This window comes from Gorilla gorilla, chromosome 13 (assembly GCF_029281585.2).
Source record: "Gorilla gorilla gorilla isolate KB3781 chromosome 13, NHGRI_mGorGor1-v2.1_pri, whole genome shotgun sequence".
In the NCBI taxonomy this organism is placed as follows: domain Eukaryota; kingdom Metazoa; phylum Chordata; class Mammalia; order Primates; family Hominidae; genus Gorilla; species Gorilla gorilla.
The window spans coordinates 132,726,277-132,998,747 of NC_073237.2; the positions used below are offsets into that span (position 1 = coordinate 132,726,277).

Below are 272,471 nucleotides of genomic sequence, written 5' to 3' on the forward strand. Positions count from 1 at the left end.
GGCCTTTCCACACTGTCTTCTAGCTCCTGGAGTTGCTCTTGAAAAGTCCAAAGCATGCCAGCGTGGAAATACCATGAACTGTGTGTCCGGAAAGACCCACCAAAGACTTGTGCTCCAGGATAGACCACTTACAACTGATCAAGGCCGCATGGCTGGCGCTGGTCAGAAGGACACCAGCACCTCCAACAAGGTCAATGGGGACTCCCCTGAAGGCCAGGGGCTGTTACAGACAGCAATAGAGATGAGAAGATCCTAAAATAACAGAGGCTGGAGGGTGATGCTTAACTGCTAGGAGATTGCGAATATCCTAATTAACGGCAGGGTCAGAGGGGCATCACCCTGGAGAGTTATGGAGATGATAAACATGGTGTCCCTGGGGCAGGATAGATGGGCAGTTGTCAACTTGTACTAGCAGAGTAAATTAAGGATGAGTGACTGATGGCAGTAGCCCCAATAAAAAGTCACAGTCTTTGCTGGGGTTTGGACCTGAGCCAGTCTTTAGACCTGGAAATGTTGACTGAAGAGGTTGCCAGGAGGGACATGTAATATTCTGGCCAGCCCTTCTCCACAGGGACCTATAGGACCTGCACTGGGATAGGGGACTGCTGGACATTTGAGGACAGTGGGGTCAGGGTGACACAGATACCCAGAGACCCAGAATGTCATCATGCCCCCACATTGGAGCAGTCATTGGCGGAGCTCTGCCCAAGCTGCAGTTCGCAGTGGTCCTTACCCCAGGCTCTAAATGAGGGCTGGGATTGACATGTGGGGAGGGGGCCACTGGGGCCCCCACATTGGACCCTTGGTCTGCAGGATAAGAGCTCTAATTATGATTCCATGGGGAAAGGCTGGGTGAGAAAAGGCCTCTGGGATACACATGCATCCAACAGGACAGTGGTCTCGGGCGGCAGCGGTGTGCCCAGCACTCATCCACAGTGCCGTGATGGTTGAAAACTTGGAAAGACTCCAAGGCCTACCTCATCCATAAAGTATTTAGAGGGGTGGTGATTGGGGTGTTGCTCGGAGGTTGGGGTGTTGCTCAGAGGTCGGGGAGTTGCTCAGTGGTCAGGGTGTTACGCAGTGGCTGGGGTGTTGCTCAGAGGTTGAGGAGTTGCTCAGTGGTCAGGGTGTTGTTTGGTGGTCAGGGTGTTGTGCGGTGGCTGGGGTGTTGCTCGGTGGTCGGGGTGTTGCTCAGTGGCCGGGGTGTTCCTCGGAGGTCAGGGTGTTGCTCAGCAGTCGAGGTGTCACTCGGCAGTCAGGGCATCGCTCGGTGGTTGGGGTGTCACTCCATGGTCGGGGTGTTGGTTGGGGTGTTGTTTGGTGGTTAGGGTGTTGCGTGGTGGCTGGGGTGTTGCATGGTGGTTGGAGTGTTGTTTGGTGGTTGGGGTGTTGCTTGGTGGTCAGGGTGTTTCTTGGTGGTCGGGGTGTTGCTCTGTGGTCAGGTTGTTGCTCAGAGGTCGGAGTGCTGCTCAGTGGCCAGGGTGTTCCTAGGAGGTCGGGGTGTTTCTCGGCAGTTGGGGCATCACCCGGTGGTTGGGGCGTCGCTTGGTGGCTGGGGTGTCGCTCCATGGTCAGGGTGTTGCTTGGTGGTCATAGTGTTGCTTGGTGGTTGGAGTGTTGCTCGGAGGTTGTGGTATTGCGTGGTGGCCAGGGTGTTGTTCAGTTGCTGGAATGTTCCTGGGCCTCTGCTCCAAAGTGAAAGCCAGATGGTTGTCTCTGCACCACCTGCTGCAAGGAAAGAAGCACAGACCCTGGAGGCCTGTTGGGTGCTGGGAGGCAGCACAGCCACACTGAGGAATATGCTCTGACCCTGTCCCAGGTGGCAGGAGGAGGACACACAGCAGGGAAGGACTCGGCGGCAGGCCCAGGCTGAGGAGCAGAGAGCCCTCCCGGGGCCATCGTGGCTGGCAGACCTGCTGGTGTTGCCCACAGCAGGGATGGGAAATGGGGCCAGGGGCTCATGGCAGGCCCAGCATGAGAATCTCAGCCCAGGCCCCAGGGTTCTGAGAGAGGCTTTCATCTACAGCAGGGCAGGGAGCCACGCACTGCTATGGAGTGAATGTGTGTCCCACAGTTCATAGGTTGGAGCCTTCACCCCCTGCGTGGGCAGTCGGAGTAAGGAAGTGACAAAGGTGACAGGAGGTCCCAAGGCCAGACTCTGATCAGATGGGGCTGGTGTCCTAAGAAGGACACACACTAGAGAGCTCACTCTCACCACCCCAGGAGAGGCCGCATGAGGACACAGCACGGGGATGGCTCTCTCTCTGTCAGGACCCAGCCCTCGCCAGAAACCGAATCAGAGAACCTTGACCTCACCCTGGCAGCCCCAGGGCTGTGAGGAATGAGCACTGTCATTTAAGCCACCTTCCTATGGTGACTTGCCACACCAGCCCACGCAGACCAAGACACATAGCTTTTGAAAACCAAGTCCTGCTGGGCTACTGGACCCCAGTGGAGACAGACACCTGGCCAGGCATGTCAGGGAATGAGGTGTCAAGAGCTGCCCACCGTGAGCTGACACAGCCAGGCCCACCCAACCCTAAGGTGGCATGCCCAGCAGAGTTTGCTGTGCAATGGACGTGGACACGTGAGGACAGACGTGGGGAAGGCAGAAGGCACCACAGTGTGGGCAGGTGCCCAGACCCAGTCCCGCAGGGCCCACCCACCCTCGGGGGCTCTCCCAGGACCGCTGGAGGAGGGGTAGCTGGCCAGGCTTGGGTTACGGATGGATGGGCTCAGGGAGCACCGAAATGGGCGCAGCTGCATGCCAGTGCCTCTGGGGAGGCTCTGGAAGGCTGTGGTGCAGTCACCCTCAGGGGGACTCTGACACTGCCCCGGTCACCCTCGCGTGGGGGAAGGGACGCAGCCTGAGGGGAGAATAAAAATGGAGTCATGGGCCGCGGCAAATGGCCTCTCTGGCTGGTTAGGAATCTACAAGAAAAAGATGGAGCCGTCAGGGAAAGGAGGCCTGGGCAGAGGCTTGTGGGGTGCGAGTGGGCTCCTGGGAGGCCTGGGCAGAGGTGTGCGGGGTGTGGGGGACTCCTGGGAGCAGAACAGTGCACAGTCTTTGTATCACAGTCTGTACCCTCCAGAGAGCATCTGCCGAGACACTGAGAAGCCATGCACACGGCACCGTCTGGCCCGCCAGGCATCAGCCACCCCTGCTGGCCAGTAGTTCACCCACAAAGTGGCCATGATGGCAGATAGGCAAACTCTCAGGGACCCAGCAAGCGGTCCAGCTCTGTTCCCTGTCTCTCTCCATGCTGCACTCCTCCCCAGCCGTGCAGTTCCACAGCAGGGTCTCCTCCCTGGCCCCTGACCTCTGTGATGCACAGTTTGAGATGCAATGGGGTGTGTGAGGGGCTCACAGCTGACGCACCTGCACAGGAAACTCAGTCTGCCCTCCCCAGACGCCTGTTAGGCTGACCCTGGAGGCCCTGGGCCCAGGGGAGAGGAGCCCCCGCAGCCTGCAGAAGTAGGGAGGGGCTGCTGCAGAGGTTGCAGGTTTTCATGGCAACCAGTAGCGGGTCATGGGGCCCAGGGTGGAAACCGCTCAGCAGAGGCTCAGGGGAGAGACTCTGCGAGGGTGGGTGGGGCCAGGCGGGGGTGCGCTCCTTCAGTGTCATCACGGTCAGACAGTCCATCAGACAGACGCAGGGTGGGTGCAGGGTGGGGCCCAACTGAGGCTGGCACTGTGGCCTGGGAGGAGCCCTGCCTTGCACCACATGGCCATCTGGCAGGACGTGTCCACTGCCAACAGTGAGCCCAGCATGGGCCTCGGAGGCCCAGCAAGGCAGACTCCGGGCTTCCTGAGAACACCTGGAGTAGCACCCACTCAGCTCCCAGGGTGCCTGGTCGCCTCCACCCCATGCTCCCCATAAGGCCCAGGCCAACCTGAGCACAGCCCCCGCTCTGCCCTTCCCTGGCCCTGTCCTCATGGTGAAGTGGTCCCAACACCTGGCATTGTCCTCCCTGCACCGCTGTGCCCGCTGCGGGACTGGCATGTGCCCCTCTGGCCCACCTGGCTGCCCAGTGAGTGGCTCAGGGTTGCAGGGTCTGAAGCCACACATGAAGTGGGGGAAGGCTGGGGGCTGGGAACGGGGCCTTCCTCCTGTCTTGGGACCAAGGCCTCCACTTGTGAGCCACTGAACTGGGCCTGAGCCGACACCCTGGCTGGACCCTTTCTTTCTTTTTTTTTTTTGAGACAGAGTCGTGCTCTGTCACTCAGGCTGGAGTGCAATGGCGCAATCTCGGCTCATTGCAACCTCCGCCTCCTTGGTTCAAGCCATTCTCCTGCCTCAGCCTCCCGAATAGTTGGGATTACAGGCGCATACCACCACACCCGGCTTATTTTGTATTTTCAGTAGAGACGGGGTTTTACCATGTTAGCCAGGGTAGTCTCGGACTCCTGACCTCTGGTGATCCACCCGCCTCAGCCTTCCAAAGTGCTGGGATTACAGGCACCCGGCCCCCTTTCTTTTTTTAATTTAATTTAATTTTAAGCTCCAGGATACACACGCAGGATGACGGGTTTGTTACACAGGTAAATGTGTGCCATGGATACACGTTTGTGTCCCACAATTCATAAGCTGGAGCCCTCACCCACCGTGTGGGCAAACTTGGAGTAAGGAAGTGATGAAGGTTACATGAGGTCATGAGGCCGGGCCCTGATAGGTTTGCTGTACCTATCAACCCATCACCTAGGTATTAAGCCCTGCATGCATTAGCTATTTTTCCTAATGCTCTCCCCCACCGCCCTCACCTGACTGGCCCCAGTGTGTGTTGTTTCCCTCCCTGTATCCATGTGTTCTCATTGTTCAGCTCCCATATAAGTGAGAACATGCAGTATTTGGTTCTCTCTTCCTGCATTAGTTTGCTGAGGATAATGGCTTCCAGCTCCCTCACATCCCTGCAAAGGACATGATCTCGTTCCTTTTTATGGCTGCATAGTATTCCATGGTGTATACATACCACATTTTCTTTATCCAGTCTGTCACTGATGGACATTTGGGTTGATTTCATGTCCTTGCTATTGTGAACAGTGCTGCAGTGAACATATGCATGCATGTGTCTTTATAATAGAATGATTTCTATTCCTTTGGGTATATACCCAGTAATGGGACTGATGGGTCAGATGGTATTGCTGGTTCTAAATCTTCGAGGAATCGCCACACTGTCTTCCACAATGGTTGAACTAATTTACATTCCCACCAACAGTGTAAAAGTGCTCCTATTTCTCCACAACCTTGCCAGCATCTGTTGTCTCTTGACTTTTTAATAATCACGCTTCTGACTGGCATGAGATGGCATCTCGTTGCGGTTTTGATTTGCATTTCTCTAATGATCAGTGATGTTGAGCTTTTTTTCATGTGTTTGTTGGCCGCACATGTCTTCTTTTGAGAAATGTCTATTCATATCCTTTGCCTACTTTTTAATGAGGTTTTTTTTTCTTATAAATTTGGTTAAGTTCCTTGTAGATTGTGGATATTAGGCCTTGTCAGATGGACAGATTGCAAAAATTTTCTCCCATTCTGTAGGTTATCTGTTCACTCTGATGCTAGTTTCTTTGGCTGTGCAGAAGCTCTTTAATTAGATCACATTTGTCAATTTTTGCTTTTGTTGCAATTGCTTTTGGTGATTTCATCATAAAATCTTTGCCCATGCCTATGTCTTGAATGGTGTTACCTAGATTCTTCTAGGGTTTGTATAGCTTTGAGTTTTACATTTTATTATTTAACCCATCTTGAGTTACTTTTTGTATAAGGTGTAAGGAAAGGATCCAGTTTCAGTTTTCTGCATATGACTAGTCAGTTCTCTCAGCACCATTTATTAAATAGGGAATAATTTCCCCATTGCTTGTTTTTGTCAGGTTTGTTGAAGATCAGATGTTGTAGATGTGTGGTTTTATTTCTGAGTTCTCTATTCTGTTCCATTTGTCAATGTGTCTGTTTTTGTGCCAGTACCATGCTGTTTTGGTTACTGTAGCCTTGTAGTATAGTTTGAAGTCAGGTAGTGTGGTACTTCCAGCTTTGTTCTTTTTGCTTAGGATTGTCTTGGCTATACAAGCTCTTTTTTGGTTCCATATGAATTTTAAAATAGTTTTTTTTTCTGATCTGTGAAGAATGCCAATGGTAGTTTAATGAGAATAGTATTGAACCTATACATTGCTTTGGGCAGTATGGCCATTTTCATGGTGTTGATTCTTCCTATCCATGAGCATGGAATGTCTTTCTGTCTGTTTGTGCTGGCTGGATGCTTTCTCTGGTGGTCAGGCCAGGACCTCCCTGCCGTGTCTGCGTGTCCCTGCATGCCCCAAGCCCCGCCATTCCTCAGGATTGCTAGGCTGTCCTCTCGGTGACATTGCCCAGAGTCTCCACTGGAGGAAAGTCCCAAGGCTGTCTGCAGGCCATGACTGAAACGTGCTGTCCCCTCAAAGGCACGGTGGCTGAGCCCAGGAGCTGGGTCCCTCATGGCCAGAGAGACGCACTTCCCCGACATTCTAGATGGACAGGGCCCTCCCGGAAAAAAGGTCTCTCAGTGTTCAACGGTGTTTGTGTGTCAGCCCCGGGCCAGGAGCTGTGGTTCTGCTGGCCCCTGCGCGCCTAGAGACACAGGTGTTCTCCCCGACAAGGGGACAGGAGAAAGGGGACAGCCTGGTGTCCACCTGCCAGGACCTGGCTAAATGACAGTGGTACATCCACAGCGTGAATTGGATACGGCCCCTGTTATGCTTGAGGAGAGTTTTTAATTTGTTTTTTGAGACAAGATCTGACTCTGCAGGATCACAGCTTACTGCAGCCTCAAACTCCTGGGCTCAAGTGATCCTTCTGCCTCAGCCTCTCCAGTAGCTGGGATCACGGGCATGTGCCATCATGCCTGGCTAAATTTTTTAAGTTTTTTTTTTGTAGAGACAAGATCTCCTTGTGTTGCTCACGCTGGTCTCAAACTACTGGCCTCAAACGCTGAGTGCTTCCCAAAGTGCTGGGATTACAGGCGTGAGCCTCTGTGCCCGGCCGTGAGGACCTTTCAGTGATGCATTTCAGTCCATTCCTGCTGCCATAACAAAACACCTGAGCCTGGGTCATTGACACACAATAGACATTTATTTCTCACGCTTCTGGAGGTTGGAAGTCCAGGGTCTCAGTGCCAGCAGCCTCGGTGGGAGTGGGGGCTGCTCTCTGCCTCCCAGTGGGTGCCTCTTGCTGTGTCCTCTCCTGGCGGAAGGTGAGAGGACAAAGGGGAGGGGCCTCGATGGTTTCCCAAGCGCTTCAATGGGGACCCTGGTGACTTAATCACCTTCCAAAGGCCCCACGTCTTATAACGATCTTCTTGGGTCTCAGGTTCCAACATATGAAGGCTGGGGACACACAAATTCAAACCACAGCAGTGACACCCAGGAAAACAGTTGTGACATGCTGTGACAAAGGAAAGCCGCAAAGCCACATGCGTGGACCTGATCCAAGTTACGTGATAGTCAGCGCAAGGGGGTGCATGGAGGACTGAGTGGGTGGCGATGCTGCCCCAGAGGCTGTCCCTGGGAACTGTGCGTGGGGACTTATCTGGGGAAAGGGTCTTTGTGGATGTAATTAAGGACCTCAACATAAGACCATCCTAGATTAGGGGTGGCCTGCAGCCCCTAGAGCTGACCTGGATGAGCATGGACCCTCCTCTGTGACCCCCAGATTCTGAGCTCTGGTCCCCCGAGCTGTGAGGGACATGTTGTCCCTAAAACATGTTGTTTTAGGCCAGCCAGTGCAAGGTCATTGGTACAGCAGCCCCGCGAGACTCCTTCGAGGCCCACAGCTCAGCACAGCCACGTTTACCGAGTGCCCTCCGTATGCCAGCCACGGTTCTAACTGCTCAGCCTCCCTCAACCCTCGGAGGTGGAGATGCGCGGGGAACGCGGAATGCGCCTGGGCCTCACAGCTGGGGAGTGGAGCTGGGATGTGTACCCCTGCACTGTGCGGCTTCTCTCTCCCAGAGGGTTTCAGACTTACACCCAGCCATCGCACTCTACAGACTGGAAACTCGCAACTCAAACCCCTAAAAGCGAAAGCTGGGGTGCATTTTCTGTTTGCCTTGGAGGGACTCCCTAGGACTTATTAGGGACGGCCGATTCGCCCTCCTCCTCCTGTTTGGTTTGGGCTGATGTTAAAAGACTCGCCTCCTACCGCAGACCCTGGGGGGACCTGGGGAGCTGCCCTCGGAAGCTGAGCAGCACAGACTCTCCCAGGCATGTGTGCACCTGTCTGTACATGTGTGCATGTGTGTGTGTGTGCGTGTGTGTGTTTCCCTGGCACTCACAGCATCACCGTCTGCCAGGCTGGGTGGGGCGCAGATGAGGAAGACCAAGGAAGTTCCACACGACCTGCCTCACCATGATGAGTGAGCGTGAGCTGCCTCCTGTGTGCCCTGCCTGCCCAGAGACCCCGGGGACATCACCTGGCTGACAAAGCCTGCAGCTGCCAGCAATCGGCCAGGAATGCCGCATGGCCAGGTGTCTCATACTGGCGTGGGTGTCGTGCGGCCTCACGCGGCCCTTGAGCTATTTCCAGGTGTGGGTATCATCTCCCAGCGAGGTGCTCAGCCCTGGGGTGGGACAGACCGTTTCCTTCTGGCTCCCTGCAGAGCTTGTGGGCCCCTCCACCCACCCTGCAGTCCCCAAACTCCAGGGACTTGGAGGTCCCCAAGGAAAGGACATGGCAGTGGGAGATGGTGTCATGAGGGGACTTGGGCAATGGGGAGGGACACATGGCCAAGCTGGGAGGAAGAATAAGTTCATTCTCAGAGCAACGAGATTACGTGAACATGGTAAACCCAAGTGTTCTTTTTAAGTGAGATTACTGGGAAACAAAGCTGAAGCTGAGTGTTCTTTCTATGTGTGTGTGTGTGTGTGTGTGTGTGTGTGTGTGTTTGGGTGTCCTTCACTGTCTCCCTCCCCACTCCCGGCCTGCTTCTTCCTTCCCCAGCTTGGAATCCACGGTTGAGGCTGGTCAGGAACCATCAGGCCCCAGCATGGGTAATGGCAGCTGCTGGTGCCCTAGCCCCCACTGGGTCCTACAGTAGCTGCTTGTTGGGGAAAGGGCCTGAAAAGGTGGGAGCAGAAGGAAGCCAGGGTCTTGGGGCCATGGGCTGCCACAGCCACCACAGAAACACTCCAACTTCTCCTAGCCCTAGCAAACCAGTGGAGGTGTGTGCTGGTGCTTTGTTCCTGGGGTGGCTTGGGGCCGCCTGGCTGCCTCTCCCGAGCCTGGCCCTCACCCAGGAGGCCACACCAGCCTCGAGTACCCGCCTCCGTCCAGAGCCCCAGCTCCCCACTCCTGGGGGCTGAGCCAAGAACCCTGTGGCTGTCCTACCGTCGCCTCCCAGAGGCTTGTCCAGCGCAACAGGTCAAGGACGGACTAAGGTTTAGAGTCGGCCCGATCAGGTGACGCCTGAGCTGTCACCGCTGTCACCACTTACACACAGGGTGTGTGGACAAAGTGGTGCGTGCCAGGGAGGGCTAAGTGACCGAGGGCAGGCACATGGCAGGCTCCTGAAGGTGGAGGTGGCGCTGACAATGGCCACCAGTGAGCAGGGCCCTGTGTGTGCTGGGGCTGACTCCAACCCCTTGGCGCTGCCATGCAGGGGCTTGGGAGGGCCCCTCCCCAGGCACATGGGAGGTGGCCCCTCCCTGACCACGGAGCCATCGTGTCTGCAGAGGCCCACCCTGCGCCCTGTGCTGCTGCCTGGGGCCAGAAGAACAAGTCGATGTGAAATGGCTTTTTCTTTCCTCACCCCCCTTTGGGAGTCAGGCCCGTTAGGGATGGAAGGGGCTGTGCTCCTGGTCCCCCGGGGGAGTGAGCTTCCCAGGCTCTTGGGGGGATCAGGTAAGGTGGATGGTGGGAGGCTCGAGGGTGTCCAGAGCCTGATGGGAGGGGGTGGCAGTAGAGGGTCATCCCCCCAGGGTCTCCCTTCTGGATGTGGACACCGCATGTCAGGCCTGTCACCTGGCCTTGTCACACTCCATCTCTGGGTCCCCTTCATAGGTTTTCTCGACAGGAGAATCAGGTCCCTGGATAGGAGGAGACGCCCCTCTGTGCAGTGTGGTGGGAATGTACCCCCAATCCAGCCAGGACCCACTGCAGGGGCCCAGCAGGGGCAGGCACGAGTGTGAGAGCAACACGACCCTAGCAGCTCTCGCTGCGTGCCAGGCACATGGACACGCACCACACAAACCTCACCGTGTGCCAGGCACACAGACAAGCACCGCACAAACCCCACTGTGAGCCACTAGGCACATGGACAAGCACTGCACAAACCCCACTGTGTGCCAGGCACATGGACAAGCACCGCAGAAACCCCACGCCTCAGTGACCCTCCACACCTTGTGGGACGGGCAGCCCTCAGGTGACAGAACCGAGGCTCAGAGAGGGAAAGCAACTTGTGCCAGGTCACACAGCCTCGTAGCCCAGCTCGGCCTAACAAAGCCAGAGCCCTCGGGGGTGCAGGTTTCCCCACAAGTTCTGATATAATGTTGGGGCTCTCCCGGCCCAGGGACACAAGCTCCCAGCTCTCTGCATCAAGGAAGGAGACCAGGAGAAGCTCCCCGAGCAATGACAGCTACGAGGCCGCAAATCTCTCCCTCCCTCCACCATTTGTGCAATGTCATTTGTCCCCACTTCTCTTCACCAGCCTCCCACCACTAACCCAGGGGACCCACAAGGGGCTCACAGTGTTGGTGTGGACCCTCTGTGGGCCTCCTGATGGCAGCAGCGCCTGGGGAAAGAGGGCTGAGCTGAGGCCTGGCACAGGCAGGGCCCGCAGCAGCCCCTGCCCTTACAATGATGCTGGCTCAGGTGCCCGAAGCCCAAAGGAGGTCGCCCGGAAGGTTGGAGCTTCAATCGAAGGCCTGTTCTCTGCCCGCAGCCAGGCCTAGGGCTGAGGCAAAGGAGGGTGGTGCCCCAGCCAACACCACTGCCCCTGCCGGCCAGCAGCCATGGCCCCAGCTGGAAGGGAGCAAGGCTCTGCCTGGCTTCTGTGGTCTTTGGGGGAGGGCACGTGGGCCCAGCAGGCAGCTTGCGCTGCGCTCAGGGCACAGATGGTTCTCATTCCCGTTGCCTCCCTTACACAGGAAAAACAAACCAGCCCAGGGCCAACAGACCCCTTTTTAACCTCGTGTTTATTTTCCTTCCCATGCTTGAAAACGCTGACTGTCCTGTGGGCGGCATCTGCTGAGGGTCTGGCCAGGGCGGCACTTTCCTGACCTCAGGGCAGCTCTCCCAGGGAGGGGCTGGGGTGCAAGGAGGGGCCCCGAAGGAATGCAGCCCATTTCCTGCTCCTGGACTTGTCCGAGTCATACCCGGGGTCGCAGCTGCCTTTCAAGGGCCTGGAGTCTCCTGACACCACCGGAAGGCCCAGGATGCTGTCAGGGGCAGGACAGAACCCGGGGAGGCCGGCTGTGGGCCTCACTGGCTGCGGAGGACCCCCCAAGCCATCGGGAGCTGAGGGTGGGTGGAGGGGAAGCCACGTCACACCACATAGGCCCACAGGGCTCCAAGAATTCAGAGGAGGAGGAGGAGGCGGTAGGGGCTGGGGTCCCGGGACCCCGGGTGGGCACAGCCTACTGTACCACCTGCATCCTCCCTAAGCCTGCACAGTGCCCGGGAGGAAGGAAGGGGCAGGCTGCATCCCCATTCCGGGGGCGCTTGGGAGCGGAATGTGGCCACCCAGGGTCTCAGAGGTGGGGGGCTTACCAACCGTCCCTCAGGCCAAGCAGAGCCTGTATTTGTCATCGGTGCCCAGGTTTCTCTAAAGCAGGCAGACAGCATCCCCACGGCCTGCGCCCCATGGCCCAAGGCAGAAGTTTGGAGAAGGGGGCAAAGCCATGTTGGGGCTGCACAGAAGAGGAGGGTAGGACCCCCGAGGCGTAGGGCGCCCACCAAGAAAGGCAAGGAGGCCTCAGCAGCCCCTCCCCACGTGGGTGAGGCTGCGGGGCTCACCAGGCGGCCTGTGGATGAAAGGAGCCCAGAGGCCAGTGTGGCTGCACTGTGACCCAGGGACCCCCGCGGGCCCTCAGAAGTCCCCAGGGGACCAGCAGCAAGGCCAGGCCCAGGCCCTCTCCCCTGCATTCCCTGGGGTGGGGTGGGCGGGGGCCCACACCCCCTCCCCCCTCCCCCCTCCCCCCTCCCAGGGGACTGCCGGCCTCACGGCGCCCCTCCCCCCGCGTCCGCCCCGCCCCCCGCAGAGGGAGGCACGCGGCGGTGGCCGCCCGGTCCGCGCCCCCTCCCCGCGCGGGCGGCGGTGACATCACGGCCACGGCGGCGGGAGGGGCGGCGGCGCCCCGCGCACATCACTTCCTCGGCGCCTCCCCGGGGGAGGACGGGCGAACGAGGCGCGGACGGACAGGCGGACAGCAGGGCAGACAGCAGGGCGGACAGCAGGGAGGACAGCAGGGCGGGCAGGGGGCGGACGGCCACGGCGCGGGGGGCGCTCCCGGCTCCCGCTCCCGCGTCCCCGACCCATGGCGGGCCCGGCCCCGTCCGCGGCCGACGAGCTCCCGGGCCCGGCCGCCAGGCGCCTCTACTCCAGGTAGGACGGGCCGGGGCCGGGGCTGGGGCTGGGGCTGGGACCGGACCGGGCCGGGTCGGGACGCGGGGGAGGCTGCAGTTGGGAACAAAGGCAGCTCTGGCAGGCGCGCAGCGTGGCTGAGGACGCGCCCCTCCCTCCAGGCCGAGCCCAGCCCGGCGTGTGCCCGCGTGGGCGTCCCCTGAAGCCCTCTTTCCCCCAAGCCAAGGGGAAGGGGGTGGGGGGCTGGGGGGCTGGAGGCGGGGTGGGCAGCTTCTCCAGCCTCACTCCCCTGGCACCTGGCAGGGGCACCGTGGGGTGCTTCCCTCCCAAGCCTGGCCCTGCCATGCCCGGGGCACTCAGGGGCATCATGGCCAAAGAGACCTGGCTGCTATGGATGGGGCTCTGCCCCTCACCAGCCCTCCACGAGCCCAGTGGGATCCGGCTGGGTTGGAAGGGAGCCAGCCAGGTGGGTGTGTACCTGCCTGAAAAGGCATCTACTCTCCGGGCACATTCCTGGGTGATCCCAGTGACTGGGCTCTGTGCCCCACGCCTTTGGGGATGACAGGGTGGCCCTGCCCCAGGTGGCATGCCTGCCTGGTGACTCCCAATGTCCCCCCAGGGGGTGCCCTGGGCCCAGCCGGGCAGGTGCCTGGAGCCCCAAGCAAGGCTGGGTGGTGCCAGGCCTTAGGCAGAGCCACACGAGCGTGAGGTCCAGGCAGGGGCTTGCGAATGGGTGGCAGCCGTCAGAGGCAGGCCTGGCTCCCCAGAGTGAGGGACACTATTGTCCTCTGGACATCCCTAAAACCTGGTGACCTCCCTGATAGGGGTCACAGCAGCTGATCCCGGCGGGCGCCTAGCCTGGCCCCCAAGGATTCTCTGGCCCCAGCCAAGCAGCAAGCCTCTGCCTGGGGCACCCGAAATGAGGTACTGGTGGTGGCACGGCGGACAGAGGGCTTGCTGCCTCCGGTCTGCTCTCTGCTTTGGTCCCAGACACAGCCCCATTGTGCCGTCCTGGATGGAGCACTGAGCCCCTAGCCTGGCTCCTGGGCCCCACGCAGGGGAGGGGCGTGAGGGTGGTTTTGCTGGCAGCTGCTGCCAGGGGCCTGCCCTAAAGGATTTTCAAGGGTTTCCTCTGCTGATCTGATCGGCTGTGCAGGGCCGCATGTGCTCCAGGGCGGCTGTGCTGTGAGGGGGATGGATAGCAGCCCTGGCTGGAGTGAGTTTGAGTGTGAGTGTGTGGAGCTGTGAGAGAGCGTGTGTGTGGAGCTGTGAGAGACTGGTGTCCAAGACCTTAGCCTTGGATGAGCCCTGCATAGCTGACCACAGAGTTGGGCATTCTCCATGCTACAGCTAGAAGCCTGGGGTCCCCTGGGGACACGCCAGACAGGAGCCAGCCCCGGGCAGGGGCAGTGCTCAGAGGGACCACTCAGAGAGACCCCAGACCCAGCCTTGCATCCCCCTAAGCAGGGAGTCCAGTTGAGCTCCAGGGTTGAGTCAGGCCCAGACTTGGGGGAAGCGCGCCAAGCCCTCCAGCAGGGCCTGTGATGAGGCTCCCCGGGAGTCTGCACCCCACCGTGTAGCCACAGCCCGGTTTGGGCAGGCGGTTCCTGGTCGGAGCTGGCTTCAGAGCATGGATGCCTAGAGGTGTTCTGGGCCAGTGGAAGCTGCGGGCCGGACAGGAGGGCCCTTTGCTGTCATGCTGGGGCTGGAGAGCAAGACACGGAAAAGTCTCCTGTCTCCTGAAACCCGCGTGCTCGGGGCGGCCCACCTCCTGGCGTGGGCGGTGGGCATGTGGATGCCCTGGAGGTGGGCGGAATCCGTGTGGGCACTCCTCGCGTGGCTCTACTGGGGTCCCTCAATGTGGATGGGGCTCCAGGTTGGCCCAAGGTCTCCTCTGCCCCGTCTACTGCTTTCCCACACTGACATTCCTTCCTGGAGAGAGGAGTTTCAGCTTTTAAAATGGGGAACTGTGCCTGGAAAACACACTGACAGCGAGGCCCATGAATGTGCCCATGAGCCCACTGGGTACCCTGAGGGGCCCTGGGTGCTGGGTCGGTGGGGACGGGCCCCTGGGTGCTGGGTCGGTGGGGACGGGGCCCTGGGTGCTGGGTCGGTGGGGACGGGGCCCCGGGTGCTGGGTCGGTGGGGACGGGCCCCTGGGTTCTGGGTCGGTGGGGACGGGGCCCCGGGTGCTGGGTCGGTGGGGACGGGCCCCTGGGTTCTGGGTCGGTGGGGACGGGCACCTGGGTTCTGGGTCGGTGGGGACGGGGCCCCGGGTGCTGGGTCGGTGGGGACGGGGCCCCGGGTGCTGGGTCGGTGGGGACGGGGCCCCGGGTGCTGGGTCGGTGGGGACGGGGCCCCGGGTGCTGGGTCGGTGGGGACGGGGCCCCGGGTGCTGGGTCGGTGGGGACGGGCCCCCGGGTGCTGGGTCGGTGGGGACGGGCCCCTGGGTGCTGGGTCGGTGGGGACAGGGCCCTGGGTGCTACAGTTAATGCTCAGAATTCTGGCCCACTTGCCAGGGGCTCCCTGGCCCAGAGCAGGGCTTTGGGGTGAAGAGGCCTGGCGGGGACAGGCCAGTGGCTGAGAAGGCCCTGGAAAGTGGGGAAACCCTGGGTGGTCGTCTCCTGGTCTCCCAGCTGCTTTAAGGCCAGCTGAGTGCTCCCCGGGGCTGGGGCCGGGAAGGGGCAGCAGAGCCACCCACCTTGGGGTGACCCTGTTAGGGGTGCCCTCCAAGCAGCAGCCACCAGCTCCCAGACAGGACGTCCTCAGGTGTGGACTGGGCCCCCCGCAACCTCTCTGGCCACATGGCCGTGCTACCCCCGACCCTCACTCCATCCTTCCTCCCTCCCCTGTCCCCGTCCTGGGCACCATCCCTGGTGGGTCGCTGGGCAGCGACGGGCCCTAGGAATTCCTGGCAAGCCTGACCCCAGGTGCTTCCTACAGCTGGGTGACCTTCAGTCCCCTCTCCGGTGATTCCAGCTCCCGCTGTGCTCCCAGCCCGGTCCTGCCCCTCACTCTCTCCCCTCCCCTGGCCACTGAAGGGGAGTCGGTGTGGTTTTCCCTGGGGGTGTCTGGCTGGGGGATGGGGCAGATAGAGCCAGCTGTGAGCAGGGTCTCTTCAGCATCTGCTCAGGAGCCAGCATGTAGGTGACGGCCTTGGGGAGGGGCAGGTGCCAATTCTGTTAGCAGGGCTGGGACTGAGGGACACGGCTTTCGGGTGGCCGGAGGTAGTAGGAGTTGCAGTGCTGCCTTGGGAGCTGGCCTTGGTGGTGGCACCCCAGCCACCACGGAGGGTTTGAGGGTTCAGTCTGTTGACGAGGACTGGGCAAGGGAGAGGCATTCTAGGTCCTGCCCCCCCCTTTGGCCAAGCTGTCCTGAAGGCGGACAAATGGTCCGGCCTGAGTAGGACCCCTGAGCCCACAAGGCCTCAAGGTAAGGAGGAGAGAGCCCAGGGCCTGAAGACCCCCACCTGTCCTTGGATTCCTGCCTCTGCTCAGACCCCGTGGCCGTCTCAGGGATAAGACCCGCCCCCCCAATCCCCCGCCTCTGTCAGGTTCCAGCCTCCTCATGGGCCACAGGTGGCTGGAGAAGCTGGGAGCCCAGCTGAGAAGGACGCTGGGGGCTTGGGAAGTTTGAGGAAAGGAGCCAGGCTAGGGGAACGTGGTCCATGCCTCCCAAGCCCCACGACCTGGGGAGCAGCATCCCCCAGGCCCCACGTGGCCCTGACCCCGTTAGACCTGGGGCCCTGTTCGCACCTTGGCCAGTCAGGTGAGGGAGAGCACAGAGGGCCCGGCAGACGTGGGGCTGGCATGGTGAGGACTCTGAGCCCACCCCCGCTGCCCCATGCTGGCACCGTGGGCTGGTGCCAGGGAGGCTGGGGAGGGGGCCGGGTGGGGTCAGGGGTGGAGCAGAGGAGGCACAGGGGCCTGGAGAACCGGGAGGTGGCCAGGGACCACCGCTGCGCAGAATTCCAGCTTTGCCCAGCCCTGGGCCAGGCCTGGGGGAAGAGGTGCTGGGCTGGGGGTACTCACACACTCTGGACGCCATTCCTCTTTCCATTCACAAACGTGCCTGGCGCTCCCGAGTGAGCCCGGTCCTGAGGCAGAGCAGCCTCCGCTGGGAACTGGATAAGCGTTTGCAGAGGAGTTGGCGGGTGACTGACGGGAGGGCAATGCCGCTGGTCCCAGTCCCTGGAGGAGCACGTTGGACGGGATTACCCCCGGGCTCCCCGCCCCGCTGCTGACGAGGCTGACCCAGCCTCTGAGCTGTCCTTGATCCCTTGATCCACGTCAGGGCTTGGGGAGGCCCCCGAGCACCTGCTGGAGGACTGGCGGTCCCCCGCCGAGCTTTAAACCCACCATCCTGGAGGTCAGAGAGCAGGGAAGCCTAAGGCCAGCTCACCCCCCAGGACCCGTGGCCATGGTGGGGCGAGGGCTGGCTTGGGGGAGGAGGGCCTGGGGCCTGGCGATGCCATCTCCTGCTGTGGAGGGCCCGCCTCTGGCCCTGAGCTTGGCGGAGAAGGCCGTGTGCAAGGTGGTGTATGGCGCCCCCCGCCCCCGCCCGCTGCTGCTGCCCGTGGGCCTGGAGCTGTGGCTCTACGTGCAGAAGATGCGAAACCTGCAGAGGAAGAGGTGCGGCGGGCAGCGGGTGGGGTGGTCACGTGGGTGCCAGGGCGTGGTTGGAGGCTGTCTTGGGATGAGTGGAGGGGACACCCCACCTGGTGCAGCTGCAGGTGGCTGGCTGCATTGCCTGGATCCCAGATTGGAGGTGCAGAATGACAGAGGCCAATCCATGCATCCATCCCAGACTTTTAGGCCCAGGCCCTTCCCAGGCCAGAAGCCTCCTTCGCCTTGAGCCTTGGATGCCACGTCTCCGGCCGGAAGGGAGGCGGGAGGTGGCTCCCATAATCAGATCTGCGGAGCAGCAGCGTCTGGGCTCCGCAGACACCCAGGCCTCAGGCCTGAAGCCCCTCTCCTCCGACGTTGCCTGGAAGGAGGGGGCAGTAAACTTGACAAGTGGCTGGGTGGGGCAAGTGGGCCTTAATCAGGAAGCCCCGTGTGTGGCGCTGGCTGCAGGATGGGGCTTGGCTGGTTGTCATGGCCACGGTGGGCTCCTGTGACCCACGTGGCATCTGGATGGCCATTCCCAGAGGGATGGGTGAGGTGGCTGTGAGGTGCCTGGCAGGTAGTGGGTGGGAGGTCCTGGCCCTGAGGTGAGAGGATCACTTGAGCTCAGGAGTTTGAGACCAGCCTGGGCAACATAGTGAGACCCCCATCTCTACCAAAAAAAAAAAAAAAAAAAAGAAAAAAAGAGCTGGGCATGATGGTGCAAACCTGAAGTCCCAGATACTTGGGAGGCTGAGGTAGGAGGATGGCTTGATCCTGGGAGATGGAGGCTGTAGTGAGCCGAGATTGCACCACTGCACTCCAGCCTGGGCAACAGAGCAAGACCGTGTCTCTATAAAAATAATAACGGTAACATAAGTTTTAAAAATGAAAAATGAAAGCAACAGAAAGCAAACAGGAATGATGGGGCCGGCCTGCGAGCAGCCGAGGCTGAACCCTTCCCCCACTTCTCTGAAATCAGGTCCCTCCTGGGCTCCAGCTGTGCCTGCCACCTCCTGGGGCCCCCCAAGCTGCTCCCTTGCTGAGTCTTCTGTGGCTCTCTGGGGGTACCCTGCAGATGGGGGCCCGCCTGCTCTCACTGGGCACCCCATGGCATCTGCTGGGTGTGTCCTCCCCCCCACAACCCTCCACCCGGGGCAGCGCAGCAGCCTGAGGCCCATGTGACCTGTAAGAGTAGGATGGAGGAGGACACCAGGCCCCAGAGCAGGCAGCAGGGAGGTGCGGAGCCGGGCAGCCACGGAGTGACCCCACACTCCTCCCCGGCAGCTGAGTGCCGAGGGCAGCTCCCCAAGGCCCAGGGTGGGGGTCCCTCGGTGAGCAGGGCTAGGGTGGCAGCTGACACACAGGGTGCTTGGGGGTTGTGCAGGGCCCAGGGTGAGGGGTTTCTTCTCTAAAGTCCCTGCTCGAAGGTGGGGGACCACGGCCAAGCAGGGCGTTGGTGTTCAGAAGAGGGCCTGGCCCTTGGGGTTAGGTGGCGCTCACAGGGCGGAGTTCATCTTGGGATGGGGCGCCATCTGCATCTTCCCACAGCAGCGCTGGGGGTGGCGGGCAGCACGTGGGAACAGCGGGTTCTCAGGCCTGTCCTGGCTGGCAGCGGCAAGCGCTTAGCTCTGTGGGTGGAGGACCAGGAGGAGAGGGGCTGGGACTGGCTAACCCGCAGCCACACCTCCGCAGCACTGGTCTCCCCTGGAGACTTGGAGGCTGACTGAATCCCCAGGCCCCGGCTGGGAGAGCTTGGGGGTGGGGGAGGAGCCGAGATCAGATCCCCACCCCACCCGACCCCCATGTGGCCTTCACAAGCCCCCACTACCGTCTGGGAGCCTCAGTTGTTCTTGGTGGGAATTAGGGGGGCCTCTCCCAGCAGCTGTGGTCGCTCAGGAGGATGGCTAGGGTGCCTGGCCCCTGCAGCCCGTACCTCTGGGATTTGGGTGAAGGCAGGGTATGGGGGCCACACCCCCTGCAGCACCGGCCCCTGGGCCTGAGGGTCTTGCCGGGGTCACAAACTCACACCTTTGCCCCAGTGGCGTTCCTGACCTTGGCCGCACAAGGGGTGGACAGGAGGTGCTGGCAGAGGTGTGCTGGCTGGGGTGCCCTTGGACCGCACACGTGCTTCCAGGCCTGTATCCCAAAGAGACACTTAGGTCTGTGAGCACAGATGTGGTGTGGGCCCTAGCCCACCCAGGGGCGTCATCTGTAGTGAAGCCACGGAGGTGCTCCGGCCCCGGGGCGACTTTGCCAGGGCTGGGCCATGACGCCAAGTTCCTCTGCACAGGATGGAGGCGTCCTGCCTGGAGCTGGCGCTGGAGGGCGAGCGTCTGTGCAAGGCGGGCGACTTCAAGGCAGGCGTGGCCTTCTTTGAGGCCGCTGTGCAGGTGGGCACCGAGGACCTGAAGACACTGAGTGCCATCTACAGCCAGCTGGGCAATGCCTACTTCTACCTGAAGGAGCACGGCCGGGCACTGGAGTACCACAAGCATGACCTCCTGCTGGCGCGGTGAGTGGGGACGGCCCTGCTGGCGGGTGAGTGGGGACGGCCCTGCTGGAGCGGTGAGTGGGGCGGCCCTGCTGGCGGGTGAGTGGGGGTGGCCCTGCTGGCAGGTGGACGCTTCCTGTCCTCAGCAGTTACAGTTTGAGGAGGGGGACAGGGCAAGCAGGGTCTAAGGGAACGCAGTGGGGAAGCCCTCACCTGGAGGGCAGCCAGGGCTCTGGGACCCCGGCAGGGAGCTGGGTTTCAGCTGACAGGCGTGAGTGGGTCTGTGTGTCTGCGTGTGAGAGCCTGGGCTGTGACCCGCGTGCTGTGCGTGAGCACTCGTGACTGTGTGTGGCCTGTCTGTGATCCTGTGTGGCTCAGAGCCCCACCCTTTCCCTGGCCCCGGGCCCACTCCCGGCCACTGCTCAGTGAGGTGTGGTCCTGCCCTGGGGGCTGTCCCTGCTTTCCCATGGACCCCAAGCTCCCACTCACAGCCTCCTTCCTGCCTGGTGTCATCCACTCCCCAGTCTCCCCAACCCACTCCCCGCCGCCCCTTGGGGTCTTGGGGTCTCCAGTCGGGTCCAGCCCCCAGGCCGTGCCTCACGGGAGCACGCTTCCCTTGCCTCAGCCCTGCCCAGCGCCCTCCTCCTCAGCCCTGCAGCTGCCCTGACCTCTCAGCAGGGCAGAGCTTCTTGGAGCAACCCTCCCACACTGGCCAGTGAGCTCACACCTGCTCCTCGGCACCCAGCTCAGTGTCTGGTGGGCATGCCCCAAACGTCCTCTGAATGAGTTAGCAGGAAGTTAGTTCTCCACCATCAGGCCCCCCAAGTCCTCCCCGGATCCTAACAGCTGCAGACCCCAGCCCCCTGCCCCAGGCCCAGGCGTGAGGTCCTGTGTGTAGCTCCTGGCACCTGTGTGCAGCCTGTGTGGTGATGGGCAGGAGCCTGTGCCCCAGACACAGCCCAGCAGAGCCCATACCCATGGCTGCCCTCGGGCCTCACTTGCCCGGCCTGTGGGCCCCTGCCCAGTATCACCTCAGGGGTTGCAGGCTCCTGTCCACTCCATGCTGGTCCCTGAGGCCCAGCTACCCCACCCCATGCTCAGCCTCCCCCCGGGCCCAGAGGCCTGACCAGTCCTCAGCCTGACCCCTCACTCCTCCCTGCCATCCAGGACCATCGGTGACCGCATGGGGGAGGCCAAGGCCAGTGGAAACCTGGGAAACACACTCAAGGTCCTGGGGCGCTTCGACGAGGCTGCCGTCTGCTGCCAGCGGCATCTGAGCATCGCCCAAGAGCAGGGAGACAAGGTGGGGGCTTGATCCGGGGCTGGGTGCCTCCCATCCCTGCTCCGACCTGCGTCCAGATCCGGGATAGGGGCGGGCCGGTGACTCACCACTCATCCAGCTCCTCATGGGAGGGATGATAGGGAGGTCGGTCCCCTAGATCCCGAGTGACTCAGGAGAGTGTGGGCCCCCAAAACAGGCCCCCCCAGCCCATGCTGACACTGCAGCCCAGGCCCCCACCTTCCACCCTCAGTTCTGCCGCCCCTCTCGGTGACCTCCCCCCGAATCCGTCCACACCCCCAGTCACTCACTCCCTGGGGGGCCCAGCGGGAGGCAGGGGGTGGCTCTGGGCTGCGGCAGTGGGAGGCCGATTTCAATGGCGGTGGTGACAGCAGGAAGAGTGGCTCCGTCTCCGCTTGTGCTGGACCCGAGACAGGCTTTGCTGACCTCCCTCCATGGCCCTGTGAGGCGAGAAAACCAAGGCTGGGGGGACGTGACTTACCCCCCGTCACACAGCTGGAGGTGGCCAAGGGGGCTTGAGGCCGCAGCATCTGGTCCCAGCTGGAGCTTTCAGCCTCGGTCATCAGAGGACAGAGCTGAGGACCTGGCACCCTGGCCACGCCAATCCGCAGAGGAGGGAGGGACGGTGAGGGAGGGCAGAGGCTGGCTTCCCGGGTGTGCCGTCGTCCTCAGGCCTCCGCTCCTGCCTTAGTGTCTGTGACTCAGTGGGAGCCCCCAAGGCCCTCGCTGTCAAGGGCTGGGACAGCGAGGACACCGGTGCGCCGGCTCTGCACATCCTGTGGGGGGCCGTGGAGGCACGCCCCCAACCCTCCGTACTGCCCGCAGGTTGGGGAGGCGAGGGCCCTCTACAACATCGGGAACGTGTACCACGCCAAAGGCAAGCAACTGTCCTGGAACGCCGCGAACGCCACGCAGGACCCCGGGCACCTGCCGCCCGATGTCCGAGAGACCCTGTGCAAGGCCTCCGAGTTCTACGAGTGAGTGGGGCAGGGCCAGCCCAGGGACCGGGGCTGGTCTGTGCGTTTCTGAGCTCCACAGACACTTCCAGACCCCCGACCCCAGCCCCAAACCTCCCGATAGCTCCCAGGGCAGTGACGGCCAGGTCCGCCCACCCCCGCTTTCTCAGCTGCTGGCTCCCTCCCCTGAGCTTGCCCCTGTCAGGGACTTGGGGGACATGACCAAGCCCCAGGTCTCAGAGCTCGAGGACCCTGGAGCCTACCCTAGCCACCCTCTTTCCTGGGCATGGCCCTGAGGGCCGCATGGAGGCCGCTACTCAGCTCTTCTAGCCTGGGGTGGGTGAGGACATGGGCTGGGAGGGACACGGCTCAGAGGCACTCGGCCCCCCAGGAGGAACCTGTCCCTGGTGAAGGAGCTGGGCGACCGTGCGGCGCAGGGCAGGGCCTACGGCAACCTGGGCAACACCCACTATTTGTTGGGGAACTTCACAGAGGCCACGACCTTCCACAAGGAGGTGAGCCGGGCAGGGTGACAGGGTGGAGGGGCCGGGCTGCTGCAGGGGCAGGGCTGAGCCACCCTCTTGGCGGTCCCTGAAAGGGCAGGGTGGTATGGCCGGGCAGCAGGCGCGCCCCACCGAGTCCTGGCCTCATCTGCACTTGGTCCTGCAGCTGCTAGCTGCTCACCCGGACACACAGATCTCTGGCCGGCCACCTGGGCAGGGAGGCAGCCCCTGTCCACCCACGTCAGGCCCCGGGGCTGCGCCATGACCACCTGGCCTCCGGTTTGTCTCCGCAGCGCCTGGCCATTGCTAAGGAGTTTGGAGACAAGGCAGCCGAGAGGAGGGCCTACAGCAACCTGGGGAACGCCCACGTCTTCCTGGGGCGCTTCGACGTGGCCGCCGAGTACTACAAGTAGGTGGTCCCCACAATCTCCCAGGGAGACAGCAGGCCAGGGGGAGCTGGATGCCAGGCCAAGGAAGTGCCCGCCCCAAGTTGGGAATCTGACTGCCTCCCCTCCCCTCCCCAGAAGCCAAGGTGGGGTTCTAGGCTTCCCCGGGAAGGGCAGACGGACAAAGCTCATGGGGAGGTAGGCGGTCGGGGAGCCGGCCTATGGGAGGTCTGGGCCATCTGCCTCCTGGCCTGAGCCACAGAGCAGCGCCTGCCGGGTGGAGCCCGGCTGTCAGCACAGGGTCCTGTGCCCAGCCCTAAACTTAACCCCATCTCAGCCTGAGCAGTGGGCACAGCAGTCTCAGGTCCTCCGGGGAGGAGTGGTGGCGGCTCAGGGTGGTCAGGCAACTTGCCAGAGCCTGGCAGGACCCCCCTTCCCCCTGGGGCCAACAGTCCCGCTCTATGGCCATGTGAGGGTGGTGATGAAGCTGGACCCCAGAGAGGCCCCAGTGGGATTCCGGGGCAGGGGACCATCGGGCAGACTGTGTCCCCATTCTTACCTTCCACCCCTCACCCTGGAACCCTCCTCCTGGGGGCTGACCCTGCCACTCTGCACAGGAAGACGCTGCAACTGTCTCGGCAGCTCAGGGACCAGGCAGTGGAGGCGCAGGCCTGCTACAGTCTGGGCAACACCTACACACTGCTGCAGGACTACGAGCGCGCGGCCGAGTACCACCTGCGGCACCTGCTCATTGCCCAGGAGCTGGCCGACAGGTGCGTGGGCGCAGACGCGGCGGGCAGACCCGGCCCGGCCCACAGGCTGAATTACCGCGGCCCTGGCGAGGTGGCCTGGGTCCCATCCCCTGCTCTGCCACTGACCATGCTGTGACCCAGGAGTGGCAACGCCACTGTGGGGACTGAGCCAGACAGTGCGGACATTGGGCCGGCCACTGACCCCTGGCACAAGCGGGTGGGGTCCCCCTCCCATCCCTCAATTCGCCACCCTGTTGCCCCCGCCACCCATGTATGTATGTAAATATCACTCTCTGGAGAGAGACAGGCTGGCAAACCACAGGCCCCTAAGTACTGTCTTGTGTGCAGGTCTGGGGTGGGTGGTGGCCGGAACAAGGGGCTCAGAGCCACAGGCCTGTGGCCTTTCACAGGCAGCGGAGAGGAGGGGTCTTTTGAAAGGCTGCCCTGCCTGGAGGCTTAAAAGTGGCCCAAGGTTTTCCTTTGTGGCTTGGTGATGAGAATGTTCTGGAATAGACAGAGGTGCCGGTTCCACAGCATGAATGTACAAAATGCCAGTGGATCGTCCACGTGAAAATGACCAAATTCCTGTCAGATGCATTTCCCTCCAATATAAAAACAACCCCCTCACCCAGTGACTTGGGGGGTGCCTCTAAGGGTGGAGGGAGTGCAAGGGAGGAGGCTTGCCGGCCGCCAGGGGGCGAGCGAGGCCAAGGGCCCAGAAACTGCCCGCAAAGGCAGAGCCGGCCACAGGCCAGGTTGCTTGGACTCTGCGCTAATCCTTTTAATGGGAGGGAAAAAGGCAGAGCTGATTGGGGCTTATGCTTGAAGGTGGCAGAATTTGTGGGAGGTCCAGCTGGGGGCATTATCCTGTCGTCCGGTCGATGCCCCTTGGGCCTGGGGGCCCCTGATGACCTTCGAAGCCAGGGTCATGCTGGGGCCGTGACCACCAGGGGAGGGGCTGGGGCTGGCGGCTGGCCTGGAGAGGGCGGGTATGAATCTGGTCTCCCTCTCTGGCAGAGTGGGCGAGGGCCGGGCGTGCTGGAGCCTGGGAAATGCCTACGTGTCCATGGGGCGCCCAGCGCAGGCCCTGACCTTCGCCAAGAAGCACCTGCAGATCTCCCAGGAGGTGAGCCAGGCCTGCCCCCAGAAGTCCCGGGCACTGCCCAGCCCACTCCAGACGGGCCGGGTCCACTCTGCCCCGAGCGAGCGTGTGCGTGCCTGGGCCCCCCTCATCCTTTCAGGGCCATTGCAGCTGCCTGGTCCTTCCGAGGCCTGGTGATGACATGTCTACCGTGCCCGGGGGTTTTTCCTGCAGCCCCCAGCTGGTGCCTTCCTGGGCAGCTGCGTCTCCTCCTCCTTGGAGAGGTTGCACAGGGTCTCTGTGGGCTCCGCCCATCAGCGCCCTCCTACTGTGGTCAGGGCGGAACATCACAGATGAACTGTGGGCCTCCCGGCTCCCGGCCTGTCCTTACATCACCCACTCCCACGCCACCTCCCTCTGCACGCCCCGAGCCTGTTCATGCTAAAGACGGTGCCAGCCTCTACTGACCACCATAGACCCATATAGGAGGTGGCCGGGTGGGGAGGCCTGCAGGTGCCCAGGTGAGGGTGGAGAGGGGCGAGCATGGGAAGGTCAGCAGAGCCCCCGTCTGAAGAGCTTCTCCACTGGCAGCCAGCAGGCAGCCCCCGTGTCCCTCTGAGTGCAGGCTACAGCCTCCAGGGCCTTCCAGGGCTCCATGTGGCCCTCCCTCCAACCCCATGCCACGTCTCTTCTGCTTGATTTAAGCAAACAGTTAGTTCCTGAGTGATGTGGATGTTCCCGGGAGGGTCCCCCACAGAGCCTCGGCGCACAAGGCAGGGGCTGAGAGAGGTGCAGCCGGGCGGGGCCGGGCCCCTCGCGCACCGGAGGGCACAGGCCCAACCGCCTGGGACCCCGAGCATCTCTGGGGTGGACTAGGGGCTGTTGAGGACCTGTGGGACCACCTCACCCAGGGACAGACCCCCAGACTCCACCTCCGGGTCCACAGTGAGTCCTGGTTCCCTCAGAGGCCCAGGGGTCAGTGACCAGTTCAGGTCACTCAGAAGGTCAGGGACGGGTGTACTGGGGGCCATTAAGGTCCCCGTGGAGCCCACAGCAGGGCCCCCAGCCACACCTGCCCGCTCTGCCACCCCACTCGCCACAGATCGGGGACCGCCATGGGGAGCTCACGGCCCGCATGAACGTGGCACAGCTGCAGCTGGTGCTCGGCCGCCTGACCAGCCCGGCAGCCTCAGAGAAGCCTGACCTGGCCGGCTATGAGGCCCAGGGTGAGTTCCAGGGTTGTGGGGGGGTCTTGTTCCCCACAGGCACGGACCGCATCAGGAGCTGCGGAGGGGTGGGGTAGAGGCCAGGCCAGCATGGCTGAGGTGGCAGCCGCCAGAAAATGGCGCCTACAAGCCAGTTCTTCTTGGCCTCAGGGACAGCACAGGCCTGAGGTTCACCCTGAGCCCCTCCCACCCGCATCCTGAGTGGCCCCGCAGGGCTGCTGGATGAAGGACAGGAGGTGGTCGCCTGTTGCCCCACTGGCTGCTCCAGGGCCTCCACCCCCACCTGCCCCTGGAGCACTCGGTGCAGGGAGGGCTTCTGTCCTCAGACCCAAGTAGGAGAGGGCTGCTGGGAGGCGAGAGGGCATCAGCCAGAGGGCTGGGCTGGGCTGGGCTGGGCTGGGCTGTGGGAGCCCTATGTGCCCGGGGCAGTAATCAGGCAAGGCCCAAGGCCATGCGAGGCCACCGTGGTGACCTCATTCATGGACCGCTGGTCGTCCCATGCCAGTCAGCAGTGCTGCAGACAGAGGACAGAACATCCCCTGCAAAGCGAAAAGACTAATAGGTGCCAGGGGGGTGGTGCCAGGTTGGGCCGACTTCCTGAGGTGGCTGGCAGGTGGGTGAGGGGCAGGCTTGGGGGGAGCAGCTGTGTCCCCCACCCATGTGTCCCCCACTCCCAAAGGTCTTGAGTTTGCCAGCCCCCGAGAACGGATGCCTGCCTCCCAGAACGTACCTGGTGCCCCCCAGGCCTGCTAAGGACCAGGCTGGGAACACCAGGCTTGGATGTGGTGCTGGGCTGCTGGAGTTTCTTTTTCTTATTTTATTTTTAATAATTAAATGTTTTTATAGAGATAGGGCCTCACTATGTTGCCCAGGCCAGTGTCAAACTCCCAGCCTCAAGCAATCCTCCCATCTCGGCTTCCAGAAGTGCTGGGATTATAGGCGTGAGCCACCGTGCCCAGCCATCCCCTGGGTTTTTGTGCCACGGTGCTCATGGGTTTCTGACGATGACCTCTCCTGGGAAATTGGGGGTGCATGTCAGCCACCGCAGAGGCTGAAGACAGAGGAAGGAGCAGAGGCTCTGGGGCCCTCAGCGAGTCCGTGGGACAAGGTGCTGTGACTGATGGCAGTGGGTGGGTAGGGGTTGGGCTGGAATGTGCCCCCCAGGATGTCCAGGCCTATTTCTACCCATGGCCGGGGTTTCCTAAGGGTGGGGAGCTCTGCCGAGAGCTCCTGCGGCACCCCTAGTACCCCTCCTGTGTCCCTGGCTCGGCACTGCCACCATCTGGGACCCCAGCAGCAACTGGCAGCAGGGCTGGGAGCAGCTCTGGAAAGGCTCCGCGGAGGCTGCGGCTCTGGGTCCTCCCGACGTTTTCTTTCTTGGAGCCAAGGAAGAGGGGGGCCGGAGTGGGAGGACGCTGGAACAATGCAGCTTCTGTCCCTCTCTGGCTCCTCTGTGCCGCCCGGAGTGCGGGACCCCTTCCAGCCGGCCGGATGCCTCCTCCCCCAGGGCTGGGGAAGGGTCCTCCTCCCCGCCCAGGGCAGCCCGGCAGCCTGGCTGGGGCCGCCGCCCGGCTGCCGCTATGGGAGGCAGGCTGCACACCTAGAGCCTGGGCGGCCCTGGGTGAGACCCCGGCTCAGCTGAGCCTGGCAGGGACAGGGCCTTGAGGCCGGGAGTCTGGACCCGGCGTTGCGGGTTGGGGGCGCCACGGAAGGACCCACGCAGCCTCCCCATTCGGCAGGTGCGGAGAGCGGGGTGGATCTGCGAGCTGCGGGAGGGGAGGGGGGTGCAGAGCCGCGCTAGAGCCTGGCCGTGCGGAGGGGGCGCCAGGGCTGGGGGCACAGGAGGGCGCTGCCCAGCGGGGTGTGGGCAGGGATGAGGAAGTCGTCTGGAGGTGGGGCTTCAGCCCGGCGGGGACGTGGCCTTGCTGTTGTGGGCGTGGTCCATGGGGGCGGTGGGCGTGGCAGAGGCTGGTGGGTTTGGTGTCCGGTTGATAAACACAAGGAGACTTACGTGCGGCTGGAGGACAAGGAGCCTTGGCGCGGCTCAGTCAGCGTCTTAATCTCACTGCCCTCTGCCGGCCCCTCCCCAGCCAGCAGAGAAGCCCCAGAAGTGTGTCTGGGGGTCACCACCCTGCCAGCCACTGCCCTTGTCCAGCTCCTCTGGGTGAGTGGCCTCTATGAGACCCTAACAGCAACCAGCCCCCGCCTCCCTGGCCAGAGGGCACAGGCCCAGGCCTCCCACACTTGCTCCTGGGCTGCCCACCCCCCACCCCAGCAAGGGTGCCAGGCAGGACGGAGGCTCTGCTGCCACTCTTGGTGCGGGCAGCATGATTGGCATGTTGGGAGGAGGGAGCCGGCCCTGAGCCCTGCAGGACCGCCCCCTGCCCTTGGCCTGTCCCCGATGGCCCTGCCTGTCCCACAGGATGTGCGACTGCCCTCGGCCCTGCTGACCGTGCTCCTCAGCCCTCCACCGTCTGGGCCCTGCTCAGGGCGTTGTGAGCACGGTACACAAGAGTTACTGGGGGAGCATGCCACCAGCCTTCCTGGGAGAAGTCCCCTGAATGTCCCAACGAGTGGCCTTGGGGTCAGGGATGTGCATGGCATAACATCCCCTACAGTTTAGGCTGTGGGCTCCAGCCCTGACCAGCTGATCAAGTGACTTGACCCACTTGTGCCTCAGTGTCCCCATCTGGGGAACGGGCCCATCAGTAGTGCTGGGAACAGAGCTTGGCAGGGGTGAGAGGCCAGCGAGCCTGAGGGCCCATAAGCCTGTTACGTTCAGGCCCTGGGTGGACGAGGCAGGTGTGGCTGCAGCACCATCCGCCTGTTCCAGCAGCCCAGTGGCCCTTGGGCAGCCGCCGGGATGGAGGATGCACCCTCCGTCCGTGCGCCTAAGAGGGCCCAGAGGGGACAGTGTGTGGGAAATGGCACACAGGGTCCCGCACGCAGCAGATAGACAGTAAATGCCCGCTGCTCGGTCACCAGGCTCCTGCCGTGTACCAGGCACTGCTGGGGCCCTCACTGGCACCAAGACTGCTGAGCCGCGTCCAGCAGCTGATAGGTGAGGAACGGGGAGCCCAGGAGCGAGCCACATGGGATGAGCTTTGGGAGAAAGAAAAGCCCAACAGGGAGGTGCGGACAGGAACGGGGGAGGCGCAGACAGGAGCGGGGGAGGCGCGGACAGGAGCGGGGGAGGCGCGGACAGGAGCTGGGGGAGAAGCGGACAGGAGCGGGGTGGGGCACAGACAGGAGCGGGGGAGGCGCGGACAGGAACAGGGGAAGCAGGCTGCAGCAGCTTCAGGAGGTGACCATCATCGTCCCTTCCGACTGCCCTCACAAAGCACTGCAGGCCGGGGCAGCAACAGCAGACATTTCCTCCTCATGGCTCTGGAGGCCAGAAGGCCAGGGTTTGGGTGCCGTGTGCTCGGGCGCTGGTGAGAGCCTCTTCCGGGCTGGCAGACGGCGCTTTCTTGTTGTGTCCTCACATAGCAGAGACAGCGAGGAAGAAGGGGGAGCTTGAGAACACTGGTGGCTTCTCTTAAGGCCACTTGTCATTATGGGGCTCCATTGTCATGACCTCATGTAAACCTCAGGACCTCCTAACACCATCCCATGGGGAGTTAGGGCTTTGATCATGATGCTCCAGCGAAGACTGGAAGTCAGAGAGAAGTGAGCCGCCAGCTTAGACGGAGGAACAGCAGTCTGGGCAGAGATAACAGCCTGTGCAAAGGGCCTGAGGCAGGGGCCAGCCTGGTAGGTGAAGGGACAGGGAGACTGTCTGGAGCTGATGGAGCAAGGAGAGGGCCTTGGCCGAAGAAGGGAGGGCCTCGTGGGCCCTTGTGCGAGACCCCCTCCCCGATGGGGCGGGGCCCTCAGAACCCAGCAGAGAAGGGGCAAGGCCTAGGCCAGCCCTTACCACCCCCATGGTCCTTGCATGGAGAGGGGACTTAGGGGCAAGTCTGGGGCAGCAGGCAGGTGAGGGGCAGGTGATCCGGCTCCTGGGAGGTGAGGAGGGGTGGGACTCTGGATCTGCAGTGAGGCGGGGACAGACTGGATTTCAGACCAGAGGTGGGCATGAAGGAACCGTGGGCAGCTGAAAATCGGGGTTGCTGAGCTCTGAGCCAAGCTGGCGGGGCGGGTGCTGCCCTGAGGGGTCCGGCAGGCACAGGGGGCACCAAGATGCTCGATGGGCTTGAGTTGGCCATTGCACATTAACGTCTGGAGCTGGGTGAGGACAGAAATGATGATGACAGTGTGACGGTCAGCATCGGGTGGCCATGGAGCGGTGCTGGGAGAAGTTTCCAAACGTTGCCCTCGCAGGCGGGAGAGACAGGAAGCCAAGCCAGTGGGCCGGGCCTGTCTGGGCAGCTCAGCCAAGGGCATTGGACTCACACTCAACGCCTCAGCCGACTCTGCAGACAGAGGGTGCGTTGAGCCGGGTGCAGCAGGCCTTCCGCCCACCGTCCGTGCCTGGCCATGAGGGCGCCCGCCCTGGGGCCAGACGCAGGCTGTGTCTCAGAAGGGCATTTCAGCCGCTGCTGCAGCCAGGGCCCATCCATGCGGCGTCCTGGTGGAGGGCCAGGCCTGGCAGAAGCAGCTGTGCCGGGCCCAGGACCCGGAGGATGCGGTGGGGAAACCAACTTAGCCCCCACGGCACTGGGGGGCGGCAGAGGGAGAGCCAGGCCCTCAGGCAGTGCACACCGGGAGACGGAGCGGGGCTCTCGCTGGGTGTGGTAAGTGAAGAGCCCGCCCCAGCACAGACGTGCTCCTCTGTCATTTCCATGGTGTGGGGAGCAGGCCCCGAACTGTGTGGGGTCAGCAGCTGTTCTCAGAGCTACCTTGCTCATCTGGGTGGGGGTGGGCAGCTGGTAGCCCTTCAGAAAACAGGCCGTCGTCCCCAGCCCCATTCTGTCCCTTCAGGCTGCACCACCCAAGGCTGGGGCGGCTCCACCTCAGTGCCTGGCCGGATCCTGAACGTGCCGGAGCTAACCCTGATCCCCCTGACCACTGTGGCCACAGGGTGGCGATGGGAGCCCCGCCCGGGGCGTTTGTGTTGGGAGTGGGAGGAGCAGTGGACGGCCCCAGGTCCCGGTGTCCTGCTCAGGCCCCTGATGGGCCCCACGTGTGCCTCTGGCCGCACAGGTTTCCATCCCAGGCCCCTGGAGAGCAGGAGCTCAGGGTGTGTCCTCGGAGCCCAGAGGCCAGGCCAGGGAAGCGCACAGCCCACACTCAGCCAGTTCCCAATCCCTGCCCAGCTCTCATGAAGCTGTAGGCATTCGCCGTGGGCTGGTCTGGGGCCAGCGGGCTGGAGGCGGAAGACCAGCCTGGGCCCCCAAGTCCTCGGCTCCCTCTGCTCCTGTCCCCTTCCCCCCAGCTGCGTTTAGGATGCTCACCATTTAAACGGGTCACATGGACAGACTCAGGAAGGGGCTGCTAGCAGCCAGGCCGGGCCAGGGGCTCCCCTCTGCCCCATAGGTAGCACCTTGCTGTCCATCAGGTGCCTTCTTAGCCGTCTGAATCCCCCAGTGCATCCTCATCACCGCCATTCACTAGGTGGCAGCAGGACCCCCTTCCCAGTTGGGGGTGGAGGCTTGGACTCCATTTGGTGGCACAATGCTCAGACAGCAGCCCCCCAGCAAGACCCAGGCCTGTTCTCATCCGCAGCGTGGGCCTGTAAGGGAGACCCTGAGAGACCCTGACACTTGGGCCCATTTCCTCCCTCCCTCATGGTCTGGGCCAGGCTCATATTTAAATCAGGGCCCTGCTGAGGCTGGGGTCAGGGGGATGTTGGCTGAGTGACTCAGCTGTGCAGGTGAGGCTGGGAGGGGCTGTGTGTGGGGCCCAGTGCCTGAAATGACTGAGTGACTGCCCGCCTGAGCCGGCTCTCTCCCTCTGTGGATGTTGTGTTCCCCGGCAGGGCCCAGAACCCAGGGCTAACGGTGGGGTCCGGGTGCACCTGAGGCCCCGGCACCCTGCTTGGCCATTCATGCTGCTAACTTTGACGAGTGCCCCAGCCCTGGTGGCTGTGCCCCCTGATGCAGTGGGGCCTGGACAGGGTAAGGGGGTGTCTGGGCCTGCCCCCCCACATCTGCCTGACGCAGGCAGCCACCAAGCAGCTTCACTTTAGGAGCTGAGCCTCTCGGGGGGATGAGTGCGGAGGGGAACTGCCCGGCCTGGCCCATCCATGCCGGCGCAGTCTGATGAGGAGGGCGCTGAGCTCTGAGGCGTAGTAATGGGGCCAAGTCTGATGGTCTGGAGGTGCCAGGACTGGATTCTCAGAGTGCCCACTGATGCCAGGGCTGGTTCTGGCCCCACCCTCGGACTCACACTGGGTGTGCGCAGGGCTCCTGGGCACAGCCCGTGTCCAGTGTGTCCACGGGTGGAGGAACACTTGGTTCCCAGGAAGACTGGGTAAGGGTGGGCATAGGGGGCTGGGAGCTGTGGGTGAGCAGGGAGGAGGACGAGGGTCCTCCCGGCTGCGAGAGTCTCCCTGGAGATGTGCCAGGCGTAGGGACAGCAGAGACACGGTCCTCAGTGTCAGCCTCGTTCCGCCGTTGTCCCCTCTGCCTAGAACGTTCTGCTGCCCTTTCCACAGTGGCTGTGCCCCTGTCCGTCCCGCCGCCTCCTCAGGGAAGCGCCCGCAGACCCTGGCTCTCAGCCACAGCATCAGGCCCTTCCCACAGGGCTTCTTGCCTGGTTGAGGACGTTCCCCACTTTCCGGATTCCATCCCATTTTTCCGTTCGCCACCTCATTTCTGATCTGCCAGGTCTGTTGTGCCCTGGATACAGGCTCCTGAGAGTGCTCAGGGAGCGGCTGGGCTGAGGTAGGGCCCACTCTCCCAAACTCCGAAATCCTTTCGGGCCCCGCAGGGCTGAGCGACACCCGTCTCTGCCAGGGCCGTGTTGGGACTGAGGCTTGAAGGTGGGCCTGGCTGTGGGGCTTCCTGGGGGCCCGGGACAGGCACTGGTGGCTCCGCTGAGTCTGCAGCTGGCCAGTGTTGGGTCAGGCAGCTGTGCCGCACCACCCCACTGCGGCTAGAGGGGATGGGGGTCCCTTGGGTGGAGACACGGCCAGTAGGGTGAGCCCCGGGCCAGGAGGGATGGACAGGAGCCCGGGGAAGGTCCCACGGCAGAGCTGGTCTGGGGGATTCATCTGAGGCCTTTGCGTCCCCGACCCTGGCCTGGGCTGCCCGCAGTGAGCTGGGAGTGGACCCACAGGCCCGCCCCACCTGCCTCCGGGGCACAGCATGATGCACCCTCAGGAGGGGGGATTGGGTGGCCTCACAGAGGTGGCCAGGGGCCACAGGAAGGGTGTCCAGGCAGAGGGAACAGTAGGACTGATGGGGGAGGCCCTGTGTGTGGTGGGGGAGAGGCCTGTCCAGAGCCAGGCCCTTCCAGCACAGGGAGCCAAAGCCAGACCCCACCTGGCCCCAGCCAGGATGCGCCCCCTCTCGACACCTGTCCCCTTTGACTCTGACAGTACAGTCGGGGAGATGCAGAGGACACTCAGACATGGCACTCGCCTCCACAAGGGGCGCTGGCTGTCAGAAAGCCATGGCCGGGCTGGTCCTTGGCCCCTCAGAGACTCTGGCCTGGCCCACCCAATGCGAGGTGCCAGGGTGGTGCTGGGCTGACCGGGTCCCTCTGTCTTCAGGGGCCAGACCCAAGAGGACGCAGAGGCTGAGCGCGGAGACCTGGGACCTGCTGAGACTCCCCCTGGAGCGGGTGAGCCAGGGACATGGGACCGATGTCAGCACAGCCGCTGCCAGAGCATGGGCAGCGGGGTTAATGAGGCAGAGCCACCGCCACCCACCTCAGCCCCTGTCTGCTGGGAGATAAATGTGCCCTCCTCGGCCTGATGCCCTGCATGGCCCATCTGCCACCTGCTCACCCATGTCCCTCAGCGTCTGGCCAGCTGTGCCCCAGGCGAGGCGTGGTCTGCACACATTTCAGGCCCCCATACTCCACCCAGCTGCTATGCCACCACACCCTCGGGAGCCCACAGACGGGCACCCACTCCTGCCTGCTCCCTGCTCTCTCAGACTCTGACCCAAAGCGGGGACAGCTGCTGCAGGTGCAGACACTGGCTGGGGTTCAGCAAACCCACACAGACAGATTCGGGGGCTGCCTGGCATAGGGCCCTGGGCTGGCCCTGTGCCTGCCGGCAATGGGTGCTGTGTGGCCTGGGCCAGCAGCCTGACCTCTCTGAGCCTCTGGTTCCTCTGGTGTGGCCTGTGTTCAGTTGTGGATGGCCGTCAGGGTTCTGCTGTGGGGACGAGACCCAAAGACGCCCACAGTCACTGTCATTGCTGGTATAAGCCGGCTGACATTTGGGGGGGCCACTGGCCCTCAAACACCCCACCCTGCCTCTCCCGGCCCCAGCCAAGGGCCCACAGCCCCAGTCCTCTCCTCCTCTCTGGGTACTGGGCACCTACGGTGTGCATCCATGAAATGGAGGCGGCCTGGCCTTCCCTTCAGGGTCCTGGGATGGGGACATTGGTTCACAATTGCCCAGGCCATGCACAGCCAGCCTTACCCCTCCCCAGGAGCAGAATGGAGACAGCCACCATTCAGGGGACTGGCGGGGGCCCAGCAGGGACTCGCTACCCCTCCCCGTGAGGAGCAGGAAGTACCAGGAAGGCCCGGACGCTGAGAGGAGGCCCCGGGAGGGCAGCCACTCCCCGCTGGACAGCGCCGACGTCCGGGTGCACGTGCCACGCACGGTAGGCGTCTTTGACGGCAGATCCAGGCCGAGAGGGAGGAGAGCTTGGCAACTGCGCCCCAACTCCACTGCCAGCCAACGGGGCCAGGTCAGGCCCGGGCACTCCAGGGAGGCAGGGGTCCCTCCCCGGTGCACCTGGTGCAGTGCTGTCCTGGGACCCCGGTGGGGGCTCTGGGCAGGGCTGAGTGTTTAGCATTGTGGTCGCACCTGGCCTCAGAGGCCCTGGCCACCGAGGAGCCTCCTGGGGACTCTAGGCTGGGCTTTTCTGCATGGAAGGCCCCGCCTCTCTTTGGGCCTCAGTTTCCATCTTGTTCACCAGTTGGGGGCTGGCTCTTCCCAGCCTTCAGGTGGCCTCTCTCTCTGACTCCAGCCCCCACCCTCCTTTGTTGGGACCCTCCAGACCCATCCGCTAGTCACAGGAGCGTGTCCCTGAAAGGGACTGGCTGCCTTCACTGTGAGAGCCGGGCTGCACAGATTCCCCGATGGGGTGCCCCTTCCTGAGGCGGCTCTTGGAGGCTCTGGCCAGTGAGGTCAAGCCTGTGATTCCTACCAGGGCCCTGGAGGGGTGGACGAGGCCAACACAGTCCCTGGGGGAATCCTGGGATCTCTGACACCTGGCGGGGGTCCCTGAGCAGAGGGGCCTGAGGGGCACCCAAGGGGTGGGTGGGAAGCCCCTAAGCCACACCCATGGTCAGGCCCTCGTGTGGAAGCACCTGCAGCTCCAGCTGGGCCAAGGTGCTGGGGCCTCTCCTTGTCGGTGCAGGGGCCGGGGCAGGACCGATGGTGAGTGGGATCATGGAGGGGATGCAGCTGGGTGGCCTGTGCATGGCTGCAGTGCCCCTGGTGAGGGGACAGCAAGGGGCTAGGTCCACTCAGGGTTCCTCCTGGTCAGGGACTGGGAGGCCCCACCCTGCCCTACCCCACCTGGGCTCAAGGTCACAAGTGGAGCAGAGGGTCACAGCCCAGCAAGCAGCAGCAGCGCAGCCTGGGGGCCACCCAGGTCCTCAGGGCTAGCCAGGAGCCCCCTGCATTGCTATGGCACACAGAGGTGGCGGGAGGGGTGGGGCAGTTGCAATGACTGCCAAGTGTATGGGTGGACGGACGGGGGACAGACAGACCGGTGGTCAGACTCGGGATTGGTGGGGGGACGGGTGACAGGCCGGGCCTGTGCCTGGCAGGTGTCAGCTGTGCCAGGGCCACCCCAGCCACGGGGGAGCCGGTTGGTGTTCAAGGGCACAGATGGGCCGAGTCCGGGTTCGGAGGTCAGCCTGGAGCTCCCCCGAGCACTAGAAATAGTCTGAAATTGTTCTTCCGTGGGCACCAACCTGCAGAGGGGTGTGGGTGCTGGGCTGGGATTCGAAGCCCCCGGAGGCTGCCCAAGCCCATCCTTCCTACCAGCAGGGCACAGCCTACCCTCCCCTCATTCAGCCCCAGCACTGCCCAACCCTCTGGGCTAGGTCCATCCGTCCACTGATGGGAGAGGTGTGGAGGGAAGGGCACCCAGGGAGCACCTGGTCAGGCCTTCCCGGGGGTCCCGGTGATCCCCCAGCCTCCCTGGGCCTGGAGGGAGGGGCAGGACTGGGACCCAGACACCTGCCCTGTCCACAGCTGGCCCTGCCCTGTCCACAGCTGGGTCTGCCCTGTCCACAGCTGGGTCTGCCCTGTCCACAGCTGGGTCTGCCCTGTCCACAGCTGGCTCTGCCCATCACATCTGGGCCACCAAGGAAGGAGTGGGAGGCTGGCAGCATGTGTGGGACAGACCAGTCAGCCGGCCTCAGGGTCAGATGGCTTTCTAGAAAGCACAGCCTCTGAGGGCTTCCAGGCTTCACGTCACCCCAACAAACTGCCCTGGGTCTGGGCCAGCAGGGCAAGGGGACACAGTTCCAAGTGTCCAGCTGCCTGGCCCAGCACTCTGGAGGCCTTAGCCAGGGCCCCAGGGAGCCCCCACCTGCTGCGGGCCCTGCTCCCCTGGCCCCTGCAGCCACCGCAGGGCAGGACGCCCGGGACAGCCAAGATCCTGGCCCCAGACAAACAAGAGTTCCCAGGGTCTGTGAGGACGTGGCAGGGCCTCTTGGCTTTCTGTTGACCTGAACCCCACTGGCCTTACCGAGGTCAGAACCTTGGGTACCTCCGAGTAAGGACCATCTGCACCCTGGTGGCAGCCTGTATGGGGACTGCAGCGAGGGTGGGTGGGGAACACATCCCTGGGGGGTCAGTGGCCGGGTGGGCCCCCTTCCCCCTCTGCTGGGGTCCTCAGGGGAGGGCTTTCAGCTCTGAGTTGAGGTCCTCATCGGCAAAGTGCAGCTGACACCAATACTGCGCCGTTGCCGTTGGCGACGCCAATACTGCGCCGTTGCCGTTGGTGACGCCAATACTGCGCCGTTGCCGTTGGTGACGCCAATACTGCGCCGTTGCCGTTGGTGACGCCAATACTGCGCCGTTGCTGTTGTTGACCAACCAGCCCCTGTCCCTCCCCACCCTGTGCCCAGACAGTGCAGGGGCCTTGCAGCCAGCACATTCGGGGCTTTGGGATCTGAGGCGGTGTGGCTGGGTGTGGTCTGGGGGTCCAGAGAACTCATTCTGGGGTGGAGGGTAGGGGGCAGGGCAGGGTTGGCCTCAGAGGCTGGAGACAGTGTAGGTCCAACCAGGAATGAGACAGAGGGACAGCAACCAGAGGCTTGAGTTGAGCTGGCCGGGAGGCCCTTGAGCCAGGGCACTGGGGAGCCACCGAGGGCTGTGGGGCAGGAAGGGCCGTCCGGGACAGAGGAGTCCAGATGAGGACAGCAACCCGCCCAGGTCCTCTGCGCCTGCCTCTGTAGTCAGGCTGAATAAAGAAGTGGCTTTCCCCACCCGGCCCAGCTCTGGAGGGAGGCCCAGGGGCCCAGGTGTCAGCGGGAAAAGGGCTCTTCAGCAGGCTGTCCGCCCACAGGCACGGGGAGGGGGAAGTTCACTGCTGCGCTTGCCAGGGGAGTGTTTACGGAGTGCGCCTGTGTGTGAGTGCGAGCCCGCGTGCGTGTGTGTGAGCCTGTGTGTGTGCACGCACTCAAGTGAGCAGGGGCGGGTGCTAGGAGGGCTGAGCCCTTGCCCAGGGTCCTATTTAAGCCTCAGGCATCCCAGCATTGAGGCAGCACTTGGCACTTTGGGCAGGGCGGTGGTGGCCCTGGGCACCTTGTGTCCTGCCTGCGCTCTGTGTGGCCAAGCACCCAGCGTGGCTCCCTGCTGCTGTGGAGACAGCCTGTGATCCGCGTGAGTCTGGGGTCCCTGGGGTCCCAACAGGTGGGGGCTGAGGGAGCACACGGGCCTCTGTGAAGCCGGGTGGGGTGGTCTTGGTCCGGGTGCGTTCCCCTCCTCTGCAGGAGAAATTGAGCTTGTGCTAAAGCAAGAGACTAGAGTCAGACTGCAGGAGGGACTCTGAAGCCTCCGGGAAGGAGGGAGCCAGGGCTTGGGGCAAGGGAGAGGTTAGAGCAGGGAGGCGGAACCCCAAGTCCCACTGGATATGTTCTACTGGGACATAAATGCAGGGGCAGGTGGCCTTGGGGCCCAGGGTCCTGCTTCTGAGGGGCTCCAGGGGCCCCAAACTATCCAGAGCCTCTCCCCGTACCAGGCACTGAGCCACGGTTTTGCACCTGCGGTCGTGGCCCCTGTCCCCGTGTCAGGGAGGCATCAGCCCCTCAACAGCTGGCCCCAGCCTCAGGGAAGGGGAGGGCTGCCCGACATGGGACCCTGAGAGGGGCTCTGCCATGGGGCCTGGGACATGGCCCCTGACGGGTCCTGCCTTTCCCAGGAGGGGCCTTGCTCAGTCCACCTGGGCCCCGGGTCACCCGGGGGAGTCCAGATTGGGCCAGACGCAGAGGCCCCCCGCAGCTGTGCCCCAGGTCATCATAGCCCAGGAGCCAGTCCCTTTTAGACCAGAAGGCCACCAGAAGGCCACATCCTCCCGGGGAGGCACCTGTGTGGCCCCCCCAACTGGCACTCAGGCTGGCAACCCCAGTGCCACCCTCTGCCTGGACCTGCAGCTCCCAGAGCCCTGGCCCAAGTGGATGTGGCCCTCCCCACAGCCTGGGCCAATTCTCCCCTCCCTCCTGGCTGGGGAATCCGGGGGAGTGGGGGTGTTGCCTTAGGCCTGAGCCAGGCTGCAGGAGGAGAGCCCTGCGGGGAGAAGGGGGTGCTAGAACTCTCCCTCCCCAGGTCTGCCTCAGGGACAGGAGGTACCTCAGGCTTCCGTGACAGCTGGGGACTGACTCCAGGGGCCAGAGCCAGGTGGGGTCTCTCCTAAAACAGGGCTGTCCACAGGGCCCTCGGCTCAGCTCAAGGGTCTGAATCCCAGCTCTTTTTTGCTCCAGCGTGACCTTGGGTAGGTCACACATGTCTCTGGGCCTCACTCTCCTGTGCCCTGGGCCGAGTCCAGCAGAAAACTGGAAGCAGGACGGGAGCCCTGGTCCTGGGCTGTGGGGGTCAGGTGTCGGGAATTCCAGTTGTCTGTCAGACAGCTGTCCGTCTCCTGGGCCGTGGGGGTCAGGTATTGGGAATTCCAGGCAGCATCGGGCACCCAGGAGGTGCCATCTCCACCAACATTGCATCTCTTGTTAACTCGTTCAGCTGTGAGCCCAGCATTTGCAGACCTGGAAGAGGCCACCAGCCGTGAGATGGACAGGCTGGGGCCGGGCAGGGGGTGCCAGCGCCAGTCGGGAGGTGGACGGGGCTTGGAACCATCACAGCCACCCTTCAGCCCTGGGGCCCGGACCAGGCCCCGTGAGGCTGGGTCACGGGGTGGACCTGCTTCAGCTGGGCCCCTCGGGGGGCCACAGGAGACCACGCCCTCCAGCCTCCCTTGTTTGAGTGTGTGGACTGAGGCCCAGGGCGGGGTTCATTCCTTCAAGTTCATTCACACAGCAGACACCGGTGAGGGCTGTGTGGGGCACGGACGCAGGGAGCTCATGGCAGGGCTGACACAGGGTGTGGTGGGCACAGGGACAGGAGGCACGGGAGGCTTCCCGGGATATCTGGGAAGTGTTCCAGGCCAAGGCTGGGGAGGCTGGCCCAGGGCAGGTGACGGACAGAGGCCTGGACTGGGGTGGCACCCATGAGAGGGGAGAAGTCCGGGGCAGTCGGCGGGTGCTGAGGGTGAGTGACACGTCCTGGGGGAGGGGTAGCCGGGTGCCGAGGGTGGGTGACACGTCCTGGGGGAAGGGTAGCCGGGTGCCAAGGGTGAGTGACACATCCTGGGGAAGGGTAGCCGGGTGCCGAGGGTGGGTGACACGTCCTGGGGGAGGGGTAGCCGACAGGGGGCAGGTGAGAGTCCCGATGTTGGCCAGGGTCTCAGAAGTGTGTGTGGCCTGGGCAAGCAGCCCCCGGTCTCGTCTGGGGGTCTGCGGGGCTAGCTTTGGCTGCGGTGACCCCACTCCCTCCCCAGAGCATCCCGAGGGCCCCGTCTTCGGATGAGGAGTGCTTCTTTGACCTGCTGACCAAGTTCCAGAGCAGCCGCATGGACGACCAGCGTTGTCCCCTGGACGATGGCCAGGCCGGGGCTGCCGAGGCCACGGCCGCCCCCACCCTGGAGGACAGGATCGGTGAGTGCCCCCCTCAGCCAGGCCCTCCCTTGGGCTTGTCTGCAGGGGCCAGGACCAGGGCTCCCGTCCTGCTTCCAGTGAGGAGCTTTTGGGGGCAGACCAGCAGGCCAGCTGCAGAGCACCCTGTCACTGAGGGCGCCCTCCGCAGCCCCCGCAGAGCAGCATCCCGGGAAGCGTGTCATCAGCCCGCCCTCCGGGACACACTCGGGCTGCAGAGGCAGTCTCGGGGAGGGGGGTGGGCAGGGCGTGGGAGACTGGCGTTCTCCTCCTGTCACCCCCTGGAAGCCCCTGAGGTGGGCGTGGGAGCCACAGCAGGGGGAGCAGCTGAGAGCTGCCTAGGCCGGTCAGCGGAGACTCCCCCAGGAGCCATGGCCCCAGCAGCACAGTGGGCTGGGCTGGGCTCAGAGGTCAGAGCTCACTGTGGCCACAGCCCAAGCCTCGGGCTTGACCCCACACTGGGTCCCAGGCCTCACCCTCTGGCCCCCCGCAGCCCAGCCCTCGATGACGGCCTCGCCCCAGACCGAGGAATTCTTCGACCTCATCGCCAGCTCCCAGAGCCGCCGGCTGGACGACCAGCGGGCCAGCGTGGGCAGCCTGCCGGGGCTGCGAATCACCCACAGCAACGCAGGGCACCTCCGAGGCCATGGCGAGCCCCAGGAGCCGGGGGACGACTTCTTCAACATGCTCATCAAGTACCAGGTGGGCTGCGGCCCTGGGCGGGCGTGGCTCGCGGCCCCTTTGCCATCCACATGTGTGGAGGCAACTTGTGTCCTGAAGGGTGAGGTGGGCGCTGGTTCCGCCATCTCCGGTCATGTTTGAGGGACTCCTCGGGGACTCAGCCAGTGTCACCGCATGACCAGGGGTGTCTGAGCCTGAAGCCCTACTCCTGGGAACCCCGGGCTGCTGGAGACACCAGAGACCCCCCTGGCAACCCCAGGACACTCCCAGGCTGTGCCACCCCCCTGCCATGCAGGAACTCGGGGTGGGGGCTGGGGGGTCACAGGTCCTGGAGCTCATGGCCTCAGGGATTCCCCACCAGCCCTCCACACCCGGCAGGGAAAACACGGGCCAGATAGCACCCCCAGAGTGGGGAGGGCAGGGGGATACAGGGCTGCCAGCCGGCTGGCGGGACAAAAACAGGGACCATCCAGGGACCACACAGTGGACGGCATGGGCGGAGGGTCCAGCCTCAGGGGGCAGAGCCAGGGCCGGGGCTCCAGCCTGGCAGCCACGCCAGGAATGACCTCCTCACCTGTGTGGGGGTGAGCCAGGTAGGGTGGCTGGAGTGGAGACTGCTGAGCCAACTGCTGTCCCAACTAGGACCTCAAACTCTGGGGGTCTCGCCATCCCTGGGGGGTGCAGCCACTGCTGGGAAGGGGTTCAGGGTCCGTAGACTTGGGAACAGGCTGGGGGTGGAGGCCGCTTGGCCCACCACGAACCAAGCCAGCACGTTTCCAGGTCTGCCGTCCTCCCCACAGCGGAGAGGAAACCTCGGCCCGGGGCCAGGCGTCCGACCAGCCACCTCCAAACCAGCCCCACCCAAGAGGCCCAGAGTCCCCCATCCACACGCATGCCTGCGCCAGCTCCCGTCCCTCCTGCTCCAGGCCCTTCAGAGAAGCCCAGACAACCCCTTGGCCCCCTGGCCTGCACGCTGGAGCAGGCGAGGCCCACGGGGTCGGCCACCTGACCCAAGGGGAAGCCCTGGGGGGCGCCACACTTCGGGCTCTGGAAGCTGAGACCTCAGGCCTGCCAGGGTCAGTCCCAGGCTGTGCCGGTTTCCAGGGCTGGGCAGAGGGATGGCCACGCATGCCCGTCCCTGGGGATCAGCAGATGTGGGGAGCAGGCATCCAACGCCGCCCTAGCCACTGTCTCCTGGGCCTGGCACACCCATGCCCAGTGGGAATCGCTGGACCTGCTTTTCCTGGGCGGGCCTGCCTTGGGCTCCTGCGGGTTGGTGGCAGGGCCACCAGAAGACTGCGCTCAGGGCCCGGGCTCCCAGCACAAGACCCCAGAGCGAGGCAGGCCCCAGAACCAATTTCCTGGGTGGACAGGGGGAAGCCCGTGAACAGTGCACGCTGGCCTCTGGAACCACCGCTGCTGACCAGCCCCGGACCACTGGGGCTGGGGGGGTGAGGCCACCAACTGCACTGTGTCCACGCAGTCCTCCAGGATCGATGACCAGCGCTGCCCGCCGCCTGACGTACTGCCCCGGGGCCCTACCATGCCGGACGAGGACTTCTTCAGCCTCATTCAGAGGGTGCAGGCCAAGCGCATGGACGAGCAGCGGGTGGACCTCGCCGGGGGCCCGGAGCAGGGGGCAGGCAACCTGCCTGAGCCCCAGCAGCAGTGCCAGCCTGGTGCAAGCTAAGGCCCTGTGCCCACTGCCAGGCCCACCCTGCCCCCACTCCTGGACGCTGGGCTCACAGTCACAGCCATGTCCTCCCGAGGCCATTGCCGAGGACAGGCATTGGGCATGCAGCCCCACGGCCTCCCCGACCCAGGGCGACAGGCTCAGGCCAAGCTGCCCGTGGTGGGAGGGCGTGCTTCCATCCCGGGCTGGCCCCCATGGCCCTCAGCTTCCTCCCTTCTGCCCCTGCCGCAGGCCGGACGGGGCCTTCGACATGTCGGCCCCAACCTGGTGCTGTCAGACTCCCGCATCCTCTCCCCCAAGCCCTTCCCGTTCTGCCCTGCCCTGCCAAATGTGAAACCCTGCTGTCTCCCCCACCCTCCCCAAAGGTGTCTCTGAGCCGCCTCTTGGGGCCACCAAGGACAGGGCCATGTTCTGTCCCCCCAGAGCTGGTCTTGCGACGGCCGTGTGACAGGCATGCTCCACCCCTCCGGCTTCGTCCTGGGGCAGGGCTCCCTCCAAGCCTGTCTCCCCACTCCCCGGCCAGAGGTCAGCAACCACAGAAAGCCCCCCAGGCCACGCATGGCAGACCAGGCTGCAGTGGCAGCCCTGAGGTGCCCCCCGCCGAGTCCCAGGGCCCTGCAGGGGCCTCGACGGGAGCTGGGCCTGTCTCTAAAGCAGAGGGAATGGCTGGGCATGAACTTCGACATTCCAAAACCCCAAGCCAGGAAAAAGGGCAGGGCCTGGTCCTAGGGATGCTTGCTGGCAGCAAGAGCAGTGCCCAGTCAGGGTGGGAGGTAGCACCAGGCTCTGTGACCCTCACCTAAGCTGGGGGGGTGGTCAGTGGAAGCTGGGGAGGCTTCACTCAGCTCAACCCTGCAGACCCCCCATATGAGAACCCCCTCCTCCCACCAGCTGGGGGAGATGACATCACTGCTCTCTCCATGGGGAGGGGGCTCACAGGGCACCAAGTTCGGGATCCTGAGACTGGCAGGACCTGCTGGAGCCTGAGATGGGCCCCAGGGGCCTGAGGTTGCCTCCTCCTGTCCAGACCCAGCCTTGGCACCTCCCAAGACCGCCAAGGGCCCTACCATGGCCCCACAGCCCCCAGGACTGGCAGTTCCATCTAGGAGGGTGCCTCTAGGCCCCACTCTCAGGCTAGGATGGAGAGGCAGATCTGGGCCTGGCGAGGTGACCTGCTTCTGGAGGGGCAGGGCCCCACCCGAGAGCAGGGACAGGTGCCCAAACACAGGGTCTCCAGGACGTAGCGCCCCCCACCCCGCATACTTGAATGTATGTGCGTATTTATTGCTCACATGTCTGTGCCATGTTGTCAATGGGTCCTTTCCAACCCAAGAGGTACATTTGTTTTTCTGTTTTTCCTGAAAAATAAAGTCGGCCAAGTGAGTGTGGTCTGTATGGGCTTAGTCCCGGGGGTGGCCTGACCCGGGTAAGAGGCTGCACTGTGCAAAGTGTCCACAGATACCCACTGTCTGGGCCCTCTGAGACCTCAGAAAGATGGAGTTCCCACTGGATTTAACCACGGGGGAGCTGGGGCGCAGAGGGGTGAAGTGGCTGCCTACTGTCACCACTGATTCCTGCACCCCTACCTCCTCACGCTCGCAGCCCCTAGGGAAACAGAGCATGCTCTGAGCTGACACTCGCGTGGCCGGGACCAGCCCCCGAAGCAGCAGCCCCCAGGTCAGCCCCATGACCCCCTGAGGACCCAGCCTGCTGCTGCCCACCCAGCACCCGGGGGAGGGAGGTCCTTTCCTGGAGTCTGATCCGGCTGGGCTCAGGGTCTGGACACTGAGCCACAGTGGAGGAGCTGGCTTGGGGCTTGTCTGGCGCGGCTTGTGGTGGGTGGCACCCCCACGGGGCCCCCGTCAGGGGACACACAGGTGCGCCGGGCAGTCCTGCTGCCCCTCGCCACAGCCCACCTGGCCATGTTGGCAGCCACAGCCTCTGTGCTGGTTGACTCCATTGCCTCCTCCACCCCAGAAGGGGCCTTGGGAACCAGAATCAACGTGTACTCCAGGTCCAGGGTCCCAGCCAGCTTGCGTGTGGTGGTACATGCACACAGGGTCCAAGTAACCGTGCAGGGCCCAGGACCGCGCAGAGCCAGGGAAGCACAGCAGTACCGCCCACGCTACTGGCTGGAACAGCCTCTGAAGGTGCGGCCGAGGAACCTTCTTGGAAAGGCACGCTGTGGCGAGGGATGCCCAGGCCAGCAACCATCCCCGGGAGGCAGGGATGTCCTGGGGGGCGGGGGTGCAGAGTGGCAGGAGATTAGGATGGCAAAGCCCCTTGCAGAAACCTGGCTGTGGGATTGGGGCTGTGGGGAGGGAAGGGCGGAGGGAGACAGGGTCCAGGGGGCCTCAGGCAGGAGCTGGTGGGATGCTTCTGGCACGTGGGGGGTAGCCATAGGTCTTCTCTAGGAACATGCCAGCCTTGGGAAGGATTTCCCTCCAGGGCCAGCCTGGGCCCAGAGGTGCTGGCATCAGACAGAAAAGACATGGTAACGTCCACATCCCAACTACCAGCCACCATCTCCCCATCCGTAAGAGGAGGGGTTGGCCCGAGCGGCTCTCCTTGCTCTAATTCTGCACTTCCAGGTCCGGACGGCTCCCTGGACCTCCCCACATGCTGGTCCAGGCCCTCTGGAGGCAGTGAGGCAGCCAAGCCAAGCCCAGCCCCACTGCACTTCCAAGCCCCCAAGAGACCCCCAGCCAGTGCCTCCATGGAGGAGCAGGCCTGGGTGCCGGTGGCTCAGCCGAGAAGAGGACAGTTTCCACAAATGGCACAGAAGGCTCCGGGTGGGAATAATAGAGGGTTGTTGGCTGAAAGAAGGACAGGGGGTAATCGAGGCAAAGCCCACGCCACAAGCACATTGGGAACAATGCCACCGCGCCCCGGCCTCCCACGGGCCGGATGTGAGCTGGCAGTCCCGGCTGTGTCCCACCGGGAGGGGCCGCACTGGGTCCCTGTCGTGCTCAGTCCTGCTTCCAACTCCCACCTCGCCCCATTCTCTTCCCTGCCGGAGTGTGGCGGGTGATGAATGCTGAAGGTCACGCTGCCCAGAACGCTTCTGCAAATAAACAGGCTGCTGTGTTTGCTCGCTTTCATCATCACGGGAACGTCCTGCGCACAAACAAGGCTGCGAGACAAACCCCACACACCTCGGAGGGCCCTGGGGGCGTCCAGAGTGCTGTCCACCGAGGGAAGGAGGCCCAGGTGGCTCCCCCGGGAGGGGCCTGGAACTCCTAACACACGGCCACGCCATAGCTACTCGTCCTGCCTGGGCCAGCAAGCAGCCTGGTTTGCTCACTGTTTTGCTGGTGGCTGGCGGCTGAGGGCCAGGGCTCAGGTCTGCACTGGCTCACGGAAGGGAGGCCGCCAGAGTTGGCCAGGGGGCGGCAAGGGGCTTGCAGAGGAAGGCTGAGGCTCACGGGGGTGGTGACCTGCTCAAAGTCACGCAGCGACAGCCAGGAAGGGTTCTGACTCCACATCCAGCCCCCTTTCCACACGACTGTGGCCTCTGTGGGCAAGTGCTGGGTGACTCCGTGTAGAAGGAACTGTGGTGAGGCGAGAGGTCCCGCGGCTCCGATGTCCCACCCAGCAGCACCAGGGATTCAGAGCAGTCGTTCTAACTCCAGAAAAAGAAAGGCCACGAGGGCCACAGGCCCCAGCATCTGGAAGTAATGTCTGTTTATTGATAGAAAACAGGCCACGTCCAGAGAGGCCCAGGGCCAAAACCTCCTTCTGGAAGGCCGAAGTCCCACAGTGCCAGGGAGCGCAGGAGTCAGCTCAGCTCCGTCTTGCCAGGGCTGGGGGGACCCTCATCCTCACCCGCTTCCGGAGCTGCAGTGGATGTGGGGGCCCCTGCAGCCTCCAGAACCAGTTCCAGGGCCCCCTCGCCCGCCACACGGTGCACCTGCTCGCCTCTGGCCGCCAGGATCTCTTCGATATTTCTGGAAGGCAGGGAGGCAACATGGCTCTTCAGGGCCCCCCAGCCGCCCTGCACTTCAGTCCCCTCAGGGCGCCCCATGGCCAGGCCAGAGCTGCAAGCACCAGGCCCAGCACTCCTGTGGCATCAGGCCACACGGGCACTTCAGACGCTGGCCTGTGTGCCCTCACCAGCCCTGTGTCTCTGCCGGTATGCGCCGCCTCAGGAACCCAGTCTCCTGCTCCTGCCCCCTATGCGCCAGAGGGAAGAATCTGCAGCCCCGGGTCTGATGGGAGGACAGTCCCAGCTCCAAGGGCCAGGTACCACCAAGCACCTGGCATGCTGGTCTCAGACCTGCTGTCGCTGTTACTGTCCTGCCCAGGACCTCCCGGCCAGGCAAGGCCCGGACCAGGCTCCCGGCACCACCTCCACTGCTCTCCCAGCAGCCAGGGCCCAGGCCACACCTCCTGGTCCACACCCCAAGCCTTGCTGTGGGCCAGCCACCCCAAGATGGCAGAGGGCAAAAAAGTTCCACGCTAGAGAGGGACAGGGCTGCCAGTGATGGCAGAGGGCAGGCAGAGGCAGGGAGGCAGGGCCACAGGGCTGGCAAGATTTAACAAATAAAAACGCACCCCCTACTTGGGGCATACTTAAACTCAAAAGCTATCTGGGCTTTATAGGAAATTCTCGTTTAACTGTGTGTCTCGTATTGATAAGGTGGCTGGATTTCCCAGGTGAGATCTATAAACCTCAACACTAGGGCAAGGTTCCCCCAGGGAGGCCAGGGTACTTCTGGGTGGACTCCTGGCCCAGCCCTGGGGTACGGGCCTCACCTCTTCCCATTCAGGTCCGAGAACCAGCCCAGATTGTCCGCGATGATATGGTGGTTCTGGCAGCCGGGGCAGGTCACAATGACCACGCCTTGGTGATAGGCCAGCTTGGAGATGCGCTTGGAGGACCTAGTCCCGCAGACCTGGCTGGGACAGGGTAGCTGGTGAGGCTGAGGGCCGCCACGCCCCTCCCGGGAAGACCCGCCCCTCTAGGGGTAGCTCCAGCCACCTCACCCTCTCCAGAGAAGGCCCCGCCCCCGAGGGATAGCTCCACCCACCCCCAACCTCGCCCTCTCCCGGGAAGGCCCCGCCCCAGGGACGGCTCCACCCCTCCTCATGGTCCGCCTCCGCTCCCTCCCAGAAGCCCCAAGGGGTGGCTCCACTCCTTCCTGCGACTTGGCCACGCCCCCTCCCGGATCCCCGGCGGGCCGCTTCTCCCCGCAGGCCGTGCAGCGTCAGATGCGGGTCTGTCCCCGGTTCCGTCCCGCCGCGCGCCTACCTTGCAGGTGTAGACGAGCTGGTAGTGCGCCGCCTCCACGCGCCGCAGAGCCGCCGCGGGCCCCGGCCCCTGCTCGGAGCTTGAGCGCCGCCAGCCCCAGGCCCAGGCCCGCCGCCTCCCCGCGACCTCCGGACGGGCCCCGCGGCCCCACAGCCGCCTCAGGCAGGGCGCCCGGGGCTGCACGCGACTCAGCAACCTCGGCGCGCCGCGCAGCGCAGCCCGCAGCATCCCGCTCGCCGGCTCCGTCCGCCCTGCCCTGGCCCCGCCCCGCCGCCATCTTGGAAGTGGGCACCGGGCGGAAGCGGCGTTCTTGGGCTTCCGTCCTCCGGGTCGGGGGCGCGCTGCGCTCTGCCGCACCCTGGCGGCCTGATGGGGCCCTGCGTCCACGTGCAGCTCGCACCCCGAGGACACCGCGGGCCGCAGCGAGGAGGGACGGCCGCGGGGCTGCGCGCGCGTCCGAGCGGGAATGCGGGTCACCCGTGCTGTTTATTTACGCAGCTGTGTTTTCTAACACTAATACAATGCATGCATGTATTGTGTGTTACATGGTGAAACAGAACAGACCCTGAAGTTACACAGATGGCGTGTGCATGGGGGTGGCGAGCACCCGCATGGCCTCCGCAAGCTGAGTGCCGCTTAACAAACAGCCCCAATGCCCGGCAGTCCGGCTGGGCCTTTCAGGGCACCAGACTCCTCGTTCCAGGCTAAGTCAGCGACGGCTCGGGGAAGTCTGCGCCCCAGGGCGTCGGCACCCCCGGGTGGCAGGAGGCCGGGCCGGTGGGTGTGCCCTGGTCGGGGCCTGCGCTGCTGCGGCTAGGAGCCCTCAGTGTCGGTGTTGTCGCTGCCCGTGGTGTTCTCCCGGTCCTCCTCCCCCTGCCGCCATCCTTTCTGCATCTTCCTGAGGGCGCGCTTCCTGCGAAGACACAGGTGTCTCAGGCGCAGACCGGGCTGCCGCTCCCCAGCCCGTTTTGGAGAAGCCTGGGGGCCGCCCGCCTACCTGCGGTAGTTCTCAAAACTCTCTTTGAGGCGCCGCCGCTCCTTCTCGGGCGGCTCCCCGCTGCTCAGGCCTGCGTCCTGGAGAAAGGGGAAGGCTCGGGCTCCGGCCGGCTCCCCTGAGGGAACCCGCCCTTCTCACGCGCCCCCCACTGGCCCCTGTAACTGCAGAGTGGTTGGGAGGCGAGGAGCCCAGACAGCCTCAGCTCAGCGCCAAGCTCTCCCTGTGGGACCTGCCTGTACCCCTGGAGGGGAGCCGGTGTGGGTAGCCTGCATTTCAGATGCCAAGACACACCCAGGAGGCCAAGCCACGTCTCCGGCCTGGGCTCCAGGCCATTGTTTCTACAACAAAGCCCGAGGTGGTGCTTGCTCTCAGGACTCCTGTGTTCACCTCCTCATCCACTGTAAAGGCCCTCAGGAAACCAGGACCAGGCACATCCACTTCCAAAAAGCCCCCCAAGCTGCTGCAGTGCCCAAGAAAGGAGGAGGATCCACTTCGCAGCCCAGACACCGCACCCCGAGCACTGTGGGCAGAGACCTTGCGGTCACTCCTCAGCTGTCGTCGGGGCCACCGCAGGGGGTGCCCAGGGCAGGGAGCCACTCTCCCTGTGATCGGTCACCCTGAGGCCCACGGCTGGGAGGACCCCACCCCGGGGAAGCCTTACATGGGGGATCCGCAAAACCTGCTCCTGGTGCAGAGCTGCAAAGGGCTGTTTCGGGCTCCCCCCGCCGGCAAGGCAGCCTGGAAAGGAAAGTCGTGCCTGTGGGACCTGCCCATCTGCTGGGCCACGTATAGCACGGCTGCCCCACCCCTCCCCGGCATTGCGGACACTGTGTGGGGCTGTCTTCCAAGGCCTGGTGGGATCCCCACATGGGTCCAGTGTAGACTCTGCTTTCTGTAGATGAGACTGAGGCCTTATGGCCTCGCTTGCCTGTTCATTGCTCCAGGAGGCCGCCAGATGCCAGCCCAGGCCCAACGCTCCTGCCAGTGACCATCCCTCCCCTGAGCTGGCTGCCCGCCAGGGAGGAAGGCCTCCCAGACCTCGGGGGAGCTTAAACCCTGGGCCTGAGCAGCACCGTCCCGCATCACTCCAAAGCATCTGTGGGCATGGCGGCCCTGGGGAGAGAGTTGGGGACAGCTACAGTGGCTGTCTGGGTCCTCCTGAGGTGGGGGCAGGGGTACTGCAGCAATTGGGAGAGAACCTTCAGGCGGCTGGACCCCCTCAGAAACTGCCAGGACCTCGGCAGACCAGGGATCAGGACCCTTGGGCAGAAACCACGCACGTCCAGTCTCAGCCCCACTGCGGTGAGGGCCAGGCCAGGGCTGTCCTGGCCATTGGCAGCCCCTTCTTAAAGCCAGCCCCTCCCCTGCTCACCCTCCAACCTTCACACCTGCCCCTGCTCCTGCCACAGCCACCCAGGGGGATGGGGGCAGTGCCTGAGCCGGACTCCTGGGTCCTGCTCGCCTCCGTGCCTACATGGGGGCTTGGCGTCCCCATGTTCAAGTGTTCTGAGCTGCAGCCAAAGGCGCTGGTCTTCACTTCCCCATCTGCGGCTCCTCCTTCCCCTTCCGCCTCTGCTTGGAGGCCACGGCCTGGTACTCAGGAAGCTTGTCCAACTCTGGTGCAGCCTCCCAGGACCCCTCTGCTGGGCCCTCCCCAACCCCTACCTGACAGCACCTTCAGCGCAAACACCTACTCCATCACCACTGCCCACTCCTGGACACTCGGGAGCTGCTCCCAGCTAGCCACCCAGTCCTTCCCCCAGACAGGCAGAGGGGGCCTGCCCTGCCCGCTAGAAGCCCCTGCCACTGCCTTACCCCCACTGCACCGGGACACAGCAGGCCCTTGGCCACCCCTGCATTCAGCCCTTTCCCTCAAGCCACGTGGGGCCCCATCTCATCCCACTTTCTAGCTTCATGCACCTGGTCGTTCGCTCGTTACCACCTCCCTCTGTCCAGGAGGAAGCTTGGAGCAGCCGGGACTGGGCCTGCTCACCTCTGCACCCCGTGGGGGCTGCCCAGAGGGGCCCCACACTCTCAGGACGGTGGGCCTGCCCAGACCCCCACACTCTCCACCCCAGGGGACACTTGTCCCACTAGCTAGGGCCCTGGGTTCCAGCTGGGCTCTGTAGTTTGTTCTCTGGGTGACCCTGACCATTTTACTTATCCCCAGCGCCAGTTTCCCTGTCTGTGGAGTGGGGGTTGTGGGGGTTGACACAGGCATTGCGGCACGGGCTGCCTGTGCTGAAGATGGGCCTCACTTGGGGAAGCCGGAAGGCCTCTGGGTGCACTGCCGTCCCCACCTCACCTTTGTCTGAGAGCTGGGTGTCTTCCAGGTCCTGGGGGAGTGAGAGCTTCCAAAGAGAGTGAAGATGTCCCGTTAGGCCACTTCGCCAAGGACTGGGCCCGGCCACACTGCCCACCCCAGCCCTTGGCCCTCAGCTGGGTGCAGCCATTGCCGTCACCCCCTGCACAGAGCTTCTCAGAGACTCAGGTGCCCAGCAGACGGACATTGGGCGGCCAGGAGGTGGGCACTGTCTGTGCCTTACCTTACCCCTTGAGCCATCAGAGGCCTTAGCATTTGGCCACCTGCTCTTCCTCCACCCAGCCCAGCCCACCGAGCAGGGCCATGTGACGGGCAGTGTGGGGCTATGCCTCGTGGCAGCTCAGCCAGGACCCCAGGTGACGGAAGGCCAGCCTCGTGCTGGCTGGGGTCTCACTCACCTCCTGGGAGCTCCTGGGTGAGCCATCTTCCAGGTCGGAGCTCTGTGGTCATAGAAAAAGGGGTGGGTGGGCTGTGGGGGCAGAGGGTGGGCAGGGCACAGAGCAGGATCCTCCAGGGAGCCCTGGGCATGCCCTCAGCCACGCCAGGCCCCCTCCATGCCCAGAACAACCTGCTAGGCTGCCTGATGGCCAGGCCCAGGACCCACCCCGGCCCTGCAGCCCCACTTCCTGCTGGGACCCTGAGCTGCTCGTGTGCCCTCACCCCACTGCCAGGAGGGGTTTGGTTAGGTTGGGGCCCGTCACAGAGGAGGGTTGGGTCAGGAAGGCCGGGGCGGAGGCTCCGTGCTCCCCTGGCCCTGCATCCCACGCGCCGGCTCCCCTCCCTGCCCCAGGCCCCAGGCCCACCAGGACGAGCGTCTCCAGCTGCTGCCGCCTGAGCCTTCCCTCCACGGCCAGTAGCTGCGCCTCACACTGGAACACGTGCAGCTGCAGCTCATCCGCCTTCTCGCCCAGCTCCCGCACCTGCTTGCGCAGCGCGTCCTTCTCCTGCAGGCCCCGGGCGTGCTGCGCGTGCAGCTCCTCCCGCGTGGCTATGGCCTGACGGGACAGCACAAGGCTGACCCTCAGTGAGGGCCCCAAGCTCGCCCTGGGCCCTCGGCCCGGCCGCCCAACTCCGAGCAGAGGCTCCGGAGGACGTCAAGCCGCTGGGCGTGGAGGCTGGTCACAGCCCCTCCGTTTGTGTGCTCTGCGGACATGAAGTCAGCATTTGGGGGATAGTAAATGTGACAGTTGTCCCTGCTGCCCTTCTGTCTCCTCCCAAGCCTGCACCCCCGGTGGACACAGCGTGTGCTATGTACCCCCACACGTGCACATTTGATAAATTTTGGACGCGGCTTGATATGGAGACCCTGACTGTCCATAGCTAAGCGTCCTTCATGACCACAGCACTCTTTACCACCCCTGTCCTCACTGCGGACACTGAGACGCAGGAGCGAATGTGCAAACACGACGGCTTGACCACCCCTGCAGCCGAGGCAGGGAGGCCCTCACCTAACCCCTTCTGCCCGGACTGGAGCAACGGCTGGCGACTTCCCTAATCCCTGGCCAACGCGCTCCCGCGAAGTCCCGTGGGAGCCCCCACCCTGGGAGCCACACCAACCCCCATGGGGGCACAGCTGGATCTGCCCTTTTTCCCCTGCCTTGGCGTGGGCCAGGCACGAGTGAGGCTGAGGTGGGGCTGAGACAGGAGCTCTGAGCCTGGGCTGCTCTCATGGGGGCCGGGGCTTCCTTTGTAGCCCCAGGGGTCTCGTTTTAAGGCTCCTGATGTGGACAAAGTGCCATCCAGCATTTCGCCGAGCAGCAATGGTGTCCATTGGAAACAACCTCCAGGATGGGACTTGGGACGGGGCATGGGAAGCAGACACAGCCCTGCCCCGCGACGCTCCATCCGGCTCACAGCATGCAGCGCTGGAGGCCTTGCAGGCCTCACTCCCGTGGCCCAGGCTGGAGTGCAATGGCACAATGGTGACTTGCTGCAACCTCAGCCTCCTAAATAGCTGGGACCACAGGCGTGCGCCACCACGACCAGTTAATTTTTATTTTTTTTTGAGACAGAGTCTCGCTCTGTCACCCAGGCTGGAGTACTGTAGCGTGATCTCAGCTCACTGCAACCTCTGCCTCCCAGGTTCAAGCGATTCTCCTGCCTCAGCCTCCTGAGTAGCTGGGATAACAGGCGCCCACCACCACGCCCGGCTAATTTTTGTATTTTTAGTAGAAATGGGGTTTCCCCATACTGGCCAGGCTGGTCTCGAACTCCTGACCTCAAGTGATCCGCCTGCCTCGCCCTCCTAGAGTGCTGGGATTATAGGCGTGAGCCACCACGCCAGGCCACTTTTTGTATTTTTTTGTAGAGCCGGGATCTCACCGTGTTGCCCAGCTGCTCTGGAACTCCTGGGCTCAAGTGATCCGCCCGCCTCAGCCTCCCAAAGTGCTGGGATGACAGGCGAGAGACACCACGTCCAGCCAAGCTTTTTTTAAGATTAAAAAAAGCTACTGGTAAAACAAGACAGAATGTTTCCATTTTTGTAAAACAAAACAAAATATATATATAGATAGATAGGTGATAGCTGATAGATGGATACATGGATAGATGACAGATAAGTCTGTAAGGTAGAGCGGGAAGGTTGAACACGGTATTCCCTGAGAGTAGGCTGGGGTGGGGAAGTATTGACTTCATCATCGTTTACTTTTTTTTAGTGTTAAGTATTACTTCTGTTATTTAAAAAACAGACCAGGTGTGGCAGCTCAGCTTGCCATCCCAGCACTTTGGGAGGCTGAGGCCGGAGGACTGCTTGAGGCCAGTAGTTTGAGGCCACCCTGGGTAACATAGCAAGACCCCATCTCAAAAACAAACAACAAAGATTAAAAACCCTCTGACCACTGCCCTCAAGGGCTGTGGCCCTGGTGCACCCACCCGCGAGTGGGGCGCTTTGTCCTGCCCCTGTGAGTGCCCACCTGGTCCCGCTCAATGGCGACCTCCTCCATCTGCAGCAGGATGGCCTCGATGCGGTCCTTGTACATCTTGGAGTCCTTACGCAGTGCCAGGCACTGCAGCTCGAACATCTCCTTCTCCTCCATGCACTGCGGGGGGCGGCAGCTCAGCCCCCACAGGCCTGAGGTCCCCCATTCTGGCCCTTGGGGTGTACTCCGGGCAGGGGCTCAGAAGCATGTGGTCAGGCCAGTTGGGATGTCTGGGGAGGCCATAGGAGTCCCCAGGCCCCTACCAGCCCTGCACTTCCAGACCGCGGCAGGACAGGGCCCTCCCGCAGGCCTCAGACACTGCTGTGCCTCAGGCACCATGAGCCCAGAGGTTGGCCTTTGCCATGGGGGGCAGGCGGGCAAGGAGAGGGCGCCGTCCACTGTGCCTCCAGGAGTGGGTGAGTGGAGGTGCTGCACTGGGGTCTCCACACCCTACCTTCCAGGCATGGAGTGGGCGGAGCTCAGCCCGCCCAGCCTGGCTTGGACCCCAGGGGCCGTGTCTCCCCGCCTGCCCTCCTACCCGGAGGCGTCGGGCCTCGCCCTGGCGGAGGTCTTTGCGCAGGGAGAAGATGGTGTTGGCCTGCTCCTGGTGGTCCCGCAGCGTCTGCCGCCAGTCCTCCTCCAGTACCTGGATGTAGGGGCTGCTCCTGTCCAGCTTCCCCTCCTGAAGGGGGCAAAAGGCAATGGCCTGGCTGGGAAGGCCCCCACTGCCCTGCCTGGGCTGCACCTGCCCTGCCTGCGGCCCCACCTGGACAGAGGCCTCCAGCTCCTGCACCCGGGCCTGGAGCAGGGCCTTCTCCTGCTGCAGCTCCCACAGCAGCTCCTGGCTGGGCCGCTGCTCCATGGCGTGCCTGAGCTTCAGCGTGTGCTTGCGCTCCACCTTGCAGTCGTCCTCAGCCTTCATGAGGCTGTGCTTGAGCCGGTCAATCTGCAGAAGGTCCAGTGAGCCCGGCTGTCCCCTCCAGGCGGTGACCGCAGACCCGTGGGGCCACCCCCGACTGCCCCGGCCTACAGACCCCGCCAGGCCAGGCGAGGGGGGCCTGGTTCCCCCGGGGCAGCGGGCACACCTCCAGCTGCAGGTCACGGTTCCGCATGAGCGCGGCGCCCTTCTCCTCACTCTGGCACGCCAGGCGCATGGCCAGGTCGTAGTTCTCCTCCTTGCAGCGCTTGAGCTCGCGGCTGCCGGCCTCGCACTCCTCCTTGAGCCTCTGCACGCGCTCCTGGTGCTTGCGCAGCAGGCTGTCCTTCACCCGCAGCTCCTTGATGAAGTCATCCTTGGAGCTCAGCAGCGCGGTCAGGTCCTGCACCTTCTTCTGCAGCTTCATGACCTCAGTCATCAGCAGCTGAGTCAGGCCTGACTCCCCGGACGCGTCTGTGGGCCAAGCCAGTGTCAGACGGTGCCGTGTTCCCTGGTGGCCCAGCTCCATCACGCCCTGCGCTGTGGCAGGAGCTCAGGGCTCCTAGGGATGGGGGCCAGGCAGAGGACCCAACACCACTGCCTGCTCCCCGCCACCGCCTCCCCTGTCGGCCCCGCCTCACCCGTCACTCACCGATGATCATGGAGAAGACGCGGGCCGGCTCCTTGCCCGTGACCTTCTTGTACAGCTGTGGGTAGTAGAGCTCCAGGCTCTCGAGGAAGGCCACGTAGCCCTTGTGGCCGGTCCGCTGCAGGATGTCCAGGAGCACACCTGCGGGCCAGAGAGGCCTAACTGGGGGCGGGGCGCAGGCGAGGCAGAGGGCTGGGGTGGGTGGGCCTGGGCGCAGGGACAGGTGGAGGCTGGATGCAGATGAGGTGTGCCGTGGTCTGGGTCTTGGATGAGGTACCCTGCGGTGAGGTACCCTTGGATGAGGTACTAGGCTGGGTACCAAGTGCTGCCCACCCGCCCCTTGGCTGTCTCAGGAGCCCCCGCTGCGGTGGGAGCCCCGCTGCCCCTCTTGGCAGCACCAAGCCAGCAGGAGAGGCTGGGGGATGGGCCACATGCCAGGGTTGAGGTTGGGCCTCAGTCAGAGGCCAGGGGCAAAGCCAGGCGGGGCTCTCCCGGGGTTGAGGGTCAGGGTGGCAGAGCGTGCAGCCACCTCCGAGCTGACTCCGTGGTTGGGTTTGGGGCCTGGGGCCCACGGGGCAACACTGACCCACTTTCCGTTTGCGGATGACCAGGTTGGGGTCGCTGAGCACCTGCTCCTCATCATCGGGGTTCAGGACCTTGCACTGCCGCAGGTAGGGTGTGATGCGCGAAGGGTCGATGACCGAGGTAAGCGTCACCCGGAAGCCCTCCAGGACGCTCCAGCACTCGTCATCGTTCTCGTAGTCCGACATGGCCTCAGCAGGCAGGCTGGGGAGTGTGGGGCAGTGCTGAGAGCGATGCCGGCTCCTGCCCCAACCCGGGCCCGGCTCCCGCTCCTTCTCAGACGCTGGGCCAGGGCTCTCGTCAGGGCGTCGAGGGGGATCAGCCCAGGGGCATCCAGGAGAGGTGCCCAGCTCCATGTCCCATCCCCACGCTGGATCCCCCAGGGAGGCAGCAGAGACACAGTGACCCCGCTCCCCACCAGACCAGCCGAGGGCCCCTCCGCAGCCTTTCCCAGCCCTTGCTCCTGCCCGTTGGCATCTGTGTCACCCAGATATGCAGCAGGGGAGGCACAGATGGGGTCTGAGAGAGGAACTCCCCCTACAGCATGACCCCCTCTGGCCTCTGCCTCCTGGACACTCCCACCACGCCCTGGAGCCTGCAAGGTTAGCCACCTCCATGGCTGGAATGGGCGGAGGAGCTGAGAGCAACTGCCTGGCACTATGGCCAGCCCAAGCTGGGTGAGAGCAGGTTGGCCAGTGGCCCTCCCACCAGCACAGCAGCTGGGGGAGCTGGTTCTTGCGGGACTTCCTCATTCCCCTGACCGACGCCTGCTAACATTGCTGGCTGTGCCCTCCCTCCTCCACGGCCGGCTGCTGATGATGCAAGAGTGGCCACCCAGCCCTGCCGCAGCTGCGAGGTCGCTGCACTGGCTGGGAAGAGCTGCCCACAGGAGTGTGTCTCTGTCACCCCCTGCCGGCCCCGCAACCCTGGGAGGGGCTGTCAGTGTTGCCCTTGGCTGGCCAGGAGTGCTGCTACGGTGTTTTCTCCAGGTTCTTAGGTGCTGGGCACCAGTGAATCCCTGGACTCTTCTCCTGCCCCAGATGAGGCCCGGCCCCCATCCCAGTGGCTGCAACAGGAGAACTACCCATGTTGGGACCAGCCACTGCTGTCCCTTTCTGCCAGCGTGGTGGAGGCCTCAGCCGCTGCAAGCCACTCCCTCTGGGACTGGGACTGCGGCAAGGCTGGGAGCAGCCACGCTGGTCCCCAGACAGCCTCCAGCCCCGCTGGGAAACGCTGGTTTCCAGCCCAGAGGAGCTGGGTCACTGCTCCTGGAGACATAGTTGCCCCAGGCTTGGTCTTCTGAGGCATTTCTCAACTTCCCGCTGCACTTTGTCACCCCATTCAGGACAGTTTTGACAGACAAGGGGCTGAATAAAAACACTGGCCTCACGGTAGACAGTCCTGGGAACACTGGGCCCCTTTCCTGCTTCCCCAGCTTGAAATCCAGGGTCCCATCTGCCACCATAATTCCACTGAAATGAACACATCTCCACCCAGGGGCCGTGAAAGGGATGGGGCTGCACGGCGGAGGCTGCCTGGCTGCCTGTGGGAAGCCTCAGGCTGCTCTGGGGGATCAGTGCCAGGATCCTGAACTAGGCCAACGCCGACCTTCCTGGCCACCTTTCAGAAAGCACCAGACCCACCCACCTGAGGGTCTTCCAGGAGCCACCTGCACTGCAGACGCACCAGGAGCCTGGGCCGCGGAGCCTCTGGGAAATGCTGCCCGGGGCTGCAGGGAGGGAGGAGCACGCCGGACGCCTGTGCACTTCCTGATGGGTTCTGCTTAACTCCACAGTCCCGCCAGTCCTCCCACAGGGGGACAGTCCCTGGTGACCTGCTTTCTGATTCGCCCAGCCCAGGAGGCCCCAAGAGGCAGACGGAAGTGGAAGTCCTCTGCCCTCCAGAGGAAAGCTGCTCCCAGCCCTCCCAGCCTGGCCGGGGGCTGGGGGTCCTGGGGATGCCCCAGAGGCCCAGCCCTGGCACCTGGCAAGTAGAAGAGACAGCAGAGACCTCCAGGGGGCTGGACAAGGCCAGCCCACACCCAGCCACTTTGACCTGGTCACAGACTTCTGGAGGCTTCTTCAGTAAGGCATGCTTTGCTCTGTGCGAACACCCTCGCCCTCGCCAGCATCTCGGGACAGCGGGGCAGGGCATGTGCAGGGGGGCACACAGCCACACAGCATGGCCAGCACACGCCTTGGTCACAGAAGGGCTGCAGCCCACCTTATGGAGCCCAGGAGGCCACAGCAGCCTGCCAGGGGCCATGGCATCGGCCACCACCCAGCTGCACACAGGGGAGAAACGTCCCTTCCAGAAGTGTCGTTATCCTCGTTATCCCCATCATGAGGCATCCCTGCTCTCCACCAGGATGCATGTGAGGACTGAGGCCACTCTCGGGGTCCCCCAAACCAGCTTCAGAAGAGCCGGTGACAGCAGGGCACAGCTCGGCCCCCATCCAGGGACAACGGACAGCAGAGTCTGCCCTGAACTGTGCACTTCAGCGTGTGGGCTGCCGGAGCCTCGTCCCTGCAGGCTTGGGAACCCCCAGGCCCCGCCTCACCCGGTAAAGCTGGTTGAACCGAGTTGCCACCCAACAGGTTCGAGAAGGGGCCGCCAGGCTGGAAGGCCAGGAAGCTGGTGTGGAGCTTGCCTAACCGTTCTCAGCCTCCAGCCCTCAGGCCTCTGCGCAGACAACGTCTGACATCACACATTAAGGAGCGGACAGTTAGGGGTCCTCCTGGGCTCTCGGGAATGCCACATTCCAGGGGGCCGTGCCCCTACTGGGCCCCTCACCATCAGCATGAGCGAGTGTGCAGGCAGGGGCCATCCTGGACCCTGCCAGGGAGCGGACCGGAGCTGGCGCCAGGCCCTCATGACCCAGTGTTTCCCCAGCGTGTAAAACAAGGACCCCAGTGACTTCCCTGTGGTGTGTGTCCTTACGAGTGAACACACATACCATGTTCTCTAACCATATCGGAAGCTAAAAATCGGTAACAGGTATCGGCAAAATCCCTACATATTTGGAAATTAAATAATATACCGCTAAATAACCCACAGGTCAGAGTGGCCCCCAGACTAGGCACCAGACTAGAGAACCAGGCACAGCAACACATACTCAGGAGTGAGGTCGGCCATGGGACCGTCCCGTCTGCCAGGTGCCCAGGGCTGAGGCCCCACAGTGGCTCCAGTGAAGGATCGAAGCCCAGATAGCCAAGGGCCTGGGAGCGCTGCTGCCACAGAGACAAAAGAAAGGGAGTGAGGGGACAGACGGAGAAGATGGGGGCTAGTCTTATGCCAATCAAGGCCCATGCAAAAGGAACAGTGGAAGTGGGGGGGGGGGGGCTGCCGCCGTGTCGGGGTAGCCAGGTCATCTGTTCCAGGGAACCCCCTGGGTCAGCCAGGGCAGCGCGAGGGCTGGCAGCCATCTGGGGAGGGTGCCGGCTAGCCTGAAAGACAAAGCCACAGATGCTTTCCAGGAAATGGGCAAAAGAAAGCCTGCTTCTCTGACAGGAGGGCAGCCGGGGTGCAGGAGGCCTCCAGGACCCCAGCTCTGGGCCTCCAGCACCCTGCTTGTCCCCGAACTGCCTGCACTAGGGTGGCTCAGCCACCAGGCAGCAGCCTGACCCCAGCCAGGTGGGGGGGTCCCTGTACACTGCCCGGTACCTCAGGACAACAAAACCACAACAGCCTGTGTCCCGCTCCACAATTAAAAACAGAACTTTATTCCTCCAAGTGTTCAGGTGTGCACTTGGGGAACAGCCATGCTCCATGCCACACAGTCAGTCGGCAGGCCCGCCTCTGTTCACTGCGGACCTGGTCGGTCAGCGGCCAGCAGATACCTGGCCTCTAGCTGCCTCTCTTGCGGGCTGGGGGTGGGCTGTCTCTTATCAGCAGGGCCACAGGCTTCTGAGAAAGTGCTTGTCCTGGAACACAGGAACACCAGGTTGGGGGTGCCCTTGACCCCAGCCAGACCCCAAGCAGGGCTGGGACAGACAAACAGGAACCAAGACCACCCCAGCACCGGCTGCGCCCAGTCTGCTTGGTAAACCTGACCCACATGCGCCAAGGGCCAGGCCAGGGCACCAGGGCTCCAGCAGTGAAGAGCCAGCCTGGTGGCTGCGGTTGGGGATGGTGATCATTTTACAAGCTGGGAGACGACGCAGCAATGCACGGGAACAGGGCACCACCACAGCACAGCGGCCAGGGAGGAGCCCAGACCCCAACAAAGGCAGGGAATGAGCCTATGGTCAGGGGCGCAGTGGTGCCAAGGCCCGAGGCACGGGTGGCCAGCAGGAAGGATGTGGGTTAAATGCTTCTCCCCCTGGAGGGCCTCCATGACCCTGGACCTGCCCACCTAACCCAGCACACCTGCTGTGAGCGCCAAAGAGCCGAGCAGAGGCAAGGCCCCCTGCCATCTAGACACCACTCTGTCCCCTGGGTTGTAGGGCAGTGGCCTCCCCACTCAGGACTCACCTGCTGCTCACACCAGCCGCCTCCGCTTCCGGGTGTGCCTGGCATGCCGGGTTCTGAGCACGTCCAGGTCGTCAGGGTCACTAGAAGCATCCAGGCAGGAGGAGGCAGAGCATTTACCAGAGTCTGGGGCTCCCTGAAAGAAAATCCAGGCAGTGGGGACAAGAGTGACACCCCCAAGCCATGATGGACGGGGAAGGGACAGGGAGTGAGGAGGGGCCCTGTGGGTTAGTGTCCCACTTGGGACAGGGCACCCTCAGCTCGGGCGGGAGCTGCTCCAGGCACTCCTGGGGCCACACGTGACTGTGCTCTCCCTCCCTCGGGGGCTCTGACCCTGTCTAAGCCATCCCTGTGGTCGGCCTCCCACTCCCCCATGGGACAGCCATCACACCCGGGCAGGGCAGGAGGCTGTACACGGATGTGGCACAGAGGGCCTCTTCCCCTGGCTGGCCGGGGTCCTCCCCCACTCTTGGACATTGCTTCCTCCCACACTTCAGCCCAGGGACTTGTGAGACACAACCCTGCGGAGAGATGGAAGGCCCTCTGCCACACTCCCTACGACAGGCCCACAGGTCCAGCTGAGGCTGCCTGCTTCTGGTGGTTTCTCAGGGACGCCAGCCTCCCGGCTGCTGCAAGTGGGCACCCTGGCACCAGGGAAGGCCTGTCTGGGGGCCCCAGCTCCACATGCTTTCCAGGGTTCCAAACAAGGTTTCACCTACAGAGCTTGGAAAACTCTTCCCAAGGATACTCAGAGAGGTGACAGCAGAGAGGGACCTTTGGGACCCCAGAAATCCAAACACAGCCACCACCCTCCACTGTGCCCATGGCCCACCCTGGGAGCACACGTGTGTGGGACGTGTGCGGCTCAGAGCCGGGTCAGCGTCCGTCCCAGAGCTTCTCGCTCAGACAAGGCCACCTGGCTGGGCAGCATCAGGAAGGCCGGAGGCTCCTGCACGAGAATGAGGCCTCTCTTCTCCCCTTTTCCACACTGCCCCAAAGGGAGGCCACTTCTGCAGAATCTACACGCAACTGGGCAGGCCAGGAGCCAGCTTCCTCCTCCTAAGACACCCAGCAGCCAGCCTTCCTGCCCGCAACTTCCACCAGCCCCCACCCCACTGCTCCAGGCAGGCGAGGGCACCCCAGGGACCGCCGCCTGCCATGGGGAAGTGGGGCTGGGCGCCCACCCTACCTGAATGGGACATGTGGCTGTCGTGCAGCCCGGCTGCCCGTCCCTGTCTGCGAGTTCCAGCTCGCTCAGGAGGTCTTCATCCTCACTCTCAGAGCCCACCCTCGAAGGTACGGAGAGGGTGGTGCGGACACCGTGGGGGGCCAGGGTGGCCAGGAGCGCAGGGAGGGTGAAGGCTGCCAGGAACCGTGCCCGCAACAGGAGGTAGGCCGGGTTGTCCTGGAGCTGCCCCCGCACCAGCCCCAGTGAGGCTTGCAGTGCTCCGGCCGGCCGCTCAGCCTCGCCCCCCACCACCAGGGAGGTGGCCTTGTGCTCCAGGGCCTTCTTGTGGAGCAGGAGACCGGACAGAGCTCGCAGGCTGCACAGGGCCGGGGGCTGGTAGGGCAGTCTGCTTCCCAGAAGAGGCACACGCACCCCCCGCTGGCCTCCCAGCCACTGCTGTGTGGCCGCCTCGCCCTCCTGGGACAGCAGGCCCAGGTCCAGGGCCCCCTTCTCAGGCCCAGGCTGGGTCAGGGGCGGCTTCTGCAGGCCCAGAGGCCCCCTGGGCTCCTGTGTCCCTGAGGGGGACCCCGGCGTCCCCCCTGGCTCACTTGCTGGGATGACACCACCAAAGGCTGGCAGCCTCCCAGACCAAGGGGGTTCTGCTTCAGGAGGGTCAGCGTGGGAGGACGTCCTGGGCTCAGGTATCTCCCTGGCCACCTGGGCCTCTCGAGGGACAAAGGCCACACTGCCATCCACTTCTGCAGGACTTTGGGAGAGGGCGTGTGTGGGAGGGGCTGGGGTGTCTGTCCTGCAGGAAGGCTCCGGTTCCCTGTTCATATTGGCTGGGGGCTGCCAAGAGCTGCTCAACGCTGGGGCCCTGGGGCCCTGGGCTGCCTGAGCTTCAGTCAGGGGAGGCAGCAGAGTGGCCAGCAGCCCTGCGGGGCCAGGGGTCCCTGCTGGCCTGGGAAGGCTCACCACAGCTGGCACAGGAACAGGGAGAAGCCCCTGGGCTGTGAGCACCCAGGTGACAGGCAGGGGGACACTGGTCGCCACATGTGGCCCTCCTATGTGCGTCAGGCTGAGGGGCTGGACGGGCAGTGGGGTGGGGCTGGGGGCTGTGGGGAGAAAGGGTGGCGCCTCAGGCAGGCCCTGCTTCCGGGATGCAGCGGGGGCCTGAGACTGTCCGAGACCACTCTCAGGGCAGCTCAGAGAGATCTGGCCGGGGCCCAGGGCAGGGGCTTGGGAAGCAGCAGGGGCTGTGCCCTTGGCCTCTGTGAAGGCAGGAGCGAGGGGCAGGGCTTGCATGGTGGAGAGTCTCTTGTCCTTGGCTGAAGTCCCAGCCTCCTGCCAGGAGCCAGAAGTGCCAGGTTTGGCTGCTGCGGGGGCCCCAGGCCCAGAAAGTGGTATATTTAAGACGGTGGGACCCGGGGCTGGGCGGCCGTGTGGGGTGTGTGGTAGAGGGGGCTGGAGGATCACAGGTGAGGAGACCAGCAGCTGGGACGGGAGCAGCTGGGACGGGAGCACCACCGGGCCCCGGGTGGCCTCCCTGGCACGGGCCTCCTGAAGCCGCTTCTCCTGAAGCAGCTCTGACACAGTCTTGGGCTTGGGCCGGGGGCCGGCTGGAGCCAGCGGGGACGCCTGGGGTAGGGTGCGCTCCACCCGGCTGGACGCCAGTCTTCGGCTCCCTTTGTGGCTGGCACTCTTTGAGGCTTCTTGAGCCAGCACGTTTGGGAAGAGGTGGCCTGTGGGGAGGAAAGACCCACACTTGATAAGCCCCAGGCATCTGGCCCAGGGACAGCCCCTCGCTGCCATCCCCTCATCAGGAGGGACCATGTGGGGAGCCTGGGGTCTTGAGCCAAGAGAGGGTCAAGCGGCACATCCTGGGTCTCCCAAGTCACAGTGGCTACCTCAGACGGCAATGCTCCGGCCAAAGCCAGGGCACTGGGCACTCTGGGAAACCCAGCCCATTTAATGCTGGCTGAGATCAGCCGGCAGCCCAGCTTGCCGGCGTTGGGCATGGGCGGACGCTCGCTCCAGACGACCCCTGCCTCTTGGCCCCATGCTGGGGAAGCCTCAGGGCTGCAAGGGGAGCCCAGAGAGCTCCAAGCTAGCCCAGCCGGACTCTCATCCCTGTGATGGGACTCGAGGGAGCTCTGTCACCAGGGGCCACAGGCTGTGCTGCTTGGGGGCTGCGGGTGAAAGCCAGGGCCAGGTTAGGCCTCTTCCCCGCCACGGCCAGGTTAGGTCTCTTCCCCACCAGGGCAGAGAAGCAGAGTTACCTGGAGTGCTCTGGGCACTTGAGGATGCCTGGAAATGAAGGAGAGGAGAGTCAGCAGCTCAGGTGTCCTCTGCTGGCTTGGACCACCTCTCCTAGCATCTGGACTATCCCCTGCCACTCCCTGAAATGGGACGAGGCCCCAAGGGCTGGTGCTGGCCTCCCACACGCCTCTGTAGGAACTCCGGGGCCACAGAAGGAGCCAAGCGTGTGGCGCAGCAGGCAAAGGCCTGGCCTTGTGCCCCCTGCCAGTGCAGCTCCTCCTAAGGGTGCCCTCAAAAGCTCTTCTGGGGGGTTGGGGGCAGGGTGGGGTCTGCAGGGAGGCGGGGGGGCTGGAAGCACAGAGGCCTAGGGGTACCCCACTGCTGTTCCTGCTCCTCCAATGAGTGACACTGCCTTGTCACCCCACCCCCAGGTGACGGGGCTCAGGGGTGAGGAGGCCTCGCTGAACTTCTGTGAGTTTGGTTTCTGGAGCAGAAAGGCAAGAACCAGGCATCCCTGGCAGACAGTGCCCATGTCCATGACTGCCCAGCGGGGCTATGGGGGGAAAACAGGCACATGGGCCCCAGTGTCAGCCCCGACCTGCACCTGCCTGACTTCCCCAGGGCCTCTCAAGGCTGCGTCCCCTCAGGTGGGAAGTGCAGATGCCTCCCTGAGGGGCTGCGGTGGAGCGGGTGGGGCGGGCAGCAAGCCTCCGTGGAAACCCACTCCAACGCCGGGGCGGGCAGTGGCCATCCTCACTTCTCACCCCAAGTGCCTGCTACCTGCAGAAGATGCACTGGTGGGTCCCGAGCACCAGCCTGGGGCAGCCTGGGTGGCAGGGCCTTCCTCTCTCGGACGACCTCCAAGCAGCCGGCAGTATCGATCTGGAACAGCTGCGGGACACGGGAGGTGACCTAACCATAGCTGCTTTCGGGAGCAGCTCCGAAGCTCCAGAGGCCTAGGCAGAACCTGGGGCAGCCCTGAGGCTGGGGCAGCTACCCTGAGACCTCAGCCTTCCTGCCCTTCTGATGCAGATGCAGGGGAGGCCATGAGGCTGTGGACACCCAGGATGGCCTCCCATGAGACCCAGGCCTGCTCTCCTCCCCCGGCATCTTCCACTCATACTGGGGCCCCGGGGACCCCCTTCCCCGGACACTGTTTAGCCCTATGTGGGCAGTGTGCGCTGTAGCCGGCACCCCTTCCACATTCACTTGCTAACAATGTAAGGCATGAAAAGTGCATTTTCAAGGCTAGAAAACTTTAGATAGCTAGACTTTAAGGAATGAATCTACTGCAGATTTCAAAACTTCACCAAAAACTTTTTACAAGGCAAAGGAAAACGAAGCTCTGCCCAAGGAGCTTACCTGGGTAAACAGGGTAAACACAGGGGTGCTGGCCAGGCGGGCCTGCTGCAGCTGCTCCCTGAGGCCATCCGCTGTGGGCACAGGGGGACAAGTGGAAAGCAGCCCCAGCTCCCACGGGCACAGGGGGATGGGTGGAAAGCAGCCCCAGCTCCCATGTGCCTTTCGAGGCGGCTCTGGGAGCCAGGCCAGGGTGGGAGGGGAGGCCTTGGAACCAGCACCCCACAGCCACGGCTGGACAAGGGTGGGCCCTGTGAGCCCTGTCACCATCCACAGCCACGGCTGGACAAGGGTGGGCCCTGTGAGCCCTGTCACCATCCAAAGCCACGGCTGGACAAGGGTGGGCCCTGTGAGCCCTGTCACCATCCACAGCCACGGCTGGACAAGGGTGGGCCCTGTGAGCCCTGTCACCATCCAAAGCCACGGCTGGACAAGGGTGGGCCCTGTGAGCCCTGTCACCATCCACAGCCACGGCTGGACAAGGGTGGGCCCTCTGAGGCCTGTCACCACCAAGCTGCCACATGCTTGGCCCAGGAAGAGTGGTGGGGTAGGGAGGGAGGGCTGGCTCTGACTGGGTGTCCTGGAAACCTTCAGGGATGGGAAGCTGACCAGAGGTGGCGCCCACCCCAAAAAGACTCCCCTACTGAGGCCACTTCCCCAAGTAACCACCGTCTGCTAGGCTGGATGTACTCTTCATCCTCACCCCTTGCCCCCAGGATGCTCCCAGAGGAGCCCCAGGCCATACCTTGAGTCTGCACTACGGCGGGTCTCTGGGAAGCCTGTGTGCAGGGCACGACAACGTCCCCTACCCAAGGGGTCACAGCCAGCAGCAGCCTGCGGTTCAGGAGCCTCCGGTGCAGAGCGTGTCTCCAGCGCCGCTGCCCACTCTGGGTGGCTCTGTGCCGTAGCCACTGCACATGGGATCGGGCCACGCTGTCACCAGAGCTGACCCCTGGGGATGAGGTGGGCAGGGGTGGCTGTCTCAGCTGCTCTTTCTGTAAGGAGAAGGCAGCACCTGGGGCCCATGGCCAGGCTCGGCCCCCGGAGTGGACCCTGCCCAGTGGCCAGTGCTGCCCTCCACCCCGATCAGGGCGTGATCGGCGGGGAGAGGAATCACTCAGACCAGGGCGGGGCGCGTGGTGGCGTGCGTGTGGGTGTTTGCAGCAGGCCTCACCTGTGTGCAGCTCCGAGCAGCCGTGTTGGCCCTGAGCACCCTCAGCACGGTCTCCACAGGCACTGTCAGCAGATGCCTCCCACCCTGATGAGAAAGCTGCCTGAGGCGAGGCACGCGGGGTGTACAGGACACATGGGGGCCCTCCCCTCGCTGCCCACACGCGACTGCCTCTTCACCCAGGCTCCAAAGGGTGGCTGTGTACAGCTCTGCTCTGCCTCATGGGAACGTCCACCATGGGAAGTGTGGGTTCCCCAGGCAGGGCCTCCCAGCTAGGCCTGGCTCCTGGGACATTAACAGGGTCCCATGCCCCCCAGCCAATTCCTCAGGCTGACAGCAGCAGCCCTTCCAGGTGACGCCCCGGCCTAGGGAGATGCTGGCTGTGCAGCAGCGAGCCCCATGCACCTGGCTCTGCCAGTAGCTTCAGTGTCCACTGTCCCTGCCAATGACTCCCAGGACAGACCAGCCTGTTCAACTCTGACTGCTCCCACAGACACGGCCAGAGATGGGCCTGACACGGTGAAGACCAGCCAAGACGAGCAGACACACCACAAGCTAGGCTGGTCCCAAGCGGGTGGACAGGCCCTTCCCAGGGAGGGCCTCCAGGTGCACAGGCTCACGAGGAGGGAGGAGGGGCTCCTCCCACTGCTGCCTCTGCCCTCCCCAACCCTGGCTTGGGGGTGAAATGTTTCAGAAATGCCTCCAGGTCCAAGTGCCCATTCAGCCATACCCCTGAAACAGTCAACAAGCCAGGAAAAATGGAGGCTTCCCCAACAGTCCCCCCCACGCACAGCTGTCCAGAGCTCAGCCAGAAGTAGCACGTTCTGATGCGCACAAACCCTGGGGCCCCTGCTGCTGCACTATCCCCAAGTGTCAGCCCTGGTGAGCGAGTGCCGAAAGTGCACTTCCCGTGGCACACCCGGGGCCGGGGCCTACCTCCAGGGCCTGCTTCTCTGCGCCCGCCAGGCGAGTGTCTGCTGAGTGGGAGGCCTGCGCAGCCCTCGGGACAGGGCCGTGGGCCCTGGCAGGGACCTGCGCCGGACACGTCTCCTCTCCAGGAGCCGCGGCTGTGGTGGAAGCTTCCTTGCTGCCGCCCTGGCTGGCACTGGACCCCTTGGGAGGGCTGAGGGAGGCAGCGGGGCCTCCCAGCCAGGCCCCTGCCCCTCCTCTCCATGGCTGGCTGGTGCTCTGCCTGGCAGGAACCCACAGATCCATGTCCGGGACCATGTACTGTGGGGACAGCAGCGCTCTGTCACCCTCCCCGGCCTGTGCCTGCTCTGGCTCTGGCTCTGGCTCGTCCTCCTCGCTGCTGCTGCTGCTGCTGCTGCTGCTGCTGCCCCCCCCACTGCTGCCACTGCCGCTGCCACTGCTGCTGCTAGAGCTCCACCGGACGCTGTGACGGGCCCTCCGCCGCCGCCTCCGGAGACCCTGCTTCTTCTGAGGGGAGGAAAGAGCTACTTAGAGGCCTTGGCAAGCCCGGTTCACCCATGATGGCAGCAAACAGGCCAGCCCTTTGGGGAGAGGCCCAAGCGGGGGCGCCTCCGGGGTCAAGGGCAGCCGCTGCCGAGGCAGGGTCTCCCTCTGCCCTTGGCCACCCAGAAGAAGAAATGCCAAGACCAGAAACCGAACGCCCCCCTCCCCTCCCCTCCTCCTGCCCCCCTCCCCTCCCCTCCTCCTGCCCCCCTCCCCTCCTCCTGCCTGCTGGACCCCCGCAGCTGACCAGGCCGTTGTCTGCTTTCAGATAAAGAAGGAGCGAGTGGCTCACCCCCATCATGATCTTCCACTTGCTCAGACACTGGGAGCCAGACCGATGGGGCAGCTCAGAAGCTATTTTTGCCCAGTGACCTGCAAAAGCCAAGCCCCATGGAAATGCCTTCATCCAAAGATTCTTTCCCAAGACAGGCTTGCTGTTCCCCAGGAGACTCGCCGTGGCCCCAGCAGAGTGGAGCCTCCTGTGCACTCTCACGCTGGGCAAGAACCAGGGGTCAAGCATGTTGGGCGCCTACAATTTGGCAGCATCTGATTCTCACTGGATGCTCAGCCCCTTAGGAAAGTTCTGCCAAACACGTAACTGAGAAGGAAAAATCATCCTAAGTGCACACCACGGCCCTCACATATCTGCTCCCCCCAGGCTTCCGCACCAGCCATCTCCCACGATTCCTGCTCTTCACACAGTGTGGGGCAGCGGGAGGAGCACGGGTGCTGCTCTCACAGGGCAGAGCCATAGTATCTGGTGTGTCCTTGAATGTGGCAATACCACAGCTAGGATTTACTCTAAGGGGACATTGCAAATATAAGCGAAGACTTCGCTACAGAACACTCAGCTCATCAGGTGTGGTGGCACACACCTGCAGTCCCAGCTACTTGGGAGGCTGGGGCGGGAGGATGGCTTGAGCCCAAAAGTTTGAGGCTGCAGTGGGCTATGGTCGCACCACCGCACCCCAGCCTGGACGACAGAGCTTGCTCTGTCTTTATCTTGATCTCTTTTCTAAGAAACAAAAAACAAAAAAAAGAAACTAGAAGAACAAACTGTCAGCAACTTACCAACACCATATTTTTCTATTAATTCAATTAACTGTTCCTCTTCTTTTAAATTCCACCGACCCTTTTTCAAGCTGAAATGTAATCTCCTGAGATACCTGAGCGTGACATGAAAAGCAAAGAATGTTTTAGATGCCGAGATGCCGCCCGCTGCTGCCCCAAGCTTCTTTAATGGTTTCTTGGATATGACACTAAAGGCGCAAGCAACAAAAGAAAACTACAGATAAAGTAGACTTCATCAAAAGCTAAAGCTTTTGTGTCCCAAAGGACACCATCAAAAAAGTAGAAAGTGTACAGGCTGGGAGAGAACGTCTGCAAGTCACATGTCCGATAAAGGACTTATAGCTGAAACATACGAAGAACTCTTACAAGTCAGTCTTAACTAGACAAGTAATGTCAAAAATGGGCAAAGGACTTCAACAGACACTTCTCTAAAAATCTATTTCTATGAACAGTTACCAACCACATGAAAAGAGGCTCCACATCAGCCACAGGGAAGCGCATGTCAAAACCACAACAAGACGCCACTTCACACCCGCTAGGACGGCTAGAATCACAGACAGATCACAAGTGCTGGTGAGAGTGTGGAAAACCGGAGCCCTCATACATTGCTAGTGGGAATACGAAATGGTTCAACCTCTTTGGGAAACAGTCTGGCCATTCCTCAAAAGGTTAAACACAGCGTTACCCTGCCCCAGCAATTTCACTTGCAGGATATAGCTGAGAGAAATAAACAGATATCTATGTAAAAAAGTGCAAGCAAATGTTCAGAATGTTTTCAGGGTTCATCCATGTTGTATCAGAATTTACAGAAATGCAGTATTTATATGAGAATCCCACTCCCCCCCCCCGCCCTTTTTTTTGAGACGGAGGCTCACTGTTGCCCAGGCTGGAGTGCAGTGGCGCAATCTCAGCTCGCTGCAACCACCAACTCCCAGGTTCAAGTGATTCTCCTGCCTCAGCCTCCCGAGTAGCTGGGATTACAGGTGCCCACCACCACGCGTGGCTAGTTTTTGTATTTTTAGTAGAGACAGGGTTTTACCATATTGGCCAGGCTGGTCTTGAACTCCTGACCTCATGATCTGTCCGCCTTGGCCTCCCAAAGTGCTAGGATTACAGGTGTGAGCCACCGAGCCCTGCCAACCCCTTTTTAAGGCCGAATAATATTCCCTTGTATGAAAATTTTATTTTCCACTCATCTGCTGATGAATGCTTGGGCTGCTTCCGGCCTTTCACTCTTGTGAATGATGCTGCCGTGGACATTGTTGTATCTGAGCTCCTACTTTCGATTCTTTTGGGTTTTATGCTTATCAATCTTGGGGGTATAATTCTATGTTTAACTCGCTGAGGAACTGCCATGCTTTCCAAAGAGGCTGGACCATTTTACAATGCGCAAAGGTTTCAATTTCTTGACATCCTTGCCAACACGGTGACTTTTTTTTTTTTTTAATTAACAGCCATCCCAACGCATGTGTGGTTTTGACTTGCACTTCCCTAATGACTCACGGCGCCGGGCATCTCTTCATGTGCTCACTGGCCATCTGTGCATCTTATTTGGAGAGACGGCCACTCAAGTTCTTTGCCCGCGATGAGATTGGGTTGTTTTTGTCGTTGAATGGCTTTTTGGGGTGATGAAATGTTTTACAATTGATTGTGGTGATGGCTGCACAGCTCAATGAATACTAAATACTAAAAACCACTGACCTCTACACTGCATTTTTTTTTTTTTTTTTTTGAGACGGAGTTTCACTCATCGCCCAGGCTAGAGTGCAATGGCGTGACCTCGGCTCACTGCAACCTCCGCCTCCCAGTTTCAAGAGATTCTCCTGCCTCAGCCTCCCGAGTAGCTGGGACTACACGCATGCGCCACCACGCCCGGCTAATTTTGTATTTTTAGTAGAGACGGGGTTTCTCCATGTTGGTCAGGCTGGTCTCAAACTCCCAACCTCAGGTGATCTGCCTGCCTCAGCCTCCCAAAGTGCTGGGATTACAGGCGTGAGCCACTGAAGCCGGCCTTCTACACTTCATTTTAATTAATTAATTAATATTTTTTTGAGACAGTCTTGCTCTGTCACCCAGGCTGGAGTGCTGTGGCGTGATCTCAGCTTACTGCAACATCCACCTCCCAGGCTCAAGCAATTCTCCTGCCTCAGCCTCCCAAGTAGCTGGGATTACAGGCGCAACCCCCACCATGCCCGGGTAATTTTTGTGTTTTTAGTAGAGACGGGGTTTTGCCATGTTGACCTGGCTTCAAGTGATCTGCCTGCCTTGACCTCCCAAAGTACTGGGATTACAGGCGTGAGCCACTGCGCCCAGCTTCGGAACTATACACTTTAAATGAACGCATCGCATGGTGTGTGAATTATCTCAACGAAGCTGTTTTTGAAAGGACAATAAGCAGGAAAAGGAGGGAGCTGCAGCTATCTGCCCAGAGGTCCTGCCTATCAGCAGTCTGAGAGAACTGAGACAACTAGGGCCAGGAAAAGCCGCCCAGGGAGCTGTCTCAAGTGGAGCCCGTGCGTTGCTCCGGCAAACAGCAATACAGAAGTCAGGCTTGGAAAACACAGCTCAGCCGGGCCAACCCTGGCAAGCAAGCGCCCACAGCCCACACCAGAGTGCACCTGGTCAGCGACCCACACGGGCCCCTCCCTCGCCCAGCGCTGTGCGACTCACCGATCTCGGCACTGGGCATCGCTCCTACCTGGCACCTCTTCCCGGATTTTAAACCAATCCTGCTCCCCGTATTTGGCAACAGCTTGAAGCAACTTCTGCAGGAAGGGACAGGCAGACAAGTGAAGCCTCTGCAGGCACGGCTGCAGCCTCCCCACCCTGAACCCAGTCAGAGAAGGGACCACTGGGGCACAGCAGCCGCTGAACACAGCCGCGTTACCTTCCCAGAGCCCAGTTCTCCTAGGGTCCCGCACACTTACAGCATCCTCCTCTGGGGCCCAGTACCCCTTCTTCAGACCAGGATCCAAGCTCTTGGTCCATCGGTAGATCAGCTGCATGGAGTCTCTCCCTTCCATATAGTAGACAACTAGGGACAGAGGAACAGGGAGGTCCTGTGGGGCCGAGACACACACCCTCCATACAGTAGACAGCTAGGGACAACAGGGTCCCGTGGGGCCGAGACACCCACCCTCCAGATGGGTCACATAGAAAAGAGTCACTTTGGCCAGGTGCAGTGGCATCATGCCTGTCATCCCAGCACTTTGGGAAGCAGAGGCTGGCGGATCACCTAAGGTCAGGAGTTCGAGACCAGCCTGACCAACATGGTGAAACCCCGTCTCTACTAAAAATACAGAATTAGCTGGGCGTGGTGGCACATGCCTGTAATCCCAGCTACTTGGGAGGCTGAGGCACGAGAATTGCTTGAACCCGGGAGGCAGAGGTTGCCGTGAGCCAAGATCATGGCATTGCACTCCATCCTGGGCAACAAGAGTGAAACTCCATCACAAAAAAAAAAAAAAAAAAAAAGTCACTTGAGTCACCAAGAAGCGAACTGTGGAATAGCCAGGACTGTCTAAGCCCTCGCCTGTCTTGTTGCTTCTCTGTGAATTTTCCCTGCAAGTCTCCAGTGTCCTGATATGGGACCCTGTGACAGCCTGAGAGCCGTTGGGGTGGAGGGGCCTCACTTCTGCGGTAGGGGATGTGGCTGCCGACGCGCATCTCCTGCACCAGCTGCGTGAGCATGCGGTCCTCCTCCTCTGTCCACTCCTTGCGTTTCAGAGCTTTGTTGTGCTGCTGGAATTTCTGCAGGCACTGGAAGGCGCTGCGGCTGGTCTTCCCAGGCCCAAACAAAAGCAAATGAGTGTTACTGCGCGGCAGGATGTCCAGATCTGGCTCTGAGTGCCCCAGGGCACAGGTGGGCCCGTGAGCCACTGGGGTGACCCTTCTGCAGACCCCAGCTCTCCTCCTCCCAGACTCCTGTGGGTTGATGGAGAGCACCCCACGGTAGGAAGACACTACACTCACTAAATAGGACCAGGAAGGACCAGGTGAGAGAGGAATCAAACCTTCACTTAAGAAAATATTAAGAAAAATTCACAATAGGTACACTGATATGACTCCAAAACCACATTGCAACTCACTCAACAGAAACTCCCAGCTTGGCAAGGGCTGGGAGACGCACTGCTCTGCATGTGGCATGCTCTCTAAATGCAGCTGCTAGCACCTTCTCTCCCTTCTCGAGCTCTAGAGTATCTCTCAGCTAAGGGGTATGGGGTGGAGGAGGTATGGGACAGCCCTTGGTTTGGTGTCCATGTCTCAGGAGACACCCTCAGAAGAGAGTGCCCCAAAATGACTCTCCCAGCTTCCCTGTGTGGCTCGGCTCAGCAAACCCACCCTCAGTCCACACAGTGGACCATCTGCCCAAATCTTTTCCTCACTCATCTTCTCAAGGGGTTTTCCAAGAGCTGATGAGTGCCACCTGAACCCTGTTCTCTGAAAGTGAGCTGCTGGGTGGCAGAGGGCACACGGGGCTGGACATGCTCTGAGGTTTGCTTTTTCTGAAAGTGAGCTGCTGGGTGGCAGAGGGCGCGCGGGGCTGGACGTGCTGTGAGGTTTGCTTTTCCTGAAAGTGAGCTGCTGGGTGGCAGAGGGCACGCAGGGCTGGATGTGGTGCCGCTGAGTTTTGCTTCCAAGGCTTTCTTCCCCACCAACTCCTTCCCAGCTCGCTACAGCACAGGTCAATCTGAGACTCGTTCACCACAAACAAAACCACCACCCCGGGGTGTGCAAGCTGCAGGGCAATCCTAGTCAACGTGTGTGAGCCTCGCCCGCACGCCCCCAAGAGAGTGCTTCTGGGAACATAACACACTCGAGGCCTCACCCGTCCTCCTACACTCAAGCTGGCGCTTCCCAACCAGTGGAAAGAGAGACCCTTCTCACACCTATCCCAAGCCTGCCGAAGGAGTTGGGGAGGCAAAGGACTGGGCGGTGGGGCGGGATTCAGAGCTGGGCCCTGCTCGGGTAGCTGAGAGCAGCAGCTCTCAAAGGGGGCTGGAGGGTGGCTGGAGTGAAGCTGGAGGGAGGCTGCTGAGGCCTTAGTCTGGCTTTTCTTGACAGTGACGAAAAACACTTCCCTGGAAGGAGAAAGAATCTGGCGGGGGAAAGTGCTGGCGTCACGATTTCTGATATTAACAGAGAAGCATGTCTGACTATGTGTTCCAAGGAGAAAAAGCCATTAATGGATGGAAGACAGTTGAATTCCCAAAAATCACAAGGAGAAAAACCGGACTTACAGTTTCATCAAACCAGCAAGACAGAGTGGAAGGAAAAGAGGCCACAAAGTAAAACGGACTCGACACACCAGACCCAGGAGGACACCAGGAACACCCACCCTCCCACAAAGCCAGAGGCTGGTCAGGCAGGTGGGAAAGCAAAACCCAGCTGCATGTTGCTTTCATGAAAACACTTCGAAATGACGATTTGTTAAAAGGCTGAAAATACAGGGATGGGCTGGGCGCGGTGGCTCACGTCTATAATCCCAGCACTTTGGGAGGCTGAGGCCGGCGGATCACGACGTCAGGAGATTGAGACCATCCTGGCTAACACAGTGAAACCCCGTCTCTACTAAAAATACAAAAAATTAGCCGGGCGTGGTGGTGGGCGCCTGTAGTCCCAGCTATTCGGGAGGCTGAGGCAGGAGAATGGCGTGAACCCAGGAGGCGGAGCTTGCAGTGAGCTGAGATCGCGCCACTGCACTCCAGCCTGGGCGACAGAGGGAGACTCTGTCTCAAAAAAAAAAAAAAAGAAAAAGAGCTAATGAGCTAACGCATGCTGGGCTGAATCCCTGGGTGAGGGGCTGATCTATGCAACAAAGCACCATGGCACACGTTCACCTACGGAACCAACCTGCACATCCTGCACACACAGCCCTGAACTTAAAAAATATGAAAAACAAAAAAGAAAAAAAGCAGACCCCGATTAAAAAAAGTTACGTGTACCAAACTATGTAGCAGTAAAATATACATAGAAGAAAAACTGATTTGCATTTATTTATTTATTTATTTTTTGAGACGGAGTCTTGCTCTGTCGCCCAGGCTGGAGTACAGTGGCGCGATCTCCGCTCACCGCAAGCTCCGCCTCCCGGGTTCACGCCATTCTCCTGCCTCAGCCTCCCGAGTAGCTGGGACTACAGATGCCCGCCACCACGCCCGGCTAATTTTGTATTTTTAGTAGAGACGGGGTTTCTCCATGTTGGCCAGGCTGGTCTTGAACTCCCGACCTCAGGTGATCCGCCGGCCTCGGCCTCCCAAAGTGCTGGGATTACAGGGGTGAGCCACCGTGCCCGGCAGAATTAAGCATCTTTAAAGGCAAACTCAGTTTAATAGCTGATATAGACTAGGCCCTACTTACAGAGAACATACCTTTTTCTTAAAAACAGTTTTGGCAAGTTTAGCTTGGTCTGCTATAATCAGGTGCTCTGCCATAAAAAAGTAAAATATATTTGAAAAATGGAGATTTTATACATCACGCCCCTAGTTCATGTTCCAATCAAATTCAGATAAAGAACCACCACAAGAACTCCCACAAATCCAGCTATTTAAAAATGGAAACATACACTCCTAGATACACCTAGGTCCAAAGAGGCAATAAAAATGGAAACTAGAGCTACTTTGGAAATCTATGAGAACAGTTCACGCCAAGCTACTCTCAGGGTGGCCTAACAAGCCTCGTTATCAAGACAAGAGACCCAAGTCAGTAAAGAACTGAGTCCTCACTCAGGAAACCAGAAAAGCGGCAAGAACTCACACGAGGAAAAAGCGCTTTAGAAACATCAACAGAATAAACTCCCGAGGCTGATGGAGACAGAAGAAGACTAGAAATAAGAAAGGAGACAAACTCCGGTAAACTGGGCACGCACCGCTGCATGGGGAGCCCTGGAGGACTGGGAAGGCCCAGAGGAGCTGTGGCAATGGCCTAGTGGCAGAGAGGGCTGGGCAGGCTCCTTCCCCAGGGCCACAGCCTGGAGGTGGCAACACATAGAAACCTGGCGGTGAGTGAGCACTGGGGACCCCGCACCCGTCCAGCAGCCTCCCGCTATAGGGCCCACACGCCCTCAGGTCTCCTGGCCCCCGGGGTCCAGGCCAGGCCCTTACCCCCAGCTCCTCTGCAATCTTCTGCCACTCCAGGTGGCCGTGTGCAGCCGCGATCGCCTGCAGCCGCTCCTCCTCCTCCCTGCTCCACTCCTGCTTGTTGATGCTGGGGTGCTCCGAGTTCTGCCAGAACTTCCGGATCTCCTCTGCACTGCGGCTGCCTTCAAACTGCACCGACAGAGACACTCAGCCTTGCAGGCCACTGACCCCAGGGGCACCCTAGACGCAGCTCCAGGCTGAGCTGTTGCTCTCCGCCAGCTGGAGGCTTCCACGGCTGCAAGTAAGTGCAATCTTCATCCAGCTCACTAGGCCTTGCATAGCCAAACATGTAGACTTGGCTCCAGATGCAAGGCCGGGAGCCCTCCAGACCATCTCAGAAAGGGCCGTGCACCAGCGTGAAGGCCCTCGTGAGGCCACTCGCCATTCCCGACTGTGGGACATGCGCTTGACCCGGGTGGGTGGGGGGTCACAGCAGAACCTGTTGCCAGGGAGGGTGTGGCCTTACCACCCAATTCCAACTGCACCCGGGCTACAGGGAGCTGCGCTCCAAGCTGCTTGGGGCTCAGACCTGCCCCTGACTTACGTTAATATTGGAAATCTTCTCCCAGTCGTGGCTGTCCAGCCTGTTTCCCAGCAAGGCCTCTTCTGGAAGCTGGCTGGTGGAAGGGATGAGGGTATTGGCGCCACGCCTGGCTTGTGGGCTCCCCTGGGCCCTCCCGGGAGGCCCCCCTCACTTAATGTCCTGGATCTCCTTCTCGGCTTCCCTGCCCTGCTTCTCCAGGGCCTGCCTCTCCAGCTCACTGGAGACTTTGCTCTGCTTCTGGTGCAAGTACTCGAGCCTGCAAAGCAGAGCGGAGGCAGAAAGGCTGGGGCACGAGGGCTGCGGGGCGGGACAGGTTCTCTGCACATTACAGGGTGAGCAGTGTGAGCTCAGCAGAGATTCCGAGCCTCCCTCACCCTCCCTGCCTCGGCCTCCTCACCCATGAGGGAAGCTGTAGCACCCACCTCCAAGCTGCCACCGGGGTGGGAAGGGCTGCAGTGTCTGCTGACACAGAGGCTACCGCCTGCTGGCCCCCGTGTCTCAGAGCCTCGCCACAGCCCTCCGGAGCCTCAGTGCCCCAGCTCCCAGCCTGTGCCTGGCACAGAGACACAGCCGTAGGCAGATGTCCTGACTGGTGCCCAGTGAGGAGGCCAGAGGCTGTGAGGCCACAGTAAAGAACCACTCCCCAGAGCAGGCCAGGGAGGAAAACCCAGCTCTCCCCGAGCCTGAGGAGAGACCCACCGTCATCACTGCAAACCCTGACCATGCACATCAGGCCACGGGGGGCAGGTGGGACCCGGGACCCCTGGCATGGCCAAAGCCTTCTCAGTGCCCAGAGATGCCCTGGCAGCTTGTATTCTAAAGGCACCCCCTCTGCCTTGAGAGCTCATGGTGGCCCCACAGAAGACAGGTGGGGACCTGCTATGCTATTGAGTGGCCAACCAGGTGCTGCTGGGTCTCTGGGTTCTGGGAGCAACTCTGTCTTTGACCAAAGTCATCAGGACAGCAGTGCCTTCTATCAAGTGCGGACAGTAAGGCCGTGCTGTGCCTTGCTTTGGTCACGTGATATCACCCCATCAGCAAACAGCAGGTTTCAGGAATGGGGAAAGTGAAGCCCAGAGAAGCTGCCTGAACCACACCCCTCATCATGGCTGTGTGGACCGACCCCGTGCCCCAAGCCACACCCCTCATCGTGGCTGTGTGGACTGATCCTGCGCTTAGCCGCCCGCCCGGCCATGGGGAAGCCCCCTTCATGGGGAAGGGGCATAAAGTCCAGGCATGAGCATCTCTCCATGGCCTGGCAGGACCCGCTGCAGAGAACGGGTATACAGCTAACCTGAACCTCTGCCAAGCCCAAACCAACCAGCCTTGGCTTTTCCTGTTGGCCAGGAAAGGCTATTGTGTTTGTTTTTGAGACAGGGTCTCGCTCTGTCACCCAGGCTGGAACGCAGTGGTACAATCATGGCTCGCTGCAGCTTTGACCTCCTGGGATCAATCGATCCTCCCACCTCAGCCTTCCGAGTAGCTGGGACCACAGGTGTGCACCACCACACGCAGCTAATTTTTTTACTTTTTGAAGAGATGGGGTCTCATCATGTTGCCCAGGCTGGGCTTTAACTGGGTTCAAGAGATCCTCCTGCCTTGGCCTCCCAAAGTACTGGGATTCCAGGCATGAGCCCTATGCCCAGCCTGAAGGCCGTTTTTGACTTTTGTTTTTAGACTTACTTCAGTAACTTGGGCTGAAGCAATCGCTGCAGGCGGTCACTCACCACTGACTTTCGGAGCAAGGCCTTTTCCCAGTTTTTCCCTGAGGAGAAGCCACAGCATCATCACTGGGGGTATGGATCCTCTCCACGGCCCAGCCCCCACGGTCGGTGTGCACTTCCCGAGGCAGTGGTGGGGGGCCCCACAGCAAGTAAGCAGCACGCCAGGCCCAGAGACGCGGCCCCTCCACCCAGCCGACCGAGCTCCACCCGAGGCCTGGCGCCAGCTCACACGTAAGGCCACAGGGCTTTGCGGCCCAAGACAAGGGCGGGGAGACTGAGCGAGAGGATGGGGTGCGGCCTGGCCAGCCCCTCGTGACTGGTGTTCTGGAAAGGATCTGCTCAGTGTGGAAAAGCAGGAGTCAAGGGGCCAGTCCCAGTGGTCAAGGCCTGAAGGAGCCATGAGGTCACAACAGAGAGAGGTCTGAGAACTTGGGGAGAAACTGGGGAAAGGAGGGCCATGGGGAGGTGTCCCAAGCTCAGGGGTGCCACAGGGCCGGCCAGGGCTCTTACATTTGGTCACAAGGAGCTCCTCGAAAGCCTTGATCCCCTGGGCAGCCTTCTCTCGTGTGTCCTCGTTGGCAGGTGGCCCCTGTCAGGGTGCAGGGCATCACCACAAGCACAGGCCACATGTGCTCCCTGCAGGCCCAGCACATCCCTCCAGAGCCCATAAAAGGACTCGGGCTCCCCCTGCCTCCTGTTCTCCCGTATTGTGAGGCTGTGGGGGTGCAACCCTGCCGGCCACTCCATGAGGCCTGATGAGGTCAGGCCTCGCACAGGCAACACTGGCACCTCCACGAGGGCTTGCTCATCGCTTCACAGGGCAGTCCTGGCAGCCCAGCGCAGAGCAGAGGGCAGCTAGCCCACCACGGAAGAGGCAGTTTGAAGGAGGTTGGCCAATGTTATCTTGAACTCACAGGAATTCACGACTCCCTGCAGCAGGACTTGGGGACGAGAACCCTTCCCATGGTGCAGAGCCTTGCCGACAAGAGCAGGGCCTCGGCCACTCACCACGCCCGTGACCTTGTCCTTGAAATACGGCTTCATGAAGTGCCCCATGTATGTGCTTGGGGGCAGGCTTTTGCTGTCTTTCACCTTGGTGCCTTTGGACCCAGCCAGATCCCTCATGAGTTCCTCCTGTGACAGACACAAGGCAGGGACCCCTCTGTGGACCAGCAGCAACGACTCTCCCTGCGGAGGAGACCCGGGGCAGAGGACAGGCAGGGAGCTGGGGAGCCCTGGACCTGGGAGGCCCAGCTGTGGGGGGCTCTGGGGGTGGGGAGGTGTGGGCACCGGGGGGCCGAGGCCCATCCCACCTGCTGCTCCCGGTTCTGGGCCAGCAGCAGGTTGGCCTCGGCCAGCTTCTCCTGGATGACCTCCTGGTAGACCATGTTCAGCTGTAGGCAGGTTTCTGGGTCTTCAGGGAGGGTTTTATCCTTGGGATCATCCTCGTCATTGCTGGCTTCGCCCCACCTTTCTTCTTCCTGGTTACCAGCCAGAAATGGCATGTGAGGAGATGAGACATGGATGCTCCCCTGTCCTCGGCAGCCAGTCGCCCATCGCTGGGCCTCTGGGACACCGAGGCAGCTCTGGCATAGCAACACCCAATGTGGAAGCAGGAAGTGACCCTGGTGGGCTGCGGGAGGGCGTCTGAGTTTGGGAGTGGAGCCTGTCACTCTCAAGGCGGCCTGTGTGCGCCTTTCCTAATCCACGGCAGGCAGAGCCTCCAACCTGGAACACACCAGGGCTGGGGCTGCTGCAAGGCAGCAGGCAGCTTTCCAGGACCACAGGCGTCCTGTGAACCCTGAACTCTGTCCTGAGCCCCTGTCGTGTGCATCACCAGCAAAGCACAGGGAGCAAGCCTGTGTGGGAGGAAAGTCTCTGCAGAGCCAGGAAGTGGACACGGTAAAAATGCCCACTGGGAGGTGAGGTGCCCACAGGCTACGGCAGGGTGCTCACTCACAGAAGGTGAACCACACAGCCACGCAAACATGAGGCAACTCAGTACCCACTGACTTCGCAGAAAAAGGAAGCAGCAAATCGCCAACGTTTTCCAAAGTAAACAAAAGGCAGCTAATAAAATAATCACTGGCCTCACAGAGCAGTTGCCATGTGCTGTTTGGGTGCTCGTGTATTTTTCTTTTTTTTGAGACAGGGTCTCACTCCATCACCCAGGTTGGAGTGCAGTGGTGCAATCACAGCTCACTGGAGCCTCAGCCTCCTGGGCTCAAGTGATCCTCCTGCCTCAGCCACCCAAGTAGCTGCGTCCACAGCCACGTGCCACTGCACCAGCTAATTTCTGTATAGCTGCTCGTGTTAACTGACTTGTGCTGTAAACGTCCCCGCTGCCCCACAGGAATCTGAGGCACAGAGAGGCGAGCTGTGAGGGGCAGGACCCAGGTGCACAACTCACAGCTTTCTGCAAGTGACAGATGCCACACAGGAGACAGAGGCATACAGCAATGAGCTCAGAAAAAACCCAAGGGGTGTGATCACCAAACTGTTAACAGTGGTTATTTCTGGGGACAATTTCAATGACAAATGCTTTTTAATCTTTTTATAACAAACGTGCATCATTTTTATAACGCAGAAAAACCAATATGGGTTCAAACCACGCCCCCTCCCAGGCTACTTTGGAAGGTGGTGGCAGGCCTGACCCAGTGGCACAGCCAGATCAGGCCAACAGTTACCGAGATCGGGGGATCAGCAGGATCCAAGTCCTCAGAAGGCGGCGAATCTGTCAGAAACACAAGCAACACAGTGCTGGTGACCAGCGTCTTGGTCAGGGTGGGGGCGCAGCTCACCACTGCTTCTTGGGCAGAGGGGAGAGGGCCTGGGGCTGTGAGGTAGTGACAGCGCCTCAGGCTGAGGCTGGCAGTGAGCAGACCTTCCCTCCCTGACAGCGGGGTGGGCACTGGACCAAGGCCGGGTTAGCCAGATAGAGAAGACTCTGACCACACACTGGGGACCTCCAGGCACACAGGACAAAGCTACACAGGGTTCACTGGATGGCACAAGCTATCTTTACTGGAGAGACAGGGAAAGTTTAGCAGAAAATGGACCTCTCCTTCAGGAGCTCAGCCGGTCAGATGGGAGGCACGGACGTAGAGGCCCTGACCACAGGAGAAAGATAGCAGGTTGCCTCAGAGGCAGGCCCTGGGGTCTGGGAGAGGTGGGAAGCAAGGCTGGGGGGGTCTCCTGTCAGGGCAGCAGCTGGTGGGGTTGGGGTAGGCTCAGAAGCCAAAGGGAGCATGGAGGAGAGCACGTGGGGAGGGGAGCATGTTGGGAGGAGAGGCTGTGGGGTGGGGAGCCTATGGAGTGGGGAGCCTATGGGGTGGGGAGCACATGGGGAGGGGAGCACGTGGGGTGGGGAGGGAACACGTGGGGAGGGGAGCACGTGGAGAGGGGAGCACTTGCGGTGGGGAGTACGTGGGGAGGGGCACATGTGAGAAGAAGAGATCCTAGGGGTGTGAGCTGTGTTGACCATCCAGGCATGGACTGTCCAGACTGCCATCTGGTGAGGTCCAGGCCTGCCCCCTCCTCCCAGGATGGTCCACTCCAGAAGCCCTGCACAGGCCCAAGGAGGCCAGGGCCAGACCCTGGGATGCCTAGAGCCCAGGGTACACACACAGCCAGCTGGTTCAGGGGCTAGCAAAGGAGGAATTGTCAGAAGCTCTCTGGCTGGAGTACAGACAGACACCAGTGTTGGCAAAAAATTGGGTCTGGTCCAAGCAGCACCAGCCATCGTTTATTATTATTATTATTATTTTTAGAGACAGGGTCTTGCTGCGTTGCCCAGGCTGGACATGAACTCCTGGGATCGAACAATGCTCTCACCTCAGCCTCCGGAGTCCCTGGGGTTACGGGCCCGAGAAACCACACCCGGCTACCATCACACCCTAATGTGCCTGAGAGGAACCCAGGAGGCAGACCAGCTGTTCTTACCAGGACCCCAGGAGGCTAGGTACAAGGGGCTTACCTGCTTCAGAATCTGACTCGAGACTTGATTCTGAGATCTCCACGTGGGAGCCCGAGGAGCTGGGATCCAAAATCCTTTCCAGCTCCTTGATCTCCTGTGTTATCTTCTCTCTTTCAGCATCTACATCCATGACTCCCGCCTGCCTCCAAAACACACCCCAAGATGTTAGAAACCAAGACTGTGCCGGGATCCCATTCTCCTTCAGACACACCCGCCCATGGGGGATGGCAGGAGCCTGCTCGGCAGTGGGCACTGGGCTCCCCAGAGAAAGATTAAGAGGCCAGGCACAGAATCGGGGAACCTTGAGACAGGAACCTCAGACCCCACGAACTCCTGCTATGTGCTCTGCCAGGAGCCTAAGCCCCAAGAACATCTCCCGCCTGCTCTGAGGCTGCAACCAGCACAGGCAGGGAGTGGATGAACAAGGACAGGCCCCACTGTCCCGTCTCTGCTCCCACACCAAGCCACATGGAAACTGGCCACCCAGTGTAGAAGGTGTGGGGTGCAGTGGCAAAGTCACTACAGGGCAAGGACACAGCCCGTGACCACTTTGGCCATCCTGCTCTCGCATGACATAGAGCCGGACCACAGAGGGCATTTGAGAAACGTTCACAGAGACACACACTGAGACTGCCCAGGTGGCAGGCACTAACAGCATGGTTGGGAAGGAAACTCCCAAAGGGAAGGCTGGCTGTTCTCTGTACATCCAGAACAACGCCTGGAACGTGGCAGTGCCTGACACTAACAAATGTTTGTCAAGCTTTTTTCTTAGGAACTGTGGTCCAGGAAGTCTGAAGGGAGAAGGACGCTAGAGAGAGAGTGGGAGAATGAAACATTAGCAGAGAAAATCTAAAGGAATCACTAGCACAGACCCGGGAGCCCAAAACACCCAACAACAAAGAGAAACGCCCTCCCCCGTTCTTGGCGTGGCTCTCCCTGCTGGAGGCTGACTGGGGCCCTGCCCAACTGCAACAAAACCAAAGCATCCACCCGCGAGCACCGTTAGCCGCATCAGCAGCCCAGGTCCCCTCACTCCTTCACAAAGCCCCTTGTTTATGCCCGAAATGCTTGTGAACCTGTAAACTCAGTTAACAGCCGGCCAGAGGCAGAGCTGGCAGCGACCGCAGGCTGGTTCAGCGCCTCCGGGCCGGCGGAGACGCTTTCCTCTGGAAGCCTCACGCAAGAGGCTGCTGCCTCCCCCTCCCCGTGTCGCTCAGGTGAGCAATGATCAGCAGGAAGGAGGTCAAAGTCACACGTGCTGAGCCACTGACATCAGGGGCTGTCCCTCTCCCCGTACCCCTCTCCCAAGGGCTGGTCATGAGGGCTGCCCACCAAGACGGAGCGCAGCAGGCGGTCCCTCCAGCCCCAGCTGCGGGGACGCCACCCAGACTCGGCTGGGCCCAGGGAACCCCAGGATGCGCCAGGACGATGGGCGTTTAGGCACTGGCTTGGGAGACAGACCCGGCCCAGGCCCAGTTCCGCCTCCTGCTCGCTGCAGGAACTGGGGAAACCCCCTCCGAGGCTCGGCCACCGCGGAATCGCCGGCGCAGTCCCCGAGACGCACGCGGGCGCCCTGCAGCCGTGGCCGCCCCGCCGGAGCCTCCTCGGAGCCCGCAGCCCGCTCCCAGCCGAGGGGCTCCCAGGGCCAGAATCCCCGCGCGCCCAGGCTCAGCCGGACGGGGCCACGCCGGGCCTCAGTTTCCCCGACTTTGGGCGCTGCCCCGCCCCCGTCCCCGGCCTCGGCTATCCGCTCCTCGGGACAGAGCCCCCTCCACGGGGAGAGCCCGGGAGCTGCCGGCGCCACCCGCGCCTCACCTGCTAGGCGCAGACCTTACCTGACCGCGCGGACCCCGCCGTCGCCCGGGCGACTGCAGACTCGACGCTTCCGGCGGCTGCAGAACAAGAGTGCCGCGCGCCGGAAGTCCCGCCTCCTGAGGCGCGGGGCACGCCGGGACGGCCGCCGCGGCCTGCCGGGACTAGAGAGGCGAACGGCTCGATGCTGCCCTCGCGCGGCCGCCCTGGGGGTCGCCTCCACGCGCTCTGGAGGGGCGCGGGTGGACGCGGGACTTCAAGGCAGGGGACACACAGGGACAGGCACCCGGCCACCTGGTCACGATCCGGAAGACCGGCCCTTACTGGCTGTGACCTTCGGCCATCGCTGGACCTCTCTGTGCTTGTTTCATCCTCTGTTAACAGACATGTTGGGGTAAGCAACGGATGAGAAAGTCTACGTGAAAGGCTTTTTCCCCAGCCTGCCCTGCATGCTCAGGACCGCCGAGGCCAGGCCGATCTCCAGGCACGTGCAGGAGACTGAGGCCAGAGGGTGGGGGCCCGCACCACGCAAAACTCGCTTCCCTGGTCACCTGTGCACACCCTCTGGGCCCTCTGGGGTCTCCTGGCCTGGAGAGCTGCCCCGGGGCCCTCCCCTAAGTGGGCATTCATTCCTTCAGCAACGTGCCAGGGCTAACTCGGCTGGGAGCTGGGCAGGGGCCTACAGTTCCTGGCTCCTGAGAGCTTCTAAGTATCGGTGCTGCAGAGACATCCTGGGCCCAGCCGGTTGAGGGGGCCTCCACTCCAGCCTGGGGTGAGCTAGGGGCATCAGCTGGAGAACTATAAAGGGGGTTTGCCCTGCCTACCCAGGAGGTGGGCTTTTGGTGGCAAAGGGCTAGACCCAGGTGAGGCCAAACTGGGAGCTAGGGATTGGCAAGAAACAGATGGAAGGGATGGAACCAGGCGGCTGGGGGCTCCTCGAGCGCGTTTCAGTCCCTGCATCGGGCTTGAAATCCGGAGGCAGAAGGCAGGCACTAAATACCGTGCCACAAATTGTATTTTTAAACTTCTTACTATCAAACGCTTCAAACACAGACATCAAGAGAGAGAGGTGCGCAAAACCCACATGCCCATCCCCACCACGCTTCCCTGGGCCCCACCTGCTCCATGAGCTGCTGGCATGAGGGCCAGGGGACCACCCCGCTTCACACGCATCTGGTGGATGGGACCCGCCTGGCGATCTGGCCTTTGTGACCCCCCACCCCATCAAATGCCGTCTCCCCCAAAGGGCCTCAGGGAAGGCCTGTGGCCTGAGGCATCCTCGCCAGATGCCCCCATCCCACTGCTACAGGGCTCCCAGAGCTGCCCACACACTCAGAACCCCATTCCGGCACTTTCCAACCACAGCACCCTGTCTCAAGTCAGCTCTGCCAACAGAATCCAGAGCCTGCTTTCACCAACCAGCAGGAGCAGGAGGCGCATAGGGCTAGGCAGCAGGACCGCTCCACAGTGACTGCTGGAAAGCTCTGGCCTTCACCTGCAGCTAAGGCTAGGGGTCTAGCAATTCAGATGCCTTGTTTGAAAAATTCAACCACATGATCTGAAAAGATGATCCAATGCTAGAATCCAGTCTGTCCAGCTCTGAAACGTGCAGCTGCATGACTCACACGTCCATCACATGTGGGTCCCTGTGGTCAGGCCCAGGCAGCAGTGGTCTGAGTCTGCCCCTAACGCCGAGGGCTGAGGACCTGAAGAGAATCTGCCAGCACAAGGCACCAGTGAGGGCAAGAGCAAGTGAGGTGTGGAAGCCCATGGCATTCTCCAAGGACTGGCTAAGTCGGCAGAGAAGAGACAGAGCGGTGAACTACAGAATTTATTAAATAAGAAAGCTATCAATTGGAACAGGAGGAAAAAAAAGTTTAAAAAAAAATCTATAGGAAAATAGTCAAAAAAGCATTTAGTGCTGGTCGCCGTCCCTCTGAGGGGGGCCGTCAGAAAGGCAGCTGGGACCTGACAGACCCGGGCACATACTTGAAATTCCTGAATTCTAACCTGCATTGTACAAAATGCCACTTGAAACGTCCACCAGAACCCCCAGCCAAAGAGGCACATCTGGACAGCTTCACAGCACAGAATGTGTGACCTTGGTCCCCGTGGGTCCCGGAGGAGGACAGCAGCAGCCACGCGGTGGCCCCTGCGCACTCAGGCCATGACTGCAGGGACCACCCACTGGGGCCACAAGAGTGACCTGGGAGCCAGAGGGAGCCCTGAGCGTCGGCGGAAGGCACAGGTCCCTTGCCCAGGGTGGCCATCTCAGAGGCACATTTAGTGTTTGTTCTACTTATGAAATCAAGGACAACCAATTGTACTTATCTTACAACTGATGTTCTGGGATGCGACTGGAAAACACTGATTCCAGAACCGCTCTTTTTCTTAAAATCACTGGCTTTTATGACAATGTCTTCCAAGAGCTCATTAGAATCTATAAGATCGCAGGAATTTCGCCAAGAAGGGCTGCATAGAAACCACAGAGACAACTCGGCCAGGGCTGCTCCCATTGCGGTGGCCAAGAACTGGCTGAGGGCACGACACTGGACTCTTGCGATCAACACTTTACTCTGGGTGAAGACTGCATATTTAAGGACACAACTGCACATTCAGATCGAGCGGTGGTGACCTCAGGGTATACACGGAGCTTCATGCTGAGAACACCCAGGGGTCCTCAAGAGTCTTCCTCCTCGTCTTTAATTTCAGAAATTCTGTCTATAGATTTAAGGATTTCGGCAACAAGATTCAGTGTCTCAGCTCCGGAAACCAGTTGCCTGAAAACAAGCACGGATATCAGGATGGGTGGCAGCAGCTACTCAGCAGCAACGGGGTTCTGGGGGGAGAAAGGGGAGGGGTTGGTAGGGGGAAAAAGGGAGGGGTTCCAAGGGGTAGGGAAAGGGGAGAGGTTCTGAGTGGGAGGAAGGCGAGGGTTTCCAGGGGGAAGAATGGGGAGGGTTTCCACGGGGGGTGGGGGGGAGAAAGGGGAGGGGTTGGTAGGCGGAAAAAGGGGAGAGGTTCTGAGGGGGAGAAAGGGGAGGAATTCCGGGGGGGTGGGGAAGGAAGGGGAGGGTTTCCACAGGGGGGAGGGATTCCACAGGGGAGGGGTTCTGGCGGGGAGAAAGGTGAGGGGTTCCAGGGAGAAATGGACAGAATTCTGGGGGGGAGAAACAGAAGGGGTTCCAGGGAGAAAGGGGTGGGGTTTGCTGGGGGAGAAAGGGACAGGGTTCCTGGGAGAAAGGGAGGGGCTGGGGGAGAACCACAGGTTTTCCACTCCTAGCTCCTCTTGGAGGAGACCCACACCTGACTTCACAGGAGACGGCTCCCTTGTTCACAGGGAGTGCTCTGGGGGCCAACACCGCCCTGCAGAGCTCAGCCCAATGGGTGGCAGACACTCACCACTGTCACAGTCATGGTGGCTGGCGTGTCCCCAGCCAGGCACAGCAGTAAGGGCCTTCTGGGAATTTGCTTTTTCACCAGGAGGGAAACTACCACTATTTCCTTTATTTAGAGCTTTAGCGTCCACAGGTGGTGGGGCTCAGATTCAATTCGGGGTGGTGTGGCTGTCTGCACCTCCCAGGTGGGATCAGACACTGCGAGGCAGGTTAGAAAGTCTGTGGTCTGTCCACACAGTGACCCAGAGAGCTAACAGGACCACTGAGCACGCGTCCCTCCCTGCAGCTCCCTGGTCCTCCAGCCACGGTGCCATCAGCCTGGGCCCCCACCCAGGATCACTGACGACCACTCCAATCTCACCCCTTTCCCTGCCAGGCTTCCCGGTGCCTCCCAGGCACTCACTTGATGGAAGCCTGTGCACTGTTCATGACCACCCGGAGGTTCTGCAGGGCCACGTCGGCATTCTGCTTCGCCACGGTCAGGCTGGCGCCCTGGCCACACCGCAGGGCTTCATTCTCTCGCTGGAAGTTGGAGACCTGCGCCTGGGGGGACGGTTACGGCTAAGGAGAGAGCAGCTCCGAGGCAACCCGGCTGAAAGTCGCCACCTGGCGAGGCGAGGGCTTACCCGTGGGGGCCTGGCACTCAGGATGGGTGCTCTGGCCTAACTGGGGGCTCGCCTCTGGGACTGGGGGCCTAATGGCTTCCCCTTCACTCCAGTATATGCCCAGCACCTAGCCCTATGGCAACAGGGACTCCTACAAGTGGATGCCCCGTGCCAGACCCCAAACTCCCAACAGAGCTCCAGGGCCTCCCTCTGCTTCAGGCCCTGACAGGAAGCGGCTGCTGTCCTCATCTGAAGTCCTTTCTCTGCTTGGGCTCAGGGGAAACCCCAGCAGAGTCTTTCGCCTCTTTCTTACTGAATTCATTATGTGACTCCATAAATCAAAGAAAAACACTGAAGTCCTTTCCTTTAATTACCTGGAGCAAACTGATTTCCTGTTTCAGTTTCACGATGTGGTTTTCTGCCTTTACAGCCCGTTTCTGTTACCCAAAAAAGAAAAACCACAAAAAGCATCACTGATGTCCTCATATTCATACCGGACACGGGCCCCAACCCAGGGAGCAGGAGGGCACCCAACCTGGCTGTGGCCCTTCACAGCCCCTGTGCCCCACCCAGTCCCGCCTCCACTCTCAGACCACCCCTGGGAAGGGCTCATCGTGCAGTGTCTGTGCTCTGGCCCCCCACTCCCCACGGATGCCCTCGTGGGCCAGCTATCCCCAGGCACAGCGAGACAGCGATGTCAAAGAACACCAGTCCCAGAGAGCCACATGGCCCCGCTCCCAAGGGCAGACTGCACCCGCTGCTGAAGACAACAGCACTTTCTCAGGAGCGCTCCTGCCCCACCCAGCTCGTCCGATTCAGAGAAGAAACCCATACGGTCATCAGCTCCAGGTTCTGCTCCACCTGCTGAACCACCGACTCCAGGTCGTGGTAGTCGCTTTCCTCCTTGATCATTTTTGCTTCTAATTTCCGCTCAAGTGTCCTCACCCTTGTTAAAGAAAAACCCGAGTTGTTAATTTCTGTGGCTACTTTTAAGAGGACTACAAAAAGATACCTCATTAGCCAGATAAAACCCGCTAAGAGCCTGTGATGGAATGGGTCTCAGGCACAGAGGGGAGGCAGCGGCAGCCTCAGGCCTGGACCTGTAGCCACCAGGCAGGCGTGCAGGGAGCGGCTCTCACAGCACTGCTGCTCCAACAAGGTGTTTGGTGGCTTTTTGTCTAAAGTTTAAAATAAACCTTGGCCAGGCGCCGTGGCTCACGCCTATAATCCCAACACTTTAGGAGCCTGAGGCAGGAGGATTCCTTGAGCCGAGGAGTTTGAGACAAGCCTGGGCAACATAGTGAGACCCTGTCTCTACGAAAATAAGATTTAAAAATTAGCCAGGTGCAGTGGCGAATGCCTGTGGTCCCAGCTACTCAGGAGGCTGAGATGGGAGGATTGCTGGAGCCAAGGAGGTCAAGGCTGCAGTGAGCCGTGATTGCGCCACTGCACCCGAGCCTGGGTGACACGGCAAGACTGTCTCAAAATAAACTTTTAGGCAGAACACAGAAATGTGTTTGATGCTGAACATTTATATACAATAAAACCCAGATCTGGTTTGACTCTGATTACTTCATTATCATTTAAAAACGGATTTCCCTGTGTATTAGATGTTGTGGATTGCATTCCTCACTAAAAGCTTACATACATTTCTGTTTGAGCTTCAGAGAAGCTCTGAACCTCATTCAGCTTTCTTCTCAGCTTAGAATTTTCATCTTTCAGCTGTGGAGAGAGAACATCCTTATTAGAAAGTCAGCGTGTCTGGCTCAAAAGGGCGTGTGCTTCTGCGGTGTGGCTCCACAGCCTCCTGATAAGCAGAGATGCTGGGTCAGTGCAGCGTCCACCTGCAGCCACTACAGAGGGAGACCACAGACGGAGGCAGGCACTTTTCAACGACCTGTGGTCACAGATGCCAGTTAATTTTACTCAGAGGCCGGGGGCAGTGGCTCGCGCCTGTAATCCCAGCACTTTGGGAGGCCGAGGTGGGCGGATCACAAGGTCAGGAGTTTGAGACCAGCCTGGCCAACATGATGAAACCCCCGTCTCTACTAAAAATACAAAAATTAGCCAGCAGTGGTGGCGGGCACCTGTAGTCCTAACTACTCGGGTGGCTGAGGCAGGAGAATGACTTGAACCCGGGAGGCAGAGGTTGCAGTGAGCCGAGATCGTGCCACTCCACTCCAGCATGAGCAAGAGAGTGAGACACTGTCTCAGGAAAAAAAAAAAATTTTCTTTTTTTTGAAACAGAGTTTCGCTCGTCGCCTAGGCTGGAGTACAATGGCGTGACCTCGGCTCACCGCAACCTCTGGCCTCCCGGGTTTAAGCGATTCTCCTGCCTCAGCCTCCCAAGTAGCTGGGACTACAGGCGCCTGCCACCACGCCCGGCTAATTTTTGTATTTTCAGTAGAGACAGGGTTTCACCATGTTGGCCAGGCTGGTCTCAAACTGCTGACCTCATGTGATCCACCCACCTCGGCCTCCCAAAGTGCTGAGATTACAGGAGTGAGCCACCGCGCCTGACTAAAAAAATTTTTTTTTTTACTCAGAGCTTATAACCTTTTAGGTGATTATAATTTTTTAAAAATTTTCCTCCTCTTGGAATACTTAGCAAGCTGGCAACTGCAGCCCGCCTTTACTGAGGGTACAGCCCTGTAAGTGCCCAACTGCATCCAATTCACAGCTTCTAGCTCACCAGTCCTCTTTAGCTGGTTCTATTCCCACATGTAACCAGAAGCAAAGTCAAAGGGAAAGTGGATAGCAGGCTGTCACGCAAGTCGCCTTGTCCTGGAAATCAAACCAGGCCACCCAGGAGGTAGGATGGCTCCAGGTTCTCCCCGGGAGAAGCCGCTCGGACAGGCGCTGTGCCAGAGGGCGCCGCGAGGCTCACTTACTGCGTCGTAACTTATCTGCAGCGTCCGCAGGTGCCTGTCTCCCAGAGACTCTCCATGAGCCGCAAAGTCTGCGCTAGGACTCCCTGCCGGAGAGGCCGGAGACACGCGAGAATCAGTGTCACTCAACGCCCATGAGGGCAGAGACTCAGGCCCTGCCAGCTCCGACGGGGTGGAGAAAAAGGAAAGGTATGTGCTGCAGGGCGACGTGCCGGCAGGGACCCTCTCGGGGTGAGTCTGCTCGATGGCGGACGGCAGGTAGGCCCCACTCCATCTGATGTCCTCATCCTCCTCCTCATCCAGGAGGTCACTGGCCCCTGTCGGGTCCTCGAAAAATGGCTGCTGATACTCCAGGCCATACCCCCCGGTTTGGGAGGGTGGGGAGTTGTGGTCAAGTCCCAGGGAATGCCTCGAGGCTTCCTAAAAAAAAAACAAAAAAAAATGGAGGTCATGCCTCTGACTCGGAGTGCATCTTCCTTTCTGTGTTCTGCCTCGGAACAAGAAGAAAGGCCCGATCTCTCTACCGGAAGGAGCCCAGCAGCTTCTGAGCCCAGAGCTGCTCCCCAGCACTGACGCCTGCCCTGCTCTGCCACACTCACGCACAATTCCTCCAAAGGAGGCTGCAGAGACTGCAACAGAAACGTCCCACAGAGCCATCGCCCACGATGCCGTGATTTACCTTTGCATAAATTTTGCTGGCCGGATCGTCTTTCGACAGGCCGAGGTTCTTGGTCTTCAGAAACTCTTTAAAGGAGAATGGATTTGCCTCTTCAAGATCTTCAAATCTGTCATCTGAAATAACAGACATCACAAATGCATAAAGTCTACTGAAGAGCATTGAAAGGGAACCTTCCTGTTCACCTGTCTTTCCAGAGCATGGCCACATGTGAGATCGGGCAGCCACGCTCGTCATTCTACCATGACTCAGGCGGCACTAGGAAGTGTGAAGGTGGCTGAAGGTGGGCAGTGACACAGACGTGCGTCTGCGTTTGCAATCTTCTTCCACCCCTCGGCCCCTGCTCCCACACTGTGCTGCTCACTAAAGCTCCCCTGGGGAGCTTTAAAACGACCCAAGCCACTCCACCGCACACACCCAGCTCCCTGGTGTGAGGTCAACCCGTGCTAGGAGCTCTCAAAGCTCCTCAGGTGGCCAGGTGCAGTGGCTCACGCCTGTAATCCCAGCACTGTGGGAGGTCCAGGCGGGCGGACCACGAGGTCAGGAGATGGAGACCATCCTGGCTAACACGGTGAAACCCCGTCTCTACTAAAAATACAAAAAATTAGCCAGGCGTGGTGGCGGGCGCCTGTAGTCCCAGCTACTTGGGAGGCTGAGGCAGGAGAATGGCGTGAACCTGGGAGGCGGAGCTTGCAGTGAGCCGAGATCGCGCCACTGCACTCCAGCCTGGGCGACAGAGCGAGACTCCGTCTCAAAAAACAACAACGACAAGCTCCTCAGGTGCTGCAACGCTGGGGACCCAGTGCCCCTTGACCCTCTTCCCGACTTTCCTACCTAGGTAGCCTAAATAACGCCCACTTTTCCCTTCTCCCTCTTGCCACCGCCTTCCCACCCTCCGGGGACTTAAGCAGCCACACTTGACCCTCCCAGCTGCGGGCCCCATGTAAAGCTGGCTCCTGTGGCCCCAGCCCCCCAGGTGGGGCTTCCCCGCTCCCTGATGTCCCCTCGCTCAGGTTCTTCTGCCCTTGCACCTCGCTCCTACTCTAGGGTCAAGACTGAACCCTTGAAATCCCACCCCCACCTGCTCTTTTGGGCTCCAGCTACACCACATAGCCAGTCACATTGACAGTCCCACCAGACACGTGCCTGGCACTGTGTTGGAGGGAGACAAGAAGCAAAGGTTGCTGAACTACTCTACCTCCAAAATGTGTCCCGTGGGCTCCTGACGGGCTCTGCTTAGAACATTTCCCCTTTCCATAGCCAAAATCTGCAAAGAAACAATGTCACCCACCATGCTGGCAGGAAGTCTTTATGACCTCACATTTGGTTTTTTTCTTTTGCACATGGAGTCTCCACTGCAGTGGTTCTCACAGTCTAGAGAACTTTCTTTTTTCTTTTTTTTTTGAGACGGAGTCTTGCTGTCGCCCAGGCTGAAGTGCAGTGGTGCGATCTCGGCTCCCTGCAAGCTCCGCCTCCTGGGTTCACGCCATTCTCCCGCCTCATCCTCCCGAGTAGCTGGGACTACAGGCGCCTGCCACCACGCCCAGCTAATTTTTTTGTATTTTTTGTAGAGACGGGTTTTCACCCTGTTAGCCAGGATGGTCTCAATCTCCTGACCTCATGATCCGCCTGCCTCGGCCTCCCAAAGTGCTGGGATTACAGGCGTAAGCCACTGCGCCCGGTCAGCCGAGAGAACTTTAAAAAAAACACAAGCTCCCAGACTTGTGACCCTGAAGATGGCCTGACTTGCAGACTGGCCCTGGTGTCTGTGGTCTGAAAGAGGCTCCTCAGCAGGTTTTGAAGCCCAGCCGAGGCAAGCGCGTCCTCTTGTCTTGTGACAACCCCCGAATGTCCTCAGATCCTGGCATAACCACACAAACACTCCTGCACACCCCGGGCACACAGCGGCATTTCTGCTTGGGTAGAACCAGCACGAACCAGATCTGGCCACTGCCCGGCTGTGGAGGCAGATGGAATGCTCCAGCTCGGTTTCCAATCACTGCCCACTAGGTGAAGGCACCCCGACTCCAGCCCCACGAGGAAAGCGGGCGGGCTCCTGTGCTCCCCGGGCACTAACCATCCTGTACTGGAACTGTCTTGGGGGAGGTCTCCCCGCAACCAGACTGTGAGCTCCTAGCAGGGGACTCCGCCTTTGAATTCCGAGTGCCTGGCACGCAGTGGGCGCTCTGCTCATTGATGGGTCAATGGACGAGCTCGTGCTGCAGCGGAGGTGCCACAGGTGGCGCGGGAACTGGAGGCGTTCCCGGGGCCGGCGCCCTCGTCTCTCACCTGTGTCTCCCACGGAAGCCAGCACCGGGCTGGGCACATAGCACATAAAGGCCGGCCGAATGCCGAAGAAGGGGGAGTCCAGGTCCCTGCCATGGGGGCGCTCACAATTTAGCTGGGGGAGACAAGACCGGCGCTCATAGAACGCTGGAGCTGGAAGCAACGACAACAGCGACTTTACTGCGTGCCGGGGCGGCCGCCGCCCACCTGGACCGCTGGACTCGGCCCCTGCCCCGCTCACCGTCGGGAATGGCGAGGCTCCGGGCTCGGGACAGCGGGGTGGCGCCCAGGCGGCGCGGGTAGCCCGACATCGCCGCCGGCCCGGCGGGGCAGGACCTGCCTAGCCCGGCAGCTGCGGCTCCATGGCCCCGGCTCCGCCCGTGCCGCGGCCCGCGTCGCCCGCCCCCGTCGCCCGCCCCCGTCGCCCGCCCCCGTCGCCCGCCGCTCGGCCGCCCCCGCTACTCCGAGCCTCTCGCCGCTGCTTCCGCTCCGAGCACCGGAAGCGCGCGCCTGAACGCCTTGGGCCGTCGGCGAGGGGGAGGGGAAGCCGTGGGCGGAAGCGGAAGTGACGACTGAAGCGGGGCGGAGACGCAAGATGGCGGCTGTGGTGCTGGCGGCGACGCGGTTGCTGCGGGGCTCGGGTTCTTGGGGCTGTTCGCGGCTGAGGTGAGCCAAAGGCGAACCAGGCTTCGGCCTGGGGCGGGGGCGGCTCGAGTCTTTCTGGACGCTCCGTCTTTGGTTTCTACAGGTGACATGGCGCCCGTGGGACGGGCTCGCACTTCGGGACACTGGTGTCCCCGAGGCGACGGGGGCCCTGCCTTGCCTTGCGCCTCGAGCCCGGGAACGCAGTCCCATCTGTCTCTCCTCTCCCCGGCTGCTGGGTCCTCTCCCCCCCTCACCTCTCGGGTCGACGGGCCTTCTTCGAGGCCATGCCTCATCTTTGCCCCCGCGCTTCACCTACCGCGTACTCCTTCAGGAGGCTGAGCCGGTGGGGGCCCAGCTCTGTTACACCCGCAGGGTTCTGACACCAGGGTCCAGGCTCTCGGTTGCTGCGCTCTGTCCGTTGATCTCTGACGTTTAAGAACCCTTTCCGTCCCCACCGCTCCTCCCACCCAAGTGACCGGGCCTGCCTTTCCCCACGCCGGAACTTTGTTCCGACAGCACAGGCGTCGCCCCTCCCCACACAACGAGCGCTGTTTCAGGGGTGCGGAGGTGCTGCCTCCAGGAGATGGATACAGGCTGGAGCGTAAACAAAATATCGGCAGTCGCGTAAATGCTTTGGAGTAAACAAGCAGCCTTTCGTGATAGAAAATAACAGGAAAGACTAGACTGATGAGGGATAGTCCTCCATCAGGGTGACATTTAAGGGAAGAGCTGAAGAATGAAAGAAGGGGTAGGCATGGGCAAAGGGCAAGCCCTGGAACAGTGAAGAAGCTTTGGGGTTGATGAGTCAAATGTGTTCCAGGAATTGACAAGAATCAGTGTGACCAGGACCTATGGGGGTGTGGGGGTTCAAGAGATGAGTTTGGAGAGGGAGACAGAGGCCAAGTCACACCCCGCCTTCGGACCAGGTTAATAAGGGATATGGCTTTTATCCAAGACTTCGGTGGTGCTGTTGGAGGGCAGAGCTGTTAAGTGCTTTATGTGTACAAACTGCGCTTAGAGTGAGTTACTGTTAATAAGCCCCGTTTTTACAGAGATAGCAACTAAGACCCAAAGGACGGAACCAGCTTGCTCCAGGTCCCGTGGCTGAGCCTTTGTTGTCAGCCTCTGCTTTGTCTTCCAAAGTCTGTAGAAATAAGTCCTGTAGAAAGGCAGATGCTCACTTTTAACCCAGACAAAACATAACTAACCGCACCTAACAGGTCATCACAGGTTCGTTGTCTCAAGCCTGTTGTAACTGGGCCGCTTTCTCTGTTTTAGGTTTGGACCTCCTGCGTACAGACGGTTTAGTAGTGGTGGTGCCTATCCCAACATCCCCCTCTCTTCTCCCTTACCTGGAGTACCCAAGCCTGTTTTTGCTACAGTTGATGGACAGGAAAAGTTTGAAACCAAAGTAACCACATTGGATAATGGGCTTCGCGTGGCATCTCAGAATAAGTTTGGACAGTTTTGTACAGTAGGAAGTAAGTACTGTTGTGGTGTCGTGGGTGGTCCCGCAGTTTTAACACGCACATGCTTTAGTTGACTGTTAGTTGTAATTAGCATGCCAATTATGAATTGTACCCTGAGTGGAAACAAACTGTACGATTTCATAAATGTTGACCTACACATATATCTGTGAAACCATCAGCACAATCACCCTCATGTAATTAAATCTGATTATCATGTCATATTGACATTTTAAAATGTTTCTCTTGATTAAATCTTATTTTGAATATCTGATGTAACCTGTCAATTTTCTTTTTACTACTAGTTCTTATCAATTCAGGATCGAGATATGAAGCGAAATACCTTAGTGGAATTGCTCACTTTTTGGAAAAATTGGCATTTTCGGTCAGTGCCCAGTTTTGTAATTTTTTAGACTATACTTTTGAAGGATGTTTGAGATTTTTCTTGTCTATAATGGTTATTTTAATAAATTATTAAGTTGCTAAGTTAATGCTAATGAAATACTTTTAAGTTAAAAGATAATTTTTGTACGTGTGTTAAAAGCAAAAGTAAATTTTTTAAAAAAATTGTGTTTCAGGGATAGCCTGGATTGCTTATTTAGGTTTCGTTATTTATTTTTACTAGTCTACTGCTCGATTTGACAGCAAAGATGAAATTCTGCTTACGTTGGAAAAGCATGGGGGTATCTGTGACTGCCAGACATCAAGGTACACCAGCTTTTACGTACAAACTGACTTTGGGTCCTTGGGAACTGACGTTCTTGTCGTTGCTCAGATTCACTCTGAGCCCCTCCCATCGGGAGGTGTGGAGATTCACGGGGAGAAGGAGCCCTGTCCTGGATGGAGACTTGGGTGGGCGGCGCTTACACAGAGAAGCACAGCCCCCAGGAGCTCAGTTGACCCCCGTCAGTTCCTCCAGGCTGTTGGCTGCATGCCAGGGACGTAGAGCAGGCCCTGTTCCCAGATAGAGCAGAGGGCCTTGCATACGTACTGGACCCCGTAGCCAAAGGCGGTAGGAGCCAGGAGGATGAGTGGCTGACTTGGTCTGGAGTTGGGAAAGGAATCATAGGAAATGCAGGGTTGGGCTGGTTCCAGAAGGAGTTTGCTAGACGCACGGGGCGCAAGGCATTCCAGGCCAGGAGACAGCAGGGGCAAAAGGCACCAAGCCAGGGAGGTGCCGGCTGCTTGGTGGAGGGAGGGGCAGTGTTGCCTGGAGCACAGTGCAGTGGTCTTTGCATGCCAGGTGTGGAGCTTGTTCAGAAAGCACTGGGCAATGTGAGATGGGTGAATATAGATCACAGATTTTTAAAATTGTTGATTTAAGTTTGAATGCTAAAAAAATTACACATAAAAGACACATTAAATGCTAAGAATTAAAGTTAGCTTGGAGGTAACATATTCACGGTTCTAAAACAAGGCCTCTTAATACCCCCTGACTCCCAGCTGCCCCTGCCAGGTTTCTGCCTGGTGTGTTTGATTCTTCGACTCTTACCTCGAATCTCACTCATCCCAGATGAACTCCTTTCTCTGGCCAGGTGGCTGGTGTCCTGACTCAGACCCAGCCCGCCTTGCCCTCAGCTCAGGCTTTTGTTCTTGCCATTCTCCCCATGTGGAGAGCCAAAATCACTGAGAATGGCTCCTCTTCAGAGTGAAGGTCCAGCCAAGTCCCCTCTTCAGAGGCACTGGTGACTGCGTCCTGCCTCCCAAGCTCCCTCTTCTTCATGGCTGTTGCGTCTGCTCTGTATGGTCTCCCTTGATCACACTTGCTCTCAGATCACCCCATGATTTCGTGCCTGTCCCATGGGCCAGCTCTGTGTGCTTCTGACTGTGCAGTGCGTCATGCCGGGAACAGATGTTACAGTGAGACAAGCTCCATATGAGCCAGCCATTGCTGTCCCCCAAGCCAGCCAAGGCCGGGCATGTTTCCACACTCACCAGTGGGTTCATTCAGTCAACAGGAGGCTGGGATGAAACACTTCACCTTTTGAGAGAGACTATAGTTACAAAAATCCCTATCAGAAGTGGCTCCATTTTGACTCAAGCTGTGTGTAGCTGTGAATGCTGCCTACCAAGCATTCACACTGTAAGACAGGAAAAGAGAAAGGGGAAAAGTGTCTGCTGTTCCCCGATGAAGGGTAGGAGGTGCCCCCTGGCATGCAAAACCCAAGTGTCTCCTGGCTGTTGAGCAGAGTGTGCGCTCAGGGCCTGGCATTGTCCACCTGGCACGCAAAGCCAGAGCGTCCCCTGGCTGTTAAGCAGAGTGTGAGTTCAGGGCCTGGCATTATGGGCTTGTGTTTTCTTCCAGAGACACCACCATGTATGCTGTGTCTGCTGATAGCAAAGGCTTGGACACGGTGGTTGGCTTACTGGCTGATGTGGTTCTGCAGCCCCGGCTAACAGGTGTGGATCCCAGCCGCTGGCGTTTGAGGTGGGCTTGGACATAGGGAAGACGGGAAAGCTTTGCAGAAGCCCTGTAGCCACGAGGAAGAGCACCATGTAATTGGAGCTTTAGGCCAACACAAAGTGACAGCAAGATCTCATAAGAAATAGCACTGGGGCTGGGCATGGTGGCTCACACCTGGAATCCCAGGACTTTGGGAGGCTCAGGCAGGCAAATTGCTTGAGCCCAGGAGTTTGAGACCAGCCTGGGCAACATGGTGAAACCCTGTCTCTACAAAAAAGATATAAGAATTAGCTGGGTGTGGTTGCTTACACCTACTACTCGGGAGGCTACTCGGGAGGCTGAGGTAGGAAGATCGTTTGAGCCTGGGAGGTTGAGGCTGCAGTGAGCCATGATTGTGCCACTGCCCTCCAGCCTGGGCAACAGAGTGAGGCTTTGTCTCAAAAAAAGAAAGAAAGGAAAAAGAAATAGTCCTAGTAGCCAGGCGTGCTGGCTCACGCCTGTAATCCCAGCATTTAGGGATGTAGAGATGGGAGGATCACTTCAGCCCAGGAGTTCGAGACCAGTCTGAGCAACATAGCAAGACTCTGTTCTCCACAAAGAGGAAAAAAACTCACTGGTGATTGTAAAAGTCCTTAGTGTGTGAGAGAGTGTGTATTTGAGACATCTGTGCCCTGGATGTTTTTAGCGAAATTGGTTCTTTGATTTCGGAAGGGCACCTTGGACCGTCTTTAAACAAGTGGAATGGTGTGTGCCAGAAATTTCCATTTCACTGTTTCCATTACCCTCCTCAGCCTTGCAGATGGCAGGACTTTGAGTCCCTGTCAGGGGTGGACCAGGAGAGGGGAATGTTGGCTTTTCCAGATACCCTAAGGGTGCAGTTTCACAGCAGCTTGGGCTTGGTGTTCAAAGGCTACAGTCCCACGTTAAGATCTTGTGGTCACAACTGATGAAAGGCGCACTTGACATCTGTCTGTGCCTCTGTTTCTTTTTGGAGATAGAGTCTGTCTCTGTCACCCAGGCTGGAATGCAGTGGCGCGATCTCGGCTCACTGCAACCTCCACCTCCCAGGTTCAAGCGATTCTCCTGCCTCAGCCTCCTGAGTAGCTGGGATTACAGGCGCCCGCCACCGCGCCCAGTTAATTTTTGTATTTTTGGTAGAGATGGGGTTTCACAGTGCTGGCCAGGCTGGTCTTGAACTCCTGACCTCAGGTAATCCACCCACCTCGGCCTCCCAAAGTGCTGGGATTACAGGCGTGAGCCACCGCACCCAGCGTGTGCCTCTGTTTCTAAGCACCTTCGTGTCTGGTCTTGTGTCCTCACAGCAGCACTTGGGACAGACAGGTCCAGTGTCTTCGGTGCCTTTCACCAGCAAGGAAGCCAGGGCTTAGCAGGCTCACGTGGCTGCTTCATGGCTGAGACGGGATGAGAGGCCCAGGCCCCCTAGCTCCTGCTCCCTGTAGCAGTCCCCCTCACTCACACAAGCACCCAGTCTGCCCCTAGATGAAGGCAGAGGTGACTGCCAACAGCCACCAACAGGCGACACTCAGGCCAGCACACAAGCTGTGGGTCACTGCTGTGTTCCTCATCTCTGCCTGTGCAGACTCAGCCCTGGCCTTTGGCTTCTCTTGCAGATGAAGAAGTCGAGATGACACGGATGGCGGTCCAGTTTGAGCTGGAGGACCTGAGCCTGCGGCCTGACCCAGAGCCACTTCTCACCGAGATGATTCATGAAGTAAAATGTCAAACTCGAGAATGCCCCCGCATCTCGAACAGTGGTCCTCGGGACACCAGGGGTGGTGGGGAGGGTGCCTCCGTGATGTTGTCCTTGCAGGTTATGGATATATACAGAACATTTTTTTGTTTTTTGAGATGAGGTTTCTCCACATTGCCTACGCTGGTCTTGCACTCCTGGGCTCAGCTCAGGTGATCCTCTTGCCTCTGCCTCCCAAGTAGCTGGGATTACAGGCGTGAGTCACCGCACTCAGCTTAGAACATTCTTGATTTCTGAGTCTGCTGTTTATACAATGTTCGTATTTTCCAGTTTTTATAGTAACTAGGTCTTTACTACTAAACACAATTAATCTTAGGCTTTTTGTGAATTTGTATTCTGGAGAGGCAGATTTTACTCTTTTTATAAATACGCACGCAGCTGCTATTGCCAGACTGCAAGTAAAATATCAGCTTGCGTCGGATTTTCCCAGGGCTGGCTGCAGATGGGCGCTGGTGCTGCTTGTTGGAGGAAGCCTGGTCATGCTGTCTTCAGTTACCTGTGTCTGTGGCTCTTCCCCATTAGGCGGCTTACAGGGAGAACACAGTTGGCCTCCACCGTTTCTGCCCCACAGAAAACATAGCAAAGATCAACCGAGAGGTGCTGCATTCCTACCTGAGGAACTACTACACTCCCGACCGCATGGTGCTGGCCGGTGTGGGCGTGGAGCACGAGCATCTGGTGGACTGTGCCCGGAAGTACCTTCTGGGGGTCCAGCCGGCCTGGGGGAGCGCAGAGGCCGTGGATATTGACAGATCTGTGGCCCAGTACACTGGGGGGATTGCCAAGGTGAAGTAGCGGGAACGTCTCATGGCCTCAGGTGGGGAACACGTCCCCTGGCCCGTGGTGTGGCCTGTTTTTGTATTGATTCTGAGGGTGATAGGTGTTGACTGCATGTGTAGCTTTGCCTTAACACATGCTGTAGTCCCACAGCAGGGCATGGACTATGTCCCCTGCTGAGGGTGAGTGCTGCTAGGCCTGAGTGCAACGCAGAAGGTGGACGCGGTTCTTTCCTCTAGGGGAGTGGGTCTGCCACTGCGCATTGCTTTTTTTTTTTTTTTGAGATGGAGCCTCGCTCTGTCACCCAGGCTGGAGTGCAGTGGTGCAATCTCGGCTCACTGAAAGCTCCACCTCCCAGGTTCAAGTGATTCTTCTGCCTCAACTTCCCGAGTAGCTGGGATTACCACCACGCCCGGCTAAATTTTGTATAGAGATGGGGTTTCACTATGTTGACCAGGCTGGTCTCGAACTCCTGACCTCATGATCTACCTGCCTCAGCCTCCCAAAATGCTGGGATTACAGGCGTAAGCCACCACGCCCAGCTTATATGTATATATATATGTATTTTTTTTTTGTCTTTTTGGTAGAGGTGGAGTTTTGCCACGTTGCCTAGGCTGGTCTTGAACTCCTGGACTCAAGTGATCTGCCCACCTTGGCCTCCCAAAGTGCTGGGATTTTAGGCAGGAGCCACTGTGGCTGGCTGGCGCTGGATTTCTGTGTAACCACTCTGAAGATGATCTCATCTGGGGTTTGCGAGCCCTCATTGTTTTTCACATGGCGACGCTTGCTTGTTTTCTTGGTTACAGCTAGAAAGAGACATGTCCAATGTCAGCCTGGGCCCGACCCCCATCCCCGAGCTCACGCACATCATGGTTGGACTGGAGAGCTGCTCCTTCCTGGTGAGTCCTGGTGCTGGGTCTGATGGCGTTCCTGATGCAGTGTGGCTGGCTCAGCCAGCCCTGCCCTCTGTCCCTGGCATCCGACAGCGCTCCTGATGTGGCGTGGGCGGCACAGCCAGCTCTGCCCTCTGTCCCTGGCATCCAGCAATGCTCCTGATGCAGTGTGGGCGACTCAGCCAGCTCTGCCCTCTGTCCCTGGCGTCTGACGGCGCTCGTGACACAGCGTGGGTGGCTCAGCTAGCTCTGCCCTTTGTCCCTGGCATCCGATGGCACTCCTGACGCGGCATGGGCGGCTCAGCCAGCTCTGCCCTCCGTCCCTGGCGTCCAGCGGCGCTCCTGACGTGGCTTGGGCGACTCAGCCAGCTCTGCCCTCCGTCCCTGGCGTCTGACGGTGCTCCTGACGTGGCGTGGGCGGTTCAGCCAGCTCTGCCCTCCGTCCCTGCAGGAGGAGGACTTCATCCCCTTTGCAGTGTTGAACATGATGATGGGCGGAGGTGGCTCCTTCTCGGCTGGTGGGCCCGGCAAGGGCATGTTCTCCAGGCTCTACCTCAACGTGCTCAACAGGTGGGTTGCACTCTTTTCTGTATCCTCAGGCCACCAGGCCAGGCCAGGTGTGTTTTTCGACCATGAGGCCACCTTCCAGGTGACTTTTCTCCAGTTTCCCATGGCCTGATCCTGGCGAGTCCCCTTCACTCCCGTGACTCTCGCTTCCTCCCAGGCACCACTGGATGTATAACGCGACTTCCTACCACCACAGCTACGAGGACACTGGCCTCCTTTGCATCCATGCCAGCGCCGACCCAAGACAGGTGAGGGCCCCGCCTGCCACCGTCCTCAGCGCGGTTGCCTGTCCAGACCTGGGCGTCCCTGCCTAGACGGGTCAGTAGGCCGGCGGGCGCAGGCCACACTGTTATCACCTTGCCCTTCTTCACAGGTTCGAGAAATGGTAGAAATCATCACAAGGGAGTTTATTTTAATGGGCGGAACCGTGGACGCGGTAAGTGCAGTGTGGCGCCATTTCCAGGCGTACCTGTGGTGTCTGACAGGAGACAGCCACGTTGTAGGAGTGGCCACCTGTGGGCCTGGTCCCCGAGCCTCAGGGCCAAGGTCCCGGCAGGGCAGGGCAGGGCGGCCAAGGAGGCACAGCCTGGGGCTGAGCTGCTCCACCTGGGAGCCCGCTGAGGCTGTTCTTCCCTGGTCCAAAGCCCGAAAACAGAAAAACAGACCACCGCCCTCCCCCAGTGCTCGGTCCACTACTTCTTTCTCTGAGCCACTGGGTGAGTCGGACTGACCACGTGACTCTCTCAGCTTTGCTGGCGAAACGCTGTAGGAGTTTTTGTGTCCTTCTCAGCCGCCTCTGTGAGGTGACTGGGGTGAAGCAGCTCGCACAGGTGGGCTGCAGCATGGGGTGTCTCGAGCCTTTCCCTGGCTCCATTCTATGTTTGAAACTGTGTTTGTTTACCAATTTTTTTTCGTCTTTTTAAGATGGAGTCTCACTGTCTCACCCAGGCTGGAGTGCAGTAGCTCAAATTCGGCTCACTGCAACCTCCACCTCCCGGGTTCAAGCGATTCTCCTGCTTCAGCCTCCCAAGTAGCTGGGATTACAGGCATGCGCCACCATGCCTGGCTAATTTTTGTATTTTTAGTAGAGACAGGGTTTCGCCATGTTGGCCAGGGTGGTCTCAAACTCCTGACCTCAAGTGATCCGTTGCCTTGGCCTCCCAAGGTGCTGGGATTACAATTACAGGTGTGAGCCACCATGCGTCCCTGCTTACTAATTTTTTAAGCTTAGTTTTTGATGCTTTACACATTTGGGAACCTCGTTACTTCCTGGACCAGAAGTGGTACAAATAAGCAAGTTTTATACACACACTCTTTTTTTTTTTTTTTTAGACAGAGTCTTGCTCAGGCTGGAGTGCAGTGGCATGATCTCAGCTCACTGCATCCTTCCACCTCCCGGGTTCAGGTGATTCTCCTACCTTAGCCTCCTGAGTAGCTGGGATTACAGGCATGTGTCACCACCCTAGCTAATTTTTTTGTTTTTTGTTTTCTGTTTTTTTTTTTTTGTTTTTTTGTTTTTTTTTTTTGAGACGGAGTCCTGCTCTTGTTGCCCAGGGTGGAGTGCGGTGGCATGATCTCAACTCATTGCAACGTCTGCCTCCCGGGTTCAGGTGATTCTCCTACCTCAGCCTCCTGAGTAGCTGGGATTACAGGCACCCACCACCACACCTGGCTAATTTTTTGTATTTTTAGTAGAGATGGGGTTTCACCATGTTGGCCAGGCTGGTCTTGAACTCCTGACCTCAAGTCATCTGCCCATCTCGGCCTCCCAAAGTGCTGGGATTACAGGTGTGAGCCATTGCACGCAGCCCCATGGCTAATTTTTGTATTTTTAGTAGAGACAGGGTTTCATCATGTTGGCTAGACCGGTCTTGAACTGCTGACCTCAGGTGATCCACCTGCCTTGGCCTCCCAAAGTGCTGGGATTACTTTGGGATCCCGGTGTGAGCCACCGTGCCCGGCCAGGAAAAAAAGCATTCAAGAAATAAAGTTGTGGTTAAATTAATACGCTTCAGTTCCACTAGTGCCCTGCTAGAAAAACAGTCCTCCACTAACGTGAAGTCAACTTGAAATAAATATGAAGTATTTAGGTATTTGCCTAAAGTCGCAAAAAGACCTAAGAATTGTTTTACTTAAAAGAAATGGTATAGAGGCCAGGTCCGGTGGCTTATGCCTGTTTTCCCAGCACTTTGGGAGACCAAGGTGGGAGGATCACTTGAGCCCAGGAGTTCAAGACTGACCTGGGCAACATAGCAAGACCCTGTGTCTATTTAAGAAAAAAAAAAAAAGTGTAGAATCTCTGCGGCCCATCAGTTTTTGGTGTTTGTTTTTCAGTATGCTGGCTCCTAGATCTGCTGGCATGTCTTTCTCACAGCACCCCTGCCTGTGCCCTGAGACAGTCTGAAGGCAGCCTAGGACCCGCACTGCCTCCCTCAGAACCTCCCAGGGACTTTGCTAAAACCAGCTGCCTGGGCCCTGCACCAGAGGCGTCTGGGGAAGCCCCAGAACCTGTGTTTCATTTGTTTTCCCCGATTTTGCCGTGTGGCCACTTTGGGGCCCTGGCATTTGGGAGTTGACTATTTTACCTTCTCCCGCTGCATGTCACACAGACAGTGAAGAAGAACTCAAGGGAGGCACATTGCTCCTGTATTTCAAGTGTGGTAGAAGCCGGGTAACACGTAGCACAGCCCTTCCCTAGAAAACCTGAAGGGGAGACCAGCAGGGTTGCCTGTGACTTGGGCCTGGGTTCCCGTTTTTTTTTTTTTTTTTGGAGACAGAGTCTTGCTCTGTCGCCCAGGCTGGAGTGCAGTGGTGCGATCTGGGCTCACTGCAAGCTCCGCCTCCCGGGTTCATGCCATTCTCACGCCTCAGCTTCCTGAGCAGCTGGAACTACAGGCGCCCGCCACCACACCCGGCTAATTTCTTTTTGTATCTTTAGTAGAGAAGGGGTTTCACCGTGTTAGCCAGGATGGTCTCAATCTCCTGACCTCGTGATCCGCCTGCCTCAGCCTCCCAAAGAGCTGGGATTACAGGCGTGAGCCACCGCGCCCGGCTTCCCTTCCCTTTCTTATGTTCAGCTTTGGGCACAGAGATGGCGTTTTGCCATTGCTCCAGTGGGGGGTGGAAGGTGGCACGGGGCGGGTGTGTGCTTACCTGACTGGACCCTGGCCCCAGGTGGAGCTGGAACGAGCCAAGACGCAGCTGACGTCAATGCTCATGATGAACCTGGAATCCAGGCCTGTGATCTTCGAGGATGTGGGGAGGCAGGTGCTGGCCACTCGCTCCAGAAAGCTGCCGCACGAGCTGTGCACGCTAATCCGTGAGTACCGCAGGGGTAGTGAGGGGTTGCCGCAGGCCTCAGCCAGGCTCAGAGGAGGCCGTCTCGCCCTCCCGCAGGCCGTGGTGGGCCTGTGGTATGTCCATCACACCCAGAATCCGGGGCCTTCACCAGTTGTCCTCAGCAGGGGCGGCCAAGGGCAGGGTCGTGGGGTCGCAGACCTGGTCTCACTTCCCGGCCCCACTGTGTACCTGCTGCCTCCTTGGTAGGTGACCCCACCCTCTGCACCCCTGAGAGGGGCTGTCACTACTGCCCAGAGTTGTTAAAGAGCACTCAAGTTAGTAGGCGAGAAGGGCTCAGTAGAGGACTGCTACATTGTACGTGGAGTAGCAGTGGCTTGGAATGCCGCTATACCGTTGCTGGCTCTCGGGCAGGAGTCTCAGCCCCAGGTTTCCGGGGCCCCCATGAGTGACCTTAGGAGGTCTGAATTTCCTGAAACTGTGCCAAGTTGTATGTGCATCGGACTCTTCTGGGGGACAGGCTTAAAACCTGGCACAGGCTGCCTATTACGTTGGGGTGGCTCGGGCTTATGGTGTCACCTGTGGGCATCTCCTTTCCAGGCCTGGAGTCCCGGGCACTTGCCCTGTCCCGTGTGGGCCCTCGTCCTTCCCTCAGGAGCCCCCACTTAAATCCTCAAGCGAGCGTCCAGCCTCTCTCGGGCCTCGTTTTCTGTAGAAAACAGACCCACCTGGACCCTATCACTCCCGTCCTGGGGTTCCTGGGTGCAGCCCTTCGGCCTTCTCTCACCCCACCCTTCTGTCCGTGCAGCCCTCGGGGGCTGGGGGTGTTTCCTGCAGACCCGTCCTAAAGTGAGTTCATCAGACACGGAGCTCGCTCTTCTGTAAGTGTAACTCTTCTTGGGTGGCTTTGTCCTACATTTTTAAGTCATTGCCATGTCCCCATTTACTGAGAACTCACGTCTGTCACTTGTGGACTCACCCTTGGCTACACCCAGTGGCTGCCTTTGGGCCCAGGTGCCCCCATCAGCAGCACAGCGTGAGTGAGTGGTACAGACCAGCCGCCCCCTCCATGTGTTTACCGATGCAGCCTCAGCGTGGGGGCCGTGGCGCGCTTGTGTGACGCACGTTTGCCCTCTGCACTAGGCAACGTGAAGCCGGAAGATGTGAAGAGAGTCGCTTCTAAGATGCTCCGAGGGAAGCCGGCAGTGGCCGCCCTGGGTGACCTGACTGACCTGCCCACGTATGAGCACATCCAGACCGCCCTGTCGAGTAAGGACGGGCGCCTGCCCAGGACGTACCGGCTCTTCCGGTAGAACCGCTCCCCGGCCTGACAGACCCAGGAGCTGCAGCTGGAGCCCGTTCCCGTGCGTGTTAGTTTGGACACGAATTTAGTCTGAAAAGCTGTCTGGTTGTATAAACGGTGCAAACAATGTCGCCACAGCACCCACGCGGTTTGCATTCTTTCGGAACTCAATGTGCCGATCAGTGGAGTCAGTATTGAGCCTGACCACCGCAAGCCAGGAAGCAAGTGAAGTGCCCAGCGCTGGAGTGCAGCGTGCCACGAGGAGGGCGGTCAGTGCTTCCCTCCTCGGGCTGTGGGCACATGGGGCCCCGCAGGTTCCTTGGAGGAGCCCTGAGCTGGGAGGCAGCAAAGACCGACCTATCAGAGCCTCCCAGAGGCCACCGTGCTGGGTACCAGGACTCACCTCTGACAAACAGGACAAGGCAAGGGCCCAGTCAGCTCCGAGGAGCGCGGTCCACGCGTGTGCACACAGCTCCCCTGGTAATAAAGAGCTGGCATGTTTCTTAGCACGTGTTTTCCTTCTCGCCTGGGGAGGGGCGGTTTTTAAGGGCTGTCTGAATTGGCAGCTTTTCTAACATGGAGGCCTTCCTCCCTGTCAATCATCCGGTTTGACCCCGTGTCTTGAAGCCTGTTCTCGTGCGACATGCTGATGTCAGGGGTGTCGCAGCATGCATGGGGTGGGGTGACGGGGGGTAATGGTGACCGGCAGCGAAGCCTGCAGGTGCCTTAGAGGTGGGGAGCACCGCCAAGCCGAGGAACGGCCGCAGATGTGGGTGTTTCCAGAGATCCGAAAGGCCGCGTGGCTTAGGGAGTAGCGGCTACAGGGTAACCTCTCGTGGTGTAAAAACTTGTACAAGTGGCCGGGCGCGGCGGCTCACGAGGCGGGCGGATCACCTGAGGTTAAGAGTTCAAGGGCCGGGCGCGGCGGCTCACGAGGCGGGCGGATCACCTGAGGTCGGGAGTTCAAGGGCCGGGCGCGGCGGCTCACGAGGCGGGCGGATCACCTGAGGTCGGGAGTTTGAGACCAGCCGGACCAACATGGAGAAACCCCATCTCTATCGAAAATACAAAATGAGCTGAGCGTTGTGGCGCATGCCTGTAATCCCAGCTACTCGGGAGGCTGAGGCAGGAGAATCGCTTGAACCCGGGAGGCGGAGGTTGCCGTGAGCCGAGATCGCGCCACTGCACTCCAGCCTGGGCGACAACAGTGAAACTCCATCTCAAAAAAAGAAACAAAAGCAAAAAACGTGTACAAGTTAAAACTTGCAACGTGGTTCTCAAACACCCATAGAAACCTCGGGAGCTCCAAGGGGTGTGGGGAGGTCGGGCCTGGGAACCCGCATGGGCCACCTCTGGTGCTGCCTGTAGTCCAAGGGTAGCTTCCTACATGTGTGACTCCGTCGGCTGCACAGAGCTGTGTGGCACAGTTTTGTCAGGAGGAGAGAACGGTCTCTGTTCCTGTCTTTTGAGTAGCTGAGAGGCGCGGCCTCTTTGCAGTACCGATGGGAGAGGGAGTGGATATTTTCAGGAAATTACACTTGTAAGCTTTACTCCTCTTAGCCTCTTACTGTCCTCTGGCTGTTGTCGTTTCTGTAAGACCTGGTGCCTTTACAACACACACACTCCAGCGACGGTGACTGCTTGAATTTGCCCATGTGGGAAGTGTCAGCTTGCTGCCCACCTGGTGGGATCGGAGGGCTGGAGCCGGAGAACGATGGTGTCTGTTCTAACAGTGGACTTCCTGTTAGAAACACCCTATTGTTACCACACCTGGGACAGAAGCTCCCGGCAGCACGCAGCCCCTGATGTTCAGCTGCACAGTGAACGCAGAGCTCCGGTGTCACACGCGTCAGGCCTGGGGTTGAGCTTCTGAAGATTCCAGTGAAGCACAGTCCTGCTCCAACTACCGAGTAGCCCGAGGACATTCTAGAAACTGCTACCAATTAGCCCTCAGTGTCTGTGGTTTGGAAGCCGAGGCCAACACAGGTTCTCTCCATTCCCTGCCACACAGCTGGCTCTCCCTCGCCGCCTCCTCTCTAACCGAAGGTCGCACACCCGCCCTCCCTGCCACACTCCTCCCCACTTCGCTTTTTTTTTTTTTTTCCCCATTCTTTTTTTGAGATGGAGTTTCGCTCTTGTTGCCCAGGCTGGAGTGCAATGGCGTGATCTGGGCTCACCGCAACCTCTGCCTCCTGGGTTCAAGCGATTCTCCTGCCTCAGCCTCCTGAGTAGCTGGGATTACAGGCATGGGCCACCACGCCAGCTCATTTTGTATTCTTAGTAAAGACGGGGTTTCACCATGTTGGTCAGGCTGGTCTCAAACTCCTGACCTCAGGTGATCCACCTGCCTTGGCCTCCCAAAGTGCTGGGATTACAGGCATCAGCCACTGCGCCCAGCCCCACTTCCCTTCTTTGGAACTAAGGTGCACTTGAATTTGTTTATAGTTGGCTGCCTTTTTAAGATGGTCACCTCCCCCAAGCAGGCTATTTGGCTCATTCCAGTGTCCCTGCTGGTGGCTAGACCGTCTGGCCTGGAGCAGAGCTAGGAAAGCACTTGCTGAACAAAAGCAAAGCATGCTTGAGAGAATGAGAGCTGAATTTTTTTTTTTTTTTTTTTTTTTTTTTTGAGATGGGGTCTTGCTCTGTCGTGCAGGCTGGAGTGCAGTGGTGCAGTCTCGGCTCACTGCAAGCTCCACCTCCGGGGTTCACACCATTCTCCTGCCTCAGCCTCCCAAATAGCTGGGATTCTAGGCAACCGCCACCACACCTGGCTAATTTTTTGTATTGTTAGTAGAGACGGGGTTTCACCATTTTGATCAGGCTGGTGGTGAACTCCTGACCAGCCGCCTAGGCCTCAGGTGATCCACCCACCTGGGCCTCCCAAAGTGCTGGGATTACAGGCGTGAGCCACCGCACCTGGCCGGATTTTTTTTTTCTTTTGCCAAATTTAGCAGTGGAGGATAGGATACCAAAGTTGACGCTAATACTAAGTTCTAAGAACCCACTACTATCGAGCCAGCTTTTTTTTTTTTTGAGATGAGGTCTGGCTCTGTTGCCCAGGCTAGCCCCGGAGTACAGTGATGCAAGCACAGCTCACGGTAGCCTTGACCACTGGGGCTCAGCGGATCCTCCCACCTCAGCCTCCTGAATAGCTGGGACTATAGGCATGCTAATTGCTATTTTAGAGATGTGGTCTCACTAGGTTGCCCAGGCTGGTCTCTAACTCCTGGCTTCAAGCAATCCTCCTGCCTCAGCTTCCCAAAGTGCTGGGATGATAGATGTGAGCCACTGTGCCTGGCCGTATTTAACAATTCTTTTATTTTCCAGAGATTGGCTGACATCATTTGCATTCATTTAAACTCCTTTCTGAGTGAAATTCCATTAATCTAAGATCTAGCGGTGAGCGCCAAGGGAATCACCTGACTTTCGATCCATGACCTTACTAGACATGTCATATCCCGCCCTCCCCACCACCGCCGCCAGAAGACTTGGAGCCTCTTACTGTCAAGCCATGTGAACACACTCCAGGGTCGGACCAGAATCTCTTTAACAATTGTTTGGGTCGGAGAAGAGGCCTAGGAAGAAGCCATAAAAGCGCACTCATTTAAGCCCCATTACCGTAAAAATATTGGTGCAGATTTCCAATGAATTAATTTGAAACTTAAGGCACATTTGTTGAGGCAAAGCCTTTTTTTTTTTTTTTTTTTTGGAGACGAGTCTCACTCTGTTGCCCAGGCTGGAGTGCAATTGTGCAATCTTGGCTCTCTACAACCTCCACCTCCCGGGTTCAAGCAATTCTCCTACCTCAGCCTCCCGAGTGGCTGGGACTACAGGCGCACACCACCACACCCGGCTAATTTTTTGTATTTTAGTACAAACAGGGTTTCACTGTGTTACCCAGGCTGGTCTCGAACTCCTGAGCTCAGGCAATCTGCCCTCCTCAGCCTCTCCAAGTGCTAGAATTACAGGTGTGAGGCACCACACCCAGCCCAAAATGTTACACACGCCACACCCAGCCCAAAATGTTATACATACAGGACATCAGACTAGTTGACTGAAATTAGATGAGATTGGCTGTGCCCTCTCATTAATGGGATTTCTATCGACTTCTTTTTTTTTTTTTTTTTTTAAGGAGTCTCGCTCTGTCGCCCAGGCTGGGATGCAGTGGCACAATCTTGGATCTTGGCTCACTACAACCTCCGCCTCCCAGGTTCAAGCAATTCTCCTGCCTCAGCCTCCCCAGTAGCTGGGATTACAGGCGCCCGCCACCACACCCGGCTAATTTTTGTAATTTTAGTAGAGATGCAGGGGTGGTCACACCATGTTGGCCAGGCTGGTCTCGAACTCCTGACCTTGTGATTTGCCCACCACTCAGGTGATCCACCTGCCTCAGCCTCCCAAAGTGCTGGGATTATAGGAGTGAGCCTCCACACCCAGCCCAATGTAGGATTTTAAAGATAGCAGAGATGAACCGGACAAGATCATAGTCAGCTGTTGAGGGTTGAGACCAAACTTTTTGCCTGTGGATTTTACAGCCTTTCAAACAAGGACATTGTGAGAACGGGATATGCATGTATATTGTTGCTTCCAGGTTTTAGTCTTTGGCCAGAAAGAGACTTTAAGACTCAATATATGCATTTATTTAAAAATATAAATATGGAAAAATAAATAATTTAAAAGACTAGATTGAATGTCCCTAGATTTTCACACATTCAAAGACTACATTTTTTCAAGAGATGGAATGGGACACAAAGCAAGAATGAACGGTTCTATACTCTCAAAGAAAGAAACCCGGGACATGGTGGGGATCCCTGGCCTAGGTGTTCAAGGTGGTGGCATCCTGAACTTCCAGCAGTTCCCCAGCCCGGTTCCACTAATGTCATTCCGCGGCTGGAGTTAAAGAAGCAAACGGTCTGCGTCACCAAGACCATGAGACGGTCTCACACAACAGGCTTGGCCTATGAGAGGAGGGGAGGCGGCTTCTTACTCAGCTGGGGAGGCCCTTATACTGGGGTGCAGGCCTCCTCACCCCATGGCAGGCGACCTGCAGCCGAGTGGAGGGGAACCGTGCCACGTCCTGGAGGCTGTGTGGCTTCCTCAGCTGGGCTCTGGGGCCCACTCAGAGGTCTGAGGCCCCAGGGGTCACCTAGCCCAGATCCAGCCTTGCTCTGGATACCCGTGTGACATGGGGTGGTGTGTGTTTGAGGGGCTGCCAGGAGGACACAGATGGACGCCTGCTTCGGGTGTGGAGGGAGAGGCTGGCGCAGAGCACGGGGGTGTTGGGGGGGCTCTGTGACTGCCCCCAGGGCACGGGAGCTGCTCAGGAACGGATTCTGACGTCTGCCCCCGAGAGTGGCTGGGGTCCGTGGTGCTGCCGGGCGGGTCCAAACCCTGCCCACCCATGCTGTATGGACCTGCCACGGAGACGGGCGGGTCCAAGCCCTGCCCACCCACACCGTGTGGACCTGCCACAGAGAAGGACAGGCTCGCTCAGGGTTGGCTTCCTTCCTGGGACGCTGGCACAGAGGCACAGTCGCCACAGTCCCTCGGATCCCCGAAAGGCGGCAAACTCTTTGTCCTTCCCAGTGGGTTTTGATCAATACAATTACCCCACGTTGCAGCTGTGAGTCCTCGTTCAGCAAACTTCAAGAAACGGAGCAGATGGTGCTGGAGTTCTGACTCTGTAGTGCTTGCTGCCTCTGAATCTCCTTCGAAATCCGTCTTTTAATTCCTAGTAAGTACAGTTCTCTATCAAATTTGCCAGCTGCCAACGGAATGCTGTGGAGGAGGAGGGGGCGTTAGGAGGGGGCCCAGGGCCAGGAGGAGGGGGCATTTAAGAGGACACCCAGGGCCAGGATGAGGGGCTGTTAGGTGGGCACTGGCCCAGGTTGGCACTGCCTCTAAGCACACGGAGGCCTGTTCCTGGGACAGAGCCGCAGGAAGGACAGGGCGGATGCCTGAGTGCTTAAGGCCTTCGTCCCTCCCGCTGGCCACACCCAGCCCCCCAGCTGGGCCTCTCTCCACTTTCCAGAGCCTCTCCCCTTCCTGCCTTCTCCTGCTCCAGGATGAGTCCAACCGATCCCGGGGAGCACAGCCCTGAAGGTCCCAGAACAAAGCCCCAAGTGGAACCCCACGATGACAGGGACCCTCTTAGCTCATGGGACGACGGCACGACCCCCAGGCCCAAGGGGGAAGGTGAGCGGGAGAACACTGACTTGTCTCGCCCCGGCCTCACTTTCACCCGGAAGAGGCCATACACAGGGCGGTGGTCGGACGTCTTGATCCCGGGGCAGGAAGAGTAGCTCACAGGACAGATGTCACCCTTGTGGCGGCTTCTGTACAAGACGCGGTCCTTCGGGAAGAGGCAGGAGGTCCAGTTACTTGTGAGGAGCTGTGGGGCGTGGCCCGCTCGCCTCCCTTCTGTTCTCAAGCGCCCCCCACAAGGAAGCCTTCTGGGACCCCCGACACTCATGCCCATTTTGTTGCCTAGCGTCTGTGGCCAGCTGGGCCAGGACCTGTCCCTCGCCGCTGGAGAGACCCTGTGGACAGCGGCTGCTCCTACCCTGCCCTGCCTCAGTGGCTTCTTGAGGCTTCCAGCAGACATCGGGACATGCCCAGAGATGCAGCCATGGGCCTGGCGGGAGGGTGAGCGAGGGTGCAACGGGCAGAGGGCAGAGGCTCTGTAGGCCGGAGGCAAGGGCATGGCTGGTGCCCTGTGTGCCAGCCGGCTCACCCAGCCTTGGAAACACCCATGGAGAGGGCGCCATTCTCCACCAAAGGGGACTCGCCACAAGGCCAAGGTGCAGAGCTGAGTTTCAAGTCCAGGCCGTCCAGGCTTGGACCCCTGATGCCAGGCATCGGTTCCCGGCTGTGGGAGGTGCCTGCCCTGGAAGCACTCTGCACCGCAGCGGCGGGCAGGCCTCACCGTGTATGAGGGCGTCCTCTGCTTGGAGGTGCTGTCGTACGTGTCCTTCCCGATGTCAAACTTGTATGATGGGAGGAAGTGGATGTCCGGCTCCTGGAAGCCCTTGAAGATGGACCCTGCCACGGGATGGGCACTCGGACTGGCTCAGACCAGCTTGTGCCAGCCGCTGCACCCCAGGCCCTCACCTCTCCTCATCTCCCGCCACGCCCGCCCCCCCAGGCCCTCACCTCTCCTCGTCTCCCACCACGCCCGCCCCCCCAGGCCCTCACCTCTCCTCGTCTCCCGCCACATCCGCCCCCCCCAGGCCCTCACCTCTCCTCGTCTCCCACCACATCCGCCCCCCCAGGCCCTCACCTTTCCTCATCTCCCACCACATCCGCCCCCCCCAGGCCCTCACCTCTCCTCGTCTCCCACCACGCCCGCCCCCCCAGGCCCTCACCTCTCCTCACCTCCCGCCACGCCCGCCCCCCCCCAGGCCCTCACCTCTCCTCGTCTCCCACCACATCCGCCCCCCCAGGCCCTCACCTTTCCTCATCTCCCACCACATCCGCCCCCCCAGGCCCTCACCTTTCCTCATCTCCCACCACATCCGCCCCCCCCAGGCCCTCACCTCTCCTCATCTCCCACCACATCCGCCTCCCCAAGGCCCTCACCTCTCCTCGTCTCCCGCCACATCCACCCCCCCCAGGCCCTCACCTTTCCGCATCTCCCGGATGAGCTGGTCGTGCTGCAGCAGCGCCGGCACGTCCACCACCAGGCCCTGGCACAGGAGGGCGTCCACGACTGTGCGCCCGCCACTCAGGCGGAAGTTGAAGTCTCCAAACCAGAACACCTCATCGAAGCGGGTGGTGACGTCCGCTGCGGCACAGTGGGCCATGTGTGGGCACAGGCAGAGGGACGGCAGGTCCTTCCCCTTCCCCAGAATGTGGCCTGGCAGTGGCTCTCAGGGGAAGTGGGTCTTGGGCGCCAGCCGGTGGGGCCGGGCCCTCTGGGGTGGGATTCTCACTGGGACAGTTCCAGAAGGCACCTGGAGCAGCCTCAGGAGCAGACGATGCCCATGGCAGGTGATGGCCACGTCTCTGCTCCTCTCCACACAGCCAGGGGAGGCGGTGGGGCGGGCAGTGGTGAGGACCAGGACCCAGGCTAGTGGGCCATGCTGAGTGGACAGGATCCGCCCACCCCACTAACCGCGCTAAAGAACCACGAGGGGCCATGCGCTGGGGGCACTGGACTTTTCGGCCCTCGCTTCCCAAAGCTCAGGACGCTGCCTCTTCAGAACTGCCCTAAAAACGACGGGCGCCCGTGTGCAAACCATGGCGGCACCACCCGCACGCAGCGTGGGCGCCCTCACCCGCGAACCACAGCGGCACCACCCGCACGCAGCGTGGGCGCCCTCACCCGCGAACTACAGCGGCACCACCCGCACGCAGCGTGGACGCCCTCACCCGCGAACCACAGCGGCACCACCCGCACGCAGCGTGGGCGCCCTCACCCGCGAACCACAGCGGCACCACCCGCGAACCACGGCGGCACCACCCGCACGCAGCGTGGACGCCCTCACCCGCGAACCACGGCGGCACCACCCGCACGCAGCGTGGGCGCCCTCACCCGCGAACCACGGCGGCACCACCCGCACGCAGCGTGGGCGCCCTCACCCGCGAACCACGGCGGCACCACCCGCACGCAGCGTGGACGCCCTCACCTGCGCTGGAGCGATAGGGGTTGGTGTCAGGCACATTTCTGGGCAGGGCCAGGGCTTGCACGGTCCTGGTGTAGTCCAGCAGCCGCTCCGCCACCTTCCCGTCGCCTGCTGTGGGAACAGAAATGGGGTAGGGGCCACAGGGTTCCGGATGCTCGAGTCTCCCTAAAGCGCCGCACCTCTGGACTGTGACCTGACTGCGCGCCCCCGGCAGATGCAACCCCACTGGGCATCCGCTGCCAGGCCCAGCCAGTGACATTTCTGCCTCGGAGGACAGAGCACGGGCCCAGCACGGCACGCCCTCAGTGCCGGGGTCTGCTGGGGGTCCTTGGCGTGCATCTTAGCAAGCATGGTGCCCGCCCCCGGCCCGGGGTGGAAGATGAAGCCAGTGGCCAGGACCGCTGCCTTGGACAGGGTCCCGGTCAGGAGAGGAAGGCTGTTCTCACACAGCACCTGCGGTGCGGGCACCAAGCAACTTACAGGTGAAGTGGGACGTGATGAAGAGGAAGGAGGTGCCAAAAAAGGTGAAGCTGATGCCCAAGGCCCCCTTGGTCTTGATCTGAGACACGATGCGTGTGGTCACCGTGGAGCACTCCACCTCTGTGGGAGGGGCAGCCCTCAGCTCACCTGTGGGACGCTGCCAGGCCGGGGGTCGTGGCCAGACCCGCGTGCCAGTGGGGGCTCGCTGTGGAGCCCGGGTATGACATAGCAACCCCCAGATCCCAGACGCAAAGCGTGACTGTCCTGCCAAGACCCTGGGTCAGCCGTGGAAAGGGGGGCTGCCACCTTCCAGCCGCGCCCACCCCTCCAGCCTCGCCCGCCCCTCCAGCCACGCCCGCCCCTCCAGCCACGCCCACCTCCAGCCACGCCCACCTGAGCAGAACCAGATGAGGTCCCTGCGGATGAAGAGCGACATGTAGAGCACGCCGTGGGCCGCCGAGGACAGCAGCACATAGTGCGGGCCCAGCGTCTCCTGCAGACGAGTCTCCCACTCCCGCCTGCAGAGGAGGAAGCACGGCCGGCTGGGGGACATGGCCTCCCAGCTCCGCCACCCCCAGACCTGCTGCCCAGAGCCCCTCGAGGAGCTACCAGGGAAACCCCACGACCTGGCCTTGGTGTCTTGCACGGAGAAGCATTTGCCAGAAGGCCTGGTGGGCCAGAGTTGGGACCTGCCGGGGGCCACAGGCCCCAGTTCCACTTGAGTGGCTCCCCTGGACCCCCGCCGAGACCCCAGTGAGCAGAGCTCCTCCCGCCTGAGGGACTCATGGGCCAGGGAGGTGGGGCCCACCTCAACTCCTTCCCCCAGAACACCTGTGTGGGCGGCAGCCACCTGCTGTTCCCGCCATGACATGGGAGCCTGGGAGGCCTTGGGGCCCGGCCCTGCTCCTGCTGCCCTTCTACTCTCGCACGTCAACAGTTTGTTACCAAAATCAAATCTCATTGATTTTAAACTCTCCGAGTTGCCACTGGAAAAAAATCTGACCCATGCATCCCACCCAGGCGTGGAGGCTGCCCGTGCCCGGCCGCGACCCGGGTATCAGCGCCCAGCAGCTTCACAGACGGCAGCCCCCGGGCAGGCACTGCAGACCCGTGCCCAGCTGTGACCACAGGTCTCAGCACCCAGCTGCTTCAGAGACGGCAGCCCCTGGGCAGGCACTGCAGGGCCTGCGGCCGCCCTACCTGTCAGAACAGCCCTCCTGGACCCCGATGACATACAGGTCCTGGGCATAGTCGGCCTCGGCTGGGAGCAGGAACTCGTCCAGGCTGGGTGGGAGCTCCTGGAAGGAGGGAGCATGTGGTGGGCCTGCTCCTCCCGAAACCTGCAGGCGCCTGTGGGTGAATCCCACTGCAGTGCCTTGAGTACCAGCGACTCCTCTGAATGAGGGGAAACTGAGGCCAGGGCCAAAAAGGGATCTGCCCGGTCTCCGAGGCAGCCTCTGACACACCAAACACACCTCAGGTTGGCCCTCGGCCTCAGTTTCCCTCTCCAAGCACGAGTCTGTCCAACGACCGCCCCTGTATGACCCTCCCGTCACCATGACCCCAGCCCGTGCTGCCCACCCTGTCCCTGAGCCGCCCCTACGCATGCCCCGCTGGCTGCCCTCCCGCTCACCTTGAGCAGATGATTCTCGGCCAGGCCCGTTGCCCCAACCCCCTCCCCTACTTTCTGCAGCCACGTGGTCAGGGAGGTACAGGTGGGAGCTCTGGGGGATGGGGGTCCTTACCCACTCTCACCCTCCTGTACTGCAGTTAGCAGTGGGGTGCACCTCGGGGCTCTGCCCTCCCGGCCCCAGGACGAGGCACAGAGCTGCCCCGTCCCCCTCACCCGCCTTTGTCCGGCACCACCCCACCCTTCCCCGCCCAGCACCACCCAGAGCCACTCACCTTCTGGCCCTGCATGTTCCAGGTGGCCACGAAGAGTGCCACGTTCCGGTCTGGGAAGTAGCGGGCCAGCTCATCCGCCCCCAACAGGGCCCCGCTGGCCAGGAGGCTGCCCTCCAGGTAACTCCTGTGACGGGAGGACCCCAAGCTCAGGGCCAGGCACAGGACACATCCCTGGGGGTCTAGGCCAGGTCCCCAGGGACAACAGCAAAACCCATGGAATGTCAGGAGCTGCCCCCAGCCCCAAGCAAGGACTCTCCTGGACCCCGCGGCACTGCTGTCTGCTCTCCAGGAACACAAGGCCTGACCTGGTTGCACAAACACCCAGAGCGGGTTCACACCCCCTCCCTACCTCCCGGGAAGAGGCATGAGAGGGTGACGTTTTGGGCTTTTTGGTGGTGGGATCCTGGAAAAGCCACAGAGAGGAGCTCCCAAACTATAAGCCAAGGCAGTGGGCACAGGGTGCTGTTTGGGGAGGGGCTGGTCCTCCTCCTTTCTCCTTTGGCCCCAGCACCAGGCAGGACGGTCTAAGATACAGAGACCACACGAGCCACACGGAAACACGTCCATCTCCTCGACACCCCGTGGCTTTGACGCACTTTTGGGTTTGCTTGTTTTGGTTTCTAGCGGGGACAGGGTCTCACTCCGTGCCCAGGCTGGAGTGCAGTGGCACTAACACAGCTCCCTGCAGCCTCTACCTCCCGGGCTCAAGTGATCCTCCTGCCTCAGCCTCCCGAGTAGCTGGGACTCCAGGTGCAGTGCCACCACGCCCGGCTAGTTTTTTATTTATTTTTTATTTTTGTAGAAACAGGGTCTCGCCATGTCATCCAGGCTGATGCTTTCAGATTACTCCAGGTGCAGTGCCACCACGCCCGGCTGGTTTTTTACTTATCTTTTATTTTTGTAGAAACAGGGTCTCGCCACGTCGTCCAGGCTGATGCTTTCAGATTTTAATACGGCGGTGCACGCAAATGGTTAAACACCGTGTGGCACAGCCGCGTCCCTGCCCTCCCCACACTCAGCACCTTCCGCCACGAGGGCTGGTAACCCGTCAAGAGGCAACAGCACACGCCTGCCGCTCCGTGGGATATCCAGTGTCTGTTGCCGTGGGCTCTGCTACGGTGGTGCAAAAGCCACCAGGGGATGTGGATACAAGGGGCGCAGCCGTGTGCCCGAGACGCTTGATTTACAGACACTGAAATCTGAATTTTACAATTTTCTTGTACTGTGTAACATCATTAGAATGGTTTTGACTTTTTCCAACCATTTGGAAACGTAAAACCCATTCTAAGCTCGCCGACTATACAGAAACGCCGTGGGCTAGGCTTGCCAGCCCTCCTCCCCGCTCCCTCTCTAAGTAACACTTGTGCGGCTCCTTCTGGATACACCGTCTTCTGACATGGTTCCCTTCCGCAAGGGGACACGAGAGCATAGTGCCGGATTCCTGTGACCTCCCGCGAGAACTTCTTCAACCCTGGCTGCAGCTCACCAAGCTTCGCTGGACACGATTAAATCATGTCAGCAGGGAGGAACCTCGCTACCTCACCCCTAAAACTGTTGACAATCCCGGTCGGGACAGCTGTGTCCACACAGTGGTCATTCGGGACAGAGAGCGTTCCTGTGGGCACCACTGTCAAGTGATCCCGGGCCCAGCAGGGGCTCCTCGGTCACCAGGCTGGAGGCCCACGGCCCCTTTGCCGGCAGCGCCCATCATGTCCACACCAGCAGCCACGTGGTCAGTCTGCCCAGCTCTGTCCAGAGCATGGTTAGTTACAGCAGGTCAGGGGCGGCCCTCATAGCCATTCCTGTGTCTAGACACGGGCAGGGGCGGAGCTGCCTCGGACCCCCATCCAGGGCCAGGACACTGCACAGCTTCTGCATGAGGACGCTCAGGCTGGCTGCCACAGCCTGGGCCAGCTCTCTGAGCAAAAGGAACAGGTGGGGAAAGGCCCCCTAACCCGCCCTGGCAGCCCCAAGGCACTGGCAAAAGCCAGCAGGCATTCTCAAACAGGGCGGACCCAGCCCGTGCACATGCGGCCCGCAAACTCAGAATGGGTTTTACTGTGTGGAACGGCAGAGAAAGAAAAAAGAGCGAGGTTCCAATGTATGTCCCTAATAGACTCACTGGCACACAGACGCCCTTTGGTCCCCACTGTCTGTGTCTCCCCCTTGACAGAAAGAGTGCGCCCACCCCTATTCTAGAACAGACAGGAGGTCTGGAAATGGGAAGCTTTTAGGCAGCAGAACTGGGTTAAAGGATCCACGTCCACCCGCGTTTCCTGGTTGTTTGAAAACAATGACTTGAGGGTCCAAATTTGAGACACGACTGTCCTTTTCTCTAACAGGTGCATCTACGCAACCGGACCTGATTTTAAAATGTGATGCTTTAGATGCACTGAGAAATCTCACTCCTTACAAGAAGTCCTGCAGTGAATTATTTTAACAAAAGCAGCAGTTTTGCCCTGGATGTGATCGCACCTGCTCCATCCATGCACAGGAGAGTATGGTGGGGGCGCCAGGCACGGGCCCTCACTCCAGGCCTGAGCCCACCTGCCTGCTGGTGCACCACAGACGCAGGGAAGTGAGGCTACCTTCGGGGACTGTGGTGAGCTGAACAGTGATCCCCAAAGCCATGTCCACCCCCAGAGCCCCAGAACCTTGGAATGGGACCTTATTCGGAAACGGGGTCTTTGCAAACGTGTTTAATTAAGGATCTCGAGATAAGACCACCCTGGATTTAGGGTAGGCAGTAAATTCAATGACTGGTGTCCTTATAAAAAGAGAGGGGAGCACAGAGAGACAGGGAAGAGGCCACATAAAGACAGAGGCAGAGACTGGAGCATGTGGCCACAAGCCAAGGAACAAGTGGGGCCCCAGGAGCGGGAGGCAGTGGGAGGACCCTCCCCTGAGCCTCTGGAGAGAGGCTGCCTGGCCACACCTTGATTTTAGACTTCTGGCCTCTAGAACTGGGAGAGAGTCCAGCTCTGCTGTTGCAAGCCTCCCAGTCTGTGGTCACGAGTTACAACGGCCCCAGGACACCAACACAGAAACCACCTCACACCTCTCCCTTCTCACACCTGTCCTGCCTCCCGCCTCGGCCGACAGACAAGACTTGGGCACCACGGCAGTGGGGTGGTGGGAGGAAAAGAAGGGTGCAGGTACTCTGCCAAGTCATAGTGGGAGCATCTCAGGACAGGCCCCCAGACTGAGACCCCAAGACAAGACCAGGCTTGGGAGAGGTCATGGGTTCAGCTGCAGTTCCTTCCAGCAACAGCTGGAGCCCACCAAAATGTTCCTCATGAGCAAGTGGCTAAACTAAAGTAGCCTCAACACATCTAGGGCCTCTTGCCGCAGGAAAAAAACAAAGGCGGCAGGCCGGGCGCAGTGGCCCACGCCTGGAATCCCAGCACTTTGGGAGGCCGAGGCCAGGAGTTCGAGACCAGCCTCGCCAACACGGCGAAACCCTGCCTCTACTAAAAATACAAAATTTAGCTGGGTGTGGTGGCGGGAGCCTGTAATCCCAGATTCTCAGGAGGCTGAGGCAGGAGGATCCCTTGAACCCAGGAGGCAGAGGTTGCAGTGAGCCGGGATCGCGCCGCTGCACTCCAGCCTGGGCGACAGAGAGAGTAACAAACAAAAACAACCAAAGGGGCGGATCGTGTACATTGACGACATTTCCCAAGACTAAACCAGAAAAAGCGCCAGATACGTAATTGTATGCAGGATGCCATCCTGTCTACCTTAACACAACGTCACGCCCACGAATGGTTCTGAAACACACAGGAAAAGTTCTGGGAAGTTCGGGAGAGATGGGAAGGGCGCTGCTGTGGGGTGGGGCTGGGAGATGGGGTGGCTGCGGGAGACCCGCTTCGTTCTTTCCGGTTAGGCATCTTAAACGCTGCTGATGGGAACGGTCTCACGAGGTTCCAGCAGCCTGAACACTACAACGAAGGCGGCGCAGGGGCTGCACCCGCCAGGCCCTACCTGCTGCGGACGTCCTTGCTGCGGATGGGCGCCAGGAGGCTGAAGGAGGATTTGGCCGAGCGAAGGGAACAGTCGTCGCAGGCCAGGGGGCTCCGGGGCCGGCCGGGGCCCAGGCTGCTGTGGGCCCGCACCAGGAGCGGCTGCGCGCGGAGCTTGTAGTCTGCAAGATCCGAGTCGACCTTGTTTGCTGTCCTCAGGGAGTCGGAGGCGATGTCCAGGCTCAGGGCAGGCGGTGGGCGCGGGGGCAGCAGGCTGGGCAGCCTGGGCGAGCTCCCCGCCACGGCGGCGTCTCTGTGCGGGAGGTTCGGGGAGCTGCTGGCCACCCCAGAGAGAGGATTACCCCCCGAGGACGGGCTCCCTCTCTCACTGCTCAGGACCCCGCGGGACTTGGGGATTTCCTGCAAGGAGGTGCTCAGGCAGGGCGGGGAGCAGCTGTGGGCGGGGGCCCCGGGGCCCTCGCTCTGCACTGAGCCCCTGGAGGGACTGGTCCCATTCCGGGCTTCCAGGTCCTCCTGGCTGCCTCGAAAACGCCTCCTCCTCCAGCCCTTGTCGTCCAGGGACAGGGCTCGCTCCAGTCGAGGCCTGGCGGGGGGCCGCGGGGTGATGGGTGCTGCTCGGGCTGGCGGGTCCTCGCCGCTGGGCGTGGCCGGAGTGCTGCAGGCAAGCGCGGGGCTCTCGGATCCCGGAGCATCGGGTGGGGACCCCGCGCGCTGGGCCAGCGGAGCGCCGGGAAGCTGTCCTTGGAGCGTCCTCCCTTCCGGCGGCTGCGGGGCCGGCTCCGAGGGCCGCAGATTCTCCGCCTTGGACGGCATGGACGGTCTCTCCCGGGGCAGGCCTCGGCGCGGGGCCGCAAGCAGCGCGAGGGGTCAGGGGTGCCGGGTCCGGGGTCGCCGGCGCAGCGAGGAGCAGAAACGCCGCTGCGGCTCCCGCTTGGGCCGGGGGTGGTCGCGGAGGGGCGGGGGCGGCTGCCGCATGGCCGGGGCCCCGAGTCCCGCCAGCCCCTCGGGGCTCCCAGACGCCGTTCCCAGGGCGGTCCGCAGGCAGGGCCTGGGGGAACAGGCGGCTGGGCGCCTGTCGCGGGGGAGGTTCGACCCCGACGGGGACGCCGCTCGGGGAGAGGGGTGGGAACCGGGCACACCTGGCTGGGCCCGCAGACTCCGAAGTCGACCCGGTACTCGCGGAGGCCTGGCCGCCCAGAAGCGGAGTCAGCCCGGCCGGGACTTAGCAACTGCCGCCGCGGGGCCGCGCCCGGTCCCCGGCCCGCGCCCCGGCCCCGCCCACAGCGGCCCCTGGCGGCCGGAGGACTGCGCCGCACCGGGCCCGGACGGGTCTCCCACGCCCCTCCCAACCCGGCAGCCCCGCAGTCCGGCAGGTCCCAGCGAGGCAGGTGCAGGTGCCCGGAGAGGACCTGGGTGCGGTCCAGGACAGCGCCGAGGCCTGCGGACACCTGCACTCACTCGCTTCCAGCAAACCAAAGGGAACCACAGGTGAAGGTGCTTGAAGGAGCGCAAAATATTTTATTCAACAATTTGCAATGTAACAATTCTCATTTAGGAAAAATAGCCGCTCCCGCCTGGAGGAAGCTTCTTGAATCAAAAGTCGTGGCAGTCGACCCCAGAACAGCGGGCAGGGCCGACCGGAAGAAGTCCCAGGATTCACACGAGCTGACCGAGGGACAGAGAGGGCTGCCCCGTCACAGGGACTGGCCTTTCTCCAAGTGACAAGGACAAATGGATCCAGCGGGACACGCCTGTGAAACATTTTGGAAAACATCCTGGGTGGTCTGGGCTAAATGATCAAGTGAAACGGAAAGCCAGGAAGGATCTGTGCTAATTCCACATTCTACAATTTCTACACTTAAATTTAAAACACCAAACAGTTTGTATTCCTCCAGCAGAACCTACAGAAATTATCTACTGATTTTTATTAGTATTTAAATCTTTTCTTCAGTCTCTTTAGACTTGACAAGAATACGAAGAGTTTTCAGAACAGTCAGAGAAGCCTTAAAGCTTTGCATCAGTGAGAGGAGGCCCGTCTCTGAGTTGAACAGGGTTGAGTCCACCAGGAGCTACTCAAAGTCTCAGTGTGGCAAAACTCGGGGCAGAAATACTAAGTTCCAGAGCTGCTGTCAAGAAACTGTGTTAAGGTACTCTCCCCAAGTGCTACCAACCTCTGAACCAATGTCCCCCAGGGGAGAAAGTGGGTCATGTGGATTGTACCACGAAAAGTGCTCACAGAAAGTGCAGCCTTTTAGAGAAGTGCATCCAGCTTCCTTAACAGTGAGTCTAACTGTGCTCCTACACACGAAATGAAGCCCAAATCAAACATCACACGGTCAGTTTCCAACCTGGATGACCACCCTGAGCCATCATGTCAGACAGCTGGCTCTCTGGGGCTCCTTCCCAGTGACTGGGCCACACGGTGGGCAGTCCCCAGCGCTTTGGGTACACAAAATCACCCATGGTCCTCATCAGGCCACAGAAAGTAAAGTGAGGCTGGAAACGTCTTTGCAACAGGAAAGAAATTCACTGCAGTAACTAGGGCCTCTCTCAAAAACTGTGAACTAATGCCGAAGGAACCCCGCGGCTCCTCGGAGGCGCTGATTGAGAACACAGCGCCCTCCACTCATTCAGCCAGGTTCAAACGCGGCGAGGGCCCAGATGGTGCAGAGCAGGGGTTGGGGTCTGCCTCAGTCACCCTCTCTTTGCTCCCAGCACCTTAAAGGAAGCGCGGGACTCACTGGGCAGTGACTCACAGCTGGGCTTGGAGAGGCCCTGGTTACTACCGACCATGTGGCTCTCCTGTGGCAGAGACAGCTCCAGCTTCACCGAATGAACATTCTTAAATGACCAGGAATACTATATCCTTAAATCATCCTAAATGACTAAGAAAGTCACATCATTCTTTTCGGCAAACAATTCTGAGTCAAAGATTCAGTCTTTCCATCCAGAATCTGAAAGGATGGTGGAATTAATTTTCAAAATAATTCATTACGATGGGCGGTGAGGAGGGAGGCACAGCGTGCAACCAGCTCTGAGTCACTGCTGTGTCTCCCTGGGGGCGGGACGGAGATCGCGGAGGTCGGTCGGGTTCTTCGGGGAGAACAGCAGCGTCAGGGCTCCAAGTGCAAGTTCACAGCAGGGCAAGGCTAGTTCAGCACCAGGTGCTTCCTCTGGCCAATCCTCCCTAGCCTTGAGCTCCCGGAGGTGGCGCAGGCCTGGAATGAAATCAACAGCATGACCTCTGCGTGCCTGCCCCCAGGGTGGGCAGTGCTTGGGTGCAGCGTGGCAGGGGCTGGTCCACATAATGAACCACACGGGCCATTGGCACCGACAAGCTGAAGGCGTTTTTGTTTCCAAAAGCCTCTGGAAACCGACAAGTCAGTGCCAAGTCCTGGGCTCCCTTGAAAGCACTGCGTCCTTAACCATCAATGTTTACTGTGAGGGTGGCCAGGAGGTGCCGTGGTTTCGTCAGGGCCATGAGACCTGGAGCTGCTCTGCAGAGCCAGCCTGGCTGTCCAGAGTCCCGGGACAAGTGGTGGCCAGGCCTGGCCTACTGCATGGGACGCGGGGACCTCAGTTGCAGACAGCTGGGCAATGCAGGCATCCACTCTTGCTCCCTTGCAAAGCCTCATGGAGGGGAAAGCCAAGGAATTCTTGTAAAGGCACTAACCACATGGTAAAGGGAGCAGGACAACACCAAAATCGACTAGTCTGGATGCTGAAAAGCAGGTGACAGCCAGGGGCCAGCTGGGGGGCAGTGGTCCTGGGAGCCTCGGCCTCGTTTGTAGAGGACCAGGGCAGGAGTACTGGGCCCCAGCCCAGGAAGCCTGCAGTCAAGAGTGTGTGAGGCCGTGAGGGCAGGCTGGGGTGACAATGGGGCTGAATCCCAAGAGGCCCCAGACCTTGGACCCCGCTCAGCTCCCCTACACTGGCAGCCAGTCTATACTCCACAGGCAAGGGAGAGGGGAGGAGAGACAAGGCTGAGGGAGGGAAACCACAGGGAACATTCTAGAACACTCCCCAGCTGAAGGGCATGCAGTCAGGCCCAAGGGGGTTGAGGGTGAAGCCCTGCAGGTCCCAGGGAAACGGACCCTGAAAGGGGCTGCAGGCAGAACGGCCCTGGGGTCTCAGCAACCACAGGCAGCAGGAAACCTAAGGCCACTTGCAGTTCTGAAGAAAGCGACTTTGGCCCAAGAATTCTACCAGCCAGCCAGATAGGCCGGAGGAGAAAGGCAGCTCCAGACGTGAAAGGCGTCTCCCAAGTCACCCCGGGACCTTTCTGTCAAGAAGCTACTAGGAAAAAGAAATAAAAAACAGACAAAAAAAGCAAGAGCTACCAGAGGATGTGTGTCACCAAGACAAACAGAATAACTAAGAAAGGCAGCAACATAGGATTCCAAAGCTGGGGGACCCACTCCAGGGAGACTCGGGTGCCCGGGCCAAGGGAGGAGAGATCACACTCGGCTCAGAGACCACGAGCTCCAGGAGAACAGAATAGCAGACGCGGCAGAGCTGGGGGCTGAATGAGGGATACACAAGTAGAAAGCCAAGCCCATTTTACAAACCACAACCTAGGAAAAGGCAAAGCGAATGCAGGAGCACGGAGGGCCTCGTGTCGACACAGAGCTCCACACGGGAGCACGGAGGGCCTGGTGTCCACACAGAGCTCCACGTGGGAGCAGAGAGGGCCTGGTGTCCACACAGAGCTCCACACGGGAGCACGGCGGGCCTGATGTCCACACAGCCCCACACGGGAGCACAGAGGGCCTGGTGTCCACACAGAGCTCTGCACGGGAGCACAGCGGGCCTGGTGTCCACACAGAGCTCCACATGGGAGCACGGAGGGCCTGGTGTCCACACAGAGCTCCACATGGGAGCACGGAGGGCCTGGTGTCCACACAGAGCTCCACACGGGAGCACGGTGGGCCTGGTGTCCACATAGAGCTCTGTACGGGAGCACGGTGGGCCTGGTGTCCACATAGAGCTCTGTACGGGAGCACGGTGGGCCTGGTGTCCACGCAGAGCCGAGCACGGCGGGCCTGGTGTCCACACAGAGCCAAGCACGGAGGGCCTGGTGTCCACACAGAGGGAGAAATGGCAGCCGGGGAGGGCCCAGCCTGGCTCCTCACAGTGCCCTGTGGACTGCCACCCAGTAGGTGTGCAACTTTCATTCAGAAAAGAGAAGCTGGGCACGGTGGCTCAAGCCTGTAATCCCAGTGCCTTGGGAAGCTGAGGTGGGAAGATCGCTTGAGCCTAGTAGTTCAAGACCAGCCTAGGCAACAAGGTGAGCCCATCTACAAAACATAAAAAATTTGCCAGGTGTGCTGACCGTGCCTGTAGTCCCAGCTACTCAGGAGGCTGAGGCAGGAGGATTGCTTCAGCCCAGGAAGTTATGGCTGCAGTGAGCTGAGATCAGAGATCGCACCATTGCACTCCAGCCTGGGCAACAGAGCAAGACCCTGTCTCAATAAATAAATAAATATATTTTTTAAAAAGAAAGAAAAAGAGGATCTAGGGAAGGAAGCTGCCATCACTGAGCAGCAGGGCCAGGAGGTCAGTGGGCATGTTAGGGTCTCATAGGGAAAGGTAGGAGTCACTCACCTGTGCCAGCTGAGCAGGGTTGTAGAAGGGCACGGCCCCGCTGGGAGGGCCCCCTGCAGCAGGGAGGTCGCCAGGAGCCTGAGAAGCACAGAGAAGTCACCTCAGCAGGGCTGCGCTGCACAGCAGCTGTCACTTCAAGTGCAGATACAGACACCGCTTCTAGGTGGGATTTACAGTACTTTTAAATAAGCTACAGAAGCAGATCCAAGACACTTCTTGCAACACTGGATTTAGTTATTTAATGGTTCAGAGAAAAATGGTGAAAATCAAAGCAACGTGCAGAGCCAATGTTTTAAGCACCGGAACATGCAATGGGAAGGTGCACACAGCACTGAGGTGGCACCGAGCGTGCGAGGTGGTGAGGAGGTGCCCACGGCTGCAGCTCTAAGGCTCCAGCCATGACACGAGGCCCAGGGCTCTCATTTGCAGGCGGAAGGGTCGCTGCAAGCCTTTCTGCTGAGCCACGGCTGCAGCTGGTGCCGTGACAGGCAGAAGATGAAGCGTTCGTTCACCTCCCTCCCACAGTGGCCGCAGGACACCGTCACTGATGCACCCACCCCGGCCTCAAACCAACGTTCTCATGCTTGATCAGAAAGGAGCAATCTTCCTTCCAAAGGAGAGCATCCTGACCGGGGAAACACTCACTCGGCGAGGCCACAACCCAGGCCCGTCATTGGAAAAACCAATTTGGAAAGAGCAAAATGACAGAACCCACTCATTGACTAGGACACCTCAGGGTCGATCCAGTCGCCCCGTGTGTGTGGAGACTGAACAGCAAAACCCCCTTTAAGGCCATTTAAAGGAACACTGCTGTAATCTCAGCACTTTGGGAGGCTGAGGCGGGCGGATCACCTGAGGTTGGGACCAGCCTGACCAACATGGAGAAACCCCGTCTCTACTAAAAATACAAAATTAGCTGGGTGTGGTGGCTCATGCCTGTAATCCCAGCTACTCAGGAAGGCCGAGACAGGAGGATGGCTTGAACCCAGGAGGTGGAGGTTGCGGTGAGCTGAGATCATACCATTGCATTCCAGCCTGGGCAACAAGAGCGAAACTCCGTCTCAAAAAAAAAAAAAAAAAAAAAGGAACCCTGTACCCTTGGTCACGTGACGCTGAGGGAGACAACGGGCGAGGTTAGTGGCAAAGCGCACGTGGCGAACCAGCACCACGTGCTCAGGAACACAGGCGGCACACGCCAGCTCTCATGTTAGTGAGGACCACCAGCCACAGGTACCTGATTAAAATGCTGGCTCACTTCACGTGATAATGAACTCATTGAACTACAGCGCGAAAGCTACAAAACAGCAAGAACACACACAAAACACGGACAAAAGTCAACATGCGCGTCACTGTCCAATCCAAGCCGTCAGTTCCATTTCAAAAGCTTTGTGATGCCATTAGAATCAATATAACTCAAAAGGGAAAAAAAGCCAGTGTTAGCTTAAGATTCCTGTCTTAATGTAAAGCTGTTATCCCGAAACAACCATTAGCTTAGGGGAGGGCTGGGAGGAAAAGTCCAGCCTCGGCCTAAGCCAGCTTCACCTCCTGACACCTCACAATTCAAGACAATTCCGTGCTGTTGAGGGGAGAGGACCGGGACTGAGGCGACAACTCAAACCCCTTGCACCCCTCCTGGAGCTCCTCAACAGTTTTGTTAAAACAAGTGCAATTTTTTCCCCCCAGGAACACCACCTTCGAGGTGCTCTTGTTTCTAAACGGCCTCTTCCTACCCAGTACCACCCTCCATAAAGGAAGAGGCGCCTGGACAGTGAGCTGCTGGGGAGGCCTGGGCTGCGGGGGGCCCTGGCGTCGGCACTCCTTACCTCTCCTCCCTGGGAACCCTCAGGCCTGGAGGAGGGGAGTTCAGAGCCAGGGAGTGACGCTGCAGAGCTTAAAACCTGCCGAGGAAAAGAAGAATTGCAGCAACCAAATCCCAGGGAATTTAAGTCTCTCACACCAGGCCGAAAAATATGAAACTGTTCTGGCCTGGGTCACAAACGCCCTCTTCCATGTAAAGTGCTCCTCAGAGAGAAGTGAAAAGTGCCTCACACGTGGGTCCAGCCGCACAACCCTGTTGGCTCTAGACCCCTGCAGCTCTCTACCAGGTGCCTGTGTGTGCCCATGACAGGCTTGCAATCTGGGGCTACTGTTATTCCCATTTTACAGACGGGAAAACTGAGGCTTAGACAGGTGAGTGACTGCCCCATGCTTTACACAGCTGATGAATGGAGAACAGGATTAGGCCCAGGCCTGTCCCACCGTAGAGAGTGCAGTCTGAGCTGGGTTTTTTTTTTTTTTTTTGAGATGGAGTCTCGCTCTGTCACCCGGGATGGAGTGCAATGGCGCAATCTCAGCTCACTGCAACCTCTGCCTCCTGGGTCCAAGTGATTCTTCTGCCTCAGCCTTCTGAGTAGCTGGGATTACAGGCACCCGCCACCACACCCAGGTAAATTTTGTTTTTTTTTAGTAGAGACGGGGTTTCACCATGTTGGCCAGGCTGGTCTCGAACTCCTGACCTCAGGTGACCCGCCCACCTCAGCCTCCCAAAGAGCTGGGATTACAGGCATCAGCCACCACTCCCGACTGGTCTGAGCTGTTCTACTTCACATGGGAGTCATTTGTTTTTTGTTTTTGTTTTGGATGAAAGTATACTTAACTTTTATTATCGGTAGGTAATTTCTCTGTAACTTAATTTTATTTTTTCCAATTTTAAAAATTGTAAAATATACATGCCATAAAATTTGCCACTTTAATCATTTTTAAGTTTTAAGCACATTCACCATGCTGAGCAACTGTCACCGCCACTATCCCCAGATCTCTGTCTTCCCAAACAGCTCTGTCCCGCCCGGCACCCTGCATTCTACCTTCCGTCTCTACCATACATAAGTGTGAGGCGTTTAAGGCGGAACACTCTGCGTACACATTGGATACTGACTTGCAGAAGGCAAGGCCCTGTCTGGCAGGATGGGGAGGTGCCTCCTCACTGGGTACCTTTCCCCTTTCCCACCGCACCCGCTCACCTTGAGCTCTGGGGCAGGCTGTGGATTGGCCAGGCCCCTAGCTGCTGCAGGCCCTTCCCTGCCAGTCCCGTCTGGAAGCTGTGGTTCTTCTGCATCTGGGGATGAGAGAGTGAGGAGGCCATCATTCCGTCCAGAACGTCCCTGGGGTCTCACTGAAGACACTCCGAGAGGAAGAGAGTTTCATGCTGCACACGCGGCACACTCATGCACACGCGGCACACTCATGCAGAAACAGGCAAATCAAAAAAAACCACAAACCAACCCCAGGCTCTCTGCATGCTGGCCAGGTCATTCTTTTAACGGGAGATTTAGGAGAGACTCATAGAAAGAGGATCAAAGGTCAGGAGACTGGGGGCTGACCTGGAGGGGCTGGTGCTCGTGCTACCTACCTGGGGTTGGCACGAACAAGTTAGAAGGAATTGGGAGTGGCGCGAGTGGAGCGACAAAGTCCGCAGGAGCGAGAGCCGGCTCGCTCCGCTGGGTCCCGCTTGGGTTCAGGACGTCAACGTAGCGAGCTCTGGTTCCTGCTGCAAAGGGGAGGGAAGCAAATTGAGGTGAACGCGCCAGGTGGCCTCCAGCTTCCAAACGCTCTGCGCTCACTGTGTCAGAGGAAAAGCACGCAGGGACGTGCGGGAAGCCACCTCCTCCCCACGCACAACAGCTACACGTTGGCCTCTCTCTCTGGGACAGTTAATCGTTCAAGCAAGCTCCCACTCCAAGGCCACCCTTACCTGCTCTTCTAGAGTACATGTTCACGGGGGCTCCAGGAGGCCCTGTGAGGGCAGGCGGGGCAGCTTGCACAGTCTTGGGCATCGAGGTTGGAGGTGGGGGCGGGGCTTTCTTCTGCAGAGGGAAACACAGCTTCAGACACCCACTGTGTGCACAGAAACCCACTGGCATGGCACAGTCAGGAGGCTCCAAAAGGGGCAACAGCCACCCAAATATCACGGGGCCACACGAGGCTGTTCCCTCCACTCACATCTCACACCTCACACCCAACAGGAACTAGAATGACAATTTACCTCCTCTTCTGGCTCATTTAAATTCACCCACTGGTTTTTCTTTTCATCCCAAACAATCTGCCAAGATTTTAAAAAGAAAAAAGGTCAGTAGACTGAACCTAAACAGAATTAGAATCTGATTAATGATGACACTTCAAAACTTCAGGAAACACCTACTCAGGTCTGCTCTGAAAGTGACAGAAAAATCATTACAATTCCTTGGACGTCCCGTGTGTATTTGACAGCACTCACCGATTTGTTCTTGTCATCTGGCAAATAAGCTTCTGTCTTTTTCTTTCCAGGTAGCCAACGAAAGAACCAGGATTCACCCTAAATATAAAAAACACAAGAACAACTTTGAAAACATTATGTTCCATGAAATAAGCCAGGGCAAAAAGACAAATTCTACAGGACCCACTTCTGTGAGGCCCCAGAGTCGCCAGATCCACAGAGACACCAGGAGGATGGAGGTGGGGGGCAGATCCAGAGACACCAGGAGGATGGAGCTGGGGAGCAGATCCACAGAGACACCAGGAGGATGGAGGTGGGGAGCAGATCCAGAGACACCAGGAGAATGGAGGTGGGGGGCAGATCCAGAGACACCAGGAGGATGGAGGTGGGGAGCAGATCCACAGAGACACCAGGAGGATGGAGGTGGGGAGTAGATCCAGAGACACCAGGAGGATGGAGGTGGGGAGCAGATCCAGAGACACCAGGAGGATGGAGGTGGGGAGCAGATCCAGAGACACCAGGAGCATGGAGGTGGGAGGGAACTGGGAGTTGTTTCGTTTCAAGGAGACAGAGTCTCTGTTTGGGAAGGTGAGACAGTTCTGGAGACGGATGGTGGTGACGGCAACACAACAGTGTGAATGTACTCAGTGCCACAGAACTGTGCACTCAGAAAATGGTAAAAATGTGCATTTTGTTCTGTGTATTTTACTGTCATTTAAATAGGTCAGAACAGTAACGTGCCTTCAGGAACTTTTTACGTCTAAACACTGACAAAGCTTCCGACATCCTCCCCTTTGAGAAGTGGAAGGTGGGCTGTCCAAGTCAGTGTGTGTCGGAGGCAGACACAGCCCTCTGTGTTTCCCATGTGTGGAGAATTCGGTTATTAGGTAACTTTACTTTATTCTTCACATGATGCACTTCATTTTTGTTTGTTAGTTTTTTGAGACAGAGTCTCGCTCTGTCCCCCAGGCTGGAGTGCAATGGCGCGATCTCGGCGCACTGCAACCTCTGCCTCCCGGGTTCAAGTAGTTCTATGCCTCAACCTCCCGAGTAGCTGGGATTACAGGCGCCCACCACCATGCATGGCTAATTTTTGTATTTTTAGTAGAGATGGGGTTTCACCATCTTGGCCAAGCTGATCTTGAACTCCTGACCTCATGATCCGCTCGCCTCAGCATCCCAGAGTGCTGGGGTGACAGGTGTGAGCCGCCACACCCTGCCTCCCAGAATGCTGGGGTGACAGGCAGGAGCTGCTGCGCCCGGCCTCCCAGAGTGCTGGGGTGACAGGCAGGAGCTGCTGCGCCCGGCCTCCCAGAGTGCTGGGGTGACAGGTGTGAGCCGCCATGCCCAGCCTGATGCACTTCATTTCTACTGAAGAAAGAGGAGAAGCGTCAGCAGCTACTACACACCCTCAATTCTGTTTCTCTGTGAGTTCTACTGGCCAGACAAGCTGTCCCGGGGAGGCCTGTGATAGCCTGTGCACTGGAAACCTGCTCAAGTATCGTGTTTTATCTCAGAGCTCACACAAATTTGGAATTAAATGTGTGTTTATTTTCAAGACAGCAGCCATAAAAGAAAAATATGATCACTGAACTTTATTAAAATGAAGAATGATATTTTTCATAAAATACCATTACTAGGCCGGGCGTGGTGGCTCACACCTGTAATCCCAGTACTTTAGGAGGCCAAGGCAGGCAGATCACTTGAGGTCAGGAGTTTGAGACCAGCCTGGCCAACATGGTGAAACCCCATCTCTACTAAAAATACAAAAAATTAGCTGGGAGTGGCGGTGGGCACCTGTAATCCCAGCTACTCGAGAGGCTGAGGCAGGAGAATTGCTTGAACCTGGGAGGCGGAGGTTGCAGTGAGCCAAGATCATGCCAATGCACTCCAGCCTGGCTGACAGAGCGAGACCCTGTCTCAAAACAAACAAACAAACAAATAAACAAAAACCATTACAAGTAAAAAGGCAATCAATCTACAGATTGAGAGAAGATATCACAATAAATACACCTAACAGAGGACTTATATCCATAATACAGAAAGGACTCCTGCAAGTCCTTAAGAGAACACCATTAAAAATGGAAAGGAAAGCCAGGTGTGGTGGCTACACCTGCAGTCCAGCTACGAGGCGGGAGGATCACTTGGGCCCAGGAGTTTGAGACCAGCCTGGGCAACATAGTGAGACCCCATCTTTATGGGGAAAAACAAAAACAAAAACGGATAGAGACTTGAACAAGCACTGCCCCAAAAGAGCGGTGAGATGGTAACAGGGACACGAGAAGGTGCCCAGCATCACACCTCGCTGTGGAGATGCAGAGGAAGACACAATGAGATGTCATCAGCCCCAGCACAATGGCTAAGTTAAAGAACCGGCACTGCCCAGTATTGGTGAAGATGAGGGATATCCAGGGCCCTTGTCCTCTGCTGCAGGATGTGTGACTTGGTCCAACCAACCATTTAGGATGACTGCTCAGCAGTGTCTCCTAAAGCTGAACACGCGCTCCTCCTGCGACCTAAACCCTCAGCTCCTTGGCACGCACCTAAGAAAAACAAGCGCATTCGCCAAGAGACAGGCAAGGAGGCTCCTGGGGCCTGACTGCTCCCAGCCCCACACTGAAAGCAGTCCCAAAGTCCACGGCTGGGAGAAAGGATCTGTGAGCCGGCAGCAGGCACACACCACAGTGACAAAGCAGCGGCTGCCGTCTGGTCCCTTGCGGGTGGGTCTGACAGGTAGTGGCCAGAGGGGACCTCTGGGGGCCGGGCTGTGTCCCCATGCTGACCTGGGTGGGCTATTATCCTATTATCTGAAGGCACAAATACACAGACACCCATCATGCCGTGTGCACTGTAGCACTCGGCTGTTTGTATCAGGAGGCTATTTGCATGTGTGGTGAATTAAGAGGATGGCACTCTGGGAAGCGTGCCTCCTGCCCAGACCCTCCCAGCCGCCAGGCGCACCGTGGGCAGGCTGTACTACCTTCTTAGGTTCCTTCGTTTCTTTCTTGGCTGCCTGTCCAGGTCTCTTTGTTTCGGGAGCGGGTGAGAGAGACAGAGGTGGCTGCGTGGGACCCGAGTCGGCACGATCCCACCCTGGGGGGGCCTCCGAGTCTGGCACCGTCCTCGAGGGGGTCTGTCGCAAGGAAATGCAGAACAGGCTCTCCTGGGGCTCCTCACAGGAACCGAAAGAGAGAGGGGGATGCAATTCCCCAGGCGTGTTCCCTAAATACATCACTGAGAGGCCCGATGACTCCGGTGACCAGAGGGAGGCAGGAAGGGGGCTGGGGAGAGCAGCCCCCTGAATGGGCCTCCTGGAGCCTCTACCTGGCCTGACTAGAGAAGAGCCAGCCGCACTTAATAAGCAGCTCCGTCTGGGAGCACTCAGCACTCAGAATGCAAATGCGGGCATTCGATGGAGATTCCGGGCTGGAAGAAACGGAGCGTGAGCATGCACTGAGGGAAGACTGGCCAGAGCGGGGCGGTGGGTGTTCTCAAAGATACAATGATTTTTAAAAATATTTATTCCTGGGTCAAGTCCCAATTTTTCATAGCTCAACCCTCATTTTTACTTTTCCAGGGACACAGTATTTTAAAGGGTAAAACACCTCATGCAAGTTCAAACTACAGCAATCGCCTACTGATGGGATGCCCATGAAGGGCTGGGTATCTGTAAAGAAGGTTCCAGAATGCGGTCTGTATAAAAGCAACCATCCCTCCTGGTTAGGAGTAGAGCAAACAGAGGAGGTATTTATACCAAACATGTCTAATGAGATAAATCTCACTTTCAGGAAAACCAGTGACAATGTTAGAAATTTTACTGAATTCCAGGACATCCTCTTGTGAGATCAAAAAATTATAAAAGAAATTCTACTGTAGAAAAAGAGATGGCCAGGCTGGGCGCTGTGGCTCACGCCTGTAATCCCAGCACTTTGGGAGGCTGAGGCAGGTGGATCACGAGGTCAGGAGTTCAAGATCAGCCTGGCCAAGATGGTGAAACCCCACCTCTACTAAAAATACAAAAAAAAATGAGCTGGGTGTGGTGGTGGGCGCCTGTAGTCCCAGCTACTCAGGAGGCTGAGGCAGAGAATTGCTTAAACCTGGGAGGCAGAGGATGCAGTGAGCCAAGATCGCACCACTGCACTCCAGGCTGGGCGACAGAGAGAAACTCCATCTCAAAAAAAAAAAAAAAAAAAAAAAAAAAAAAGAGATGGCCAGGTGCAGTGGCTCACACCTTAATCCCAGCACTTTGGTTAGGCTGACGCAGGCAGATCACTTGAGGTCAGGAGTTCGAGACTAGCCTGGCCAACATGGCGAAACCCCGTCTCTACCAAAAAATACAAAAAATTAGCCAGGCATGGTGGCACATGCCTGTAGTCCCAGCTACTTGGGAGGCTGAGGCTGGAGAATCACTTGAACCTGGGAGGCGGAGGTTGCAGTGGCCAAGATGGCGCCACTGCATTCCAGCCTAGGCAACAGAGCGAAACTATGTCTTAGGGGGAAAAAAAAAAAAAAAGGCCAGGCTTGGTGGATCACACCTGTAATCCCAGCACTTTGGGAGGTTGAGGCGGGTAGATCATGAGGTCAGGAGTTTAAGACCAGCCTGGCCAACATGGTGAAACCCCATCTCTACTAAAAATACAAAAACTAGCCAGGCATGGTGGCACACACCTGTAGTCCCAGCTACTTGTGAGGCTGAGGCACAGAACTGCTTGAACCCAGGAGGTGGAGGTTGCAGTGAGCCGAGATCGCACCACTGCACTCAAGCCTGGGCGACAGAGCAAGAATCTGTCTCAAAAAAAAAAAGAAAAAGAGATGTAGAAATCAGAGAAGGTACCCACTTTGGAAGAATTAAAATTAATAAGGGGATTTCATGATATTTGGGTATTTCTTCTACTTAAAGTAACTGTTTTTACGCTACTGAATTCTCTCTTCCCCATCTTTCCCTACCAGTGTTTTCACCAACTCTTCATATTTTAAGGATGAAAGCTATTTAGAAGCACTTTCACTTTAAGAAACAATTTCATAGTCCTCACTACCATCATCCTACTTACAACTCAACAAGGAGTCTGGGTGCCCACTCGATGAACTTTTTGGAAAACAAATAGTTTAAGAAAATGTGACAAAGTACCAGATTAGCAAATTTTCCATCAAAATTTTCTTCGCTTAGCTCGGAAAGTGAGTTTCCAACAGGCGCCTCCTGCGGCACTATCCCTGTCAATGGGAAAGAGAGCAACTATGATCTCAGTCACGAGAAGGCGGGACGTGTGTGTGGCGCACAGATCAACAGGCACACCACCTTCCCACCCAGCTACTGCCACACCAGCATGATCTGCAGAAACCAAGGCTGAACATCTTCCCACATGTGTGCACACTCTTTTATTTTTAAAACTAGGCCTATGTTTTGCTTTGTCCATATACACACATGTAGACACAGGCACAGACCAGGGACAAGATCCACCAAATCGAGTTCCAGACAGAAGTTCATGACCTGCCCCTGTGCATCTCACCAGGCGTCCAGCAGGGCCGTCTAAAGACAGACCCCAGGAGACCCATGGCCACCATGCCCTGCCCCAAATGGCCATTTAAGCTTCACAACAAAAAGCCAAGTTACAAAAGGAACTGGCATTAACACTGCTGTTGTAGTGAGACTCTGAACCCATCCAGTCTGTAACTTCCAGAATTTCTGGTCTACGTTAAGACAAGTAATGTAAGTTGTTTCAAGCTCAAATAACTTCAATCTCTTCCACCAGTCCCCACAGACACCACACCCCATGCTGCTTCTGCTCTCGAGACAGCATCTCTGCAGCCCCACCTGGGTCTGGGCTCCTGGCTTCCTGGAGCAAGTGTCTCCTTTCCTGCAGAGGTGGCACACCAGGTGGGAGGCCAGGCCTGGAGGGCTCCGGGAAGCCAAGTGCAGGCCCTGGGGTCACACAGCCAGGACCCGGCTCCAGAGGCCCCGGGGGCAGTGGCACTGGGAACATCGGCACCCTGGCAGGACTGGCCAATGGGCCGTCAGGGAGCGTCTGCGGAGCTGCATGGGAACGGTGGAGAAGAGGTCTGGGGTTACTGAGGGTAGCTTGAGTCACTGGAAGGAGCTGACACTCAACGTGTTTATGACAAGTTATTTTGTACAGCCCCATTTCTTTTATAAGGGAGGTCCAACAGAGCAGAAAGCCTGAAGCCACCACCCCACCGCACCATCCGCGGTTTGCAGAAAAGCAGAGCATCCGCTTGCTTTTCTAGGGGAGGGGCACTTGAGCAGTCAGAGCAGCACGCGGGCTCCAGGGCGCGGCCCACACGCAAGCCCATGGCGGCCGCCTGGCACAGAGCTCTGCTAGGCCCGAGTCCCCTCCTCCACGGCCAGGGGTCACACAGGCCACTCGTTCATTCCTTCATTCTTCCGACTCAACATAAAACCTGGGAGGGCTGCTGCCTACCAGCACCATGCTGGGCCCTGGATGCTTCAACAACAAAAGAAATGCTGGGTCCTCATGGGGGTCGGGACAGATGAACTGAGTAAGAGGAGAAAGCGCTAAGGACAGCAATCAACCAGGAAGTGGTAACGGTGTCTGAGGACGAAGCAGACTGGACATCAGGCAGGGAGCGTGGGCAGTGGGCCCAAATCAGGAGTGTGGCTGGTCCACAGCGTGGGAGTGGACACAGCACCAGGGCAGGAGGGCTCAGGGCCAAGCTTGGAGGGCCTGTGGCCACCATGAGGACCCTGGCTTGTCCTCAGGTGAGATGGAGAGTCTGGAGGGTCTGGGGAAGAAGCAGGAGGCGAGCAGGAAGGAGCCGTGCTCATCCAGGCATGCGGACCTGCATGCAGGCTGCGCTGGTGAGGTTCACTGACGAAGGAAGCTGAGAAGCGCGAGAGAGGAGGGGGCATCTGGACTTGACTCCCTGGAGCTCTGGGCTGGCCCTTCCACCGACGGGGCCGACTGGGAGAGGCAGGTTACAGAGGGGCACAGCCGAGGGCGCCACCCAGACACGGTGCGGCTGAGGCTCCCGGAGAAGCAAGCAGGGAGGCTGAGCAGGCAGCGGGCGCTCAGGGCAGTGTCGCCAGCACATGGAAATTTATGGACATGGAAAGCCATGAGCCTCCCCTCCATGGGCTCATCAGGGGAGGAAGCATGAAGGGAGGAAGAGGGAGGAGACCGAGGAGCCCCACAACCACCGAGGTGGTGTGAGACACTGCCTCCAACAGTCCACATCTGAAAGCAGTTCTCCAGGAGGCAAGGGCGCAGGCCACGGCTCAGCCCGCAGGAAGCAGGGGCTTGTCTGAGGGCAGCAGCCGCGCACCTGGGCTCACCTGAGGGCAGCAGCCGCACGCTCGGGCTCGAGTGCTCAGGGCTCGGTGCAGGCACCGCCAGCAGAGGGTTGGCGATCCCCAGGGCTGCTGGCTGACTGAGTCCTGGCCCGTCCAACTGCTCCATCTCGGAGCTCGGAGTGCCGGGACACTGCTGCGGGAGGGCTCCGTCCTGATGCCATACTCCAGCCCCCTCCTGAGGGAGAACAAGACCCGCCCTGTGGAAGCTGCCTGTGGCCGCTCTGCAGCGCCGCCCGCCTGCCACCACCGCGCTTGCTGTGTCCCTACTTCAGGACAGGAGGCACTCAAAGCCCTTTCTGGGGAATTAGGGAATTCTCACAGGCACACATTTGCAGTTATACTGTCTTTATAGATACATACTTTCAGTGTGGAAATGACAGGGACAGAAGCCACCTTGCCAGACGCCTCTGTGCCACCCCAAGCCAAGGCTGTACCTTAATCTGCCGCTCCACCTGCTGCAGGTGAACCAGCCACGTGGGTGCGGCCAAGGACTCCTCTTCTGGCTTCTCTTTCAGCTGGGGATCGAAGAGTCGTAACTGGGAAGCCATCTAGACATGGGCAAAAATCAGAGGCCCCTGTCACCACCGGGTGATGACAAGTGAGCCGTCTTCAAAATGCCCGGGCAATGCAGCTTCAGTGTTCACTGGCAATAAAGTTTAATTAGCTGCCTACATGTTTCTAGTATGTGCTTAGGTGACATACCCAGCACATGGGACGCTGGGTGACTGGGAAGTTGCTGTAGACGACCTCTTGGCCCACGGGCACTGGGTTGGCAGCGCTAGGCACCCCCCTGGAACAGGCCTGGCCCGAGACTACCACCTGACCACGTGGACCTGACTCAGCAAAAGCTGGACTCCCCCGGGAATGTCTGCACGCTTTCATTGGGAATTTGGGGGATGCGGAGCGGGACAGAGGGGCAGAACACAAGTTTGGCCCTGTGTTCATGACCACTAAGGTGGGGGACGAGCACCTAAGGACTCGTGCACGAATGACTCTCTGAACTTTGAAATGGGCCTAAAAATGTCCCTAATACATTTTTTGGGCATCCCATGAGCACGTTCTCACAAATGGAACTACTGACAAGAGGTGAAGATCCTGATGCAACACGGGCGCCTCCCATACTCTCTTGTCAGTCACGCTGCCTCTGTTTTACAGGCGAAGAAACTGAGGCCTGCAGCAGTACAGCCAGGACTCAAGCAAAGGCTGCTGGACTCTGGACACTTAAGCTATCAACCACCAGACTAAATTGCCTCAAAATAAGAATATCCTGGCCGGGCGTGGTGGCTCACGCCTGTAATCCCAGCACTTTGGGAGGCCAAGGCAGATGCATGCATCACTTGAGGTCAAGAGTTCGAGACCAGCCTGGCCAACATGGTGAAACCCCATCTCTACTAAAAATACAAAAAATTGGCCAAGCGTGGTGGCAGGCGCCTGTAATCCCAGCTACTTGGGAGGCTGAGGCAGGAGCATCACTTGAATCTGGGAGGCAGAGGTTGCATTGAGCCGAGATCGCACCACACTGCACTCCAGCCTGGGTGACAGAGTGAGACTGCGTCTCAATAAAAAAAGAGTATCCTACAGACAGTTCCTTCTGATTGTGAAACTCGCTGCCAAGGCTCTGTGCTGGCACACGGTGCCTGAGAGTCCCCAGGCTAAGACGCAAAACACGAAGCCATTCAAAGATCTTTATCCACCCAAGAGGCAGGTTCCGAGCGCCTACCACAATGGGGGTCTGAACCATCGCTACCCCCATGCCCGGGGGCTCTGGCAAGCCCTCCTTCCCTGCAGTCAGCACAGCATCCCGAGGACAGGCGCCAGGGGCAGCACCTGCACAAGCTGGCTGATCAACACCGGGGAGTACAGGTGCGGCTGCATCAGGATGCTCTTCGCGATGGCCTCACAGTAGTGGAAGGCTTGCGTGGCCAGCCCCATTTCCGCCAGGCGGCAGGAGTAGATGAACTTAAACACCTGAAACGACAGAAGCCTTGCTGCCCCGCGGCTCCCCCGCGTCCGAGCATCGCCGACAGACAAAGCCTTGTACCGCCCTGAGGCTCCCCTGCATCCGAGCATCGCCCTGTGAGCTGTGAACTCTTCTGGACACTTCACTCATCATCGTCTCCCACCCACCACGCCCGCTGACCACAGTCCTAGTCCCTGTTCCCCAACGGATTTCAAGAGCAAAGTAAATGACTAAGCTGGTAGGAAACTCACTCTGCTTTCCCCCCAACCCCTTTCATGGGGCCACTCGGCTCTCACGGTCACAACGCCCCAAGAGCGCGGCACTGAGACCACTGCCTTCCGTGTAGCTTGAGCTGCTCCACAGACATTCTCTAGATACTTCATTCTTTTTTATTTTTTTTTGACAGGGTCTCACTTTGTCACCCAGTCTGGAGTGCAGTGGCACAATCACAGCTCACTGCAGCCTCAATCTCCTGGGCTCAAGCAGTCCTCCCACCTCAGCCTCCGAGTGGCTGGGAACACAGGTGCATGCTGCCACGCCTGGCTAATTTTTGTATTTTTTTTTTTTTTTTTTTGTAGAGACAGGGTGTTATTATGTTGCCCAGGCTGGTCTCTAATTCCTGAGCTTAGGTAATCCACCCACCTTGGCCTCCTAAAGTGCTGGGATTACAGGCATGAGCCGCCATGCTCAGCCTCTCATGTATGTTTTATAGACACCACCCCCACACTGCATCAGAGAATACCGCCCTCAAATATTAAAAATAGCTCGTATGGCCGGGCACGGTGGCTCACGCCTGTCATCCCAGCACTTTGGGAGGCTGAGGTGGGCAGATCACAAGGTCAGGAGATCAAGACCATCCTGGCTAACACGGTGAAACCCCATCTCTACTAAAAATACAAAAAATTAGCCAGGCGTGGTGGTGGGTGCCTGTAGTCCCAGCTACTCGAGAGGCAGAGGAAGGAGAATGGCGTGAACTCGGAAAGCAGAGCTTGCAGTGAGTGGAGATCGTGCCACTGCACTCTAGTCTGGGTGACAGAGCGAGACTCGGTCTCAAAAAAAAAAAAAAAAAGCTCATACAGGCTGGGTGCGGTGGCTCACGCCTGTAATCCCAACACTTTGGGAGGCTGAGAGAGGATGACTGCTTGAGCCCAGGAGTTTAGGATCAGTCTGGGCAACACAGTTTTTTTCTACAAAAAATAAAAAAAATTAGTGTGGCATGGTAGTGCTGCCTGTAGTCCCAGCTACTCTGGAGGCTGAGGTGAATCACTTGAGCCTGGGAGTGATCAAAACAGTGCACTCCAGCCTGGGCAACAGAGTGAGACCCTGTCCTCCTTTAAAAAAAAGGAGCTCATGAAAATAATTGAAATCAAATGCAAACGGAAAGCCTCAATTCAATGGGATCTTGTTTCTTAGCATTTTAGATCAAATGTCTTCTCAAGATCCTCCCCCAAAAAACTCACATCATTTTTTTCGATACCAATTCAAACAATCTAAGTAGCCAAAAGCTTGTTAGCACTGAGTGCCTGCCCAGCCATGACAGCTGCAGGCTGGCAGCAGCTGCTTACCTGGAAACTAGGTAGGGGGCAGGTCTGGGCACCCAGGGACTGGGCGTACTCATAGGCTTCCGTCCTCTGGATTGCTTCGTTGGTTGCGAACTTTAAGAATGGCAAACTGTAGAGGAAGTGAATTATTTTGATTTGGAAAAAATGGCCAATTATTGGCATAGTCAGCCTTGGAGCAAATCATCCAGAAGTGTGTCCCACCACGTAACAAATAAAGACATGATTCTGGCCATTTCTGAATTCACTAAAGGAGAAGGATTTTGTTTTACTTTGAAAGGAAAACTTACAGGACTACACTGACTTGATTCCTTACCTGTGATTGGATCCGATTAAGACAAGCTTTGCAGTTTTCTTCGTGTAAACACCAAATCCCGCCTGGGCCATGAGGTAGCAGAAGTGGGCCGCATCTAAGAGGCCCCTTGAAGCTGCGGAGAGATGACACGACACACGGCGGGCTCAGTGACCGGGAGCGCTTGCAGAAATCAAGGACGCGCACAGAAGGCACCAGAGACGCCAGCCGGACCGAGAAGGCCGGGTTCCGGTGATTTCTGCCAACGCCACAGACAACCGGGCTTTCGGCGCTCCATCCGCGACGCCCAATGCCCATCTCCACCCCGACCTACCCAGAGTGTCGCCCATGGTAGCCATCGTCCTGAACTCGACGTCCATGTTGTTGTTCAAGTTGGACAAGACCATGGCGAGGTGCGGCCTCCAATCTCCCCATTTCTCATCTCCACAGCACTAACATGAGGAAAAACAAAACGAAGCCTCATCCCCGGAAGCCAGCGCCATTTCAATTCCACACAGCTGGGCTCACCAGGCACCTCACGGCCTGTGACAGCGTCACCCACGAGCAAACTCCACACAGGCAGTGGAGCCTGTGCAAGCCACCAGGCAGTGCCACTCACCGTGGACGCGGCAGGCATCCGCCCGGACATGAGCTGGTAGACTGTCTGCAGAGGGTCGTTGATTGGGAGGCTGTTAGCAAACCTAGGCAGACATAAACACAGAAAGACCCCATGCTGGCTCAGCTAAAAGAAAAAAGCCGGCCGGACATGATGGCTCACGCCTGTAATCCCAGCACTTTGGGAGGCCAAAGTGGGCGGATCACCTGAGGTCAGAAGTTAGAGACTAACATGGAGAAACCCCATCTCTACTAAAGATACAAAAATTAGCCGGGTGTGGTGGTGCACACCTATAATCCCAGCTACTCAGGAGACTGAGGCAGGAGAATCGCTTGAACCCAGGAGGCAGAGGTTGCAGTGAGCTGGGATCGTGCCACTGCACTCTAGCCTGGGTGACAGAGCAAGACTCAAAATTTAAAAAAAGCTCTCAAAAAAATAAATAAATAAAATAGTAATAAATTAAATTTTTAAAAAAATCAGCCCTAAGCCCTCTGATGTAATGATTAGACTTATATTTCACTTAGGCAAAGTACACACATCTCAATATTTTATTTTTCTTTCTTATCTCAATATTAAAAAAAAAAAAAAGCTGTAAAAGATAAGGCCAGGCATGGTGGCTCACGCCTGTAATCCCAGCACTTTCAGAAGGCTAAGGATCTTCTTAGCCTTGAGGCAGATCCCTTGAGGCTAGGAGTTTTGAGACCAGCCTGGCCAACATGGCAAAACCCACCTCTACTAAAAATACAAAAAATTACCTGGGTGTGGTGGTGGGTGCCTGTGGTCTCAACTACTTGGGAGGCCAAGGCGTGAGGATCACTTGAACCTGGGAGGCAGGGGTTGCGGTGAGCTGAGATCACGCCCCTGCACATCAGCCTGGGCAACAGAGCAAAACTCAAAATTTAAAAAAAGCTATAAAAGATGAAGACTGAGGAATTCGCTGAGATTTTACATGAAGTACTAAAAACCATCCAGTTAATTAAAAACTTTTTAAGCTCTCCACAACACGACCCAAGGAAGCCTCGAGGCCCAGGAAGCCGAGTTCGTGTGGGAGCACAGCACAGTCAAGTGAGATCCACCTGCCGCCTGCCGCCTGCCCCCAGGGTGCGGACGCTGCGTGCTACAGGGAGCCAGCAGGGCTCGCCACTGGACCAGGCCACCGTGGGACTGTACCTGGTCATGACTCGGGCGTGTGTCCGGCTGTCCATCTTACTTGCAAGTAGCAGAGCGTGACCCCACAGGCCATTCTTCATTGCAGACTCCAAAGCATCCTGCGAAAGGCATTTCAGGGACCTTGGTGGGTTATCGGCGGCGCTCACGTGACATGAGTCAAGACAGGCGACAGGCCATGTGTCCTCACACAGCAGCAGATACACAAACAACCCAAAGGCCTCAAAAACACACTTATTCACCATTTGGAGACTAAAGACACGTAGCGATTCATTATTTTCCTGAGTTTCAAAGTCCCTGTGGTAGTGGGTATTTGTAGATATTTGCTGCTTTTATCCATTTTCAGCATAAAACACAAGCACGCTAATCACAAACAGGGCTAACCACGCAGCGCTGCCCACCACGCCGCCCCATCCACTGGGAAACACGCTTGAGTCAACTTCCCAGTTCTAACAGGAGGCCTCCGCGAATATCCTGTCAACACGGACAGTGACTCCAGTAAGGCAGCCTCCCCTTTCACCAAAATCATCCAGGGCATAATTTAGAACTTCTGGCTGGGAGGCAAAAATGTTACCGTAGAGGAAGATGTTAATAAAAGCTAACAGGTTACATGACTTCAATCAGTTATAAAACATCCATAATAGACTCATACTGATCAGGCCGGGCGCGGTGGCTCATGCCTATAATCCCAGCACTTTGGGAGGCCAAGGCGGGCGGATTGCTTGAGCCCAGGAATTCGAGACCAGCCTGGCAACATGGTGAAACCCCGTCTCTACAAAAAAAAAAAAAAAAAGTTAGCCAGGCGTGGTGGCATGCAGCTGTAGTCCCAGCTACTCAGGAGGCTGAGATGGGAGGATCACTTGAACCCAGGAGTTCGAGGCCGCATTAAGCTGTGATCACGCCACTGCACTCCAGCCTGGGCAAGAGTGAGACCCTGTCTCAAAAAAAACTAAAAATAAAAAAATAAAAATACTGGTCAAATATGCCCTTTCTGAGTTTATCATGATATAAAAGGACAGAAAACTCTCAGCCTATCCCATGTCTCTGCTGTTTAGGGCCACACATGCCTCTGAGACTGGCCTCTCTCCTGCTTAGCACATCCAAAGCAAACATCATGCACCCTAGACAGCCCCTCCTGTGCACACAGTGTCACTGCTGCAGTCACTATGGACCCCCCAACCCCACTGTCCCAGAGCAGGCTCCTGTCTCAGGCCCCCCGCCTGCCCCAGTCCCCACGCTGCTGTGACCCCAGTCACTGGACGCTACACGCACTGGCTGCTCTCCTGCCCGTGGCCTTTCCATGCACTGCGCCTCTGACAGGTTCAGTGCGCCCTCCCAACTCCCAACGACTTCTGGGCTGTGGACTCGAGCCTGACTTTGTGAGAATGCCACAACTTGTGTCATGCACATTTCATCCGAGATTTGGCACACACAGCAGGGGCACGGCCTGTGCTCAACATGTGCATTTATCGAATGACTGAAAATTTAATCTGCAGGTCTCCAACACTGGAAACAGTTAGAAGGAAACCAACATTAACACCTCCAGAAGGATGGCATACAAGAGTCAGGCATTGTTCAGGAAACAGCAAGACCTGAAGCCCCACACTGCAGCGCGGATGCTCCCGAGAGGGGGCCACGTCCCTCCCCAAAGGCTGCAACCCCGCACCAGGCCCGACCCAGTGGACACGTGCAGGCGCGGATGCTCCCGAGAGGGGGCCGCGTCCCTCCCCGAAGGCTGCAACCCCGCACCAGGCCCGACCCAGTGGACACGTGCAGGCGCCAGGTGCCATGATGAGGAGGCGCACCTTCTTACGGCCATACAGCAACAGCTCCCTGAACCTCTCGGTCTCTCTCTCGAGCGAGCTGGCGGCAGCCGCCGGACCACCAGTGAGGAAAGAGAGCTGGGCCTCACCAGACTCCTCCTCTTCCACCTGCTCCACTGCCTCATTCGTGAAATCAATCAGGTTTGCTTCATTGGGCGACTTCCCAGGAAGCCACACTGTTCTGTGGTCTTGTAACAGAAGCTCCGCAATGTCGGTCCCTACCACGGTCTGTTTGGGTCAACAGGAACAGGAAGGAGAACAATGGCTCTCAGGTGAGGACGCACTGGACCACCACAGGCACAAAGCCCCACCCTGGACACAGCCAGACCCACAACTACCCGAAAGGCTGGCAAGGCTGGGCTGAAACCTCATCCCATCCCAACCGCACGTTCCCTCTCCCTCCCCACCCAGCCACTACAGTGTGCTTCCTAAGGGGGCCCTCCAGGTTCCCATAGCTGGCCATGCGGATCCCGCCCTGCTCCTTCGGGAGGCTGAGCATTCCCAAGACGAAATGAAGACCAGCAAGAAGAAACACTCTAGAAGTAGAAAGAAACATACCCCATTTTGTCTGCATAAGAGAACAATAAAATTCCAAAGAAGACTTGCAGACTCTTTGTCAATTAAGTTTTCATTCTGCAAACATTTCATAGCTTTGTTCTGTGCAAAATTAATGACATCCACTTTATGGGTGTCGTCTCTGCAGAAAGAACACACAGTGAGCAGTGATGTCTGCAAGGCCGGGCTCACAAAGAAATGCCTCAACAAGGAACATACTTGGCCAGGGGTCCCGGGAACGCCCGCATCTCCTCCTGCTCAGACGTGTGCTGCAGCAAGGCCTACGAGGAGAGGGCCATGGGTCAGTGGCAGCCAGTGCACAGCCACCCTGCTGGCAGGCCGGCCAACCCAGGCACGGATGCTGCCCATGAGAGGAGAGGATGGCATGGCCCACCCGCCCCGCCCCACAGCAGGTGAGGGCTCTGTCGAGGCTGTTACATGGAACATGGCCTGTGTGGACCACAGCCATGATTTCAAACTTTATTTTAAGTAGTGAAATCCATTTTCTCTCCCCAAATACTGAGGCAGAACCCCAATACATGTGACAGAAGCCTGCAGAAGCTGCAGGAAGAGGCGCACGCCAGCCCCCGTCACCTCGGCAGCGCCACGCACGTCCACCCCACCCGCCCCCCTCACCTGGGCAGCACCGGGCCCACCCACTGCATCTATCATTGAAAAGCACCAATAAAGCAAACATCCCCAAAACGAGGACAGAAAATGCATATACAATCAAACCACGTTGAACACCCAAGGCAGACGCTTACAATACTGACTTCTAGGAAGAAAAAGATATGATCAAATAGAAGAAAAACCCTACAAATTGAAAATTCACAGGAATAAACATTTTCCAAGGACGTATGTCCAGAGACAAGGTCTGACAATTGAAGATGACAAACTGCAAAGCACAGAGTTCCCCGGGGCAGCAGAGCAGTGACGCCACGCTTCTGCGTGTGCCATTACCTCCATGCTGTGGACCTCCACCAAGGCCGGCTGTCCTTCTGAAGGCAGATTGGGAATCACTTTGATAAGCTGACCGCCAGGGCCAAACCTGGCACAGACATGAGGCACTGAAAATTTTTCAGGAGAAGTTGGTCTTGATGAAACTGCATTTAAAATAAATTGAAAAAGAAACAATCAGCTTGTCACTGTTTGATGCTTCTGAGCCTAGACTTTCAATGTGCTCACACAGCTTAAATCACAGGTTAGATTTATCATGACAGACTTTCAACTCAAAAGTCGGTAACTGTTTAATATCATACTTAAAAGTAGAACTTCAGCATATGTCAGGAAAAGAAAAATGTCTGAATCATTAAGCATGAAAGCTGTTCCCTTGTACACCGAGAAAGCTCCCGCAACACCCTCATGAGCCGCCCGAGGCTCCTGCAATGGTGCGTGCTCCTCCCAGGCCTGGCCCACTCCCAAGCTCTTCCATTTTCACAAAATCAAATTCAGACTGCGATGACCACACAGCACCCAGCAAAAAGGACAGCAAAACACCTCAAGCAAAAAAGAAAATAAGGAGCCAGGCATAGTGGTGCATGCCTGTAATCCCAGCACTTTGAAAGGATCCAAGGCAGGAGGGCCACCTGAACCCAGGAGACAGAGACCATGACCGTGCCACTGCACTCCAGCCTGGGTGACAGAGTCAGACTCTGTCTCTTAAAAAAAAAGAAATGAAAAAATGTTAACTGAAACAATACTTTAAGAAAGTAAGGCCGGGCACAGTGACTCACACTCTAATCCAAGCATTTTGGGAGACCGAAGAGGATGGATCACTTGAGGTCAGGAGTTTGAGACCAGCCTGGCCAACATGGCAAAACCCCATCTCTACTAAAAATACAAAAATTAGCTGTGCATGGTGGCAAACACCTGTAATCTCAACTACTCAGGAGGCTGAGGCAGGAGAATCGTTTGAACCCGCGATGCAGAAGTTGCAGTGAGCCAAGATCACGTCACTGCACTCCAGCCTGGGAGACAGAGTGAGACTCCATCTCAAAAAAAAACAAAAAAACAAACAAAAAAAACCTCAGCCTACCATTAAATTCTGTAACTTTATATCTTTACGTATATTTCTGCAATTTGCCAAGAAAAAGCACTTGAGCTTCCTGGAAGGGAACTCTGACTGACACGCGGGACAACTGCAGGAGCAGAGTCTCCAAGCGGAATGAGCAGCTCCCTCCTGCATGCCTGCTGAGCCACGGGGTCTGCGATGGGGATGTGATCAGGGGCTGCCCAGAGCCTGGATATGAGCTGTCCTCAGAGTCACACTTTAAAACACATGTCGGGGCAGGCAGGGCAGCTCTCAGGCCTTAAACCAAACTGCAATCGAAGAGACAGCATCGGCCCGTCCTGACACGCCCTGCCTCTCGGAAGGACGGATTGGGTCAGAGCCAGGCCAGGACATCACAATTCCAATCCCAGCCCTGACTCCCGTGTTCAGATGCCGGGCTGGGTGGCCACCCCAGTGGGGTTAGCCGGTATCCCTCTGTCCTGCTGAGCACACACCTTGCTCCATGGCAGGCCAGATGGTGTCGGCAGGGTAGCCATACTCTGGGAAGCCGGGGCCACTGCTGAAATTGCTGCGGTAGGTGCCGTAGGCAAAATCGCCGTGAAAGGAGCCTGGAGGAAGCGGGGCCTCGTAGGAACCGGCAGCCACATTGTGGCTTCTGTAAATCTGACTCTTAGAAAACAAAGCAAACGGGCAAAATCAATTCCCCAGGCACAGCAGTAACACTTTAGGTACATTGCAAACAGGATGGTGGTTCTAAACACAACTGTCCGCGTGTCTGTGAGGCGCCGCCGCGCACCTGGTGCGAGTGGGAGCTGAGGCTGCTGCGGCGGCTGGCCAGGCTGTGTGCGCTGTGCAGGCTCCGTGCCGAGTGCTCGCTGTGGACGCTGCGCCGGTCCACCTCTTCCCCATAAGGGTCTCTGTGCGGATCGGGGTCATCGTCAAAACTCCCCGTGAAGCGAGGATCGTACCTCCAGTTGTTGTCACGTTTCTCGGGCCTAGAGGAAGCCGGGGGACAGAGGCAGAGGAATGGGAGTACAGGAGGCCCCGTCCCCATGTGCCACGCAGCTGCCCAGGAGCCGAGACCGAGACCCCTGGGGCCGAGGCACAACACAGCACACCCGACACTCAGGGCCCTCTGACGTGCAATGTTAGAGAAGTACTGCGAATGCGTCTCCAGTGTGGTCACTTCTCTGGGCTGCAGGGCGCGACCGGTAAGAAGGGACGATGAGAAAGAGTGAGCCCAATCTCCCAGGTGCTCCCAGAAGTGCTGAACAGTCCTCTTGCTGAGGCCAGTTCTCTAACAGTCCAAGCTGGGAACCCTGGGAGGGTCTGCTCCCTCCTTCCTTTCAGACAGGGACCAAAACATCACGCAGATGCTCACCCAAATTACCACAGCTCTTTGTTAAAACCCAGACATGAGGACAGAGAAGCACCAGCGCGCCCTGGCTGCCCCCAGCCTCTGGCCCCCCAGGGGTGCTCCACCAACCTGTCCCCGAAGGTAGAGTGCTCTCTCCTGTATGCGTCATACTCTGCATCACACCAATACCTCCGGTCATAGGTGCGGGGGTCCCTGACTCTAGCACTGTAGTGGTAACGATCCCAGTGACCTGGATCTGTGAGCAAGGAATTAATGATTAATAGAGTAACATGCAAAAGAAGAAATGCCTCAGATATCACTAAAGAAGCGACACCACCCCAGGACTTTATGCTCCAAGGACTCCTCGAGAAACCCAGCTTCTCTCCTGGAAACCAGCACGACACCAGGAAGCCATGAGATCTGGAGGGCCCTACCTACCTAAAGGCAACTGGCTGATTTTTCTCTCAATACAAGTGTTTTAGATTAAAAAGAAAAAATATTTTTAGAAAAGGTGCTAAAAGATTTCTTTATTAAGTCCTTTTTCTTCTTCTTTTCTTAAACAGAGATGGGGTCTTACTATGTTTCGCAGGCTGTTCTTGAACTCCTGGGCTCAAGTGCTTCTCCCACACCTCGGCCTCCCTAAGTGCTGGGATCACAGGTGTGAGCCACTGTGCCCAGCCAGTTCTCTTTCACGGTTGCTGCTTTTGACTAGTTAATCCCCTAACTGTAAATTTTACTACTACTTCTCCTTAATGTGACTCATAAGGTTTTCAAAAATAATCTCAATATTAAAAGGTTACTTTAAAAGGGCTCTAAACAAACTGGATATACCATTTTCAGCAAGTGTTTTTAGCAAGTATTAAGAAAAAGTTCTTAAAAGGTCTTTTATCATCTTTTCTAAAGATGTCTTTTCTTTTTTAAATTTATATTTAAAACAGGTGCAAATATCAAAGAGGATATTTGATACTTGTCAAGGGGATTCAGGGCCCAGAGCACTAGAGGCCACAGCCAGGGCAGGAGTGACCAGAGGAGGCTCTTCCCGGGGACATGGCCACTGTGCCGCACACACTGCATGGAGGACAGATGTGGCTGCAGCTGGACGTCGCCAGGGAGCACCCAGGTTGCTGCCCGGTGGGCGTGGCCCACGTCCACACCGCCCCAGGCAGCAGCTGCCAGCCTCCTGTGGTCAGGAGTGCGGGAAACACGGCTGGTGGGACCAAGGAGATGGTTTTTCATTTCACCTCCTTTTCATCCGTTTATGTTTACGAAGGCACATGTGGACACAGCAGCTCTCGAACTGCTGGTTATGTTCCACTAGAAAATCAGAGAAATCTGCCAATATGACAAAGATGCATTCATGCTAAGATTAAGATGTAATTTAGTAATGAAAAATATCAATATAATTATTTCCAAATACAAAGTATTTTCAACTATTTTGGCTTTTGGGCAAAAACATAAAGAGATTAATAAAAGGGGACATTTCCTGGAAGTCACCAGCTGGTGCTGGCTGGCCAGGGCTGCATGTCATCAGTGTCTTTTGCACAAGGCACCTGCTAAGGCCAGCTGCTTGGAGTTCCTTGACATACCTCCATAATCGTACTGGCTGGAGTAATAGCTTGCATAGTAATCGCTCTGACTGCTCCATCCACTTTTGGAACTATAGTATCCTTCAGGATATCCTTGCCTGAAAAAACACACAGTGCTGTTAAAACACAAATTAACTATTTCTTAAAGTGTGACATCAGCCAATACGAATAATTCCCAAAGCAATGGGCATTCATCAAAGCACTTTGGTTGCACAAAAATTCCAATTAGAAGATTCAAAACAGTAGCAAGGATGAGACTGTGGAATTTCCCACCATACGGCTAATTCAAATTCATCTTGGTAAAATAACTAAGAGCCGTTTGGCTAAAAAGAACTGACCCTTTTTGTGTTCTCATTGCTGTAGCCTATAAAAGTCAATGCTAAAATAAGTCCTAGAATTTTTGATATTATGCTCAGTAGAAGACAAAATGGACTGAGCTTTTTTTTTTTTCTTGAGACACGTTTCACTCTGTCGCATAGGCTGGAGTGCAGTGACATGATCTCAGCTTAACACAACCTCCACCTCCCAGGCTCAAGCAATCCTCCCACCTCAGCTTCTGAGTAGCTGGGACTACAGGCACGTGCTACCACACCTGGCTAATTTTTTATATTTTTCATAGACATGGGGTTTCACCATGTTGCCGAGGCTGGTCTCGAACACCTGGGGTCAAGCGATCCACCCACCTCAGCCTCCTAAAGTGCTGGGATTGCAGGAGTGACCCACAGTGCCCGGTCTCACTGAGCCATTCAAACCAACCTAAAATGCCAGCTTCACAGGCTCGACCCCAGGCCACTGGCTGTTGGTGCTCCCTGTACACGCGCAGGATACCCCCTGTCAGAGCCCACGTGTGTGCTCCTGGAGCGGGATTCTAACGGCCCCACCTCCCCCTCAGGTCTCCTGGAGCTGACGTGGTGTCAGATTCCTACACGTGCCCCAGAAAGGCTGGTTTTGTAGACCAAGCCATGATCCTGACTCTCACTACAGGAAAAGCACAAGTTAGTACAATGATCAAGTATCAGACCTTCTGGTACCTTCAAGATTCTTGAAAGGCCAGCCTGGTAAACACAGTGAGACCCTGTCTCCATAAAACAGTAAAAAAATTAGCCAGGCATGGTGGCACACACCTGTAGTCCCAGCTATGCAGGAGGCTGAGGCAGGAGGATGGCTTGAGCCCAGCAGGTTTTAAGGCTACAGTGAGCTATGACGGCACCACTGCACTCCAGCCTGGCTAAAAGGGTGAGACCTAAAAAGACTCTTGAAAGGATGTAAGAGCATTTTATAATTTTCATACAATATTTAATTTTTAAAACGTGACCCTTCCCACGCCCCTTCAGGAGACATCACGGGAGCCGCACACCAGCCGCTGAGGTTGGCTGCTCGGTCGGTGCAGCACCTCTGCGTGAGACGGGGCTGCTGCTGGGTGGCATGGGGCCCGGCCCACTTGTCCCCCTACATCCAACTGCTCAGCCACAGTAACGAGCCCTGCTGACTGACAGCCTGAGTGGCCACTCTAGGGTCTATTACATTCGTGTGGGCCACAGCAGGTTCTGGAGAAATTATCTGACTTGGGGTTTCCAAGGAGCCGCCGTGTCCTCAGCCGACCTTTCCAACCCCAGTCATTCATCAGGAGCAACATAGTCTCAAAAACAACAAGGCTAAGACAGGCAGTGCCTGCGGGGATCTGACCACACCAGGCCCAGAGAGTTGAGTCCATGCCACGCACAAGCACGGAGGCTGAACAAAAATGCGAGACGTGTGCTCCCCAACCAAAGCGGAGGAAGGAGCAGAAAGGATTCCCCAGAGCCTGCGCAAGCCAGGGCTGAAGGCAGCCGCAGGATCCGAACACAGGAAGGAAGAGTAAGCCTGTGGATCTGGCGACAAAGCCACTCCTGTGGTGACCTGACCCTGCTTCTGGTGAGAGCCCTTCTCCATAGCACGAGCCACCACTGGCCTCTCAGAATCGGTTCCTAGGTGAGCCTGGCAGGGCGGCCAGCAGCAGAAGGAAAACGGAACAGTGAGAATGCTCCCTGGCTGTCTCTCCTCCATGCTCTCGCCTCTCAGGGCCTCTAGGAAACACCCGTCTGCTCACCCTCACCCGGAGCTGGAAGGCTTTGAATCGGAATATGATCTTAACCTCAAACCCCGCTTCCCAGGTGACAGGGTGACACACAGTAGCTCAAATCCTGGGAATTTTCTCACAATTACAGCCTCCAGAGAGGTGAAGCCTCACAGTGTCGCCTGCTTCACAAAGCACCTCCAACACCCAGCGGCACACCACCCAGTGCATGCCCTTGGAGCCGAGTACACCAGGGCCAGCTGCGTGGGCAGAGGTTCACAGACAGAGCCTTTGTCTTTAGGTAAGCTCCTAAAAACCTCTCATAAGCATGAGGAACCTTTCAAAAACAAGTGCAGGTACAAAGTCTTCATTAATGAGCAGCTTTTTCTCTATTACCAAGGTTAAGAAGTAATATCCCCTTGCAGGAAGCCTCTACCTGTGAGACAGTCTCTCTCAGATCTCACAAGGAGCAAGTGCAGCTAAGGCCCTGGAAGGCGCAGCCTAGCGCGGTGGCCAGGACCACACCCACCCCACAGGGCTCTGCGCACCTCCCTGAGTGGAGATGAAAATCAACAACAGCCTCCTCTGCTCTAGGGCCCAGGAGGACTCTGACCTGGCTTAAAGGCCTACTCAGCTGAAGGCACAGTGCCACAGGTCTTTCCAAACCCCTCTTCTGTAATGGCAAACAGAGGAATAGCTGGCCTTCAAGCAGAGGCGGCAATGTCAAGCAGAAACATAGGGTGGCCGGGCGCAGTGGCTAATGCCTGTAATCCCAGCACTTTGGGAGACCAGGGCAGGAGGATCCCTTGAGGCCAGGAGTTCGAGACCAGCCTGGCCAACATAGTGAGACCCTCGTCTCTACAAAAAAAAATGAACAAAATTAGCTGGGTTTGATGGGGCATGTCTGTAGTCCCAGCTCCTCAGGAGGCTGAAGTGGCAAGATTGCTTGGGCTCAGGAGGTCAAGGCTGCAGTGAGCCAAGATGGCACCATTGCACTCCAGCTTGGACAACAGAGTGAGACCTGCCTTAAAAGAAAAAAAAAGAAGAGGAAACACAGGCTTTCAAGCCCTGCTTTCTGTAGCCAGCCTGACAGGTCTAAGAATTAAGTCACCTCTGTGACCAGTCCTCCCAGGCCTCCGGAGACCGGTGAAAAGCTGCCATGTCTCTGGGGAGCCTGAACACCCCATTAGCAAATGGCCGGACCAACAGACGTGCCCCGGCCAGAGGGGCTCACAGACAAGTCAGAGGCTGCTTCTCTGCAGCCCTGAGCAGGGTCTGGCCCCAGTAGGGGTGGCGCCAAATGCTAACTGACCAGCACAGCTAATGACCACCCGGGGCAGTGTTTAATTTCATTTAAAAACACACCCTACAATTTGTCCATACCAAGAAAATGTCAACATATGTTAGATAAGTTTGTATAATTCTTCAGAAATACAGAACTTTTCGAGTCACTAAGTTATCCCCATAGCAAGCAACACAGACATGGGTCTGAGTATGACAGAGAGGCAGCCAGGGTGGGCGCGGCCGCACCTGGGAGGTGGCCGTTCCGAGGAGTGGCTGGCTCGGGAGCTGGGCCGCTCGGGCTCGGGATAGCGGTAGTTCTCGGCGTAAGCAGACGCAGCACTGTCATAGGGCCTGTATCGAGGCTCATAGAGGCTGTAGACATCCTGTGGGAGGAAGCATTTGGGCAGGATTAGACACCAATCAAGAGCAAGCTCGTCCAACAGCCAGCCTGAGCTAGAAACATCGCAGATGGCTGCTCTCCAGCAGGACTGAGCGTGGCCCTTCCCTCATACACAACCACACAGACCTCCAAAGCACAGCCACACCCACAGGCAGCAGGGTGTCCTAAGACCCACAGCCCTGGCCCTGTTCAGGAGACCCCTGGATGGACCCAGGGCACCAGCATGTCAGCAGACAACCCCAGGGGGCTGTGGCGACTTCCGGAAGGGGCTGTTAGGTTTCTGCTTCCTGAAAAGTCCAGTGTGGAGATGCCATGATTTGAACAACCCCTGCGTCCCGCTTCAGATGCCACCTCAGTTAAGTCAGAGAACCAGGGTCCCAGTGAACAGAGCCCCAGCCAGGAGCAGCCTCTAAAAGCGGACCGTGCTTTATTCTCGGGAGGCTTCAGCCCCATCACCAACCAATTCGTGGCCACAGAATTGTTCCCAACGGGGCCCACGTGGACACATGAGGATCTGAAGACACGCAGTGCCCCGGGCACACGCCAGAATTCACGCTTAAGGGCCTCAAAGCCTCAAGGCCTCGACGCTGCCGCTGCCTGGCAGGAAATGTGAAATCACAGCACAACGGACTCATCCTTGGCCACCCGGACACCACAGCAAGAGGCACGGCGGGAGGAGTGCACTCCTGCGGAGGGAGGTGGCTCGCAGCAGGAGGACCGGACAAAGGACCCGAAGTGAGGCCACGGCTTCCCCTCGCTCTGCACCAGCCCCACCCCAGGGCTCCCAGCAGAGCTGAATGTCCTTGTATGGAAATAAAAAGTGCCTGGGCTCCTTCTGGAACCTACACAGGTCTGAGGGGTCAGGTGTGCACCTGGTCACACGCACACAAACCATGATGCTCGAGGCCCATGGGGGAGGCCCAGCCCCATTCCCCGGGGCAGTACCCAGCCAGCCATGGCAGCCTTGCTCCTCGGGGCGGGCCCCCTTCTGACTGCAAGGCCTTCCTGTGTGGCCCCAAGTCTGGTTCCAACTGGCCTTACATACCGCAAGACCATGGTTTTCCAACTCCCTATCACACAATCCTTCTACCTGGGGTGACATTGAATCGGTGAACCCAATCAGTGTATGTTGAACTGGGTTAGAGGGTAGGAAAAGCAGATAATGATCAAATGTGTACACAGACACTTTTCGAACGACTGCAGGATTATGCGGAACCTAACTCAAATGTCACTCATGAGCTGGTGTCCCTGTGAAAAGAGGCACAGAAGAATCTTCTGCATGAGCACAGCCGGTCCCCGAGCCGCTGCCCGCACCACCACGTGCTGAGAGCAGCTTGCGGGACTCCGCCTCGCTTAGCTGATGCGTGTGGCTCATGCTCCAAAACTGACTATTTTCTCTCCATGTTTTTATTCTCCAGGGGCATTTAAAGGACTATGGCTATGCCCAATGCTTCTGACGTAAGCTTCCAGAGGCTAGCCCAGCTTCCCAAGGCATGCAAGACAGAACTTTTCTGCAGACAGCCAGCAGGAGCAGGAGTGACAGGAAATGGAGGGCTCTTTTTGTCACATAAGCTGGGGAGGCTGGTTCAAATCCCAAGCAAGTATTATAAGCAATTCAAGATGCTAACGTGTGGTGTGAACTAAGGGTGGCCTGTGCTTGGGAGAGTAGGTTCTGGAGCCGGGAGCCCTGTCCTCAGGAAGCGTTACTGGAACACTGTTCTCACGCCCGCGGGACTGTGGGTGACCTCGGAACCAAGCGAACAAACACTACTAAGGAGTACACCGTGAGTGAAAGAGACTCAACTGGTCAAAGCACGGACAGAAAAGTGGGTTACACATGCGACTCGACTGTTACCTGGTAATAGAGGGAGGCTGCGCCGGGCTCCGGGGGGTACGGCAAGGAGTACTGAGGCTGGTAGGCATCGTACAAAGGCCGGTAGTAGTAGTAGGCGGCCAGGTCCTGAGGCGGCGGGCCAGGGGCAAGTGCAGGCACTGGCTGTGGCCACGGCTGCTCTGACGGCACAGCTGCCTGGCCGGAGCCACTGGACACCAGTGACACGCTAGAGGACTGAGGAGGCCGAGGGGGCAGCTGCTGACCCGCGTCAACCGGAACCAGACTTGCTGGTGACTGTGCTGAGTTCTGGGCCTGTCCCTGTGCGGGCAGACTTTCTGGATTTGACAGCTCTGAAAACGTGGCTTTGGGTAGTTGTGGGGGAGAAGCCTGTTGCTGGGGTGGCACCAGCTCCTGCTGGGCTCTTTCGAGGCCAGGCTGGTCCTGGGCGTCTTTCGTGACCTGCTGATAAAAACGGTCAAGGTTAGGCGCCCCAGGCCCAGATTGTCTGGGATGACTGGCAACACTTTGCTGAGAAGCGAGGCTGTCAGAATGGGACGGGTTGTACACGCTGACAGGATTTTCCAAAGTCCTGCTTAAGGTAAAGTCTAGGGCTCCGTAAGTGTCTTCCTGATGACTGGAATGGTTTGCCTTATTACCATCAGGCACCAGGGTGCCGTGTGCAGGTGGAACTAACACCACACTTGTGCTTCCAGCAGGGCTATTAGCAAATCCGGGAAGAGCACTTCCTGCCTTACGATCCTTTTGACTTTCTGGAACCAAGTTCTCTGGAACTGGCTGGGATGGTGGTTGAACCAGCAAATTAGCAGGCTGATTAGAAACCATTTCAGAAGCACCAGAACCTTGTGGAAAATTACTTTGGGCAACACTGCTAGGCAGAGACAAGCTAAGGACAGAGCTGGTTGGAATCCCAGACAAAGAAGTGTTCTCCCCAGAATCACCACCGAGAGCCCAACTGCTGACTGCAGGTCTATCCCCCACCAAAGCCTCTCTCCAGGACTGATTCTTCTCATGAGAGTTTGATAAGGACACAGAAAAGTTAATGGGCTGAGCCAGATTATAGCTGTGATCAGGCTGAGCAATCAAGACTGGAGGATTCTGCAGAGACTCAGTGGGCGGTGAGGATAATAAACTTGCATAACCAGAACTCGCCTGGGACTGAAGGGCCTCCTCCTCTCCCATTTTGGGAGGATTCTCAAGGTTCTCAGAAGCACCAATGCCACCTCGGCTCTGCACCGGGGCCGCCGAGCTTGGGTTCCGTGACTGCTGCCCGGACATTGCCTCTTCTGGAGGCTGAACAACTTCAGGTGGCTGAGGTTTTGCACACACATAAAGCGCCGGGGCTGCAGGGGCCAGAAGGACATTGCCTCCAAAATCTGGCAGCTCACTTTGCGCCCACAGAGTCGTTGCTGGGCTTTCACACTTCACGGGCCCCTGGGCCCTGGCTGAAGGCCTCTTCTCCGGTGCGGGATACACAGTATCCAAGGGCGGTGCCCCTGTGTGTGGAAGCATGTGCACAGCTTCCGTGGTGGAGTTAAGAGGCAGGGGACAGACCTGGGGTGCACAGAGGGTCTCCATGTTGTCTGGCGGCTGCTCCAGGTTGCCAGGGGAAGCATCGGGCAGGGCGGCAGCTGGTCTGCACTGCTTCTGGCGGACACAGGTCTCCCTTACTTCACCAACCACGTTGGCGCGATCTGCCTCAAATGGTTTTACCCCAACTAAGTGAGATTTTACCGGTTCAAAAGAACTATTTGCACTTGTCTGAAATATTCCTGTAGGTTTCGGGGGGCTCGGGGTTGAGGGCTGGGACACGCTGCCACGGTAATTCTGGCTCACAGTGGTCTCGTCTGTTTCACCTCCTACGGGAGAAGAATCGATTTGCTTAAAAAAACTACCTGAAGCTTCATCCTCGGGTTTTCCAACTTCTTGCTGAATGAATGTGCCAACCAGCTCCTGGGGCCTGGCTGAGCCTGAGAGCCTTCCGTGGCTTCGGCTGCTATAGCTGGATGACACGCTGTCAGGGTGCACTGTGTGCAGTGTGGCATCAGGGGCTCCCGTGTGGCACACAGCACCATGCCTGGGCACAGCTGGCCCAGGAAGGGGCCCATATCTGAACTGGTCACTCGGGGAGGAAGGGTCCAAATTGAGGGGCTCACTTGGCAGAACTTCTTGATTCTGAACAAATTCTAAGTTCTCAACATTCTCATACTGCGAGCCGCTGGCATCCGGCACCCCTGTGCTCGCTGCGTCACCCCACACATCACCAGCAGCCTCACTGCTGGGGCCTGGGAGAAGGGCCTGGCAGAGGCTGCCTGCCCCCATGTGTGCAGGTGCGGGCGGACGGCCTAGCCCAGGGCTGGAGCAGAAATCGTCAAAGTCTGCTTGACCAGATAAGCCTGCTTTTTCAGATGAAAGATTCTCCTCATTTTCTGTCTCTCCCCCTTGGAAAAACATCGCCAGAGCTCCTGAAGCTCCCGAGTCTGCTTCTAGCGGGGCACAGCCAGACCCGGCCCCGGCCCCCAGTGGGTGGTGCGTACGGTTTTCTGGGCTATCTCCCTGGGCGAGGGGGTTCACAAGAGCAGAGGCGGGCCGGTGCTCATTCTTCACTCCTGGATTCTGCCTGAGCTCTGGGCTTGCCCAGTGATTCACAATTCTGGGATTTTGCCTGAATGTATTTTCAGGATCAAAGTTATTGGCCAGGTGGCTTCCACTTTGCAAGTGGCCCACCTCGTCTCTTCCGTCACTGGGCAAGGCTGCTGGGGGAGCCACCAGAGGGCTGTGTTGCTCATGACCAGGGCCCTGATGTAGGATGGACGGGGTGGGGAAATGAGGAACGCTGGTGGCACAGGGCACCCCGCTGGGAACAGGTCCTTCAGGGCAAGGTGAACGATGTTGCCCTGAGGGCTGTGGGCCTCCCTGCACTGGCCCCCACTGTCCTGGCATCTGCAGACGAGGCTGAGGGAGGGAAGGGGATGCTGCTGGGGTGACCACACTGTCATGTGGGTTTTGCCTGCTCAGGGGTCGGTCGAGCCCAGGCATGTTCCCATGAGGGTGGCCCCCATGAGATTCAGGATCCATTCCTGGAATGTAGTGAGGCAGATATGGCAGAGTCTGAACTTCAGGCTCTGAAGTGGGACCGACCTCTGCACTCCTGTTCGTCTCAGGCCCAGGAGGTGCTGAAGGTGTCAATGCACCAGAAAATGGACTGGCATCTGCTCTGGGCTGTGTCAGAGGTCCAGGCAGGGGCTCACAGGGTCCCTGAGAGCTATCTCTGGCATGTGTGTGAGGCACAAGCAAACCAGCGTGCTGAGAAAACCCTGCGGGGGCTGGGGCTTGCAAGACAGGTGGACTGCTTTTGGACGAACTGCCCAGTGGTGTACTTTGGAGCGCCTGTCTACTAAAAGCAAATGGATCCGTGACTGGCTGCAATGGGCAAGTTGTCGGAGCCACTGCTGCATTATTATTAGCCCGTCTCCTGTAAGGGCTGCTAGCCCAGAACACGCTCCGAGGATTCCCGGCTGGAGGTGGCCCAGCCATGCCAGACGGGACCGCCTGGGGCGGCGGCTGCATGACTGAACCCTTGCACAAGTCGATGCTGCTTACAGAAGGAAGCAGGATATAGCTGTTCCTTAATTGGAGCTGGAAAAGAAAAAGAGAAAATCAGCATAAAATCCATATATTCAAAGTCCTAGCTGCAATCAGGAAAACTAAGGAAAAAGAGAAACATTGAACATGATTTTATGTCACTTAAATCCCAAGGACTCTCTCTCCCCTACACCCCACCCCAGCAGAGAACACCTGTCCCTGAGGAACTGTTCTGGGGGGCAGTGGACAGAGTGAGAACCCTGGATGGCCTGGCTGCGAGCTGATGGAGTATGTCTAGATGGCCACTCCCTCCCCTGGGATCCTCTACTCACAAGGCCCATTGCTGCCGCAGACCCGCGCCACAACAGGGACAGTGCGGAACCTGACCACTGCTGTGATATGCTACCAGACCCACAGATACTCAACGTTTTCCTGTAAACCATCCCTAGATCCAGGAAGAGCCAACTCTTCTATTAAGAAAGAAAAACTGGCCAGATGTGGTGGCTTACGCCTGTACTCCCAACACTTCAAGAGGCCAAGGCGGGAGGACCACTTGAGCCCAGGAATTCGAGGCCAGCCTGAGCAACAGGGGGATCTCGTTTCTACAAAAAATACAAAAATCAGCCAGGCGTGGTGGTGCACACCTGTAGTCCCAACTACTCAAGAGGCTGAGGCAGGAGGATTGCGTCAGCCTGGGAGGTCGAGGCTGTCGTGAGCTATGACAGCACCACTACCCTTCAGCCTGGGTGACACAGTGAGTCCCTAGCTCAAAAAAAAAAAAAAAAGGAAAACTTTATATCACACTTTCCATACATGTTAATTTTAAATTTCAAAAGGGATACAAAAGTTTAAAATTCATTCTTCCATTTTCTTTGATGAAAGAGCATTATGAAGTATAGTTATAAAAGCTGCAAAATAGGCTGGGTGCAGTGGCTCATGCCTGTAATCCCAGCACTTTGGGAGGTCAAGGTGGAAGGACTGCCAGAGCCCAGGAGGTCGAGACCAGCCTGGGCAACATAGCAAGACCTTGTCTCTACAAAAGAAGAAAGTTAGCCAGACATGGTGGCACACACCTGTAGTCCCAGGGACTCAGGGGGTTAAGGAGGGAAGATCACTTGTGTCCATGAGTTCGAGGCTGCAGTGAGCTATGATTATACCACCGCAGTCCAGCCTGGGCAACAGAGCAAGACGGTCTCTATTTTAAAAAAATAAATAAATAAGAAGTGACACAATCATTTTTTTAAAAAGCACTGCAAAATAAATATATTCATCTAAATGCCTTTTATCACACCTCTTCATAGGTCTCAGTTTTTGTACTGTGACTGGCTTAAGGTCTGAAAGGACCACCAGCAAGATGCTACCTTTGAACTGGAGCCGTAACTGTGCCTGGAATGGAAACTCCCAGGAAACTTAAAGCAGCTTTACAAGGCACAGACTGGATTCCAACATTTTCAACAATAGGCAGAATTGCCAAGAAACCTCTTATAGAAAACAAAGGGGCAAAAACCTCCATCAGTTTTTAAATAAAACATAGTAGATACAAACTTGAATAGTTAACCTGGCCTCTTAAGGCAAAAATTCAAGGACTGTATCTTTAGGAAAGTTCTTTTCTTTCTATCAGTCTTTCTTCTTGTCGGCACCACCCTCATGAACAAACAGATAAGTTTAGCCAATCAAAGGAAAAATTAAACCAAAGGGGAGGACTCTGGAGTTTAATCCACACATTTTTTTTTTTGAGACGGAGTCTTGCTCTGTCGCCCAGACTGGGGTGCAGTGGTGCGATCTCGGCTCACTGCAAGCTCTGCCTCCCAGGTTCATGCCATTCTCCTGCCTCAGCCTCCTGAGCAGCTGGGACTACAGGCACCATGCCAGGCTAATTTTTTGTCTTTTCAGTAGAGACGGGGTTTCACCATGTTAGCCAGGATGGTCTTGATCTCCTGACCTCATGATCCACCTGCCTCGGCCTCCCAAAGTGCTGGGATTACAGGCGTGAGCCACCGTGCCTGGCCAATCCACACATCTTTGCAGATGTATATTATTTTGGTCTCTTGGAAATCTTTCTGATATTCAGATAAAAGAAGAAACCATTGGCCAGGTGCAGTGGCTCACACCTGTAAGCCGAGCACTTTGGGAGGTAGGAGGACCACTTGAGTTCAGCAGTTTGAGACCAGCCTGGGCAACACACAGCGATACCCCATCACCAAAAAAAAAATGCCGGTCGTGGTGGTGCATGCCTGTAGTCCCAACTACTCGGGAGGCTGAGGTGGGAAGATCGCTTGAGCCAGGGAGGTTGAGGCTGCAGTGAGCCTTGTTCAAGCCACGACACTCCAGCCTGGGCGACAGAGTGAAACTGTCTCAAAAAAAAAAAAAGAAGAAAACACTGATCAATGTATTTTAAGTCAAGCTATTTACTAGGAACAGCAGCAAAGGCTTCATTGAGGTTTTAGGCTCTCATCTGAAAACAAAGAATGTTCACAGCTCTATTTTATATGGACTGAAAGGAGAACAGGCAGAGCATCTTCCTCTGATCTGTGCACTGGCATTATCTTCCACTGGGTCCTACCAGCTGCACAGCCACAGCAGACACAGCGACACCTGCAACCACGGCCAGAACACGCAAACTTCCAACCACCTCCTGAAACTCTGCTGCCAGAACTGGGGTCCTACCTCATCTCTCAAGACATGGCCTTCCCCGGGAAGATCCTTATTGTCCTCAAAAGCTTTTGTTTGCTTTAAACACAGAGCACGGGCCTAGAGGTTTATTCCTTGGCTGCTGCTGTGAGAGCAAAACTGAGCGTCCAGGTGAGTGGCTCGAGGCAGCCACTTCTCTTTCTGCAATGTATTTTTGTCTATAAAATGAGAGAATCGATGTGATTATTTTTTCCTAAAAACCCCGGGTTTAATCTTATGAGATTCTACTCACAGTGGATTCTGGGATGCCCTAATCCCACCTGCTGTTTAACAGGGGTGGCCAGGCACGGTGGCTCACACCTGTAATCCCAGCACTTTGGGAGGCCAAGGTGGGCAGATCACGAGGTCAGAAGATAGAGACCATCCTGGCTAACACGGTGAAACCCCGTCTCTACTAAAATACAAAAAATTAGCTGGGCGTGGTGGCGGGCGCCTGTAATCCCAGCTACTCGGGAGGCTGAGGCAGGAGAATGGCGTAAACCTGGGAGGTGGAGCTTGCAGTGAGCCGAGATCGCGCCACTGCACTCCAGCGTGGGCAGAGCGAGATTCCGTCTCAAAAAAAAAAATTATTCCGCAGCTCTCCTAGACTAAGAGCTTTTTTATAGCAAACATTATCACTTACAAGGAGCATTCCAACCTTCATGCTCCCTAATTGAGAACTTTTTAGCAACATGCCACTTTCATTTGGAACAATCTTGTGACTTGAACTGATTTTTTTGATCTTTTTCTCTACTCACCCGGAGAAAAACAATGCAACTGCCTATCACCTATGTCACCACTACAGGGAATTTTATTCTTTTTTTTTTTTTTGAGACGGAGTCTTGCTCTTTCACCCAGGCTGGAGTGCAGTGGCGCGATCTCGGCTCACTGCAGGCTGCACCCCCCGGGGTTCACGCCATTCTCCTGCCTCAGCCTCCAGCGTAGCTGGGACTACAGGCACCCGCCACCTCGCCCGGCTAATTTTTTTTGTATTTTCAGTAGAGACGGGGTTTCACCGTGTTAGCCAGGATGGTCTCGATCTCCTGACCTCGTGATCCGCCCGCCTCAGCCTCCCAAAGTGCTGGGATTACAGGCATGAGCCACCGCGCCCGGCCCAGGGAATTTTATTCTGTAACCTCAAGTCATCTAATTCTTTTATTGTTCCAAAGAGGCCAGCTGATCTTGAAGATGCAGTATTCATAAACCTAGCTGGTCAGTTAAACTGCCTTGTAACCATGTGGATACCTAAGCAAAACTCTTTTTAGTATAGTTCTGGCTACAGAACTGAAGCATTTAAAACGCATGCACACCCCTCTCCTCTTGCTGCCACTGGCTTCATATTTTAAGTGAGGAAAACAATAGTGTGCCAGGAAGCCCCTGAGTTTACCTACTGCCTACAGTCTCCCTCACGGTGGCTGCTAGTGACGCCCTGTCAGACTATGGGATGCTTGACACAAAGACATGATCAACTCCAACTCTTCTAAGTTAGAATCGCAACCACATACAGTTAGATGTTGAAGAGGAAGCCAGCGACAGAGGAGGCCAGCAGCCTAACACTGATGAAAATGACGAAGACCCTGGTATTCATGAAAGATGCTTACAGAAGAAGAAATCACATTAACATTTACCCACTACCATGACCTCTTGCTGGGTCTGGCAAAAAAAGAAAAAGAAAAAGAAAAAGAAAAAAAAGTGCCCACTGCCTCAAAGAAAACTTTCAGTACAATTTCGAGACTCACTGTAGTAACCACTATTAACAGTAAACGAGGAACAAGGAACAAGAAAGACACGCTATTTTGCCTCTTGTCTAGAAGATACCAGCACCGGAACCTTAAGAAAGGGGATGAGGAAAAAACGCAGGGAGGCTGCATTGTGCTGAAACTTGCAAAAGTATCACTTCTAGGAAGAACCGTCTGCGGTTCCGTTTGCTTCGTATTGCCACATGGGGGATGGGAAATACCTCTTTGGTTAACATCGGCATCATACATGTAAAACAAAATCTTAATATACAATCCACACCCAACTTACAAGCCATTTAAAAGTGTTCTTAAGCGGCAAAAACTGACTTTAAATGGCTCTGATGTTTCTGAAGGCTCTACTGTAACACTTCCATCACAAAGGGGCGAGCCGGATCACACACACTCCTCTAACCCTCGGCCTCTGTTGCAACACCCTGATCGCCCAATCAAGAAATTACAAACAAACAACTCTGCTCTTTGGTTCAAATGTAAATGTGTCTCTTCACCAACATCGCTAAGGAAGCCTTCTAGCCGGTGAGGACAAGACACGCTCATTTGAAAAGTTAGAGTCTTACGAGGGGTGCCTGGGGGTCCAGCCTCCCGCCCCGGGAACCGGTGTCACCGCAGCCCAGCCGGGTCAGTCCCTCGAGTCCCACGGCGGCCCGCGCCGCGTCCGCCCTTCCGCTCTGGTCCGCGGGCCCGGACGTCTGTCCCCTCGACCGGCCCCGGCGGGACCCGAGATGCACCGCCCGCTCGGGGCTGGGCCCAGCCGCCTCCTCTCCTCCGCGCCCCGACCTCCAAGGCCTGGCTCCGCCGGCCGGCCTCCGCCTTCCTCCTCCCGCGCTCGCCCCCTCACCCGCGCTCGCCCCCTCACCCGCGCGGCTGAGACCGATCCCTCAGGAGCCGCGGGCGAAAGCCCACCCGACGCTGGCGACGAGCGCAGACACCTCAGCCACCGCAGCCATCTTGGCACATCCGGCTCCGGTCTCCGCGGCCGCCGCGCCGCCGACGTGTCCGGCTTACGACATCAGCGCGCGCCCCGCCCCTGGCCCCGCCCCTCGGCTCGTCGGCCCAGACGCGTTCTCTTTCAGCCCTTCACAGCCCATCCCTCGGCCCCGCCCCTCGCCGGCGTCCGTCCTCCCCGCCTCATCCCTCTGTCCCGCCCCCTCTGCCCCCGCCCCTCGCTGGCGTCCGTTCTTCCCCGCCTCATTCTTTCGTCCCGCCCCCCGCCCGTCTTTCCACGCCTTATCCTGTGGTTCCCGCTCCCCTTGGCCCCGCCCCTCCTCCGTCGTTCCTCGCCTCATTCTTCCGTCCCGCCCCCTTAGCCCCGCCCGTCGTCCGTCTTTCTCCGCCTCATCCTGTCGTTCCCGCCCCTTTGGCCCCGCCCCTCGGCCGGCCTTCCCCGCCCGTGGCCCCGCCCCCCGCCGGCGTCCGTCTGCCGCCTCACCGCTTGGCCCCGCCCCTCGCCACCTGCCCGGCCAGGCGCGCCGGGGCCGCCCCGGTACGTCGCCCTGGTTACGCTGGCTCTTTCTCCCAGTCTTTTTTCGTTTTAAGATGGGAGAAGAGATGGGATTCTTCAATCAAGACCACAAGCGGGAAATCAGTCTGCAGGACCGATGCCAGCAGGCTCACGCACCGAGAACGGCTACTCCGCCCAGCTGAGAAGCGCGGGGCCCTGACGCGGGCGCGCTCCTCGCATTCTTCCGTTGGGCTGGGAGGCTGGAGGGCAGGCGGCGGCGGCGGCCGCGCATGCGCCGGGAGCGGCCGGAGCTGCGGGACGCGGAGGGCCGACTGCGCCTGCGCGCTGGTTGCCTGGTTACGGCGTGGCCGCGGGCCCCAGCGGCGCCGGAAGTTGGTCGATGGCTGCCGCCAGTCCCTGGCCAGCGTCCTGGGGTTTCCCCGACGCATCCTCTACTGTCCCTTCGCTCTGCATAGAGGCCCGGGCAGGGAGGGGCGGCCCGGCCACCGCGCGGAGCCGGGTGTCCGCCGACTCGCAAGGGGGACGCGCGGGCTCCTCGTCCCCAAGCTCCGCCCTGCGCCTTTGCTGCGCCGGGCCCTCCCAGGCCCACCCTGGCCCCGGCCCCGCTGTCCTCCCGGGGAGGCGCGGCCTACTCGGTTCGTCCCCTCGGCCGCCAGCCCCACAGGGGCGCTGGGGTCCCAGCCTTGGCTGAGTGCACGTCGGTGGCGAGTGGGCCCGGGCGCTCGGGCGGCCAGAGCGACCCAGCGGAGGGGTGAGGCGGGTAGGCGCTCCTGCGCCTGCCACGGCCAGGCCAAGCAGCATCCACGCCCTCCCGCGGAAGATCGCAGGGAACAGGTGGGCACTATCATCTGTGCCCTCATTTTCCGGAGGAGCCGAGGGAGGCTGAGCGGTTGAGGAAGCGGCCAGCCATGCCGGGCCCACTCACCTGCACACCTGCCTGGCAAGGGCAGGGAAGAGCCGCGGCCTTCCTCTGCTGCTCCTTCCAGAGGGCAGGCGCCGTGGTGGGGGTGCCCGCCCGTTGGCATCGCGGGAGGCTGAGCTCCCAGCAGCGGCTGAGGTCCTCCCTGGGTGGGAGCCACCCTTGTCCCCAGCTGGGCCGGCGGCTGGTGAGGGAGGGGGTGATATCCGTGCCACGCCAGCAGGGCCGCAGGCGGTGCAGGGAGAGCTTCAGTCCGGCTGACGTGGCACCAGGGCCACTCTGCTCAGCTAACATTTGCCTTTCAGGAGTCAGATTCCTGACCTGTTTGAACAGAGTTAGGGAGCACGTGGTAGGGCCCAGCCCCAGCCCCGCTGCCCCCATCTGCTTCTTCCCAGTGGTCGAGGCGCTCTCCACCCTCCGCGGAAGGAGGTGTCATTGTTTGCCCTTTCCAAAGAGGGGGATGCAGAGGTGGATGCTGCCTCTCAGGCGTGGGGCTCGCCTTTTGCCGCTCGCGAGTTCAAAGAACCCAAGAGCCAGGAGCCCAGGGCTCGACCCTCTAGGGTCCTCCGAAACCCTGTGGTCCCACCGGGGTGGGCACTAAGCTATGGGAGAGACCATAGCTGCAGAAACCAACCCTGCCCTAGGCATAAAATGCAAGGTCTCTGGACCCTAGGGCAGGGATGTTAGAAAGCGGCTTCTGTTGGCTCCTAGGGGTGTGAATCACCACATCACCTGCAGGGGGCCCGGCTGTCTTTCTTCCCCCTCTTCTCCCTAATCCTGAGTGCACGGAGACAGCTCTCAGCAGTTTGTAGCCTCGTGTGGAGTAGAGGGTTCCTGCACCCTACACCCGAGCCCATCCAGCCTCTGGGCCATAGACCCTTCCGTTGAAGGCCCAGCCTGCCCCTGAGACGCTGTGTGCCCTTTTTCAACTTCCTTAGTCTCTGAGCATCAGGTCTTCATCTCTAAGATAGAGCAAGATGAGCACCTAAACGTTTCAGGGCTGAAATGGGGTTGCCAGGACAACAAGCATGGCAGGGGCGAATGGGGACATCAGGTGACTGGCTTCGAGCCAGCAGAGGCCTCCACCCAGTGCTGGGAGGTGTCCCGCCGGTGGTGGCCATCACTATTCCTGGTGGGGCTTTGTTGCTTTTGCCTGCAGCATCCGCTGGTTTCTCCATTCTCCCAGTCTCTGCCCCTGCTCACACCTGGAGGCTGGACACAAGTGTCACCACTTCCCTGAACCCGCCTAGGTGGGCTGGAATCAGCACCTGGTGCAAAGCTCTGTGACCACTGCTGTACCGCATTATGCAGAGCACACAGGACAGGCTCGTGCACCTCCAGGCTGTGCCAGGAAACCCGCTGCCTTTGCGTCACCACAGCCTCGGTCACAGCGTGTCCTTGGTGCCTCCGACGGGTCAGCTCCTCCCATTAGCCATGCTGTCCAGCACGGGGGCCGCTGGTGCTTGCTGTGAGACTGAGCTGGGCTCTGAGTGTAAACTACATGGTAGGTTGTGAAGGATGCAAATATCGAATCGATCATTTTTTATTGCATATTAAAATGACAATATCTTGGGTGTATCAGATTAAACAAAATACTATTACATTTTATTTCACCTGTTTCTTTTGTTTTTGACATAGCTGCTGGGAAATGTAAAACTCCATATGGGGCTGGTGTTATATTTCCACTGGACAGTGCTGGTCTAGAAGGCAGGCACTCAGCACCCCTAGCCTGTGCTTATAGCCTCCTATGATAGGGGCCTGAAATGCCAGAGGCTGACGAGTGGACCTGGCTCTTTGCTGACAACTGGCGGGCCAGTGGCGGTCCTCCAGGGAGCCCCCAGCAGAGCAGCAGTCTCAGTGAACGCAGGACGGCCCCTCACTGTGAGCTTCTGCTCCTCTTTCCTACCTGCTGTAAAATAGCAGTGGCGAGTATGTCTGGGTGCTTGTGGAGGTATACTGGGCAGGCCTGCTCCCTGCCGGACACTGTCCTCGGCCCCTGACACAGACCCTTAGTCCTGGACGCTGAAGCTGGAGGCCTGGCCTGGAGAGAGGAAGGGGCAGTCTCTGTGAGACAGGGTTAGCTGAGTGGTCCAGGCAAAAAAACATATGAAGGCTTCCAAGGTGGAGAGAACTGACACGGAGCACTTCCTGGAGGAGGAGAGAATAGGGCCGGGAAGCTGGAATCAGGGGAGAGGAAGCAGATCTGGAGTCAGGGTCCGTAGAGTTTGTTCTGTGGCATTTGTTCATCAGGCACCTGCAGGGGCTCCCTGTCAGCATGCCACCAGGCTGGCCAGAGGGTGGGCCAGGCTTCCTCTTCTTACCCTCATAGAGGAGAGGAAGTCACCTCTGTGAGGGGAAGGCCAGACCCCCAGGGCCATGGTGGGCAGTGTGGAGGGAGCCTCAGGCTCACTCATTTCCATGTACAAGGCCTGCCAAGCACACAGCACAGGGTCCGCAAACAGATGCTCACCATGCTGCCACCCCCTTCCCGTGTTCTACTCACCTCCGAGCCCCACCCTAACCTGGAGTGCTCGCCCGGTGTGCTCGCCAGGGGTGTGCAGCAAGACAGCACTGTCCACTTTCTAGGCCTTCCCAGGGCTGACATGAGGCTGAAGGTGCATCCCCGCCCTGGCAGATGTGCCCTTGCTCTCGGCTGCTGGGGAATGGGTCCCACAGCGCCTCCTCCCAGCACAGGCAAAGGCATCTCCTTTTGGGCGCCCACCTGGCTAGCAGAGCACAGGTAAGATGGCTCCAGCAATGGTGGGCTAACTACTGTGTGTCCAGCTGTACTGCAAGCTTCCAGAAGCCAGAGACCCTCAGCCACTACCCAGGTGTTCAGCCTTGGGCAAGCTACCTGGCCTTTCCAAGCCTCTGCCTCCTCCCCTGTAAAAGAAGGTGATAGCCTTGCCCTTTCCCGGCCTCCTGCAAGGACTCCCTGGACCTGACCTCACAGGGTGGCAAGCGTATCCTCCACACCAGGCCTCCCCGGAGGCACAGGGCACATTGATGGCACTGCCAGCAGCCTCGTTACTGCAGGAGCGTCATGCTCCTCATCTCCAGCATCTTCAAGCATGTTGGGCACATAGCAGGTCTCAGAGAACATTTTTCTGGAATCATTGAGCCAAGTACTTACCATGTAAGGTGCTAAAAAGCACTAGGAATGAAGCAGAAAGCTCAAGGCTGATGTCGATGTCACAATAACCTGGGACTGCAGGCCCCCAGGGCCACAGGAGGAACCGCTGGCTGTCCTTGAGCTGAGGCAGGGCCTTGGTAAGCCCACGAGTCCTCTATCCCCAAACCATGCACAGATGTCTGCTGAGTCCCTGCTGTACCCCAGGCACTGCTAGGAGCTGGGCTGTGGCCATGAGACAGACAAGCCCAGACTCTGCCTCCAGGGAACATGGATGCTGGCTGGCCACAGAGGTGCCCATACAGAGGGCACCGTGCAGTGTCTGCTGGGGACAGGCAGGAGGAGAAGGAGCATTTGTGGCTGAAGTGAACAGTCCACATGAGGCTTCTGCGGGGTGAGGGGCCAGTGGGCGTGGGCTAGTGTGGACTCTGTAGGCCTTGCTAAGAGACTCGCAGGTGGTGTCTGGAAGTATAGGAAGCTTCCAGAGGCTTTTCAGCCAGGAGCGATGCAACCAGTTTGGGCCCCAAAGGCTCTCCAGGTTAGGGTTCGAGCTAGGGACTAGGGAGAGTCAGGGCCCAGGAGGCAGCCTTGGGTGGCCTAGGAGAAAGAGGCGCTGAACCCGGGAGAGTACCCAAGAACCCGGGAGAGTCCCCGAGGGCACAACCCCAGCACAGCACGGGGTTCACACACAGCAGGCAGGAGACAGTCCTGAGCATTGAGTGATGATTTAAGTGGTGGACATGGACTTGGTGGCCTGGGGAGTGTGGATTGGGAAGAGAAAAGGGCCCGGGTGGAGCTGGGAAGAGCTCCAGTATTCGATGCCAGGCCGGTCGTGGCATTAACTCCTGGCAAAGTATCCGATGCCAGGCTGGCCATGGTATTGACTCCTGGCAAAGTGGCCCAACAACCCCCTTCTCCCCTCTGAGCAGCCGTCTCCCTGTCTGAAAAGTCACCAGGCTGGATGGCATCAACTCTACAGGCCTTCCTGCTCCTCTGAGGGCAGGTGACTCCTCGTGGTTTGACACGGACCGGGAATCACATAGCCCTGGCTCAGTGAATGGGTGAACTTGGCTAAGTCGCCTAACCTCTTTGAGCCCCAGCTTCCTCATGTGTAAAACAGGATAATAGCAGTGTCGCGGGGGATGGCCCTGGGCGTGGGGTGAGGGCCATTTCTGCCCTGTGGTCACTCGGGAGGACCTGTGGGGCGCTGGCAGAGCAGTGCCACCAGGAGGAGGCAGAGAGCTGCCTCTGAGTCGGCCAAAGTAACAGTTGCACGCTTGCCAGGTGAGGTGGCTCCCATCTGTCATCTCAGCATTTTGGGAGGCCAAAGTGGGAGGATCGCTTGAACCTAGGGGTTTGAGACCAGCCTGGGCAACATAGCAAGATTCCATCTCCACAAAAAGAAAAAAAAGTAAAGTTATATACTTTTCTTTTTTTTTTTTGAGACCGAGTCTCACTGTATCCCCCAGGCTGGAGTGCAGTGGTGCAATCTCAGCTCACTGCAACCTCCTCCTTCCGAATTCAAGCAATTCTCCTGCCTCAGCCTCCCAAGTAGCTGAGATTCTAGGTGCCCACCATGGTGCCCAGCTAATTTTTGTATTTTTAGTGGAGAGGGGGGTTTCACCATGTTGACCAGGCTGGTCTGGAACTCCTGACCACAGGTGATCCTCTCGCCTCGGCCTCCCGAAGTGCTGGGATGACAGGTGTGAGCCACCACGCCTGGCGGTAGTTATAACTTTTCTAAGGTTCATTTTATTAAATGGAAAAATGCCAAACAGAACGACAAAGGCTGTGGTAGAATGTGCACGTCTGTGTGGACCCAGGGCACATTTTCACCAGAAAATCCCGTGCGATAGAGTGGAAGATATACCAAAAGCCACAGCAAATATCAAGCATGACTCCGCAGAAAATTATAGATTCCTAACAAACACTGAGAGTGTGTCCTGTGCTGTAAGGTCCAGGGATGGGCCACAAGTTCAAGGTTGTGTGAAGAACAACAGAAACCCACCTCTGAGGCCCTGGGCACCTGGTGCCTGTCGTGTTGGGCATGAATAAAGCTTCGCAGCTCAGTCCTGCAAACTCCATGAGCCTAGGCTTGTCCATCTTAAAATGTAGACGGTTAGGACACGTGCTGAAGGGGCCGCCAGGCTTAACTGTGCCAACACGGCATGCAGGTGGAGAACAAAGAATGCGATTGAAAACCTCCTAACCATAACAAGAGCTGTTCCCTTTCTGAGCCCTCACCACATGCCCAGCGTGCACCAGCAGCTCACCATCGCAGGCCCAGGGCCAGCAACCAGGTCCCCACTTGACCCACGAGGACACTGAGGTGCGGCAACAGCCAGGACAGCAGCCGCCAGGTGGAAAGCAAAGACACAAAGCAGCCAGATCGGGAGTCACGTCAGGGCAGGCGACTGAGGCGCCACCCAGCCACCTTCAAGATGCAGATTGAAGAACAGCCTTTCCCAAAGCTCGCTCGCTCACTGACCCTGCGTCTTCATCTGCAAAGCCTGAGTAACGTGGGAGGCCCTGCAACGCCCCCTCTGAGAGACCGCCACTAACGCCAGCACTTTTTTTTTTTTTTTTTTTTTTTTTTTGTGAGAGTGTCTTGCTCTGTCACCCAGGCTGGAATGCAGTGGCATGATCTCTGCTCACTGCAAGCTCCGCCTCCCAGGTTCACGCCATTCTCCTGCCTCAGCCTCCCAAGTAGCTAGGACTACAGGCGCCTGCCACCACGCCCGGCTAATTTTTTGTATTTTTTAGTAGAGACGGGGTTTCACCGTGTTAGCCAGGATGGTCTCGATCTCCTGACCTTGTGATCCGCCCACCTCGGCCTCCCAAAGTGCTGGGATTACAGGCATGAGCCACCACGCCCGGCCAACGCCAGCACTTTCAACGCACCGGGACCAAGCTGGACCCGGTTTTGTTTTGAAACACTTTTACTTTTGCAGACGAATGCATCGGTGTCCCACCAGGAACCGCTGCTGGTGGATGCTCACCGCGAGAAACAGCCACGTGACGCTCCCCCTTGTCTGCCTCTGCCCAGCGCTGCCCCCTCCAGCAGAGCTCCTCATGTGTGGTTCGTGGATTTGGGTCCACGATGAGATAAGGAGCCACACAGAACGAAATCAGTCCACCGCTGAGCACGCAGTTGAGCCCCACGGACACCCTTTGCAAGTGAGACTTTTGGGATGAAGGCAGCACAGGCCTGTCGATCCCTGGAGCAGCCCGGGGGCTACGGCACCGTGCTTTGCTCTTGGATGGAGGCAGCCCTGCCTGCCGGGGGCCTGATTTGTGGGCCCTGATGAGTTGGTGTCTCCGGGCTCTCCGGACCCTCCTTTGCTCTAGCCAGAGGGATGCAGCGCCACACTCGGGGTTCATGCCGGCAGTGGCGTGGAGTGAGTCACCAGGCTGAAGATACACTTGGTGTTTTCCTGCGCTGGGTGGAACTGTCTGGAGCCCCCTTGGCATCCTGCTGAAGAGTCCGAATCTGCACGTGAGCCTCCTGGAGATATTGAACACCTTTTAAAGTGTGGCCAGGCCCAATCCAGGGTGCTGTGAGTGTACTGTACATCCTGGGTTTCAAAGACACAGTACCAAAAACAAATAAACAAAAAGAATATAAAACATCTCATTCACGGCCGGGCGTGGTGGCTCACGCCTATAATCCCAGCACTTTGGGAGGCCGAGGTGGGCCGATCACGAGGTCAAGAGATCAAGACCAGCCTGGCCAGCATGGTGAAACCCCCTCTCTACTAAAAATACAAAAATTAGCTGGGCGTGGTGGCAGGTGCCTATAATCCCAGCTACTCGGGAGGCTGAGGCAGGAGAATCGCTTGAACCCGGGAGGCGGAAGTTGCAGTGAGCTGAGATCGCACCACTGCACTCCAGCCTGGGTGACAGAGGGAGACTCTGTCTCAAAAAACAAAAAACAACAAAAAAAACCTCATTCACTTTTTATGTTGTGTTAAAATAATATTTTTGATATATTTGATTAACTAAGCTGTAGTATTAATATAAACTTTGCCTGTTTCTTTTTACCTTTTTAATGTGGCTACTGAAATAAAGTTGCATATGTGGCCAGGCACAGTGGCCCACATCTGTAATCCCAGCACTCTGGGAGGCCAAGGTGAGGAGAGGACTGCATGAGCTCAGGAGTTCAAGACCAACCTGGGCAACAAAGTGAGACCCCATCTCTGCAAAAAAATAACAAAAAAATTGGGTGGGTGAGGTGGTGTGCACCTGTCATCCCAGCTGCTAGAGAGACCAAGGTGGGAGGATCACCTGGGCCCAGGAGGTTGAGGCTGCAATAAGCTATCACTGCACCACTGCACTCCAGCCTGGGTGACAGAGCAAGACCCTGTCTCAAAAACTTTTTTTAATTAAAAAAAAAATAACATATTGAGGTGAGACTCACAGAACCTAAAATTAACCACTTTAAAGTGTACAGGTTAGGCCAGGTGCAGCGGCTCACGCCTGTAACCTCAGCACTTTAAGAGGCCGAGGCGGGTGGATCACTTGAGATCAGGAGTTTGAAACCAGCCTGGCCAACATGGTGAAACCCAATCTCTACTAAAAATACAAAAAAATTAGCCGGGTGTGGTGGTAGGGGCCTGTAATCCCAGTTACTTTGGAGGCTGAGGCAGGAGAATCACTTGAACACAGAGGCGGAGGTTGCAGTGAGCCAAGATCATGCCACCACATTCCAGCCTGGGTGAAAGAGCGAGACTCCGTCTCAAAAAAAAAAAAAAAAAGTGTCCACGTTATCGGCATTTAGTGCATTCGAAGGGCTGTGCATGCACCACCTCTCCCTGGGCCCAGAACATTTGCGTCACTCCAAAGTAAAACCCCGGGCCGTCTTCATCCACGTCCCTACAAAGGACTTGAACTCATCATTTTTTATGGCTGCATAGTATTCCATGGTATATATGTGCCACATTTTCTTAATCTAGTCTATCATTGTTGGACATTTGGGTTGGTTCCAAGTCTTTGCTATTGTGAGTAGTGACACAATAAACTAAAACTTAAAGTATAAAAACAAAACAAAAAAAAACCCTGGGCCGTTTAGCAGCCACTCCCCTTTCCTCCTCCCCCCAGCTCTGGGAACCATCAATCTACTTTCTGTCTCCATGGGTTCGGTGACCACAGGCACCCCATAGAAATGGAGTCACTGCACCTGCAGCCCTTTGCGGCCGCCACCCTTCACTGAGCACCGTGCTTCCAAGGCTTGTCCGCATGGTGGGTGTCAGCACCTCCGTTTCTACGGTGGAATCATATTCCCTCGTGCGCATTCATCAGGGTTCTTCCGCTTCCCCTCGTGCGCATTCGTCAGGGTTCTTCCGGCAAGCGGAGCCCATAAGACGTGCCACTGAAGAGGTTATTGCAGGGAATTGGCCACACGACCTCGAGGCCTGCAGTTCCCAGGGTCTGCAGTTGCAGGCAGGAGGCCTGACGGCATTGCGAGTCCGAAGGCCGGTGGGCTCCAGGCCCAGGAAGAGCCCACGTTTTCAGTCCAAGTCTGAAGGCAGGAAAAGACCAATGTCCAGTGCAAGCGGTCGGGTGGGAGGACCCCTGGCACTTGGCCTATTGTTCTCCCCGGGCCTCAGCGGACCGCACGGGGCCCACCCACACTGGGGAGGGCGGACCGCCTTACCCGGGCTGTGGATGCAAATGCGAACCTCATCCAGAACACCTCAGAGACATACTCCGTTTGGCGAAATGGCCCGGCCAAGCTGACACTAAGGTTCACCGTCACAGCAGACGGTTTTGCTGACCCGTCGTTGGCAGAGGACGCTCAGGCCGTCTGTGGCTGTACTGAGTGATGCCGGGACAGCCAGTGGCCACGTGCGTTTGTTTGAGTCCCTGTTTTCACTTCTTTCGGGCAGACCCCTAGGAGTGGAATTTCAGGGTGCTGGGAGTTTTATGGGCAGGACTCCGGCTGGGTCACCCCCTTTGAAGACAAGAGTCAGGCCACTCACTGCAGTTCCACGGTGGCCCCTCCTGGTCCTGGTGCCCAGCGCTGGCTGGCAGACGCAGCCCCCAGCCATAGTGGAGGCCTTGGGCTCACATCCCTCCTTGGAGAGACTGGGCCCAGGGCAGGCAGTGCTTTGCAATCCAAAGAGGGATCTCAGACTCCCCACCACTCTGGTTTGAAGCCACTGGCCTGCCCTGAAGGTCTGGGGCTGGGCAGAGGCCCAGGCAGTGGGGAGAGAAGGGGCCCATCCTTGTGTGAGGCTGGCAGCTCTATTCAGGGTCAGGGCCCCAGGATCAGGCCGCCTCTGCCTCGCTCAGCCAGTTCCTTAGGATCACAGAACTTTCCAGACTCTGCCACGTCCCATGCTGCCCTGCTCAGAGGCTTCGACAGCTCCCTCTGCCCTCCTATAGGGGCCAGAGTCCTCCCTGTGGTCTCCAGCCCTTAGAGGGGTCATACCACTGCCTCAAGGCCCTCCCTATGCAGCCCCCCGTCTGCTGCAGAGCTCCCTGAGGGGCTGTCCCCAGGATGGCTGGGTGGGACCTTCATCCCTCCCAGGCTGAGAGGAGAAGAGCCCCGAGCTGCCAGGAGGGCCAGACTCACGCATGGTGTCCTGGGAGCCGTGTCACCCCAGGCGCGAGCCCCACCTCCCATAAGGCTGCAACCACCTTGCTGCTGTGTATCCATCTCCCTACAAAGGCCCTGGACCAGGCAGGCTGCAGACACCATGGAGTCCCTGGAGGCAGCATGGTCCCTGCACCCCCGTGGGCCGGGACTAGGCAGCCTCACCGTCACTCTCCCAGCAGAAGGGGCCCTCGACTCCTGGCTCCCTCAGAGCATAGCAGCCCTGCCTCCCTCCCAGAAAGGGAGCCAAAGGCCAGAGCAGAGGGGAGTGGAAGCCGGATCACCATCAGTATCATTTTTATTGCAAATCAGTTAAGAAAAAAGATGAAAAAAATACATCATCTACAGTTCCTCATGTAGATCACTTTTAAAGTCTTTTTCTGTAAACTACACTCTATTTTATAAAACACAGTAAAAATCAACATCTTGGGACGCATCTGGTCATGCCCCCTGGGGATGGCACCACGCGGCCCCCGTAGAGCTGGGGGAGGCTGCCCTGAGGAGTGCAGGCGGCACGGCAGCAGAGCGTCCCCAGTGCATGGGCGGCTAAGGCTCCCCGAGCTGAGCCGAGTCTGACGTCCCTCACTGGCATGACACACAACAGACTCATTCATTAAGATTTTTTAAACAAAATCCACCTTTAAAAACATATTTACAGACATTTTTCCTGCCATAGGCTATACTTGGTATTGCAAAAATCTGCTCCTCCCAAACTAGGAGGGGTGGCCCAAGGGCAGCCCCCGCCTCCCTCCAGCCCCTGCCCGACCGCACGCCCCCTGCCAGGGCTGCGGGGACAGGACCAAAGGATGCAGCCCATGGCGTTGCACAGCTCAATGTGCCCGGCTCTGGCAAGTCTCCTGTGAAACACGGGAGCCCACGGGGAGTCGGGTCCTGCGAGCTGGGGCCCAGGCTGTGTTGCTGGCGCATCTTCTTCGGAACCTGGGGGGCGCTGTGCAGGCTGAGGTGCTGGGGCCGCCACCGGGGTCAGCCCAGGCAGTGTCTTTCCCCAGAAAAGGGTAGGATGCCTCCGTGTGTGACCCAGGCAAGTGCCACAGTCCACACATCTCATGTTTGACATGCACGATGCCTCCATTTCAAGAACGGGCAGGGGGCCAGGGTTGTTCTGGAGGGACCAAGAACTTGTATAACCAACGAACAACTACGTAATACTGAACCTGAAACAAAGATTCATGATTGGTACCATGGGTGCACTCCTGGCATACACACTCCGAGAACACATTTTCACAGGCATGCTTGCAAAAAACCATCTAAAACACATCGCAACATCTAACCCATATGCTTTCACTTGTTTTCTATTTCAGATGCAAATTAATCCGCGTGCGGAAGGTGAGCCAGCTTTGCCTCCGTTTGCCTCTGGATGCAGCTTCTCCTAACAGGCAGGTGATGCTGGTGGAGCGGCCGGGCTGGCTTGGGGTTGGGTGGGCGTCGGGGAAAGGGCGCGGCCTGGACGCCCCAGGAGCTTTTTGGACTATGCTCGTTCAACTTCCCTTCTCCAACATCATTTCTTTTTGGATTTTGAAAAAAGGAATCAATAAATAAATGGCATTTATAAATCATGAATCTTTGTTTATATTTTATAAACACAGAAGAATCTTTTCATCCTACGTAGGAAAATCCTGGCTCTCAGAACTTGCTTGTTTTCTTAGAATAGATAAAAGTTTCTACCTGGGGCCAGATAAAACAGTACATATAAATAAAAAGGCAGTGTTTCTGTGTAAAATAAAAGTACATAAATAAATACTAAAAAAAATTAAAATCCTTGTTCTTATTTTGTATAAAAACATGTGTTTTAAAAAAGGCTCCTCTGGTCGGCCCTGGCATCCACAGAGCGCACACAGACGCCCAAAGGCTTGGGAAAGGAAGCCGGGGTCTCGTGGGGCGCGCCGTTTACTTGAAGGCCTCCGGAATGCGGGCGATCTGGGACTGCATGCTGGTGGGAGGGCTGGAGACGCCCTCGGACCAGTCGGAGACGTTGGAATGCGGGGACGAGCTGGACCACTGGTCAGGGGACTCAGGGGACGGGGTGAGGAAGGGGTGCTCAGGCACCTGTAGCTGGTGGCTGGGGGTGTTGTCCACAGGCGAGGAGTAGCTGTGCTGCGAGGGGGGCGTCAGGAACTGGGCTGCGGTCACGGGTGGGACCAGCGAGGATGGCAGCGACGTGGGCAGGGCGGGGCTCTCCTGGGGCAGAATAGTGTGCACTGCCAGGCTGCTGGGGCCCAGTGGCTGCACATCTGCCTGGCTCGGCTCTCCACTCAGGAAGCTCCGGCCCAGGTGGCCACTGGCTGCTGAGCTCACACCAAGGTGCGGCTGTGGTGGTGGTGGTGGCGGCTGCAGGCTTTGCTGCTGCTGGATGTTTGCTGGCTGCAGGTTCTGCTGCTGCATCTGTAAGTTTTGTGGCTGCACCTGCTGGGTCTGCACCAGGTGAGGCTGGGTGGCCAGCCGGGTGCTGGGCAGGCCCTGGTAGCTCATCATCTGGGACAGGGCGCTGGCAGCAAGGCTACTGTGCAGCGGGCCTACCATGCCATGCTGCAGGGAGGGGGCCTGTGTGCTCAGGGGGCCTGGTGCCACATTCCCCCGCAGAGGGTTGTATTGGTTCGGCACCATGCCGCTCTGCAGCCGGGACAGCCACTCGCATTGACCATTCAAACTGGTGGACCCGCCCACAGTGAAATTCAGGGCCCCTCCGCTGCTGGAGCCCAGGACGGTGCTGGTGCCAGAGGCCACAGGCAGGTGGGAGAGACGAGGTGGGCCAGTCTCAAAGGTCAGCCGGCCGCCCCCACCCAGCGCCGCCATCTCGGGCTTGGCCGCCACGTTCAGGTGCCCGATGCCCAGGTGGGTGTCGGGCATACCAGGCAGGTGGTTGAGGGGCACGGATGGAGACTGCTGGAACGGGGAGGGCAGCAGTGGCGGCGAGGCCACATCTGACAGGTAGCCGTGGGGTGACTCCAGGGAGTCCACGGGCGAGAGCATGCCGGAGCTGTCCAGCAGGCAGCCCTTGCCGTCCTGGGACTTCTTCCTCCGCGCCTTGAGGTCCTTGGCCTCCTTGCTTCCACAGGCCAGGCCTTTGCTGCTGGGCTTGCGGACCTTCTTGCCCTGCACGCCGGGCTTGAGGCTGCCCAGGTAGCCGTTGGGCGAGCAGAGCGGGGGCGACAGGGTGGGTGTGCCCCCCAGCGGGGCTCCGTGCAGCTGCGGGCTGCGCACCAGGTTGTACTCGTCCAGCAGCCTCACGATGTCGTGATGCATGCGCTCCTGTGCGATGTCGCGCGGCAGGCGGTCCATATGATCCGTGATGTCCCGGTTGGCAAAGTGGTCCAGCAGCACCTTGGCGGTCTCGTAGCTGCCCTCCCGGGCGGCCAGAAACAGGGGTGTCTCCTCCTGGGGGATGAGGGTGGGGCCGGTGAGGGGGGCCAGGCCAGGCGTGGGGACCCTCCCCAAGGCTCCATCACCAGAGGAAGCAGCAGTACAACCTCCTCCGCGGGGTGGGGGCAGGCAGGCTGCTCCTCAGGACCCCGCCCCAGCGTCCTGCAACCACCTAGTCTGACTCTTGTTAAGTGTTAAGGCTTTGATACATCTTCTGAAACCCACCCAGAGGGGAGGTCTGTGCAGTCCTCTACCCTAGATCAGCAGGGCTCCACCTCTATGGGGGGGTCACAGAACCCACTGAAAATCTAACCAACTGCAGGCCCTCTTCCCTGCCCCCAATAAGGCACAAAAGGAAATTCCTGGAGCGGTTCAGAGGCACCGGCGAGGGCACCAGGGAGGGAGCTCGTCATCTGGACGGCCACCAAGCCACCCTGGTGGCCACCAAGCTCCTTCCTGGGGTCTCCTCTGTGTGGTGGACACGTCACAGGTCTGGGTGAGGCTGCTGTGTGGGAGTGGGAAGGGGCTTCCCAGGCCTTGATGCCCTCTGGGGCCCAGTCTCTGCGGGGCCATGCTGCCACGGACTGGGTAGCGCCTGGGCCAACATGCCCCAGTGCCCAGGCCCGCTGTGTGCCCTCACCCAGGAGAGAGAGACGCTTGAGCCTGACATGCCAAGGGGGCAGCAGGAGTTGGGGGCGGGGGTGGGGGTTCTGGCGGCAGGGAGGTGGGGGTGTCCGCACCTGTGCCCTGAGCACCCAGGGGAACCCAACAGCAGCTGCAGGGCCAGGAGCTGCAGGGCCAGGATGAGGGCTGGGGGTGGCTCCCCTTGGATAAAGTCCTGAGACTTCTTCCTCCGAGCCTTGAGGTCCTTGGCCTTGGTGAATACACCAAGAGGCCCCGCCCCGCAGGGAGCTGCCGCCACGCGTGTTCTGGCTCAATCTGCACCACCTGCGTCACCACATTCCCATCCCCATCCCCGCCTGGTGACAGCTGGGGACAGAAGGTGAGGTCCAGGTGACGGTGACACAGCAGTGGCAGCAGCAGCATTCCCCACGCCAGGCTGTGTGCCCTGCCATGACTGCCGCCCAGGAGGGTAGGGCTGGGTCTGAGGGGCGAGCCGCCGTGTCCTGACAGCTGGACCTGCACTTGGAAGGGCTCCATAAACAGGGGCTGAAGGAGGGCAGGAGCACTAACGAGGTGCCCAGCATCATGCGTGTGGGGCCCACATGCGGGCCCAGCGACCCTCGAGACCCTGTGGGTCAGGCCCTTGTGTCCCTGCGCCCCGTGGGTTTGGCCCTCACTTCTCTGTGGACTCAGCCCTCACGTCTCCCCTGGCATCCCAGCCTCGTGCTCACCCTGTTGTTCTGCATGTCTTTGTTAGCCCCGTTCTTCAGGAGCACAACTGCGGCATCCACATTGTTCACAGCAGCGGCCCAGTGCAGGGCGGACTTGCCTGCGTGAAAGAAGCAGATGGGGTAGGTTGGAGACCAGCTGGAGGCAACCCAGTCCCACCCGTCCCTGTGGCAGTCCCGCCCCACGACAGAGCAGCCCTGCCCCCGTGGGCTCACCCAGGTCATCTACGGCGTTGACATCAGCGTGTGAGTTGATGAGGTCCTCCAGCATGCCCTCCACGGCCAGGCGGGCAGCCAGGATCAGTGGCGTCGTGCCATCATGCATGCGGGCATCCAGGTCTGTGGCTCGGTTCCGGATCAGGATCTGGGCAACAGGGAGAGGCTCAGGCGGGTGCTGGGCAGACGTACACCGATGCCTCCTGCCCAGAACGAACGCCTGGACGGGAAGCCCCACTGTCTTCCGGACACAGATGAGACCCTCCTGAGATCTGCACGGCCGGGCAAGACGAAACGCCATGGGGCTGCCCCTGAGGAGGGGCCCGGATGGGGGCAGGGGCTGTGCTGCCCACAGACAGGCCCCTTGGTGACAGTGGGGTCCATCGTGACCACGTGTGGCCTCATTTAATCCTCACTGTGGTCCTAGCTGCCATGACCACCTACAAAACAGAGAGGTCAAGTCCCTGCCCCCAACAGCAGTTACAGCTGGCACTCAGGAAGCCGGGCTCACGGCCCTACAGCCGTCTCAGAACCGCCGAGCTAGTGTCCAGCTCTGCCCAGAGAAGGGTGGGCAGCCCTTGTAATGCAGCTGGGCCTTGGCCTCTGGCAGGAGGAATGGCCCCTGCTCACTGGCGGGTGCAAAAGACAACTTGGCCTGATTCCTGCAAATCACCTGGGAACTTCCACATCTGTGCAAAGAAGGCGGCTGAGAGAGGCACACACCAAACCCGCATGGGGCTCCCTTCCACGCTCTTTCTGCTCACCTACATTTATTTCTGCAAGATGACAATGTGTCACCTGAGCTAAGAAATCAGGAAATGAGAAGCTCTATGGTAACTCCCCGGGCTGTGCCCATCTGAACCTGCTCCAGGGCCGCCTGGAGCCTGGGGACTCGCAGCAGGGGTGACTGCAAAGGCAGCCCCTGCCAGGGACATTCCCTGGAGACCCAGGCATCCAAATCCCTAAATCCATTCTTGCCACGAGCTCACCGGCAAGCTGAGCCTTAGGTCTGCAAGCACTGAGCGGCAGCCTCTAAACCCTGCTTCTCACTGCCACAGGCTACGCCGGCAGCCAGGGTTGAGGGAGGGGCGGGGCCGCGAGGGGCTGCAGCAGTGGGACCTGGACCTTGAGCAAGGCCCACAACCCTGATGGAGCCTGTCTTGCTGGGGGCGGGGAGGTGCTGCCTCACTCAGCAGATCCCCCAGGCCTCCTGCCAGACCCGCCTCTGCCTGACTTCCCTGGAGAACACAGATGGGCCCGACGCCCTCCCCCTCGCACCTCGCTGACTGCGAAGGTCCCAGGTGGAGGCACCAGTTGTCCTGGACTCAGCTGTGCTCGGGGTCAGGCTCCCAGGGCCACGTAAGCCTGGCCACTGCCCCAGACCACCAGGCGGCCCTGAGGAGGGCAGGTGGGCACACAGGCAGCCACTGCCTACCTGGAAGACACCTTGTGCGTCGGCAGACACAGCCGCATGCAGCGGGGTGCGGCCCATGTTGTCCTGGATGTTGGCATCTGCGCTGGCCTCCAGCAGGCGCTTGGCGGCATCAGAGCGTGAGTAGCGGGCGGCCAGGTGCAAGGCGGTCTCGCCCGTGCGGTCTGTCTGGTTGTGCAGGCTGGCGCCCTGGTAGATGAAGTCGGAGATGACGGCTGGCGCGTCCTCCTCTTCCTCGCTGTTGCCCGTCTCCAGGCCGCCCCCGCTGCAGGAGGCGATCATGAGCGGGGTGAAGCCATCTGCAGAGGCAGAGACGGGTGCTCAGTCTGGAGGGCCGGTCCCCAGCTGCAGCCCAGGGGGAGGGGGGCAGCAGCCCCAAGCTCAAGGGGCCACGGTGTGGATGCACCACCCAGCACTTGGTGGCCCTGTGCACACAGCCACCAAGGGACAGCTGAAGTCCGCCTGGGCTGCTCAGTGGACACAGCTGAATCCAGCTTAAACTCCTGGCGGGCCACTGCTTCCTGACCTGCCCAAGACCTGGCACCCAAAATCCACCCAGGAAAAAGAGGACCCCAGAAGCATGCAGTTAGAAAATTAATGCTTCAGCAGGATGCGGAGGCTCACGCTGTCATCCTAGCACTGGGGGAGGCCGAGGCGGGCGGATCACCTGAGGTCAGGAGCTCGAGACCAGCCTGGCCAACATGGTGAAACCCCATCGCTACTAAAAATACAAAAATTAGCCAGGTGTGGTGGCAAGCGCCTGTAGTCCCAGCTACTGGGGAGGCTGAGGCAGGAGAATTGCTTGAACCCGAGAGGTGGAGGATGCAGGGAGCCAAGATTGTGCCACTGCACTCCAGCCTGGGTGACGGAGCGAGACTCCATCTCAAAAACAAAAAAAAAGAAAAAAAAAAAAAAAAGAAAAAGAAAAGCAACGCTTTCCATGTCTCAAGAAGGTGGTTTCAGAAAAGAGTAATTTACAGGGACAGAGTGGCCCTGCGGTATCACCCCAGGAAGGGGTTGGTGGAAGAACAGGAGGACTCCAGGACCACCCCCATCTACTCTGAATGGGAAACACCCCAAGGATGAAAGCTCTCACCCCCAATTCTAAGTTTCCAGAGTATCAACTGTACCCCAGCCTCGGGGCTTAGGGGAGAGAGGCAGGTGGGCCACGGGGCTAGGGAAGCCCTGGCTGCTGGCACCCTTACCGGGCCCGCGGACATTGACGTCCATGCAGTCGGCGTCAACCTCACCCTGGGGCGGTGTGGGGGCCATGGCAGACATGCGCAGGTCAGCGGCATCCAGGTGCTGCTGAGTCCACTGCCGGTGGTCTGTCTGGTCGTCCAGGTCAGGCAGAACCACGGGCTCCTCGAACTACATAGGGGGAGTGAGCAGAGCCTGTCAGGGCAGCCCGGCGGCAGGTGCCCGGGAGCCCAGGAGCCCGGGAGCCTCGCGACTCACCCGGAACTTCTTGGTCTCCAGGTCCTCGTCCCCCCACTCATTCTGGTTGTCGTCCATGAGGGCACCGTCTGAAGCGTTCTTCAGGGGCCTGGGGGGTGAGGGGTCGAGAAGTGAGGATGAGCGAGCTCCCTAGGAAGCCCCCAGAGACCCCTGGCCCGGGCCTGGCGTGGGAGGTGGGCCCTGGGTCGGGAGGGGCAGACTCCCGGTGAGGATGCTCGGCCAGGTCCCACCTCCCACCGGGGACCCAGAAGCAGGGGCAGCGTCCGCTCACTTGAGGCCCACGGAGTCCTCGCCAAGGGGCTCCCGCCGCTTCTTCTTGCTGGCCTCAGACACTTTGAAGCCCTCGGGGAACCAGAGCTGGCCATGCTGCCGCCGGCGCTTGCGGGACAGCAGCACCCCGCAGCCCACGAAGAACAGAAGCACAAAGGCGGCCGCCGCCACATACATGAAGTGCAGCTGCGCCGGCGGGGGCGGCTCCACGGTCTCACCTGCGGGCACGGGGGCCAGGGGCAGGCGCCCGGACATCAGGCGGCGGCGGCTACGCAGCAGGCTGGTGGCCGGGGGGCGGCGGACTGGCTCCGCGGCCGGGCGCCTCCTCACCCACTCTCCTCCATCCCGCCCCCCAAAATAAGGTCATTTTCTACGCAATTAATCAGAATTGCAAACTATCGCTAAATTCTCTCCTGCACCAGCCGACTCTGTCTGGAGACGGCTTTTACTTTTTTCTCCTTTAAGGGAGGAGGATTAGTCAACTTCAAATCGCTGCACTCGCATTGAGCTGTTAAGACAAAGGATTTAGAGGGATTTTCAAGATACAAACTTCAACACTTCACATGACACCGATCAATTCTCCTCTCTCTCTCTTTTTTTTCTTTAAAAAAAGCCGTAATGATTTTGAAATAATACCCAACAAAGAAAATTCAGGAGGAAGGGGTGGGGAGAGAAGCAGGCACCCACTTTCCCGTGGCTGGACTCGTTCCCAGGTGGCTCCACCGGCAGCTGTCACCGCCGCAGGTGGGGGCGGAGTGCCATTCAGAAAATTCCAGAAAAGCCCTACCCCAACTCGGACGGCAACGCTCACACCCGTGGGTGGCAACTGGCACAAAGAGCCAGCGCGTCTGGGGCACGGGAGGATGGCACCCCCTGCAGGCAGAGCCTGTTCCCGGGATGGGGCCACACTTACTCTGCACGGCCTCGATCTTGTAGGGGATGTTGAGGCTGCCCAGCGAGGCGAGTGCTCCCAGGAATGCGGCCACGTCGGTGGCACTCTGGAAGCACTGCGAGGAGGCCTGCACACACTGCCGGTTGTCAATCTCCAGGTAGACGATGGAGCTGGGCGGACAACCAGAGAGGGGCTGGGACCGGAGGCTTCCTCCTCCCCCGCCCACCGGCCAGGGATGCTGCCGCACGACACTGAGGCCCATGACGCCATAGTCAGGACATGGTGAGGCAGCCTGGGGTGGCGGGAAGCCAGGTCTGACAGCAGCTACCCTGCAGGGGACCGGTGCCCTGCAGCCCCCCGACTCCGTCCAGTGCTGATCACGGCTCATCCCAGATACCCACCAACGCGCTCTCCCTGGCCCGCCCTGACACCCTCTCTGGCTCCTGCTGGTGCCACAGACATGTTTCCTCATCTCAGGACAGAGAATGTGCCAGGAGCCCAGTCCTCCCCCAGGAGCCATCCCCAGGCCCTGCAGGAAGCACAGGCGTGAGGTGGGGGTGGGTGCAGCGGTGGTGGGCTGTGTGGTCATGCTGGCTGGGGGTGAGCTCTGCTCCCCAGGACTGGGTTCCCGTGAGCAGGATCCCATCCAGCCTGTGAGATGATGCTTCTGACCTCCAGGATTGCTCCAAGCCAGCAGAACTGACGGGCAAACCCACCAGGGTCAGGCACACAAAGGGCACAACCAACCTGGCTCCTGGGTCCAGCTGCCCCAGATCGAGTAGGCATGGGCGGGAGCCTCGTGGGGTGCCCCCTGCACTCAAGCTGCTCCTGCCTGTGTTCTCCCACCGTGGGACCCCCCACCCCCACCAGCTCCTCCTCCAACTGCAAGGCCCAGCAATGCCCCCTCCCAGGACCTCCACCTGCCTCCTCTCCAGCCCAAGCCAGGCAGACGCCAAGACCAAGCGGCATTCTTGTCTGGGGTGGGGCTGTTCAGCCCTGTGGGAACCCCTGGAGAGCTGAGTTTTTTGTTTTTTACTTCTTTTAATAATTTTTTAAAAAAACAAGAGACAAGGTCTCCCTATGTTGCCCAGACTGGTCTCGAACTCCTGGGCTCAAGGGCTCCGCCTGCCTCAGCCTCCCAAAGTGCTGGGATTACAGGTGTGAGCCTCCTCGCCTGGCAGAGGGCTGAGTTTTAATCAGTGTAGTATCCAGTGCCTAAGGCACAGCTCAATCTCAAAATCACCTACTGGGCACAGGAGTGCCGCCTGTCCAGGGGAAGGCAGTGGCCCAGGAAAAGGGTGTGGCTGTGGGGTCAGGGCCCTGAGCTGGAATGCTGCCTCTACTCCTTGCCTGTGCAGGCCCTGAACTCCCAGGTCCTCTCGGAACCTCCGTCTCTTTTACCATAAAGTGGGGAGAGTACTGCTTGCCGCGGTGCCGGCCGTGAGGGGCAGGGAGGCCGTGGGGGAGGGCCCAGGAGAGTTGCGGGGATTGACCGTGGGCACTGGGTCTCACTCACCCACGGACGTCCATGGGGTCCAGCTCCCTCCGCCGCCGCCCACCCTCGCTGCCACCAGGGAGCAGCGAGGCCTTCACCTGGCCCAGCAGGGCGTCAGGTGCGGCCCAGCCCTCGGCGGCACGCTTGATGGGGTGCTTGCGCAGCTCCTCCTCGCGGCCGTAGTAGGGGAAGATCATCTGCTGGCCGTGTGCGTCACGCTTGAAGACCACGTTGGTGTGCAGCACGCGGCTGAGCTCCCGCAGGAAGTGGAAGGAGCTGTTGCGCAGCTGCTCCGGTGGCATCAGCACCACCACCACCAGCGTGCCGGCCGCCAGCCTCTCGGGTACATGCTCCGCACAGTCCAGCCCGTCCCACTCGCACTCCGCGCTGTTGCAGCCCTGGTCGCAGTGCCCATCGCTGAAGTGGTCCTTGCAGTACTGGTCGTACAGGGGGCTGTTGGGGGTGGGACACGCTCAGGCCGCCTTCCTCGGGGGGCCTCGCACCCGCTGTCCGGTGCCTCCAGCCCACTGGCCAGCTGCGGGGGACGTCCCTGCACCCCCTGAGCAGAGCCTTAGAACTGCACGCTGGCCTCCGGGCCCAAGCCAGGCCACATCCAAGTTCGGGTCCTCCCTCGGCCCCATGAGCCCCGCAGCCTTACTTGCACTGGCCTTCCGCACGCTGGCAGTCGAAGCCGTCGAAGAGGCAGCCGGCTGAGTTGCACTGGCTGTCACAGTGGCCGTCACTGAAGTACTTCCAGCACTGCAGAGACTGCGTGCAGTTCTTCCAGGGGTCATTGAAGTTGAGGGAGCAGTCGCCGCCGTCCCAGCCGCACGCGTGGTTGTTGCACTGCAGGCTGCAGACCTTGTTGCCCGCGTCCTCCTGGCACTCAGGCAGCTCGCACGCCTCCTCGATCAGCGGCGGGGGGATGTCGCGCCCGGCCCCACCCCCGAAGCTGTAGTCCAGGATGTGGCACAAGAGCCCGTTGAATTTGGCGGGGCACAGGCAACGGTAGAAGGGGCTCTCGGATGTGGGCTCACAGGTCCCCTGGTTGTAGCAGGGGTTGCCGCCCAGGCAGGGGCTGCTGGCCGGGAACTGGCATTCGGGGCCCGTGAAGGGGCCCAGGCACAGGCAGGTGGGGCTGCGCGGGCCGGAGATGCATGTGCCGCCGTTGAGGCAGCGCAGGCTGCCGCAGGTACGAGCGTCATTCTCACATGTGGCGCCCTCGAAGCCCTGCCCGAGAGGGAAGACAGGATGGTGTCGGGGTGGGCCCCCCGCCACCTCACACCCAGCCCTCGGCCAGCAGTGCCACCGCTCTCCTCTAACCTGGGAGGCGGCCTGCAACCTTGCCCCCAGCAGCAAAACCCTTTACACACATTCTACCAACAGAGAAAGATCAGGGGGTGCCAGGGGGTTGGGAGATGGAGGAAGGGGTAAACTGGTGGAGTGCTGAGGACTTTAGGGCAGGGACTCTCTGCCGTGATCCTGTGAGGGTGGGCAGGCATGTCATACCTCAGCCCAAACCCACAACCACAAAGCCAAGGAAAAGCCCCAGGTACAGGAAGGGCTGCTGTTGGTAACAATGTATCACTGAAATACAGAGTGAAATTGATGCAAGCTGCTAACCAGGGGAACTGCGTGCAGGGGACAGCCACCCCAGGGAGTCTACTTCCTGCTCCATTTTTCTATAAATCTAAAATGTCTCTAAAATCCTTTATTGAAACTAAAAAAAAAAAAAAAAAAGACATCAGGGTGAAGAGGAGGATGAAGGCCGGGAGGATCACTGCCCGGTCTGCGCCCCGAGGCCCCCACGTGGACCTCTCCAGGTGTCTCCCCTGGCGGGCCCCCGCCTCCCTGCACCCCTGCACCTACCGCAGGGCACTTGCAGATGAACCCGCGGGCGGTGTTGGAGGCCACGGCGCAGGTGCCCCCATTCTTGCAGGGCTTGCCTTTGCAGCCATTGATGACGGACTCGCAGCGGCGCCCTAGGGGTGAGAGCAGGGCAGTGAGAGGCTCACCCTGCTGCCCCACACGCCCCACACGCCCCACCCGCCTGGGCGCGGCACCCACCGGTGTGACCAGCACGGCACTCGCAATGGAAGTCGTTGACGCGCTGCACGCAGTTCTGGGTGCCACGGGCGTCGCAGGGATTGGACAGGCACTCGTTGACATCCCCCTCACAGCGCTCACCCACGAAGCCCGGCGGGCAGGTGCAGCTGTAGCCGCCCACCTGGTCCACGCAGGTGCCATTGTTAAAGCACTTGGGGCTCCGGGACACGGGGTCAACGGGGGGATTGCAGTCATCCACGTTGATCTCACAGTGCACACCTGCAGGGCCAGGTTTCGTCAGTGGCCCAAGCCCGCCACACCCCAGCCCTGCCGTGCCGCGTGTCCGTCCCAGAAGACAAGCGCTCAGGTCTGGGGCTGCATGGACACTCGGGAGAGGCAGGTGTCAAGGGTGCCGTGGAGACGCCCTTCCCGCTGGGACCCCCGCTCTGGGCCCTTTCCCTGGGCAGCTGTGCGCCAGCCCTGGCCTCACACGGGAAAATGGGAGTTTCTGGCTGGTTCCTGGATGCCTCTGGCCGGTCCCGGGGTGCCTGCCCTGCCCCTGCCCTGGCCATGGATGGCTAACACCAGCCCTCCGTGCAGCGGCCCTTACCCTGAGTGCCCCGTGGGCAGGAGCACTTGTAGGTGTTGGGGAGGTCGAGGCAGGTGCCCCCGTTCTGGCAGGGGTGGGAGAGGCACTCGTCGATCTCCTCAGAGCAGTTCACCCCGTGGTAGCCGGCCACACACTGTGCAGGCGACAGAACGAGGGGCCCTGCGGCTCAGCCGGCGCCAGGATGCAGTGCTCCCACACCCCACTGTGAGGGCTGACAGGGCCACATGAGCTGCCCTCAGGTCCAGCGAAGCCACGGGCCCCTCGCTCCTGTCAGACCTGGAGGGAGACCCAGCCCAACAGACCCTGGCGGGGCCTCGGTGACCGGAGTCACTGCCTGTTGGGGGTGGGTGGACCCCGTCCCATAGGATAGAGGTGAGGGCCTCAGGGTAGGTGTTGGCCAAGCCCAGACACAATCTAGGGGAAGGGAAAACCCCATCCCACTTCTCAGTATATTCACCCTCCTTCAGGCTTTCCACAGGCCACCTCTTCCAGGCAGTCTACCCTGATTACCCCAGCCCTCCCCTAATGAGACTGAACAGTGCATGGGCCTATCAGGTTCAGTTTTCTCCACTGGGCCAGCTCCCAGCCAGGGCCTGGTGTGTGGCAACACTCATGCCGGCCACAACCCTTACCCTAGGATGGACCCCCACCTTGCAGGAGTAGCCGCCCAGGTAGTCCGTGCAGGTGGCCCCGTTCTGGCAGGGGCTGGGTGAGCACTCGTCCACCAGGTCCTCACAGTAGCTGCCTGTGTAGCCCGCCTGGCAGCGGCAGTGGTGCGTGTTGCCCGCGTCCACACAGAGCCCTCCATGCTGGCACAGGCGGGCAATGTCAACACCTGCGGGGGATGGGGTGGTAGACAGGTGAGGCCCAGGCCCACAGAGGACCTTGATGGGCTGGGACCCGAGCCGGGTGGGCACAGCCGGTTACCTTGTCGCTGCGCAGCCACCTCACAGGACACGCTGGGCACGTCGCAGTAAAGGCCGGTCCAGCCGCTGGGGCACTCGCAGCGGTACTGGGTGTGGGTCTGCCAGCATTTGCCGCCGTTCTTGCAGGGCGAGGAGTCACACCAGTGCACAAGGTTCTGGGGACAGGTTGGGGTCAGCTGGGTGCCCGCCCCCCGGCCATTTTCCCGCTAGCTCAGAACGCACATCCGCCAAGGGGCCTACTCCAACCCAGGCTGCAACCCATTCTACAGAAGTCGAAACTGCCGCCCCTGGACTCCCCACCACCCCCACACCAGGAACAGCCTGGGCTGGGTCTCCCTCAGGGCCCTCAGCAGGTCCAGACCACCCTCGGCCTTTGCTAGAAGGAACACTTTCCCTCAATTCCCCAATTCCTGAGCTCCCGCCCCGGCTCCAGAAACCCGGGATTGAAACGAAGGTGCCTGCTGCTTCTGCATCAGGTTCCTTCACTGGCTGCTCAGATCCCCAGAAGCCCTCTGCCTACGGGTGTGGGGGTGAACCCGAGCCGACACAGTGGGACCTGGGGGTGACCGTTCCCACCTCCCGCAGGCAGGCACCCACCCAGGGCCCCTCCTTCGGGCACCTCTGTGGCCGGCGCACTCACCTGGCAGTTGGGGCCAGTGTAGCCCTGGGGGCAGGTGCACCTGTAGGAGCCGCAGCCGTCCTGACAGGTGCCACCGTGCAGGCAGGGCTGTGAGTCGCACTCATTGACATCGTGCTGGCAGTAGCTGCCCGTGAAGCCGGGTGGACACACGCAGGTGAACGAGTTGATGCCGTCCACGCAGGTGCCACCGTTGAAGCAGGAGCTGCAAGGGGGTGGGCAGGCGGGGGCTGAGCGGAGGGCATTGGTGGGTCCCCGCTCCAGCAGACCCTGCCTCGCCAGCACCTCCCCTTCTGCTCAACCCTAGGGGCCTGATGGCCAGGACAGGCCCAGGGCACCCTGGCTGACCCAGGGAGGCCAGTGGGAACCCGGGGCCCGGCTCTCACACCACGTCACACCTCCCTCCCCTGCTTTCTTTATAAGTCAGGTCGAGAGTGGTTTTACCAAACGCATGGGCATAGGGTGGTTAAAGTAAATGAGGGAGAAACCAGAAACCGTCCGGGTAACACCGGAGGTAATTACGTCAGAAACCAGGGACGAGACTGACGTTTACCAAATGAGCTTCCTGGCAACCACGGCAAAAAGGAAACAAGAATGACAGAGTTCTCGTTGTCTAATAGAAGGAAGCGCACCAGTTCTTCAGGACAGACTACTGGCGTTCCTGGTGCGGGACACAGGAGTAGGTCACAATGGCCCTCTCAGGAGGGACACGTGGGTACAATGAACAATGTCTGGACTCAATGCAGCTAGCGCTAAGTGCCCAGCAGGCCTAGGCGGACGCCTGCGTGGTGTGCCAGGCTGCCAGCTACCGCGTGTGGCCCGCACCGCCCGCTCCCTTCCACGGCCTCACTTGAGCCCCACGCACCTCTCTGTGCAGTCAGGCGTGTTGTTCTCACAGTGGATCCCGCTGAAGCCTGCGGGGCAGGTGCACGTGTAGCTGTCCACGCAGTCCGTGCAGTTGGCCCCGTTGCGGCAAGGGTCACTGGCACACTCGTTGATGTCCTCCTCACAGAAGGTGCCCCGGAAGCCGGGCAGGCAGTCGCAGAAGGCCGTGTTGATGCCGTCTGTGCAGGAGCCGCCATTGTGACACGGGTCTGGGAGGGGACGGAAGGGTGAGTGTGAGGGGCAGGCACAAACCCACACCTGCGGGAGGGGGCCGGGAAGGCTGCATGGCTGGGGACAGCCCAGGCTTTCGTTGCTGAGGCTGCAGCAAGCAGCCCTGTGACAAAGGTGTCCGGGGGGGAGCCCCAGCACCCACAGGCTGCGTCACACCCGTCTCCTGTGCTTGGGGTCTCTCTCCCCACCTGCTCCTGTCCTCAAGCCCCAGGGCAGGGGACAGCTTTGCAGGCTTCACAGACCGAGCAGGGGAGGAGTGACAGTTCTTGCCTCTGCCTGCCAGGTGATGCCAGCAAGACCCCCGGCTTCTGCCAACCTCAACCTCTGTGAAGCAGGGCTGGGAGGCCTGGGAGGCCTGAGAGCCCTGGCCTGCAGTGGGGCCTGATGAGCCAGGCGGGGGTGCAGGCCGGGCCCGAGCCATCCTCCGCTCAGTCAAGAGTCGTGGGAGGGGCTATCGTGACTCTCCCGCGAAGTGCAGGGAGGAGCAAGCCGGCTCTGGGGCCCTCCTGAACCACCCTGGCCATCCCTCAGCACATCCCCCACACCTGACCCAACCCTCCCCGGCCACACTCCGGCCTCCCTAGGCGCTTATGGCCAGCACCATGCGCACCAACCCTGCCCAGGGGAACTGAGGCCTGAGAGCTTCCTGGAGGAGGCCAGAGCCGCGGGGCTACTCACTGGGCCGGCAGTCGTCGATGTCGGTCTCGCAGTTGCGCCCACTGTAGCCGGCCTGGCAGTGGCAGCGGTAGCCGCCGTGGGTGTTCTGGCAGGATGCGCCGTGCCGGCACGGGCTCAGAACGCACTCGTTGATGTCGACCTCACAGGTCTGCCCTGCGGGGCAGGAGGAGGCCGGTTGGTCACCAGCGGCCCCTGGCCCTCCAGGCCCTTCCCAGGCTGGCCCACCCACCTACAGTGCCTCTCCCGACCCAGGGGTGGGCTTCCGTGACCCCAGGACCATCCCCTCTCCCCTAATTTTGGCCTAAGGTCACAGGAACTGGAGTTGGGAACGGTGCTCCCAGGTCAATTCCTGATTCCAGAACTTCTCCGACCAGGGCCTCCTCAGCACCCACCGGCTCCTCTCCAAAGACTCATCTAGCCTGCCTGGGAGCTGCCTGTGTCCTGCGGACATCCTGATCTCCCATCCCAGCCCTCACCGGGCCCTGGCCAGCCTCACCTTGCCAGCCCGTGGGGCAGACGCAGGAGAAGCTCTCATAGTCCTCGGATTGCCTGCACTCCCCGCCGTTTCTGCAGGGGCTGGGGGCACACGGGGCCAGCACCACCTCACACGTGGCGCCTGCGGGAAGGAGACACACGTGACCCCGGGAGCCTCACCCAGAGGGATCTCCCAAATGAAGGCCATCCCGGCCACCGCCTGCTGGTCTTTCCGCCATCAGAGTGCCGTCTGCTGGTCCCGCCGGGAGGCAAATGTGCACCGAGACCCCTGAGTGCTCCCCGCTGTGCCAGGACCCTGACCCAGGGAGGAGTGGAGCACAGATGTGGGGACGCTGAAGACAAGCTGCACAAATGTCACGCTCAGAAGCCACCCCTCATTCCCGGTTGGCAGCGGGGCACAGCCTAGGCCTCACCCCGCCAGGGGTGCCCAGGAACAAGGACTGCACCAGGAGAGGCGGCCTCAGTCGGGTGGGCTCCATGACACTGCAGGGACCTGGGCCCACCCCGGACGCAAGCCCCCTCATCTCTAGGTGACGAGGAAAGGCCCTGGCCTGAGACCGAGGCCTGAAACTAATCCTGGGGCTTCGTGTCACAGGCAGCAAACGCCCATCACGGGAGGCCAAAGAACAAGGGCTGCGATGGAGGGGACAGGCCCAGGCCCCCAGCACATCCTGCGTGTCGGGGCACGGGGCACGGCCTGGAGACCTCCGGGACCATGCAGGGTGTCTGGCAAAGGCCGTGTAGGAACCACGTGCACAGCCGAGGGCCTTTTTCTGCACAACCCCATGGCCGAGCTTCCTGTTTATAGCCATGGGGACTGCGTTATCTTCCCTGTCCCCCATTATCTCCCTCGCCTGCTGGGGCGACTTTCCAGGGCCTCTCTTCCTATTGGTTTCCACGGTGACCAGGGCAGGCAGGAACTGCGCCAGAGTTTCCGACAATTGTGCGAAAGGAAGCAGGAAGCGGGCAGATAGGAAGCGGGTCAGCACCGCCGCTCCTCCTGCCGGCCCGATCGACGTGTCTGAAAGGGACAGGGGCGCCCAGCCGTGGAGGGAGGGTCCTCACTGACTGACACAGGAGAGAAAACCCAGGTCCTTAACTTCGGTCAAAGAAAACAGCGTTCTGGCCACAGGCTGCTGGATGTCATGGGAACCGCAGGCGTGGGACCTCCAGCCCGGCTGCCTGGCCCAGGCAGGCCCACCCTGACCAGGCCCCGTGGCAGCACCCTCTGCCCGCTCCTGGGGAGCGCCAGGACCCCGGTGCTTGTGGACTCTTCTTTGTCTTTTCTAGAGGAGATCATTTCCTGTGATCCCCTTCGCTGGGTTCATAGCAGGGGCTGGACAGTTGGGGGAACATCCCCCTCCCTGCTCAGCCCAAACAGAGGGCTCCTTGTTCCCCTCACACAAAGAGGGCCCGCCGTCAAAGGAATCCCTCAGGTCCGGCTGGCGGGGGTGGGGAAGCCCGGCCCCCAGAGGCCCGCAGCAGGGTGGGCGCCAGGAGCACGGAGCCCAGTGGCCCAGGCCCGGCCCTGCTAAGGGTTCACCTGCATCTTACCTGTGTCTTGCAGCAAGCTTGCCAGGTAAAACACATGCTTGCATGAAAATTTTCTCCCAGGCATCCTGTATCTTTGCTAATCTGCCAACCCCACCCCAGGGAGAAGGCCCACATATTGCAGGGCCCTAAGGCACTCAGTGAGGAGCAGAATCTTCTGGAAGGCCCCGCCCCAAGAAAGCCAGCACTTTACCCTCCAGTCACGGCTTCCCAGGCCGCCCCCACCCCTGGCCCCACCCTCTCCAGCACAGGCCCCGCCCTCTCCAGCACAGGTCCCTCCCCTCCCACATAGGCCCCGCCCCCTCCAGCATAGGCTCCACCCACCCCTCACCTGTGTAGGGCAGCAGGCAGTTGCACTTGTACCCGGCAACATCGTCAATACACGTGCCCTGGTTCAGACATGGGTTGGACGCACACTCGTTGATGTTGGTCTGGCAGTTGGGACCTGGAGGGAAGGGGACAGCACTCGGCATGTCCAGCACTCCCAGGCACCTTGGCAGGGCCCCACAACAGCAGCCCTGGGCCTGCTCCCCACCCCAGGCCCCTCCTCATCTCCAAGAGCCAGAGGCCTGGAGCTAAGGCTTTGCCATGGGAGGGAGACACCATGCATGGTGCTGGCTGGACCTGGGTCCCGATCCTGTGTCTCCAGCTCCCCAGGCTCGAGGGCAGCCCTCTGCACTGAGAAACTCACAGCCCACTCACCGCTGAAGCCCTCCCGGCAGGTGCACACGTAGCCACTGGTCATGTCTTTGCAGGTGCCGCCGTTGACACAAGGGTTGGATTCACACTCGTTGTTGTTGATGTCACAGTTGGTCCCACTCCACCCAGGGTCACAGTCGCACTTGTACCTGCAAGGGGGACCACACTGCAGGTCAAGGGAGGCCCGAGCAGCACGGCCGGGGCCTGGGCACTCCCGGGTCTGCAATGCTCCATGGGCTGGCGGAGGTGCCCATCCACTCAGACTCGCAGAGTCCTTTAGCGGGGGCAGGCTGGGCGCTGTGGCTCACACCTGTAATCCCAGCACTTTGGGAGGCGGGGGTGGCTGAGTCACTTGAGGCCAGGAGTTCAAGATCAGCCTGGCCAACATGGCGAAACTCCCCCACCCCATATATACCAAAAATACAAAAATTAGCTAGGTGTGGTGGCACATGCCTGTAATCTCAGCTACTCGGGAGGCTGAGGCAGGGGAATCACTTGAACCTGAGGGGTGGAGGTTGCAGTGAGCTGAGATCATGCCATTGCACTCCAGCCTGGACAACAGAGCAAGGCTCTGTCTCAAAATAAAGAAAAAAGTGGGGGCCGCAGCGCTTCCCGTACCCAAGACTGCGGCAGGGGTTTGGTTCATTAGCAAGGGGACCACGCCAAGTGCAGGGCAGTAGGGTGCTGTGAAAAGCCCCCCACCACTTGCCCGCTGTGTGGCCCCGAACAAAGCACGTGCCTTCTCTGCGCCAAATGAGGGCAATGGGGTCCCTGCTGATTTAAATGGTCCCATCCAGGCAGAGTGCTGCCAGGCACATCATGGGCATCAGAAACACTTGCTGCTGTTACCATGAAAACGTGTTTCAGGGGTCACTGTGGGCCTGTGTCCTGAGCACACCATGCAGCCCACAAGGACGCGCAGCGCACAGCTGCTGGGTGCAGGGCTGCTGGGTGTGGACGGTAGTCTGACTGAGGACCCAGAGGCATGTGCGTCCCCGAGGGGAGCTCCCTGCCACCCAGCCCCGTCCGAGGCCCGTTTCTGGCCCATCTCAAGCTCTGTGCAGGTGCCACCCTCTTGACAGCAGAGCTCCCAGGGTTTAGGACTGATGTGTCCCCATGATTGGCTCCGCCGCATACCCGTTGAGGCTGTCCCGGCAGGCCCCGTGGACGCAGGGGTTGCTGTTGCACTCATTGACCTCAGACAGGCAGGTGGGGTCGTGGTAGCCCTCGGGGCAGCGGCAGGTGAAGCCATTGATGCCGTCCTCGCAGGTGCCCCCGTTGTGGCAGGGGTTGCCCGCACACTCATCGATGTTGATGTTACACATGCTCCCTAAGGGCAGGGCGGGTCAGACTCCGAGGCCCAGCGCCCGGGGGGTCCCACCCACGTCAACCTCGGTTTCCCTGTCTATTGAGCCGGGGCGATCACCCTTCTGGCCACATCCTTCCAGGTGTCAGAAACCATCTTGGATCACAATGTGCCATGTGCCAGCCTCCCCGGGCACCAGTGCCCACTCAAGTCATCCTCCCAGGGGCCCCAGGGGCAGGGGCTACTGCAGCCCTGACTGATGAGAATCTGAGGCCCAGAGAGGCAGAGGGACCTGCTCAAAGGTGCTGGTGAGCCACAGAGGCAGAAGGTACTCAAGCCTGGCCTCAGGGATGGCCGCTCCCTCTTGGCCTGCTGGGCCACTGTGCCAACACGGCCTGGGACAGCTCTGACCGGAGACAAGAGGGGTCGGGGGGACCCATCGTGCTGCCGGTTATAGCCCTGGTCCCGCTGCAATCTCTGCTGCAGACCACGGTCTGCCCAGGTGGGCAGCACCAAAGCCCCCACCCAACCCCTCAGCAGCCCCAGGGCAGTGGCTGACCTTGACCTCTGAGCACAGTGCAGTCAGCCCCCACGTGCAGGGCCGCTCACCTGTGTAGCCCGGCTCACAGGCACACTCGTAGCCATCGATCTTGTCCAGACAGGTGCCCGAGTCGCAGGGGCTGCTGGCACAGTCATCCAGGTTGATCTCGCAGTTGGGTCCTGAAGGGGTGGCACGTGTCGGTCAGTTCTCGGGCCCGCCCTGCCCACTGGCCCCCCATCGGCCACCCGCCTGGCCGGCCACCTGTGGTCCCCTTCAGGCAGAAGCAGAGGTAGGCGTTGTCGCGGTCCTGGCAGGTGCCCCCGTGGCGGCAGGGCTGGCTGGAGCACTCGTTGATGTTGGTCTCGCAGTGGTGGCCCGTGTAGCCTGGGCGGCAGAGGCATGTGAAGGTGGCGACGCCGTCCTTGCAGGAGCCGTAGTGGCAGGGGTCGGGGTCGCACTCATCGATGTCCACCTCGCAGTGCGTCCCCGTGTACCCTGGACCGCGGGAGGGGCGGGCACAGGAAGACTTAGGACTGGCTGCCCCCGGGACACCCATGACCAGACCTGGGGTCGCCTGTGCCCACCTGAGGAGGGCTCCGAGCGTGGCATTCCCACCTACTCAGGATTGGGGCTGAGCTGTGCTCTCGGCCTCTGGACCAGGTGGCCCAGACCAAGGTGTCCGTGACCTTGTCAGTTTCACTGCCCTGAGTGCCCTGTCCCGTCCCCTGTCCCTCCCCGCTGGTGGGCGCCGGCCCGCACCTTCCGTGCACACACAGGTGTAAGTGTTGGGTCCGTCCAGGCACTTGGCACCATTCTTGCAGGGGGTGCTGGCACACTCGTCCACATCGTACTGGCACAGATGCCCAGTGAAGCCTGGGGCCGGGGAGGGGAGGGAGTCATGTGCAACAGCACTATGGCCCTTCAGGGACCCCCCGGCCAGACCCCATCAGTGAGCGCCTGGCTGGGCTCCCCAGGGCACACTCAGCCTGAGCTCAGCCAGCCCCAGCTCTCCCTGCCTCCCGCTGCCCGCTCCTCGGATCAAAGCCCCTCCCCCAGCACCACACGCCCTCGCTCCCACAGAAGGGGCCTTTTTCCCAAACAGACTGGGTTGCTATGGCTACAGTGGAGCCGGGCTGAGAATGGGGCTCCCCTCGCTCCAGTGTCTGGGACGGGTAATCTATGTCTCGGAAGCCTGGGCTTGGGCCGGCAACGCCTCCCTGGGCTCTGCGCCCCGGCCCCCAGCTCTGGGACAGATGGAAACACCTTTCACCCAGGCCCCTGAGAGTTCCTCCAAGTCAGCCCCGGGCAGCCATCATCTCCACTGCAGGCCAACCTGCCCCACGTGGTTCTCTGCATACCCTTGTCGCTGGCGTGCCGTTGGGCAGGGGACATGGCAGGACAGGGCAAGCTGGCCTCCCTCCCAGCCTCGAGCCCTCAGAAAGCCAGGCTGGAGCCTCCTCCCTGTCTGGGCACTGCAGCTCCTGGTATACCCTTCTCTCCAGGCAGAAGGGGCTGCACCCAGATCAAGGAGGATCTCCTGGCCCTGGGCTCCACCGCGACCCCTGGGCAAGCTCCCACTCCCCACTGGGCCCTGCCCTTCCTTCGGGGAAGTCTGAAAACACTCCCATCCACTCATGAGGCAAAACCCTCGCTCTCCTGGGAATCTGAACACAACCAATGGCCAGGCCCCCCTCAGGAGACCAGGGTGCAGACAGCCCAGGGGCAGGGGACACAACCTACAGCCAGGCACCCCTCAGGAGGCCGGGGAGTAGACGGCCCAGGGGCAGGGGACACAATCCACGGCCAGGCCCCCCTCAGGAGGCCGGGGTGCAGACGGCCCAGGAGCAGGGGACACAACCCACGGCCCTCACCCCTCAGGAGGCCGGGGTGCAGACGGCCCGAGGGCAGGGGGTGGGGGCAGCCCTCACCCCTCAGGAGGCCAGGGTGCAGATGGCCCGGGGGCAGGGGACACAACCCACGCCCAGGCACCCCTCAGGAGGCCAGGGTGCAGACGACCCGGGGGCAGGGGGCGGGGGCGGCCCTCACCCGTGGGGCACTCGCACTGGAACTCATTGATCTTGTCCAGGCAGCGGCCATTGTGCAGGCAGGGGCTGCTGGCGCACTCGTCTGTGTTGACCTCGCAGTGCACACCCTCGTAGCCTGTGGGGTGGGGCAACAGTGAGGGGGGCACGCGCGGCCCCAGTGCCCCACTGGGCACAGCTGTGGACTTGGGACAGAAACGAACCCTGCCTCCAGCCCAGTATCCCAGCCACCACGGGCCCCCTGCGCACCCGCTCCCCTGCAGCCCCTGCGGCCCCTGGCCTGGCACCCTCATCTACCTAGCACTACCCCCGTGCTCTGCTGGCCCTGTGGCCTGGCCTCAGTTTCCCCATGCCCTGTGCATGCTGTGGGCCCAGAAGGCATGGAGGCTGGGGAAAGCGGAAGCAACCCACAGATGTTCCCAGGGCTGCCCCTCCAAGGCTGCCCAGCCTCGACTCGGTTTCCTGCCCTGGCCCCGGCCAACGCACCGGGCATGCAGATGCACTGGAACTCCCCAATCTGGTCCAGGCAGGTGGCGTCGTTCTGGCACGGGTTCGAGACGCACTCGTTGACGTCGATCTCGCAGCGGGGGCCCGTGTAGCCCTGCAGACACTGGCACTCGAAGGAGCCCAGCGTGTTGATGCACTTGCCCGCATGCTCGCAGGGGTTGGCACCTGGCGAGGACACACGGGTGAGAGGCTGCTCCAGGCACCCTGGCCCCTGCAACACCTCGCTGCACACCACCCCCATCGGACGGGCAGGGTCCCATCCCCCATCTAACCGGGCACCCCTTGAAGCCAGAATCGACTTCTCATTGGTTCTGGGGCCAGGCTGCCACCCCCACCTGGCCGCACCCCCTGTGCTGGCACCTACCCAGCGAGCACTCATCCACGTCCTGGCTGCAGGCCGGGCCCGTGTACCCCGAGGGGCAGGTGCAGATGGCCTTGCCATTGACAGGGTTGGTGTCGCAGTTGGAGCCCTCGTTACAGGGGTTGCTGATGCATGCGTCGTTGAGGTGGCACAGCAGACCTGGGCAGGCAGCGGCGGTCAGTGGGCACGGCCCCTGGGCCAGCCATGGCACACCACCCACGGCTGGGTCCAACCCCACTGACACCCCAGGAGGAGCTGCCCGCCATGACCCCATCGGGCATCCCGTGACACTTGGGACGTTCCGGGGGATTCACAGCGACCACCGGCCTCCCTGACCAGAAAGGCCCTTTCAGGTTATCCTGGGTGCAGGAGGGCCACGGTCCCTGGGTGAGGTCACACAGCTCAGGCCTGGCCCATGTGAGCCCCCTGCGCCCACCTGGGCCTCAAGGCACTCACCTGTGCGGCCATGGGGACACTCGCAGTAGAAGGAGGCCACACGGTCATGGCAGGTGGCGCCGTGGAAGCAGGCGGCGCTGGCACAGTCATCAATGTTCTCGCTGCAGTCCTCACCAGTCCAGCCGTTGACACACACGCAGTTGTAGCCACCGTGGGTGTTGTGGCAGGTCCCGCCGTTCTGGCAGGCATTTGGCATCAGCTGGCACTCGTCCACATCCTCGGTACAGTACTGACCTGCAGGAAACAGGAGCTGTCGGCCCCGGGCAGCTGCCACTCCCTGAGCTCCTTGTCCCCTAAGACGCAGGGTGGCAATGCCGCCCCCTCCAGAAGCCTTCCTGGGCTGACTCCTCCACCCACCGCCAGCCTAAATCACTCCTTCCTCTGCAGGCCCAGCACCATGGAGTCTTGCCTCCTCTTTGTGCTCTGTGGACACTGCTGAGTCGGGGTGCACCTTTGCCCGTCACCCCACCAGAGGGTAATTCCCGAACGCAGGGCCTGTCTGTTCATCCAGGCATCCCTGTGACCGGCCCAGGAAGCGTGGCCTGAGTGGGGTGCTGAAGGCCCTCAATGCCAGGACACCCCACTGGGCACAGGGGCTGCCTGGGGCCAGGTTGCAAACTGCCCACACAGACCAACCAGGGCCCTGTCTGTGCTGACCCCCGAGGTGAGGGGCGTCAGACCCTGGCCACGGGAAGTGGGGCCCCCATCATGTGGTCCTTCTCGGCCAACCCCAGTCTGCCTGGCCTGGGACAGGGTCTTGGCTGCTCCCCACTATGCCTGTGAGTGCAGTTTAGTAAGTGGGTAGCAGCCCCGCCCCGGCTACCCCGCCCTGCGGCGACCCGTATACGCGCCTGTCCACTCTGGCGGGCAGCGGCAGTTGTAGGTGTTCACGCCGTCCACACAGGCACCCCCGTTCTTGCAGTTGTTTCCTGGACAATCGTCGATATTTTCCTCGCAGTTCTGGCCGGTGAAGCCTGCCGCAAGAGGTGCCAGATCAGCCTCTTCTCTGAGGTCCAGTCCGGCTCCTGCCTGGATCCCCGACACACTGCTCTGGACACAAGAGCCTGGCCTCCACGGCCCTGCCCTGGGGCCCCCGGGGTCTGTGCCCGTCCCCTGCCTCACTCCAGTGCCCAGAGGGACATGCCTTGCTTGAAAGAATCATTTTGGACAGGGCCGGCTAAACAGGGACTCAGGAACACAGGGTTCCAGAAGATTCTGTCACAAATACCCTTGGGTCTCTTTTAAGAGTTTCTGGCAGCTCCTGCACCTGGGTGCCGCCTGCATGCTCAGAGCTCCCTACAATGTCTCAGTAGGGGGGCCACACACCCCATCTTCAGGGGCTGACACTGGGGCCTGAGCTCTGAGCAGCAGGGGACATGGGGCCAGCAGGCTGCTGGCTGGGGCAGGGTGGGCCCCTCGCAGCCCCAGGGAAGCTGCAGAGATTTAGATGGCCCATCCTCCCTGGGGCAGAGCTCTGGTGCCCACCTCCTCCTCCCCCTCCTCCTCCACAGGCTGCCAGGGCCCCCTCCCCCGAGGTATGGCCCCACCCAGGCCTCCAAGGCAGCCAGTTAGCTATTAATCCGCTCCACTCCCGCTGGTTCAATGATCAACCCAGAAAGGCGCGTTCGGCAACAGCCAAACCTGCAGCCGGTTACTAATTGCCGCCCTCCCGAGATGCCTTTGAACCCCCCTTGCCCTTGGAGCTCCCACCTGCTCGGCCCCTCCCTCTAAGACATTGCCCCACCGCCACCACCCCGTCAGTCCTGTCTGCCTGCTGGACCGGAGCAAAAGCAGGCAGCCAGAGACAACCAAAATCCAAAATGCAAATCAGCTTGCGGAGCACCCAAAACCAGACCCCAGCCCTGGCGCGGTGGCTCATGCCTGGAATCCCAGCACTTTGGGAGGCTGAAGTGGGTGGATCGCTTGCGCCCAGGAGTTCAAGACCAGCCTGGACAACATGGCGAAACCCCGTCTCTACATAAAAAAAATACAAGAAGTAGCAAAGCATGGTGGCGCGGGCCTGTGGTCCCAAGCTACTTGAGGGGCTGAGGCAGAAGGATCGTTTTAGCCTGGGAGGTCAAGGCTGCAGTGAGCTGAGGGCATGTCACTGTACTCCAGCCTGAGTGACAGAAAAAAAAAAATTCAGAGCCTGGAGCCTGAGTCCCGGTCCCACTCATGTGTGGGACCCTGCACCCCGGCTCCTAGGCAGGTGGGGCCCCTGGCTGGGCCTGCGACCCCAGGGCTGCCCTGCAAAGCACTGGCTGAGGCACACAGTGGGAGAGAGGGCGGGAAGCCAGTGAGAGCCCCGTGGACCCCAGCTGGACCCTCTGTGACGCAGCCTCGGCCAGAGACCCCACGAGGAGACAGTGCTGACGTGCCAGGCAGGCTGTGCGACCCCAAATCCCAGCCAGTTCCCGGGCCTGCAGAGCTCAGGGCCGCCCCCACCTCAGTTCCCCATGACTCCACACACAGCTGTCTCCTGGGCTCCTGACCACCCAGAGGTGGCTGAGGGCCCTTCAGGGGGCCTGGGTGCAGGGGCCACCGGGGAGAGTCTGAAGCTCGGGTGTGGCAGGCCTGAGTCATTTGGGAAGGCCCCCGGATGGTCATCTCACCCTGAAACGGCCAGACTCCACAGCAGGCAGTGAGCACACCCCTCACCGGACGGGTGACCCAGCCCCTAGCACCCCAGCCTCTGAGATCTACCCACACTCAACTGAGTGAACCCCACCAGCCCCTCCCCTTCCCTCCCTGCCCACTCCCCAGGGCCCTGAGCTGCCCCTGCACGGGCAGTGGCTCTGAGCCGGCCCAGCACCGGCTGGGCATCTCTGCCGCTGGGCCTCACCAGGAGGTCCTCACCCACCCTGCCCAAGGTGGGTGGGCATCAGCTCTGCACGCAGGTGGCCTTGGACAAGGCCGCACACACCCCACCTGCCCTAGCCTGAACCACGGCCCCCTGAGAGCTTGGCCCCTCAATCCGTGTGACTGGAGGCAGGGTCCCGTGCTGCTAGGAAGGCATCTGAGCCCCCGCCAGCAGAAGGGCTCTGCGCCCCACCCTGCAGAGATCCAAGCCGGCCAGGGAGTGTCTGTCCCCACCCCACGCTCGCCCAGTGACTTGCAGGAAACGCACACGTCTGGTGTCTGCACGCAGAGTTGGCTGGGCTCAGCTGACTGGGCAGCCAGGGAGCTTCCCCTTTGCAGGGGCCAGGCCAGCGTGGGGCTTCCAAGGGGGTGGGGCAGCCCTTGGGTCACCCGTGGGTCAGCCAGGACCCTGTGCACCCTCCAGCCCCACCCCTGCCTGAATGCCCTCTCCCCATTCCCACCTAACAGCCATTCTGTGCAGCTGAGATTGGAGGTTTTCTTTTTTCTCTTCACTTTTTTTTTTTTTTTTTTTTTTGTTTGAGACGGAGTCTCGCTCTGTCGCCAGGCTGGAGTGCAGTGGCGGGATCTCAGCTCACTGCAACCTCCGCCTCCCGGGTTCAAGTGATTCTCCTCCCTCAGCCTCCTGAGTAGCTGGGACTACAGGCGCGTGCCACCATGCCTGGCTAATTTTTTGTATTTTTAGTAGAGACGGGGTTTCGCCGTGTTAGCCAGGATGGTCTCCATCTCCTGACCTTGTGATCTGCCCACCTCGGCCTCCCAAAGTGCTGGGATTACAGGCGTGAGCCACCACGCGCGGCCGAGACTGGAGGTTTTCAAAACTCTTCCTTATTTTTAGAGCTGCTGCAAAATTTATTCAAACAAGAACTACAGCAGAGAGGCTCCTATGTACAACACGGGGATCGGGGAGCACTGGGGACACGGGCAGGCGGCTGCGCCTGTCACCCCCACCCGCAGGAGACCAGCAGGATGGCAGGAAGGGCCACGGCTTGGGAAGTGATGGTGCCCCCGCAGCTCCCACACCCTCTCCGGCCCCAGCCCCACTCCAGGGGAAACCCTGGGGGTTGCGCAAGTCAGGGTGCCTGCACTGGGGGGAGGCAGGGCGTCCTATAGCTCGAATGTGAGTTCCAGGAAACTCCAAAGACACGGGCTGGCACCTGGACCCTGTGCAGCAAGCCTCCTCCCAGCGCACACCCCGCTCCAGACGCGTCCCCCCAACACCACACACAGTCTGGGGAACTCACCATCCCGCCTTCCCAACTCCCCGCCATGGGCCCTCCCAGGGCTGCCCCTACACCAGGTGCCCCGTTCCCACCCCCTGGGCCTGGCAGCCGGGGAGGGGCTCGTGCACCCCGGCCAGCGGGCAGCACTACCTGGCAGGCAGGCACACTCATGGGTGACGTCACCCGTGGGGCGGCAGGTGCCCCCGTTCTGGCAGGGCGAGGGGCTGCAGGGCACGTAGGGCCGCTCGCAGTTGGGGCCGGTGTGGGTGGCGCGGCAGACGCAGCGGTAGGAGCCGACCTCGTTGTGGCAGGTGCCTCCGTGGCGGCAAAGCCCGGGCTTCTGGCCACACTCATTGACATCCTGCCGGCAGGTGGGGCCGTGGAAGCTGGGTGGGCAGTGGCAGATGTAGGAGGCCTCGAAGGGCAGGCACTGGCCACCGTTGGCACAGGGGTTGGAGGCGCACGGGTCAGCCTGCTGGCACGATTTCCCTGGAGACAAGGGGAGAAGAGGGTCGTGCTGGCTTCACTGCTCCCCGAGGCCGGGCCTTCCCTCCCTTCAGGCCACCTGGAGGTGCCAGCCCGGGCTCCACCTTAGGTGCTATCACATTTGATCCTCAGGACCTGCCGTGAGACCGGTCGCCTTTGGCAGATGAAGGACCACAGCTCCTAAGAAGCCTGAGCCTGGGCCGTCTCTTCCCAGAGCTGACACCTCCAGACACCCTTCACCCTAACAGGTGAGGGCCAGTGCACGGCAGGAGGAAGGGGGCAGGGGCGGCCTGGACACAGAGGCTCCCCTTGTCTCGCAGAAGCGGGGACAGCAAGAGTTGGGCCAGAGCAAGCAGCTGAAAACGAGGCGATTCCAGGTCTGGGAGGGGGGCAGGGACCCTGGGGCAGGGGCTCCCAATTACCTCCGGGTCAGAGACCCGGGCCTGGATCCCACCAAGTACCTCAAGTTGCCTGGGCAGCTGGTGGCGGGCCTGGGTCTGCCCACCCCTCAGGCTGTGGGTCCTCCCTCACCTGACCAGCCGGGCGGGCAGCGGCACTTGTACTCCGTCAGCGTGAGCAGGTCGCAGGTGCCCCCGTTGCGGCAGGGGTTGGTGAGGCAGGCGTTGTCCAGGGGTGTCAGGCAGAGGGGCCCAGAGAAGCCCAGGGGACAGCTGCAGGCATAGTCTGCCATGCCTCTGCGGTCCACCACGTGGCATGTCCCAGCGTTCTTGCAGGGGGTGCTGAGGCATGGGTTGGGGTCCTGGCATCGCGGGCCCACGAAGGCCCCGCCACAGCTGTTGGCAGATGTGCCAGGGCAGTTAGTTCCCACCTGCTTCCCCAGCGCCCCCACCACTCAGCACCGGGCACCTGTCATGGGCACAGCCGCCTCCCCCCACACCCCGGGTATGGGCACAACGGCTGCTTAGCAGGGTTCCCTTAGGGCTGATAAAATGTTCTGGAACCAGACACATGCCGCGACTGCACAACTTTGGGAATGTACTGAATGCCACCGAATGAGGCTGAGGCAGGAGAATCACTTGAACCCAGGAGGCAGAGGTTGCAGTGAGCCGAGATCACGCCACTGCACTCCAGCCTGGGTGACAGAGCAAGACTCAAAAAAAGAAGGAAAAAGACAAATGACTGCTAACTTGGGGAACAAGCTAGAGACTAGGATGTTCCAGCAGAACCCAGCTTGGACTCCACAGCCCAGGCAGGGGTCTGGGTCTACACCCGCAGAGGGCCATGGAGAGGAGCCGGGCACATTAGCTCCGTAGAGCCTCCGGGTCTGCAGTCCTATCTGCTTTTCTTCCCAGCTTTGCTAAAGCGAACAGGCATTGCTTGGGCAGTAACAAAGGCCGTGGTTTTTCCAACCTTCAGGTGTCAACATGATGGCAGTCACGGAAAGTGTGGATCAGCCCCTTCCTATGTGGAAGCCTTACTTTTTCTTTCCTTTTTTTTTTTTTTTTTTTTTTTGAGTCTTGCTCTGTTGCCCAGGCTGGAGTGCAGGGGTGCGATCTAGGCTCACTGCAACCTCCGCCTCCCGGGTTCAAGCGATTCTCCTGCCTCAGCCTCCGGAGTAGCTGGGACTACAGGCACCTGACACCATGCCCAGCTAATTTTTGTATTTTTAGTAGAGACAGGGTTTCACCATGTTGGCCAGGCTGGTCTTGATCTCTTGACCTCGTGATCTGCCCACCTCGGCCTCCCAAAGTGCAGGGATTACAGGCGCAAGCCACCGCGCCCGGCCAGGAAGCCTTTCTGATGGGACACCTCACGCTGAGACTACAATGGGGATGGGACGTCTCATGCCAAGATCGCACTGGGGATGAAGGCCGGCCCGTTCCCTGCCCACGCTCAGCCCCCAGACACGTTTCCCTTTCAGCACTGAGTCTTCATAACTCACATCCAGGCACATCAGCCAGGAGCAGAAGCACCCACATTACAGCCGGGGAAACCAAGGTGTCAGGAGGAGGTCCCTCTGCCAGGTCTCTGCAACCCCGTCAAGGTGGGTGAAAGGCTGCCCCTCACACCGGACACACAGTCTGGGCTCAGAGAGAACAAGGGGAGCCAGGGGAGGGGTCCTGCATCTCCGCCCAGGCCTGGTCTCACCTGTTCCCTGCGGCAACAGGCGCAGAGCCTGCCCCCCCCGCCCAGCCACCTGCTGTGGTCATAAATCTCCGGCCCCAGTCACCTCCTGGCCTTGCGCTCCGGGAAAAGGTCTGGGACCCGCCGGGCGCCGCTCTTCCCAGTGGTGAAGCCTCTGAAGCAGAACATGCCACCAGCCTCAGCGGCCCCAGCGGCCCGGGAAGGCAGCGGCCCCACGGCTCAGGCCCTGGGTGGGCATGGCCTCCTCCAGATGGGATGTACAGAGGGAACCGTCCCGCCTTCCAGAGCCCACCTGGGTGCGGGGCTGCAGCGGCCGCCTGCCCCAGGACCAGCCCTGAAGCTGCCGGCTTCCCACGGGACCCCCACCGGCCCCCCAAGTCCTCGCCTCCTCTCCCGCTTATTCCCACCCGTGTCTCCAATCAAACCTGTGATATGTGTGGCAGTGGCCTGGGGGGGCCTTACCCCGAGGGGCTTGTGGAGGCTGGGGGTGGGGGTTCCTGTGCGTTTCTCAGCAGCCAGCCACGCCCCTGTCCCAAAGGCCCGGGAGGCATCTGTCTTCCCCGAAGGCTTTTACCCGTGGCCACGGCTTGGGTAGAGAGTACGCAAAAGGGCCACTCTGGCCGACCATCTGTTGCCAGAAGCCAAAAGTCCCAAACCAACTGGCTTAAAGAAAACACATGTCACCCCCTCCAAAGGGGCTCTGGGGAATTCACTCAGGCTTTGCTACGGCTCCTGCCAGCCCAGTGAGTGACGGGCACAGCCCCGGAATGAGGCTTCCCCTCCTCCATCCCATGTGGCCGGTCACTCCGGGGCTGCAGCGACAGACCTGCCTCTCCGGGCACCTGTTGGGAGGGCAGACGTGGTTCCCACTGCATGCAGATCCAGTTACAGGCTGGCCGGTCCCCGAGGTGGAGCGGCCGCTGGGAACCCGTGGAGTGCACAGGCTGGGCTGGGCTGGGCTGTGGCCACAGGAGGGGCGCCCTCCCTCCACATAAATGCCCCATTGTCAGGCGGGAGTTGGCCACAGCTCCCGCTTGGAGAAAAGGCCCTTTTTTCTTTCCCAGCCGCTGAAGTCGGCAGGGGGTGGGTACAGGACAGAGGGCGCTCGGTCATCAAAGCCGGGGCTGGAGCCTCCTCAGCCTGGCCCATGCAAGCTGGTCCCCTGCCTCCCGGCCCCTCGAGGCTCCAAGGAGTGGGAAAAGCTCACCTGCTGGGCAAGACGGGGAGGAGGGGCAGGGAAGGCCCACCCCACAGCTTTAGGGGACCCCAGAGGGGAGACGCTGGAGGTCCGAGCCCCTAGAGCAGTCTCCCACCAAGTGCCCTAAGGTCACAGGACATTGGCTGTCCCTGAATGGACCACGACGCTCTGCCCGGACACCAGGCCCCACTCCCCACCCTGAGCGCGGACCCCAACGTGGAGGACTGTGGGAGAATCTGCCCAACCGGACGCATCCCAGTTAACGAGGCTGTATCACGCCGGGCCAGCAAGAGGAAAACACGCCCCATAAATCAGGCGTCGGTGCTCGGACAAAGGGCGGCTGGGAGCAGGTGTCAGACGTGGTGGCAGCTGCTCCCAGCGGGCGGGGCAGGAGCCCCAGCCGGAGGCCTGAGGAGGCTCCCGTGGGGGAATGCAGGCTGAGAGGGCCCATTGTCCGCCCCCACTCCCAGCCTGGGCATCGGACACCACAGGGAAGGCCCCTGCCATGGCCCCACAGCCACGGCCCCACAGCCACGGCTTGGAGGTTCCGTGAGACGCGCTAGCTGGGGGGAACCGGGCCGAGCCTGGAGAAAGTTTTGAGCCAGGTGTGGGGTCTGTGTGTGGGGGGCAGCTTTGGGCCCAGTCTCCCGCTGCTGCTGTGGGCAGCCTCCAGCCTGTGCCCGCCCCAGTCTGTACCTCTCTCCCACCCGGCCACAGAGCTGGAGCACCCTACAGACGGCGAACACCTGCCCTCCGCACAGCACCCAGACGTCCCTGAGAAGGTGGGAGGGACCTCAGGCCTGCAGCATGGCCATGGCCAGGACCACCAGCCTGTGAGCAAACCCTTCACAGCCTTGGCGCTGGCCACACCCCTGGTACCCGGGCCACTCTGTCTTCAACGCCGTCCCGGCTGCCAGGTGGGTGTGGGCCACGAGGTGGGCGCCAGGGCTTGGCCGAGTGAGGTGGCACCCAACAGCTGCCGCGCCCACGGGGATCCTCAGGGCTTCCATGAGTGACCCGCACCCCACCTTCCACCGTCCCCAGAGCTCCTCCTGTCAGGGGCAGTGGGGAGACCCCTCTGGGGCTAAAAAGTGGGGCTTGAGATAGGGAACGCCAGTCTCCCCCGACTGGACGAGAGAGCTGCCCTGTCCACCAAGCCACCCAGCTCTCGGGCTCCCACGGAGGAGACCCAACCCACGCCAGGTGTGCCCCCGTGGACTCCCCTTCCGTGCGTCCCTCTTAGGGTCACCCGGCACCTGCCTGTCCCATCCCCCACACTCAGTGGCCTGGCGGCGCTGGGGTAACCTGTCCTATCTGGGCCCCCTGCAGGTGAGCGGCGGGCGGGGGCTCCAGGAGGGCTGTGGGGGGAGGGTGCCAAGTGGCCCCGGCGCCTGCTGTGCCACCTCCACCACCTCTACCGCCACCACTTTGTTCCCGCCTCAGTATTTCCACTGTGCCGCTCCCACCCTCCCTGCCAGGGCCGCTCCATAGAAATGCGACTCCAGAAAGCAGCGGGAGGCAGATGCTGCCGAGACCTTTCACCCAGGACTAATTCTAAATTGTGCTGTTTTCCTTTCTAAGCTAAGCGGCCATCTGCCACCCCCAGGGGACAGATGACAGTTCCCTCCGCCCCAAAATGAGAAGGAGGGGTGAGAGGGACTCAGTGGGGGCAGGACTCACTCACTTCCTGCCCTCAAGGAGTTTATGGTCATGCAGGGCCAGGGATGGGGGCACAGGCGGAGGCCGAGCAGAGGGGTGGGGGTGTGGGGTCAGCTGGACCCAACCCAGCTGGGGTGTCAGTGATGTGGCTGGCTCTGCACCCGCAACAGGAACCAGAGACCCTGGGTGGGAGAGGTGCTTCCCATGGCTCCACCAGGTGACAGCACCTCCCAAGGCAAGGATGGGCAGGGACAGTGAGGGGGATGGGCAGGGATAATAGGGGGATGAGCAGGGACAGTGCGGGGGATGGGCAGGGACAGTGTTGGGGATGAGCAGGGACAGTGCAGGGGTGCAGGGAATGGTCAGGGACAGTGGGGGGGACGGGCAAGGACAGTTGGGGGATGGGCAGGGACAGTGGGGGGACAGGCAGGGACAGTGGAGGGACGGGCAGGGACACTGGGGGGAACGGGCAGGGACAGTGGAGGGACGGGCAGGGACAGTGGAGGGATGGGCAGGGACAGTTGGGGGGACGGGCAGGGACAGTGGGGGGGACAGGCAGGGACAGTGGGGGGGACGGGCAGGGACAGTGGGGGGGGACGGGCAGGGACAGTGGAGGGACGGGCAGGGACAGTTGGGGGGACAGGCAGGGACAGTGCGGGGGCCTCTCCGGTGCACACGAGCTGCACTTCCCAGAGGGGAAGGAACGGCCCTGCACACCCTGGCTCCCTGGGAAGGGAAGGGGAGGAGCTGCCTGGCTGAAATCAGCATCTTAACACACCCCACCTGTTCCCTAGCAGAGCCACAGGTCCAGCCCCAACTGCCCTCCTCGGGCCTCACTGCCAATCCCGGCCCATTGTCCTGCCACAGAAGCCCAAGGGTCCCCTGGCAGCAGTGTGGTCCCTCACAGGGCAATAAATGGGGGTCTTCTCCCCAGACACCCCCAACAGCTGCTGCTCCCAGGGAGCCCGTGGCCACGTCCTGCAGGAGCCAATCGCTAGGCGGCCAGCCTGAGGGTGCCCCTGCCCCTGGGACCCCTCCCTCACCAGCAGGACCTGCCCCCAGCCTCAAGGGGCTTTCTGCCCAGAGGGGAGTCTAGGGCTCCCACTCTGCCTGCTCCTGTGATGGCAGGGGCACCCCCACGCCCTCCCCAGACCCAGATCCTGCCGTGCTCTGCTAAGACCCAGCAAGGCTGACCACCTTCTACCTACGCCACTGACAGTGGCCCCCACCAGGTGACCTGGGCCACACAGACAGGCCCACCCATCGGCCTGCCCAAGCAAATGGGGCCATATGTGGCCTGGCCGGGGGGACACTGTGACCCCCTACTGGAGACGGGGAGACAAGGCCAGACCTGGGTGGGGATGCTTCCCAAGGCAGGCTTCCATGAGGCCAACGAGCCCAGCTCTAGCCCGGACCACGGCTTCTGGGGCAGGGGGAGTCCTGGGACCTCAGCCCCTCCCTTGGGCAGAGGCTAGACCAAGTTTCCCCAGTCCCAGTGGGCACCACCCACCTTCCAGGAGGCACTGGCTGCTAAGAAATGAGCTGGGCAGGGGGCTCGGGGTCCCACCTCGGGTCCTCTCCCACTGGAACGGCCAAGCAGCCCAGCCCCGGGGGATGGAGGAGCCTTGGGAAGATGCTGGAACCTCGTTGCTCACAGCCCCTTCCCTGGCCTCCCCAAATCCCCCAGAACAAAGAGCTATAGCAAGGAAGGCCCCGGGCTCCTCAAACCTGCCAGGACCCTGTGTCCAAACCCCTGTTCAAACAGCTGGCTGGAGCCTCTGCGGTGGCTGGGAGGCCCTGAAAGGCGCCCTGCAGCCGCTGGGTCTTTCTTCCCTTTCTGCTCCCGGCTTCTTTCCCCACCTTGGACAGGAGAGAGGGATGCAGGCACCGAGGGGGCCAAGGGGGCCCACGGTAGCCCAGCACCACCAGGACTGTTCACCGTTGGGGCACAAAACCACGAGATTGGGGGCTGCAATGTGGGATGGCTGCCTCCAGCCACCACCTGCGGTCCCACCTGAGCTGTGGTCTTCCCCAGCCCCTGCAGCCGTTGGGCTGGAGCTGCTGAAAGCTGCACAGGGGCCCTGCCCTGGCTCCCAGGGCCCCAGGAAGGAGGAAAGGGGCAGTGGGGGCTTCAGGGAGGTGGGGGCCCAGAAAAAGAGCCAGCCCCAAACAGCCACCGCTCCGGAGACAGCGGGCAGCAGGGGGCGGAGTTGGGTGGGGCAGGGGTCGTGGCCGGCCCACCACAGCGCAGGGACCCAGCCGGGGTCTGAGCCGGGGCCAGGCTTTCCGGCCCAAACAGCTGTTGCCGGCACCCCCAGCTCTTTTGTCTGCAAATCTTTTCCCCCAGTTGCATCCTCGGTTGGTTTAAAATGTGCGAAGGAGGAAGCGCAGGAAGGCCAGGTTTCCTCCTCTGGCTCCGGGGAAACCCTTTGTGTGGGAGGCGGGATGGGGACAGAACCTGTCCTCCCGGGAAGCCACCTTTCCCGCAGCCGGGAAAACAATGCCCTCACCCGACATGGGAACGGCTGTCTGCATCTGACAGACAGAAGGCCCGTGGAGATGGCGGAGCTGGGGTGGCCACTCTGGGGGCATGTGGCCAGCCCCTCCCACAAATGCCAAGGCACAGCCCAGTGGGCTCTGAGACCCCAGGAACTAGGTGTCACCAAAGTGCCCCGCAGGCTGTTTGGAGTGTGAAAAACGCCTGCTGGAGCCCCACCTGCTGCTCCACTGCGGGAATTTCCCACGCAGATCCCCCAAAACCAGGCATGTGTCTCCGGCCCTGGGTCACCCCAACGGCCCCTAGGGACCCATGTAGACAAACCTCTTGAGTTGGAGAGGCCAAGATGGTCATGACACGCCGGGGCCCTGCTCCCAAGAAGACCCAGCCCAGCCCTGCACCCCACGATGGCTCAGAGGCAGGGAAGGCAATGCACAGGCCCACAGCAGCGCTGCTGGAGGGCTCAAACCACACTCCATGAATGAAGTCGGGCATCACAGGCTGCGCTCCGGGCCAGCGCCAGACATGCTTCTGGCAACCTCCCACCACTGCTCCCGAACAGATCCTGTCGCTGGGGGTGGCAGGAAGGGGCTGCCCGGAGGGGCTCCTGTTCTCCTCTGGAGTGAGCCCCACAGCCAGCAGGGCAGTCGCCCGGAGGTGCTGACTCCACGTCCAGCGTCCTTGTTAAGAATGCTGCAAGGAGGGGAGGGATCCCGAGACATCTGTCCGGCACACACCAGCCCAGCAATGAAGAAACTGAGCCCACGCCCCTCCTGGCCTGACCTACACTCAGGCTTTCCAAGCTCTGTCTCGCGGGACCCCCACAACCGCCCTGGGGGCGTGTAATGGGCCCATTTCACAGGTAAGAAAACGGGGCAGCTATGCCCAGCACACCACCCGCATCTGAAGGCAGCTCAGAACCACTCCTGCTGATGGGGACCAGAGCGGGGCAGGGCAGGGCAGCTCCCCAGGGTGGCACAGGAGTGGCAGAAGCTCCCTGGGAAAGAGGAGGAAGGCACGTGTCCCCCGTACCCCCAGCCCCACCCAGACGGTCTGGATGTTTTGCCTGACCACCTGATCTCCCAGGACCGGGAAGTCTGGAGCAGACAAAGCATTCTTACAGCTCCACCGAAACACAAAACCCTAGGGTGGTGGGGGCAGAGCCCTGGGCGAGAGAGACCCAGCCTCCCGCTCCCCTTCCTTCCTCCCGCCCAGCAGGAGGGCACCGATGCCCCTTCACCCACAGCACCCGTGGGGCGTCGGCACTGGTGAACGAGGGACGAAGCCGAAGCCCACGCTGCCGGAGGAGCACTCCTGGCCTCCCGGGGGCAGACGCCGGCCTCCTGCGCCTCCTCCCGCCTGTCCCGGGAAACCACCAGGACACCTCTGTGCTGCCTCCCGATTCGGCCGCAGATGGACGGTGGCTTCAGTGGTGGCCCTAGAGGTCACCTCATCCCCATCACACCCGCCGGCTCCCTGCTCTCTGACCACACGAGGCACAGAGGGGCCTCTGAGCCCAGGAATCCTCCTCTCGGAACACCGCTTGCCTGCGGGTCCAGTCCCAGCGCCCAGCCCGGCTCACATACAGGCCCACTGTGCCCCTGGCACCCCCTCAGAGCCTCACTCTGCCCAGGCCCAGCGTGATCACCGGGCGCCTGGGACACCGCACACTTGGGAAGTGGGATCCAGGCAGGTGCCTGCAGCCCTGGGAGGGGCCCATAAGGAGGGGCACCTGGGGGAGGGGCCTGCAGTGCCACAACCTGGGGGACACCAGGGTGTCCCAAGACAGCTGGCACCGGCTGGGGACTGTCTGGGGTACCTTTCCCTGTGGGGAAAGTTGGGGATTCTTGGGCTGGACTTGGCAGGTCCTAAAACTCTGCTCCTCCAAGGCACTGAATAATGCCCAGCCTCGCCCAGTGCCTCGTGGCCTCGCCCAAATATCTCACACTACCTCACCCAATCCCGCAGGACCTCGCCCAAATCCCACACATGACCTGGATCAAATAGCGCACAACCGCATGCAAATCCCACACGGTCTCCCCAGAGCCTGTGGCTGGGGCTGGCCTCTGGGAGAGACCTTCCTGGAGGGGCCCCCACAGCACCAGGAAGGGGCTCCAGGGTGGATGACACAGATGACACATCCCCGGGGGAGCCGGGCGTGCCGCCCGAGACCCAGCTACACCTCCCACAGCCGCCATGACTCTGTAGCCAACTCAAAAGAAGGCGCAACAATTCGAGGCAGTCGCCCAGCCACAAGGACGGCAGCTGGGGCTGTCAAGAGCCCTGGGGGACACTTCATGGCCCCGGCCGCTTCCCATCTCCTAAGGAGGAAGGGAGCTCAGAGAGGTGGTGGCGGCCCGGGGTCGCACAGCCCACGTGGGGGAAAGAAGTCCGTGGCCTGTGTTGTCGACCCAGTGCCACCCCACGCCTGGAAGGGGGAAGGTCTGGTTGGGGTGGCCGGCCCGGACTGCAGCCCCTGCAGGCTGGAGCCAAGCCTTCCAGTCACCTGCAGCCACCCACCTGCCTCCACCTCCATTCCCACTGCCCACCTGGCCCCAGGGCTGCCGACAGCCCAGCCAGGCCCATCCACCAGAGAGCTGCAGAGCTCTGTGCTGGGCCAGACCCTGGAGGCCCAGGACAGGACCTCGCCACGGCCTGAGCCCCACCACCATGTGGACCCTGGACACTCAGCCCCGCCCAGCCTCCCCACCTGGCTCTCCATCAGACAGGAATGAGGCCAGCCTCCTTCTGACCACTGAAGGGGAAGTAGGAGGGGCCACCCAGGGGCTGCACCCCGGGAGCTGGGACCAACCCAGGTCCCTCTGTAAGGATAGAGAGTGGAGGACCAAGGCGGGGACTCTGGCCCAGCCCCCTCCGCGCACCAGCCAGTGCCCAGCCTGAGCTCAAGCATCTCTTACTGAAAAGCCGTCAGGGAAACCACACGTTCAACCCCTGGCGGCTCCCCCAAACCTCTCATTTCCAGTAACTGTGTGTTTCCGCTCGTCAACAGCTGAAACCGGGCGGAACTTGGGGGGCCCCACCACGCGGCCCTGCTGTGCGGCACGGGGCTCATCTGTCCCCCGGCTGCGGGGAGTCAGCTCTCACCGCCCACCTCCTTCCCAGATAGTCTCTGTGCCCACTCGACAGCCCGGCAAGCCCGGCCCCTGCCTGCCACGGCCACAGCGGCCTCAGAGAGCTGCCCTCTCTGGCCAGGGTCAGGGCCTGAGCTGCTGCCTCCCGCAGGATCGAGGGCAGGACACTTGTCTGAGGCTTGGGTGGGGCAATGGCACCTCCTCAGGGCCTCAGTCCCCGGGCAGGCTCGGTGACCATGGGCCTACAGCAGGGAAAATTCTGGGCCAAAAGCTCCAGCCTCCTACTAGGGGATCTGTCGGCAAATGGACCTTAACCTGACCGCTTGGGCTGTGGGGGAACCTGCTTCAGGGAAAGTGAGGGACGCGCCAGTTTCCTCCTTTGGACTTGATGAGGCACGAACGCATCTCTAATAAAGCCAGGTCTCCCCGCCGTGGCTCCCTGGGCGGGTGCCTGTGGCTCGGGCCATGAGTCACGCTGGGTAACCCCAGTACGGGGAAGAGGGCAGGAGGCTGGGAGCCACCACCTCTGTGCCCGGTTGTCATCTCGGCATGAGGGCGACCGTCGGCTTCGTCCTGCCCTCCATCTCTGAGGGCTTTTGGGATGTGGCGGGAGACGGGGGAGTCCACTTCTCAAACCCGGTGCATCCTGCAGGGCCGCCGCACTCACAAAAAGGCTAACTCCACACAGGACCTGCCTCCCTGGGCCCTGGCTCAGGCTGGGGCGAGACTGGCCTCCTGTGCTACCTGTGGAAGAGTTTGTTCAGCAAATTGACAGTGTCAACAGAATGTCAAGGGGGCATTTACCCAGCTTTAAACAACCAATTCAAGCCCTTCAGAGATGCACAACGGACGCCCAGGCCAGGGCACTGCGTAGACAGGGTCGACATCTGATGACAAACTCTCATCTGCCAATTAGAGCAAGGTCAGGGCGTGTCACCAACCTCAGTGCCAGGCGGAGCAGAAGGAACAACACAACTATTTCTTGGGGAAAAATCTCAACTAGCAACCAAGGAGCTGGCAGGCCTCCCACTGGGTGAGAACAGCGCCCACCTGGTGCCCACCAGACTGAATAGCCCCGCGCAAGTGAGGCCGGGTGAGTGTTCTGTGGCCATTGGTCCCTACTGTGGTGGTAGGCGCTGTGGGGGTTGGGTCCGGGCAGCATCTGGGCCTGGCCTGATCCGGAGACGCCCTTGGTAGTGGCCACTCACAGACTGTGATTGCAAGGACCCCGATGGGGCCGCTGTGTGTGCCTGGGAACTGCAGGTGTGGATGTCAGAGGCAAAGCCTCCCCTGTGCACGCCCAGCACATCAGAGCCCCCCAGTTCCCTCTCACAGAGCCCCCAGTCCCTCCCCACAGAGCCCCCAGTCCCTCCCCACAGAGCCCCCAGTCCCTCCCCACAGAGCCCCCCAGTCCCTCCCCACAGAGCCCCCAGTCCCTCCCCACAGAGCCCCCAGTCCCTCCCCACAGAGCCCCCAGTCCCTCCCCACAGAGCCCCCGAGTCCATCCCCATAGGCCCCACTGGACACCAGGCCCCAGTCCCTCCCCACAGAGCCCCTGAGTCCGTACCCACAGAGCCCCCCAGTCCCTCCCCACAGAGCCCCCAGTCCCTCCCCACAGAGCCCCCCAGTCCCTCCCCACAGAGCCCCCCAGTCCCTCCCCACAGAGCCCCCCAGTCCCTCCCCACAGAGCCCCCCAGTCCCTCCCCACAGAGCCCCCCAGTCCCTCCCCACAGAGCCCCCCAGTCCCTCCCCACAGAGCCCCCGAGTCCCTCCCCACAGAGCCCCCCAGTCCCTCCCCACAGAGCCCCCCAGTCCCTCCCCACAGAGCCCCCGAGTCCCTCCCCACAGAGCCCCCCAGTCCCTCCCCACAGAGCCCCCAGTCCCTCCCCACAGAGCCCCCCAGTCCCTCCCCACAGAGCCCCCGAGTCCCTCCCCACAGAGCCCCCGAGTCCCTCCCCACAGAGCCCCCCAGTCCCTCCCCACAGAGCCTCGGAGTCCCTCCCCACAGAGCCCCCCAGTCCCTCCCCACAGAGCCCCCCAGTCCCTCCCCACAGAGCCCCCCAGTGCCTCCCCACAGAGCCCCCCAGTCCCTCCCCACAGAGCCCCCCAGTCCCTCCCCACAGAGCCCCCGAGTCCCTCCCCACAGAGCCCCCGAGTCCCTCCCCACAGAGCCCCCGAGTCCCTCCCCACAGAGCCCCCGAGTCCCTCCCCAGAGCCCCCCAGTCCCTCCCCACAGAGCCCCCCAGTCCCTCCCCACAGAGCCCCCAGTCCCTCCCCACAGAGCCCCCGAGTCCCTCCCCACAGAGCCCCCGAGTCCCTCCCCACAGAGCCCCCCAGTCCGTCCCCACAGAGCCCCCCAGTCCGTCCCCACAGAGCCCCCAGTCCGTCCCCACAGAGCCCCCAGTCCCTCCCCACAGAGCCCCCCAGTCCCTCCCCACAGAGCCCCCCAGTCCCTCCCCACAGAGCCCCCCAGTCCCTCCCCACAGAGCCCCCCAGTCCCTCCCCACAGAGCCCCCAGTCCCTCCCCACAGAGCCCCCCAGTCCCTCCCCACAGAGCCCCCAGTCCCTCCCCACAGAGCCCCCCAGTCCCTCCCCACAGAGCCCCCGAGTCCCTCCCCACAGAGCCCCCGAGTCCCTCCCCACAGAGCCCCCAGTCCCTCCCCACAGAGCCCCCGAGTCCGTCCCCACAGGCCCCACTGGACACCAGGCCCCAGACCTCCTTCCAGGAAATTGCAGGAACCACAGCAGGGCAGCCCCACAGACCTCAAGGAACCGCTGCCCCACCCCCGCCCCAGAGAGCCCTGGTGTCTGGGCTGCAGCTGAGGCTGAGGGGCTGGGGACTCTGAAGTTGAGATCTCCCGCCTAGCGGGTGCAGCCAGGTGGGAGGGGCCAGGCCCCCAGGGTTCACAAGGCCCCTTGGGGACCCACTCGAAGCCACCGCTTTGCATTAGGCAGGGCGTGCAGAGAGGGCCCTGTTTAACCGCGCGGGTTCAATCTGGAGTGTAGATGGCAGGATGCCCCCAATCCTGGGCCCCTGAGCCTGTGAGTGGGGGGTTCAGAGGTGAGGCCTCTACAGAAGTCTCCCTCCCAGGGGCAATGGGTGCAGGGTAGGGGTGAGCACTGAAGATCCCTCCCAGGGGCAATGGGTGCAGGGTGGGTGGGGGGGAGCACTCACGATCCCTCCCAGGGGCAATGGGTGCAGGGTGGGTGGGGGGGAGCACTCAGGATCCCTCCCAGGGGCATTGGGTGCAGGGCAGGTGGGGGGGAGCACTCAGGATCCCTCCCAGGGGCATTGGGTGCAGGGTGGGTGGGGGGGAGCACTCAGGATCCCTCCCAGGGGCAATGGGTGCAGGGTGGGGAGGCACTCAGGATCCCTCCCAGGGGCAATGGGTGCAGGGTGGGAGTGGGTGGAGGGGGGAGCACTCAGGATCCCTCCCGGAGGCAATGGGTGCAGGGTGGGTGGAGGGGGGAGCACTCAGGATCCCTCCTGGGGCAATGGGTGCAGGGTGGGTGGGGGGGGAGCACTCAGGATCCCTCCCAGGAGCAACGGGTACAGGGTAGGGGGGTGCACTGAGGACACTGCTGGGGAGTTTCTCCTCCCAGAATTCTACAGGTCTCAGAGATACACTGAAAGCAACCTCGAAATGCTAGGACCGCCTATAACCGCCCTGCACCACCCCTGGGGCAACCAGGCACCCCGATGCTAACACGCACGCATCCGCCCGACAGGGAGAAGTCCCCCAGCTGCCTGCAGATGGGGCCTCGCTGTCAAGGGCCACTGGCTGGCCTGGTACCCTGCAGGGGACATGGCGCTTCCCCGTCCCAAGGGCAACTCGGAGAGGACACCATCTATGTCTCAGAGTGAGGGGCCAGGTTCCTAGCTCTCTCCTGTCACGCAGGCCTGGGTCTAGGCCAGGGCATCGCCAGTCACTCTAAGCTGACCCTGAGGGTCCAGCGGGAGCAGCAGCCTGGAGCCAATCACACAGAGCTCTGTCCAGGGAAGGGAAGGCCCCGGAGCAGGCAGACCGGGCGGGTGGGGGCTGAGATGCCTGCCTGCCCCCTGGATGTGTCCAAAGCCTCACTGCCCCCCGCTGCCCCAGCCGCCACCGCTCCTTTGGTCTGGAGCTCCCTGCCGCTGACCCTGTCTCAGCCAGCATGGAAGCTGCTCCGTGGTGGGCCTCACTTGAAGGCCACGGCAGGCGCACCCAGATGGGGTCCCACAGCACTGACTTTGCACACAGGAGGCCATGAAGGCTGCAGTGTCTACCCCTAGCTTATGGCCAAGCCCGTCCATCCTGTGGCCTGGTTCTTAAGCGGCATGCTCCTCCCCTGCCCAGGGGGGCCTGCATCTGCCGTCCCCACCCATACCCCAGGGTTCAGCATGTAGTAGATGCTAAATAAAGACCCTCTACCCTGCATTCTTACAGCACCAGGCGTGTGGACGCTCAGTGACTGCGGCCCCACTGTGCGCCTCCTGGGGGCTAAGGGATGCTGAACAGCTTGGTGGCTGGCATGAGTGAGGCCCAGGGACAGGTTGTGAGCCTGTCTCGGAGTCCTGAGCAGGGCAGGGGCCGCGGGCACGCCAGTCCATCCTACAGGTTCACCTGGGAATATGCCAGGACTCCCTCTAGGGGGCTCTGTGGCTGTCGGGTGGCTGCACCGGCCCAGAGTGAGCGCCATCTCTTCCAGGAAGCCACCCTGGACGCCCTCCCAACACCTGCCTCCTCTGGACTGTCTGGGAGCTGGGATGCTGGGGTCCACCTCTGGCCAGTCCCTGATGCTTCTGGCAGCTAAAATGTAGTCCTCAGAAGAATGCAGTTCTAGTCCACGCGTGACATGGATGAACCTTAAACACATCATGCTCAGTGAAAGAAGCCAGGGGCCAAAGACCACCTATGGCACAATTCCATTCATAGGCAACGTCCAGAAGAAGCGAATTCAGAGACAGAAAGCGGGTTAGTGGTTGCCAGGGGCTGGGGCAGTCAGGGCAGAGTGACGGTATTTGGGTACAGTTTCTGTTTTGTGCAGTGAGAAAGTCCCGGAACTAGATAGTGGTTGAATGAACTTGTGAATGGACTAGATATCAAACAACAGCACACTTTAGTTCAAAAGTCACATTTTCAGCCTGGACAACATAGCAAGACCCCGCCTCTGCAAAAAATTTTAAAATTAGCTAGGCATGGTGGTGCACACCTGTGGTCCCAGCTACTCTGGAGGCGGAGGCAGGAGGATCACTTGAGCCCAGGAGTTTGAGGCTGCAGTCAGCCGTGATCCCACCACTTCACTCCAGCCTGTGTGACAGGGTGAGACCCCATCTCAAAAAACAAAAAAGTGGCCGTGCGCAGTGGCTCACGCTTGTAATCCCAGCACTTTGAGAGGCCAAGGCAGGTGGATCACCTGAGGTCAGGAGTTTGAGACCAGCCTGACCAATATGGTGAAACCCTGCCCCTACTAAGAATACAAAAATTAGCTGGGAGTGGTGGTATGTGCCTGTAGTCCCAGCTACTCAGGAGCATCGCGTGAATCTGGGAGGCAGAGGTTACAGTGAGCCAAGATTGCATCACTCTAATCCAGCCTGGGTGACAAAGCAAGACTCCGTCTCAAAAAACTAACAAAAAAAGGCAAATTTTGTAATATGAATAAGTCATCACCCAGAATCCCTCCATATACATATCCATCCACCAAATCAGTCCTTAGCTCCCTTTGCTCCCAGGGAGCAGGGTGGGGTGGGGCAGGGCCACAAGGAGAACCCAACCAGGCAACTTTGGAAAAGGGCTTCCCTCCGCCCTCCTACCCCTGCAGCCACTGCCCCTTCCCCAACTGGGGCGACCACCGAGCCCAGCGCAGGCCTCGCCGCAGGGCCCACAGCCGCCACCACCACGCCTTCAGCCCGCCCCAGGGTCCCGCTGGCTGTAGTTGGAAGGGGAATCACATACAGATGGGGAAACTGAGGCCCAGGGAGGGGACAGTGTGGGGAGCACAGCAAATCAGAGCCAGCCCTGCTTCGCATCCCCTCTGAGCTCCGGGCCCCACGGGAGAAAGCGCCAGTGCTGCCTGGGAAACTCGAGGCCGTCAAACGCAGCCCGGCCCACAGGTGTGATGCCCCAAAGCCAGCCGCTCGTTAAAGCTGCTGGTATTTCCTCCTCAGCCCGGGGAAAGATCCGGAAAGTTCTGGATATGCCTGCACATGAAGGTGAAAGCTGACGCCAGCCTGCCTCAGATCCCCACGCCCTCGCAGCCACAGCTTTCCCACCTGTGCGCTGGGGATGAAAACTGCACTGGCACACCTGGAGGGTGGGCGGCCGTCTGCCAGGGCTTTTACGAGGCTGGGTAACAGCGGCGTCCTGAGTGTGGAGCTGTCATCCCTGCATTATTGAGGAAGGCAAGCTAGACGCCCAATCGATTCTGCAAAGCCACATCCTTTCACTATTTATAGACGAGACATGAAACAGGAAAGGTCCCCTCCCCACAGCAAAAGGGTGCAGTCCCTCGGCCCGGCCTGGAACTGCCCAGTGGGCACCGGTGGCCGCTGCTGCCCATCACAGGTGCAGGGAATGAGGAATGAAGCCAGTCCCGGCTCCCGTGGGGTCTCCAGTTTGCCGCCCGCATCTGGGGGTCCCTGCACCCAGCTCTGCCCTGTGGAAGCACTTCCCCTGGTGCACTGTCTGCCCTGCCCTACCCTCTTCCTGCCAGGGTTGCTGTTTTCTTTCTCCCTCTCTCTTTTTCTATTATTATTCTTTTCAATGGAAAACATGTTGGCTGCTGTTCAGAGGCAGGGCCTGCCCCAAGGAGCCAGCTTCCTTCAGAGCACTCCAGGCTCCCACCCCAGTCTCCGCCCCAGGCCTTCCTGTTCCTGATGTCTCCCCAGTCTGAGTAGGTGAGACTTTCTATTTGACACTGTGTGGGGTTTTTTTTTGTTGTTTTTTGTTTTTTTGAGACAGAGTCTCACTTTGTCACCCAGGCTGGAGTGCAGTGGCACGATCTCAGCTCACTGCAGCCTCCGTCTCCTGGGTTCAAAGGATCCTCCTGCCTCAGCTTCCCAAGTAGCTGGGATTACAGGCACACGCCACTGCGCCTGGGTAATTTTTGTATTTTTAGTAGAGACGGGGGTTTCACTATGTTGGCCAGGCTGGTCTTGAACTCCTGACCTCAGGTGATCTGCCCACCTCGGACGCTGCATGTTTTTAAACATGTTTTTCTAACCCTGGCGCCCTTGAAGACCAGGTTCTGCATAAACAGGAGGTCCTGTCACAGGCCTTTCCGCTCAGCTCAGCATGAGGAGGAGAATCAACCTGTTCCTCCCCTGGCCACGCCCAAGACGAGGCAGGTGACTCAATGGAAACAGCCAGACCGGGTGACAGGAGCTACCCCGTCCCTCCCCAGCCTCCCAGGCCGGCTGCAGGGCCAAGTCACTTCCCGCCTGAGCCTCCTTCCTCCTCTTTTAAGGGGAAGCCACGCCCCCAGTCTGCTTGTAGTCGGGAAGTGACGGGGCAGCTCAGGCTGGCTGGGGCTGTGTTTAGGGACATTCGCTTGGGAGAAGGAGAGGGGCAGGGCTAGTAGGAATTCTGCCACTGCTGTGTGACCCTGGGGCTGATGGCGACTTCTCTGGGTCTCTTCTTCTCACTTATCGATGCCTGATCCAGACAGCTTTACGGGGCTGCCGGGAGCTATGCCAGGCCACCACCGGGCCGTCACACCCCCAACATGTCCCACATGTGAGCTAGGTGCCTCTCTCACCCCTTGCTGGGAAGTGAACTCCACAGGAGCAGGGGCCATGTCTGCCCTGTCCCCACCGGGGGCCTGGCCTGGAGCAGAACGCAGCACACAGCAGGCGCTCAAACGTGTCTGTGAACTGGAGCCACCCTGGGAGATGGACTTCCCCAGAGCCGGAGCCATCGTGGGAGATGGACTTCCCCAGAGCCGGCAAGTCCCTCCCCAGGCAGTGCCAGGCCCAGCCCACCAGGCAGCACCTTTAGGATTCTCTGAATTCACTCGTCAATCAATTAAACATTCAGGAAGGAGGCTCTGGAAACCAGCACTGTCAGCCAACGGGGAGAAGGCGGGGAGGAAAGGAGCGCTGACCAGGTGCCCTCTCCACACGGTTCTCATGCAATCCTCACATACCACCAAGAGATCCAGAGTGTATCAGCCCGGCTGACATGCTGGGGAAACTGAGGCTTGCATGACCTGATGACCCAAGGTCATGGAGCTAGTGGCCAGGCCAGGCCTCAGACACGAGGTTGTCCAAAGCTAAGCGCACCACCCAGCAGGCGGCTGGACATCCTCCTGGAGGTGCTGGGTGTGACAGCCTACCCCCATTTCTCCCAGCTCCTGGAAGACGCCCCGTGCCATTCTGACTCTGCCGTCAGCAGGCAACATCTTAGCTGCCCCCTGCCTCAACGCCCAGCCCAGACGCAGGCAGCCCTGGGAGAGCATTTCAGACCAAGGACGTAGTCTCACCCAGACAGATAGGGTCCCTGCAGCTCTTCCCAGCTCTCCTCAAAACAAAGAGAAAAAAGGTGGAGCCCTCTTCAGTACCCCTTGCTCACACTGACGGAGCTGATGAGGGGGCTGGAGAAGAGCCAAGGGCCACAGTGACCCCCTGGGCCTGCTCAGAAGGCCACCATCTCTGACCACAGCCACCACGGCCACACCTCGCACAGCAGCTGCCCAGAGACCAACCATCCTCCGCCCACCACCATGTGCTGCCAGGTGCTTTCTACCTGGCCACTGGCTGACCAAGCCACGGCGACACTCTGACCTCCTCGGAAGGCATTTTGCACCAACAAAACCACTTTTTCCAATCCCGAGCCCTGCAACCACCTGATTGGCAGCTTCCGGTGAAGGTTCCTTCTCTTTGGGATGGAAAGAAATGATTCACCCAGTACTAGTGAGCCAGGAACTGTGACGCCCATCATGACCATGCCCCTTCTACAGCTGAGGCAGCAAATGGCACCAAAAGCCAAAGCTCTTTCCGGGGTCACAGCTGGATACCACGGGGCCAGGATTCCCACTCAGGCTGGCAGGGCTCCAAGAGCCTGCACCCCAGACTCTTTCGAGAAACAGTGTGGGTTTCTCCCCTTGCTGGGAGAGCCAGGCCTCCTGCAGGTGCCCTGGCTAACTCCTGGACAGACCTCCTGGGCCTTCTGAGAAGGATGGGCAGGAACGGGAAGGCAGAGGCACCTGAGGGGTGTATGTTGGGTGGGGCTCAAGCCCAGGGAGGGAGCCCGGGGCCTTCTCCGAAGCGGCTGCAATGTCCCCCAGACTGCTGTGTGAGCCCTGACCTGTGCCTCCACAAGCCAGGCTCGGCTGTGGCCCTGGCCTCCAACCCTGCGGCCCAGAAGCAGGAGCCTGAGGACGCGCTTCCGTCCCATCTTCTCGTTGGACTTGTGGGGTGTGCACAATGGGGTCTCTGTGGGCTGAGCTCGGCTGCCTGTCAGGCCAAACTGAAGCAGGCTTCCCGCCAAGAAGGAGGGGGGCACCAGGCCCCAGAGAAGGGGACAAGGCCAGGCACCAAAGCCATGATCGGCAGCCTGCCTTGGGCTGGAAACAGCTCACCAGGATCCCAGGTTTGGGGAATGGGAGGGTGGGCCCATGACACCAGTGTTTTGCGGCCCTGTGGCAGGGTTTTAACCCAGACACTAGGGAGCTGCAGCAATCTGTACCCCAAAGCACAGCCCTCCGGCCCAGGGAGACCTCAGTCCCAGACCCCTGTGGGCCAGGCTGTGCCTACTCCCTGGTGCCACTGAGAAGAAGCAACAGGCCCCCAATTTTCTCAGCACGGTATTCCTCCCACCCTCCCAAAGTCCTCTGCAGGAGCAAGAAGCTTCTCCCAGAGCCCCGAATGGGTGAGAGGCAAAGTCCGAGCCGGGAGCGCAGTGGCGGGGAAGGGGGTTATACATTCTGGGAAGCCACGCATAATTAATCACACGGCATTAATCCGCCTCCCCCAACAATAGCTGCTGCACTTCCCCTGGATCCCAGCTGTCGGTCTCTGAATGAAAGGAAACAAGATTTAGGGCATCAAGCGTCCGTGCGGCTTCTGCAGAGGGAGAAGGGGGCCCCAAAAAGCAAAAAAAAAAAAAAAAAAGTAGTGCGCATTCATTAGTGTCTGACAAAGACACAATCGGCTTTGTCCATTAAACTGCTCACAGACCTGCTTAATTGGCTTCAGTTTGGGGAGGGTGGGGGCCGGGGAGGGAGGGGGCCTGCTGCCCACAGGCTGGGCAGTCGGCACAGGCAGGAGCTGGGCTGGGGTTGTCAAGGGAATGGGACCTTCTGCAGTTGGAATGAGGGCGCGCAGACTGGCTGGGGAGCCATTTCTTCATCTGTAGCTCCTGGGGGGCGGAGGGAACTCTTTTTCCAGCCACCAAACACCTCCTCATTATTCTCATCAGGGAAAGACTCAAGTTGAAGGGCATTGGCCACAGCAGAACAGTTCCCCACGGCTGATGGGCACTCACAGGCAGGCAGGAGGGAGCGGTTCCGCACGACTTCCCAGCCCTCTCTGTGCCCATTTTACATCTGAGGCTGGCAGACCAGAAGGGCCACGGGATTTTGAGGTCAGAGTTTGCGGATGCCAGGACACAAACCAGACTCAATAATTACCCCACACCCCGCGCCAAAACATGAGTTCCACCTTCTCTTCCCCAGCCCCAGCCTGAGGCCGGGAGGAGGGAGCTGGGGCAAACAGAGAGCCCAAAGGCGGGTCCAACTTTGAAGAGTCAATTTCCTTTGAAGAGGCATCACCCACCAGGAGGTGGCATCACCTGCCCAGGAGGTATCACCTGTGCCTAGAGGAGGCATCACCCGCCTAGAGGAGGTATGACCACCCAGAGGAGGCATCACCCACCTAGAGGAGGTATCACCACCCAGAGGAGGCATCACCCACCCAGGAGGTGGCATCACCCGTGCCCAGAGGAGGCATCACGCACCCAGAGGAGGCATCACCCGCCCAGGAGGTGGCATCACTTGTGCCCAGAGGAGGCATCGCCGCCAGCCCAGGAGGCATCACGCACCCAGAGGAGGCATCACCCGCCCAGGAGGTGGCATCACCTGTGCCAGAGGAGGCATCACTACCAGCCCAGAAGGCATCAACCACCCAGGAGGCATCACCTGTGCCCAGAGGAGGCATCACCCACCAAGAGGAGGCACCACTACCAGCCCAAGAGCCATCACCACCCACCTAGGAGGCATCACCCCCCTGAGAGGAGGCATCACCTGTGCCCAGGAGGCATCACCCGCCCAGAGGAGGTGCCCCAAGTTGGCAGGGTGGTGGGGGCTGGGCCTCTCAGTAAATGGTCCAGAGCTTCCCCTGGCAGATCAACTGTTTCTTAGGGACTTAAAGAAGAATTGGGGTACTGGGACTCCCACTTAGTGACCCCGGGGCCTGAGGTGGCCCACGGAGGAGTGCCCAAGCCCCCAGCAGCCAGACCAGCTCCACACGCAGCGTAATTGCTGGTGATTAAGTAATTGCCAGACTTTGTCCAATAAAAGTCAGCACGTGACCGTGCCCAGACTCTGGGCCATCTCCAGAAGACAATGGCCTAGTGTTCTGTCCCCTGCGCGGCTGCAGAAGGCAGGGGCTCTGCCCTCGACAAAGCAACAGGTCCCGCAGGGGTGGTACTCACACGCAGGCCTCCGTGCCATTGGCCGCTTCACACTTCCCGCCATTCAGGCAGGTCTCACCGGGCTGGGAGCATCGCGGGCCTAGGCAGGGGCAGGAGAAGAGAGGTCAGTCTCACCCGCACCACCACCACAGAAGGCCCTTGTTACCCTGGGGGTGGGACCTGCACCCAGCCAAGGGGCATCTTCCGCCCCCCACCCCGGACGCACTCTGCTCAGTATCATGGGTTGCTGGGGCACGGGTCCGCAGAAAGCCCCTCCATGAAACCAAAGGGGCGTCAACATTCTGCCCAGAGTTCTGTAGTCAGAAATGGGGGGAAGGGGAGCAGCAGGGAACACGTCCTGCTTGAAGCAGGGTGGGGTGGCCTGATGTGCCGCCTGGACGCAGTGGGGGAAAAGCAGAGACAAAGTGGGCTACTCTCCGAAGCGTTGCCCCCCACCCTGGAGGCTCACTGAGGAGTCTGGCAGGGCAGGGCCCCCCATCCAGCCGCCGTGATTGCCTCTGTTCAAACCCGTTCTGCAAGGGGGCAGAGCTGGACGGGGGGGGGGGGGAGTGGGGGTGGCCACACTCAGCTCCCGCCCGTGGGAAAATGCGACAGCTGCTCGCCCGCTACCCCGCCCGCCAACAAAGCGCCGGCCTCCGCCTCGGAATCAGAGCGGCCCATTGTGGAGTCGGGGCCGCCTCCAGGGGCACCGGGACTGCACCCTGGGGACCCGGCCCCGCCTCCGCCGACACCCAATACCTGCTTCCGCGGGCGCGCATCTCCAGGGCAGCCCCCATACACCCACAGGAGGGGGATGAAGGTCCCCCATTCGGAAGGAATTCGACCCCATCTCGAGAAGGGATCAATTACTCAAGCCCCTCCCTCCCCATCTTACCGGGGCTGAGAAACAGGGGGAGGGGGGTGTGACACAGAGCCGCACTTTCTGGAAGAGGACAGATAATTCTCGCCTCCAACTCTCGGAGAAAGAGTGGATTAATCACTCGATTCCCCAGAGACCCCGCTCGCTGTGCGGCGGGGAGAAATGTAAGAGCCCCCCACCCGCGTCCCGCTCTCCGCCCCCAAGCTTTCCAAACTTCAACTCCGCAAAGCAAAAGGAAAGTTCAGTCCCCCCCGGGCGCGGCGGCTTCTTACGCAACCCCTCCCCCAAACTGAGAGCCGGGCTGGGGGGCACCGGCGGGCGGGGCGACCGGGGAGCCCGGGGACCCAGCCCGGCCGCGCGGGTCAGTGAAGGCGAACGCGGCGCCCTAGAGCCCACACTCCGCGCCCCAACATCCGCCCCGGCGTGGGCCAGAGGCGAAGAAGAAAGAAGATAAATGGCCCGGAGAAGCAACAGGAAACCAAAACCGACTCTATTCAAATCGAAAAATAGTAGGCAGCCCGCCCGCCCGGCCGACCGGCGGCAAGCCCCACGCGCGGCGGGTGAAGGGCGGGCCCGGAGTAGGGCCTCCGGGGCCCCAGCACCCCACACCGGCCTTCTAACTCGGCTCCAGGCACGGGCGGCGCGAGTCCGCCTCCACGGGGGGATCGAGGGGGAAGGTCGGTCCTCCCTGATCCCGGGACTCCAGAACCCCACGCCCCGGGCCGCCCGCTTTTCCCTCTCCATGCTGGCCTCCCCGCCGCCCGCTCCCAGCCATGGGGCGCGCGCGCCGGGCGCCGCCAAAGTTTCCAAAGGGCGCGGAAAGTCGGGGCTCGCGGGTGGGTGGGCGCCTACCTCGTGCGGCGAGCGCGGGCAGCAGCGCCAGGCAGAGCAGGGGCGCCAGGAGCGGCGGCATGCCTCCCCACCGGCTGCCCTCTGCGCCCGGGCGGCGGCCTCCTGCGCTGGCCGGCGGGGCTGGGACGCACGCGCGCGGCGTACGGTCCCGGGGCGGCGGCGGACGGTCCCGCCCTCTCTTCCCCGGCTGGCTGGCGGCGCTGTGCTCTCGCGGGCTCCCGGGCCCGGCTCCGCGCCCGGCTCGTTCCTTCGCTGCGCTCGCGCCCGCGCCCCGTGCCCCGCGCCCCGCGCCCCTGCGCTCCCTCCCGCGGCCGAGGCACTAGTGAGGCTCAGAGTCGAGGTGCGCTCCGCCCCCGCCGGCCCCGCCCCGCCCGGCCCCGCCCCCGCCGGTCTCCCCGCCCCCTCCGCGGCCGCCTCCTCCCGCGCGCCCCGTCCGCCTTTGCGCCTCCCCGAGCTGAGCCGCGCGTCCCGAGCCCAGCCTCTCCGGGGAGGAGGGACCCGGCGGCGCGGCGTGGGTCGGGAGCGGGCGCCTGGGACTACTTCTCGTTTGAAAGTTTTCAGAGGCCAAAAGTTTGAGCCGGGGCTGCGGAAGGATCCGGCTCTGGCCGTTGCCGCGCTCGGCGACAACTGGCGACGGAAATTTGCATGTGAATAAGCGGAGGAGCCCGGGGCGGAGTGGGGAGGGCAAGGCCGCGGACAGCCGTGTGCACCGTGCGCTGGGCCGGGCGGGGAGCAGCTGAGGCCACGTTGGGGGACCCCGGGCGCGGGGCAGGGCTCTGGGAGAAGTGGCCTAGCCGTGTGTGCGCCCCTAGCCCAGCGGCTTCACTCCCTCCCGAGGGCCCCGTGGCCGCGGCTTTAGGCGTCCAGAGGATCGATCGCCGCCAGACATCCCTGGCCGTGATTGCCCGAGCACTTGACCGCGAGGGATGAGGGCGCCGCGGCCTCTGGACAGGGGGTGCTCAGGGCGCCCCGAGGGAGCAGCCGGGACCAGTGCCTCGCGGACGGATTGTGCCCCGCTCCCCCAAGGGGGACCCGCGTCGACACGCTCCTCGGTCACCGTCCTCCTCCTGCCCGGGCGCCGCCTGCCTAAGGTGGCCCCAGAAAGCACAAACGGGTCGGGCGGATCTGCCGCTGGCGCCGGCGCAGCCCCTCCCACGTGCTCCTTCCGGCTGATTTATTTCTCCACCACGATGCCAGGCACGGGCACCCTGTGCCAAGCCTGGTTAAGCGCCAGGAGTCCAAAATGCCTGCCATAGTCCCTGCGCAAAGTTCACGGCCTCGTGCCAGGGACAGACAGCGCCCCCTCCCCACCCCAACACAGGGTGGTGAGTGCGATGGCAGAAGGCGCGTGTCCCGGCGCCCCTCCTGGAGTAGGAGGGCTAAGCCTGCCCTGCGGGGAGACCGAAAGGCTGGGAGGCACCTAGGACTGTGGGGGCCTGGGGGGAGGGCTGCAGAAACCCCAGAGCATGGTGGCAGAGGCAGGCACAGAAAGCAGGACAAATCTCACACCTGACCCCAGCAAGCCTTTCCTGGCACACCTCGTGCCAAATGCTGAGCACTCTGGAAACAGCCAGTGCAGGCGGCCTGTCCCGCCCCTGTAGCTGCTGCTGGGAGTCTCCCTCGCCTGCGTCCTCCCAGAATCTGGCCTCACTTCTGCAGGCCTGGGGTAACATCTTGGGGTCAGCGCCCCAGGAGAGGAGGCGCCTGGAGGCAGCAGAGATGTTTATGTAACAGCAGCCAGGCAGCCTGGAGGAGCAGATTTTCCATAGAAGGAAGCGCGGGGCTGTGCAGCTCCCAGGCTGAGGACTCTGCCCACCACGACGTCCTCTGCTCCCGGTGGGTGGGGGTGGGGTGGGGCATGGGGAGGCCTGAAGGCCTCAGGCCTGGTGCTGATCGGGTGTGGGTGCGACTGCCTGTGTGCCTCCATTGGCATCTCTGCCTGTGGGCCCCAGGCCAGAAGTAATGGCCCAGGTAGCCCTAGCTCGGGGGCCAGTCCTCAGCATTTTGCGGAGGGGCGGCCTGGGAGGGGAGGAGGGGATCCCTGGATAGGGGGTCTCCCCTGGTCTGCCCCAGCTGTGCCGACAGCACCTCCACCTTGGGCCTCCATCCTCTACCAGCAGAGAGGAGAGTGGCCCATTCGATGTCCACCCGTCAGGCCACCCAGCAGCCAGGCACGCTCATAAGCCCGCGTTACGGATGGTGCGGCTGGGTGCACAGGCCTGAGGGAAGCACAGGCCTCGGCCTCCCAGCTCCCAACCCCTGCACCACCCACAGCCGGGAGTACCCCATGGACAGCTGTGGCCGAGGAGAAGCCAGGGATGAGGGGGATGGGCCTCACCTCCCCACCAGCCTGGGAAGGGGGTGGGCCCCTGGCAAGTAGGTGAGAAGCTTTTTCATTCACAAGTTGTCCGGGCTCACCATTCCTCTTTGTCAGGCCAGCGGGTGTGGGCAGTTGGGGAAGGCTGGGGTCCTGACCCAACAGGAGTACATCTGCTGGCCTAGGGCCTGGAGACTTTCTACAGGTCGGGGGGCAGCCCTGGGCAGCGGGCATTGCAGGGACTAAAGAGAAGCAAGAGCAGGTTGTGTGCAGGGCACGCCAGCCACTCCAGAAACCCAATGGGAGGGTGGGGGCTAGGACCCCAAGAAGCTGAATTGGGGTGCAGTGCACCAGGCCTCCCCTGTAGGAGTCACTTTGGGCTTCCCGTCCCAACTTGTGGTGGGAGCTGGGACAAGGTTCCAGGGGTACCCCGAATGAATGGGGCTGTTCCCAAGCTGGCCAGGGAGCCTGGAAGCAGATGAGATGGGGCCGCAGAGCCTGGTTTGCAGAGGGGAGAGGCAGACGTGTCCTGCAGCCCTCTCTTCTTCAGAGGCCCCCTGCGGGTGCTGAGGGAAGAGTGGCTTAGGCGTTGCACCCCAGGAGACTGAACTGGGTCAGTTCCCCCTTGTTTGCTGCCAGAGAAATGGGGGCACCATTGTCAGGGTGGGCTAAGGAGGCCCTGCTGACATTGGCCCAACCAGGCCCCTCCTTTGTGGCTGCTGTGGGGGCTTTCGAGAGCAGAGCACACCCCTAAGTGTGTGGAGAGGTAAGCACAGCTGGTGAGCACACGGGGACAGCGATGGAGCTCCTGCTGCCTGCTCGGCCCCAGGTGCTGTGCAGCATGGAGACCCAGATGACCTTAAAACACCCCAGGGCCAGCTCCGGCCCCAGAGAGATGTGGTCTGAGTAGAGGGGGGTCAGCAGTGACCTGGTGGGTGGGTGTATTTGAGGGGTGCCTGTGTTGAAAGCTCTGCAGTAGATTCTAAGGAGCAGACAGGGCTGAGACTCCCGGTTCTGAGCCCAAGGCCCCTTTCCTTCCTGCAGGAGTTCATCTTGGCTCTTGCAGCCCCCATGACCCTGTGGCGCTGGGGGGGAGGCTAGCATGATGCTCCCCATTTTTCAGGAGGGAAGCTGAGGCTCAGAGACATCAGGAGGATGCCAGCTCAAGGTCCAGCCAGGCCTTGGTCCTCAGCTGCTGTCATCCAGTAGGGTAAGTGGGACCCCCAGGAGGTGTTGGGGGACACTCCTCCCCTCCCCCACACTCACGGTCTGTTCACTGCCCAAGGCAGCAGGCTGGACTCGGTGCAGGGACCATGGCTTGGCGTGGCCAGGTTGGAGTGGCCCCTGGGACTGAAAGCAGGGGGCGTGGGGGCTCTGAAGCGGGGCTGAGTGTGGGGATGTCCTGTGGCGGGTACCCTGCTGGGTCCTGGGTGGGGGCCACCACCAGGCAGCTGTGGGAACATTCCAGACCACCTAGGAGTAGGGCCCCTTCACCTTTTGAAGCTGACTGTAAAAAACATCTGACCTGCGTGCAAAGCTCAAGCCCAGAGGCCTCCAGGGTGTCCAGCCTCCAGGGTGCCTCCTACGCAGCCTCCACGTCCCCATCCACTGCAGCCGCTGACCATCGGGCACACCGTGGGGCCTTCGCTGGCCGCCGGGCCTCAGGTTCTGCTGCACCAAGTGATTTTTAAAGCCCCATCTGCCTTTCTCCACTAATAAAGAACTTGGGACATTTCCTCGAGGTTGGGCATTTTTCCAGATGTGGTTTCAGTGTCTCGCTTGCTACCTGGTCGCCTGTGCTGGGCGGTCCGCTGTGACGCACCTGGCAGTCCTTGCTCTAGGATGGATTCGGGCCGGCCCTTGTTCTGAGGAGGCTGGGGTCTGGAATCTGCTTCCTGGTCCCCTGCTGTGTGCAGACAGCCACCGTCACCCAGGCCCAGGGGTGCCTGCAGGTGCTAGGCATCTCACCCTGGCCCTCACAGGGGCTCCCCATGCCCTGCACCCCTCGGTCTGTGCCGGGGACTTCCCTGCTCTGCTGTTGCAGGCCTCGTCCTCTGCCGAAGTGGTCTCTCTCCCACGTGTCCCTGAGACTCCTCAGCCATCCCAGAGGCTCTAGGCCGTCTGAGCACCCCGACCATGAAGCCTTCCTGACCCACTCTCTGTGTGTGAGGCAGAGCCCATCCCTACCATTCCGACCCACACCAGAGGCTCCGGAAGGTTTGCTGACTGACCTGTGACTGCAAGAAGCTGAAGGAATGTGGGCGCAGACCCGGCAGGGGCTTTGCTTGGTGCAAAGTCAACTGGCTGTCCATGCAAGCCTGCTGCTGTGGCCAGCCCTCCCGCCAGGCGCCTGGTACCCTCCCTGGACCCAGTTGCCAGGACAGTGATCCCCAGCTGTGGCCAGGACTCTGCCCGGGGCCCTGTCTACTCAGTGTCTCCAGTGGTCCCCATGCAGAAACTGCCCCCCTTGCTGCCCACGAGGCATGGGATAGGGTCAGCATCTGAGAGGCAGGCCCTGCTGTTCCCCTCTGCACAGAGGCCGGGGGAGTGAGTTGCCCGGGCAAGTCCCCGGGCAGGCACTGGGCCTCCTGAGCAGGTGAGCTGAGAAGGCCCCAGCTGGTGTAGGCCTCGAGGGCTGCAGGACTGACCATGGGGCAGACCTGGCATTGTCATTCTAGAGCTGGGCCGGGGGGGTGGCTGGTGCAGTGCAGATCTCAGGTGGAGGCCACCTGCCCGTCCTTTCCAGGTGGCTCAGGGCTCAGACCCACCTGCCTGTCCCTGGAAGCCCCTAGGCTGCTCAGAGCACAGATCTCAATGGGAAAGACAGTAGATAGGCCTGGGTATGGTCTCCCAGCCCTGAGAAGTGGGGAGCCCACTCAGACCTTTCCAGGACCCCAGGTCCCCTCAGCAGCCCACAGAGCGTGGGTGGAGCCTGGGCTGGGGTTGGGTCACTTGGGAGCCAAAGGCCCATTTCTGCTGCTTCCAGGGAGTCCCAGGGAGACGGCAGAGGCAGTGCCTGGCTGGGGCCCTGGTTGGCGTGCCGTTTGGGGGGTGCGTGCACTGGGAAGTTGGCCAGGCCTGCCCAAATCAGGGGGCTTCCAGGAGGAGAGACATCAGGAGGATGGGCACAGAGGCGGCTTAGCACCGGGGCTGGCACCTCCAGGCAGGGGCTGTGGAGGGCTGGACCAGACAGGGAGGCTGTCACGATGCCTGGCTGTTGGATGGGGGCACAGAGGCTCTGAGTGGGGTGGCAGAGCTTGGCCGCCAGATCCATCTGCACCCCCCATGCCCCCTCACTACCCCCAGACCCCCATGATCCCAAGCTACTCAGTCCCAGGGACCCCTGCAGAGCCTGTGGTGGGGGGGTGATCTTCCACCCTGCCTGGCCCCTGCCCACCTCACCTCAGAACTTTCTCCAAAAAATAAGAGCCCCGGGGGACGAAACTTCGAGGCTCCACCCCTTGGGCTCTGGTACAAACCCCGAGCCTCCTCCGAGGGCTGAGTCACTGGGAAAGCCGGGACGGGCTGGCCCCTCCCCCTCCCTCTCCTTCCTTCCTCCTTCCCCCTTTCTCGGTCTCCCTCTTTTTCTCTTTGCTTTACTTCTCTTTCTTCCCTCTCTCTCTCCCTCTCTTCTTTCCTTCCTTTCATCTTCTTCCCTTCCTCCGTCTTTGCCTTTCTTCTTTTCTGAGGGTAAAAATAGCTGGAAACCCCCCTTAAAAAGTTTATTTTAATCTTAGAGGGACGATGTTGGTGTCCCAAAGCACAGTCCTTTGCCCCGGAGGAGCCACCGGCAGAGCCAGGAGCCCCTGAAGGACTTTGACCACACCCCCCACCCCACCCCGACCTGTGCCTGGTGCCCCAAGTGGAGCCTGGGCCATCCTTGACCTCACCGCTGGGGTGATGGAGAAGCAGCCGCCCGAGGCGAGAGTTTCTCAGGTGGCCGGGGTTTCCCCCCATTTGCTCCAGACACATTTAAACAAGCTGAGAACTTCCGTCCCCCCACACTCCCCCCCGCGGACCCCCACGGACCCCCTCTGCAAATGAACATGGGCCTGGAAATCGGGGTGTGGGTTACAGAGAGCACGGGGAATTCTGCTCGTGAAGTAACACGGAGCATGAACATAAGCAGGTACCGCACATCTGCGAGCTATTTTCGGGTCTCCGGGGGAAGGCAAAAAGCCCCAACAAGCCTTAAGTAAGACCAGGACGCTTCTATATTTTTGCTTTGACAGCTAAGGAAAAAATCTGCCAAAAACCAGAGGCGCTGCTGAGTGTTGGCGTGGGAATGTTAGTTTAGTCAGAGCCTTGCTCTGGGCCATTTAAATAAAAACAGGCATGTTGGTGGCAAATGCCAGTTGAACACGCAGGAGAGCGGTGCTTCTCGGGCCCGGAGAAGGGTTTGCAGCTGCACTCTCTCTTCCCTTTTTTCTTGGCCTCCCCAGCCTTCTTATCATCACGATCAGCATTTCACTGGTAAACATTTGGTGCAATAATTTTCAAAAATCAGCAAGAAAAGTCTGAGCGTTTCATGTGGCTGTGACTGCATGGCCCCAGCTGGAAGCATGGATTCCCAGCGCCTCCCAGAGCCTGTCTCCGAGGGATACTCTAATCACTTGAGGGCCTTTGCATGACATAAATCAGACCGACTATCTCTAGAGTGGAGAGGGGGATAAACTCACTTGTAGCAAGTGAAGGCCAGAGGCTGCCCTGGGATGGCATTGCCTGTTCCCAGGGGCTTGTGGTGGTGCAGAAGACATGGGGACCCCTGGGCCCCTTCCCCTCCTTGCTGGGGATGCCACACAGACCCACGTTCAGGGACCTGAATTCAGAGCCTGCCCCAGGGGTGGAAAATGTATCTGGGACACTGAGCACCCCCCTACTGGGTGCATCTCATGGCCTTTTGGTCTTTTTTTTTGAGACCGAGTCTCACTTTGTTGCCCAGGCTGGAGTGTCATGGGGCGATCTCCGCTCACTACCACCTCCGCCTCCCGGGTTCAAGCAATTCTCCTGTCTCAGCCTCCGAGTAGCTGGGATTACAGGTGTGCGCCACCACGCCAGCTAATTTTTCTATTTTTAATAGAGATAGGGTTTCACCATATTGGTAAGGCTGGTCTTGAACTCCTGACCTCAGGTGATGTGCCTGCCTTGGCCTCCCGAAGTGTTGGGATTACAGGCGTGAGCCACTGCACCTGGCCAGCCTTTTGGTCTTGAAGGGTTTCTGGGAGGGCCTCAGAGAATGTCTTGGTTTCCTCACTCTTGGGTTCCCATTGACTGAGGTCAGGTCTGGGAAGGGGTGATGAGCCCAGGACTCTTCTGGCGAGAGTGAGGGTCCGTGTTGGGGGGCTCCCTTCTGCCACCTCTCGTTGGTGACATGGGGCTGGCTGGAGAGTCCCTCCGTGCCTGGGAGTTCCTCAGTGTAGGGGGGGAAGGGGGCCACTGCAATGAATCTGACACCAGCCCCCTCTCTCTCCGCCCTGCTGGCAGCCCTCACTCATATGGGGGGGGGGGTCTGTCCTCCTTTCCCCAAAGCTGGGGGTCCTGAGTGTGGTTGGAGTAACGTCTGGTCCTCCTTAGAACAGTGGGGCTTGGAATTCATTCAAGGGAAGAAGAGTGAACGAACGCAGATGCCGACTGCATGGAGCCCCCCCGGGCTGCAGCCCCTAGAGCCTGGGCGCTCTGTGAGCCAGAAAGAGAACGGCTGGGGAGAGGGCTGTGTGAGGCCCTGTTCTTCCAAGACCGCTGCGGAGGACTGACGGGGCCCAGGGACCCTGACTGAGGTGTGCCGAGCACAGCAGCTCTGGACAGGCCGCACCGGCCTCTCTGTCGTCTGTCTGTCATCTGTCCACCTGTTGGTGGGCAGGAACAGACCTGATGCTGTGAGAAGAAGCCCCCAGGACCCTGCCTCTCCCATTGGCTGAGCCTGGACTGCAGAGCCAGCTGCCCTCACGCTGGGCACAGATGACTGATTTAGGTTTTGAGAAGATCCAAACAGCAGCAGGACATGCACCTGGTACGGGTAGGAGGGCCTACCCTGGACTCAAAAGTGTATTCGCGGAGCCCCTTCCCTGCAGCATAGGCTCTGGGGGACAGTGGCCAGGACGGAGGCCCTCGTGGAAAGGGGGAGATGTGAACAGTGAGCCTCCTGCATGCAGGCATCTGGGAAAGAACATTCCAGCCAAGTGGCTCTGAGCACACCCCGACCCCAGCCATCCTGGCTCTGAGCACACCCCGACCCTGGCCACCCTGGCCCTGTGGACCAACCCTGGGGCCCAGGATTAATGACAGCCAGTGCTCGCTGGTGCCTCCAGCCTGGGCCAGGCCTGTGGGCTGGTCCCTTCAATGATGGGGCAAGCTCAGCCTCGTCCACACCCTTCTCCTCCTCCTCTGTGCTTCCCTCCACCCCCAGGAGTGGGCTCCAGGTCTGTCACTTGTCACTCATGGGGGGCAGTGGGTTGACTCGTGTTCCCCCAAAAGACACGCTGGATACCCCCAGAGCTTGTGAGCAGGACCTGTTTTGGAGATGGGTCTTTGCAGATGTCGTCGAGTTAAGACAAGGCCACGCTGGAGTGGGGCCCGCCCTAATCCAACGACCAGGGCCCTTGGCAGGAGAGGGAGGTTTGGGGAGAAGGCGCTGGGAAGACAGGCAGAGGCTGGAGACAGTGCAGCCCCAAGCTGGGAACACAGGGGTTGCCGGCACCCAGCAGAAGCTGGAGGAGGTGGGAAGGATCCTCCCTAGAGCCTTGGGAGGGGCGCGGTCCTGTGACACCCAGATTTTGGATTTCTGGCCTTCGGAACTGAGAGAGCACACATTTCTGCGGTTTGAAGCCACCAAATTTTTGGTAATTTGTTCTGGCCAGGAAATTAACACCAGGGATAAACGTGTTTTAATGCAGACAAAGACAGTTTTTGAATTAACCAAGCTTTGCGCAAGGCTGCCGGGATTGACTGGGGGAAGTGAAGGACTCAGCAGCTTCCCCGACGCTCGCCAGGCACCGGCCTCCGCACACGCTTGCTGGCGGTGGCTACGGCAGGTCTCTCTTCAGGTGAAACCACATAATGAGCAGCCTTAAGCCTGTCGATTTACACAGCAGAGGCTGCCTGGCCTGGCGCTCTCCCTGGCTGGAGGACTCCGCCTTCCCCCTCTGCCTGCCTGTGGCCACTCCGGCTGCAGAGGAGACTGGCAGACGACGTTCTCATCCCTGGTCGGGGCAAAAGCTCTGCTCAAATATGACGACGGTGAAACTCGGAATAGCAACAGAGCCAACCCATGACTGAGGCAGGGCTGGAGGCTTTCTGGAAAACGCACGGAGAAACACGAGGGCCCAGCTGCGCCCTGGGCCGCCCCACGAGTCCAGCCTTCTTCATCCCAGTCCCTTCTCCAAAGAAAGGACAAAACCACTGAAAGGGTTCCTCTGGGTCACGAACGTCCCAAATTGGCTTCCGCGTGGAAACTAAACAAGGGCAGGTCCCAGCCCCTGGGATTCAGGTGAAACCGGAGGCCTGTCTGAGGTCACAGCGTCTTCCCGAGGACATCAGCCCTGTTGGCGGTGTCTGGGGCCAGGCTGAGGCATAGCGGGCCGGGAGGCCGAGCTTCCCAAAGGAAGTGCACTGTCTTTTCCTTAGAATATGAAATCAATGTCTGCCGCCTTGAATCCTCATGGACAAGACTCCTTGGAAGCCAGCCTGTGTCAGGGCCAGCGTCCCCCGGGGCTGACACCTACACCCTCGCATTCTCAGCGTGACTCGGGACAGTGGCAGAACCCGCCAGGTTCTCTCTACGGGAGTGCTTTTTTTTTTTCTTTTCTTTTCTTTTTTTTTTTTTGAGACGGAGTTTCACTCTTGTTGCCCAGGCTGGAGTACAATGGCGTGATCTCGGCTCACTGCAACCTCCGCCTCCTGGGTTCAAGCAGTTCTCCTGTCTCAGCCTCCCGAGTAGCTGGGATTACAGGCGCACACCACCATGCCTGGCTAATTTTTGTATTTTTAGTAGAGATGAGGTTTCACCGTGTTGGCCAAGCTGGTCTCGAACTCCTGACCTCAAGTGATCCACCTGCCTCGGCCTCCCGAAATGCTGGGATTTCTGGCGTGAGCCACCGCGCCCAGCTCGGAGTGCGTTATGACTAGAGGCAAAGACAGCAGCATGATCTCCAGCTTGCAAATGAGACGCAGAATGACAATGAATCTTCACCGAAGTTAACTTGAACCTGGACGGATGAGTGGCCAGGTCGCCAAAAAGCTCCTCGGACCCTGCCAGAGTGTGAGCTCTGCTGGGAGGGCCGGGGCTCCAGGCTCCCAGGCTGGGCAGTCACTGGCTGCCCCAGGAAGGGCCACATTCCGGTGAGCAGACAGAGGGTTGGGGAGGGTGGTGGGCAGCCAGCCGCCTGGATCCCGGCCGGGGCACCGTCCCGCAGAGCTTGTCCCGCACAGACTCAGTTTCCTAACCCAGCAAGTGGGAGTCCACTGTGAGAAATCCAGCCCTATGCAGATGCGTGCGAATCTCCTAAAAGCCATGCCTGAGCCCTTGGCGGAAGCAGTTGGCTCATCCTGTCATGCGAAGGGCGGCATTTTCATTCCTAACAGGGAGGTGGCCCCGGAGCGTCCAGTTCAAAGGAGCTGGGATGATCCAGGGTGCTCTCATGTGGGCCTTGGTGAGTGGCCACACCCTCTGAGACCCCCTTTCCTCCCCATAGAAAGGTCCTAGCAGGGCTGTGCCAGGGGGATCTGCGGGTGGCAGGGAGGCGCCGTCTGCGGTGGGCCCAGGAGGATAGCAACAGGACTTAGCAGTGGTGGGATTGCATTTCTGGGCCCTTCTTCCCCCACAGCCCACAGCCTCCTGACGGGACCCCCCCAGAACCTGAAGGACGGACCTCAGGTGTGGGGCTCCCTCACCAGACAGAGGGGAGGAGCCCAGGTCCATCTCCTCAAAGGGACCCACCAGACTCTCACGCCACTGCACACAAGGCAGTCCCAGCCAGGCCCCAGGTTGAGGCAGACTCAGCCTATGTCCTCAAGAGGCTCCCTGGAGAAGGCAGGGCCCAGAAGCTTCTCTCTCGGCTGACATGGCCTTTGCAGGCAGCCTTCCCACCCACATCCCCAGCATGAGCCCCAGCTCCTTGGAGCCCAGAGTCCAAGAAATGGCCTTTCCGCCACTGACCCCTCCCGTGGAATGGCCCCTCCCGAGCAGGGAACCTCTGCTGGGACCCGTCAGCTGCAAGAAGGCCCGTCCCCGAGAGAGCCCTGCAGGGCAAGGGGAGAGGAACCCCGGGGTAGGGGTGGAGAGCAGCTGAGGGGACAGACACAGAGAAGACCAGGCAGAGGCATAGCCTGCTGATGGGGGATGCCATCCTCTCGGTCACAGCTGAGCCGGGGCAGCCTCTAAGCTTCCTAAGTGGGGAAACCAAGGCAGAGAACCCCAGGACTGGGGCCACAGCTGTGGTCAGCAGGTTGGGGATGGCCTGGGCCTCTCCAGTCTCTACTCTTCCAACCAGCTTCATGGGGAGCAACATTTTTTTCACCTCAAGGCCAAGTTAGGAAGAACAAACATGTTTTATTTATCAGTGTCACTTTTTTTGTTGTTGTTTTAGAGACAGGGGTCTCACTATGTTGCCCAGGTTGGACTTGAATTCCTGGGCTCAAACAATCCTCCTGCCTCAGCCTCCCAAGTTACTAGGACTACAGGTGCACCACTTAGTTACATTTTTTTTTATACATGTGAAAACAGCTTTTTTGCTGGGCGCGGTGGCTCACACCTGTAATCCTAGCCCTTGGGGAGGCCGAGGCGGGTGGATCACCTGAGGTCAGGAGTTCGAGACCAGCCTGGCCAACATGGTGAAACCCCGTCTCTACTAAAAATACAAAAATTAGCCGGGTGTGATGATGGGAGCCTGTAGTCCCATCTACTCAGGAGGCTGAGGCAGGAGAATGGCATGAACCCGGGAGGCGGAGCTGGCAGTGAGCCGAGATCGTGCCATTGCACTCCAGCCTGGGTGACAGAGTGAAACTCCATCTCAAAAAAAAAAAAAAAAAAGAAAAGAAAAAGAAAGTAGTTTTTTTTCCCCCTGATGCTAAAAATTCAAACAAAGCAAACAAGCAAATTTTTAGAGAAGAAAATTCCATTGGCCACAATCTGTAGCAGGGAGAGCTGTTTTTTTGTTTTTTGTTTTTTTTGAGGTGGAGTCTTGCTCTGTCACCCAGGCTGGAATGCAGTGGCGCAATCTCGGCTCACTGCAACCTCTGCCTCCCGGGTTCACGCCATTCTTCTGCCTCAGCCTCCCAAGTAGCTCGGACTACAGGTGCCTGCCACCACGCCCAGCTAATTTTTTGTATTTTTAGTAGAGATGGGATTTCACTGTATTAGCCAGGATGGTCTCAATCTCCTGACCTCATGATCCACCTGCCTTGGCCTCCCAAAGTGCTGGGATTACAGGTGTGAGTCACTGCACCCAGCCGGAGGGCTGTGTTTTAAATGAAACATGCACCTCTTTGCTCCTTGATATGGTTTGGCTCTGTGTCCCCCCACCCCCAATGAAATTGTAATCCCCACATGAAGGAGGGCCCTGGTGGAAGGTGATTTAATCATGGGATGGACTTTCCCCTTCGCTGTCTCCCTCTCCTGCTCTGGCCGTGTGAAGACAGAACCTGCTTCCCCTTTGCCTTTCGCCATGATTTCCTGAGGCCTCCTCAGCCATCCCTCCTGCACAGCCTGTGGGACCGTGAGCTGATTAAACCTCTTTTCTTCATAAATTACCCAATTCTCAGGTAGTTCTTTATAGCCGTGTGAGAAGAGACTAACACAGAAAATGGTACTGGGAGAGAGGCACTGCTCTAAAGATGCCTGAGAATGTGGAAGCAGCATGGGAACTGGGTCATGGACAGAGGCCGGGACAGTTTGAAGGGCTCAGAAGAAGACAGGAAGGTGAGGGAAAGTTTGGAACTTCCTAGAGATTTGTTGAATGGTTGTAACCAAAATGCTGATAGCGATACGGACAGTGAAGTCCAGGCTGAGGTGATCTCAGATGGAGATGAGGAACTTATTGGGAAAGGGAGTAAAGGTCACTCTTTCTATGCTCCAGCAAGGAGACAGGCAGCACTGTGCCCCTGCTCTAGGGATCTGTGGAACTTTGAACTTGAGAGAGATGATTTAGGGTATCTGGTGGAAGAAATGTCTAGGCAGCAAAGCATTCGAGATGTGGTCTGGCTGCTTCTAAAAGCTTATGTTTATTTGCATAAAGAAGGAAACCAGCCAAAATCGGAACTTATGTTTAAAAGTGAAGCAGAGCATAAAAGTTTGAAAATTTTGCAGCCTGACTATGCAATTGAAAAGTAAAACCCATTTTCTAGGGAGGAATTCAAGCCTGCAGAAATTTGCATAAGCAAAAAAGAGCCAAATGTTAATCACCAAGACAATGGGGAAAATGTCTCCAGGGCATTTCAGAGACCTTCACAGCAGCCCCTCCCGTCACAGGCCTAGAGGCCTGGGAGGGAAAAATGGTTTCATGGGTCAGGCCCAGGGCCCTGCTGCTTTGTGCAGCCTTGGGACATGGCACCCTGCATCCTAGCCACTCTAGCTCCAGCCATGGCTAAAAGGTATACCTCAGACCATTGCTTCAGAGGGTGCAAGCCCCAAGCCTTGGCAGTTTCCATGTGCTGTTGGGCTCACAGATGTGCAGAAAGCAAGCGTTAAGGTTTTGGAGCCTCCACCTAGGTTTCAGGGGATGTATGGAAATGCCTGGATGTCCAGACAGAAGTCTGCCGCAGGGGGTGAGCCCTCATGGAGAACCTCTACTAGAACAGTTCGGAGGGAAAATATGGGGTTGGAGCCCCCACACAGAGTCCCCACTGGGGCACTGCCTAGTGGAGCAGTGAGGAGAGGGCCACTGTCCTCCAGACCCCAGAATGGTAGATCCACTGACAGGTTGCACTGTGTGCCTGGAAAAGCCACAGGTACTCAATGCCAGCTTGTGAAAGCAGCCACAGGGGGCTGTATCCTGCAGAGCCAGAGGGGTGGAGCTGCCCAAGGCCTTGGGATCCCACCCCTTGAGTCAGTGTGGCCTGGATGTGAGACATGGAGTCAAAGGATATTATTTTGGAGCTTTAAGATTTAATGACTGCTTCAGATCACTTGAGGTCAGGAGTTTGAGATCAGCCTGGCCAACGTGGTGAAACCCCATTTCTACTAAAAATACAAAAATTAGCCGGGCGTGGTGGCAGGTGCCTGTAATCCCAGCTACTCAGGAGGCTGAGGCAAGAGAATCGCTTGAACGTGGGAGGCGGAGGTTGCAGTGAGCCGAGGTCATGCCATTGCACTCCAGCCTGGGGGACAAGAGCAAGACTTCATCTCAAAAAAAAAAAAAAAAGTGTAATGACCGCCCTGCTGGGTTCAGGACATGCATGGGGCCTGCAGGCCCTTTGTTCTGGCCAGTTTTGAAATGGGAGCATTTACCCAGTGCCTGTACCCACATTGTATCTTGGAAGTAAGTAACTTGTTTTTGATTTTACAGGCTCATAGGCAGAAGGGACTTGTCTTGTCTCAGATGAGACTTTGGACTTTTGAGTTAATGCTGAAATGGGTTAAGATTTGGGGGTCTGTTGAGAAGGCATGATTGTGTTTTGAAACGTGAGAAGGACATGAGATTTGGGAGGGGCCAGGGCTGGAATGATATGGTTTGGTTCTATGTCCCCACCCAAATTTCATGTCAAATTGTAATCCCCACATGTTGAAGGCGCGGCCTGGTGGGCCATGATTGAAGCACGGGATGGACTTCCCCCTTCGCACTCTCTCTCCCCTGCTCTGGCCATATGAAAATGGTGCCTGCTTCCTCTTTGCCTTCCACCATGATTGTAAGTTTCCTGAGGCCTCCTCAGCCATGCCTCCTGAACAGCCTGCAGAACTGTGTCAATTAAACTTCTTTTTTCATAAATTACCTAGTCTCAGGTAGTTTTTATTTTTTGAGACAGAGTCTTGCTCTGTCGTCCAGGCAGGAGTGCAGCGGCTCGATCTCGGCTCACTGCAAACTCCACCTCCCAGGTTCAAGCAATTCTCCTGCCTCAGCCTCCTGAGTAGCTGGGATTATAGGTGCTTGCCACCATGCCCAGCTAATTTTTGTATTTTTGGTAGAGACAGGGTTTCACCATGTTGGTCGGGCTGGTCTCAAACTCCTGACCTCGTGATCCACCTGCCTCGGCCTCCCAAAGTGCTGGGATTACAGGCTTGAGCTGCTGCGCCCGCCCTTAGGTAGCTCTTTATAGCAGTGTGAGAATGGCCTAATACACTCCTTTATTTTTTAGAGCCCCTAGGAGCAGAGTTGGGGGTAGAAGTGTGTCCTGGGGTCCAGCTCGATCCCTTTCCTCAGCTCACAGGACCCTCTGATGGAGCCTTCCACAAGCCCCACAACCCAGACTGCTGGGCTCGTCATTATGGTTGGAAACCACAGTCATTTTCTTAAAACTTCACTCGGTGCCCATTGCCCCACCAGACTGGAACCTGCAGAGGACAAGGGTTGGGTGGGCGCAGCATGCCAGGGTCAGCATAGACTTAGTGCATGGATGGGTGGTGAGTCAAGCTGGGGCCCTGTGAGGCAGCACTGGGTCAGCTTTCAGAGCGTCGGTCCTGGGACTGTCTCTGTGGCGTCCTCCCGGTGGCCATGCCCTCCAGCCATGGGAACTCTCCCTTGTAGCCCAGGGTACTTGGCATCTCAGGAAGGCCCTGCGTTCCAGGTGGGCCAGGAGCCCCTGCACAGCTCATTTGATGGAACCAAGTGGACAGGAGACTAACCCAAGATGCTCTGTGCTCCAAAAGTGACTGAGTCTCTTGAGAACAGCCTTTGACCCAGTGGTGGGGAGGCCCCGTGGCCTGGTGGTGGCCGTGGTCAGATCACCGTGGCCGGGGTGAGTGAGGACGTGTGCTGGACGGTAGCCTTGTTTTCTCTGGACAGTGCTGGAGCTCATCTGGGACTCCACCCCCATCCAGTGCTCGCCCGAGACCAGCGGCTCCTGTGAGGAGGGGACCCCATGGCCCGTGGCTCCCGTGCTCCTGCGTGGACCGCATGCCCTCAATTCTGGCTTCTCCTGGCAGCCTCGAGTCCCACAGCTGAGAGGGAAGACTCCCGAGAGAGCTCCACCCAGAGGCACTGCTGAGGTCCCACCCTGGCCGCGTGTGACCAAACCCTCCTGAATTGTTCACCTTAGAGCCAGTGTGTGTAGCTCATCTTAAACATTGAGTTTGCATTTGTTTTAGAGTGAAAATATGATTTGCCCCAGGTGAGGCCCAGCTCCGGAATGAACGTGCTGTGCTTTATGCCCAGGACTTGGGCTCTCCCTGGGGTCCAACGGTTGCCCCTGTTGCATCCTCCTCACCCCAGCTTTCCCCCCGAGGCAGGAGGGGACACTGAGGCGGCAGGCCTGGGATGGGCATTAGGACTCGCTTCCTGCCCTGCAGGGCTCCAGAATCACTGGGGAAGCCCGAGGAGAGCTCAGGAGTTGAAATTCAGCCCGTGGAACCAGGATCCTTGATCCTCATATCCACCTGGTCTCTGCCTGAAGCTGGGTGACCTCAGGCAGGTGACACTTCCGCTCTGCACCTTGGGTGCCCCTCTGTGGAATGGACTCACTTTTGGCACCTGTGAGGGGATGAGGCGGGCTCAATGGACACTTGGTGCTTGGCCCTGGGCCTGGCTTGTGGTCAGCACTTTCAGTGGACAGCTGTGGTTTGGGGACCCACTGTTCCCCTAACCAACTGCCCATGTGTTTGGACTTCTGGGCCCAGGCTGCCTGGAACAGGGGGGCCTAGGACCTGTGCAGACCCCGTCTTCCAGGGGAGTTGCCAACCTGGGGGACATGAGCCATCTTTGCCACACCGTGGGAAGGGATTACCAGGGAGGGAGCCCACATCAGGGTCAGGGAGCCCAAAGAGGGACAGACACAAAGTCCAGGCAGCATTGCCGGAGCCCTGGATCCAGCCACGCCAGGAGCTGCTGTGATTCTGCAAGCGTTCACTGCTTACAAGGCAACTGAACAGTCATCTTCCCCTTTTGACCCCCAGCAACCACCCCTCAAGATCACTGGGAAACTGAGGCCTGAGAGGGAAGGACAGCATTGAAGGTTGTCCAGGAGGTTAGAGCAGACGGGAGGAGAGCCCCGGCCTCCAGGTCTCCTTCCCACAGGAGCCCGCTGGCTGGGTGTGTGGGCTGTCTGCCTGAGCCGCTGCTGTGGGAACCACCCGCTTCCTGAGCTCCCCTGAGCCCCCGCCCGCTGCCAAGCCAGCCTGAGAAAGCCCCTGTGGCGGTGAGCTCGGGGCTCAGAGCAGACCCTTGGCCCAAAGCCTGTCACAGCAGACGCCGCATCCTCCCCTTTCCTCCCAACCCGCGTGGCTAGGCTGGGGTCTGCCCTGCTAGCGGCCTCTGGCCTGGAGCCTTCTCCTGCCTAGGCCCAGCAGTGGGCCCCCCACCAGTATGGACCCTTCTGTAGTCCCTGCGCCCACCTCCTCAGTCCAGAGCCAGCTGGGGCAGGCTGGCCGCACAGCACATTGAGGAGAGGCTGTTGGCTCCGTCGGGAAATGGCGATCCGATGTCCTCCCACATGCTGAGCTGCACCCACCCTGCCAGCAGGTGCTTCGGGAGACTCAGAGGTTCCTGGTGGGGTCAGAGGCACCTAGGACCCCAGGGCCAGGCCCCCGTTTCTGTTTACTCCTGGAAGAAGAGAGTTCTTGTCCTCCTTGGCAGGAGCTGGGCTTCAGCAATTCCCCTGAGGGCCCCTGGACCCTGGCAGGCCCTGCGCTGAGCCAGGAGCCGCTGCGGACCAACCAGACCAGGGTCTGACACCTGCCGGGCTGAGTCTGGTTTCTGTTTCTCAGGTCACAGAGGGGTTTGGTGGCTGGCGTGGGGGCCATGGAGCTGGGTTCTCAGGCGACTCTGCTGCGTCCACACTGTTCCCTCAGTCAGCTCCATGTTCTCACCTGTACAGTGGGGCTATGGTGAGACACACAGGGGGTGGCTGATCAGGTGCGCTCAGCATGAGGCCAGCAGGCAAGACCCCTGCCCAGAAAGCTGTGGGGCCACCTGCCCACCCGACAGGGCCTGGACCATGCCCTCCATGCGAGAGCGAACTGCCCAAAGCAGCCGCCCCGGGACAAATCTCCCCCTACCTGGCCCCGTCATACCCCAGGCCCCGGGATTTCCAGAGGCCCACGGGCTTGTGGCTCAGAGCTTGGGAAGTGCTCAAGGGGAGGGGCCCAGGACTAGGCAGAAGGGCAGGATTGGGGACAGGGCCGTGGGACTCCTATAGTGACCACAGGGAGGAGCAGCCCAGGACACAGCAGAAGGGGCTGAGGAGGGGGGTTGTTGCACGCTGAGGGTGGGTGTGAACCTGACCAGGAGGCAGCTGCCAGCCTCACCTGGGAGGGGCGCCCTGCAGCCACGCCTGGCAGGAGGTCCCTGGAGCCTGTCCCGCAGCCTCCTGCCTTGCCCCAGAGGCTGCATTGTCTCCCGCTGGAGAGGCAGGGAGGACTTCCAGGAAGGGGCACAGCGGGCAGCACCCCAGGCCTGGAGCTAATGCGCTGGCTGCATTAAGGAGCCGGCCCCGACCAGCCCAGCTGCCTGCAGGCCGGGACCTGGGGGCCGAGGCCCAAAATGGAATCTGACAGCTAAGCCCAGCTCAACCAGGTCAGGGCCCACCTCTGGGGTGCAGTAAACAGGAAAGTCCACAGGGGACCAGAGGCTGCCACGAGAAAGGAAAGGGCTGGGCCAGAGGGTTTCACAAGATGTTTCAGATCAGCAGGAAATGGTGACTTCTCACTGTCTGACTCCACTGGCCTTACTGAGCCAGCACTGCGGCCAGCAACCGCGCTGGGTGTGTCTGTGAATTTCAAGGGAGCCCACATGTGGGCGGCAGTCGCCCCGCTGGACTCCCAAGAGGAAGCCCCAGCTCCCAGCCTCACCTCTCACCCCGTCCTAGTGAGGCCCTTCTGCGTGTGCCGTGACTCTGGACCTGCCCAGGCTCCCGGCTGGAGCTGGGCATGAGAAACTGAGGCCCAGCAGGGTCTGGGCTGACCCAAGGGTCCCCGCCTCCCATTGATGGGGCCCCACAAAGAAGCCCCAGGTGTCTCGGCAGGTCCCCGGCCCTTCTGAATCATTCCCCAAAATGTAAAGCTGGCTTTGTGCATCTTCTAGCGTGAGAACTGTTTGAAATTGGGTGGGCCAGGCAGCGTGAGGCCCCGCGGCGCAGTCCTGGGTTGGGTCGGCCACGCAGCGTGAGGCCCTGCAAGCGGAGTCCTGGGTGGACAGAGCACGGCACTCCCGGCACCTGTGCATGGCCTCGCAGGCCCAGCTCCTTTCCGGAGAAGGTCCCGGCTCTGTAGAGGGGTCCTCGCTGTGTTCCAGATGGAGTCCAGATTCCTTCTGACGACCGTGTGTCCTAAGAGGCATAAAATGCTCGCGTTTTTGACCTAGTGATTCTCCTTCTGGGAGTTTATCCCGAGGAAATAGCACGAAGCCAGAAAACCTTCCGTGGGAGACGCCCCCGCCCGCGTTATTTATAACCGGGAGAAGCTGGAGCTGGCCCAGATGCAGGGGAGGCCCGGCTGGGAAAACCATCCCCTGTCTGTCTAATTGAATAATGTGCAGTTGTTAAAAGCAATGCCTGTGGAAAGTTCTAACAACGTGGGAAACACTCGTTATGGGATGGGAGGTAGAGACGTGGATGTGTCGGCTGCCAAGGACTCTCAGCCAGCAAAGCAGACCAGGGCTGCGAATTCGAGACCTGCGCATGTGGGAGGGAGGAGGTGCCCCACGGCCACCCCGGTCGTCCTGCAGGGGAAGAGATGGTATGGGTTCTGCCAGGTTCCGCCCCGGTCCTGGCCACATGGTGATCTATGGGGGACCCTCTTACCAAAATGAATATGATTTATGGGACTCTATCTTCACCCCAACTCAGAGACTCTCCCCGTGAGGCCACAGGGGTCAGGATTCCAAGGTCTGTCTCTGGGTTTCTGAGTGGGCGGGGTGAGTAGGCAGCAGGGGAGGAGCCAGTTCCCACTGGGGCCAGCAGACCCCCTCCCTAACGGGCAGAGAGTCCCCTTGGGGCCTGCTCCAGCTGTCCTGGGAATGGTTTCCAGGCCCCAGGCCTTTGGGATGCAGCAATGACACCGGCCGTGGGGGTCGCAGCCCCAAAGGGGAGGGAAGAGTCAGTGGCTCCTGGGGAGTCCCGCAGATGCTCCCTCCACATCCCCCGAACCTCCGTCCCTCTCCGATCTATGTGGCTCACCCTTCCCACCCGCTCGGCTGCTGGGAGCCTGCAAGGCCCTTGAGGCCAGGCACAGGGCTGGACACAGCAGGTGCCCATGAACAAGGAGGGATGAAGACTGAGGCAGGATGGGGCGGGTTGTCAGGGGTCTGACCAGGGGAGGGTGGAACCTCTCCACCAACACCGTGTGCTGACACTGGAGTGAGGCCTAGGCCTCTGGATGGGGAAGGTGGGGGACAAGGACCTGAGCCCCCGAGGGCCAGCGGGTCCCAGGGAGCACAGAGCCCTGGGGTGGGGACAAGGGACCCCTGCCTTCGGCTGAGTCCCTGGACCCCGACCCTGGAAGCACCAGGCCTGGGGCGCAGCCACCTCTGGCCAGCAGCGGCCGGGTCTGCCAGGCCAGAAGGCAACTCAGGACTCAGTGCGGCCGGCACTCTGCCCTCCCCCTAACCAGGGAGGGCCGAGGAGAGGCCTTCGCACCCCAGGTGCACAGGTGGTCCCCGGTGGGCTCTCACGGCAGCAAGGGGTAACAGCAAACCACTGGGCAGCCGAGGGCTCTGCTTCTCCTTTGTCTGACTCGTCATCACAACAGCCCTGTGAGGTGGGTCCACATTAAAGACCGGGTAAGGGAGTCGGGTGAGGAAAAGGCAGAGGCCGGTGGGGCCCAGACCACTCCAGCAGCCACTCAGGCCCCAAGGAGGTCCCGGGACTCCAGGGAGATCTCCTGGGGAGAGGATCTGAGCCTCTGCCAGACCCCAAAGCTGCCGAGCCACGGAAAGGTGGACACGCGGGAAAAAGGCGGACACGTGGGAAAAAGGCAGACATGCAGGAAGGTGGACACGCGGGAAAAAGGCGGACACGTGGGAAAAAGGCAGATACGCGGGAAAAAGGCGGACACGTGGGAAAAAGGCAGACATGCAGGAAGGTGGACACGCGGGAAAAAGGCGGACACGTGGGAAAAAGGCAGATACGCGGGAAAAAGGCGGACACGTGGGAAAAAGGCAGACATGCAGGAAGGGGGACACGCGGGAAAAAGGCGGACGCATGGGAAAAAGGCGGACATGCAGGAAGGCGGACACGCGGGAAAAGGCGGACGCGTGGGGAAAAGGCAGACGCGTGGGGAAAAGGCGGACACGCAGGAAAAAGGCGGACGCGTGGGAAAAAGGCGGACACGTGGGAAAAGGCGGACACGTGGGAAAAAGGCAGACATGCAGGAAGGTGGACACGTGGGAAAAAGGCCGACATGCAGGAAGGTGGACACGTGGGAAAAAGGCGGATATGCAGGAAGGCGGACACGCAGGAAAAAGCCTGACATATGAGAAAAAGATGGACATGCAGGAAGGTGGACACGCGGGAAAAAGGCGGGCGTGTGGGAAAAAGGTGGACATGCAGGAAGGTGGACACGTGGGAAAAAGGTGGACATGCAGGAAGGTGGACACGTGGGAAAAAGGCCGACAGGCAGGAAGGTGGACACGCGGGAAAAAGGTGGACACGTGGGAAAAAGGTGGACACGCAGGAAGGTGGACACGTGGGAAAAAGGCCGACATGCAGGAAGGTGGACACATGGGAAAAAGGCGGATATGCAGGAAGGCGGACACGCAGGAAAAAGCCTGACATATGAGAAAAAGATGGACATGCAGGAAGGTGGACACGCGGGAAAAAGGCGGGCGCGTGGGAAAAAGGTGGACATGCAGGAAGGTGGACACGTGGGAAAAAGGCCAACAGGCAGGAAGGTGGACACGCGGGAAAAAGGTGGACACGTGGGAAAAAGGTGGACATGCAGGAAGGTGGACACGTGGGAAAAAGGTGGACATGCAGGAAGGTGGACACGTGGGAAAAAGGCCGACAGGCAGGAAGGTGGACACGCGGGAAAAAGGTGGACACGTGGGAAAAAGGCAGACATGCAGGAAGGTGGACACGTGGGAAAAAGGCCGACAGGCAGGAAGGTGGACACGCGGGAAAAAGGTGGACACGTGGGAAAAAGGCGGACATGCAGGAAGGTGGACACACGGGAAAAAGGCGGATATGCAGGAAGGCGGACACGCAGGAAAAAGCCTGACATATGAGAAAAAGATGGACATGCAGGAAGGTGGACACGCGGGAAAAAGGCGGACGCGTGGGAAAAAGGCGGACACGTGGGAAAAAGGCAGATATGCGGGAAGGCGGACGGCCAGGGCTTCTGTCCCTCAGGCTGCCCTGAGCCCCATGCCCCACACTGGCCACTGGCACCCATCCCAGATGGAGCAGCTGGGAACTGACCCGGGCCAGGGAGTGGCCGTGGCTGGGCTTTGTACATCTCCCGGCAAACAATCTGTCCTTTCTACTGAAGACTTGAGTGCAAGGATGATCTACAGCCCCAGGGAGCTGCCTGGGCTTGGGCGGAGGGTCTGCCAGGGCTGTGGGGGCAGGGTCTGCCAGGGCTGGGTGGGAAGGGTCTGCCAGGGCTTGGTGGGGGAGGGTCTGCCAGGGCTGGGAAGGGAGGATTTGCCAGGGCTGGGGGGGGAGGGTCTGCCACGGCTTGGTGGGGGAGGGTCTGCCAGGGCTGGGGGGGCAGGGTCTGCCAGGGCTGGGGGGGCAGGGTCTGCCAGGGCTGGGGAGGGAGGGTATGCCAGGGCTGGGGAGGGAGGATCTGCCAGGGCTGGCGGGGGAGGGTCTGCCAGGGCTTGGTGGGGGAGGGTCTGCCAGGGCTTGGGGGGGAGGATCTGCCAGGGCTGGGGAGGGACGGTCTGCCAGGGCTTGGTGGGGGAGGGTCTGCCAGGGCTGGGGAGGGAGGGTCTGCCAGGGCTTGGTGGGGGAGGGTCTGCCAGGGCTGGGGAGGGAGGATCTGCCAGGGCTGGGGGGGAAGGGTCTGCCAGGGCTGGGGGGGCAGGGTCTGCCAGGGCTGGGGAGGGAGGGTATGCCAGGGCTGGGGGGACAGGGTCTGCCAGGGCTGGGGAGGGAGGGTCTGCCCAGGCTGGGTGGGGAGGGTCTGCCCGGGCTGTGGGGGGAGGGTCTGCCCAGCCCCCCCGTGAATTTCGGGCCTATAAGGTGCCCCGGCTACAGCAGACATTTTTCTCACCATTAATCATTTCCATACCCACATAAGATGCAAACAAGGCGAGATGAGATGTCTTTCTCCACCCTGCGCAGCAGATGGGATGGGCCCAGGCTGGCCTCCCCCAGGCTGCTATGCGTGGGAGGGGCTCCCTCGGCCCTTCCCCAGGTGAGGCAGCCTCTGTCCCTTTCACTGTGCTCAGGGCCACACCAGGCCCCTGAGGCTGGAGGGTGCAGCCTCCGCCTCTCAGAAGGGGCTGGGCGGCAGGACCCTCGGGGAAGCCCTGCTCTGTGACTGCTGATGAGCCCATTCGCCCGCCGGGCCTCAGTCTTCTTTCCTGAAAACCAGGCAGCGCTTCCTTCCTTCAGGGGGGCTGGAAGAGCCCCTGGCTCCCGGGAGGTCCTGGGGACCGGCAGGGGCCCTCAGACCTGAGCACTTCCCTGAGCATGAATGGGAACGACCAGGAACGAAGTCTGACCCAGGCCACGTGCGGAGAAGCCCCGAAAACCCTGTACTCTGTGAGGCAGCAGACACCCAGGCCACACGCAGTCACATTCCATTGCCATGAGACGCCCAGAGCAGGCCAGCCCGGGGATCCGGGTGCAGAGAGCGGATGGGACCAGGGAGGGGGTGATGGCTCCTTAGTGGGTAGGGAGCTCCTTAAAAAACGTTTTGGAGTCAGAGGCAGCGCCACACGACCTCCGGCTGCACCGAATGCCACAGGGCTGTACGGTTTTAATGGACGTGAGTTTCAACTCAATTTGAAAAACAGAAGGGGTGCAGGTTGCCCTCTCTGGGCGGCAGGCCCTACCCCAGTTGGAGGGGAGGTGATCTGCCCTCAGGCTGTGGGTGGGGCTCAAACCCGGGTCTCTGACGGCCAAGCGAAAGTGCAGAGGAGCCACCCGGACTCAGTTTCCCCTTCCAAAATACAGGTCTTGTTCTGGGGACCAAGGGCCTGTGTTCCCAAGGGCACCCTTAGAGCAGGAACAGGCTGGAGGAGTCATGGGCGGGGTAGGGAGGGAGAGGGTGGTGGTGGGGGCTGAGTGGGGCCATTCACAGCTCCTTAGGAGGGACAGCCCTCCACCCACATCCGGGGCGGCTGATGGCCTGAGGCTGGGCCTGACCCTGTGCACAAATAGCTCCTGTCCCCTGCCATGTCCCTGCGGCCCCTCACCCCGGGTATAGGCCTCTGTTCCCCTCCTCTGAGCTGGGGCGGGCAAGAGACAAGGAAGCTGGCCAGGCACGGTCTGGAGCCAGGGCCAGGGCTGAGCTGAGGCCTCTGCTTCCTGTCAGGTCCCAACTAGCACTTGAACCCTGTCTAACACGGTAAGCACAGGCCCTGGACCCCTGTGGTGACCGCCTCAGCCGGGACTGGGAGGGTGTGACGCAGCCCCCATCCTGTGTCCTGGCCTGGTTGCCCCAGGCCCTCCTGCTGGAGGCCCAGGAAGATCTGGCGCCGGCCCCTGCACTGTTTGGTCACCATGTTCGAGCCCCTTCCCTCCTCCAGGCCGCTGCTCTCACTTCAGCCGCCTCTTCAGAGAACCTCCCCAGCCCTCACCCCTTCTCCCTGCAAGATAAATCCCCCGGCAGCCCCACCCTCACCTCCATGGACTCCTCCCTGCCCCACCTTGCAGGTGATGACCAACTCTCAGGGGGGTTGGGGGAGCCCAGAGCATGTGGGGGCTTTCACCCACTCGACACCAAGCCCAGGTTCCTGGTGACTGTCCAGGGCTGTATGTGTGCCTGTGTGTGTGCACTTGTGTGTCTGTGCACATGTGTTTGTGTGTGCATGTGTTTGTGTGTACGTGTGTGTGTGCAAGTGTCTGTGTGCATGTATCTGTGTGTGCATGTCTGTATGCGCATGTGTGTGCACGTGTTTGTGTGTGCCTGCGTGTGTTTGCATGTATGTGTGTGTATGCATGTGTCTGTGTGCGCATGTGTGTGTCTCTGAGTGCATCTGTGCATGTGTGTATCTGTGTGTGCATGGGTCTGTGTGTATACTGGTGTGTGCCTGTGTGTATCTGTGTGTGCATGTGTGTGTCTGTGTGTGTACTGGTATGTGCATGTGTGTATCTGTGCGTGCATGTGTCTGTGTGCATGTGTCTCTGTGTGTGTAGTGGTGCGTGCATGTGTGTGTCTCTGTGTGTACTGGTGTGTGCATCCGTTGGAGCATGTGTGCATGTGTGTGTGTGCATGTGTGTGCATTGTGTGTGCACGTGTGTCTGTGCGCATGTGTGCATGTCTGTGTCTCTGTGTGTGTACTGGTGTGTGCATGTGTGTCTCTGTACTGGCGTGTGTATGTGTGTGTCTCTGTGTGTGTACTGGTGTGTGCATCTGTTGGAGCATGCGTGCATGTGTGTGTGTCTGTGTGCACATGTGTGCATTGTGTGTGCAAGTGTGTCTGTGTGCACTGTGTTTGTGTATACATGTGTCTCTATGTGTGTGTGTATTGTTTGGGTGGAGGTCCCCTGCTTGCTCTCAGCCCTCTCTTGGCCCGACCCTGCATCCCTGGGCCTGAGAGCAGGTGGCATTGGCTTGGGCAAGCAGAGGGGACAGGTGACTTCCGCCCAGGTGCTGCTGGCGCCCTCCTGCCTTCCCAGGCCTGTGGGGTGGGAGGCTCAGAGCAGCCCAGAACAGAGAGGAGGGGAGGGCACCCCACACAAGGCACAGGCAGCGAGCTTAGAGCAGACCCTTGGCCCTGGCTGGGCGTGCAGTCACCATGGCACCTGACACAGTCACGCCAGGGTCACACCAGGTCAGCGAGAGGTTCTTGCCACAGACACAGCGTCTCTGGACCTCTGACTCGGGTCCCCAGTCCCTAGCCCTGCTGCTACCCCCAGGTTTTGCTAGGCTGTGCCCGAGATGTGCAGACCTCCTGAACTATCGGCCAGGCTGGGCGGTCAGGCCCCGGTCCCCGGCCCGGGATCATTGTCTGCGCCGCCCTTTTGTCCTCTGGCCTCCCTCACCAGGACTGACCCCCATTTTCCCCAGACTTTTTGGAGCCCCTTGCACATCTCTCCTTCCCTTGCTGGGTGGCCCTGCTGGAGCCCTTCGCCCTGTCCCCCAGGGGGCCAGTGGGCTGGCACTGCCCCACCCCGAGATGGAAGGGAAGAGCTGCCCACCCCGAGCTGGGGAATGAGCAGCTCCTGGGCCTCTGGGGGCCCCGGCCAATCCCCTGGCCCGGGCTGGTGTGCTGGTTCCCAGTGCCCGGCTGCCGGGGCCAGGGACAAAGGGAAGGGTAGGGCCCTCACCCCCTCCCCAGCCTCTCCACAGCCTCCACAGAAAACCTGCTTCCAGGACAGCACGACGCCCCACGGCTGGGACAGACAGGGGACAGACCCCTGTGCCCAGGGCCTCCTGGCTGCCCTGGCCTCCTTTCCCCTAGGTCCTGGCCTCTTCCCTCCTTTGTCCTCCTGGGGCCCCCACAACCCTTCCCTCTCTCGCCTGCCGTCACCCCCGGACAGGTCCCACCTCCTGGCCTTCGCACACAGTTCCTTCTGCCTGGTGTGCGTCTCCTGGGAGCCTGGGAGCCGTGGTGCTGACTCTGGGCCGGCCTCTCCTCCTGACGTTTATCGGCCGCTCACCTCCCACGCCCCGGGAGTCGTTACCACCTCCCCAGTTTCACAGACAGAGAGACAGACACAGAGACAGAGACACAGAGCCCCGACACTCAGAGCTGGGGTCAGTCCCAGGCGGCCTCAGCCACCACACCATGCCACGCCCTCAGGGTGAGGATCCGAACAGCCAACATTCCAGGGGGCTGAAGGGCAGTGTGGGGGCTTCAGGGATATTCCCCACTTGGTCCTGGCTGTCCCCACTGAGAACAGCCCTTCCTAGTCCCATTTCTGAGTGAGCTGGGGTTCCTGGGGTGAAGGCCATGGCTTCAAATGTGGGCCGGGGCAGCCTCCCCCGGGTTCCTCCTCCCCGTGTGGACAGCTCAAGTCCCTGCAGTCCCCTCCATCCTGGTCCTTCCCTGCTGTCCTGTGGGGTTTGCTGGGGAATCTGAAAGGCCTTGGAGGGAACAGGAACCAGGTCGTAGGAGCCCGCAGGGACTTCCGAGCTGCTGGCAGTCTCCCCACGCTGGCCGAGCTCACAGCCCCAGCGCTGGCCCAGAGTGAAGGTCTGCACGATGGACCCCATGCGGCCGTCCACATGGCCTTCGGCCTGTCGGTCAGGAGGCCTCGCCCTTCTCACGTCCTTAGTGGATTTCCTCCCTTCCTCTGTCCCCTTCTGCCCCATCTCAGCTTCCCATCTCCCCCACGCCCTCCCCACCTTGGGCTGAAAGCAGATACCTTCTCAGGACGGGGTCTCCTGTGCCATTTTACTGCTGAGACCACTGAGGCCAACAGAGTGGCTACAGGGTTGCTGGCAGTTGTAGCCACCCAGGTCAATGGCACTCCCGGGAATTGTGCAGTTTACAACCGGCACCACTGTGCTTGGCAGCTCTTGATGACTCCTACTTGGTGCTTAAACCTGGCCAGTCTCATCTCTCCCTACCCTCTGTGCTGACAGGCTCGAGTGACAGCAAGCGTCAGAGCCTGGGGGGTGCGGGGCCGGCCCCTTGGTGGGCTCTGCCAGCATTCTTGGGATGCCTGTGTCCATTCAGCAGTCAAGGCACTCGCTATGCAAACATGCAGGGCCTCACACAATGGTCCCCGCCAGACTTTCCCACCTCCTCTCTACCCCCATTGTCCTTCCCTCTGGGGAAGGGCAGCATAGCCAGGAGGCAGAGAGAGAGCCAGTGCCTTTCTGCAGGGCGGGTGTACCCAGAGATGAGCGGCCATGCACATAAGACACTGATGAATGAGGTCAGCGTCCCCAGAAACGCGGCCCTGGAAGCTGCCCCAGCCCAGGCCGGAGGGAGGGGCTGTCCCACCTCCCTGTCCCTCCCACATCTCTGGGCCTGAAGCTCAGACCCTGGGAACTCCCTTCGGGTGGAGGGGGCTGGCTTGTCGGACCTCCCGCCTCAGCGTGGTCCACTCCCTTCCCTCCAGCTCAGTGCAGCCTCCTCTGGGTCTGGCCCCTCACAGCATTGCCCTTGTCACAGAAGATTGTCATCACCCACAGCTTGTCACCCTGTCCCTCTGCCAAGGTCTGAGTTTGAGAGCACAGGGCCTACCTTGCAGGGTTGAGCTCTGTCTGCCCAGTGCAGCAGTGTGGGATGAGTGAATAAGCAACCGGTGGGCCCTTCCCCATGAGGCCCTGCAGGCGTGCTGAGCTCTCCACCTGCCCTGGGCACCTGTCTCTGCGTTCCGCCCCGCTCTGTGCTCTCTCACCAGCTCTGGACATCAATGGGCACGGCTCCCTTCTCACCTGCAACGTGGAACTTAGAGGCGGTCCCTTATCACAGCCCGAAAACCTCCTTCCTCGGTCTTTTCTTTGCTCATCGAATATTCTGCTGTGCTGTGTGGCGTGCACAGGCCAGCGATGAGTATTTAGGTTTTTCCTGAGAAGCTAAGGAGCTGCGCTGCAATGACCTCGTCCCCAAGATCGCCACAGGCAGCACGACTTCCTCGAAGCGGGGTCAAAGGATTCGTCCTTCTGAGATATTTTTCCGAGTTGCCCTCTGTAGGGAGTGCAACCACTTACAACACTTGCTGGTCCCTGCCTCCTCCCGGTGCAGACAACACCATGTAATCAAAGCCGTGGCCAACCTGATAGGAAACACGCTGTCAGTGCCATTTTAGTTTGCATTTCTCTCACCAAGAAGGAGGTGGAGGACCAGGTGTGGCGGCTCACGCCTGAAATCCCAGCACTTGGGAGGCCGAGGCAGGCAGATCACCTGAAGTCAGGAGTTCAAGACCAGCCTGGCCAACGTGGCGCAGCCCCATCTCTACTAAAAATACAAAAACTAGCCGGGCGTGGTGCCACACACCTGTCATCCCAGCTACTTGGGAGGCTGAGACAGGAGAATCACTTGAACCCAAGAGTTGGAGGTGGCAGTGAGCTGAGATCGCACCACTGCACTCCAGCCTGGGGGACAGAGCGAGACTCTGTCTCACACATACAAAAAAAAAAGAGTGGGGGGAGCATCTTTTTGCGTTTATGGAGCATTTGTTTTTACTTTCGTGTGAATGCTCTGTTCGTATTCTTTGCTTTCCATTTTTTCCCCGTGCTGGATTATAACCTCATTATTGATTTGTTAGAGCTCTTTCTAAATGAGAGAATTCAGCCCTTCGAGGGGGATAGAGTTCACAAGGATTTCCCCGCTTGCCTAAACAGCAGACTTTGACTTTGCTTAATGTGGTTGTTGCTATGCAGAAATTTTATTTTATGGAGTTGAATTCATTTATTTATGTATTTGAGGCCGAGTCTTGCTGCGTCCCCAGGCTGGAGGGCAGTGGTGTGATCACGGCTCACTGCAGCCTCCGCCTCCTGAGCTCAAGCGATCCTCCCACCTCAGCCTCCTGAGTAACTGAAACCGCAGGCATGTGCCATCACGCCCAGCTAATTTTTGCTTTTTTTTTTTTTTTTTTTTTAAAAACAGGGTTTCTCCATGTTGCCCAGGCTGGTCTCAAACTCCTGAACTCAAACGTCCACCCGCCTCGGTCTCTTAAAGTTCTGGGATTACAGGCATAAGCCATCGCGCCCAGCCTACGGAATTGAATTTATTTTTAAAAATTTATGTGTTGGATTTTTGTATTTTGCATCATGCTTAGGAAGGTCTCGCCTCAAGCTTCTAAAGATGCGTCTTCTGTTGCTTTCTAGACTTTGTGGTTTTATTTTTTACATTGAAATCTCAGATCCATCTGAAATTTATTTTGGTATGAGGTGTGAGACATTCAACTTTATTTTTTCTGGATGGCTCCCCGGCTTCCCAGGTGTGGAGGGGTTTTTGAATGATCTGTTTTTATCACTGATTTGACATTCTGTCTTTGTCACATGCCACATTCCTTATCTGTTTGAGTCTGTTTCTGGACTCGGCGCCGTTGGTCTTCGTGCCTATTCTTGTGCCAGTATCACTCTGTTTTAACCACTGTGGGTTTTTTTTGTTTTGTTTTGTTTTTTCTTAAGACGGAGTTTCGCTCTTGTTGCCCAGTCTGGAGTGCAGTGGCGCAATCTCAGCTCACTGTAACCTCCGACTCCCAGGTTCAAGTGATTCTCCTGCCTCAGCCTTCCAAGTAGCTGGGATTACAGCCATGCGCCACCACCATGCCTGGCTAATTTTTGTATTTTTTGAGTAGAGGCGGGGTTTCACCATGCTGGCCAGGCTGGTCTTAAACTCCTGACCTCAGGTAATCCGCCTGCCTCGGCCTCCCAAAGTGCTGGGATTACAGGCGTCAGCCACCGCGCCGGGCCACATCCTTCCTTTCCTAACACCCATCTGTGAACAGGCCTCGCTCTGCCACTGCTCAGCGGAGTCTGTCCTCATGAGGCTGCTTTTTGTTTTGTTTTGTTTTGTTTGTTTGTTTGTTTTGAGACAGAGTCTCGCTCTGTCACCCAGGCTGGAGTGCAGTGGTGTGATCTCGGCTCACTGCAACCTCTGCCTCCTCAGTTCAAGCGATTCTCCTGCCACAGCCTCCTGAGTAGCTGGGATTACAGACATGCACCACCACGCCTGGCTAATTTTTGTATTTTTAATGGAGATGGGCTTTCACCATCTTGGCCAGACTGGTCTTGAACTCCTGACCTCAGGTGATCCACCCGCCTCAGCCTCCCAAAGTGCTGGGATTACAGGCCTGAGCCACCACGCCCAGCCCTGATAAGGCTGTTACACCTCAGCATCCCGGACACAATTCGGTTACTTAGAACATCAGCAACGGAGCTGTGCTGCTCTACAAAGATCTCAGCGATGTCTGATCCAGCCCCCTGTGGTACAGATGGGGAAACTGAGGCACAAAGCAGCAGCGTGATCTGTGGAAGATCACAAAAGGAGACAGGGGGGTGTCAGGCACAACTGTCAGCACCAGAGTTTATTGGGCACCTCTGAGGGGCCGGGTGTAGGTGGAGTCCGAGGGGCCAGGTGCAGGTGGAGGACCTGCCGTTGTTGTCTGGTTTTACCCTCTCTCGTAAGGCTAGGCCTGAGTCCTGGCGAGAAGGGCGAGGCGCAGAGAGGCAGTGGACTGGCCTGAGGCCGCACCACCAGCGGGGCGGGGAGGACCAGGTCTGGAGCCAGGAGGTCTACACCTCTGGGGTCTGCTGATCTCCAGCTCTGCTGGCCTGCAGTGTTTTGGGTGCTGGCCTCTGCTGGGAGCTGGGGGAGGGTGGGGTGGCCTGGCAGAGGCCAAGGAGCCCAGCCCCACTTGAATCCAAGGCCGCGTGTCTGCAGGTTGGGGGTATCAGGGAGCAAGTCCAGCCACCTGGAAGAGGAGCCGAGGCAGAGGCTGAGGGTCCAGACAGAGGCCTCCTGCCTGCCCAGCTCTGCCAGTCGCTGTCACACACCGATGCTTGCAGAGACATAACAGGGTGTGGAGGCGACCTGGTGGCCTGGCAGGACCCCCAACAGGCACAGTCACCCGGGATCCGGCAGAGGACACCTCGTCAGGGCAGGCCTTGTGTGCAAAAACAGGTGCTGCGGGCCCAGCCTGCCCAGCCTGGGGCCCAGACTCCACAAGATCTGGGGCTGCACCCAGCCCCCTGCCAGCCCCCTGCCTTCCCTCCATTTTCACCACCACATGCTTCTCTCTCTCCTCGTTCAGTCTCCCTACCAAAGCTTAATTCCTGCCCTTTCATCAAGCCGTGTTTGCACATGAGGTGCTGTGCCAGGCTGAGGACCTCACTGCCAGCTGGGCCTGGCAAGGAGAGGGGACCTGACTCATCCTGGGAGCCCAGGGTGGTGGGGCTTTCCCCGCTTGGGCCAGGGTAGTGGTGAGGAGGCTGTCTCCGGAGAGGCTGAGGTGAGGGCAGGAGTAGGGAGAAGATTTAGGGTCGTGGCAAGGCTGGCCTAGGCCCTGTGGGGTGGCAGGAGAGGGCAGAGCCCGGGACTCAGGTCCCCACTTCCAGCGGAGGCTGGGCTGTCAGGAGGGCCACACCCTCATCCACTCCTCAGTGCCCCCTTGTCCACTCCAGAGGACACAGTGGTCCCTGCCCCTTGGCCTCCCACCCTTGGCTCACAGCGCTCTGCTGGGAACTCCCCTCACTCCCCTTGAGTAACTGGGGTCCTTTGTTCCCCAGAGCAGTGAGCCAAATGGTGAATGGTGGCCCCCAAGAGCCATGTCCACCTCCCAAGCCCCGGAACCTGCAGATGTGCAGATGGAAACTTATTTGTTTGTTTGTTGGTTTGTTTGTTTGTTTGTTTTTGGAGACAGACTCTCACTCTATCCCCCAAGCTGCAGTGCAGTGGCACGATCTCGGCTCACTGCAACCTCTGCCTCCCGGGTTCAAGCGATTCTCATGCCTCAGCCTCCTGAGTAGCTGGGATTACAGGCATCCACCGCCACACCCGGCTAATTTTTGTATTTTTAGTAGAGACGGGGTTTCACCACATTGGCCAGGCTGGTCTTGAACTCCTGACCTCAAGAGATCTGCCTGTCTGGGCCTCCCACAGTGCTGGGATTTCAGGTATGAGCCGCCGCAAAGCCCAGCTGGAAACTTACTTGGAATTAGGGTCTTCGCAATTGTGATCGAGGTAGGGATCTCCAGCAGATGATATTATCCTGGAGTACCTGGAAGGGCCCTAAATCCAGTGACAGGTGTCCTTCTAAGAGTCAGAAGAGGAGACACAGACACAGAGAACAGGAGGCCACTCGGCAGTGGCGTGTGGAAATCTGAGTAGACAGTGGCTGAGGCTTCCCCCGTGCCCGTCTGCCCCATCCAGGCTCCAGGAAGAAGGAGGCGTCTGTCCTTTTCTCTCTCACGCTGTGTCCTCAGCACCTAGAACGTAACAGGTATTTGTCTGCGGATGGACACAAAAAGAGGCGAGACTGGATCAGAGATCCCAGCGAGGGGCGCCCAGGCTCCAGGGCCGGAGTTGCTGCGGGGCTTGGACAAACCCCAGGTGCTGGCGGCATCACTGCGGGCTCCTTTGACTTCAAGACCCATAAGTGTAAGGCCGGGTGCGGTGGCTCACGCCTGTAATCCCAGAACTTTGGGAGGCTGAGGTGGGTGGATCACGAGGTCAGGAGATCGAGACCGTCCTGACTAACACGGTGAAACCCCGTCTCTACTAAAAATACAAAAAAATTAGCCGAGCGTGGTGGCGGGCGCCTGTAGTCCCAGCTACTCAGGAGGCTGAGGCAGGAGAATGGCATGAACCTGGGAGGCGGAGCTTGCAGTGAGCCGAGATCGTGCCACTGCCCTCCAGCCTAGGCGAGAGAGCGAGACTCCATCTCAAAAAAAAAAAAAAAGACCCATAAGTGTTCCCAGTCTTCCAGAAAACGCTGATTGCATCTAAAGAAGTAATCCCATAAACTGGAGGTAAATCTGTGCAAGAACGCGGGCTTTGGTTAAGATGTTTTTGGACAGGTGGAAACCAGCCAGCTCTGATGGTTCCAGCATGGGAGTGTGTGGCACGAGGCATCACTGTCGTGACCATGCAGTCATCGCGCTGCGCTGCTGGCCTGGCACCTCCCAGATACCAAACACCCAGACAGCACCTCCTGCTGAAATCCCCACAAACACGGCCGGGGGACACTGAGGCCCAGAGGGTGGGGTGTGGGGGTGGCCTAGGGGCATGAGCCAGGCTCTGGGCCCCTCCCCACACCGGGGCTAGCTATTTCTCTTCCTGAGTGATGAGAACTTCGAGGCAGGGACGTTCTCTGAAAAGTCAGATACAACCTGAGCCCGCTGTGGTGCAGCAGTCGAGCCGCCGGGCGCCCCCACAGCTGTGGCCCAGGAGCCCTGCCCTGGGGAACCCTGATTTCCTGGCGGGAGGCTGTGTCTGTGGGACTCTGATTCACAATAGCGGGAAGATTCCAAGTGACAGGGTGAGGCTGTCAGTCCCAAGCCACGTCCCCTGAGAACACCATCAACCTGGAGTGTAAAATGTGACAAGGAAGAGGCTGGAAGGGGCCGCCCTCCCATCCAACTCCCCGGGGTCCGTGAGGCAGACCCTCACCTGCAAGTTTGCAGCCCGGACCAGGCAGCTTCTCAGGAAGCTGAGCCGGGAAGCTCTGTTGGGGAGCACTCTCCCCACCCAGCAACGTTCAGGGGCCTGGCCTGGGGCGGGGCCTGCAGTCAGAGGTCCCTGAGGCTGGGGGCCCACATGAGCCCAGCAGGGACTGCCATTCCCAAAGAAGTTATTTTTATGCCATAAATGCTTGTGGGAAAGTGAGGGGGACCCATGGGAGGCAAGGGAAACATTGAGACCCCAGTCACGGGCAAGAAGGAAGGAACTGTTTGCTCCAATGAGGCTGCGCCCACCCCAGCCTGGGGAGGGACATGTGGGCGGGGCACCACAGGAGGAACAAGCTGGCCTTCTCCCACCTGGCTGAATGCCAGGGGTCAGGGGGAGGGTGGTGGCCCCACATCACAGGGCCCCTGGTCCTCCCAGGGGATGTGGCTGGGCGCTGGGGGAGGGGCTTGGAGCTCCACACTGGGGCCAGGCGCCTGGCCTCCGAAGGAGATGTGGGGTCTCTGGGACCCTCACCTCTGCCTTCAGCTCCGATTCAGGGCTCATTCTGGCCACTGAGCATGGCCGGGGATGGGGGCCCTTCCCCACACACTGGGTGCTGAAATGAGCCTGTTCAGACAGGACCCACGCACTTTGTCTCCCTCAAAATCCAGGTGCCTCCTTCAGTTCCCAGCTGTGTTGAGCCACCTGGGGCCCTCGGTGGCCAGGGCAGCCCCGGCAGGGCAGGGATGGTGTCTGCCCAGCTCTGCCTTGGGCCAGGCCCCCAGACCGTTTGAGGCTTCAGCCTCAAACCGGGACCTCCAGCAGGGTGAGCCTCCTGCAGGCAGTGCCCTTCCCCTGTGCTCACCTGCAGCCTCGGGGGCCCAACCCAAGACCCCCTTAGAAGGTAGCACATCCTGCTGGGAACACCCGCCCCCGCCTGGGCCTCCCCTCCCTCACCCCTACCTCTCCTTCACTCAGTCACTCGCTCGCTCACTCATTCACTCACTCCTTCACTCACTCACTCACTCATTCACTCACTCATTCACTCATTCCCTCACTCATTCACTCCTTCGCTCACTCAGTCACCCACTCATTCACTCACTCGCTCACTCATTCACTCACTCATTCATTCACTCACCCACTCATTCACTCACTCGCTCATTCACTCACTCATTCCCTCACTCATTCTCTCACTCACTCCCTGACTCATTCACTCACTCACTCATTCACTCACTCACTCACTCATTCACTCACTCATTCACTCATTCACTCGTTCACTCACTCATTCACTCACTCATTCACTCACTCACTCATTCACTCACTCATTCACTCACTCACTCATTCACTCATTCACTCACTCACTCATTCCCTCACTCATTCCCTCACTCATTCTCTCACTCACTCCCTGACTCATTCACTCACTCACTCATTCACTCACTCACTCATTCATTCACTCGTTCACTCACTCATTCACTCACTCATTCACTCACTCATTCACTCATTCATTCACTCATTCACTCACTCACTCACTCACTCACTCATTCACTCACTCATTGACTCTCAGTCACTCACTCATTCACTCATTCATTCATTTGCTCACTCATTCATTCACTAACTCACCCACTCAATCACAAACTCATTCACTCATACACTCACTCATTCACTCTCACTTACTCATTCAGTCGCTCACTCACCCACTCACTCATTCACTCACTCATTTGCTCATTTACTCACTGAATCACTCACCCATTCACTTACTCAGTCACTCACTCATTTTCTCACTCATTCATTCACTCATTCGTCCATCCATTTATTCAACAGATGTTGTCTGAGCCCAGCTGTACACCAGACACAGAGATAAGGGAGGTAGGGAGACAGGAAAAAGGGAGGAAGGAGGGAGCCTCATGGCATAGGAACCAACTGACCGCCTCTGTATCCAGTGCCCTGTGGGCTGTTGCAGGCAGGAGGCACTGGATGTTCCTGGGGAAGGTTGCCACCCGTGTCACAGGTGGGGCCAGGCCTGCCGTGTGGCCCACCGGCCCCTGTGGCTGTTCTTCTGCACTGGAGTCTCTCCTGGTAGGCACCATGCACCGTGGAAGCCTGAAACGGGTCCTGGGACAGCAGGACAGGACAGCGTGTGTTTCTGAGGCCTCTCAGCTCCCTGAGACATAGGTGGGCAAAGGGGACACTGCCAGCCACACCTTCCTGGCCTTGCCCTCAAGGTACCTGGAGTCAGGTGCTTTGTCTCCAGAGAGACCCAGGGATGGGCCAAGCATGAGCTGCCCCTGACCCACTGAGCACCTGTCACTGAGGGAGGGCCACCCCCCACTATCCTGGCCCAGCTCAGGGAAGCCCACCTGTGCCTCCTTGGGTTCCCAGCCACGCTGAGCCACCTGGGGCCTTCCATAGCCAAGACAGTGCCTGGCAGGGTGGGGCAGAGATGGAGTTTGTCTGCATCCACCTGTGCCTGCCTGTGCCCAACTGTGCCAACCTGTGTCTGCCTGTGCCCACCTGTACTCACCTGTGCCTACCCATGCCCATTGTGCCTGCCTAGGGCCTTATCTGATGGGCCTGCTGCATCCCTGGAGAGCCTCTCTCTGCCTCTCCTTGCTTGGGGGCACCCCTCCAGGCTGGCTAGCCGGCTCCAGCCCATCTCAGTGTGGCCTGAGATAAGGGCCCAGCTCAAAGCTGCTTTGTTCAGCCAACAAAAGGACATTTCTGCAGCACCCTGGGAGCCGGGCCATGGGCTGGCCCGGGCTGGCCCAGGCTGGGGAGGCCCGGGCCCAGTGCAGGCACCAGCTCGAGAAACCCTAGCCTGGCCCTGGTTGTACCTCAGGGGCTGGGGACGCTCCCGCCATAGGCTTCCCAGGCCCTCAGGTCCACAGGCGGTGTCTCCTTTCTATGCCCGGCCTGGGTTGGGCCCCACCTGTGGCTGGTGCCGCCCATTGCCCAGCCCCTGCCTTTGAGGCCTGGAGCCTTCACATCCATGGCAAAGAAGGCCACCCGTGCAGAGTGGAGCAGGTGCACAGCCAGGACCCTGAATACCCAGCCCTGCCCCCTGGCCTTTGCCCAGGGTGTCCCCTCTGCAGGTGCACTTTCCCCACAGCTTCCCCGGGAAACTGACTTGAGGCCACTGGGGGCTGGATGCAACCCCTGGGGAGGCAGGGGCAGTGCCGGGGCAGAGGGGCAGCCCCAGCTGAGGGCCCTGGCATTGGGAGTGGGTTGAAATGTGGCCCCCCAGGATGCATCCACCCAGAACCTCAGAGTGTGAACTTACTCTTTGCAGATGGAATTAAGGTGGGGATCTCGGGGTGAGACCTCCCTGGCCTCGGGTGAGTTCTAAACGCAATGTCAAGTGTCCTCGTGCCAGCGGGAAAGGCACAGAGGCCAGGGATGCTGGAGTGAGGGAGGCAGAGGCCGTACTGGCCACCGGAGCTGGGAGGGGCGGGAAGGGCCTCCTGAGGGAGCGCAGCCCTCCTGACACCTGCATCCCAGGCTGTTGGCCTCCAGAAATGGGAGGGGATGCATTTCTGCTGTAAGCCACCCAGTCTGTGGTACTTCGTTACGGGAACTGGAGGACAGGCTTTCAAGGGAATGTGACAAAAGCAGGGTGAAGGACCAAGGCCCGATGGCCTCAGGACTCCTACCCCCACAGCATGGCCAGGGGCTTCCTTGGGGCCCGCCAAGTTCTTGGGACCCTCCCAGGCTAGTCAGGGCTCCCAGCAGGAGCCCCCTGCACCGGGAGGGCCGTGTCCCCTGCTCCATGGGACCGCAGCACCCACTGTCACACACACACAGCCACTGTCCCGTCAGGCACCCACATCCCCATGGGGCCCGGCTCAGCCAAGGGTTGCCAGCCTCCCGGGGTGTCCTTGACAGCTGGGGGAGGCTGGCCTTGGCCCCATCTCTCCCTCCCCCACTGCTGGGGGTCTGAGGCCCTCCCACTTCCTCTCCTCTTCCCCTAAGGTCCTGTCACAATGAGGAGCTCCCAGGGGCCGGCGCTGCAGCCACCCTCCCCGGGCAGGCTGGAGCCGGCCTTCCTTCCACCTCGCCCTCCACTTCCCACGGGCAAGCTGCTCGCAAGGCAGCCGGCATGCTCGGGTCACGAGGTCAAGGGCAGCAGGAGTGACCAGGGAGTTGCAGTCACCCTGCCCCGTGCCACAGCCTCGTTCACAGGAGGGAAATCAGGCAGGCCCAGAGAGGGCAAGCAACCTGTATAAGATCACACAGCCAGCGCAGGGTGAGGCCTGGGCTCTGGGCACCTGACTCTCACGTGTCGGTTGCCTCTGCTCCTCCCTCCCTCAGTGTTGGCTGCCCCCTGAATCTGTCATCCAGGGACCAGCAAACAGAAGTGTCTGAATGAGGCAACAGCATGGCCCCCGCCCCAGCAGTTAAAGGTTTGAGGCAGATCCCCATAGGACTTTGGGCCAACACCCCCAACTCTCTGAGCGGGACAGGGAGATGGGGCCAGCGGGTGGAGATGGGCAGCCCAGGGTGAGCACGTGGGCAGGGAAGGCCTCTCTGGGAGGAGACGTGGGGAGGAGCAGGGAGCTCGCTGGGCAGTTTTCCACCTGGGCCCTGCATCCCTTTCCCGGCTACTGGCGCTCTCTCAGCTCAGCATGGATTGATTTCTTCATTCATTCTCTGCTCGAAGATCTGCTGAGCCTCTTGAGAGTCAGGCTCTGTCAGGGTGTAGCAGTGCCCTCCCTCCCCCAAGACCCTGCATGGGAGGGGCTCGCCCAGCGAGGATGAGGCACCTACCCCTGCCATGGCGAGGGCCCCCCAGGGTTCCAGCCAAGGCTAGGAGGATGGATGGGGGTCACGTAAGCCACCAGAGGGGACAGCGAGGTGCCCCAGACAAACAGACCAGAACCCTGGGGTGGCTGGAGGGCGAGGGCAGGGGGCAGGCTCTTCCAGGCGGGGCTGCAGGAACTGAGCCCTGCAGTCAAGGGGAGGGCAGAGGGTGGCTGGAGCTGGGCTTCCCAAAGATGCTTTGGCTGCAGGGAGTGGCTGGGGAGGCGGCCCACAGAGCCAGCAGCTCTGGAGGCCATAGAGAGGGGCCAGGCCCCACCAGCACCCTACCTACCTGCTGAAGCATAAAGAAGGAGACCGGCCCCACACCCATCCCCATCCCTCGCTGACACACAACACCTGCATGTGCCTGCAGGAGATACCCACAGCCGTTCATCCCGGGACGCAGCGGGCAGGGTCATCCTGGGAGGCATCAGGCAGGGTCATCCCGGGATGCAGCGGGCAGGGTCATGAGCCCCCAGGGCCCTGTTTGCAAGACTCCCCACCTAGGCCAGGGGGATGAGGTGGGGAGCAAAGGCTCTTCCAGATGGCGGGAGGCCCAACAAGTCCCCAAGGTCCCCAGCGTGGCGGATGCCCAGTCCCTCTGTGTGGGGAGCAGGCTCGGCAGGGCACAGGTCCACGGTCTGCTTGGAGAGCAAGGGTGTCCCTCCACATCCCAGGGGACAGCTGCTGCCTCCCTCCACACAAGGCCTGAGAATGGCTGTGGCAGCCGCAGGCTTCAGGGGCCAGGCCTGCACCACACTGCATCATGGTCTTCTCTCAGGCTCTGCCTCCTCAGCTACAGCCTGCGGCAAATTCTCCTCTGAACCCTCACCCAGGCAAAGTGGGCTAGGAAAAGGACAGGGGGTGGGGAGACGCACAGAAGGGGCGCCAGGGGCCACTGTCACACGCACAAAGCCGGCGTGGGATTCCCGGGGAGAATGACATTCAGGTGTGCACGTGTGAGAAAGTGTGCGTGTGCACCAGTGCTTGCTCACCTGAGTCCACACGCAGGTGTGCAGGTGTGTGCCCGTGTGTGTAGAGGGGTGCATGTGTGTGCCTCTACATGTGAGGGGTGCATGTGTGTGCATGTGTGAGAGTGTGTACGTGTGTGTGCTTGCTCACGCGAGTGTCCACACACGGGTGCTCCAGTGTGCATGTGCGTGTGTGCTCGTGAGTGCTTGTTTGCATGTGTGTGCACTCACATACGTGTATGCCAGTGTGTGAACATATCTGTGCATGACCTCGATGGTGTAGATTGCACATGTATGCTTGTGTGAGTTTGTGTATGTGTGTGCCTGTGTATGCACACTGTGTGAGCATGTGCATATGTGGGAACAAGTGTACACATGTATGCACACGTGTATCCACACGTGTGTGTGCCTCTGTGTGTGCAGGGCAAGAGGGTGGGGACGCCATCGGGGTCTGTGGCCCAGGCGAGCCTCCCGGAGGGCGTGGCTCTGGTGAGTGGCGGTGCCTGGCAGAAGCTGGCCCTCCAGGAACCCTCCACAGTGACGATGGGTTGAGCAAGGCCTGCGGGGCTGAGCCTCCAGCCATCGCCAGGGTGCTGTGATGAGGCAGCCAGGGAGGCCGAGCGGGACCTGAGGGTGCAGCACTGGGCCGAGGCCAAGCTGGGACCCAAAAGGGGCCTGTGCTGCCCATCTGGGTGGGTCAGCCCCGGGCCCTCCTCAGTCTCCCCATCCGAGCTCATGTGTCCATAGCCCCGATCCCGTCTGCGCTGGGCTCTGCAGCTTCCTCTTCTTCCTCGCTTCCTCCCGCACCCCCCTCCCCACAGGCAACAGTCCCAACATCTGGTTGGCGTTTCCAGCAAAGCCGGGGGCGGGGCCGGCGGGAGCCAGAAGAGCAGCTGCGGACAGTGTGGGAGTCTCCGGCGGGGCTGTGAGAACCAGCACTAGCCGGATGGTTGCGTTCCCAGTGCAGCCCCCGCCAGTGCGGTGGGGGTGGTGGAGACCAGGGAGGAGAGGTGACTGGGTCACAGCCACTCCGGAGGCCTGGCGCCTCCCTCAGACACGGCTCTGCTGGAGGAGGGGGCCGT

At 59.7% G+C, this 272,471-nt stretch overlaps 10 protein-coding genes and 1 long non-coding RNA gene across 57 annotated transcripts; 4 read left to right on the top strand and 7 right to left on the bottom strand.

The window, feature by feature from the left end:
• The first annotated feature begins 12,244 nt into the window (after positions 1-12,244).
• Positions 12,245-43,898, top strand: GPSM1 (G protein signaling modulator 1). Of its 2 annotated transcripts, XM_063696869.1 has the most exons (15): positions 12,245-12,570; positions 19,447-19,668; positions 20,815-20,950; positions 21,773-21,924; positions 22,295-22,418; positions 22,700-22,815; positions 23,410-23,565; positions 24,562-24,670; positions 25,728-25,851; positions 33,506-33,576; positions 34,398-34,574; positions 37,721-37,819; positions 39,987-40,143; positions 40,634-40,842; positions 42,305-43,898. In XM_063696869.1, exons 1-15 carry the CDS (start codon positions 12,503-12,505, stop codon positions 42,509-42,511), a joined length of 2,127 nt encoding a protein of 708 aa, XP_063552939.1. In that variant the 5' UTR covers positions 12,245-12,502; the 3' UTR covers positions 42,512-43,898. The 2 variants fall into 2 exon arrangements, with proteins under 2 accessions (XP_063552939.1, XP_055206097.2); XM_055350122.2 differs by lacking the exon at positions 37,721-37,819 and having other exon boundaries at positions 12,248-12,570.
• A 1,409-nt stretch (positions 43,899-45,307) lies between these two features.
• On the bottom strand, positions 45,308-48,144 carry DNLZ (DNL-type zinc finger). Its single transcript, XM_055350130.2, has 3 exons — positions 47,766-48,144; positions 47,270-47,409; positions 45,308-46,461 (listed from the first exon to the last, which is right to left on the bottom strand). The coding sequence occupies exons 1-3, from the start codon at positions 47,991-47,993 to the stop codon at positions 46,293-46,295; spliced, it is 537 nt and encodes a 178-aa protein (XP_055206105.1). The 5' UTR covers positions 47,994-48,144; the 3' UTR covers positions 45,308-46,292.
• Positions 48,145-48,232: 88 nt separating this feature from the next.
• CARD9 (caspase recruitment domain family member 9) lies at positions 48,233-59,338 on the bottom strand. 6 transcript variants are annotated; one of them, XM_055350125.2, is made up of 13 exons: positions 59,266-59,338; positions 56,155-56,354; positions 55,572-55,709; positions 55,089-55,393; positions 54,770-54,949; positions 54,542-54,685; positions 53,998-54,123; positions 51,889-52,080; positions 51,484-51,525; positions 51,068-51,113; positions 49,424-49,500; positions 48,763-48,839; positions 48,233-48,678 (listed from the first exon to the last, which is right to left on the bottom strand). In XM_055350125.2, the coding sequence occupies exons 1-13, from the start codon at positions 59,283-59,285 to the stop codon at positions 48,579-48,581; spliced, it is 1,647 nt and encodes a 548-aa protein (XP_055206100.1). In that variant the 5' UTR covers positions 59,286-59,338; the 3' UTR covers positions 48,233-48,578. The 6 variants fall into 6 exon arrangements, 4 of the variants coding, with proteins under 4 accessions (XP_055206100.1, XP_055206101.1, XP_055206099.1 ...); XM_055350126.2 differs by lacking the exon at positions 59,266-59,338 and adding an exon at positions 57,798-57,911; XR_008668290.2 differs by lacking the exon at positions 59,266-59,338 and adding an exon at positions 49,150-49,282 and having other exon boundaries at positions 48,609-48,678; positions 56,155-56,516.
• Positions 59,339-59,843: 505 nt separating this feature from the next.
• Positions 59,844-84,436, bottom strand: SNAPC4 (small nuclear RNA activating complex polypeptide 4). 4 transcript variants are annotated; one of them, XM_055350119.2, is made up of 24 exons: positions 84,337-84,436; positions 82,502-82,640; positions 81,213-81,259; positions 79,839-80,006; positions 79,534-79,659; positions 79,036-79,114; positions 78,485-78,566; positions 76,953-77,057; positions 76,802-76,874; positions 76,222-76,386; positions 72,754-72,901; positions 72,049-72,155; positions 71,792-71,886; positions 69,122-69,216; positions 68,343-68,422; positions 67,514-68,014; positions 66,581-66,664; positions 66,152-66,401; positions 65,410-65,480; positions 64,828-64,938; positions 64,068-64,095; positions 61,810-63,530; positions 60,624-60,756; positions 59,844-60,073 (listed from the first exon to the last, which is right to left on the bottom strand). In XM_055350119.2, exons 2-23 carry the CDS (start codon positions 82,629-82,631, stop codon positions 60,631-60,633), a joined length of 4,392 nt encoding a protein of 1,463 aa, XP_055206094.2. In that variant the 5' UTR covers positions 82,632-82,640; positions 84,337-84,436; the 3' UTR covers positions 59,844-60,073; positions 60,624-60,630. The 4 variants fall into 4 exon arrangements, 1 of the variants encoding a protein (XP_055206094.2); XR_010130397.1 differs by having other exon boundaries at positions 60,624-63,530; XR_010130398.1 differs by having other exon boundaries at positions 60,624-63,530; positions 82,502-82,644.
• Positions 84,437-86,129: 1,693 nt separating this feature from the next.
• Positions 86,130-94,597, bottom strand: ENTR1 (endosome associated trafficking regulator 1). Of its 6 annotated transcripts, none has more exons than XM_055350128.2 (10): positions 94,408-94,597; positions 94,170-94,281; positions 93,079-93,147; positions 91,884-91,996; positions 91,208-91,624; positions 89,965-90,038; positions 89,151-89,262; positions 88,691-88,753; positions 88,115-88,254; positions 86,130-87,093 (listed from the first exon to the last, which is right to left on the bottom strand). In XM_055350128.2, exons 2-10 carry the CDS (start codon positions 94,213-94,215, stop codon positions 86,994-86,996), a joined length of 1,134 nt encoding a protein of 377 aa, XP_055206103.2. In that variant the 5' UTR covers positions 94,216-94,281; positions 94,408-94,597; the 3' UTR covers positions 86,130-86,993. The 6 variants fall into 6 exon arrangements, with proteins under 6 accessions (XP_055206103.2, XP_004048928.5, XP_004048930.4 ...); XM_004048880.5 differs by having other exon boundaries at positions 94,170-94,319; XM_019033511.4 differs by having other exon boundaries at positions 87,029-87,152; positions 94,170-94,319.
• Positions 94,598-94,672: 75 nt separating this feature from the next.
• On the top strand, positions 94,673-107,795 carry PMPCA (peptidase, mitochondrial processing subunit alpha). 3 transcript variants are annotated; one of them, XM_004048883.4, is made up of 13 exons: positions 94,673-94,832; positions 96,090-96,292; positions 96,583-96,662; positions 96,903-96,985; positions 98,583-98,677; positions 100,313-100,413; positions 100,975-101,238; positions 102,036-102,128; positions 102,574-102,692; positions 102,847-102,937; positions 103,063-103,125; positions 105,864-106,008; positions 107,130-107,795. In XM_004048883.4, exons 1-13 carry the CDS (start codon positions 94,762-94,764, stop codon positions 107,297-107,299), a joined length of 1,578 nt encoding a protein of 525 aa, XP_004048931.3. In that variant the 5' UTR covers positions 94,673-94,761; the 3' UTR covers positions 107,300-107,795. The 3 variants fall into 3 exon arrangements, with proteins under 3 accessions (XP_004048931.3, XP_018889054.3, XP_018889055.3); XM_019033509.3 differs by having other exon boundaries at positions 94,716-94,832; positions 105,864-107,795; XM_019033510.3 differs by lacking the exons at positions 94,673-94,832; positions 96,090-96,292 and having other exon boundaries at positions 96,607-96,662; positions 98,585-98,677.
• A 2,121-nt stretch (positions 107,796-109,916) lies between these two features.
• INPP5E (inositol polyphosphate-5-phosphatase E) lies at positions 109,917-123,537 on the bottom strand. Of its 14 annotated transcripts, none has more exons than XM_055350141.2 (11): positions 122,280-123,534; positions 118,299-118,422; positions 117,594-117,691; positions 116,787-116,911; positions 116,394-116,513; positions 115,917-116,024; positions 114,911-115,072; positions 114,215-114,330; positions 113,505-113,641; positions 112,899-113,067; positions 109,917-110,864 (listed from the first exon to the last, which is right to left on the bottom strand). In XM_055350141.2, exons 1-10 carry the CDS (start codon positions 123,089-123,091, stop codon positions 112,935-112,937), a joined length of 1,935 nt encoding a protein of 644 aa, XP_055206116.1. In that variant the 5' UTR covers positions 123,092-123,534; the 3' UTR covers positions 109,917-110,864; positions 112,899-112,934. The 14 variants fall into 14 exon arrangements, 12 of the variants coding, with proteins under 12 accessions (XP_055206116.1, XP_055206112.1, XP_055206118.1 ...); XR_010130401.1 differs by having other exon boundaries at positions 110,477-110,864; positions 112,899-113,020; positions 122,280-123,536; XM_055350137.2 differs by having other exon boundaries at positions 110,773-110,864; positions 117,594-117,733; positions 122,280-123,535.
• Positions 123,538-123,776: 239 nt separating this feature from the next.
• SEC16A (SEC16 homolog A, endoplasmic reticulum export factor) lies at positions 123,777-167,677 on the bottom strand. Of its 14 annotated transcripts, XM_063696881.1 has the most exons (33): positions 166,848-166,986; positions 164,232-164,413; positions 159,132-161,618; positions 157,983-158,420; positions 155,974-156,110; positions 152,388-152,485; positions 150,931-151,057; positions 150,241-150,439; positions 149,939-150,113; positions 148,394-148,536; positions 147,653-147,714; positions 147,437-147,575; positions 146,861-147,106; positions 145,059-145,156; positions 143,892-143,973; positions 143,607-143,724; positions 143,297-143,408; positions 142,987-143,092; positions 141,289-141,429; positions 139,896-140,009; positions 139,444-139,636; positions 137,947-138,165; positions 137,263-137,345; positions 135,115-135,267; positions 132,156-132,233; positions 131,925-131,981; positions 131,634-131,745; positions 131,292-131,429; positions 130,903-130,997; positions 129,706-129,780; positions 129,117-129,176; positions 127,883-127,960; positions 123,777-125,496 (listed from the first exon to the last, which is right to left on the bottom strand). In XM_063696881.1, exons 3-33 carry the CDS (start codon positions 161,547-161,549, stop codon positions 125,428-125,430), a joined length of 6,363 nt encoding a protein of 2,120 aa, XP_063552951.1. In that variant the 5' UTR covers positions 161,550-161,618; positions 164,232-164,413; positions 166,848-166,986; the 3' UTR covers positions 123,777-125,427. The 14 variants fall into 14 exon arrangements, with proteins under 14 accessions (XP_063552951.1, XP_063552947.1, XP_063552944.1 ...); XM_063696877.1 differs by lacking the exon at positions 164,232-164,413 and having other exon boundaries at positions 166,848-167,004; XM_063696874.1 differs by having other exon boundaries at positions 157,983-161,618; positions 166,848-166,988.
• A 684-nt stretch (positions 167,678-168,361) lies between these two features.
• Positions 168,362-169,975, top strand: LOC101149776 (uncharacterized protein C9orf163). Its single transcript, XM_004048885.5, has one exon. The coding sequence runs from the start codon at positions 168,362-168,364 to the stop codon at positions 168,971-168,973; it is 612 nt and encodes a 203-aa protein (XP_004048933.4). The 3' UTR covers positions 168,974-169,975.
• An 8,402-nt stretch (positions 169,976-178,377) lies between these two features.
• Positions 178,378-231,371, bottom strand: NOTCH1 (notch receptor 1). 2 transcript variants are annotated; one of them, XM_055350159.2, is made up of 34 exons: positions 231,044-231,371; positions 229,333-229,411; positions 207,682-207,944; positions 206,815-207,153; positions 203,416-203,538; positions 202,565-202,798; positions 202,112-202,267; positions 201,727-201,912; positions 201,245-201,358; positions 199,958-200,071; positions 199,460-199,693; positions 199,267-199,377; positions 198,489-198,681; positions 197,355-197,500; positions 196,984-197,097; positions 195,103-195,222; positions 194,607-194,759; positions 193,678-193,906; positions 192,816-193,017; positions 192,177-192,330; positions 191,900-192,084; positions 191,250-191,382; positions 190,661-190,918; positions 190,463-190,575; positions 189,252-189,823; positions 188,615-189,046; positions 187,120-187,268; positions 186,208-186,424; positions 185,937-186,024; positions 185,684-185,849; positions 184,482-184,777; positions 183,047-183,194; positions 182,834-182,931; positions 178,378-181,493 (listed from the first exon to the last, which is right to left on the bottom strand). In XM_055350159.2, exons 1-34 carry the CDS (start codon positions 231,102-231,104, stop codon positions 180,006-180,008), a joined length of 7,668 nt encoding a protein of 2,555 aa, XP_055206134.2. In that variant the 5' UTR covers positions 231,105-231,371; the 3' UTR covers positions 178,378-180,005. The 2 variants fall into 2 exon arrangements, with proteins under 2 accessions (XP_055206134.2, XP_055206136.2); XM_055350161.2 differs by lacking the exons at positions 206,815-207,153; positions 207,682-207,944; positions 231,044-231,371 and having other exon boundaries at positions 229,333-229,392.
• Positions 231,372-231,486: 115 nt separating this feature from the next.
• Positions 231,487-235,095, top strand: LOC129524519 (uncharacterized). 4 transcript variants are annotated; one of them, XR_010130403.1, is made up of 4 exons: positions 231,487-231,690; positions 232,778-232,879; positions 233,164-233,423; positions 234,484-235,095. It is a non-coding gene; the product is annotated as an uncharacterized lncRNA (long non-coding RNA). The 4 variants fall into 4 exon arrangements; XR_008668296.2 differs by having other exon boundaries at positions 231,487-232,879; XR_010130404.1 differs by lacking the exon at positions 232,778-232,879 and having other exon boundaries at positions 233,161-233,423.
• Positions 235,096-272,471: the final 37,376 nt, after the last annotated feature.

What these genes read in the sequence shown, in the direction of transcription:
- SNAPC4 (XM_055350119.2), bottom strand. Translation starts at nt 82,631, where the DNA reads ATGGATGTAGATGCTGAAAGAGAGAAGATAACACAGGAGATCAAGGAG. An exon ending in CGAGTCAGATTCTGAAGCAG is followed by an intron (nt 81,260 to 82,501) that starts GTAAGCCCCTTG and finishes TGTTTCTGACAG; the next exon opens with ATTCGCCGCCTTCTGAGGAC. An exon ending in GATGCCCAGTGCCGAGATCG is followed by an intron (nt 69,217 to 71,791) that starts GTGAGTCGCACA and finishes TGTCACGCTCAG; the next exon opens with GTATCTCAGGAGATTACATT.
- NOTCH1 (XM_055350159.2), bottom strand. Translation starts at nt 231,104, where the DNA reads ATGCCGCCGCTCCTGGCGCCCCTGCTCTGCCTGGCGCTGCTGCCCGCG. An exon ending in CCAGTGCGAGTGCCCCACGG is followed by an intron (nt 200,072 to 201,244) that starts GTGAGGGCCGCC and finishes CCCCGGCCCCAG; the next exon opens with GCTTCACTGGGCATCTGTGC. An exon ending in CGTGCGGAAGGCCAGTGCAA is followed by an intron (nt 189,047 to 189,251) that starts GTAAGGCTGCGG and finishes CACCCCCAACAG; the next exon opens with CCCCCTGTACGACCAGTACT.
- PMPCA (XM_019033509.3), top strand. Translation starts at nt 94,762, where the DNA reads ATGGCGGCTGTGGTGCTGGCGGCGACGCGGTTGCTGCGGGGCTCGGGT. An exon ending in TCTGCAGCCCCGGCTAACAG is followed by an intron (nt 98,678 to 100,312) that starts GTGTGGATCCCA and finishes CTTCTCTTGCAG; the next exon opens with ATGAAGAAGTCGAGATGACA. An exon ending in TGGGCGGAACCGTGGACGCG is followed by an intron (nt 103,126 to 105,863) that starts GTAAGTGCAGTG and finishes CCCTGGCCCCAG; the next exon opens with GTGGAGCTGGAACGAGCCAA.
- CARD9 (XM_055350123.2), bottom strand. Translation starts at nt 56,506, where the DNA reads ATGGAGCTGGGCACCTCTCCTGGATGCCCCTGGGCTGATCCCCCTCGA. An exon ending in CGTCTTCTCCATGATCATCG is followed by an intron (nt 55,394 to 55,571) that starts GTGAGTGACGGG and finishes CTTGGCCCACAG; the next exon opens with ACGCGTCCGGGGAGTCAGGC. An exon ending in ACCGTGACCTGCAGCTGGAG is followed by an intron (nt 54,950 to 55,088) that starts GTGTGCCCGCTG and finishes GACCTTCTGCAG; the next exon opens with ATTGACCGGCTCAAGCACAG.
- SEC16A (XM_063696876.1), bottom strand. Translation starts at nt 161,549, where the DNA reads ATGCAGCCGCCGCCCCAGGCGGTCCCGTCTGGCATGGCTGGGCCACCT. An exon ending in TCGGAACGGCCACCTCCCAG is followed by an intron (nt 152,486 to 155,973) that starts GTGCGGCCGCGC and finishes GTGTTTTTTCAG; the next exon opens with GCAAGGATATCCTGAAGGAT. An exon ending in CATGTACTCTAGAAGAGCAG is followed by an intron (nt 131,430 to 131,633) that starts GTAAGGGTGGCC and finishes TCCCCTTTGCAG; the next exon opens with CAGGAACCAGAGCTCGCTAC.
- LOC101149776 (XM_004048885.5), top strand. Translation starts at nt 168,362, where the DNA reads ATGCCGGGCCCACTCACCTGCACACCTGCCTGGCAAGGGCAGGGAAGA.
- DNLZ (XM_055350130.2), bottom strand. Translation starts at nt 47,993, where the DNA reads ATGCTGCGGGCTGCGCTGCGCGGCGCGCCGAGGTTGCTGAGTCGCGTG. An exon ending in AGCTCGTCTACACCTGCAAG is followed by an intron (nt 47,410 to 47,765) that starts GTAGGCGCGCGG and finishes TGTCCCAGCCAG; the next exon opens with GTCTGCGGGACTAGGTCCTC. An exon ending in TCGGACCTGAATGGGAAGAG is followed by an intron (nt 46,462 to 47,269) that starts GTGAGGCCCGTA and finishes CCTGCCTTCCAG; the next exon opens with AAATATCGAAGAGATCCTGG.
- INPP5E (XM_055350137.2), bottom strand. Translation starts at nt 123,091, where the DNA reads ATGCCGTCCAAGGCGGAGAATCTGCGGCCCTCGGAGCCGGCCCCGCAG. An exon ending in GGAACATGCAGGGCCAGAAG is followed by an intron (nt 117,734 to 118,298) that starts GTGAGTGGCTCT and finishes AGGCGCCTGCAG; the next exon opens with GTTTCGGGAGGAGCAGGCCC. An exon ending in CCCCTATCGCTCCAGCGCAG is followed by an intron (nt 115,073 to 115,916) that starts GTGAGGGCGTCC and finishes ACTGTGCCGCAG; the next exon opens with CGGACGTCACCACCCGCTTC.
- ENTR1 (XM_004048880.5), bottom strand. Translation starts at nt 94,477, where the DNA reads ATGTCGGGCTACCCGCGCCGCCTGGGCGCCACCCCGCTGTCCCGAGCC. An exon ending in CCACGGGACACATTTTGGAG is followed by an intron (nt 91,997 to 93,078) that starts GTAGAGTAGTTC and finishes CTGTTATTTCAG; the next exon opens with ATGACAGATTTGAAGATCTT. An exon ending in AGTGCACAGGCTTCCATCAA is followed by an intron (nt 87,094 to 88,114) that starts GTGAGTGCCTGG and finishes GCTTGTTTTCAG; the next exon opens with GCAACTGGTTTCCGGAGCTG.
- GPSM1 (XM_063696869.1), top strand. Translation starts at nt 12,503, where the DNA reads ATGGCGGGCCCGGCCCCGTCCGCGGCCGACGAGCTCCCGGGCCCGGCC. An exon ending in GTGGCCGCCGAGTACTACAA is followed by an intron (nt 22,816 to 23,409) that starts GTAGGTGGTCCC and finishes CACTCTGCACAG; the next exon opens with GAAGACGCTGCAACTGTCTC. An exon ending in GGCCGGCTATGAGGCCCAGG is followed by an intron (nt 25,852 to 33,505) that starts GTGAGTTCCAGG and finishes CTCTGTCTTCAG; the next exon opens with GGGCCAGACCCAAGAGGACG.